The sequence below is a fragment of the Castor canadensis genome, chromosome 16 (assembly GCF_047511655.1).
Source record: "Castor canadensis chromosome 16, mCasCan1.hap1v2, whole genome shotgun sequence".
Lineage (NCBI taxonomy): Eukaryota > Metazoa > Chordata > Mammalia > Rodentia > Castoridae > Castor > Castor canadensis.
The window spans coordinates 50,174,957-50,463,314 of record NC_133401.1 but is presented as its reverse complement, the minus strand read 5'-3'; the positions used below and the strand labels follow the sequence as shown (position 1 = coordinate 50,463,314).

Below are 288,358 nucleotides of genomic sequence, written 5' to 3'. Positions count from 1 at the left end.
TATAAGTACAAGTTGTATAAACATGGAAGCTGTAGTTGAATGTTAGATATCATTAATAATAAATTGTTTTTAATACTTTTGAAGAAACATTGCTTGCAGATTAATTAAAAATCTATTAACCATGATACGTACAGTGGAAAACAAAGTGAGCAAGAAATAGCAAAGCAGACTTTTAAAAGATTGGGACAATTATGTAAATAGCTTGAATTTATTGATTTAATGCTACTTATTTTTAGCTTGAGTGAGTTTGTCAGATGTGTAATGTCACATCATATCTTAACTAGTTGGATTGGTTTAATTTTCCATGTAATTTTCAAGGCAATATTAAAAAGCTAGTAGCTATCATATGGGATGTTAGAGTATCACAGTTGCTTTATGCTAAAGAGTTAGTATTTGGGGAAATGATTTTAGAGAGAAGTAAAGTAATAAAAGAATTCTTAGCTTTGTATTTTCCATTCAATTGGAAAAAATTCAGAGTAAAATATTATCAGCAATCCTAATGAAGTCAGTTTTGTTTCAGTGATTTACACATATAACTTCCATTCCATTCATTCTAAATTTTTAATGAAGACAGAATAGCAGATTGTCTCTTCACTGAGAAGAGTGTTAACATGGTAAAAAATGCCCTTCGTTGGCCACAGAAGACTCCCTCATTGTTTATAAGCTGTCCCAAGTATCTTTGAGCAGTATTTATAGAAATTAATGACTGAATTTCATTCCTGAAATATGTGAATTTTTAATCAAACTTGTGGAAATTCCTAGGCTTCCGGTAAACATATATAACCTGGGAGAAATAAGAAACACTTCAGCTATTTCTACAGCTATTTATGAAAGGTGTAGCATGAAAGTCATCATGAAACTCCAAGGAGGGAATGGCGTCAGTGACCAAAAAGTTGCAGATGGTGTGTGTGATCCTCAGAGGTCCCCAAACATGTGATTGAGTTCCTAGAGGGGGTGAAAGGACATTCCTGATGGCCAAAAGTGATAGCATGCTGGAAATTCAAGACCTTCCTTATCTGGTTTAACCTTCTTGTTTTTGGTTAATGAAATAAGTAGACTAATATATCTGAGTCCCACAAGAATTTACTGCCCCAAGGAAACAGGGTGAACATAATGAGAGTGTGCTGATTTTTTTTGTTTTTCAGGGAATTATATATTCTAAACCATGAAGCTCATTTAGACATTATTCTGTCTGCTTCACAGATGGGAAATTTGAAGTTTCATAAGGATTAGAAACTTTCATAAGATTCACTTGCTGATAAGTTGTAGTATTCGGACAGAGAATGATCTCACACTCTCTCCTCAGAGCTATAATTATTACAAAAAAATTCGCCCTTCTTTTAGCACACTGCTTTCTTTTTCTTTTGCATTCTGATGTTCTACTTCTAAAAGTGTTGACTATGTTTAGACAAGGTGAAAAAATCTAAGAGATGAAGGAAAATTAGTAACAAGATGAGAAAATTCATCCATGGATGAATATGGCAAAGCAGAGAGAAGGAAAGTAAATTTCTTTGGGGTCTGGGTAAACATTTGAGAGCCTAGAAAATAAAGCTGTGGCTTTATCAAAAGGTGCAAAAACCTTTAGGCTACATCAAATCCTAATGATGCAAGAAGTAGACCTGGTAAATATGAACATAACTCTTAAGAATTAATGATGGTTAATATCTTTCAACTGCGGACTCCTGAAAAAAAATTGACATGCCTATACAGAAAACAAGTTGGTTTTCTAGGGGTGTAAATCCAAGCCATAAACAAGCCCTGCTCAGACTCATTAAGTCCACTAATCAATTAACTCCAGCTGGGACCAAAAGAACAAACTAAAGTTTTGTTTCCAAATCCTGTTCCAAGGGAGGTTTCATAAGAAGGGGAGAAAAGACTGTGGAAATAATCGCAAGCTTTATCACATGCTGAATCTTGGCTCTTGGACAATGTCAGGAAAGACTCTGGTTAGCCCCAAATTTCCAGAGACTTTTAGCCATGGAACACATCTTCAGTGCCATGTGTTTTAATGTATGAAACAGAATTTCTCAAGGTTTGGTTCCTGAAAACCTGCTGAGAGTAACTGGCCTATCAAGTGATTTTTATATATATATTTTTTTATTTTTTTAAATTTTATTATTCATATGTGCATACAAGGCTTGGGTCATTTCTCCCCCATGCCCCCACCCCCTCCCTTACCACCCACTCTGCCCCCTCCCTCCTCCCCCTACCCCCACAATACCCAGCAGAAACTATTTTGCCCTTATTTCTAATTTTGTTGTAGAAAGAGTATAAGCCATAATAGGAAGGAACAAGGGTTTTTGCTGGTTGAGATAAGGATAGCTATACAGGGAGTTGACTTTATATTTAAAAAGAAAAAAAAAAGGAAGGAAATCGTTTTGTTTACGTGTATTTCATAATTGTGAAATGGAAGATGAATTGCTAGTTTTCAGGGGTTCCATTACTTCCTTACAACGTCACATGTGCTGCAGGTCCTAACGCACTTTGTGCCTGTCGACTGACATTTCGTTTTCCAGAAGTAGTTTCTTGTAATGGAAGTGTTTGCACATCGTTTGCTTGTTGCTTAAGCTTTCTAGTTCACATTTTAGTTTTACAGTTGCTTTACATTTTAGCTCTAATTCTTTAAAATTGTCTTAATGGATTAATTTATTTTCTAAGCAGAGGTGAAAATCGTAAGTTAAGTGTATCATCGCGAAATAGTCATGTGACCTGAGGGCAAATCTGTGTAGTCTCAGAAAAGCACTTAAGTGCAGTGAGAGTACAAAAGCATGCAAACTAGCAAATTTCTCGTAAAAGGTACCATGGAATATTCATATGGATGTGTAACTAAATCTTGTCATTAATTCAATAATCATATAAAAATCACTGTGGAATTTTTTGATATTATATTATTGAAAACAAGTTTAAGTCCTGATACTGATATAACTAATGCCAAAGAGAAATAAAAGATTTTTTGCAATCTATGATTTTAAAATCAAATAACACTGCTGAACATTGTCTTCTATCAAGGTTATATGACTTAGGAAAGCAATTATTATCACGTGGTTACTAAATATTAAGTGGTTTCAGATGAAAATGGCTAGTGACAGGCTGAATGTGAATATGAATTCGGTCTTGGTAAATACACAGTGAGCACATGAGAGAAAAGTGGGCAGACTTTAGGTTTGGTCGTCACTCAGGCACAGAGGAGAGTTGTAAAAAGGCATTGTTCGTATTCCTTATCTGAGCTGTGCCACACCGTAGAATGGCTGTCCTGGGGTTAGTCTGACAGGAGCAGGAGGCATATGCACAGGAGAAACAGTGTGAGGAGGTGGATCAGAGACATTGCTGTGAATACCAGGAACAAACTGCCTTCTTCACACTAAACATTTGATTGGAAACAGTTTTCATTCAATGAAGTGAAACTATGAAAATTATGAATATAATAAAATTGTCAGTATTTGTACTTCTGTTCAGTGTGTTTTTAGTAAAAGGCGAAAGATTTATACGATATGAAGAGAAACCAGAGTGTCAGTGTGTTTTTAGAAAAAAAGAGAAGACTCGTTTTTCACTGAGGTGTTCTGACTGTCCTGGGGAAACATATCCCCCCAGGTTTTGAAACGAAGATGATTTGAAATATTTCTCCTTGATCTTTGTTATACCAGGAGTTTCTGTGTTTTATTCAAATGGTAAATCTTAGTGGGGTCTTAAAAAGGCTAAACTTGCTGCTTAAAAACCAAACTACCAAAACTTTACATTTTTGGTTAAATTATAACAAGATTTAAACTAAGGTTAATTGTAGACCAAGTGGCTGAAACTGTGAGTTTGTTTCTTCATCAAAACTTGATTGAACTCACTCATCTCACACATTGTTAATCATTGTTGTATTTTTACACTGATATTTAATTGCTGTCATGAAATTATTTTCTAGGGCCAAATGCAGTGTGACAAATGAAAAATCTACTTGATCAAATCTTCCAAATTAAAAAGCTTTGCATTTTTTTTTCTTTTGGTGGCACTAGGGTTTGAACCGAGGGCTTTAATGCTTGCTAGGTAGGCACACTTACCACTTGAGCCATTCCACCAGCCCTCCAAATTAACAAGTTTTAAAGTCATGAGGTTACCAAAATATATTCTGAAGGATCATTGAATACAGTCTTTGATGTGAAATATCTTCATAATTTTGGGATCAGTGTTTAACTTTTTAGCCAGAACTGTCTAAATTTGCTGCCATTTTGGTTGACCTTTGAGACTAAGAAAATAAATCAAGTACAAATGTGTTCTTAACCTATCACTAACTTTATTTATCATTGGTATTATGCAGAGATTTGGTGAAATTCTAGAAATAATATTGACAGGGAATTAATGAAAATACTGATTTCAATATATGTTTTATTTTTCTAACTATTTGGAAATATTCCTATAGAGGGGAATATTTTGGAGTATGCTGAATGAGAAGCTCAAACTTGGAGGCATGGAACAGAAAGACCATTAATAAGGGGAATCCATGGATTCCAGTCTCTACATTGCAGAAAGAGAAATTGTTGCTCAGGTAATTCTATATAGAGTTCTACTTATGAGGACAGATATGAGAGAGAAAAAGGAAGATGGAGGAAACACCAGTGGGGGTTGATATATAAAAAGAAATTGAGGGAATAACATACTTGGATGCTGACTTTTTTTTGGAGCAGTTCTGGGGATCACCCAGGGCAAACACCCTACCACTGAGCTATATCCCCACCCTGATTCTTGATTCATTGACCCAATTCATCATCATCATCATCATCATCATCATCATCATCATCATCATATTTTAATAATAGAGAGGTTAACTGACCAGTTGGTATGAAACTGAGTTAAGTGTCTCAGGTAAGACTAAAGTGTGATTTATTTGACTGTAACCAGAGCTCTGTTGTAACTGACGCTCCTTAGTAATAACCATTGACTGAATAAAACAGTAGAGGCAAAGGGAAATTTTGAAGAAATATAGTGAGTTAAATTTTATTCATGTAGGACCGAGGTTCCCAAAATATCTTTCTGGGATATCAATGATGTAGTTGGATATGAAGGGCTGACGCTCAGAGGAATTGTCTGAGCTTCATGTATTAAATTAGATGTCTTTGTATTACATACAACCTGTAATCAACCAGTTTACTTGAGAAAAAGTGGGGAGTTCAAACAAAAGAGAGCCTGGAAAAAAACATCTGAGAACCTCAATATTTAAAAGTTAGAGTGGTTGGGAAAGACCGATATAAAAACAATCATATAAAAAGAAAAATGGCAGAGTGTGATGCCATAAAATTCAAAGTAAGAGTGTATGAGGAGGACAGTGTACTCTGGACATTTGCTGAGAAGTCAGGGATGACAAGGAGGGAGAACACCACATAGAATTCTGTGTGTGCTGGCCCTGTTCAGATCAACAGGTTAGAGGAATCCTTACAAGAAAGTACTGAGCACAAGTCCTAAAACACGAAGTATGAGTACCAGCAGAAGTTGTCCATGCAATCTCCATATGGGTAGGTTTAAGTGAATCTGGTTTGGCACCACTTAAGAGTGATTAGGGGAGTGGAGAACATTAGAGTCTTCATCTTTATCAAGTGTCCAATGTTTACATGCTGGGTCTACACTCACGAGGTTCAAATGGGGTTTGTTTACGCTTTGTCCTCCTCCCTTTGATTTCCTTCTACATACTGGATGCTTCTAAAAGTCCTTTTTCTTTCATACAGAGGTGTGTGTGTGAGAGAGAGAATTCAGGAGATTATGGGATAGTGTTAATTTTGAATATGGAATTAAGAAAAAAAGTGTTCAGATTATTCTGTGGGACAGTATAATGATGAATAATTTAAAAGCAAATTTTAAGCCAGGCATGGTGGCACACTCTGTAATCCTAGCACTCAGGGCAGAGGCAGGAGGATCTGGCAACCAGCCTGGGCTACAATAGCAGGTTCAAAGCAGCCTGGGCTATGTAGGGAGACCCTGCATCAAAAAAACAAGGGCAAGGAATGGAGATCAGTGGGGACCCTTGTCCAGCACAGGCAAGGCCCTGGATTTGATTCCCAACACTGCAAAGAAAACATATTTTGATTCATCATCCAATGCTTTATGATTTAATGAGGAAAGTGTTTAATTTTTTATTTCAAGATTGTAAACAACCATACCAAGCTCAGATTTCAAAAAAGATACTAATTTTTAGAAGAAAATGCTAAAGCCTATTTCTGAAACATTAAATGGAAAAATAGCCTAATCAAAGAAAAATATTCTCTTTTGGATCATTTTTCTAGATTTGTAAATAAAGATTTATTTAATATTTTGTAGTAGTTAGAGTTCTCCAGAGAAGCTGAACCAATTCGATGGATGGATGGATGGTTGGATGATGGATGGATTGGTATACAAGAGAGAGGATTTTTTTTCTTTTATTATTCATATGTGCATACAAGGCTTGGGTCATTTCTCCCCCCTGCCCCCACCCTGTCCCTTACCACCCACTCCACCCCTTCCCTCTCCCCCCAACCCCCTCAATACCCAGCAGAAACTATTTTGCCCTTATTTCTAATTTTATTGTAGAGAGAGTATAAGCAATAATAGGAAGGAACAAGGGTTTTTGCTGGTTGAGATAAGGATAGCTATACAGGGCATTGACTCACATTGATTTCCTGTGCGTGTGTGTTACCTTCTAGGTTAATTCTTTTTATCTCACCTTTTAAGAGAGAGGATTTTTTATGGGAATTGGTTCATGCAATTTTGTTGGCTGGGAAGTCCAAGATGAAAGTGACAGCAGTCAATGTCTGGTGAAGTTTCACTTTCTACTTCACACATGGTGCCTCAAGTGGTGGAAAGGCAAAAGGGCTCATTAGCTCTTTTCAATCCCTTTGCTAAGGATATTAATATCCTTTGTGAGGGCAAGTCCTCTTGACCTAATCTCAACACGTGACATTGGGGATTAAGGTCAATGTGAATTTTAGAAGGACACAAACATCCAAAACATACATGGAAGTTGTATTATGTTTTATTAAACTAAATACCTATCACAAAAGAAAGAAATGAGTGGGGAAAGCAGCCATTCTAATTCACTAAACAGTTTTTTTATTTTATAAAAGAATCTTGTTTTTCCTAATCAGTTAATTTTTTGAACATAAAATTTATACCATTTATGTGATGCCGTGTAGGTACTGGGAGTGCAAAGATTGTTTTTTGTGTGTAGATTCATGATTGGTGGTCCTGGTCTATGTAGTACTAACATTTATAGATTTATCCCTGGTCATTTTATTTTATTTTATCCAAGGTTTGGACAATTTTATTTTTAACATGGTGCACGTGATACTGGTTTAAATGATCTGTGTATTTCTTTAAAAAAGCAACTGAATATACTAAACAAGCATTTTGGTTTTGAAACAGGTATCAAGTCTGATTTAATGTCAATAGAAAGGTGTTTTTGGAAGAACTATTTATTCCTTCCTTATTTAATAAATGCAAAGCATGTCTACCATGTCTAAGTCTATCCTGGGCCCTGGGGAAGGAGCAGGGACAACAGAGGCCAACTGTTAGCAAGCTTCTTGTATTTCCACTAGGAAAACAGTGAACAAATACATAGTATATTGAATGGTGAAAATTGGTATAAAGGAATTTAAAAAATTTGGGCATTAGGATTGATGAGAAGTCCACAACTTAGGGCCAGAAAAGCAGGAACCATGGAGACTGAGCAGTTGTGGTCACAGCCACACTCTGGCAGGAGGCTGCTGACTCTGCTTAGGCTCTGTGAGTGGTAGATCTCTGGGCATCGCTCCCACCACCATGGCCGGCTTGTGAAGCTCCCTGTGGAGTCAGGGCTGGATGGGGATGCCCCATGGTTGACTCCAGGGCTTGTGACCACACACGGGCTTTTCGGAAACATGCTTTTCTGCCTTTTGCCATTTCTAGTGAAAGGGTGGCTCTTGTTACCCAGCAAAATTGGGGTTGCCAGATAAGATACAGTTATATTTGAATTTAAGATTAATACAGGTGATTTTTTATTCATTTATTTGTATGTGCATACATTGTTTGGGCCATTTCTCCCCCAGTACAGGTAATTTTTTAGTATAAAGATGTTCAAATTTAACTGGGCATACCTTATTTATTTTTACTGTACCTGACAACCATTCTTCAAAAAGGAAAGGTGTTTGATGCTCAGTATGTCAAAACATCTACTAAACAAATGTCCATTAAAACCAGTTAAATGTTGTCTTAAACAAGACCAGGACATAGGCCAGTCTCATCAGCACATGTGTTCAGACATACAGAGACCTGTGGGAGGAATCTGAGAAAGCAACTTTTTTAATGGATGTGGGTTGAGTACTTTCACAAAGCCACGGAGTGGGGTGGATTTTGGGCTGGGATATGGAGTGAGTAGGAGTTTGGTAAGTAAGAAAAACCAAAGACATCTCCCAGCAGAAAGAACAGCATACAACAGGGCAGGGTTGTAAAGTGACTGATGTGAGTTTGGTGGTTTGCACACATCAGTTATGTGTGAGAAGTGAAGAGTGATATGGAGCAGGAGAAACAGAATCTTTTGGATGCTTTTGGATCAGAGTGAGGTTCTGAAAGCTTGCAGAGCTGATATCCGTAAATTGAATCTTGGTTTGGTATGTTGTTAAGCCATCATGATTTCTCATGAGAAAAAGTTCTCAAGTCCGCTAGTTAAATTAAATGTGCTTGTTGGAGGGATACATACCCAGAAATATAGGCTAGTTCTATTTTTAAGTTTTTGAGGAACCTCTGTGCAGTTTTTCATAATGGCTGTTCCAATATACACTCCTTCCACCATATGTGAGGTCCCTACCAACTCCATCTTACGTCTTTTTGATAATAACCCTCCTACCATTCTTGTCCTTCATTGTGTAAGTGTCTGTTGATTGTTCAGTGGACTTTTTGCCTTGGTGTTTTACCTGTAAGTGTATTGTGCTTAGGTCACACTAAGAGGGACAAGTGGGAGGGGAGGGTAAAGGAGGGTGAATATGGTGAAGCTACTTTCTATACAAAAGAGTATGAATGTGGAACACTGAAACCTGTTGAAATCACCATAAGAAGGGGACTAAGGTAGAAAGGAGAATAATGGAGGGGATGAACCAATTCAGGTTATAATACTTATATAAGGAAATGTCACAATGAAACTCCCTGTTTAACCATCATAAATAAAAAAAATGTCTTTTTTTAAAATGAAGGGCAGGAAGTTAAAAACAGGCCCTATATGCAAGTTGTTACCAGTGGGAGAGGGGAGGACATAAGGAAAGGGTGTACGAGGGTAAATATGGAGGAAATATTGTGTTCTCTTGTATGAAAATGGAAAAATGAGACCTGTTGAAACTGTTCTAAGAAATGGGGGGAGGGGAGATAAAGGAAAATGATGGAGGGGGTTAACCTAACTAAGCTATATTGTAAGCACTTTTGTAAATGTCACAATGTACCCCCTGTACAACTATAATACACTAATAAATAAAATAAACAGAAATTTTGAAAAAGAAAGCAGGTAGTAACAATGAAAAAAATAGCCCTCCTAATAGACATTAAGTGCTATCTCATTGAGGTTTTAATGTGCATTATCTAGATGATTCGTGATGTTGAGACCTTTTTGTATGTCAGTTTCCATTTGTAAGATTTTATTTAGATAAATGTCTATTCGTATTGGTTGACCAATTTTATTGTGTTAGTTATTTGTTTTCTTGATAGTGAGTTACATCAGCTCCTTCTGTATTTTGGATATTAACTTGATTTTTTGTATGTCTTGCAAAGATTTTCTGTAACTCCATGAGCTGCCTTTTCATTTTTTGGATTTTTTCCTTCACTGTCCAGGGGGATATTAGCTTAATGTAGTTTCACCTGCTTATTTTTACTCTTCTTGCCTGTGCTTTTGGTGTCATATACAAAATCATCACCTTGGTGAATGGAAAAGAACTTTTCGTCTGTGCTTTCTTCTAGGATTTTACAGTTTCAGGTCTTACATTTAACTTATATCCATTTTTAATTTATTTTTTTATTGGCAGTACTGGGATTTGAACTCAGAACCTCATGCTTGCTAGGCAGGAGTTCTGCCACTTGAGCCATACCCCCAGCCTTTGAATTAATTTTTGTATAAGATGAGGGTCAACTAAGATTTTTCAAAATCATGCATGAGAATTGAAGTTTATCAAATGTTTTTAATGTACCCATTGAGATGAACATGGATTTTTTTCTTTTAAGATATTATTGAAATCAATTAATTTATGAATTTCCAAATGCTAAATTATCCTTGCATTCTTGGATATACTGGGGGTTTGAGTTGAAAATATTCTTAGACTTTTTTACACCTATTGTCATTGGTGAAAAGAGCCTATCATATTCCTATCTTGTAAGAGCTTCATCTGGTTTTGGTAGTAGGGTTACACAGCCTTCAAAGAATGAGCTTAGAATATTTTGCTTATATTGTATAAAATTTGGCAATTTGTGCTTTTAGAAGCTTTGGTAGAAATTTCTTATAGCATCATGTAGGCATGGTGTTTACATTGTAGGAAGATTTTTTTCAATGTAAAAGGTAGTTTTATTTACATTCATTCATTTTATTTATGTATGTATTTATGTACGTATGTGTGCATGTATGTATTTATTTGAGACAGCACCTCACTGTGCAGCTCAAGCTGGCTTGGAGAGCCAAGGATTACTGATATTACAAGCATGTACCACCATAACTTAAGTCTTGTCCATTTTATTAGTGTTTTATTTGGGGTATTAGTTCCCTGATAAGTCATTTTTTACTGTTTTCTCCCAATGTTTTTCATCACTTTTAGGGTGTGTATAAGCTGTACATTCTTATCTTTTAAGATCTTTCCAATTTAGTATGTTTATCTTAATTCTTGGTATGCTTTAACCCATTTTTATCAACCTTAGCAATTTGTACAGTTTGTTTCTTTTCATGTATGTTTCTTTTTAATTCTTTATTCATCTTAGGATTTGAGTTCTTTTAACTTTCTCTAACAATAAGGTTCCCACCCGTAAACCAGATGAAAATTGCTGGTCGTGTGACCCCATAAGCCTCACACACACACACACACACACACACACACACACACACACACACACACACACGTGTGAGCGTACGCAAAACAGCACCTCTTCTGAAGAGTCAGGTTTTTATGTTTTCATTCTTTCCTTCATGGTTGATCTTGGCCAGAGGATACAGCAGTCTTACAAGATTTCTTATCATCACATTCAAAGCCCTATCTTTAGAGTTAATATTTATTCTCTATATATTGCCAACTGAAATTTGTATACTTCTTTTTTGGAAGTACAGGGCTTGAACTCGGGAACCTGTTCTTGCCTAGGCAGGTGCGCTCCCCCTTGAGCCACACCTCTAGCCCTTTTTGCTTTAGGTATTTTTCAAATATGACCTCAAATTTATGCTTAGCCTGTCTGGACTGTGACCCTCTGATTTATGCTTTCTGTATAGCTGGGGTGACAAGTGTGTACCACTGTACCCAGCTTCATTGTTGAGATGGGGTCTTGTGAACATTCTCCCTCCGCCCTGGGCTGGCCTCAGACCATGATCCTCCCAATCTTCACCTCCTCAGTAGCTAGGATTACAGGTATAAGCCATCAGGCCTGGCTGTAATTTGTATGCTTTTGGTGGACTAACATTATTTGAGCCTCAGTTAAGTAGATTTTTAATCATAATCAATGTCTTGCTTTACATGAGACACTTTGAATAAAGATACAAATGGTCTATTTTCTTTGCTTTTTCTTGAGTGAAGTTATAGTCAATGTACACCCTTTTTTAAAGTAAAGTTTAAAGTTTATTTCCCTTGGTGAAGTTTATATTTTTAGTAAGCGATCTTCAAATGTTGAAGAGATAGGAATGACCTTTGTTCAAATTAACCTATCTGCTCTCATCCTATTTGGAGACATATTTCCAGTTGCTCAAAACTATTGGTGTTGTTTAGACACACAAAGGCTTCCCTGGTTGGAGTTGCCCACAGGTCCTGTGACACACTGAGCAGATACTACTTGGGTGAGTTTTCTGTTTGTCAGAACAGGGTGCTTGGTTCTGTGGCTCCTCAACTCAGATTTTTATCTCCTCCGTTTTAAAACACAGTTCTTAGGTGTGAACTCACTCTGACATTTACTTCATGATTGACATTTCAAACTAGATTTTCTACCATGTCTATGTATGAGGAAGCATCACTGTGTTAGAGATGGATTGCACATTCTTCACGTCTCACTGTCCGAAAATATCTCCTGAGAGTACAGCATGTGTTAGACTTTCCCCAATTGATGGAGAAGGTAATGATGGATATGTTGAATTATTCCTACATTTTAAAATGACAAACTAGGGGAGAGTTAATATCCTAAGAGATTAAGATGGTATGTTAGTGCACTATGGAAATTTCCTATATACCAATGAGAACATTGGAGTCTGTTAGTTCTCCATGTTTCCCCTTTCTGGAGGCGGTAAGCACGATCAGCAGCTACTTGCTGTGCATGGATGCAGAACTGGTCTTTGCCTATATAATAGCTTCTAGTCAGTGGGTATGGATTGCAATGTGAGGGGTTCTAAAGTTTGCTGGGGTTTTGTTTTGAGCAAGGATGCAAGAATGGTCATCATCAACATATACCACAATTAACTCTCCCAAATGGAGAGAAGATTTCTTTGATTTCAGATCAGTTGGTATCTCAATCCTGTTGGCTTTGGGCTCATTCTGCTTCATTCAGTGAATTTGTATCTGATTTTTTTAATCTTTTTGCTTACTGTATTAAACAATAAGATTGGCCCTATAAAATATCCTCTTTCCTATTTTCTAAGCCTTTTTGGGGTGAGGTAGGGGAGACATTACTACGGACCCCAAGTAGACATTATAAATTTATTTTCTTTATTTCAGACAGCCTCATAATTTCAGCCTAATATGCAGCAAATCTCTTTCAAATAATATTGTAATTTTCATTTCTTTATATTATTTTGGTGTTTGTAATTCATTTTTGCCTTAATTTAGAGAACTTGACAGGACAGTCAATGTAGTGAGTTCTGGGTATTATACTTTAATGATAAAGCATTCACAATTGAGACACTTTTATATATGGACCATAACTTACATAAACATAGCAAGTATTAGAATATGGGAATAAGTTTTAATTTAGGAAAGTTCATTTATCCAAAGCATTAAGAACTGTAGTGAATACTAATCTTAGAACATGCTATCATTATTTCAGTAATTTTTGTGTCTAATTTTTATTCCAGTGTCCTTACTTCAACAGTGTCATATTTTTGCTCTCTAAGTTTCTCAATAAAAATTAGTTCTGTCAGAATACAAGGACATGAAATTGTGCTGTGGCCATAACATGGTATTTCTGTTATACTGTCTATTTTTAGTTAGGTTAAGAATACATATAAACACATCTGGAATAGGCTAGGTAGTGTTTTATTTTATTCTGCTGAAATCAAGGGCTGAACTGTTAATGATGGAACTTCACAGACCATCAGCTCCGGGTGTCCTGCCAGAGACTGTCCTATGACTGGGTGAGATACCTGATTTATTAACCAAAATGAGGTCCTGAAGAACATGTGAAAATGGATATAGTTGAACCCAAACTGTCAAGATTTAATGGCTAAACTCATGAGCTTCCAAAGAAACCTGTGGGTGAAAGTTTAATTTTTTCTCAAAAGTAAGCTTATATCATGTGGGTCCAACTTTAGTATTGAATTGAAAGGAAAACTGGTTTTCTCTTTGTGAGTGTACAAGTTACGGAACTTCATTTAATGGAAAATTTGGGCAGAGGAATGAAAGTGAGATTGGTGTCCCTCATTTGCACAGTTTCTGGGGAAATTGTAAAAAAGAGAAACAAAATAAATCAAATGAGTTGAGCTCCACTCAGAAACCACAGCACTGGGAAGCCGACTGCAGCTTGAACATCTTAGCTCAGAGTTATTTTAACCCTGACATTTATTTTGGGTCTATTCTTTTCTACTTTCTGTGCTGATAGTTTATTGGTAGGCCATGTTTCTAAAATGAAGTTTAAATGTAATTTCTGACCACCAGCATAGTGTTTGATGGTACAAAATACAGAATTGGGCTGGTGGTGAACCTATTACAAGTTGCAGAGCTGTTTTGAGGCTCAAGTGGTAAGAGCACCTTTTTGCAAATGCTAGACCCTGTGTTCAAACCCCTGTACCACCAAAAAGAAAAAAAAAAGCTTATCTTCTGATAAATACCTGCTTGTTTTCAGGAAGAATATCATACATGTCCCCTTCACATGGTAGAGAGATTGAAGCTGTGTGATTCACATTTGCTAAAAGAGATTTGGGCATGAAGCTTTGTGATGTGAAAAGGATCTATAACATTCTTTGATAGAAATGGTTGTTTAGTCACTCTGCACCTCAGTTTCCTCACCTTCAGTCATTTGATTTCCTGGATTAAGTCTTCAAGGGTAGATGACACAGTCTAATTCATGGCTGCTGTCTGTTGCCTTATCTCCTATCAAATGTGTCTTCTGTAAATCTGAGCAGAGATTCCAGCCCTGCCATACATAGGCCCGGTTCTCTGAACACCTTCTAGCCAAAGACTTGAAGCTCAGTACTCATGTCGAGAATTGAGTCAAACCATTCAAGTCAATTTACTGTGGGAAATGAGGAGACAGAAGACCCATGAGAAACTCTGGGAGCAAAGATGAGCATCACATGTTCTGATGGCTCCAATTTCATAAAGATGGGAAGAAGCACACAGGAGCAGTCTCAGGAGTTAGTGAACACATTGGAAGAAAACAGAGAAGTCCAATAATTCTTGTTTTGTGATGAAAACACCTGATGAATGTCATGAAGTCATTTCTGTGAGATGAAAGAGCCAAGGAGTATGCAAGAAGAAAGAAAGAAAAGAAGGAAGTTAGAAGCATTGGAAAGATGGAAGCCTTGGGTTTGTGGAAGACATGAGCAAAGTGAGAGAGTGAGGCAGGTTCTTTCCAAGAAGTACCAAATGTGCCTGTGGTGGTGGCTTTTGGATGAGACTGCTGAGTCAGTGCTGCCTTACTGGGGGAGTGTGGTCCCCCTAGGCTGACAGGTGCCCTAAATGGAACTCGAAGATGCTGGAAGTGTTCAGAGGGATATTTTTCCAGGGCATGCAATAGATAGGGAGCTGTCTGATAACTTGACTGTTTTATTCTCGAATGTGATGAGCATTTGAACCTACATTGAAACGTAGTGAACAGGCTTGGCTGATGTCATTGAGATACAGAATTTTAACCCTGTGAGTAAGGTACCCTTGCTTTTAAAGACTTTATAATTATTCTTTATTTTTAATAATGAATTTAAGGCAAACCCATTGATAAAATCTGGTGAACGTGTTTGCAGAAATTAATTTTTATTCACATAAAACTCAACGAATGTTCTATAGCTGTATATAAGCCCAACGTTTATCTAATTTTATTTCAACTTTTGTTATTACTGAGTAAACCAAGGTGAAATGATAAATTCTTTTAAAAGTAAATTATCACACATCAGGAGCTCCTGATGTGAAACAAATCAGTTTTTCTAACAGCAATCTATTATTTTTGTAAGGAAAGGGAGGCATATGTAGTAGGGAGATTTTATCTGTTGGCCAGGGGAGGGGATGCCCATACTCATTGCTCATCGCCACTCTGGGGTCACAGCATAGCCTTTCACAGGCAGGTCCTCATTCCTTCTTATGGTCTAGATGTTCACCACACAATTGAGGAGTAGTCAGGGAGCCCTATACAGTGCTGGGTTCCATGACTGTCTCCTGCTCCCCACCACCCCACTAAAAGCATATGGGACACCTCAGAAATACTCCATCTTTCCAGAAGAAATGCTTAGTTGCCCTTTAAATTGAGATTTCTTCTCCCCCCTGTTATCTGTCTTCTAGTTTTCAAGAATTCCTCAACTTTCCTGGGTCCCTTCTGACACATCTTGATTTGCAAATGTTACAGAATTAATCTATATATAACTTAATTGTCACTTCTAGGGATATTGTTGATGTGAGTTTGTTCATCCCCTTATTTTACTACTGGCTTGCAAATAAGATGGATTTTGTTTCTCTGGATAAAAATCATCTTTTGATGAACTAGGTTTCTATTTCTAATAATGTCTAGTGTTCCCAATACACATTTGCTTTTGTCCTATTTTATTTTTTAATATTTTTTGGCATCCTTCTCAAGTCTAATTGGAAGAAGAATTATGCACATTGACTGCACTTCCCAAGGAAGAGGTGGTCCAGTTAGAAATAGAGCTGAAAGAGCAACCAGATGGGCATTTATCTTCTGAGTCACTAGCATTCTGTTCATTTCTCCATTTTCTGAGTTCCTTTGAGAACATGTGAGGCTGAACTGGCATGTCACCAGTAACCAACCTCAGAAATATAGATGCTATTTCTATTTGGGGTCAGCAGTAATACATGTTCTAGATTAGCAATCGGCCTGGCTGAAGTGTTTGGTTTAGATTGACTTATGGTCTTCAATTCAGAAGAACCCTTTGTATATCCAACCCAGTCACTGCATGTGAGCAGAATTTACCCTACTTGATATCCTACTTAGTGATTCATTCATTCAGTCTCTCTCTCTCTCTTTCTCTCTCTCTCTCTCTCCACTTATCAAACAACCCATTTGGCCCAGGATTGAGTACTCTATGTCCCAGGAAACTCCTTATTGTGTCAGTGTTAATTTGCATTTTATATTTATCTGAGATTTAGCTACTCTGTTTCACTGGCCTATAAAAATGTGTTTTTCCTAAATCTAATTCCTTAATATATTTCAGGTAGCAATAGAGAAATAGAATTATAGAAACATTAGGCTAGAAAAATCTGTTGGCTTAGAATATGCAAATTCATTTTTGCTCCATATCAGGTTACTAGAAGTAAACTAGATGAACAGTGAACTTTTTAGTCTTGTATTTCTGAAGAAAAAGTAATATTGTAAGATTGGCTGTGAAATTACTTTGTCACTTTAGGACTTTTCAAGTCATAATCTGAAAGTTTTATTTTGACTTGTTTTCTTTATTTTTCAGTGCTAGAAGATATTGTGCCAGGATAAGACATATCTTATATGTCATATGTGTTTTTTTCTATGTGATCCTCTTTCATTATTATCTTTAGCTGTGAATCTTAAAATTTATGTAGAAATTCTGCCAGAGAATTAATATGGGAGAGAAGATTATCATCAATGATATTTAAGGAAAACAAATCTTGGAATATTGGAAAAGAAAACTCGTAAAATTTGCACAGAAGGAAATATTTATTGAGTGAGTTCTTTTGGCAAGAAACAAGTTAACAATGAAAGGATAAGAAAATGTGGCCTTGTCTTCATAAGCTAACACTCTACTGAGAAGAGATGAGAGATAAGCACGAGGTTCCTGATAATGTAAAACAAGAAATGATTTAATTAATTAAAAAGTATAATTTCGCTAAGTAGATAATTTTTAATATCCTTAAGCTTCTAGGAAATCCATTATTCTCTTTCGGAATTCTAAAAAGGATTTTTGTTCTATTAATGTATTTTCTAGGAGAGAAATCAAAATTTCCTGACTAAGCATATTAAGGAAAGCATCAATTTTGGAAACCATGCTTAATTGGCATTATGTTTCTTAATTTATCAGTTTTCAAAACAAAATTTTATTTTATCCTGATGTCTCACTTTTTAAACGTTTTTGTGCATGTGGTTCTGGTGATTGATCCCAGGATGTAGCACATTCTAGGTAAGCACCAACTCTTGAGCTATACCCCCAATCTTTTGAACCCTTTTAAAACTCTCTCTCCTATCCTGTAATAGTAACTAATATTTTTGGTACTTCCTGTATACCAAATAGTGTGTTATAAACTCTGTATAGTTACTCTAATTTCATACTTGTGCATGATCCCACACAAAAGATGGGTGCAATTTGGAATTTAATTGCTGAAATTCATTGTTGATTCCTCAGTACAATGGGTCAGTCTAACGATGAGGGCCATGATATTTCAGGTGACTGCATTGCTGTGTAACATGTGGACGGCCAACACTTGATGAATGACAGACTGGTGAGTGCTGATGGTTCACCAAATCTAATGCAAGTTTCAAATAATCTCTTCTGCACTTTTAACATTTCATCTGAGCTCATCTTAGCACAAGAAATCTAATAACTCATACTGACTAGCCTTTGTAGACCTTGAAAATGAAATTGGAGAGCATGCCTGGGAGATAGGTAGTTCCAGGGTCTCGGGGCAATGTGGAAATGATTGAAAGTGATATTTTTCCCCATTTCCTGTATCTTACTTCCCTTTTGAAACTTTTGTGTTTCATCTCTGAACTAATAACTGACTATTCTTCTATATTAACCCTTCTGTCTTGATGGTTAACAGTCAATTCAATCAGCTGATATATTTTTGATTGTTTATTGGTGAGTTCAGTCAGCACAGTCAAGCGGATCGCACAATCAGCTTAACAATTGCTGTATCATTTTGAGTTTGTGTTCACATGATCACTATAGGCTCTTCATGACTGTAACTATGACCACAGCCTACCTCATCCATTGTGTGCTTTACAGCGAAAAGTCAGCAGATTCCTAAGGTATTCTGCTTCAGATGTTCAGAGACACAGCAGTAGAGATGGACATTTATAGTCGCAGGCAATTACAGATCCTCACTAAATATAATCAAAGTAGAATGTTTCTTCCAGGCCATGTTTTATCATTCATCTTGAACTGCTAAACATACAAGACAGCATGTGAAGGATATTTATACAGCTGTAATTGTGATTATTGTAATTTTTTCCTCCAAATCCTGCTGAGCAATCAATCTTTCTAAAGAAACCACAATCACCTCTTGCTTTTTGATCAACATGCTGCATAATTTGATTTCAAGTTATTGAAGTAGATACACTGGCTCAGTTTAATAAATCACATGGGAATATGATTTTCTTTATTTAATGTAGACACTTTCAAAAGTTAAAAATCTGAAAATAAAGATGGAAGCCATGGTATCTTTTAGCACTAAAGAGATCTCTTCATGAGGGCTAGCCAGTGGTATTTCAATTTCTGTAAAGTCTAAACACATGCTATCATAGTATGAAATCAAAGCACAGGCACAATTCAGTGGCACAAATAGTGAAAAGAAAATAACATGGTTTAGATGTACTTTTGATTATGTGTTGTGTTTCTGGATAATTTCTGAATTTTCCAAACACATACCATGATAAAGTCTGTAGTTTGCTTAAAATAAATCACAGTCTGTGACTCTAAGACAGTTTGAAGACAAATAGAATATCTGAACTCCTGGTGATAAATTTCTACCTCAGCCTTCATGTTTTCAATACAGATTGAATAGTGTGAATGAATAGTTGCTCAACAAGCCACAGAAATAGAACATAAAAACACTCACAAATACATAACACACACATACAAATACACAAATACAATATACATAACACACACACACACACACACACACACACACACAGTCCCCCTTTCCTGACCCCCATCATCAGAAATGGAATTGTTTGAATCAGAATGGTGTATGTTTTAATATCTTGTGATTTTGAGTAGCTTCTTCCCATGGAAACAGGGTATCTGTTTCGGTTTAGGGAATTTGATTTTATTAGGCTCTAAAGTTCGACACACTTGGCACCCATTTAGAAGCAAGAAACGCTGTCATACTTCAACTACTGTTTTATAATTGTAGATATAGCAGTCAAGTTGTACTAGTATAAACATTGTATGCAGCAGGTCATTTGTTTGATCTACATTCATGTTTTCTTATCTGGAAAATGGGAATAATCATAGCACTTGGCTCACTGGGTTGTTGAGAGGGCTGAAAAGTTAAATTTAATAAAGCTATTGTACAGCAGAGTGTAAGTTTCAAATAAACACTGGTGGTGGGTCTTGTTTATGTGATCTTACCATCAATTTAGGGAAGTTCTTTCTATTGTTTTCTGGTCCTTAAGTAGCTATTTTATTATGCTCATACCAGAGTGCATTGAAAGAAATTTCAGGGTTATTTAGGTACATCATCCTACTTCACCTCAGATCCTGTACTGAGGTCACAGATAATCATATCATTGGGTCATGAACTTGTTTGGCTGAGATAAAATATTAAAGAAGTCATGGTTAAAGATTTAGTTTCTCTTTGGACTGGTCACTAGGAAGGCTTAATTAAAATTCGCCAGTCAATCATCTGCTACGTGCCACCCATTACCTAAAGCATTTTACTTTTGTTCATTATCGCAGGTGAGTTTCAGGACTACCTTGAAAGGCAAATTGGAAGCTCACAGAGGTGAAGTGACCTCCACTAAGTCAAACTGTTAATTAATAGTGAAACCCAACTTAAACCTGGCTCTTATAATTTTCAAAAGCCTAGGTCATTTGCAGCATAGTCTCCAAGCTCTTCAACCTCAAACTGAAATTACAAATCCTGTGCACTGTCTTACAAAAGTAAGCTTTTTAGCACAAAAAAGATATGGGTGGGCATTTAGATGCTCAAATTTAAATAGGCTTAAAGGGCCAATTATAAAACTTAGAAGAGAAAAATGCCATAAGTTTGCTCTCTGTTTCTCTTTTCTTCTCTGTCAGAGAAGAATTCAGTGTTGTGTTTGCTGGTAAGGGCCTATGTTATAATTCTGAAAAGAAATCTGAAAATAACTCTTTTCATTTTAAGAATCTGTTTAATTTGTAGAAGTCTTAGTCATGTTTTGAAGGAGATTTTATCACAGTTGGGGTAATTTCTTCTTGTATCACAAATGTTCTGGTTTCTTTAGTAAAAATAGTACTCTTTTAAATTAGATATAAAAACAATTGAATTTCAATGCAAATAAATGAGAAATCTAAAGAGCCATAGATGTGTGTGTGCCTGCACATATATATGACAAAATATTTTTATTACATTTGTTTTTCACTTAAAAGTTAAAAAGTTAAAGATCAAATATAGTCTTCGGTGAATTTAATAGATCAGATTGCCCTCTGTCTTTGGAGTCTGTGTCTCATTCATTAGGGACCACAAACCACATGGAAGGGTTTCAACTCATTGAATGACTCATCCTGTAGTCTGAAAGACAGAACCAGCTCAGATTTAGAGCTTTGTTTCAGTAACGGGCATTATTCCTGTTACTTCCCTGTGGTTTTCTTCTGCATTGCTCTCCAGTGTTAACATCTGACAAATGAGTATGCAACCTCTCTTTGTTAGCAGGTTCCAAGTAAGGTCTGTGGAATTAGCACACTCTCTTGAGATGGTTTTACCCTTCTTGCTGTCTAGCCCATCATCTGATTTTCTTATTCTGCTTTAGTTCTTGTGAAGCAGCCTCTCTGCCTCATCAGAGAAATGTAGAAGGGGAAGTGTATGAGCAACTTTCAAAAGCCAAGTGATACAGCAGTAGGATGCCCTGTAATAAGGAAAAGTTTGATATCTTGAAAGAAATAAGAAATGAAAATTATATTTAAATGAGGATTTTCAGTTTTGTCTTTGATATTAAACTGATGAAGTAAATTGCTTTCAGAACTTAAAATAGAGATCTAAAGGTTATAATACTATCAATGCAAAAATAGTCCAGAGAGAGGAAAAGATGCAGAGTTCATTAAAATATGTGAATGATCTGTGGAGCTGTTATAGCTCCATTAATATTAATTATATCATTATCACTCACTGCTCTCCAAATGGAAAACTGCCAGTCTTTATCTTACTGGGAGAGATACTAAAATGTAAATAGAATTTGAAAACCTGCTTTGTACACAGACTGGTTTTCTGTTATTTTTAGTTTAAAGAGTTTTAGCTCATCTAATGTTGAAAAAGAAAAGTCTAGTGTGTTCAGCAGTTTTCTAACCTATGACAATATACCTGAGATAACTTAAAAGGAAGAAGTTTTAGGGTTGGGCCATGGCTCAAGTGGTAGAGCACTTGCCTAGTAAGCACAAGGCCTTGAATTCAACCCTTAGTACTGCTAGGGAAAAAAGAAAAGGTTTTATTTAGGCTCATGGTTTTAGAGATTCAAGCTCAAGGTCACTTGACCCCATTCCAAAATTCTTGATTATGGCAAGGCAGAACACCAACATCGCCTTTAAAGGCACTTACCCAATGACCTAATTTCCTTCTAGTTGGCCTCATCCATTAAAGGTTCCATCACCTTCCAACAGCACCACCGGTTGGTGACCAAGCCTCTAATACAGGGCCCTATGGAGGACACTGCAGAGCTACACTATAGCCAGACTTTCTTGGTAGACAATCACTGGAAGTGAAGCATTTTCCAGGGTTGCTTTCTGTTGGTGTCCTGTGCTTGGCTTTAACTGGTTTTTAAAGGACCAAAGCTGATTGTTCTCAGGTTCTGGTCTACCCCTCACTTACCTCCATAAACCCTTTGGGAAGGAATCAAGGAAAGAAGAAGCCTTCTGAAGGGGCTCTTGCCAGCCAGGAGACAGCCAAAGAGATTCACTGGCTAATTCTGATAAGCTGGGATGTGTAGGGGGTGACCATCCCTTAGACCAAAAGTTTTCTGTATTTAGAGATGGTGAAGGTGGGGATTAAGTATTTTATGCCTGAAAAACTGTCCCATCAGAGATAGAGCTGTCTTTCAACTCTGCACATTGATGTTTTCTTCTTGAAGCAATTGACATTTAATGAGGAAGAAAACAACATTTTAAAGGTTGTATTTCTTTTTTTAATACTGTGACTGTCCTAGTGTATGGAAGATAACGTTTTTATGTGCAGTTTAAAATGTTTGATATCAATTTGAGTCCTAAACAGATACATTTCATTAAATTCTCAAGACTTTGGTTTTCACCCCATTAAGTTCCATTATCAAAATTACCAGGCAATATCTTAAAGGCTTAAAAGTTATATCTCTAATAATGGCACAGGTCTCTTCCTTCTTTTTAAATGCAAAATGCTATTTCAAATGAATCATAGCATGAGTTTAGCTGCCAATTTGGATCCCCACATCTGGGAATCATCCCAAGATCGCACACTTCCTGTCTGTAGGAGGTAGCATTCTCATTAGGAGCACCAAAGCAATGATTTGAAGTAGCATTAAAGATGGGCACCCCAAGTGCGTCCATATGATCAAATATGGGAAAAGGGAGTATGGTTGTTTGGGTCTTCAACATATGAAGACAATTAAATCTCCCAACTATTTCTTCTCTTCTTTTTATAACTATCCCTGGCCTAAAGTCTAGATGAAAAACAAAACAAAACAAAACAAAAAGCAGCCAGAGATTTGAAATATGGGAAGAGGGGTGTGGTGCCATATGGCAGCCCAAACAAAATTACCCAAACACTTCAAAACCGAGCAGGGCACGTTCCTCCCTCCGCTCAGTCACCATATGTGAGCTTCTCACATTGAGAAATGCTTCATGTTCATTCAGGCAGTCTCTTTGTCTTGTCTCCAGTGGATTTTTCTTTTTTTTTTTTAAAAAAAACAAAAGCCAGGGACTCTCAGAGGGGAGCTGTAATGAGCTCCCTCCAGGGTCTGATCCCAACACTCTCATGTCTTAGAACTATTTTTGAAGTGAAAGGACTTTCTGCACAGGAAGATAATCCTTAATAGATGACTCATTGTCATTAACAGGAGGCAATGCTGTCTTTGGCATTGGGGCTGTTCTGGGATTGCTTTAAGGAAATTAAAGAGACACATTCTTGCCCTACTGGGATTTATCACTGAAGGAGGACAATTTGAGCTATGACAAATGCAGACACTTTTATAAAACCATGAGAATGAATTGGTTAAGTAAGTGAAGAAAATGAATTATACAGAAATGAACCACATGTATTCATATGGTTGTGAGTTGTCATCGAATACTCAACTCCTAACCTTTGAACCTGGACCTTCATTTGCCTTCTGCATGGCCTGCAATTGCACGTATTTCCTTCCTGACTTCCATCACAACACCTCCTTTGACCTTTGACTTTGAAGTTACCCATTTGGCTTATTTAAAACACATATATTGCCCGAGGGCCAGGAAACTTTGTGCCATCTGAGGGATTATACACAATATATAAACTCGATGTATAAAATTTAATTGAGAATTTAATACAATTCATAGGAAAGGAAATCCTAAGCAATACATTTATTAGGAGAAGTCAGAGCAACAAGGATTTTCTAGAGGGAAATAAATCTGAAAAAGCTCAAGTGAGACAACATTTGGAGGCTTAGAAGGACCTTATAGAAGATGATTCATTTTTAGTAAAGTAAATATCTTTATTTGAGTACTTGTTGAAAGCTTTAAAAGACCACATTTATGAATGATTCTAGTTCAGTAAGCATTTTTGCATACTTAATACCTGTCAGGAAACTAGTTTGGTAAACATTTTTAGTGGCCTTATTACAGGGCAGTTGGTACAAAATAAAAATATTAGTCATTTCTTTTTTGTTCTCTATGCAATTATCACTTTTGGAGTTTTTATTAAATAATTTAATGTTCCAGAGTTTTAAAATTTGATAGCACTGACTAATCTCTAGTTTTTTATAGATTCAGCATATATAACATGCTAGCTACCAAAATAATTACTGAGTAGCTTTAACACATTATTTATTGAAAAGTCAGGCTTAATTCTACTTAGGTTTGTAATAGGTTGAATTTTTAAGTACACCCACCTCCCCCCACAATATAACATAAACATTTGGGTCCAGAAATCTACTTACTTGTTCAAATATTAATTACTTTATGGCACCTTGATTTAAAAATTAAGAGCAAAAAGTCTTTGTAATATCTGCTGAACTAGAATATTAAGTACTAAATGCTCGTTTTCTTTTCTAAATTCTGCTGACAGTAACTTCCATTATCCCTGTGCTGGGGAGCCCTTTGGCTTTCTCAGCCTAACCTAGCCCTATACTGGCTGGGAACACAGAGTGAAGCCATCTGTGTGGGATATCAGCAAGGTCACTGCCTTGCAGCCTCAGGTCCAGAAGCAGGCCTTTCATCCCTTGTCTGTTTATTTTTAAATTCCTTTTTGAAAATCAAAATATGCAACTGCCAGAGCAGCTCTACAGCTGACTAATCTATAGATCATTCCAATTGATCTAAAAATTCACAGGGATTCATTTTTCTAAGTGGCTGATGTCCATTTACATGTCAGCACAAATCAGTGTAGATCTGACAAATGAACCAGAGTTCCAAAGGAAAATCTCTGTCTTTGGCTGTCTGAAAAGTTATAGGAACAGGCTTGCCCTTTGGTAAAAGTGCACCAGCATGGAATAATGTCTCTTTTGCCTGCAGACAAGCACTCAAGTGTTGTCAGCGAGCTTGGAGAGGGCATTAAACCATTTTCTATTTAAACAAATGGGGCAACAGATTCTAATAGAAAAGTTGCTTTATTGATGCATACACCAAGGTTTACTTTGCTTAAGATTATTTACTGATACAACCTTCAGTGTGACATCAAATGTTCTGTACTTGTTATGTGATTTTTTAATATTATGTATTTTGTACATTAATTTTATTTTGGGAAAAGCAATAAACAACATATAGACTCATTATTTTGCCCAATTGTGAAGGGCCTGTAGCAATAAAGTAATATGCTAAATGTTATTTGTAAGTCACACACTTACGGAGCACGCTTGGGGAATGATAATCATGACAAGTTGTACATAATAAGGTAGGAGGGTCACCCAAATGGATAAAGTAGTGAAATGCAGGTGACATGGAGCTTATCTCTGAGTTTAGTGTGTGACAATGTCATCTGTGTCACTTGATCTTAGAATTTCTAATTTGAAAGTAAGTTTTATTGCCAAGGTAGTCAAAAGAAGTATCAAGTACATTTCTCAGCATTTGCCCTGGATTGGACACTTTAGATGTGCACTCATGATAGGAATTGTTTTCTGAAGTTATCCTTGTTTTTGCTAAGCTTGTCTAAAGCTATCACCATGTTGGTCAGAATCGAAGGAATGTATATTTTGATATTTTTAATTAACTCATATATGCATAAAAGTTTAAAATATCAGGAGAAGAAAAGAGTAAAAATAAAGGTGTTGCAGAAGACACACGACAAAAGATTTAAACTCTCAGAGACCCCTTTATTTATCTGCCGGCAAATTGTTCCTTTATGGTTTATTGCGCGAATGCTGGGCTTTAAACTTAAAAGTCTTTGTGACTGCTTTCTTGAAAGCAGTTTAATATGCACTTCATTAGGCTGCCTCTGGGTGTGGTGTTGGAATATTTATTCAGGTGGTGAAGCATAACCCAGAAGTCTCCACACATCAGGAACCTTTAGTCCTATTGCAAATTTACTTTTTCCTTTTTTTGTCAGCTTCCCTGAGTGGTGGGGAAACACCCCCAGAGAAAGAATTTTAGTTTTCCCTTTCACACCATTGTAAGAGGTGGCTCCAAGAGGATTGCTGAGTGTAGGGTATCAATGGAGGAAAAAAAACTTACATGATTTAATAAATAATTAACAATGCAGTGATTATCCAGGGTGAAGGTGCTCTCTTATGTTCTGATCCTGTTGTTTGAGGGATCACAAAGGTATTGAGTCATCTTTCCTCTATGAATCCAGCCCTTCTCCAGGCTTCTTCACTAGAGTAAGTATAGCCTCCATCTACCCAGGTGCTCAAGTCAGAAATGTGGACACTATCCTGGAGTTCCTCATCCCCCAAATGAATATTAATCTATTTGTCACCATTCTCACTGTATCCCTGTTCCATAGTCACTTTTGGTTCTGTAACTAGTCTCCCTGTTGCTTTTAATTCCATGTAATCCATTTACTATAAAAATGTAGGAGTCTTTAAAAGACATAAGAATGCTTAAAACATTCAGAATATTTCTGTGTGTGTTTGGTATCCCAAACACAAGAGGAATATACTTAACTGACTTTTTTAGGCTCTGTGTAATCTGGTTTCCACCTACTTTTCGATGCTTGTCTTGAGCCATTCACCCCTTTGATTAATTACTCTCTTTCAGATAGACTGGCCTTAATTTAGTTTCCTAAAAAGGCATAGCGACTTTCTATCTAGAACATTCACACTTGTTCTCTCTGCTTGAACCACTCTCCTCTCTACTTTTTTGTTTCCTTAACCTCCCAGGTTAAATGTTACTTCCCCATGGAGGAAGTTCCTGAAGGAGCAATTTAAACTATACCCTGTCTTTTGAAGCATGCAGTACAGAAGTAATTCAGCAAGGCGGTAAAGGTGCTCATTTCTTCAGGTTGCAAACAAAGTGTGTGGCTTTTTTTTTTTTACCTTCATTGTTGTGCTGGGTGGGGTACATTGTGGCATTTATACAAGTTCTTACAAAGTATCAAATATATCATATGAATTCACCTCCTCAACCATTCTCCTTCATCCCTCTTCCTCTCCCCAACCCCCAATTCCTGGAGTAGTTTCAACAGGTTCTATTTTTGCATTTACTTACACGTGTACACATTTTTTGTACGTATTCACTGTCCTACCCACTTTCCTCATCACCTCCCTCCTCCTACCTCCTGCCTCCCTCCCCCACTCCCACCCCAGGCAGGACTTTTTCTGCCTTTCTGTTCTCCAATTTTGTAGGAGAACAAAAGAGAAAAGAGAACATGAAAAACATGACATTTTAGCTTTGAGATAAAGGTAGCTACACAGGGAGTATGTATTGTACATACTATACATGTATGTATGTACTGTAACCTCAATTGGTTTATCTCCTCTTATTTTCTTCATTCTACCTTAGTCACTTTTTTATGGTAGTTTCAGTCAAATATTTCTATATTTATTCTTGAATAGAGAGAATATCAAACATATTCAAGTTCTTAGTTTCCCTACCTCTCTCGTGCATGACCTCCCCTTATTGTGACCAGTGTTTCCTAATATTGCTACATATGTGTTAGGTCTGTATTTCACAAATGAGAGAGAACATGCAACTTTTGGCCTTCTGAGCCTGGCTAACTTCACTTAAGATGAAGTTCTCCAGTTCCATCCATTTACTTGCAAATGAAAAAATTTCATTCTTTGTGGCTTAGTAAAATTCCACTGTATACAAATACCACATTTTCTTAATCCATTTATCAGTTGTGGGGCATTTTGGCTGTTGCCATAGCTTAGTTATTATGAATAATGCTGCGATAAACATGGGTGTGCAGGTGCCTTTATTGTAAGCTGATTCACAGTCCTTTGGGTATATCCCTAGGAGTGGGATTGCTGGATCATATGGCAGATCTATGTTTAGTTTTTTAAGAAGCTCCCATATTGTTTTCCAAAGTGGTTGCACTAGCTTACCTTCCCACCAGCAGTGTATGAGGATTCCTTTATCCCCTCATCCTCGCCAACATTTGTTGTCATTTGTGTTTTTGATGGTAGCTCTTCTAACAGGAGTAAGGTGGAATCTTCATGTGGTTTTGATTTGCATTTCCTTTATGGCCAGGTATAGTGAGCATTTCTTCATGTGTTGTTTAGCCATCTGGACTTTTTCCTTTGAAAAAGTTCTGTTCAGTTCATTTGCCTGCTTCATTGATTTTGGGGGAATTTAGTTTTTTGAGCTCCCTGTGTAGTCTGGTTATCAGTCCTTTGTCAGATGTATAGCTGGTAAAGATTTTCTCATTCTGTGGGTGGTCTCTTTAATTTAGAGACCATTTCATTTTTTTGTGCAGAAGTTTTTTATTTCATGTAGTCCCATTTGTTGATCCTTCCTCAAGGTACGTTTTTAAGACTATCTTCTGGAAAATGCTTCTGAGCCCTTGGAACATTCTGCCTGATAAGAGATTCTTGGATAACTGACATCTTGGGTCACACAGTGTCATTTTTATTAGAAAGCTTATGCTAACAATATGATTATGATTATGATAGGCAATTATGATTGCATATTTCTACTAAGGGAGCTGAAGTCTGAATTGTTGAGCTGAATGCCTTTGTAGCCAGCTCCCAATTAAATCCTTGATGGGAAGGCTCAAGTGAGCTCTCTTGCTTGGCTACACTTCACATATGGTGTTGCTCCTCCTTGCAGGGAGAATTATGTGCATTCCCACGTGACTCCAGTAGCAGGGGCACCTCCTGAACTTTGTCTATTCTCCTTTCCCTTGGCTGATCTTAATCTGTGTTCTTCCTCTGTAATAAGCTATACTGTGAGTTTATCTGCTTTCACAGTCCTGGAAATCCTTCTAGCTAGTGAGTCATTAGCCTGAGTGACCTTAGGAACAGCCAGCACACTTGTTATCATGTTTCTTTCAAAGTAATTAGTTCCTTTTGCCATTATATATAATTGTTTATTTACTCATTTATTTTTGCTTGACACCTATACATTCTAGTGGAAAATTAACCAGTGTCTGGTTATATACTCAGTGTCTGGCACAGCACAGAAGGCACTTAATAATATTTGGGGAATTAAAACTTAAATGTACAATGAAAAGATGTAAAAGAAGCTTTAATGAAGCAAATGAAAGAAGCCAATTTGAAAAGGCCACATAGTGTGTGATTCCAACTAAATGAAACTCTGGAAAAGGCAAAACAATGGTGATAGTAAAAAGGTCAGTAATTGACAAGGATTGGGAGGAGGGGACGGATTAAAAGGGGGAGCACAGAGGAATGGTAAGGCAGTAAAACAACTTTGTATGACACCATAATGGTGAATATGAACCATTTTGCATTTTCCAAAGTAGGATGCAGAACTCCAAGGGTCAACTGTAATGTAAGCTACAGACTGTGCATGATCACATGTCAATGTAGATTCATCAAAGTAACAAAGGTGACACTCCAGTTGGGCTGATGATCATGGAAAAGACTATGCAGCCATGGGGGTGGGAGGTGTATGAGAAATCCCTATACCTTTCTGTCCAATTTTGCTGTGAACCTTAACTTTTCTAAAAAAAAAAAATAATAAAGACTATTAAAATTAAATTTACAGCATTTGGTAAAAAATATTAGTTCTGAAGAAAAATTTTCAAAGATTTGAAAACACTGCCTTTTAATCTGATTTCAGGCTTTATTAATTATTATGTTTTTGCTTTATTAACTGAATAGTTACATGTATTATTGGAAATACGAAGTCACAAGATTTTAGTTGGCATTACAAATTTGTGGTAATCCTAATAACCGTGTTTTCACTCTGTTCTCTGAGTTGGTATTTTCTTGCCACTTTTGTATAACCTTTCAACTATAATCCTTAAGTTTGATATAGGGGGTTTTGGAGTGATTGAAGGGGTATTTTGTTTGGATTGGCTAAAGAAAATAAAGTAAAGCGGTAAATGATGGGCTGTCACTGGAGGGAGAATTCTGAGGCTGTGAAGTACATAATTAATTAAAGGACTTTGTAGCTTGTTCTTGACCCAGATTTTAAATTGCAGCAAGTTAGTAAACCAGGACTGGAAATCTCCAAAGATATGAAATGGAATAGACAATAGCTTGACTTATAAATAGGAAGACTAGGAGTAATGAAAAATTAATTTAGGACTTTCAAAAATGCCTGCTGGCTTTTACATGTCTTTGAATGTATCCTGTTCTGAGTGACTTCAAGTTATTCTTTACTCGTCCTGTGGGGTTGTCCACGGTTGAGGCAAACTGATGTGGGAGGAAATAAAAGAAGGAAGTGAAGGTGCGTCCAGAAACCAGGCAGGATGTGAGACTGGTACCTGAAAGTCAACACATATTTCCAAACTTTTTAGCTTCTACTTCTCAGAATACACCCTAAAATATTAATATCACCCGTCTTCCTGGTTCTAAATTGAATATTCTTTGTTACATGGTCGAATTGCTCGTTCTCTGCTTGTAAAGGTGGGGGATCCTTAACCTGCTTGGAATACATTGCTCTTATTAAGCATTCAGTTTTCCTAATAAAGAACAATGAAACTTGCACTTGGTAAATTAAATCCATAGTAGAAATATCACCAGAGCAAGGTTGTTCTAACTGCTGAGCCCTGAAGAGACAACCACTAAATTCTGCTGTCTGTATTCTCAGAAATGTCATTAATTCTTTGTCTTTTCTGATGAAAAAAATCATTTATTTGAGTCTATGGGATACCAGATGCAGACAGAGATGGAGCCCCAAAGTTGAGAAGTGTCAATCTTCCTTGCTGGAAGAGCCACCCAGTGCATAAGGCCTGGTTTGGGAAATGATGGAGGGTGGTGGAGATGTGTCTACACAGATTCACTTTGGGGAGCTCCTTGTAATGTCTCCTCTGTAATGATGCTTTTATTCTAATTAACACATGGTTTATCCCTGAGGAAAATGCTTTTTAGTAGACCTTTCACTGGGAAGCGGGATCTGGTTACCATTGCTCGGCAGTAGAGTGAATTCAGTACACTGAGCTTGTGGATTTTGGCTGCTGCACTATTACTCTATTCACTCACTATCGTTCAACAAACAGAATGCATACTATATTTAACAGCTTGTGTTGGGGTCCACTGGTACTCCCTTTGAGCACATTTTGTATGACTAAGATGATCAGCTTTGCTAGGTAGAACTTCAGAGACTTTAGGATAAAAAATCCGTTTCCAACAGTTAGAGATCCAGGAATTTTTACAGACCTTTAAGAAGTAATGGCTTTGTAAAACAGCAGCCCTTGTCAACAGTTCCTTAATATAGTTTTGTATTTAATCACATAAGACATCAGAATATTCTCCTACTAACTAATCTTAAAATCCATTTGCTTTTCCCCTCACCCTTTCATCTAAGGAACAGCTGATTCTGCACAATAAAGCTTTCCTATAGTTAGTAAGGTTTGTGAGAAAAATCCTTCATATAGTTAAGGCAGTTACTAAGTCACTTTCCAGACTTCTTCTTTGAGCTAACTAATCCTATTACATTAATGTTATACCACAATTAAGCTAAAGGTTGCTTTAGAATAGTTTAATCACAATTACTGAAATATCCCCCAATTAAACCAGGTGCCTGGCAAGGACAACTGTGATTAGCGGCCTTGTAAAAGTAAAAGAGGTTTCATATTGTGTGCTGTTCTGTGCTGTAAACTCCATCTGGATGAGACCTGAAGGAAACAAATTAAGACCACACAATCTAACCACTGGCTCTCAGTGAGGCTTGATACTTGAGTGGGCTGCTTAAAACAGGTAGGAATCATGCCCTGTTGATTAAAAAAAATCCCAAGTACTGGGTACTCTGTGTTTTTGCAATAATGTGCTAGAAAATCCAGGTCAAACAGGCTTGAATGTGATGTTTGAAGGTGAAAGTGTAGAACAATTGTAGAGTCACTAGGCTAAGTGTGTACCTCATTGTCCCATGTCCTGTGCCCTCTGCTGGGAGGAGAGGGGCAGTGGTGGTCTAGTTGCTATGTTGTGTGGCCTCTTGCAATGATGGAGGTATGCATTTATCATCAACATCTCTTTGCCATAATTTTTCTTCTAAGATTGTGTGATCTACCTAATTCTTACTTTAAAAATGGCAGGTAGGGCTGGTGGAGTGTCTCAAGTGGTAGAGCACCTGCCTAGTAAGCATGAGGCCCTGAGTTCAATCCCGGTACTGCCAAAGAAAGAAAGAAAGAAGCTAGAAGGCTAGAGGCATGGCTCAAATCATAGAATGCCTGAGCACAAGTCCTTAGTTCAAATCCAAGAACCCAATAACAAAAACTAGCAGAAAGTAACATGTCTGTTAGATAACAGACAAAAATATATATTCTGAGCAACTTCCACCACCTCTTAAATTTTCCCTTCTGGTTGCTATCTAAATCTTCAAAAAGGGAAGATGGAAATAATTTAGGTGGCCTCAAGCTTCTCTCCCTCTAATATGAACATGAAACTGAGCTGTCTTAGAAGCTTTGTGACCTCTCAGTTCCAGATCTTTCTTTTCTAGGATCAAGATGAGGGTGAATCAAGAAAGACTTCCAAGGTGCAGCATTTAAGGAACCCTTGCTCACATTGTCCTCTAGGGCTGACTGAGAGCCTGCTAGCCAGAGCTTTCCTGATTCCTTATGAATTAAGTAGGCAGTGGATGTGGAGACATATGGGTATGTGGCTGGGGGAGGGGATCAGAGTTTTCCTGCAATCATGAGGCTCTGACCCATATAGCAGTGAGTGAGAACTCCTCTGCTCTAGGGCAGGGTTCTTGAGCCTCCTCTCTCTACAGCTAAGTGAAGTCTATTCTGATCCATCTGACTTCTTTTGACTTATGCTGGTGCAATGGACTGAATTTTGTTCCTCCCAAATTCATATGTTAAAGTGATAAAGCCCTATGCCTACTGTATTTGGAGATAGGGTCTTTGCAAAGGTAAAGTTGAATGAGGTCATATGTGTTGTATTAGTTACTTTTCTTGTTGCTGTGACAAAATACCTGAGAGAACAACTTAATAGAGCAGATATTTATTTGGCTCATGGTTTCAGAACTGTTTACCTCATGGTAGACAGAGCTGTAGATATGCTCATTACCTACTTTCTCCATGTAGGCCTCATCTCCCCAAATTTTTACAATCACCCAAAATAGCACCACCAGCTGGGGACCAAGCCCTCAAACATAAGTTTTTTGGACGATACTTCATAGCTAAAGCATAACAAGGGTAGACCTAATCCATTAAAGATCAATTTCCTTATAAGAAGGAGAGATGCCAGGAATTTTCACAGACAAAAGGAGAAATGTCACGTGAAGATATTGTAGTCACCCCTGGCCATCAGGGAGAGAGGCCTCAGGAGAAACCAAACTTAACATTTTGATTTGGGATATTCAGTCTCCAAAACCATGAGAGAATAAATTTCTGATTTTTCACTACCAAGTCTCTGGCATTTCGTTATATCAGCCCGATGCATTACATAGCTGTGCTATGCCAGGAATGTCCTAGCATATAAAATGAAAACTTGCCCTTCCCAGCCCTCCTGGGATGCTCACATATGAATACTTTTTGTGTTATCATTTTATTCTTGTTTCTTTAACTTTGATGAAGCTATTCCTGGATTAGGAAATCTCTTCTGGGGTTATAATTAGAATTTGAAGTCTAGCCAAGAAAGATCTCTGGAGTCTCCAGAAATAGAATTGGAAATTTTAATGGATTGGCTCAGTGTTCTTTAAGTTTGAAGTCATGCTCATTTCCCACTGCTATTAACTATGGTAGAAAAATTGAGTCAACATTGTTTTTCAATGATAGCTATGCCTTCCTTTAAAAAAATCCGGTCAATTTCCATTATGTGCATTTATTTAATGATTGGTAAACTACATGTTCAAATTCTCCTTGTTAGCCACATTATCTGAACCTCCACTTTCTCCTGCTAAATTGAAAACTTCAAAGTACAATGTTTTCTGATGTGGCACTCTATATTCGGCCTTTGAAATTTATACTGCAGCCCAAGCTTTTCAAACCCCAGTCCTATTGATCAGGAAGGAGGGTGGGAGGGATGGTAGTGAGCTGAAGGGCAGAGCACATAGTCTGTCTAAGACTCATCAGGCCTCTGTAACAGTCTCTGCCTTTGGCTGTTCTGTGAGATGATAGGACCACAGTTGCCAGGTCTTCTGGTTTTCTAAGAAAAGCCAAATATCCATTTTTTTTTCAGGTACAAGGGTTTGAACCCAGGGCCTTGTCCATACTAAGTAGGTCCAAGGTACCACTTGAACCACACCCTCAACCCTTTGATTTTTGTGTTTTGTTTTTGATATAAAATTTTGCTAACTGTGCCTGATTTGACCTCTAACTTGTGAGCCTCCTGAGTAGCTAGGAGCTCCTGACCCTGAGCCTTCTCCCTCTGCCCTCCCCTAAGTAGCTGGGATGCCTGGCCCAGACTTCCAAATTTTAATATTAAATCCTCCAATTTTAAAATGCTGGTGACCAATAATAAATTTTTTTTGAAGTTCTCTGCTGGGCACATAAATATGTCTGCTACCCTCATTAATATTCACATAGCCTTCAAGTAGGAGCTGTGGGAACATTCTGGTACTGGCTTTGTGACATCCATTGTGGGAAGCCTGTGGTGTTCAAAGCCACTGTGCCCTTGGAGTAGAACCCAGCAGGGCTTCCATGGCTCCTCCTCAAGGCTCTTCACACATTTGGTTTTTTGTTTGTTTGTTTTTTTATTGGTTTTAGGATTTCATTTGAACACAGCCTATTTTGGTAAATACATGCAAAGTGTTTAAAACAGTACTGGAAAGATAGTGCGCACTATTTAAGCATTAGTTATTGTTATTAGCAATAATAATATAATAGTAATTAAGGTTCTCTAAATGATGTTCTGTAGAATCATGAGTTAATGTTCTAATTATTCCATCAAGTTGTTCTTGTTCCAAAGAAAGATCAGTCTTCAATTTCATGAAATTCAGAAGCATTTTAAGCCCTATTTAAAGTTTTTCTGATATTCCAAAATTCCTGTGCCTTATGTAAGCCTTTAATGTGCAAAACCCAAAGGGAACCTTTGCTAGTTTGCAACTCTACCTTTCCTACTTTTACTTTTAGATTAAAACTGTACAGTTTCATTTCTTATCTAGGTTACTCAAGCTGAGCTGGCTTGAGGGATTTTGCTGTTGGATCTGAGAGCACAAATGCATCCATCAATATTCTGTTTCCCCAAGGTATGCTAATTCTCCTGAATAATCACAACAATCACAGCAAATGTTTAGTGCATATACCTGCATCATTCCTCTGCAACTGCTAGAAGAAGCTTGTGTGGAAACTACTTAGCTTGACGAGCCTCCCACATTCTGGTCCCTGCCCCACCTTTCCAGTCTTCTGCTCCAGCAATGTGGGCATTTCACTTTCTCCCTTTGTTCAGCATTGACTTCCCTTTCCCAGATGCCTCTCATCTTCCCGTCATTGTCAAAATCTCTTTCATTGTTCGAAGCTGGTTTCAAATCCTGTGTCTTCCAGGGAACCATTTTTGCAGTCATTCTGTTCCAGTCCTATTATTTCTTCCTTTGGGCCCTTTTAGCAGTTCATTTTTTTTTTAATTTTCAAAGCTACTCACCAAGTCCTTATTATGCCTGTTTACAAACCTCCTATAACTCCCTACTGTGTCTTTATGATGCTGTGTGGGTCATCTGTATTTTATGAAGCAATATTACATATATAACTAAATCATGAGCATCTCTATGTTTTGGATCATAGTATTGACACTCCGTGCCTGTTTACTCTCAGGCACAAAGCCCTATTTTCTTCACTAACATTTGAGCTAGACTCTCAAATAGTGTTGGATGAGCTCTTGTTATACCAAATTATCTTATCAGTTTAACAAGCATTTTTCTTTTGTTATTATGCAGGTTGCCTTTTCTTAGTTCTATAACATATCATATTCTCCATGATATCTTGAGTCCTTGGTTAGCTTAGAATGTCTCATAGAGTCCTTTTAGAATTAGGGTAAATTTAGATTGTGAGAGTTGCCATTCTTTGACGTTGCCATAGTCTTCCATGGAGGCTGAGTGGACCTTGATATTCCCTTTGTCTATAGTCATAGGTATTTGGGAGGATCCTTATGAAGTAACCTGAAGGAGACTTTCAAATATTGACCATCTGTTATCCACTGAAGACTTACAGATGATATGTGAAGCCAAACACCTCTAAAGCCAGTGGGTATGACACGGTGAGCTGGGTCTTCCCTTTCCCACCATTGGGGTAGAGGAATTCTCATACATCCCTACTTGTCTGAGATTGAAGTCATTCATGTCTGTTATCCCTCTGTAATTATTAATACTAACCTCCTGTACCCTCAAAGATGTCCCAGTTCAGATATTAAATTGTATCATTCCTGTACTCATAATATCCTTCTATTTATTGTGGAATATTAGTACAACATTGGAGACTTGTGAATTAAATTAAATTGGAACAATGAGAAGCTTACTCCTTAGACCTGGGACCTGTTTGTCACTGTGCCTAGTAGCTTGGAATAAGAGATCCTGCACACAGAGAGTGTCCTTGCCTTTGCAAGACATTCTTGATCACTATGTAAAGGCTATGGCAATGTGTGTGAGCTAGGTGGGTAGGTGGTAGGGGAAGAGTTTGATGCTATTACTGGTAATATATAGTCATTGATTGTGTTTCATTATGGGGTTGGCACAACAATAAATGTGGTATCTAGGGAACCCAGCCTTTGTTAGACAGCCTTGGTTAATAGTCGGAAATTCCTGAACTGACCATTGTAGCAGAAAGGGTATCTTCAAAAACATTCTGGCTCATGGTAGATCCTTGAGTTCAACTAGGGGTCTAGGTGATCATTTTTAGGTGAATCCTATAGTTGGCCCTACTCAGATTACCCTGTAAATGAACAACAGTGTTCACAGCTCATCTTATCTGAGTTTGGCAGGAAAGTATTTTAAATGCACTTACTATTCTAATGCTCTGTGAGGTAGAATTTCCTCTTCGACTTTTGGGGATTATGTCCCTCTTCTTGGTGACTCGCCTACACTGTTATTCAACCAGGAATAGAGATGAAATTAGTTTAGGAAGAGATAGAGTATTTGGGATCAAAGAAAAAAAACTAGATGTAGAAGACTTGCTTTACAGTTGGACTGGAAGAGCTCCTGAGTTAAGAGACTTTCATCAGGTTTCACAGGACTTCCTCACTTCTGTCCTCTTCTCCAAATCACATGGCAGGTTCTCAGCCATGTCACTGAACACAAACTGATTGAGGAATACTGTAACCTGGATGCCATTCTTAGCTAATGGAAGAATTAATCATCAATCATACATTGTGAAATGTCTGAACACACTCTGCAGTAGTGGTTAAAAGCACAGGCATTGTGGAGAGCGGTAGAGGTCAACACCTCCCCACATTTGCTGTCTGTGTGATTCATGCCAGTTTTTTTGCCTTTAAATCTCAGGTCCCCATCTATAAAACAGAGATGATGATGATCACGATGATGTCATTTACTTTATGGAGTTTTTTGGGAGTGTATGTAACATAATGCATGTGGAATGTTTATCATTGTGTTTAGCATGGAGGAATGGCCAGCTACTTGTATTACCTTTGTGTTTCTGACACTTTCACATCCATGGTCTTGCCCACTATGGAGACACAGCTCCTCTCAGTGCTGGTAACCATTCCTTGGGATGGCTAATGGTACATTTCATATGCAGATTACCAAGTCTAGAGCCCACAATCCCACCACATTCCCTGTTAGGTTTTTAAACTCTGGGTTCCACTCCCTTCCTTTAATCACCCAGGGCCAGGTACATGACTACTAATGCTGAAATTATTCAGAGTGCCAGTCTTAAACCTGTTTGTTCAACCTCACTCATTCCTTCCTCTGGAAAACATAAGAGCTCTCAACCACATTTTCCCTGTTCCCCCTGACTCCCAAATGATGCAGGTGCTTCCCAGGTGGCCCTCCCTAGAAACTGAATAATAAGCTCTCTCCTCAGTGGCATTGTCTCTGAATTTGTTGGCCTCACCATTCCTGGATAATAAGATGTACATTTTAAGACAGTCTCCTCCTCCAATTCCTCCTTATTATTGTTGTAGAGAGAATTAAAAACTGCATTAGTCCTATAGCCAAAAGTGTAAAGACAAGTATTTTCATATAGATAAAATCTCAAGATAGGAACCCGCCCCCACAAAAGAAAAGCTTTTGGATTTTTGCTTAGAACACTAGAGGAATTAGAAGGCAGGAGTTTTGATTTGCAGATTTAAATCTGTTACTACATTTTACATGAGCTCAGCCTTTTGGTACCACAGATACCTTTGCTTGTAAAATAAATAAATAAATAAATAAAATAACATTACCAGATTGCTAATAATATGATTATTAAAAGGACAAAATGACAATGTATAGGAAAGGATTTTGAAAATAAAATATGGGAAGTATTACTATGTTACATAGGGAAATTAGTGACTCAATTCGACAAAGAAAAAAGAGCCCTCCCATTTCCATGGATGAAGAAATGTGTCATTTCATGTAGTAAAAATAGTGAGGCAAAGCTAATGTTGAGACCACATCTAGGGAAATGCATGCTAAAGTACAAATGAACAAAGCATTGATGAATTATGTATGATTTTAAATTAGCTAATGAAATAGGTTCATATTAAATGATAATGAAGGATTTCTGGTCCTAGTTTTGAACTTGATACTGAAGTAAATCAAGGTGCTGGAATTCCCACTGACAGCCACCACCATGTAACTCTTTCTCCCTGGCTTGCAGGATGCATCTTCCCTAATGAGGAGGGAGGAAGGAGGATGCTGGCAGTGTTGCAACACTGGAATATGGCAGTGAAGCTATGGGTGTGTAAGGGATTAAAATGTGGAAAAAGATAGTATAGTAAATGAGAACTCTCAGCCGAAGACATTTACTATTCCGTCTCCACACGGCCTTGGAGAGTGGGAGCTCTGTTTTCTTTTTGGCTGATCTAAGTCCTTCTAGCTAGTCTTTCCATTCATTCTACTTTTTCATTGTTTCTTTAGTCATCTAACAACATTCTGGCTTGAATTTTCCTTTATCTGTGGCCAATTAGACCAACTGGTGCTAAGGAGATGTTGGTCAGTCCTAGAAGGGCAGTGTGCTTTCCATGCTGGAGACTGCCTCCAGACTTAATCATAAGAACAGCAGCCAGGTTTTTTTAAAAGTACCTTCTAAATATCAGGTGTTTCTTGTGGATTATCTAATTGGATACTCGCAATTCTCCTTTGACTTGAGTATTCATATCTCAAATTTTACTAATCAGGAAACTTAGTCTCAGGGATGGAAAATGATTTGGCAAGGTCTTATGTCTAGTAAGGACCAACTGAGAAAGTGAGATCAGAAATGTCTTGCTCCAAAGGTTGTGCTTTTAACCAGCACAATATTTATCTGGTCACAAGGAGCCATGGACAAGAATATATAAGGAAAATCTGTCACCACTATAAAAACAAAACAAAATGTATCTGGTCTACTTAGGCTTCTTCTTTACATGAGAAAGCCACTGTGTTCTTACTTGCTCCCACATATTCATGCTTGGATCCCTATCTTGACCTTTCTGGAGAAAGGAGAAGAAACAAACCAGCCACTGCTAGTTCTAATAAATATAAGCAAACCCTGTGAGGGATGAATGCCTCAAGCTTGTCAGACTTTTTTCTTAAGGCTGTAAGAATATCATTTACCATTTCAGGGATGCATGCTACCACCCCTAAACATGGACACAAATCTTAAATTGGGGAATTTCTTGGACTTGTCTTTGGCTCTCTTGGCACCTGCTTCAAGACTACATTAAAAATCTTAACCTAATCTCCTGCCTGAAGTGGTAATCTGTAAGTAGGAATTCCTGTGGCGTCAATTTTCTGAACCATGCATTAAGGAGTTAACATTAAAGGAGGGGTATTGTAGCTAACCACTCCTGACTCTACACTATGTCCTGGGAACACACTGGGGACAGGGCCATTTCTTGTTTCTTTTGGGTTCCCAACATGTGATGTAGTGCTCAGTCATAGAGGTAATATATTAGGAAGATCTGGGGAATTCAATAAGCTCAACAACTGATGTACATTCAACTACTAATTTGACATAGAGAAAAATTTTCACATTTTGGTCAATTTTCCACCGTCCTTAGCATATTGCATGAGTAACTGAAACTGTAGAAGTTATCCCAATTGGAGCTCAAGAAACTACAAAATGCTTTATTCTGGTTGAGGAAGCTGATGACAGTTGAATGATAAAATTAAAAAGCTTTGAGTTCAGTGATCAGAAATTTTCAAACTGTTTAGCTTCTTCCATGTTTTTTGTCCCAATAGGCATTCCTTCTCATATGTGTCCCGTATGTTAAGCCTCCTAGGCATTAAGTGAAGTGCATTTCCTTTAGCGTGTATCCAATCTCTCTGTTCTTCACTGTTTGTATGCACACAGGTAGAAGTTAACAATATAGAAGACTCAAGATGCAAATCATTTGGATTTCCCCCTTTTCTCCCTATCACCATACATTAGGCACAGGCCTTTTGAAGATTGTGCTAGAAGCTAAATAAAATTCATGACTATAATTAAAAACTATTGTCACCCAAATTATAATTATCAAATACTTCTTTCCATTAGGTGGCTAAATTCTGAATTCAGGGAAAGTTTTATCTTGAATTATTACCCTGTTGCTAAATTGCTTCCTTGAGTTTAGCACATAGAAATAGATTATTTTCATGGGGCTTTCTGAATAAGACTTGGGAAAGAAGGTAGTTTTTCTTCTTAGGTTTATTATTTAGATTGTTTTTGTAAATTTTTCCTTCTCAATCCCTCATAAACATCTATTAACTTATTCCTCATCATACCCTGGCAAAAGAATATAATTGAAGTAATTTAAAAATTAATGGAACAGAAACACTGACTATACCCCAGAATTTTGCTACCTTCTGATCCTCCTCAGCTATAAATCTGTTTCCCACGCATGATTTCTAGCATCTTATGTTGTGATTCTTTATGACTTCATCTTAGGATGATTTCTTTAAGATATTATATTAGAAACTTCTGAAAACATGCCTCTGAGAAAAATGTTTTCACACAGCATGTGTATTATTAATTTTTGAAAATGCAACCTCAAGAACCAATTACATTTATCACACAGTGATGGAAATAGTTACTCCTGGAAACAGTGTCAGGCCATCAAAGCAGGCTGCCTCAGAGGCTGAACCATTATGATTACTTCATCTGTGTGAGCATTCTCTCCTGCCAGCCAGCTTTCATCTGGTGAGCAAGTAGGGTAAGAGTCAGTGACAACATTAGGTATAGCAGAGGTTCATTTGGACATTGGCATTTCGTTTGAGCTCATCTCTAATTACTAAAGCTAACACACAAGGAAACATGAATGTGAAGTCAGCTTTGACATTTGCTCCAGACCTGGCTTCCTCAGGTCTCTTTAGGTAACTTGGCCTCCACCCTTCAATAATCCCACTTGTCTCTATCTTACTCAGGCTGTTGGCTGGCCATGCAGTGATGTCTAAATTCTGCTTGTCCTTCAATATACACCTGAATGTCATACCTCCCAAGGACAATTAGTGGTATTGAGATTCTTATAGTGAGAAATCACTTATTCACACACTCTTCTGTCTCTGACATCTTTAATCTCCACTCATAGGCCACCTGTCAGGTCAAAGTGGGTCACCCACCTGTTTTTATGGCACGTGGGGTCTGTTTTAGGTATGGTATGACATATAGACACAGAAATTATGTCATGAAGAAAGAATAAGATCCCCTAGAAATAGGAGACATGGCCTGGCACGCGAGGACATGGGAGGAAGACTGAGGAGAGACAGGTGCATGGAGAGAGAAGGAACTATGAGCCCAAGTATTTATTATGGTTCTTGCAGGAAGATAGAGGCGAAGGAGGCAGACAGGTTTAGGATTGCCTAGTTTGAACAAGGACTGTCTAGGTTGTGTCTAGAGTTTGCATGGAGTAATTAGACAGCCTGGGGAGTGAAAGCTAGATAGAATAGGTGGTTAGCACTGTGGGATCTGGATGGGTTGTTTTGCATATCAAAGGTGTGACCCCAGGCAAATAATTTCTATCCCAAGGGATTAGCTAGCCCTGGGAGGTGCTGAACTTTCAAGTCAGCAAGACACTTGAAAATGAGCATCAAAAATGTAGAAAATAAGAAATCATGGTTACTATACCTATCTTAGTTAGAGATCCCTCATCAATAATTCATTCATAGGGTTGTTTACTTGGAAGATCAGAAATAAAGATTTTAAGCACATGAATCTTCAGTTAAAATAAAACTCCCAGGCATGGTAAGAGTAGGCTGAGGAGGTGGGATCGCACAGTATTGAGAGTCACTCTCAGACCCTCATTCTTTAATATTCATGCTCTCCTTCTCAGTCTGCCACTTCTCTTCCTCTTCTAATGGATGGCCTGGCCCTCCACACTAGATTTTCTTTCCCTCGTGGACTTTTCTTCCTTGTGTTTCTTCCTATTCATAATTTCCATATAGATTCCTGCTCTGGCCCTCGAGGCCCCATGTCTCTGTATCCTGTCTTGACTCAGCCTTTCAGCTGCTGTGGACCTACTCCTTCTCTCTGTGTAGCACCTTCTGCATTCCTAGAGGACACTGTGTTCATTTTCACAATCTATTAATGCAAAGCTTGTGGCTCCCAGCAGGGACCCAGTGGATTGGGGAGGTTGTGTCAGAAGAGGTTGTAAGTGTAGCAGGGCTCATCAACATGGTGGCTACTATTGGGTTAGACAGTTTCCATTACCCTCAAGGAGCTACCAATCTAGAAGAGGGGAAATGGTTCATATGAGCAAAATAACCAATGTGAAAAAGCTCTACACAAATAGAAAGATGATATATGGAAAAAATCTAACATTTACATGTCATTTACTAAATGCCAGGAAGTTGTTCCAAGTGTTTTATACCTATATTCACATTTAATCCTTAAAATAACCTTGTCAAAAGGCTTTTTAATATTATGAATGGTTTATAGAGGGTATGAATGTAACTAAGACATAATGTAAACACTTTTGTAAATGTCACAATGCACCCCCAGTACAATAATATGATAATTTTTTTAGTTTAAAAAAGTTTATAGATGATAAAAACAAAGCAGAAAGAGCTCAAGTAACCTACCCAAGGACAAACAGATAGTGACAAAGTTGAGATTGAAACCTTGGAAATTTGACAATTATCTATGCTGATATCTACTACATTTCCATTATAAATAGACAACGAATTTCATGAAATACATTCTTATTCTCATAATTGTATGATGTGACAGGCCAGATTTTATATGAGAATAGCTAAAAGCCTACACATTAAGCAATTCAATAGTACATGCAAATCATTTCATTCTCTGTGGCCATGACTGTATCTTAGAGTTGCCCCCAAGTTCATCTGTTGGGATCTCCATTGGAACAATATTTGAAAAGGGCACTTTTGGAAGCAACTTAGACCATGAAGGTGGAGCCCTCTTAATGGGACTAGTGTCCTTAAAAAAGAAGCAGACATAGTTCATTCCCCTTTTTTTCTCTCTTATTTTCTGTCCCTACCATATTTCACAAGACAATGAATCTGCTGACACTTGATCTCAGAATTCCAGTCTCCAGAAATGTGAAAAACAAATATTTTGTTGTTTAAGTCAACAATTTATAGTGTTTGTTATAGCAGCCTGAGTTACCTAAAGACATCACCTGTAACCTATGTGAATGTTAGTAAAAGTACTGCTGCTGACAAATTAACTTCAATCCAAGGAAAGACTTCACATGTATAAGAATGCAAAAATGATGTGGTTCATATGCGTGACTACCATTTTTGGACACATTCATGACCTACAGGGAGTGGACATTTGAGAATACAGTTTTTCTAGAGACTTGGCTAATTCTTCCCCAGGAAGGCTAAGAGTTCTGCCATGTAACTAGGGTTCAAGTGCTGCTCGTTGGGAAGGAGCATAGCTATCCATGGGGGAAATATTTGTAGTAATGTGTAACAGAACATTTCACTTAGGGAGATTTAGCTCAACGAGTCATGATCTCAGCCCTTCCTACTTCAAACAAAAGAATTCTCTCTAGCATCCAACCCAAATAACCAGATGGCAAACTAGTACATTCTATACGTGTTGCTACTCAAGAATATTTTGCAACATCTTGGCTGCCAGGGGATGCCATTACTAGTGTAAATATGTCATTGATAATTTGTCAGTTTGCCCCACTAATGACAGAAACTGTGACTATCAAAATGATTTTAAGAAGTTGTTGAAGCAACAGCTGTCAACCCAGAAAATTTGAACAGTGTCTTTGCAAAGGAATAAGTAAGCATGGAGATGGTAAGTGGAGTATGAACTCTTCTAGGTTTACATAGATACATCTTTACTTACCTGGAGGCCAGAGAAGTCCCATTGATGCCCTGCACCAAGAATCCTGTGTTTTTAGTGCCTTTTCACATGAGACTGTACATAAGAAAAGGTCCAGGTATCCATCAATGTTGTACAGTAGTCTAGAAATACACATTTTCATTGCTATAAATAGTTTCTTTCCTAGTCTACAGAGAGAAATTGTCCCTTAAAAACAGAATTATTTTCATTTTATTGAACCCAGATGTAAGGTGACCTTTTATAAGAAAACAGACCTCATCCTGTGTTTTGATTGTATGCTTCTTGTATAGAAAGAGTGCAATTATGTGTTTTGAACAAAACAAGAGACATGTAGGTACCTCAATAAATATACTGGGTTGAAATAGTTGCAAAGAGAAAGCAGCCCAAGGAAAGACATATGGTTGATTATGCAGTTTCAGAAGCTGGAATAAAGAAAAGTATATGTAAAAGAAAAAGATATACATTTATAGTAGAAAATAAAAAATCCCCATCTTGAAGTCATTCCCATAATCCAGTGAAACTGTTGATAGTCTACTTGCTGTGGCCCTCAATTATCTGGCAATATTTAAATATATTCCACAGAAAATCATTGAGATGTACTGTGCATGCAATCCACTTTTCAGCTCCTTTCCAGCTAGCCAAATCTCTCCCTTATTTATGAGTTTGATTATAACGTTAACAACAACCACAACTAAACCAAAATATCATGCTGGCCTGAGGAATAAGGCATAGAATATGCAAATAAATGTATTTAGTAAGGTATTAGTATCTTGAATCAGAAGTATAGGTTAACATATTACTGCCTGGCCCCTGTGAGAGGGAAGTTGGTTTCGTTACTTTATTTACCTATTAGGTTTGATTGCAGGCCATATTACATTTTGACAGTTCTATAGTGAAAACGTATTCTGATGCCTTTTAGGACTGCAGAGTGGTGCTAAATTCTCAGTTAATGGAACAGAAATGGCTTGGAAAATGTAAGCTTAAGTCAACTATAGTTTGTCTGCTTTGGTTAGAAGTGACTTTGATTCTAACAGAAATGGTGCAATTGCATGAAAGAGTCAAGTTTTTGAAAATAAAGAAGAGGGGTTCTTTTCAAACAATGGCTTTGCCTTTTAGAAAGAAAGTGTGGCAGGCCAGGAGAGAAATCAAAGGCTGGACAGGAGTCTTTCTCCTGCAGAAATGCAGGGAGGAGAGCAGCCTGGCTGTAGCAAGGTGCCATCTTGTTTTCCTCAGGTATCCTGCTAGGCTTGGGGAGAGGTCTCAGTGTTCCCACAGCACTTCTCTCAGATCTCAGACCACAGGGTGGCAGTATCTAGCACAAATATGGAGGCTCCAAAGGAGGGGCTTCTTTCTTGAAACTTCAGTGGACTTCAACAACCTAGCAAGTTGCTAGAGGAAGGGGAGGTAGTCTTGGGCACTTGTATCTCCACCTCCCTTATCTACTGTGCTACTGTTCTCTTTCTCATTGTGTCTTCATGAAGGTTATATTGGATGGTTAATTCTGGTCTTTGGGTCTTTCAAATGTAAGAATGAAGTCATTTATCCTTGCTCCTTGAATCTATTCTCATTCCTTAAACTCATTCTACAAAATGTGACTAGAAAGTCCTGTTCCTAGTCCTGTTCCTATTCCTGTTATGAAATGAAAGGTCATTTTTAGCATATAAAATCCTTGTCTCTTACACGATTTTCTTTCCAGTGTTAAACCCTTGTTCTGAAATTTAACAAGTCTGTAATTTTCATGAACTTGTGAAAGCCAAATATGTTATCACTTACTGACAAGCAGTGATGACTATAATTGAACAAATTGAAATTAGTTTTAAAATAAACTTATTTGGCAATGAATATATAAGTGTGATATAAGTCACTGAGACTTCTAATCATTATTCTTGATTTTACAGATGTGGAAATTCTTATGAAAGACTACTGAGAAGAAAATGATAAAAGGATCAGGAGATGAACCCCTGATATTTACTGTGGAAGATTTTTATTTCTGAAATCATACCCTCTTTCTTGGTGTTTTGAAAATTACCACATGATTCCAACTAAGGCAGCTTGGTCAAAACAGAAAAAAAATGTTACCAATAATTACAATATTGAATATTATTTGGATATGTGACTAATAATTTCTGAGTTTGGTTCACAGTCTTGGTCATTGGAGTACTGATGAAGGAAGGTCTGATGTGTTTACAGCTTGGGAAATATTTATAGTATGGCTATGTTATAACTATATTGGCAAAATGCCCTGCTTTCAGATATAGGGTTCCCCTGATTGAAGCCTTGTTAATCTCCTCTGCGGGTGGATGATCTTGGCAGTTGTATGTGGTGTGGCGGAAGGTATTCAAGGTTAGATTAGACTATCTAAATGCAGTAGGCTCCATAATAGTTAGTGAAACGGAAGACACAGGCACTGGCATGCACCTAGAGAAATCCTTAATTCTGTTTCTTGCTTGGAGTGTGGACCCTGTGCAGAATTTCACAGGAAGCAAGACTTTCTGTGGAGGGGGTCATCGCATTGTAACAGGTTAGTGAGAATGGGAGAGACAACTTGTGCTCCTCAGTTGCTCAAGAGGAAAATAAACTAATTGGTGTCGTGAGACAGGAATCTAGATGATAAAAATATAAAATTGCTATGCTGTACTGGCTGAGGAACGCCTCCCAGAGTGACTCTCATGAGGAGGAACGAATGAGGGACATCATGATGTTCTGCAAAAAGAGGGTACCCAAGTGGTATAATGACACATGTGAGGAAAACATGACCACTTCAAATTGTGAGCTAGAATATAGGCTGCTTTTGTGGATGAAAATGCTGAGACTAGACATCAACTGTTCCACCTACAAAAGATACACTTGTTAAGTAGCTAGATTTAACCATTCCAAAATGAGTAGATATTTCAAAACATCATGTTTGGTTACATTAATTGCATATAATTTTATCTGTGAATTAAAAAAAACATAGAAAAAAGAAAATAGGTTATTCCTTTCCTTACCAAAGTTTGGTTGCCTGTTATTGGCAAGTCAAACCTATAGGACCTCTTTCCAATCTCAAATCCAGACTTGGAGAATGGAAATAGTATTGCATGTAAATTCCTCTGCAGACCTAGAAGGTAGAAGTCCACTGGTGATTCTGCAATATTCAGAGTGCACAGGTTCCTTTGAGTTTATGGGAGTAAAAAAATGTCTAGAGTTGTTGGAGCAGGCGTGCGTGTATTTTGGATTCTCTTTCTGAAGGTCTGCCTATGAAGCATCATTTTGCCTGTTGACCCTGGTCTCCCAGCTCTAAAGAACATGAGCTGTTGACATGGGCTGTGGTCAGAGGCCAGCTCTGCCAGGGAAAGCGAAAGAAATGTTGGCATCTCTAAAGAGGAGCAGAAGGTGTTATACCTGAACATGTGGGGAGCCCAAGGCAGGACCAACAGGGCAGATGACTGAGAAGGTGAATACACCAAAAGGTAGTGAAGAAGGATGGGTTCCTATGTGGATGGGACAGACTCAGCTGGAGGCCTTGCAATTGCTCCAGAGAAGGGAGTATATAACAGTTGCATTACACTAAGGGATGATAGCTAGGCTGCAGCCTGTCAAAGTAAAACAGGACAGGAAGAGGTTTTTTAATACAATGAATGAATTAGATGTCAAATTATTGGCAATCATATCATCCAGAGACAACATTTAAGACAAATAAACAACTGACATATGTTTGATTAATTTGTGAAAAAATACTGAAATAAATAAAAAGGTCCCACGATGCTTGTGGGAGCTTCATCATTTAAGTACCCCAGCCCAGAAAAATATAGAAAATTATTTAAAAATTATAATATTATTATAATAGTATTATATTATTATATAGTATAGTATATAGTATATAGTACATATAGTATATATACAGTATGTATATATATAGTGTATATATATAGTATATAGTATAGTATTATATAGTATTATATGTTATACTATTATAATACTATCCTATTCCCATTACTAATTTTCTGTTTCTTTCTGTTTTTTAATTGCATAGGTTAGCTCTTTCCTTGGCATTCTACTGTGCAAGTAATTTTATATAGCCTTTTTTTATAGTCCACATTATATAATGGGCTTTTTTCACAATTATTTAAATTATTTGTAAATTATCATTTTAAACGATGAATTACCTCAAACACATGAATGTTCAAGATTTACCTAGATACTATCCTGTTTTTATGTTCACTTTATTTCTATTTTATGCCTCTGGCACTAATTCCATGATAGATATCTTTGCTCAAATAACGAATACATTTTACAATTATTTTCTAGGCTATAATTTCTAGATATAGAATGCTAAGTCAGAACATTTGTTGCCAAAGTTCTCGGTTTATCTGATAATTTGCATACTTGTTCTTTAGAGACATCTCCCTATAGCTGTTTATAGGAGGCTCTAGTCTCTTTTCTTGCTTAACACTGTTAATTATTTAAATTTCAATGTCTTTGGTATTTAAGAGAAGAGAAATGCTGTCTCATTTGAAGTGTTTTCTTGGAATGTTTTCATATATTTTATTCATACATCCAGCATGTTACTTGTGTTTGGGATGTTCCAGATGTTCCTCTGTCCTTGGGTACAGAGTTTAAGATTAGGAAGCTGTCCCAGGTGTGGCAAAAGAGCCATGAAGAGTAGAAAGATAGGAAGGAGTGATCTATAAGGAAAGTCCAAATACCTCTAGGTGTGGGGTAGGCAAGTTGCATAAGGCCAGTTGCCTGGAAGCCATTGGGCCTTGGTGTTTTGTCTGATAGAGTTGGGTTACTGAATGGTGTGGAACTGGGAGTCCTCCCCAAATGGTCTGGTGGCTGTGTGTGGACTGCCCAGTGTGGGAAGGCCTGTACCTGCTGATTTGATCCTCTTCATTCTGGTTTAACCTTGACATGGGGAGTGGACTCTACAGGGCCATTATCTTAATCATGGGTCCCAGGAGTGGAGTCTTACTGGTACAGGAGTGGTCCTTTATGTGAATTGTTGATCCAGGTATGGGCCATTGATTGTGTTTTCTCCTCCTCTTCCTCAATAGAAAGAACCCAGGCTTTCCTTGTTGCTGTTCCTGTCTTGCTAGCTGCCTCAGCCAGTACTGGTATGTCTTAGGTAATGGGTCAGGATTTAGGGACACCACAGAAAAACCCAAGTCCTGCATCTCAGAGGTCATGTTCTAGAGAACACAGACAACAGGGAAAAATAAAGCAGGATCAGGAGATAAAAATAATGACAAAGACTATTTTTTGAAAGACTGGTCAAAGGAGACCACTCTGAAATGGAGATATTTGGAGAGCTGTTAGTGGAGTGAACAGACAATCCCTGGGAATATTCAGGATCAAAGCATGCCTAGGGTCATGGCTTTGAGGCAGAAATATGCCTTGCAATTGTGAGGAGGATAGCTGGTATGGATTGAGGGAAGTGGATCATGGAAGAAAATGACTTTAGAGATGTAGCTGGGAGAAAGATGGTATAGACAGTAAAGACTGTGATATTTTAATGAAAAGTCTGTCCTTTCCCACTGATTTGCCAAGCCTCTTTTGTCAGATATTAGTGTCTATAAATGTCTGCATTTGTTCTACTTTGCTTGTCCATCCTTGTGTTAATACCACAATGTCCAACTTTTTTGGCTTTAAAATGAATCTTGATATTTAATATTATAAATGCATCTTGTCCTTTTTCTCCAAGGATGTCTTGAAGATACCCTTTTATATAGGTTTTAGTAACTAACTCATCAAGATGAGCAACTATGAAAATAATAATGAAAACTGGGTAAAATTCAGCTGGGAGCAAACTGAAACTATAAATTGTATTGGGAAGAGCTGAATCTTCCAATTCATAAATAGAAGTTCTTCTTTATTGTTCTCAATAAAGTTTTAGAAGTTTTCCTTCCCACAGAAGTCTTACATGTGTTTTGGCATATTTTTAGTGGGTATGTTTTATACCATTATAAATTGTATCTCATTTTTCTGTTGGTTATTTGTATAGCTAAATACATTTTATATGTTAAACTGATTTTGATGTCTAGTAATCTCTATAAACTTTCTAATTAAACAAAATATATATTCTTAGATTTTGGAAATTCCCCATATTCAATCATGACATTCAAGGATAATGACACTCATTGCTTCTTATCTAATTTTCACACTTTATTCCTAATCCTTTCCTTTTCTTCCATTACAGAGTCAGGTAGAAGCTCCAGAACCATACTCCTCTTGCACATACTTGCAAATGAAATGTTTTCATTGTTTAATCATGAATATGATATATAGTGGAAATAATATTTTCCATTTAAACGTTTTGTGTATGTATGTTCATAAATGAAAAAGAGAAGTAATTTTACCTTCTCATTCTTTTCCTTGTGGGATTGTGGTTTTGAAGTAATGATCTTGTGAAATGAGTTGGACATATTATCACATTCTTTTGTTTTCTGAGAAGATTGTGTAACAGGAAATTTGTTTATCTGCAAATTTTAGAAGAACTGCCCAGTGGACTCATGGGAGACGTCAGGTTCCTTTGTAAGAAAAAGAAACAAAATACCAAAAACCTGCTGATACCATTTCTTTAATGGTGTAAGAAAATTCAGAATTTCTCTGACTCTTTCTACCCCTTTCTCTCAAGTTTTGGTAAGTTCTCTTTTTAAGGAGAATTATCAGTTTTATTTAAAATTCTAAATTATTGCCTTAAAATTTAACAGTGTTCACATATTGTTAATTCATCTGTGCTAGCCATAGTGCAAATCTCTTTTTCTTTTGTGATAGTGGCTCTTCGTGTTTTCTCTTTTATAGTGATCATTCCATCCTAAATTTGTTTTAATTAATGACTTTTAATTAATGACTTTTCTTTGTTATTCTCCTTGATCACATAGTGCTTTCTACTCATCTATTTTCTTCTGTTATATTAGCATTTCCTGTCTTGTATGTTTTTTGCTTTTATTTTGATGCTCTTTTACTTAGTTTCTTCAGATAAGTGCCAATGAATACCATTGTTTTTCAGACCTTCATTGTTTCTAATATATTCACTAAAGGCTATAATGTTTTTTCTGAAAAAGTACGGCTTCAGTTTCATTACCAAGTCAATATTCTTTCACTGTTTCCTGTTTTAACTACCAAGTATGTTGGGATTTTCTAGCTATTTTTTTCCCTTTCAAAAATTGATTTCTGGCTTACTTTTGCTGTGGTCAAAAGCCATCCTTTGTGATTTCAGACTTTTGAAATCTGTTGAATTTTGCTTCATAACTGCCTAACAGTTTAAAAAGTTGTCTCACATGTGCACCTGTAACAGGTTGCTCTGCCGTCCTAAGGACGGGTTTCTATACATGTTCAGGTTCTCTATCCATCCAGAAAAATGAATATGCTTGTTATTTTTGATTCTCTTATATCTTTACTTTTGCCTATGAGTTACTGAGAATTATGTGGTAAAATCCCCGGTGGGATATGAATTTGTCCATTTTCCTTTGTATATCTGATAATTTCATTACATGTACTTTGAAGTTCTGCCATTTGGAATAAACCCATTTATAATTGTTATATCTTCCTGGTGAATTAATCATTTTATAATTAGTAATGTGGGCATTATGAATCTATATTATTAAACTGGAACATTTAAGGCAGTTACATTTGCTACAATTATTTATTTATTATTGAATGACATCAGGTACTGAATTAATTCTGTACATTTTGTTTACTTTCATTATAGTTGCTCAACACTTTTTCTTTCCTATTTGCAAACTGATTGCTGTTTTGCTTATTTTTTTTCTGCACTAGTTCAGGTGTCATATACTCAGTTTGTGTTACTTCCATAGTTATGTTAAACTTACCAATTGACAACATGCATTCTTAGTTCAAAGGTCATGGTTAATCTAACCATGTGGCTTTCTCACAGTCCCTTTTAATTTCTTCAAGACATTTTCCTTGTATGACTCTTATTTTAAAACTCTGTATGAGTTTTTTAAACTTGTAACTTGAAAATATTTAATAAGAACTGATAAGAGCATTTTCATTCATACATCTGTTGTAAAATAAATAATTTGGGGTATATCTTTAGTTTATTTCTACAAATACTGTTAGCTAAATCAGGGTGGAGGTGCACGCTGAAGCATACACAGAATTATAAAATGTGAGTTACTATCATCCATCATGAACATTCTGAAAAGAATGCATAAGGAAATAAGATCTGTAGCTCTCTTCTTATGTAGATGTGTGAGAACATAAAAAATGTGGATACACAAATTTAATATTAGACAAATTATTTTCATCTATTACAAATACTAGGGAAGCAGACTTTTATAATCTACCTTCATGTTGAGAAATAGAATCCACTTTCTGGATTCTTGGCTATTTTCATAAAGTAGGATGTATCACTCAGTAAACATTTATTTTGTAACACTCAACGAAGGAGTATTAAAGAAAGAAAGACTAATATAGATAATTTTAAAACTCCATTGACTGGCTTTTGGCAGGAGATTAAGACATCTTTTAATGTTTACATGGTTAAAAATAAATTCCTTTTGTGGAGGCTGACAGTTCTGACATGGTAATGAATAAACTTTTAAGGTGTATTAAAATGCAGCACAGAATCTGTTGCTTTTAATAATCTTCAACTCGAAAGAGATGTACTTTAGGTTGCATTAGATATTCCCCACTCAAGATTCCTAGTAAAAGTTATGATGGATGTGTTATCAGTTGACATCACCATTTAAAAAAATCCTCCATTAAGTACATTGTCTGCCTTTGTTTCTGAGTTTTAATCAATATAAGAGCTCTATTAAGAAAGTCAGAAATCCTCCTCTTGATGTTGCATTTATGTTCAGAATTCATAAGAGGATCATGTGAGGAAAAGCTTTCTGCTGGGACCTTGTGGTGAATACAGTATGGCTTCTGGGGAGAAATGGGAGGAGGATCCTAAGGAATTTCTCTTCAAGGGTCAGCACAGTTGTTTGCCACAAACAGAACCCTAGAAAAAAGTAAGCCAACAGGCAAAGACTGAGGCATGTTTAATTGCTATTGTGGAATTTAATTTACTGATAGTTCCAGTTTTTTTTTTCTGAGAAACATAACAATTTAATAGATGAAATAAATACTTCAGTACATGCAACGTAAAAACTTGATATTGGGTGGAAAATCACTCAATGGTATTATTTAAAAAATAAAACACACACTCACAGTAGCTTCCCCCCACTTGTGAATCACATGAAGTCATACTCTTTCCATACCATGATACCCCTAATCTAAATAAACAAAATAACCACATACATAAAAAAGTAGCTACATTCATGTGTAAGGAGTGAAAATGAGGTAACCTTTTAATTAAAAAAAAAAAAAGAACCCATGACCTGCAAATTATAAGATTTCACCAGGCTCAGAAGACCAGTATGTTCTCCCTCATAAGCGAACTTTAGATTTAGGGCAAATGCAGCAATGTGGTTGGACTTGGATCACATGACAAGGGGACAGCACATGATATAGAAATAGGTAGAAAATCCAAAACATGAAAACGTTTGATGTCCCCACTCCAGAGGAGCTAATACAGAAACCTTAAAGTGACAGATGTCAACATGAGAATGGTTTCAGGAACCAGTGTAAAGATCAGTTAGAGATGAATCAACTTGGGTTGTAACACGTGTGTACATGGAAGCAATGCTAGGAATCTCTCTGTATAGCTGTTTTTATCTCAACTAGCAAAAAACAATTTGTCTTCCTTATTATACTTATGTCTTTTCTTCAACAAAATTAGAGATAAGGGCAGAACAGGACCTGACTGGAACTGAGGGGGATGAGGGGGGGAGAGGGAGGGGGAGGGGGCAGGGGGGACAAATGACCCAAACAATGTATGCATATGTGAATAAATGAATAATAATAATAACAATAAAGAACCCATGACCTCTTTCTTTCCCAATTACTAATAAAATTTAATTATTGGGCTGGGCTGAAGGGTAATGCCAGAACCAGTAATTATCCACCTTCCAATTCCCTGCTCCTACTGGGTAAGGACAAGTGGATTCCTGGGCCTCCAGGTGGCTGTGTTGTGTACATGGCCTGCTTTGTAAAGATTGTTGTTGAGTATTTAACACAGGAGGGGGTTCACCTAAGATTTATTTGGTATAAATGGAGAGGGGCGGACAACAAGTGTCTCCCTTGAGCCTGGGGGTGGGGGTATGGTGTGTGGGGTGTTCTTGCCCCACAAAGTTGAAGGACGTAATTCACCAAAAGGGAGAAAAGTGTAAAGCTGGAAATTTTATTAAGATAGAAAAGTGTAAAGTGGGAGAGTAGAGCCCCCAGAGCTGAGGGTTCCCAAGAAAGGGTGTGAGAGAAATGACAATGAGGTTTTTATCCATTCTCTCTACGGATTGCTCAATCTCTATGCTAATTAGGTGTGCAGAAAGTAGCATTTTGATTGGCTGTTCCTGCAATGTTGGTCAGTCCTGATCCTCACTCCATCTGTTGGGCCTTTCCTTCTTTCTACCCTTCAAGGTCACAGGGGCATAATGGAGGTTTTCAGGGGTCACTTAATTGAAATTCAGTGGTGGTTAAGTACTGGGTGAAGACTTCTCCCTTAATGCCCAGGCGGTGCAGCTTTCAGACACTTTCCTCAGCTTGTCTCTCCCCATGGTCTGACATCTTGACGCCTTGTTGGTTGGGACCTGGGACCTGCGACACGACATGGGACCCATGGCGTTTGGAGGAGCCCTCCATGCAGTCACCGGCCTGCGCCAGGGTTAGGAGTCAGTTCGACACTTAGGCATTAGGGTAGGGGCCAAAGGATGGTGGTGACTTGGTGACTCGGGATCAAACATGGATAAGAAAACAAAGAAGAATGTGGCTGTGCAGGATTTGCAAGGAAACAGAAGGTGCGGGAGCGGGAGGGGCGGGACATGAGCCCAATTTAGGGAGGCTTTGAAACAATGAAACAAAGACCTCCTAGCCCTAGGGAGGGGCAGTCCCCTCCACCTATCAGAGACCTCCGTGCCTTAGAGAAGGCAGTTGCCTCCACCTATCAGAGACCTCCATGCCTTAGGGAAGGCAGTTGCCTCCACCTATCAGAGACCTCCATGCCTTAGGGAAGGCAGTTGCCTTCACCTACCACAGACCTCCATGCCCTGGGGAGGGGCAGTCGCCTCCACCTACCAGAAAACTTTGCAAGCCCTACACTACCAAAGCCCTCTGAAAACTGCATAAATACCCCAGAGATTGTAAAGCTGTGGCTTGGACTGATCTTCTCCAGCCCCACTTATGCGGGAGTCTTTGCTTTCTTTCCTAATGAAACTGTCAGGTTTACATCTCGCCATTCGTGCTCATGCACTTGATGCCTGTCTGGAATGATCGCTGGCCAGAGTGCCCACGGATGTTGAGGTTACACAACAGGCTCTGCAACACGTCCAGCAGCAGCTGCAGGGCCATGTCGGCCAGTGGGTGGCTCAGAGCACGCACAGTCTTGCTCCACCTCTGGGCAGCAGCATGTCACTCGGAAGTGGTCCACAAGTTCTGGTTGCATAGGCTGGGCACCCAGTGTGGCCATGGCAGACAGATAGGCCTCAAGGGTCCAGCACTCGGTCAGTGACACCACCAGGTCGCCAAGCTCCACCGGTGTCCCTGCCTCTTGGAAGCAGCCAGTTGAGCTGGCTCTGCACATGGTGGGAGAGGATGGAGAGCCCTTTGGTGTGCACCATGATGGTGTCCCCGCCCTGCTCAAAGTACTCTGTGTCCTCCTGAGGGGAGGCTGGTCCTTGATGGACAGCAGCAGCAGGTAGGCCACCACCTGCATCTTGTCTTTGCAGTGGTCACAGACACACCAGCTTTTTTCATGGCTGAGAGCTGGTCCAGTTTATTTTAAAAAATCAAGAAACGTTATCTTTCAACGTGTGGAAATCAGGCCAGGCATCGTAGCTCTAACTGTAATCCCAGCCACTCTGCAGGTGGAGATAGAAAGGATGGCAGCTCAAGGTCAGGTGGGGCAAAAAGTTACTGAGTCCCCATCTTAACCAATAATGTAGGCATGGTGGTATGTGTCTGTAAACCTAGCTACATGGGAGGCATAAATAGGAGGATTATGATCCAAGGCCAGCCTGGGGCAAAAATGCAAGACCTTATCTGAAAAATAACTAAAGTAAAAAGGGCTGGGGCCTGGCTGAAGTAGAGCTCCTGCCTGGCAAGTGAGACCCTGTGTTAAAACCCCAGTTCTGCCTGTCTCCAAAAGTCAAAACTAGTTAATATTTTTAAAAAGTTAAACATTCTTTGAAAATTCAGAAAAAGTTCTTGAGAAATCAGCATTTGAATTTTTATATCTAGAATAAGAACTCTCTCTGAGAACATACAAATTTGTGTACTTAAAGTAATTAAGATGGAGGCCTGTGCAGACAGGAGAGTCAGGTCAGGTGAATAGTTCAGAAGACATACAACCACAAGTTAAAATTATGCGGAAATCTTCCTGAGATCAGTTTGTTCTTTTGAACATTATTATCTTTGCTTTTCTGAAGTGCTTTTTGTCAGAATACTTGATGTTCTTAATTAATTTCCAAGAAATCTCAGTTCTGTAACATAGCTGGGAAAGCACCAATGTGCAAATTGTGATCAGGAACTGTCCTCAGGTTCCCAGGACCTCGGGGAAGTGGTTTGTAGGGTTGGTGAGATGGTTTTTATCATACACACTCCAGGTGCAATTTTTCTTTTATATTCTGTTTGCCTGGGCTTATGGACACCACTGTCTCCCTGTGCAGGTGTCAAACTCTAGATAGCCACAATGAGTGTGGATGATAAGCAGGCAATTTAAAGTACAGAAACCAAGGAGATGTGCAAAGAAATGTTAGAAGGAATCACAGAACAATGAACACAGAAAACTGAGGTGTGGGCCATGGGACCTGTATCTTTGAACTTACCAGTCATAGTCTGTGGGAATCTATTAGGAAATCAAAGACGGTATGTGCAGAGGCAGGTGTGAGCTGGTGGAATATGGAGCTGTGGGAAGGGCGTGTGTGTAGCAGGATGTTCTACCTGGGAGGAGACTGTATGTGACAGTCATTCATCAGGTATGGGTATTTGAAAATCTGACATTGCTGTTAAGACAGATATTTAGGACATTAGTTAGAAATTTATCCTGTGTACTTCATAGCTGATTTTAAAATATCAGGATAAATAGAAAAGGTGTAGCTACACCTGCTGTAAGACCTGAAGTTCCACACAGGCCCCAAAGGCCTAGCTGCAATTTTCCTGTCTTTGCCTCCCACAGGAAGAAGAGCTCCCTAACTGGCTGCATTCCCTTTTAGCTTTACCAGCTGCACCCAACATGGTCCTCGACCTAATGTGTTTCACCTCCCTGCTAGATAGTAAAATGATTCAACAAGCCAATCACGCCCACCTGTGGGAGCCGCCGGTTACCACCCTGTAGTCACGGCCAAGTTGGCTGGCTCTGTCTATGCTCCATCATGGTCCTGCATGGCCTGTGTCATCCTCCAACCCAGCTGTGAGTATGTGACTTACAATCCGCTGTTGATCTTATCTGTCCAGGGATGGGGGTTGTGGTTGTAACCACCTCAAATCGTTTAGGGTCTGGGATCCCTCCTTCCTCTGTGAATTGGGTAGAAGCAGGTCAGAACACCTCCTAGAGACAAGCTTTGGTGCTTCTGTCCTGTCTTAAATGCATCCTGGTAACTTTTCCAGCTTAATACAGGCTTGGTCTCTTAGGAAGTCTTTGTTTGGTTACCAGGTTTTGCACTTATTTATGTTAAATTTTCCCTATGGATTGAAAGTTAGTATTCTTTCTCTGCTTATAAAGAAAGTTCATTGAGTTCTAACAATAGACAGAACCATTGAAGAAATCGTAACACTTTCTTGTAATTTTTCCTTGAATTCAGTCCAAATTGGTCTGATTGGAAATCAGTGCCTGAGATGAAGGACCACTTTAAAAAGTACTTTTTATGAACCCCTGTTAGTATGCAGGGAGGTAGAACTCTGTGACATCATAAGAAAATAAACTATTCTCATATGTTTACTAAAGCTTTGCATTACCAGTGACAATGGGAATGTGAGTTGGGTCCATAGATTAGGAGTTGCAAACTCAAATACTGACAGGAACCAGGCAGGTAATTAAATGGGTGAGCAGAGTGGATGGGGATTTAATTTTAAATGTTGGCAACTAATTAAAATGTTTTAAAAAATATTGTATAAGCCAAACAAAACACATCTGTGGACCACATGTCCAAGGGCAACCCTAACGCAGATTTTGAATTCCTACTCATTCTTCAAGGCCTACCTTTATAAGAACTCTACTATAGGGCAAAAGCAGTTTCAGCTGGTCATGATTTCTCAGCGCTGTTATCGAGCTATTAATCAGAATAACAAGCTACAGCTTTCCACTCCTTGTGAGACTGAAGACCCTACTGCCTGTGTTGCCTTCATTTTCCTTCATGTAGAAGTGCCTTATGATACTCAGCAAATGTGGTTAGAACGAGTAGTAGCTAACATTAATCCAGCTCTTTTCAGAAGTCAAACATTGTAATAATTTTTACAAATGTTACTTACTCCTCCCCACAATTCCATGAGGGCAGTACCACTATTTAATCCATTTTACCAACCACGTGGCCAGGATCACACAGGTGCAGCAGGGTGGAGCCTTGTGGTGTTGTCAAGCTAATTCCATGACTTCCTTCTCTAGTGACTTTGCTACAAATTTTAGATCAGCATAATTGGTTCTAACCAAGAATGGCAAACTTTGTCTTACAAAGTACTTACCATAATTAATAGGTCCTAAGACGTCAGGCTGAAACATCATTCTGTTTTTATTTCATTCTTATTCTCTTTCTGGCTTTTCTTTATTTTTAAGTCCTAATAAGACATGGAATAGTAGAATCAGCATAACACATTCATGCCCATAAGAAGTCAAAACAGCCAGGGAATTCATTTAAATTCTGCACAAAGTTAAGGGTAATAACAGTTAAATCCAACACTCTGATAATTTTGAGTGTGTATTTTTGACAATTAAAGTAGGAGATTCTGAAAAGTTGGGTGAGAAGACCTATGGGAAAGGGTAGATGTCTCTTTCTGATGAGAATAAATTTAGGGTAGGAAAAGTGGGGACTGGTCTCCCGGCTATGTGGCCATAGGTGGATCAGTGTTGACCCTGCTTCCTATGTGTCTCTTGCTTACATGGAAAAGAGAAGAAACTTCATGCCTTGAGCCATTCCAGTGTACACTCAGGATTCTAAAAATATTTGAGAATCAGTTCTGAGAGCAAGCTTGTTTTACTAATTTATACTATTCTTTGATTACATAATCATAAAGCTCATGTAATAAAAAATGATTGTGCTTTTCCTCTCTGAATTTAAGATGAAAATTTGCCCTCATACTTTCTGTGTATTTTCTGGTATGTTCTGACACCACTGGAGAATTATTTGGCTTTGTGACTACTGAGAAGTGTCTTAAGTCTGATTTTCACTTATCAGGGTACTTGTACTATAGAAGATTGTCAAAGCACAAAGGCCATCCCTGGACCTGTCCATGCCAGTTCCTTTCCTGGAGAGAAGAACTTCAGTGTGTCTATACCACCATAGACACAGGAGGTGGATGTTTGGGCCGAACCCCTTGACGTGGCTCTGAACCCCTGATATGTTGAGGCTGCTTTGGTGGCTGTCTCCTAGGCTCCCCAGCAATGCTCAGGCCACTGTCTCACGCCTGATTGTGTCTTTCTGTCACTAGCCTTCCATCCTCCCCACCGCGCACACCAACCTTGTTGCTGGTGACCAAGCCTGGCTGTTTCCAGGCTGGCTCCCTCAGTGCTGGACATTGTTTAAAGGGTAATAGGTGCTAAAGCAATAATGTGATAGACTAATCTCTGATGTCACTCCTCCCAGCAGAAGTAGTTTTCAGCCTATTAAAATGCACAGCACCTCCAGAAGGTCTTTAAAGACTGACAGGAAAATTAGAAATTTCTGACAGACCAATCAGTAGGGAACATTCTGGTGAGTGAGGCTTTTTAAAACTGTATAATTTATGACAGCCAAGTAGAGGGCAGCTCCCCTAGATATTTACATCTGCCCTGATGGTGGACTGGTCATTATCACTCACATACACACAGAGACACAAAAAAAGACACAGGGAGACAGACATACATGCAGATGTACACACAGCACACACAGAGTACACATGCAACACAGAACAGACACCAACACAGGCAGACACAAATAAGACACAGAGAGACACAGACACAAACATACACACAGCACAGTCACACAGTGCACATAAGACAAAGAGACAGAGAAACAGCTACAAGACAGAGACACACCCAGACACAGAGATAGAGACACAGATACACACATAGACACAAATATGCAGACAGACCCACAGCACAGACATGCACAGTACATACAAGACACAGAAACAGATCCCCACACACAGAGTCACAAGACACATACACATGCACCACAGCACACAGACACTTTCTCACCCCCACAGAGTATAGGGACAGTATAAACTTGTGGACTGGCTGACTAAAAACACAGGAATTCAATAGCATAGCGAATAAATTAGCAAAATTTTTACCTAGCTTAATTTGGCATTTAAAAATCTTTTAAATCTCCATCACTGGAGACTAGTTGGCTATAATTAGTTCATCTATGCTGTGTGCATTCAGAGCTGGTGGTGCAGGGTGGGAAGCTAACATATCTTGTGCTCCTGCTCTATGCATGCCTCCTGCAAGTGCATGCCATAAGTTTGATGTAATTCTTCCAGGAAGGTGTCTCTGTGGCAAGTGCAGCAGCACCTGGAGACGCTGCACGGCAAACTGTGGTCGAGATATGCCTGGGGTGGATCTTCTGTCCAGGAAAATCCACTGCCAGAGAAGTGAGGCTGTTTTCAGAATGGAAGACAGATCCCGCTAATTACAGGGCTGTGTCATGTTTATAACACGTATGTCTGTCTTAATGTTGGAAATGCAAACAACTCTTGTGGGTTGATAAACATTAAGTCCATAGAAAATAAACAGAGAACTGATATGTCAAAAAATAAAATAGGCAGCATCTAACCATAAATTCTGCCTCAGTAGGAACCAAAGAAATTCAAATTGTGTAGTAAAGAATCACAGTTTAACTATTTGAATGATAGAGTCTCTAAAAATAATCTAGTAACGCCTGGAAGGAATGAGATAAATTGTGTGTAATATGAGTGGATAATTTGGTACATCTGCCAACAAAACTTGTCAAAAACCCATGATCAAACTGTCTAGCTTAAAGAAATGTACTCTATGAAAATAATCAGAGACGCATATGAAAATTTATGAATGAAGACTAATAATCTGATGAGGGTCAAAAACTTGGAAAAGCCAATATCTTTCATTATTGAGAAATGGTTCAATGTATTTTGTGCTCATCAGTCAATGCCATAGGGCACAGTTCTTTAAGTGGTCACAGAGCATGGTTAAATGAAAGAGAAAACTTCAATAGTATATGTGTGCACATGAAGCCTGTAATATGCTTCAACAATGGTTGTGTCTGGAGATGTTTTTAATATTCAACCTTTTATTTCTTTGAGTTTTTTGACAAGTTTGCATTATCTTGAAAGAATTTATAAATGTAATGGTAGAGGAATAAATAAGTCTACAAGTGCCACAACATAGCCCTTGGTTTTCTGCAAGACAGAGGCAGCCAGCCCTCCTGTGCCAAGTCCCTGTGGCAGCAACATGGTCCTACAAAGAGAACCTTTACAAACCTTTACAACTTAATATTACAATCTACCCAATTAAAAACTGGCCAAAAGGTTTGAACAGAAATTTTACCAAAGAAGATATATGGATATCATATTAGTACTTTCAGAGTTGCTTAAGTCAGAAGTCCTTCATAGAGACACAAATTAAAACTACAGAACCCACCCATACACACTGAATAGAAGCAGTAATGCTAAAAAAAAAAAAGACTCTTTCAAATTCTGGCGAGAGTACAGAAGTGATTCTATTATACCCCTGTGGTGGATTGAAAAATGGTAAACCATTTTTGAAAAACCATCCACTAATTTCTTCAAAAACAAGACACATACTTTGCAATGACCTAGACATTGCACTCCTAAACACTTACCCAAGAGAAAGGAGAGCATTTGTCTATACAAGGATGTGTATAGTATTTGTACAGCTTTATTTGTAATAGCTAAGAACTAGAAGCATCCCAAAGTCCGTCAAGAGGTGAATGAATAAACATGCCATACAATGGAAATGTCATGATGAAAAAGAACGAATACTTGAAGCATACAACAAAATAGGTCAATGTCAAATGCAGCATGGAAGAAGGAAGATGCACCTTGAAGGAGAATGTAGACATACTGTCTGATTCCATTTATATACAATTTTATAGACTGAAAACATTTATAGGACACCAAGCAAATGAGTGGTTCCTGAATAAGGGGATCATGGAGGAGTAGGAGACATGGTTAATTAAAAGGAGCAAAGAAAGTTTAAGGTGATTTTAGATAAGTGCATTACATAGGTCAAAACTTATCAAACTATAGTCTTATTTTGCCAGTGCTAAGAATCAAACTGAGGGCCTTGTGCACGGTACTTCATATTGTACTCTTTAAACTGGTATACCTTTTGTATGTCAATAAAACTATCATTTTTTGAGGTGACAGAAAAGACTTTGACAGAGCAGGGAAGACCACCCAGGCCATGGCTACTTCAAACTGTAATTCTTTTAAAGTTGGCTAGTCTCTACAGTACGTTGGGGCTCCCAGGTCTATAGCAGGGATGCCCTTTTGGGAAGGCTCAGAATGTCTGCTTTTAGGATTTTCTGGGTTTAACTTTTTGGAGCAATGTATTGTATTGCATGCAGTCATGGTATGCCTAACACTGGAGGCACAGTCTGAGAGATGCTTGTCATGGAAATTCTTTATTGGGAAAACATCATAGCATAAATTTCTTTTCTATTAGTATATATTAATTGTACAAGGGGTCTGATTGTGACATTTGCATAATGTATCTAATGCACTTTGATTAAATTTACCATCTCTATTATCCATTCATATCCCCCATTTAAGCCAATTTTAATGGGTCTCCTTATTCTATTTTCATACATGTGTATGAAATATTTCACAGTATTCCCCTCTTCACCCTCTCCTTTCACTGTCCTATCTCCCACTGGTTCCTGCCCCAAATGGTCCCATTTTTATACTTTCGTCATTTCATTTTTTTTAAGGTATGGATTTCACATATGAGAGACCATGTGATACTTGTCTTTCTCAGTCTGGTTTATGTCAGTTAACATGATGTCCAGTTCTATCCATTTTCCTGAAAATAATATTTCATTCTTCATTTTGGCCAAATGATACTCCATTGTGTATATTTGCCACATTTTTTATCAGTTCATCAGTTGATAGACACGTGAGCTGATTCGTAGTTGGGCTGGAGTAAACGTTGGTATGAAGATGTCTCTATTAAATGTGGATGTAAACTCCTTTGGATATATGCTCAAGAGTGGTTATAGCGTGGTCATAGACAATTCTTTTTGATGACCCTCCATATTGATTTCCATAGTAGGTACACTAGTTTACATTCTCAATGACAGTGTATAAGGTTCCTTTTGCCCTATAACTCTCCAGCATTGGTTGTTGTTATGTTTTTGTGATGACAGCCATTCTGCTTTGGGGTGAGATTGAATCTTAGTGTTATTTTGATTTGAATTTCCTTTATAGCCAAGGGCATTGTACAGCTCATGTATTTATTGATTATTTGCACTTGTTCTAAGAACTATCTGTTCAATTCATTTACCCATTTATTAATTGAATTGTTTGTCCTTTTGGTGTTTAATTTTTTGGAGCTCTTTATATATTCTGGATATTAATCCTTCGTCTGATGAATAGCTATCAAAGATTATCTCTCGTTATGTGGGTTGTCTCTGTTGATGCTGTGCAGAAGCTTTTTAATTTGATACAATCCCATTTGTCAATTCTTGCTCTTATTTCTTGAGCAATTGCAGTCCTGTTCAAAAAGGCATTAGCTATGCCTGTATCTTTAAGTATTTTCCTATGTGTTCTTGAAGTAGTTTCAGAGTTTCCAGTCTTACATTAGGACTTTGATCTATTTCAAATTGGTTTTTGTACAGGTTGGGAGTGATCTATGTTTGGATCTACATGTGGATATCCAGTTCTCCTATCACCATTTGTTGAGGAGACTGCCCTTCCTCCAAAGTATGTTTTGGCACTTCTGTGAAAAATCAGGTGGCTATAGCTGTGTGGGCTGATCTCTGTATCTTCTATTCTGTTGGCTACGTTTCTGTTTTTACCCATACCTGGTATGGGTATGGTGGTATCTCTGGCATTGCTTTTGTTGCTCAGGATTGCTTTGACTCTTGGTAGTCTTCTGTGCTTCTATATGAATTTTAGGATGGTTTTTCTATATCTGAATAATGGCATTGTGATTTTGATGGGAATTACATTGCAATTATAGATTAGTTTCAGTAGTACAGCCATTTTCACAATATTAATTTTGCCAATTCATGAACATGGGAGAACTTTCCATCTTCTAGTGCCTCCTCAATTTCTTTCTTTAAGGTTTTGTAGTTTACATTGTGGAGGTCTTTCACCCCTTTTAGGTTTATTCATAGGTAGTTTTTGAGGCTATTGTGAATGGGATTGTTTTCCTGATTTTTTTTTCAGCCTGTTCACTGTTGGTATATAGAAAGCTACTGATTTTTTTATGTTGGTTTTGTATCTTGTTACTTTGTCAAAAGTATTTATCATACTCAGGTTTTTTTGGTGGAATCTTTTATGTATAGGATCATGTCATCTGCAAATAGCGATTTGACTACCTCCTTTCCTGTTTGTATCCCTTATATTTTGTTCTTTTGTCTTATTGGTCTAAGAACTTAAATACTATATTTAGTAGGAGTAAAGAGAGTAGACACCCTTGTTTTACTCTTGACTTTGTATAAGATGTGTTTCAATTTCTCACCATTTAGTATGATGATTATAGGTTTATTATATATAGCCTGATTTAGTTGTGTTACTTCTATTCCTAGTTCAGGGTTGTTTTCTCTTTTTTTGGTGGGGGCGATACTGGGGTTTGAACTCAGGGTTTTGCATTTGTAAGGCAGGTGCTGTACTACTTGAGCCACACCTCCAACCCTTTTTGCTTTGGTTATCTTAGAGATAGATAGGGTCTTGCTTCTTGGCCAGGCTTTCTTGACCGCAACCTTCCTATTTTAAGATCCACTGTTGCTGGGATGACAGGTGTGGGCCTCCACGCCCAGCTTTTTTCCATTGAGATGGGATCTCATAAACTTTTTTGCCTGGACTTGCCTGGAGCCATGATTTTCTGGATTACAGCCTCCCATGTAGCTTGGAATGACAGGTGTGCAAAACTGAACCCAGCTGTTCATTGAGATGGGATCTTGTAAATAATTTTGCCTGGGCTGGTTTGTAGCTGCAATCCTCCTGATTTCAACTTTCCAAGTAGTTAGGATTATAGGTGTGAACCACCGGTGCCTGGCTTCTGTAGTTAGCTTTCTTGTGCTCCTGGTTCTCCTGACCTAACTGGGGGTGACTGGAGATGCAGAAAGGACAAATGATAGAAGACAGACATGCATAAAGTTGGAACCAGATGTGCTGGGTGCTTGGTTGGAAACACACAACAGCCTTGTTGGAGACACACAACAGCCTTGTTGCTTCTTTCTTCTAATAATTCTTCTTTTGTAGTGGGAAAGGGTGGGGGCGGCAGAAAAGAAACAGACTGTTCTGACAATAAGACAGTGGTAAGGGATGGTAAAGCTGAGAGATAAAACTTAAAAAATTGAAACATGAAGGTCATATAGTGCTGGGAAAATGAAATAGCCAATGAAGTCACATGCAGCCACAAGTGGGTTGAACTTTGCTTTTTGCTTCGGTAAATCTGCTTGCAAGGGTATACAAGGTGAGACCTCTTTGTTCTTGGGGCTCAGCTTTTGGACATGAGTCAGCTGGGTCTGTGTCGGCACAATAAATGTTGCTTCCTGCTAAACTGCCTCAGTGTCCCGTATCTCAGCTTGTAATTTCCTGCAACAATTTTACTTTTCTTCTTTTCTCTTATTCTTTAAAATCTTACTTCTAAAGTCTTTCTTTTCTATTCTTTAAAGTCTCTTTCCTTAGACTTGCTCTGTCCCATGTTTGTTAGGGAAAACACCACTCACAAATAATGCTCACGAGAAAAGTCTCATATCCAAGAGCAAAGTTTAATGGCAGGCTCGAACTGCCAGGTTGGCTGGGGAAAAGATGGTGCAGCACAGACTCTAGGCCAGGTGTGGCTTTTATAGAAGGGGGAGGGTAAGGAAGTTAGTGCATGTGCAGTGGTCTCTGGTAGGGGTGGGGCTGTCTTAGAGCATGGGAATTTCTGTTAAGGGGCAGGACTGCCATTTTGACCGATTCACAAAATGGCGACATTATTGTTTTATCATTCCCCCATTTTTTTCTTTAACAATGATGGGGGTAGGGACTGAGGATCGGGAATTGGGGTGAAGCGTCGGCCTCTTAGCTACTTCCTGCTGGCAAGGAGCAGTACATGGGGCAAGATCCTCAGACTCCTGTGTCCTGGTGGGGGCCGTCATAGCAGTCCTCTGGATGGTTTTGGAGAGGCTGATATCCCTGGAGGTACAAGTGGTTAAACTTTTGATTAGCAATAGCAGACATGTGGTCTAAAAGAAATCTTTGTACTGTTTTTATGATACAAGGGAGGAAGCTTAAGAATATGAGAGCAAGAAATATAGGCATTAGGATGGGCATTAGCCAGGAGAACCACTGTGAAATGTTATTCCCTAGAGGATTCCAAGAGACTTCCAAGTCCCTTTTCCATTTTTTTAACTGTTACTTGAGAGGTACCACCACTGGGGATCCCATTGAGCTTGACAGCAGTGGGTGTTGTGAGAATGACCAGATGAGGGCTGGTCCACTGAAGTCCCAATGGAGAGGGTAGAAGATCCTTTAGGAGAACAAGAGCCCCTGGTTTAACAGAAATTGTTACAGGATGGGGCAGGATCTGATCTGCATGCTCTCTGAGAAGTTCCCTGAGAAGGTTATGTTAAGGTAGGTAGTCAGCCAGAGCAGCAGGGTCTGTTGGAGGCAAATTTATTAGAAGGAGCATAAAAAGTGTCTGATAAAGGATTGCATATCTAGGGATACAGATTCTGCAAAGCCCTGTAACTCCCAAGAAAGCTCTAAGCTGCCTTATGGTATGGGGGAGAGGAAAACAGAAAATTGGGTTAATGTACTCATGACTCAGGGAGTGAGTCTGTCCCTTTAAGGCCACACCTATGTTGGTGGCCTGTGGGAGGCAGGGGCTGTCAGGATTTAAATGTAACACTCTTGGATAAAAGAGAGCTCTAGCTCATTTTTCTGTAGCTTTGTAAATGTTTGTACCATTTTAGATAAAGTATAGACACAACACTGTTACAAGGTGGTCATTTAAGACACATAAGCAAATATGTAAATGAACTCTAATTTAGTAGTACTTAAAGCTTGACAAGATCAGCAGAAAACACAAATAATTTCTTTGATAAAAATCTTTCTCTGTGATGGTTTTTTGTAGATGTTACTTAGAGCAGAACAATATTAAGACAACCTTGTTATTTTATAGACAGAGAATTTGATTTTAGTTTGACATGACCCTAAAAATCTTTTAGGCAACTCTTAGATTATACTGAACTTTAACTTTATTACACACTGAAGCTTTTTATTATACACTTTTAAAACTTACTTAGACCTTTATATAACATACTAAACCCTTTGATGGCTTGTCCTAATCCCTCCTATTTGAAACAATCTTTAGGACAAACCTTTCTTTACAAAATCCTTTCTCATCAAAAAAGATTCCTTTTTCCTTTAACTTCTCAAAAAATACATTCACTACCTATCTATATCCTTTCCAGTTGTTTACTTTGTAACTTGTATTTTAAAATTAACTTTTGTAAGAATTTTAAATTTATTATAGGGGCTGGAGCAACTAATTAGCAGCCCTTGTTGTTTTAGGAATAGGCATAAGTCTTCATCATCCCTCAGGCTTGAGGGGATATTGTTTTGTGTGTGGAAACTGTGAGGGATTTTTGAGTTTTATTTGAATAGGGAGGGCTATCCTAGCTTGCCCTACACTCATCAGTCCACACTGTGGAATCTATTTGTTCCTGAAGGAGGGGGCAGCAGAAATAGCTGCCTGGGGGGAGGAGAATGTAAGTTTTTAGTTGAGATAGTAAATTTTGTCCCAGCAGGGACATTGGAGTTTTAGGTACTATGAGGAAAGAGTGACAGAAGAGGAGGTCTCCCAAAGTGCAGGCCAGAAGCTGGGTAAAATAGTGCTCTAGGGCTGGCCAGATTTGCCCTGAATGATAACTTTTGTCATTAGACTGGGGACCCAGAGAGAAAGGTAAAACAGAGAAATAAGCTCCACTGTCTAGCTGGAAAATGATCTTTGGTTTTTCTGCCATCATGGCTACCCTGAGACTCCTCAACATTGATGCCAAGAACTGAAACGTGGACAGGGGACTGGGACCTATCAATCCATAGGAGGTGGCACCCTGCCTTCCATCTGGAGGCGGGGGCACTTAGACCTCCAGTGGTTACCTTTGTGGAGAGGGCAGGGTCCCGGTTGGGGGGGCTAACTCCTGTGCTGTCCCCCCTTTTGAGCATCCTCTGCAGAAGTGCCCCTCCTGTCCACCGTGGTAGCAAGTTCAGGATGCAGGCCCCAGTTGGGTGGGGCCCTCTCTGAGAGCAGTAATGAGGCCATGGTGTCTCTTATCTTTCTCTGTTAGTAATGTCCTGGTTATAGTATACAGACATGGCTAGTTGTATTAGTTGATCCAATGACTTTTCTCCTTCAGCCACAGACTGAGTTTTCTACAACTATTTGGGACTGTTAAAAATTTATCTTTGAGGAGAACCTCTCTCACCTGGGACTCTGGGTCCACTTTGGTATGCTTTCTGATAGTGTCCTTAAGATGCTGCAGAAAGGTAAGGGGATTTTCTTCAGGTTGTTGTAAAGCAAAGTTATTATTTCACATTGACATCTGATACTCTGGAGAGCAGGTCTCTGAACTGTTCTGGGCCTCTGTTTCCTCACTTGAAGAATGAGGGATCTAGGCTAGGTTAAACTACTTTCTTCCACTATGAGATGACTGAAGCAACATTAACACCACTTATCTTCCTTACCATTTTTTTTTGATTTAGCAATGCTGGGGAATTGAACACAGGGCTTTGCACATGTTGGGTGGACATTCTCCCACTGAGCTACTTCTTCAGCCCCAAATATCTTTTTCCTTTTTCCTTTTGGTTGTACTGGGGCTTGACCTCAGGACTTTATGCCTGCAAAGTGGCACTCTACTGCTCGAGCCATATCATCAGCCCCTTTTGGTGTGGATCTGTCAAGGGGACTGCCTGTGTCCCTGTAGGTAGGCACATTTATTCCTTCATTTCCAGGTGCCACTAGTATTGGGGCTCATTGTAAATGGTAATCATTTTTAAACTGAGCAGCCTAGGCCAGAACCCATTGCATTTCTAATGAGGAAAGAGTCTGGTGTAGTAGAAGCATAATATCCTTTCATGTCAATTGGAAGGTTTGGATCACAGAGAATAAAGCTTGAATGTATTTATCTGGGCATCAGTATAGCTGTCCAGATGTTTTTTAATTTCCCTTAGATCTGATAGCTGGAAGGGGACATAGATTTGCCTTCTTCCTACCATTACCTATTGAAGGGGGAAGCACCCATTAGAAGGTTCTGAATATTGGGATGGCTTAGAAGGTAGGGCAATTATGGAGCCAATCTGAGATGAAAGACAATTTGTATAGGGGACCTCAGTTTTCTTTTTTCCCTTTTATAGAAAAGGTCTAATTGGAGTATGGTATTGTAATTTAAGGAACCCTCTGAATGCCACTTCTATTAGTCACCCAAGGCATACTGAGGCCAGGCCTCAGTACAAAGCTTCCAACATCTACCAGCCAGAAGACTGGAAGGTGTATGTTCCATCTAGAAAGAACAAGATACTAGGATCCTGCCTTTTAGCTAACAGCAGGCAGCCTCTTTAATAAAGGCTACTTTTTTAACAAAGGAATAAATCATCTGTAAAGTTAGAGAAGGTCATTCAGAGGACATCCCAGGCCAATAACAGTACCATAGGGGACAACTGGTGTTAATATTTGGAGAGAAAAATTTATGCTGAGGTTGAAAATATAGAAAATTTTAAATGAGAAGTTTAGAGACCACAGTAATGTCCATTTTTCTGTTCCTGGGATTATAACCTTGAGCTAACAATTGGCTTACAAGGGCTAGGTCCGGTGCCCCAAGGTGTGAGGTAGGGCTAGGAGCAGGGTGTGTGCAAGGCACTGATGCCCTCCACATACACCTGGGACAAGCGAGCCTGGCTGTCTAGGCCTGATCCTGCAGCCTGTTGCCCTTCCCCCCTTCTTGTGTACTCTGCACATGTTTTATTTTTAGGGGAAGTGGTGGTGGGCTGCAGCTACTGCCATATGAGGCTGGCGGCCTAGGATGTGTGTTGGGTTGGCCTATGGATTCTCTTAGCTATGGCAGGTGTTCCTGCTGTGCACAAGCATGCCTATTTGCTTTCCCTTCTCCCCTTGTGGGGGCAGAGTTAGGGCATTAGCATGGCAGCTGCAGTTTTTGGATAAGCACTTTTTCTAGTAGCTGATTTAAAGTTACTTTAGACTGAGAGGCCTGGCAAACTAATTGGAATAACTTAAGTCATAAGGTACTATGTTACATGTTTTTCATGGGAGGCAGGGTCCCAGTAAGCCCAGGGAGGGGAAGGCAGACAGAGACAAAGGACACATGGTGAGACCACGGAGGAAGCAGAAAAGGTGTACTGACATCTTAGGTAAGGGAGGGGAAGTCAGGGCCTGTAGGCATGACACACACCTGAGGGATTAGCCATCACCATGCCTCTAGGTTGCTCCCATTGACTGGTATTGGAACACCTTCAGCAACATGAAACCTCCACTCTCTGGTCGCTGTCTCAAGAAAAAGTGGCCTTAGATGGGGTAGGGGGAAAGAGAAGCAGTCGTCAGATGCCATAATCAAACAGGACTCCCACAACGTAGCATGAGGCATACCCGAATAAACCCCAGGCTTGTTCTCAGCCCACAGGGAGGGAGTGTGAGCTCTCCAAGAGCTGGAATCACCTTGAGGCCAGAGTTGGCAGGGAGTGGCTTGCTTAACTCCATGACGGGAAAGTCCCTCAGGAAGATAGGAAGAGGCAGGCAGCGTGAGCAGTGTAAGAAGTCTGCTTACATGGGGAACGAGGAGGTTTGGGAGAGGATTTGGTTCATTTAGAAGCTGGTCTAGAGGCTAATAGAACCTGCACAGGGGAACAGGAAGTACAGAGAGAGGGTTTGGTGTGGAGATAGGAAAAGGATTGGGCATAGGATATTTCCTTCCATTTATTAGCATGCTCACAGAAATTGTATAAATCCCTTAAAATATTGGGATTGAAAGTGCAATTAAGTGGTCATTTGGAGACATTGTCTAATGGGCATTGGGGCCATGCCTGATAACAGAGAAAAATTAGCTTTCATGGCTTAAGATCGGGCATGAGGCATATGGGCCCAAGATTGGCCAGAAGACATCCGAATGGGGAGTCTGAAGGAATTTTGTATGGTCCAACTCTCATGGTGAGGCCTGACCTGAGGTGAGATATGGTGGGCATCCCCGAAATATCAGGTCCTCAGGAGAGAGAGAGATGTGGAGTACCCAGAGGGAATGTCTTCACCATGGGGGTCCACAGTCCCTAGTGGGGAACCTGGTTCCCAGGGACAGGAGCAAGCTGAGACCTAGTGCTAGGATTTTGAGGAATGAGAGAGATCACAGCTCTGTGTGTGAGGACTCACCAAGAGAGGACCTTGAGGGAAGATTGGCCCATGGTGGATAACAATTGGAGGCATGCTGGGGCAGAGGAAATTCCCTGTGAGCTGTGAGAGAGTGGCGTTTTCTAGGATTGGGGGTTCTGGCAAAGCAGCTCAGATTGCAGACGAAGGGAGTGGGAGTTGGGGTGGGGGAGGCTGGGAGAGCAAGGCCAGTGCTGGGAGCACACCCGATCCAAGCCATGCCACCAAAATGTTAGGAAAAATGCCACTCACAACGAAAGCTCATGAGAAAAGTCTCATGTCCAAGAGCAAAGTTTAATGGCAGGCTCGAACTACCAGGCTGGCCGGGGAAAGATGACACAGCCTAGATTCTGGGCCAGGCATGGCTTTTATAGAAGGGGGAGGTTAAGGAAGTTAGCGCATGTGCAGTGGTCTCTGGTAGGAGTGGGGCTGTCTTAGAGCATGGGAATTTCTGTTATGGGGCGGGGCTGCCATTTTGGCTGATTCACAAAATGGCAACCTTATTACTCTATCAGTGTTTTCCTTTAATATCTCTTAAAGTCTTGGCCCTCAGACTTGCACTGTCCTATATTCTCTCTTAAAGTCTCAGTGCTCAGACTTGCACTGTCCCCTGTTTCCTCTAATCTCTGGCATAACTCAGCAGCCCACCAATCAATCAACCCCCATTAAAAAACTTCGTGTCCTCCTTTAGCATGTCTTTTATATCTAGTGGTAAACAAGGAGGTGGAGCAACAGTTCTCAGGGAGAGGCGTGGTATTGTAACAAAAGAAACCTGCATTCCTACTTCTTTCTCTGAACGTAAACAATTTAGGAAAAGCAGCTGTGCTGCCTTTGTCTTCACCTCCTTCTGCAGCTGGGGCCATGCCAAACTAAGCCTGTAGATCATTGAGCACAACTGTGCTTATGTCAAGGTCTCATAGGCTTTGCATAATCCACTCCCCACAGGCTTCTTCAGGGCTCTTAACATGAAGGGATGCTGAATTTTGCCAGAAGTGTTTTCTGTTATCTATTGAGATGATCATGTGATTTTTGTCTTGATTCTGTCTATGTGTTGTGTTGTGTTTATTTATTGCATATGTTGAGTCATCCTTATATCTGTGGAATAAAACCAATTTAATGATGGTATATGATCTATTTAATGTGTTGTTGAATTCATTTTACAAATATTTTATTAAAAATAATTGGGTCTATGTTCATCAAGAAAATTGATGAATTTTCTTTGTTTCTTTCCTTCTCTCTCTCTCTCTCCCTCTCCCCCTTCTCTCTGTCTCTCTTTCTCTCTGTCTCTCTTTCATTCATGTCATTGCTTAGTTTTGGTAGCTGGATAATACTGGCAGCACAGAGTAAGTTTGGTAGTGTTCCTTGTATTTCTATTTTATGGAATAGTTAAGGAGCATTGAGGTTACTTCTTTAGTGGTCTGGTTTGGATGAATTCAGTAGCTCCATCAGGGCCTCAGCTTTTCTTTGTTGGGAAAATTTATTACTGCTTCAATTTCATTGCTTATAATAGATATGTCTTTAGGTGACTTAGATCCTCCTTGTTCAATTTTGGTTAGTTATATGCATCTAGGAATGTATCCATGTTTACTAGATTATCCATTCTATTAGAATGTAAGTTTTCAAAATATTCTGTATGATTCTGTGAATTTCATTGTTGTTTGTTCTGATATCCACTTTCTCACCCAACTAATTTTATTAAGGTGTTTTTTTTCCCCTCTTTTTTATGGTTAGTTTAGCTAAGGGTTTGCCAATATTTTTTATCTTTACAAAGAACCAATTTTGTGTTTCATTCATTTTTTTCCATTTTTGTTTTTGTCTCTATTTTATTAATTGCTGCTCAGATATTTATCATTTCTTTCCATCCAGTGCTTTGGGGTTTGGTTTGTTCTTGTTTTTCTAAGCGCTTGAGTGTACCATTAGGTTTTTTATTTGGGATGTCACTGATTATGTTTTTATGAAGGCATTCATAGATGTAAAGTTCCCTCTTATCACTGTGTTTCTTGTGTCCCTAATGTTCTAGTAAGTTCTGATTTCATTTTCATTTGATTTTAGGAATTTTTGATCCCTCCTCCCCTTTATTTCTTTGATGCCCCATTGATCATTCAGAAGTGAATTGTTCAGTGTCTGTGTGTTTGGATATTTTCTGTACTTCCTCCTGTGACTGATTTCTAGCTTTATTCCATTGTGCTCTGATAAAATTCAGGAAATGATTAAAATTATTTTTGTATTTATTAGTACTTGCTTTATGTCTGAAGATATCTGTTTTGGAGAAAGTTCTGTGGGCTGCTGAGAAGCATGTGTATCTGTAACTGCTAGGTGAAATATTCTGTACTTGTCTGTCAAATATATTTGATTAATAGTGTCATTTAATTCTGAGGTTTTCTTGATGATTTTTTGTCTAAAGGAGCTGTTGGTGAGAGTGGCTAGTAAAGTCACCCACTATTATTGGATTGGGACCTGTCTGTGTTTTTATGTCCCATAGTGTTTTGTTTATAAAATTGTGTATGCCAACATTCAGTGCATATATGTTTATAATTGTTATCTCCTCCTACTGGATTGTTCCTTTTATCAATATATGTCTTCTAATTTTATTTTGAAGCCTAGTTGGTCAGATATGAGTATAGCTACTTCTTGCTTTGGGGCTCCCTTTACTTGAAAATCTCTTTTCATCTTTTCACTCTAAGGTTGTATTTGTCTTTGCTAGTGAGGTGCATTTGTTGTAGGCAGCAAATGGGCAGATCTTGTTTTATAATCTAGTCCACTAGTCTGTGTCTTTTGATTGGAGAATTGAGACCACTAACATTCAGAGCTATTATTGAAAGCTATGTGGTAGTTTCTGCCATCTTATTGGTTTTATAGTGCTTGATTCTTCCTTGCTCCTCATTTGCTAACATACTAGTGAGATTTATTCTTTCCTGTATATCGTGATTGTGTTTATTTTCCTCTTTTGGGTATAGGATTGCTTTTAATATCTTCTGCAGTGTTGCTTTAATGATCATGAATTTCTTTAGTTTTTGTTTATCATGGAAGGTTTTTATTTCTTCAACTATGAATGATAGCTTTACTGGGGACAGTAATCTAAATTTGCAGTATTTTCTTTCAGTACTTGAGATACATCAGTTCATGCTCTACTTGCTTTTAAAGTTTCAGTTGAGAAAGATGCTGTTATTCTGATAGGTTTTCTTTTATAGGTGACTTGTTGCTTCTCTCTTGCAGCTTTCAACATTCTTTACTTGTTATTTATGCCTTATGTTTTAACTATAATATAATGTGGGGAGATTTCTTGTTTGTTTAGAGCCCTAAAAGCTTCTTGGATGACCATCTCTTTCTCAAGAATTGTGAAGTTTTGTGCTCTTATTTTATTGAATATGTTTTCAATGCCTTTAGCTTGTATCCTTTGTATGCCTGTGATTCATTGGTTTAGTCTTTTAATGGTGTCCCAGATATCATGTATGTTGTACTTGTACTTCTTTAGATTTTCTTCTGTAGCTTCACCTGTATGTTCTAACATAGCTTCCATGTCTCAAGCCTTCATATCTGTCTTCAATTTGATCCAGTCTACTGGAGAGACTTTGATCTATTGTTTCTATTTGACTTATTGAGCTTTATATTTCCATAATTTCAGTTTTAAGTTTTATTGTTTTGGAGTTTCTATATCTGTATTGAATTCCTCTTTCATGTGCTGCATTGTCGTCTTTATTTCATTCAGCTCTCTCTTTTTTTTTTTTTAAGTACCTGAATTTGGACTAAGGTTCTCTCACTTGCTAGGTAGGTGCTCTATCACTTAAGACATGTCCCCCTACCCTCATTCAGCTCTTTGTTCTTGGAATTCATTCAGGCATTTATCATGTCCTATTTGATTTCACCAACCATTCTTATCATCTAGTTCACCATCACTAGTGTTGGTTACTGTGGAGTTGTTGAGTTTTGGAAGAGTCTTGACTTGCTTTTTCATAGCTATGTGTTTCTGCATGGGGATTTGCACATGCAAAACTAAGATGTTCGTTGGAAGTTTTAACCAACTGTAGTCTTCAGTTAAAATATTCTCCATGTTCAGACAAAATAGTGTAGTGACCAAGTTGAGGTGTTATTTCTTACTAATGGATTAGTGCTATGGCTCAGTAGCCTAGCATTCACCTATGTGCTCAGAGCACCAGGCCTGACCCCCAACACTGCTGAAGTTGAGGTAAACTAGCTGGAGACTTTTGTAGGAAGGTTGGTTGTCTGATTTTTGGACTGCTTTCTTGTAGAAGCTTCTTCTTTGTGTAGTGGTAGTTGCTGCTGGCTGCAGAAAACTTTATGGTTTGCAGGCTGGGCAGGTTCCCACTTGTTTTGCAAGCCCCACAGTTTATATCCTAAGGGGCAGGAAATGACCCAGCCTCCCAGTGACCTTTGAGTAGAAAGTGGGGGAGCAAACAGAGCACTGAGTTCTGCACTGGCTGGGGGAGAAGTGAGGGACCTATGTTCTCTGTTAGTCTCAAGGCTTCTACACCCCATCCAGTAGTGCACTTGGTGGGGGGAGCTATGGAAATCACATGATTCATAATTCCCCCAGTACCTCAGATTCACCCAGCAGCAAACACTTGCAAGATGTAGCTCCCAGGAATGTGTTTCAGAACATTCAGCATCTTTCCTGACAATATTGGGGGAGGAGGTTGTAGAAATCACATGATTCAGAGTATTTGGGTTCAGGGTTCTGGCCTCCTAGCAGAGGGGGTGTATTGTCTAATACACACAGCCAGGAGTCAGGCCCTAGAGGCCTAATAAAACACAGGCTATAGGTTTGGTGCTTTGTTTCCTCTGTGATCTTATGGTGATGGGGCTTGCTCCTCACTAGGCTTGGCAGGGCCTTCAACACCTGTGCTGTTCACTGTGAAACTACTGCTTGAATTTCTTTGACCGTGTCAGATCTTCTCCCTCTTGTGTCCATCTCTCACCCAAACACTGTGGTATGGAGTCCCAAGACTCTCTGAACTGTGATTGTTCCTTAGCTTCAAGTCCCCAGAGTAACTACATCTCAAACATTGAGTCCTCTCTCAAGACGGTGTCTTGTTGTGGCCCTCTGTGATAAAGGAAGTGAGAAAATGTCTTTCTTCACTGGGGCTAGCCTTTCACACAGGATCAGTCATAGCCTCACCAAATCCCAGGTCTGGATTTAAATCTTGGAGGAGGGATGGGATTATCTTGCCACTGGTTTTGCTAGTCTATTTCAGGGTTGTCTGGTTTATTTGTGATTGCATATTCAGCTTCTATTCCCCATCCTGGGGAGATGGAAATGGGGTAAGGGTTAGGAACTGTTTGCTGTTCTTCTCTGTTGCCTCAGTTCCTCTATGATTGTCTGCTGTCCTGTCACCTCTTTTGTGACTCCCAAATGCTCTTCCTCTCTTTCTTTCTTCAGAATATAGTCTCATATGTTGCTTGACTCTTCTTATTCATAGAGTCAAAATGGTGGATGCTTCTATTCCACCATCTTATCCCCAATCTCACCTCATAGAGTGTACCTAGATGGTACAAAGGACAATCAAGAGATGAGACAAACATATGATGTATGAGGTTGCTGTGTGAGTACTATGTTATATTGTCTTACTCTAACCTTTTAATGAGAAGGAATACACTGTAAAATAATAATAAAAGTAAGTATATAAACCACAACACAGTCATTTATTGTCATCAAACTTTGCATACTGCACATAATTTTATTGCTATATTCTTAAAAGCAGAAAGTGGATTTGTTTTATAATAACCAGCATCACCATAAACACATGACAATACATTGTGTAGGACATTATCATGGCTGTGACATCTCTGAATGATAGGGACATTTTAGCTCCATTATAATTTTTTGGGACCACTATGACCAGTTGTTGACCAAAATGTTGTTATGCTGCACATGACTATTTATTTATAGGCTCTCCATTCTATCTTATTACAAAATGGATAAACAGAAGAATGCTTTAGAAGATCACTTATGGATTAAACAGAACAGTATCATTATGTGCTCACTGGGCACTAGCTTTGACAGTCATGTCTTAAATTCTTAATCATGGGTAATGCAAATGTGTAGCAAATGATCTGGGGCACACACACGTAAAAGTTTATCTCATTAAAAATATACTCTGAGCATGCCCATATGAAGTCAAATTTACTGTTTGACACTGGGTGGAATGTGTGACAATTATTCTTCTGTTGGGGTGAATTTAATTTTACCTAACAGTTTCAGTAAAAGTTGATTTTTAGAATGTCAATGTAATATCTATATGACACCATTATAAAGAATATTATAATGTCCCTATTACCCAGAAGATGTTGAAAAGAGAGGTAAGCCTTTATAACTTAGGTGACTTGATTAGTAGATGAGATTTAAAGGGGAGAGGTCTTCTGCAATGAAGATTTTAATGTCATTATCTTTGTTGTGTCATTAACATGTCCCATGTTTGAAGAGCCTTCAGAGTTATATATTATATATTTGAATTCTCATAAAGGGAAATGGAGTATGACCCTCCAAGAACATGATGGAAATAACAAAAGTGACAAATCACATATAATCATGAAAATCACTGTGGGTATTATTGCTATGAAAATACAGGAATAGAAGTGAGTAAGTGTGGCATATTCCTCAAGGTTATGGAGAATGTTTACAACTACCTCAAACAACTAGTGACTATGGAATACGTTATGGTCCAGTTTGCTCTATGACATTACAAAAATTAAAAATTTTACTCATCAGTTAAAAACATCAACACTACCATGGATATCCCCTAGGTATTTTAGACATATTCCACCTTTGGACCATTTGGGTCATGCTGTGGGCTGTGGCTTTATAGCAACTAAAAACAGGCACTTTCAAATGTAACTTACTTACATTTATTAATTTTGGTATGAGATGAAATACTGTTTTTAATAGAAAAAAACAGATTGGGATAGCTTGAATACAATTCTCATTAATTGTAGTTTCTCCTTTGGAAATTCTCTGTTCAAATAAATGGCATAACTCAAAAATCCAGAAACTATTTGTAGTGAAACATTACTTTTGGTGCAAATCTGTATGATAATTTCATATAGCTGATATTGATAGATCTCAAACCAGTTTTCATAGAATGGACCGTGAGTATTTCTTACACAAGGTGTAATTGGGGCTCTTCATCTTAAAAATTTTGCACAATTAAACTACATCTAATTATCTGAAATTTTATCAAGGGATTTTTTTTAAAGGAAGGTCTCTATTTTGTTATAGACCATCCTTAAAATGCCTGTGCAATTATGAGAATGTTCAAAAGAATAATAAAGATTCACGAGAAATTTAAAACAACAAAATTATATTTTAAGGTACAAAATTTAATGTGTTTCAGAGGATGAAAATCCCTCTCCTACCCACTATGATATTGAGCCCAGTGCTGTCTAAATATACTGGTGGCCACAGTGCAAACAGGTTTGCTTTGACACGAAGAATTATATTTGGTGCTCTGATCATTTTCCACCTTTGAGTATATCTTCAGAAATAATGGCTAATTGAGCAATATGTTTACACAGAATATTGCAGAGGATTTTAATGAGGCAGAAAAATGTCAACAATTCAGTGGGTGATAGGTTTTGTTCAGATCAACTGAAAGTTATGAATTGCCAATTAGGAAAATTTAGGTAATCTGGCAATCTATTTTGCTTGTCCAGAGTTTATGTTGGAAATAGAATAATGAGCTAGAGAATTCTTTTAAGTTATGTAACATATTTATATTTCTGAACATATTTGAAAATTTCCAATTTCATGCCTTGTAGATTAAACTAGCATAAAATTCAGCATTAAAAGGGTGAGTCTTTATAATTTTAATCAGTAAAATTCACTGTTTTGTTTTCTTGACTTTTTATTGTTGCTTTTCTCTGTACAGTATAAAGAAGAGATTTTAAATTAACACTTAGCCAGTTGATTTGCTCAATGTAGACTTATTAAGCAGTTAATTTAGGGCTCAAAACATTGTTTTCCCCCAAAGAATTATAGATTGTAAGTAGACTGACAAACAGTAAAATAACATTAATTTTGTGTTTTTTCAAGTCCAATTTCACCAGTTGTCCATCTAGCAACTGATTTTGCAGAATCTACATGGGAAAAAGTGCTTACCAGAGAATTTACATGAAAAAAATGTATAAGGAATTTATTTACAGAAATAATTTTAGTAAAAATTTTTCCCTAAATGGACAAGAATGGATTCTGGACTCTCTCAGGTTCACTTTTGCTTTATTAATATTATTATTGTTGTGCTGGGGGTACATTGTGGTACCTATAAAAGTTCTTCCAATGTATCATAGTTGAATTCACCCCCACTTTTGCTTCTATATTGGCTTTTGAGGTGGACAGGTCCCAACATTGAAGTTAAAAACGTAACATTTTTTATTTTTTTACACCTGTAAGATTTATTTGATTTCCTTATAAAATTCTAGACTTAGTTTACTAGAAGATAAAGACAGAAAGAATAGAAGAGTATTTGATGGACAGTACATTATTCACAATAATATTTAAAAGACAATTTATTCTATTCAGCTAACTCGCCCTAATCAAAATGTATAAACTCTGACATTAAAATTCTGTTTTCCACATGGAAAGTATTTCTGTCTTTGGAGAATATCATTAAAAAATAATTATTGCCTATTACATCCTATCACGGTGTCCATTTTCTCACTATGGGAATAGCTCCTGAGTCACCTGGGAATAAATACGCCCTTTATTTACTAACGATGCCTGCATTTTTCCTTTTGGTGTTTTCCCCTTTATAAATGTGCTACCCCATATTTTTATGCTTCTATTGCTCTCCTGCTATGAGAAAGAATAGTAATTACATCTAATTAGAAAAGATTAAAATGCTATGACTCATGGAAATAATGAAACTTGATTATGTTTTATACAAGGCATAAATACCAAACCTACATTTTACACTTGAAATTGGCTTACCACCTGACCAGCAGCATAGTAACAGTGTTGTAAGTGTCCATCATGGTAGTTGTTCCCCACCTCTAGGCCTTTCCATGAAGAATCCTTCTTCCCTTGGGCAGAGAGAGAGAGGCCAGTTCAATATTTTTTAACCTTAATTTGCTTTATAATTTATTAATTTTACTTATCATAGACATATTAAATCACAGTAGCATGTGAGAACTAGTCAGTATCTGTGGTTAAATAAACAACAACTGGATCCTTAGCTTTGTCCTTTAACAAGTTGAGAGACAACACATTGTCTTTAATTCTATTAAGATTTTTCCAGGTTAAGAAAGATGAAATGCAATCTAGAGGTGATGGCTTTTTTTCAAACACTGAGAAACTTACTCCTCTTTGTGTATCACAGACTCAGCATGAACGTTCATTTCAGTCCTGGTCCAGTTCTCACAGACCCTCCTTACACACAGGAACTGTGCTCTAACATACATAGTTTTATAGGGGAGGACAGGGAGACATTACACACAAATAGATTTGTGCTGTAAACATGTGGGTATAAGAGATTGTGTAGATAGAAAAAGAAGTCGCCATAAAAACTTCAAAAAGATTGAATTGTAATTCCAGAATGCAAGAAATTCTCATTTATCTATTTACCTATTTGACATGAAGATCAGAACTTTCAGAAATATAATATGTTAAAATTTTTTCTTAATTCCAATGATAAGAGATTTCTGATACTATCTTGGTACACCATGAGCTCTGCCACATTAATCTGAATTAGATTCCCCCACTTGGGGAAATAATCTCCTTTGACTCCCCAGGTGGGTTTATGTAATCTGCAGCTGTCTTGTGTGTGTCCAGGTCTGTGGTCATGATAACTACAAGAATGGACAACAAGATTAGACACCATGTGGCACCATCCTGTGATCAGACAGACAATGCTTCTGTATTCCCAGTGTCGAATGAAAAAAAGCAAAGTTAATGAAAATTCTATCAATACCTTTGCATACATAAACAAAGTAGGAAACATGAAAAAGAAATATATTGAAAGTTGAGTTACCTTTATGCATGAACTTTGATAATATTACTCCACCCTGAATAAAAGAGAAAGCAAAATTGTGCCTTCCAGTCACCGGGAATGACCATGTTTAAAATGAGTGATTCTTTCATTATATTTGTATTCTTACTTCTTTTTTTGATTGTTTCTTTTGCATTGCATTTCACTGGAAATAAATGTGTATCATAAAGCCAAGAGTGACATTTTCAAAATGGATTCTGTGAAGGTCATAATATAGAATAACATTATTCATTCTATGTTAAAAAAAGAGTAAATATTTACTCTCAAGTCCTGTTTTGTATAAAAGTGGTTACAGTTAAAGTGCTAGAACAGCCTGTGTTCATTTACTTGGAACTCTTCAATGTCTTACCTTTCATGTAAGTTTCACACATGTCATTTCATGGTCCATCCTCATGGTCATCCAATTGCAACATTCCTTACACCTTCTTGTTTTATCAGACTCATTAACAAACTACAACCCTGGAAGAATCTAGTTCTTGCCCTGTTCTGCTACTGAACCTGTTCAGGTGAATGTGGCTGGAGAAAACATAAAGTACAACAAAAGAACAACTCTGCTACCCTTCTGGGTGACCACAGACCTTCAGTGCTCATGCCTGGGTCCTGCCCTTTCCCACACACTTCCACCATTCACACCTTCCCCTTCTTCCTCAACCTTCAAATTCTGTCCTATCCCCAGGTGATGACCTTATGACCTGTTTTATTGAGAAAATTGAAATAATCAGGAGAGAGATCCCATAGCCTTCTCACTTTTCATAAGATGAACTCTGAAGTATCATCTTTCTCAGATGTGACACTCATGATTCTTTCTAAGGCACATTGCTCTCAAACTATAAATCTATGAACTTGAACATGTTATGTGCTTCCCAGTTACAATTTACTTTCTTTCCAAAAAGGAAAAAAAAAATAAACAGGGAGGAAGAAAGGGGTTGATAAGTCTGTAAGGAGTCTAAAATCTTAAGGCTTCGTAGCTCAAAGCCATGTTCTCCAAGCCACTAAGGCAAATGTCTCTCCTTCTGGGACCACTGGAGTGGAGTATCACCTTCACGGTTTTGCCTGTTTTCACAGAATCATGTGTATAGCCCATGCCACAACTCTCAAGGTTTGGAGTCAGGTACCTGTGGTGTTACAGTTTTGGGATTGAAGGGTTGGTCGCACCCCATGCCTCTACTATGCATTGCTCTAGTGGAGGCTTTGCAGTGATTCCAGCCTTGTGGCAGTTCTCCTCTTGAGTCCCAAGGCTCTCCAGAGCATCCTTTGAATCTAGGTGAAGGCGACCATAGCTTTGTTGAATTCAGTGCATGATGGACCTGAGACCTGAGACAGTTTAGGAGTACTGTGTAGGAGCACTGTGTAGGAACACAGGGAGTGGAGCCAACAATGTGAGATGACACACACTAGTGGTCCCTCCTTGGATACCAGGTCTGCCTTCCCGGCCATGACACTCTAGGCCTATGATCAATGAGAAGTTTCAGTGATCTCCAAAATGGCATTAGAGCCATTCTTTCATTGTCTTGGACAATTGGTCTTGGCTTCAGTTTAAGTGACTGACTTTCTTCAATTGTCTTGATGAATAGCGCCTATCTTCTACTGGGATGCACGATCCCATAGCAATCCATATAATTTCACTACCACTGATTGCTTGGTCATACCCTTATTTGTTCATGAACAGCCTTTCTCATTTTTCCAATATGGATGGACTGAGAATGATCAAGCTCTATTTCCTTTTTGATTAACAAATTCACCTATAAAAAACATTTCTTTCTTCGTAGATTTTATCACTGGAAAACTTATCATGTGAACCTTGTGTCTTCCTGTGACACACCTCTTCAAAGTCTGGTAAACATCTCAGACTTTATATGCCCCAAACTGAACCCTTAATGTCTCTTCAAATATCTAGTTGAGGTCTTTTTCATTTCAGTCGATGATAACTCTGTCTTTTTATTGCTCAGGCTAAAAACTTCAGACTCACAGTTTACAGTTGTTTTTCTCTCATAATTCAAATCCAATCACCACAGAATTTCTATCCTTTGATTGAAGCCACAGCAACTCTGCCTTGGATTATTCTGTTGAATCTCAGCTCCCTGCTTTCAGCCTCCTTCCCCACTACAATCTGTCTACAACAGCAACCAGAGGATTTAAAAAAAAGTAAGAGAGTCTTCATCACAGCTGTCATAGCTGTACAGGGGCACAGATAAGAGGAAAATAAAGTTAAAAACACTTTCAATCCATTATAAGACTCTGCTTCATTTGGCCCTGGGATTATGATCTTTCTGACCTTATCCACAATACTCTTCCCCCTTTGGCTCCACCCTTCCTGTTCTCTTTTTGATTTTCCTTTTGATCCTCAGACACACAGGGGCCATTGCACTGCTTCCTCCCTGTCTGGAGAGTTCTTCATTCTAGACACCTCATCTTTACCAAGCCATTGACTCAAAATTCACCTTTTTAGTGACATCTACCCTGACTACACCATTTTAAATTATAACTTGGCCCTTGCCTTTACATACCAAACACCTTATCATGCTATACTTTTGTTACTCTGATTAAAATATGTTCTTCTCTCATTTTATTTATTGTCTGTAGTACCTCTCTTGCCTTGATGGAAGCTCTTCAAAGAATGAGGTCTGGGTTGTTAATGTCTTTCACTGAAATTAGAAGTTCTCAACACTTGGTATAGAACAGCGTCTCCTGGAGAGCTTATTAAATCATGTATGGCTGGATGCTACCGTCACTTTCTGATTTAAAAGTATGCCATGAAGTCCAGAAACTTACATTTCTGTCAAGTTTTTCAATGATACTTTTGGTATTTTTTTAGTTCAGAGACCACAATTTGAAAACCACTAACTTCACATGGTATTGCCTCGGGAAGAGGTGCAGAGTGCAGGAGTGAAGTTGTATCTTATTTTAATTTCTGTTCGTGAGTATTGGTGGGATTGAATATTCTCCTTATGTCAATTCCCCATTTGCTTTTCTTTCTTTGTAAATTCTGTATGCATGCTCACTATCACTTTCGTGTTAATACATTTATTATTTATCAAGGGTATTAAATTTTATCTGCCATATATTTGGAAGAGATACAATATTTCTTATTTTGCCTTCTGGTATTTAATACTGTTTATGTTTTTTTTATGATGGTACTTTAAAATTTATGCCAGTAAAAATGACTGATCATCATGTGTCATCTTTGCATATCACTTTAGAGAATCTTTCCCACTGTAAAATTAGGTACATATGTAGTAATTTTTTCTTAGTTTCTTTATACCATCTCATTTTCTACTTAAGTTTTTAATTCATGTAATATTTCCTATACAATGTTTGAGAAGGTCCATTAATGTAGCTTTCTACATATGAAGGCTGATTTTAGGACACTTTTAGTACTTTTTACTGTTGAGGACAGTAACGTCTACCTTACATACTTTTCTAAAGAGTTTGAGAATTATTTGTGCTTCAGGAGGAGTTCTGTTAAAGTCTTGTTGGAATTATATTAATTGTTCATTAACCCTAAGAAAATTGACTTTCATATACTATATAGAAATTAGTTTTGCCATTTGGGAGTCATCTGGTTAAACAAATCTATCTCCTTAATCATTGATCATTTATTATGGTGGAAACTTTTTAAATCCCTTCTTCTAGCTTTTGGAAGGATTCAGTGAATTATTGCTAGCTATAGTCATCCTACTGTGCCATAACACCTGAAAAGTTCTTTCTCCCATTTATTGTAACTTGGCAGCCTTTGGGCAACCTTCTCCATTCCTTCCTTTACCCTACTCTCCCTGGCCTCTGGTAATCATGGTTCTACTCTCAGCTTCTGTGAGAGCAAGGCCTTTAGATTCCACTGCAAGGGAGATCAGATGGTACTGGTCTTTTTTTGTCTTGTTTTGTAGTACTGGAGATTGAACTTAGGGCCTTGCATTTGCTAGGCAAGCACTCTACCACTTAAGCCATGCCCCCAGTCCTTTTTGTTTTATTATTTAGTTTGTTTTTCAGATAGGGGTCTCATGACAATTTTTTCTGGGCTGAGCTTGAACCTTAATTGTTCTATCTACACTTCCTCAGTAGTTGGAATTTTAGGCATGCAAAACTGTGCCCAGCTGGTATTGGTGTTTCTGAATCAATAACTCTATTTTGTTTACTCCTGACTTTGCATAGCTTTATAAGTATGATCTGGTCTTCATTATATCTTCGAACTGGCTATTATTTTTACATATGTGATTGATTTTTTATATGTACTTTTAATAACAGGCTACTGTATTGAACCCATTATATCAATTTTTTCTTTTGTCTTTGCTGTGTCCAGAGAGAGCATCATAATATTAAAAATATTGATGCTGTCTTATTCTTTCTGTATTTTAATGTGTTATGTTTACATTGTACCTTCTTATTATATTGAACTGCCCAGAAACTTTAGCATTATTAGCATGATATTTGTCTCATACCAGAGGCTATCTTTTTAACAATTTTTTTAATTGTTGGGCTGCGGGTACACTGTGTCATTTACAAAAGATCTTATGATATGTCAAACATACCATAGTTGAATTCTCCCCCTCCATCAATCTCCTTTCTTTTTTGAAGTTAATTATTTGCTAAAGGATAGTGTTGATTTTTTTTGAATTATGTCAATTGTCTCTTTTTTGGTTTATTTATTTATTCGTATGTGCATACATTGTTTGGGCCATCTCTTCCCCCATCCCTCTTGCTTCCAGGAGTGTTAATTTTTTTGTACTATACAACTACATGTCTACTATTAGTTTATAGAGATATTAAAGTAGAAATGTTGTCAATTATTCCATAAATTGATAAGGTTGTCTTCATGGGAGATATGAAGACATTTATATAGTAAAGAACCAAACACTGTTTGAAAAAGGGGGAAGAAAGAAGAGGGAAAATGAAAATATAATGGAGGGGGTGAACCTTATGTATGTATGGAATTATCATAATGAAATCTCATTATAAATGTATGCTAATTCAAAAATAAAAGTAAAAATCAACAATCTAGCATTAATGATAGTATAGAAAATTATTTTCTAAAGTTTTCAATGGTGAAAATGAAAGCAAAAGATGTATTTATCAGTTCGTATTTGAGATTAAGTTCATTAACAAATATATGTGTGTGTATATGTAAATGTGTAGATATTGTACACATGTACATTAGTTAGGTGTGTCTCTGGTTGGGAGAATGGTTGGTACCTGCCGGTGGTATTTATTTTTATCTGTAACCAATGGACATTCAAGGTTGACCCAGTTGTTTTTGTTTAAAGCACCAGTCCAGTTAGGATGCATCACCAGCCAGCAAAGGTTGATGAGCTGCATGAAGCAGAGTCCTTGAGATGGTGCATTTTGCTCTGTTCCTCCTTGTTTGTCATTTCTTATCCAGTAGCTTAGTCCATGGATGGATTTTAGACACTTTGAGAACATTGAGATTAATTACAGATTTGGGTGAGTGTATGCATTCTGATGTTAGGAAAAACTACCCTAGATTAAAAGAGAATGAAAGAGGTTTCTTTCATTCTCAGTGTCCAGGGCTATGCTAGATTTGGAGTCAGCTTACCACCTCTGCACTTGTACAGTAATGGAATAGTAGCTCACTGAATGGCTAGCTCATGAAGGAAGTTTTTAAGTTCTCTTCCAGTACTACTACTGCCTCAACTTGTACATACTTAATTTTCACTGTAGTTTGAATGACTTTATAATTTATCTTCTTGAGGATTTTTGAAGTCTGGGAGAAGTATATTTAAAAATATATTAGAAGCAAGATTCTCTTACAACTCATTCTTTTCTCTGCATTCTGTGATAAAAATAAATGTCATTTATAGTTGATATGTAACCATTTCTAGTTGTACAATTTGTTCCACCTTTTACCATAAAAATGGATGGATAAAGAGACAACAAAATTTGCAATGTTCATGTGATATTATGAGATTCCTTTAATATTTTACTTCCCTTAAGGTCTGATAAAGACCACACCGTGTTCTGTTAGGAATATTGCAATGGTTCCTTAACTGTGGACAATTTTCTTATTGCTTAAAGTAATTTTTACTTTCAGGCATAAGTGAATCTCATAACTAGATGTGCAAGTAATGTAAAACTCCCATATTACTATGCAGTAACTTTTTTCTGTCTTCATCTGCTTTACCACGCCATTCAGCTTCTTTCAACAGATGTCTAATTTAGTTTTTTTTCCCTGAGACAGGGCCTCACTATGTAGCCCAGGTTGGCAATCCTCCTGCCTCAGTCTCCCAAGTGCTGGGATTAGAGGTGTGTGCCACCCTACCCAGCTTAATTTACTTTCACTTGAATTAAGCAAGTAATATACTTTTTGTACAGATTTTGGGTTGAACTTGTGCATCAATTATTCACCATCTTCTCTAGAACTCTGTATCATCATCAAATCTGCAGATTATGGCAGATTTAAAGTATAGCCCTGACTCCAGCCAGATCTCCATAACATGTGGTACTATTTTAGAGTTCTATGAAAGGAAAAGTACCGTGCCCCTTTCTTGCTATTGATATAACAAGGAGGCCAAGGAGAACACTAAATTCCATGTAATATCACTTTCATTCTGTGTCACTAATCCTTAATTTACTTCAGAAGGCTAATAAATCAGAGTTCACTCTAAGTGAAAGCAGCAATAGTACTTAGATATTTCTACTTCCATTTAACTAAACAGTTAGCAAGTTGACGACAGTTCAAAAATAGTTCACTGCTGCTGGAAAAGAAGGAATTTCCCCCCACGAAATTTTAATAAGGAATGTTTCTTATTTAAAGCTATCATACCATGGGCATGACTGAAATGCTAAGCTCTCCCTGGGGCATAGCTCATTAAGCCACTTCTCAGTCACTCAAGGAGTGTCCACTGCAAACAACATGGCACCACAAGACTCCTTTCTTCCTTTCCCAGACTCTTGCTTCATGGACACAGCGAAGCAGGTGCACAGAGCCAATAAGATGACAGTCTACAGAGTGGATCCCCAAGTTCATGCCAATTAGGAATGCAAGCTGACTAAGTTAATCCAATTGCTGTCTCTCTTTGAAAAGATGAAGAAAAATTGGTGGTGGAGGCTGGGGGCTTTTTCAGAGTTCTTATGCAGACTTTTCTTGTATTTAAGAAGTAGACAAAACAACTGGGAGACATAGCAACTCTACTATGCAAAGCCAAGAGTTGTATTTTTTAAAGAATACTCAGAAAAAGAGTAACTTGTTCCAGATGAATGCTCAGAACTCTCTGATAAACTTGCCGCTTGCCAGGACTTCCACTCTTTATCTTTGTGCTCTATGCTCAACACATACAGAGGAGCCTAACATCTTTTTCACAAAACACAGATCATCGTGACTTTAAACTTTGTGTGTTTACAGTTGTGACCCCAGCCTACAAGGCCCTGAGGGGTTGGCCTTCTGACTTCATCTCATATGTCTCCATGCCTTGTCCATCATCATGTAGCAATCCTGGATTCCTGTCTTCTTCTCCAAGAATTTCAGTTTGCTTCTCATCTGAAATACCTCCCACCTGCTCCCCACATAGCTTTATTCCTTGTTAGTTATTCATAATTCAGACTTCAGCTAAGCACTACTTTCATGCTTATGTCTTCCTGGCTACCTGTTTTTAAATGGTTTTATTAGTATATGTAGTTATAATGGGGAGGTTTTGTTATGACATTTCCATATATACATGTATTATACCCCAGTTTGGTTCATCCTCTCCATCCATGTAGTTAGCCTTTCCTTCACTCTCCAGAGCTTTTATAATGATGGGACTCATACTTCTATTTGTTCTTTGTTTATCTTAGGTTTCTCCTGCTACAATGTACATTTTGTGTGAGCAGAACACATCTGTTGTACAGGTGTGCCTAGCATCAAGAACAATACCTGTGCCAGGTGCTGGTGACTCAGCCCATAATCCTAGCTACTCAGGAGGCAGAGATTAGGAGGGTTGCAGTTCAAAGCCAGCTTGGGCAAATAGTTCAAGAGACCCTGTCTCAAAAAAACCCATCACAAAAAAGAGCCGGTGGGATGGCTCAAAGTGTAGGCCCTAAATTCAAGCCTCAGTACCAAAAAAAAAGAAAAAGAAAAAGAACAATACCTGGCACTCAGAAGGTGCCAATAGGTGTTCTCTGAATGTATGACTAAGCCACAAAATTATAAATAAATGCAGTGATTTTTAGTAGCCATGATAATTTTCCACATACCAGTCACCAGTTGTTTCAAAACACCTGAAGTCGTTGTTGGAGTGTCTCAAGTGGTAGAGTACCTGCCTAGCAAGCATGAGACTTTGAGTTCAAACACCAGTTCCTCCAAGAACTGGTCAAAAATCATGAAGTCATTTGTTAATGTATGTTAGGAAGGTCTCAGAGAAGGAATTATTTATCTGTTTATTCAAAATAATTCACAATTCAACAGTCGCTAGAGGCTCTTAGAGACATCTAAGAATATGCCCTACAGATCAAGGGTCCACATGGGGCAGCATTTCAGGCAGTTAATACAGCAGGAGGAGAGGAAAAAGGTAGTTTAAGAATTCAGGGTGCATTTTGGAGATTTCAAGAATCTAGGAGTGACTGAAAGGAGAAAGTCTATGCAGTGATGGTGACTGCAAAAATGAGGAAGAAGTAGTTTGGAGAGATGATTAGAATAAACCACTAACCTAGCATCCAGTTCTCTCATAAATGCTATGGCTACAGGGTTGTAGGAGCCAGGACAAGGTCTGTGCCAAGCAGATTGAAGTGAGGATAAGTAGTATGGCATATGGTGAAGCTTGGTAGATTATTCAGAGGAGTTTCTTGCATGGCTGGGAGGCTGGTGCTGTGCTAGGTAAAGTGTAGTGTGTAGGTTCAGGAGTCCTAGCTCTGTGGCTTGCTTGGCTGTCTGACTTTTGTCAAATTGTCACACCTGTGTGATCCTTCATTTCCAGGGCATGGCTGCCTAAGATTGGTTCCAAATGCATCATTTGTATGGTTTATAGGAGTTGTGTTAGAGAAATGCCTAGGATATAAACAGTATACTCCATTGCCATTTTAAATCACTCATGATAGTGTGTAAAGAAAATACTGACGTTGTTAGCAATGTGTTATGAGCGAGTTTGGAAGAAATTGGTTGAAAAGGTAGAGCAGGCACCACCGGCAACCTGAGACAAAAGAATAAAGACAACATGGTGGGATTATCCATAGTAGCAGATAGCAATCTATCCTTTGCTGCATTACTGAGGTCATTAAAAACCCTCTTCCTACCTGACAGTTCATGTATCTCTTGAGATATGGTAGACATTAAGGGAGGTAGCATTGCTTTACAGAGGGACAGAGAACTTGCAGTGGCTTCCTGACTCCCCAGGGGCATCCTACCACTCTTCAGCTCTGCCTCCTTATGTCAAGTGCTTCATATATGGGACCCTTAGCATGTGCCAGACATTCTTCTCTAAATTTTCAGTCATTTGTCCTAAGAATTTATGGCATAAACATTTTAAAATGTCTCTATTTTGTAGGTAAGAAAACTGATTTACAAAGAGAATAAATAACTTTTAGGAGGTTTTACATTCTACATATGCTGGAGTTCTGGCTTCGGAAGCCTGCTTGTCCACTATTCTATATTGTGAACACCTTGATTTAGTAAATCTCCATTTTTAAGAGGCATCAGAAACATACAATGACTTTATAAGATACATGTACACGCACATGGGCTCCAACTCAAGGCATCATCATTTTGGCCCAGATTCCATGTCTTTGGGTCCTCAGAATTTGTGCTGCATGCTAACTTCAAAAACTACTCAAAGCCTGTGAGTCAGACTATCTTGATCTGGAACAATTTTTGTTCCATAGATTAGTAATGATGATGAAGGTTAGTCAAGATACACCAAAAAACTAAGGGGAGAACTGTTGTACTAACACTTGAAAAATGACTGACTCAGTTGGCTAGGATGGTAGGTGAGTACAAGGAAATCCCTTGTCCTCATTCACACCTGAATGATAAATAGTATTTATTATTGGAGAAGATGGTGTGATTCAGCAACATTTAGCATTTGAGCAAGAAAAGTCTTATTTCAGATCCCATGGGTCTGCTTTAAACTTTGTAGCATGTTGTCATCTAACTTCTCTGGGTGCCAGTTTCCTCTTCAGGAGAGCACAGGTGATAATTCCTTTGGAGCCTTCTAGGAATCTCAGTGAAGCCACACTCCTGAGGCTCTTGGGGGTGTACTGTATCGATTAGCTGATTTTCTTTAGGGTGAGCAAAAATCCCCCCTGACTTCAAAATCCACAGTATTTGTTTTCAATGATAAAATATGCATTACTTTTAATTCTCCTGCTGTTACAATATTCCATCATTATAATCTTACTGAGAGAAATTTTCTTGTATAGACTTTAATGGTTATCTCTCAAACTGCCAGATGGTTCCATCAGTAACTTAAGAAATTTATGAAATTAATCCCTTCTAAACTTCACATGTAATTCTGTTTCAGTGGCTTCAAACCCCAGCTTTCATTTGAATTCTGAGAATATTAGAGAATGATTTTTCTCATAAACTACAAAATACTGTTTTTCTTGCTTCTTTTGCACAGTGCCTGATATTGCTACAAAAGGATAAACAAGTAAGTCTAGAACATGGTTTTGCATTAGGCTCCAACCCAGTTCATTTGCTTCATAATAATAATGGAACTGAAATTCTACATAGAACAGAGTTGTGTGGGAAGGGTGGGATTTTTTTTCTTTTTTGGTGGTACTAGGGTTTGAACTCAGGGCCTCATGCTTACTGGGCAGGCTCTTTAACACTTGTGAGACTCCACCAGCCCTTTTTTAGTTGGGTATTTTTTGAGATAGGGTCTCACAAACTGTTTGCCTGGGCTACCTTCAGACCATGATCCCCCTGATCTTTGCCTCCTGACTAGCTAGGATTACAGGTGTGAGCCAGCAACCCCCGGCAAGGTGGGATTTTTCTATGGGCGCTATTCTCTGTTTCTAATTTGTGAGATTTGTTTTCATTCGTATTCATCAACTGAGAATTAAAAAGGGGTTAGAATGCTGGTGACATTTCCCTAGTCCCATCCTGCCATAGCTCCCTTTAGAAGTCATTTCAGTTTTAGGTTAGACCAAGGACAATAGATCTGCATTACAGTAGTTCTGGAGGTCTATTCAGTTCTGAGAGACCCGGACCCCATGCCATCAGACTCCACAGAGCCTCAGATCAGGAAGATTGTTCAACCTGAATCATTTTATAAACCTACTCAAAGGGGTTCATTACCCTGTTTTTTTTTTTTTTATAGTATTGGGTTTGTTTGAACTCAAACAAACTTCACACTTCACACTTGCTAGGCAGGTGTTTTACCACTTGAATCACACTCCTGGCCTTTTTTACCTTTAGTTATTTTTCAGGTAGGGTCTTACATTTTGCCCAGGTTGGGCTCAGATTGTGATCTTCCTACGTTTGGTCTTCTGCCTAGCTCAGATTACAGGTGTGTACCACCATTTCCAGTTTTGATTGAGACAGAGATCTTGCTAACTTTTTGCCTGGGCTGGCCTCAAACTGCAATCCTCCTGATCTCTGCTGGAGATCCCAAGTAGCTGGAATTATAGGCATACCTGACTATCTTTATATTTCAAATAAGTGGGTCACAGTCACCATCACTTTTTATGCTTGTTTAGGAGATATACTGTGTGTTTCTTACTCTGGACATGGAAAATAAAGAATGAGTTCTATTCTTAGCTCTATAATTTACTGCCTAAGAAACCAACCCAGTGAGGGAGACTCCTTTTGTTCAACTATAACTATATTCACAGTTATTTTCCTGAGAATTAAGCTCGTCAGCTGTGATACAAATGGAAACTTGGTTAACTAGATATCTAGAGTCCCAGCATGCTTATTGAATTGTGTCAAGTTAGGTAAGCAATGACTTGGAGTTTTGAACGAATTCAGAATGATCCATCAGTTCATACTTAAAGTACAACGGTCACTGAGGATGGATGGGTAGGAGGGCGTTGAGGAAAAGATGATTTACTGCAGTGAATGAGGTTCAACCAGCTCAGGTGAATGTAACATTTAGGGAATGAGATTCAGTTGAAGACCTGGTTATGTAGTTAACTTGGTTAATTGATATCTTTTCAATATTTAATTGGTATCAAGAACTTGCTACTTAGCTATCTTTAGTGATTTATTAAGCAGTGTTTACAGTCTGTGTCTTTTCACATATATTTCTGTATTACCTCAAACTTGAATTCTCTGTATCTTAAAGTTAGTAGTATTTTTAGGCAGCACAACACTACAAGTTTTGATATGTAAACCGGGATGAATCTGTTTTAAAATATGGCCAGAGTGATTCAGGTTGAACAGAAAGCAGAAATTTGATTATTATTTTCCCTGAAATAACTTCTGCAGCCACTATGCCTTACCAAGTGGATGGCTCCCTGTTCACCAGTCTTTTATAGATAAAAGACTGAAATTCTTGAATTTCACTGCAAGATTACCATGGTTTCCAGTTACAAAACTGTGCTCATACATTTGCATGTTTTTCTTGTGAACACAGTGTTTTTCAGCTTGACTTTTGAGTAGTTGGCCATTCTGAAAAAGTTTTGACATGTGAACAACTGCATGATTTAATTTCTCCTTACCCTTAAAAGAAAGATGTAAATTAAAATAGAATTGACTTACCTGTGAATACCTGTCTGCTTTTACTAGTCAACAATTGAAGGTTCTGAAAATGTGCCTCCCCTATCTTTTGCTTATTTCCACAAACATATACCTGATGTCCACCTGCAGTAACTGGGAACTGGCAAAAGTGACTGACACAAAGCTAAACACATAGCTGTCTGAAATTACTGCCATAAAATGTATTTGTTCTGAATAGCTTAAATTATCAAGGTCATTATACCCACCGCTGATTAATTGATTGTTAAATCACAAGAAGGAATTTCAGTGCTACCTCTGGTCATCCTGCAATAGCAATGAAAAAGAAAAAAACAAGGAATAGATTTCAAAAATCCCTCTTTCTACTTTATTTAAATTTTATAAATATTTCAGCCAGCATTTGACATGCAGTGAAAGATCAAGAAAGAGTTATTGCTTGTTGGTACATTGTGTAGAGAAATCAAATTTTTCTTTTGTAGGCAAATGGGAAGTAAATCAGTTCATGTCACTTCCTTTAGATGGAGAGCACCGTTAAAACAATACTGTTGATACCACACAGCACTTTTCATTTCTATCAATTGTTGATGTCACTGTGGATAATATAATTGTGTGGTAGTCTCAAAGTGATATATGCACCTAACTTCTTCATTTTGACCCATGGAAGACTTGGAAATGGTGCCCTGGTGGGTTAGGCTAACCCTAATCTCAAAGAAGCTACATTAATAAATAGGTTACATAAAAAAAAAACTTTGTCCTATTCTAAACTACTAGTTTAGTGCTGTATTCACGAAAAATAGTTTCTTTTAGTACTAAATTTCTAATTCAATTTTTGACTTTGCATGTTGGATTGTAATTTCATTAACTATCAATATTTTCCAATGAAGAAGCCAACATATGAATTCAGATGGATTGTCTCTAATCAGCACTCTTGCTTCTCTATCATCCTTGACAGGGCATTAAGTGCTAAATGCTTCACATGTGTTTAGTTTTGCAAGTAGGTCCTGAACTCCATCACTGAGCTTTTTAAGAAGTAATTGTCTTTTTCAGCCACATTCAAATAAACATTTTTGGTACTAAGTATGACCTGATTCTGATTATGTAGCATGCAAAATTCAAGGGATCAAATCACCAGCAATTTGCTTCTCCAAGTTGCTTTCTTAAATCAGCTTTTAAATAGATTTATATTGCCTGTGGATATAAAGCAGTGGAGTAAAACTAAACCTTCCTGATTTCAAAATCAGCATTTAAAGAGCTATAATTCATATTTAATGAAGAAAAACAGCTAAATAAGCATCCGCAAGCATTTAAATAGAGACTTTGTGCTCATAAAGTTTTTTATCCCCTGCTAAAAGCCCCTTTACCATATATTTTTATTATATTTTGATGCAGAACTCTAAAAGGAAGTTGGATATTGTTAAATTGCTATTAAATTATAAGAGAACAAATATTAGTGATAAATTTCAGCTTAGTTAACTAGGACAAGATTGGCAATTTTCCTAACTTGTGGCAAACATTTAGTTTTCAGACAGAAAATGTTTTATTGCCAACTAAACATGAAACAATATTGAGGCCAGATGTCTCTGACCTTTTGTGTAAGAATAAAGTGTATTCTCTTTCAAGGTGAGGCATCCTGCTTTTAAATGGCCACATTGTGGTGACAATCGACTTTTACCTGTGAAATTGAGTTTGACCATTTCCTCTGGAATAAAGACTGTCAACTGAGATCTGTTTGCATGAAGGCAAAGTAAAATAAAACTGATAGCATATCGCATGTGTATTTGGGCTTCATTGCTGTTCAAGTACGCATGCATTGAATTTCCATCAGCAAAAGACATCCTACCTCTATGTCAAAGCCAAGAGTAAGATCAGTCAAAATGAAATAACACACTGCTTGTGGAGTATCTGACTTCCTAAGACATCTTTTCCATGGTTATAGGTCTTCATTTTGCTTTATATTTGGCCTTGCTTTCTAACCTGATGGATATTGAGAAGGAAGGATGAGACATTAATGATGAGACTTAGACACTCAGATCTTAGTATGCGCATTGGGCTACCATTTCTCACTAGACATACAAAGGCAACACCCCTTCTTCCAGGTATGAGCAATGTCTTTCACAATTACATTATTCTAGGTAAAGAAAATAATACCATTGGCCTCAGATTCACTCAGTAGTCAATTAGCTCCAAGCTCAAAAACATTGCTATAATATTAAACTCATTAGTTGACTTTTTGTTTGCATCTCTGTTTCTTTATTAAATCCTTACATGTGGAAATTTGTGAGTCTAATCACTTTGAACAAGAGGAATAAAAAGATAAGAATTTCAAATGTCTGAAATATATTTGCCTTTCCAGAGAGAGCATCAGCACCCATAGCACAATACTTTTCTTGGCTTTTTGTCTGAAGCACACTTTTGACCAGTGTCCAAAGACTAGGTAGTCCTGCAGACAGGAATCTTCATGTACTTGGGAGTAAAATTTAAACCAGCTATTCAAAGTCTCATGTAAAAGAAAGGCAACCGAATTTTTATTTTTATTTTTTTTGGATTCAAGGGAGTTTTATATTGATCCCGGAATGAAATATCAGTGGCAACCAGTGGACTGCCTATTTTAATGCAGCAAAGTAAATTCAATGAATTGCCCAGTTCTCTGGGGCCCTATAGAAAACTACCCAGAGCATGGTTTTAAAATGAATGGCACAAGAAAATTAAGTACAGGGCCTCCCAGTGCTTATCCATTAAGACCATGACATCTGAATCATTGCCTTCTGGGACACTGACTGAACAATTGAAGACCAGGGTTCTTTTGTTCAGGCCACGAGTGTTTGTGCTTACAGAGGAAATCTTCATCTGTTAGACTGTCTGTTGGCTTATGACCATGAAAACATCCTGTGTCAGATTCCTCGACAGAAATTACCCTCATGCTTGCTCTGCGACTGCTGAAAATATTCACAGCACACTTCAGATAACAACTCTGCAGTTACTTTTGTGTGGTAAATAAGCCACATTTGTAGGGTTTTGTTACCATCTACATAGGAGTCATTAGCTTGAGGTGGGCCAGTCATACGAAAGCAGAGAGTACAGTTCTAAAACTCTAGCACATGGCTGCATTAATTCAGCCTACCATTCTCATGTGAAACACTTAAAAATTGCAAAGGTATTACAAAATTTATCACATGTGCACATATATCAGGGTGTTGACATTTCTACAGTGATAATGTGCTATATATTACTTGAATATGATTATTGAAACTGTACATGTTCATCATAGAAACTTAATTTGTATAAAAAAGCACAGGGTAAAAATTGTCTTAGAGCATAAATTATTATCTGTGTCATAAATGTATGTGGCATATATTTATACATAGTATGTATATATAAAAATTTTGAGCTTTCTAATTTTGCATGGTTTACATGTTAATATACTTCTATACACTCTTTTAATTGCTTCATAGCATTCTATTTTGATATGATTTATTTAATCAGTTAATCATAGACATTTAGAATAATATCATAATATAAATTTCCCTCTAGAAATCATTGCACCACCTCTGCTACTCCCTTAGGGTAATTCTTTAGACTGGAAGTATTGTAACAATCAAGTTGCTTTTTAACATGTTTCTTTTTTTTTCCTCGTTTATTCATATGTGCATACATTGTTTGGGCCATTTCTCTCCCCTACCCTCCACTCCCTCCCTCTCCCTCTTGCCCCCCTCACTTTCAGGCAGAATCTGTTCTGCCTTTATCTCTAATTTTGTTGAAGAGAGAGTATAAACAATAATAAGAAAGACAAAGCGTTTTTGCTAGTTGAGGTAAGGATAGCTATACAGGGGAGATTCCTAGCATTGCTTCCATATATAAATGTGTTACATACCAAGTGGATTCATCTCTAACTGACATTTTCTCTAGTTCCCGATCCCCTTCTCATATTGACCTCTGTTGCTTTAAAGTTTCTGTATTAGTTCCTCTGCAGTGTGGACATCAAATACTATCATGTTTTGGGTTTCTTACCTATCCCTGTACCTCCCGTGTGTGCTCTCCCCTTAACATGTGACCCGAGTCCAACCATATTACTGTATTTGCCCTAGATCTAAAGTCCACATATGAGGGAGAACATGCGATTTTTGGTCTTCTGAGCCTGGCTAACCTTGCTCAGAATGATGTTCTCCAGTTCCATCCATTTATTTGCAAATGATAGGAATTCAATCTTCTTCGTGGCTAAGTAGAATTCCATTGTGTATAAATACCACATTTTCTTAATCCATTCTCAGTATTGGGGCATCTTGTCTGTTTCCATAACTTGGCTATTGTGAGTAGTGCTGCAATAAACATGGGTGTGCAAGTGCTTCTAGAGTAACCTGTGTCACATTCCTTTGGGTGTATCCCCAGGAGTGGTATTGCTGGATCACATGGCAGATCTATGTTTAGATTTTTAAGAAGCCTCCAAACTTTTTTCCAGAGTGGTTGCACTAGTTTGCATTCCCACAGCACTGTATGAGGGTTGCCTTTTCCCCACATCCTCACCAACACCTGTTGTTAGTAGTGTTTTTAATGATGGCTATTCTAACAGGGGTGAGGTGAAATCTTAGTGTGGTTTTGATTTGCATTTCCTTTATGGCTAGAGATGGTGAGCATTTTTTCATGTGTTTTTTGGCCATTTGAATTTCTTCTTTTGAGAAAGTTCTGTTTAGTTCAGTTGCCCATTTCTTTATTGGTTCATTAATTTTGGGAGAGTTTAGTTTTTTGAGCTCCCTGTATATTCTGGTTATCAGTCCTTTGTCTGATGTATAGCTGGCAAATATTTTCTCCCACTCTGTGGGTTGGCTCTTCAGTTTAGAGAACATTTCTTTTGTTGTGCAAAAGCTTTTTAGTTTTATGAAGTCCCATTTGTCTATATTTTCTCTTTGTTGCTGAGCTGCTGGGGTTCTATTGAGGAAGTCTTTGCCTATACCTGTTACTTCCAGAGTGTTTCCTACTCTTTCCTGTACCAATTTTAGAGTTTCAGGTCTGATATTTAAGGTCCTTGATCCGTTTTGAGTTGATACTAGTACAGGTGATAAATATGGACATAGTTTCAGTTTTTTACAGATGGCTAACCACTTTTCCCAACAACATTTGTTGAAGAGGCTGTCTTTTTTCCATTGTATATTTTTAGTGCCTTTGTCAAAAATAAGTTGGTTATAGTTATGTGGATTCATATCTGGGTCCTCTATTCTGTTCCACTGGTCTTCATGTCTGTTTTTGTGTCAGTACCATGCTGTTTTTATTGCTATTACTTTATAATATAGTTTGAAGTCAGGTATTGGGATACCTCCTGCATTGTTCTTTTTTCTGAGTATTGCCTTGGCTATTTGCAGTCTCTTGTGTTTCCAAATGAACTTCAAGGTAGATTTTTCAATCTATGTGATGAATGTCATTGGGATTTTGATGGGAATTGCATTAAACATGTAGATTGCTTTTGGTAGTATAGCCATTTTTACTATGTTGATTTAACATGGTTCTTATATGTAGACAAGTTGCAGTCTAGAAAGGTCATCCCAATTTTCACTCCTAGAAGCAGATTGTAAGAATTTGTGTTTCCTCATTGTATACCCAGCACTAGGAATTCTTATTATAAAATTTTGACAATTTTTAGATAAGAAATAACATCTTATTTTTTTATGTGTGCATTTTTTATTTATGTTGATGGTTTTCACATGTTTATCAGCAATTTATATCACTTATTCTGTGTACTCTCTGGGTCTGTTATCTGTCTTTCCTGATGATTTGGAGGACTATTCATGTATTAATAATAGTTGCACCTGGGTTTTTGGGGTTTTTTATTTCACTATATGTGTTAAAATGTTCTTTCCCCACTCAGTTTGTGGTTTGGGAGTTGGTATTTTACCACAGCATTTTGTTTTCCTAATGTTAATCTTAAGAATGGAAATGCACACAACTCAGCACTTGGGAAAAGGAGGTCAGGGAATGTGCTGGACTCTGGATCGTGATGTGGGAGGGACGTTCATGTTGCATATTGTGAGCTCAGATATAAAGGCAACACATTTACTATGTATTTTATGTGATCCTTTGAGAGCCATTTAAAATCTTTTCACAAACAATAATCTGTGCTTGTGCAGCTTGATGGCAAAGTGATAGATCAGGTCAAGGTGAATAAGCCATTCTATGTGATTAAGGTGTTAGAAGGCTACATCAACTGTCAAGGTTATTAAGCTCCCCCATGTCATGGTAGAGTTGTAATTCACCTAGTGACCTTTAAGATTTGGTGAACTTCCAAGTGTAATTTTTTAGGAAGATTGTTTTTCCTGGGAGCCCACCCAGTGGGACTTGGGATGAGTCCACACTGTCTTATTGGATCCCATATGTGCTAGGCTGACACCATTAATAATGATTAGATTACTGAAGACAGTGTCTTTGGCCATCGACACTGTCTGTCTGTTGGGTATATGGTTTAGAAGCAGTTTTTCTTCAGAGCTCTTCTGAATCTACTTGAGAAGTCCTTGCCCCAAGTTCAGAGCTTTTATTTGCTTTCCCTGCCTTCTCTTATTCTCTTTAGGGAGATGGGAATTGCATGTTCTTCCATAGCAAAGAAATTAATTGTAATCAAGAGGATGTCACCTTTTAGTTCACATGCTGAAGGCTGTAATGCTGAACTGACTTCACTGACAGCTTTCACGACCTCATAATTTAACATAATGGATAAATTGGAGCATTTACTGAAGTGGGGTTGATTTCTTAGCATAGCTTACACTGACACAATACAGTCATATTACTTGTGCTAAGAACACAAATATACAGTCAGGGGAGGATGCAATAACAAATACATTGGGATAGTTTATAATAAATCTTTAGTAGGCTTCTCCTCCCTTATTGTGGTAGATTCCATTTTGGATCCCACCGTGTAACAGGAAGGAATAGTCACAGTAGCTGAAGTGTGCATGTCAGAGGGATGTTGTGAGGACATGATAAAGCTTGTGAAAGGGTCCTTCATAAATTCTTTTTCCAGGAAAAATGCAGCATATTTGCCTTTGTCCCAACCTTTGAAGAGATCACTACCACTGAGAGAGAAGATGATTGATAGCCCTGATGACGATGAGGATGAGGGATTAAAAACATCAGGATGGGAGAAACTGTCTGCTAAAATCAATAAGTGTGGAAGAGAAGGACATTTTTCTTGTAAGGGAGCAAGGGAGTTGCTTTGTTTTTGCTTAGACATCTGTATAGACCTTTAATCACTCCATGGAGCCAAGGAGTGCAATAAGATTTTAATGTTGTCCCATTTATCATGCCTTCCTTCGTGATGTTGAGTCAGCATGATGCAAAGTAAGCCACCTGTGCTGCAAGTCAGGCTTGAGTGTGAGTCACAGCTGTGCCACTGACTCAATTAGTGACACTGGGAAATCCACTTACCCCATCAACTTCCCAATCTACAAAGGGGTTTTTAAAGAGAGTGTTTTCTATGGTGAGCTATGTATACAGTTAGGGTGATTTTTTTATGGTAGCTGCAGGATATTACTTAATACACATTGATTTTGAGGCATAATATAATTTGTATATAAAGCACATAATTTTCTGTATGTTAATGCTAAGTAAACAGCAATGAGAAATGAAGAAGTACTCAGATAATACAGTTGAGCTGTGAACATGGCATAAATCACAAAGGAAGGAAATTGAGGAACACTGAGCTAGATTATCTGTAATTATACATGAAGCACTGATACTTAAAACATTTTGTTTCTACGTCAGAAGAGAAGCTCAGTGGCAACCCTTAGCACATGTCTGTAGGCTTGTGGACCAGACTGGGGTACCAATCTATGTGGGCTCCAGACTCTCTAGGAATGACAACGTCATTTTAAGCTACCATGAAGGCAGTTGGCATGACTCTCAATACAAATTAGTTAGGAGCTTGTGACAGGCCAAAGCAGGGGCAAATAGCAAATGCACAGGACAGTTCTGTGGTGGTCATTTTTGTCACATCTGTGGCATTCTCTCTGCAGATAGGCCTGTTTGTGTGCTGTGTGATTTCACCCATCCAGAGGGACCCCAAAAGTCAAGCTATACTATGGTACAAAAGGAAATGATAGATGCTACCCAATACCCTTCCTTACCTTCTTGTTCCATTTTATTGAAACAGCTATTTTAGAGAATCTCTATTCGAAAAAAGTATTCTTAAATTTTGGGGGTTGTATCAATACTAAAATTTCAACCAGCCTGGAGGACTGCTTTAGAATCTTCTGAGTATCTGACATCAGCTTATCATTCAGTGATGAGGACGCAGCAATGTGGCATTTCTTCTGGCTGAATCTGCAAAAGAAGTAAGAAGTGGTATCCACTGGCTTGTAGTTATTTCATGGAACTCTTACCAAAAGTAAAAAAGTTACTTGCATTCAGTATGTACCTTTCCTGGGAAATAGAATTATAATTGAGCAATTTCTTGTTTGTTTTGCTCTGTCTATTGGAACTATCAGGCCCATTAGCAGCAATGAGTGCTGTAGTTTCTAGAATTCCAATGCCTTTTAATGTTCTTCATATAAAACACAGGCAGAACCAAAAGTAACAAGAAACATGACTTTTCTCAGAGTGCTGGCAGCTTTTTCAGAAGCTCTGCCAGTGACCTCTGGTTGGATTAGTGGCAAGAGAATGGCTTTCCTATACAAAGGTTCAGCTACTCTGCTGGTGAGCATCTGATAAGCTGCGGGATGTAAAATGGGATTGTTCTGGTTTGGGAAAGGGACAACCCATGTCCTGTTCTCTCATAACTGACATGTTCAGTGTACCACCTCTGCTTGGAACTTGATCATGCTGGAAAGACAGTGTGGCAAGGAGTCCACAAATTGACCTGTTTTCCACTCTTATCTCTGCTAAATTGTACTAGGCTTATATTAAGTGTGTCTCCTTGGATCTGATTCTTTGCTTGTACTATGGGGATAACCAGAGTTAACACATGAGTTAACTGTGAGGGTGAAATGAAGTTTTAGATCTTTCGTTCTTTCATTTTTTTGGGACTGTGGTTTGAACTCAGAGCTTCATGCTTGCAAAGCAGGTGCTCTACTACCTTAACCACACCTCCAGTCCATTTTGCTCTGGAGGGGGGCTCATGAACTATTTGCCCAAGTTGGCCTTGAACCATGATTCTCCCAATCTCTGCTTCCCAAGTAGCTAGGATTACAGGTGTGAGCCATTGGCACCCGACTTGGATGTTTCTTATGGATTATGTTCAAAACTCTTAGTTCCATGTCTTCCTCTTTCTTCTGGAAAGGTTCCATGCTTGGGGGTTTTGCCAATGTCTCAGACAAGGAGAACCCATGGGACTCACCTGACACTCAGTTCTGTACAAATTAATTATGAGTTGATGCACATGAAAATACTGTTGACCAGTATAAGACTGCAGCCATGGATAAAGCCTCCCAAAGTCATCTTTTGATGACTTTGGCCATTTTGAGTCATATTTCATAAGACACTGCAGAGGGTCCTGCAGGGTATGGTGGCCAACTCAAGGACACAGCCTCACATTGACTTTTCCTGTAATTTTGCTCTTCCTGTCCTTCACAAAGTTCCCAGATATGCTAATGGCATGGAATCCTTTGCCTTAGTATCTGTTTTCAGGGCAACTCAGACCATTGTACCAGAAGATCATGTGCTTGTGAAACTGGCTAACTTAGCACAGGTTGGAGCCTCACAGTTAATGAAGAGTCTTCCAGTGGAGGATTAGGGCGAAGGGCAAGCAAAAGTGTTGGGTTACATGGAAACTGTAGCAGCTTAGTGGTATAAGAATAATGGCAATTATAGAGATTGTTGAATTAACTGGTTTTTAAAAGCTGCTGTGGAAACCTTAGAAATGTCAGATTTAGATCATTTTATTACCATAACAAGACCAGTTCTGAAAGCAAGAGGCCATGTATGGCAGAACTCACGAGATCATGGCTGCTTAAGATCAGGACATTTTTAGCTAAACACCAGGTTGAATACCTACTCATAACGATGGTAGAACAGAAGGAGACAATGTATAGTTTCCTACCTAAAATCAGAAAGATGATAGATCTTAAGAACATAGGAGGCTGAGAGATGTAGTAAAAAAATTCTTAGGCATACAGCCTAAGAACCCGAAACAGTGATAGAACTGGATACTTCTGGGTAGGAGATGCAGCCTTTCTCACTTGATGGGGAAGGTCAGTCTCCTACTTCCTGGAGACTGCAGACCATGGGGAAAATGTCCTGAAACTTTCTTGTTTTCCTCAATATCCATTCCCTGACACCCTCTTTTGTTACCAAGCCAAGTAGGAGTGGAGGCTCAGCCTGGGCAGTGAAATGCACTTTCTGCTCAAGTAGAAATTTGCTTACACTAAAGAAAATCAAATGTGTAGCACAATGAATGGGAATAGATATATGGGAGTGGATCTTGAGAATCCTGTGGGGTATGCTATAAAACACAGGGCTGAGTTACAGAGAAGTCATTGAGTGAGAGTCCTAGCCCATGTCTTAGGGTTCAGTGTCTTAGTAAAGATAGGCTGTCAGAATGGATCTTGAAGTTTGGACATGACATGAAGTCTGCCAACTGCCAGTAGAAAGTCTCAGCATAGGTCATCAGCATCATTGAGAAATGCCACACCTTTGGTAGTAGGGAGCTACTTTCTACTTGAAATAGTAGGACTGGTACCCTGATGGGCACTAATGAAACTGTCACATAGATAGAACATCTCTTATGAATTAGACATTAGCAGCTCTGCTAAATTATAAGGTTAGACAGGCACAGTAGCAATCAGTTGCGAGACAGAAACAATAAATTTGTGATCAGGCCAAATAGCAAAATAAATTGCATGGGGCTGTGCTCTAAATCCCCAAACACATATGTTTGAATCAGCATCCACTGATCATGTGGATTTTCTCAGAATCAACTGATGGTGGAGAAAAAAATCTTGGGCTTGGGTCACAGAGGAGTTCTCCATTTTGGCTTGTGCCTTCCTGAAGGAGACTGTTATGCACTGCTCCCTTGCTTTAAGGCCAGTGCTTAAATGTATTGCAGAAGGAAGTTATCCAAATGGATGACATTGACATTACATTACTCTGTTCATGCAGCTGAAGAAATTTCCTAATGCAGGCAATGGGGAATGGCTTAGCCAGTTGGTCTTGGGATTGGAGGAGACATGACTGGGTGACCTGAGGAAAGAACTCTGTGGAGGAGCATAAGGATGAACCAGAGCCAGAGAGAAAGGGATGTGCAGGCCTTTGCATCTTCTATCAGAGACCATTCACTATGGAGGAGGATTATTTACCCTGTAGATATCAAGTATTCTCTGTCCTTGGCCAAACTGGTACTGACACAACAGCATGGATCCTACCCCTCTTCTTAAGGCTGGTCTAGAGTCTACCAGATCAGCACCTGGTCTGCCAGGGGCAAACCAATTCTGAGCTCTCACCATCACACCATTCTTCAAGAAGGCCACCATCTGCTTGCACATGGGTTAATTACATGCAACCCTTAGAGGTGTCGCTTGGGCAAATGTCATATGCCTCACCTTCCTGAAGCACCAGCTTAATGGACTTTTAGGATCAACTGCTAAGGGGTTACTGTAGGCACACACCCAGGGACAAATGCACACAGGCCTATGCTATCGCCTGCCAATAATCAATGGTATATTGGGGATTTGGGATGAAGGTATAGTCAGTGAAAGGCTTCAATCCTGGATGTCTTATCAACCCTGCCTAGGAAACTCAACTAACTTCAGTTTTCTTATCTACACATTTGAATCATCTCCACTGTAAAATTAAAAATTCATTAATGCAGGCATTCTTTAAAAGTTTAGTGTTTTGAATATGAAACTTAGGGAAAAAATCTTATTCCTGAAATAATTCTTGCAAACATACAAAATAGAGAGAAGAATTTATTTTCATGGCAGAATTCACATCACACGGAAATATTAAAAAAAAAGTCTTTCCTTTGTAACCCAATCCTTCTTCCAAAAGATAATCTCTTAACAACAGCCAACAGCTCATGCGTTTCCTCAGAAAAAATATGCATTTTTCTGTGTGTGTGTCCCTTGTGTGTGTGTGTGTCTTTTAAGAAAAAAAGTGACTAAGAAAACAGTTACAGTATATATGGTTCCACACCTTGCCTTTTTCATACGCTGTATCTAGGAGATATTTTTATTTCAGTTCTTTCATTTAAAAACAGACAAATAGATAATGGGCTGTAGCTCAGTAGTGAAGCACTTGCCCAGCATGCATGAGGCCCTGGGTTCAATATCCAGCACTAAATAATTAAAACTACCCCAAACAATCTGTGTGTTTTATTTCATATTTTATCATTATTTACTCATTAAATTCCTATAGATTGAAATTGAGGCTGCTTGATGTCTCTTATTTTTTTCATTTAATTCACAATTCAATGAGTAGCCATATATAAATATATTAATTTATCATGTTTTGAGCCAAATGGTATGTAAAATTTAAATTTGGGTAGGTATTAGCTAATTCATATCTTTTAATGAGTTATTGACCAATCATGTTTGATAAACTGACTATTCAAATGGTTTCAAATAGGTTGTTTTTTTCTTGTCAATGAGTGTGAAGCATATTTTGCATATTCTCAGTATAAGCAATTTATCTTCTGTGTTTATTGGAAATATGTTCTTCAACTCCATGCACTATTTTCTCAATAGCATTTTTTGAAGACCAACAATTTTTAAATTTTGCTGAAATGCAGTTCATCCTTTTTACTTTTGCGTTTTATACTTCCTGTGTTCTATAAGAAATGTTTTTCCCTCCAGGTCACAAGTATTTTCTCCTTTGCTTTTTGGTAGAAACTTTATGGTTTGGCTTTTATATATATTTCTATGTTCCATTCAAGGTTTATATTCTATATATGTTCTGAAGCAAGAGTTGACCATTTTTTACCCTCTTGAAGACTCTGTTGATTCAGCTTCATTTGTTTTTGTTTGTGTATGTGTCACTAATATTTTATTTTTATTATCAAATTATTGTTGTGCTGGGGGTACAGTGTGACATTTACAAAAGTGCTCACAATATATCTTAGTCTAATTCACCCCCTCACCTCATTTGTTAAAAGACTTTCCTTCCTCATGTACATTCCTTGGCACCTGGGTCAGACATTCACTGGACACAGATACAGGGCTTATTTCTGGACTGTTTCTTCTATTCCTATGATCTAAATTCTTACTTATTGACAATGTCCCAACTGTCTTGTTTTCTGTACCTTATGCTGTCTTGTAATCAGGTAGGATAAGTCCTCCAAATTTGGTTTTCTTTCTTTTTGTTGAACTTGCATTGGTTATGCCAGAGATTTTTGCATTCTATACAAACTTTATAATCAGTCACCAATTTCTGTAGTAAGCCTTCTGGGATTAGAGATTTGCTAAGTATTTGAAAGAAAAGCTTTATGTTGTCAGATTTATTTTTCTTATGGCATTATAGGTTAAATTCCTGCTAAGAAATCTCATTTTTTAATAAAACAATAATTATATATATAGCTATATAACTATATTTTATATGTAATTATATAATATATGATATATAATTATATATAACTATATTATATATATAATTTTACATATATACACACACATGCACACACACATATATACATATATATATATATATATATAGAGAGAGAGAGAGAGAGAGAGAGAGTGAGAGAGAGAGAGAGAGAGAGAGAGAGAGAGAGTGTTTTAAATGGTTACCTGGTTTTCCTGATATCGTTTATGGAAAAAAAATCCTCTCTTAGCTGAAATGCAAAATCAGTTGAGTTCTCATATATTTACTTTTCTTTGTTTCTTTTCAGTTATTTTTGGCAGTACTGGAGTCTGAACTTAGGGCTTTGAACTTGCTAGGCAAGCACTCTGCCACTTGATCCACACACCAGCACTTTTAGCTTTTAGGTTATTTTTCATATAGTGTGTTGTACTTTTCTCCAGGGGTGAGCCTGGGACCTTGATCCTTCTATCTGTGCCTCCCATGGCGTAGCTGGCATTACAATATAAGGCTGATGCCCATCTTGTTTGTTGAGATGGGGCTCTTGCTAACTTTTTGCCTGGTCTGGCTGTTCAGTAAATAGTTTTCTTAGTATCTTAGACAAGGATGTAACTTGGGATTTACACATTGATGTGGTACAACCTTTGTTAGGGCAAGAACAAGGACAATGACTTGCAGTGTGTACCACAACCTGATCATAAATGAATCGTGTTGCTGGTTAATTAGTACTTGCTGACATGCTAAGGGATGTTTTATGTAGGTAGTTTCACTATGGATATTGGGATGTTAATACTGAAAGGGAGGATTAAGACTATAATGTCTAAGCCTTTAGAGTAGTAGGTACCTCGCCAGCTACTTCAGTGACTGATTTCATTTAATCCTTACTACAAATCTATAAATTGACAATATTGGAACCAGTCAATAGATAATGTTCTAGGCTAAAAGATATCCATTAAGAGACATGCCTGAGGTCTATACAAGATCTTAGATTGGATGAGAATCTGTAACCTGTATTCCAATTGCCTTAGAAAACATCTAAAACAACTATTTTTATCATTATCAAGCAATGAGCTTGGGGAGTTGAGTTTCTTGTTCAATTTTGTGAAGTGAATTCATGCCAGATACAGGCCAGACCCCATTTTCCAGCATTCTTAGTCCTTATCATTTTACCCTGTCTTTTCTACCCAGAACATTACAGCAGGACTCACTGTTTGATTTTGAACCCAGCTTCAATGTTTACTGGATATGTGATTTTGGAAATATATGACATGGGGAATATAAAAAGACTCTATGTCTTGTGATGTTGGAGCAAACCATGTGTGAAGAGCTCATGTACATAGGGAGTACTTGGTGATGAGAAAATTCTACCACAGATGCAGTGCAGGGATCATAGTCCACCTCCTCTCTTACCCATGTCACTAGAATGAATCATCCACCACTCTTCAAACCACAGTATGAATTCAATTCTATTTATTAGCATTTCTGTGGAATACTTTCATATTTTGCACTTTGCCATTCTATGTAAGCTAAAGTGAGAAGCTAGAAAAATATGTAGAATCTGTGCTGTGATGAGCATGTTAAAAAATTTCACTAGTGATGTTACTTGACACAAAGCCTCCTACCAAGTCTATGCCACGTGTAAGACTCACAGTAGAATAGCGAAGGTCATTGTGTGGAGATTGTGCTTTGTATAGTCGGGAGCTATATTCTTAGAGCCACCTGCTGCCTAGGGATCCTCAGAAGAGTCAGCCACCTGGGGACGTGAGTGCAGGCAGGATTCCAGGAGAGTTCATTCATGCAGCCGTGGTACAGAAGAAAACAGATGTTCCTATTCAGATGTATATCAGGATCAGAGCCAATTTCACCCATATTTTTAAGGAGCTTAGGAAATATTCTAAACTGAGATTTAGGAGAATTGCTTTTGAAACCTGACTAACTACTTTTATCCCTTTGGGAAATCATTTAAACCTGTGTTGTCCAATACAGTAGCCACTCGTCACATGAGAATACTTACTAAATTAAATGAACAACTCAGTTCCTCAGTTATATTAGCTATAAGTGATGGCTGGTCACATGTAAGTAATAGCTGCTGTATTAAACAGGGGAGAATAACAATTTCATCTCTGTCAATCGTTCTGCTTGATAACACTGGCCTTGCTTTCTACCTTTGTAAAGCAAGAGTGTGGTGTCTGGGCTCCTCCTAGTCTAGCGACTTAGCTCTGTCATGGTGACACTGGGGCGGTATGCTTAGGCGGTGTTATTCTACAATCTCCCTGAAGATACTAGTGACATATGGAAATATAATTTGGAATTCCGTGGTAAGCGCATTGCTACTGTCACCAGTGACCACTGCCCTTTGCTTCATTTTAGTCTTCCTCTTCCTGCTAATTCTCTTACCCCTCTTTTCTTTTCAAGGTAGAGGCCATTTTTACTGAAGCATGAAGTACATTTCATAGGTAATAGGTGTCCGGCTTTATAAAGGCAGTGTAAACTTCTACTGTCACCATGGTGGTAATAATCAGACAGGCTGTCCCATCTGTGGGAGCACACAGCTCCTGAACCTCGATGACTGAGGAAGACAGGTTTATTTTTCCTCATGTTAAACGTCCGATGAGGTTCTGTGGGCACTGCTTTGCACTGTCCTTACTCCTGGATCCAGCCGTTCATTGTAGCAAAGGAGAAAGAGGAGTGTCCACCTGGCATTTAAAGCTTCTTCCTGGGAGACCTACAAGCCACTTAGGTGCATGCTTCCTTGTCCAAGGTGAATTCATGGCCACAAGTTATGTTGTAGGTAAGAACAGTGCTATAACGTCCCTGAGAAAGAAAATGGAAACATTTGCAGTCACAGGCTAATACCTCGGGAAGAGTGTGGTGTCTGAAAGTTCTTCCCTAACTTAGAGCTACATATGTACACATTACATGAGGTAGAGCTACCCGGGGGGTCACTAGGGAAGGACAAACTTCAGGGACAGCATGTTGGTGACGCTGTCATTGTCTTGCTGATTGGTGCCACACAGAAGTGCTTGACCCGGCTGCCAAGTCTCTTCCTTCTCTGCCTCTTCTGTTTTAAGAAGAGTGCACATATATATTGTCAAGTCTCTTCACTGAAAAACATTGGATCCTTATTTATAAACTTGGTGTATGTCAGTGAATTTACAATTCAACTGAACTTCAGAATGGAAGGCAGGTGAAAGCAGATGTTGTGAGGACACTGGCCTGGGAGGTTGAGATTGGAGTGACATTTAGCAAGCCACCTGCCTGCTTTTTCATCATCTGTAAAATAGGGATAGTTACAAGGTCTGTGACAGGGCTATGTATCTGAAACTGGCTTCAGTAGTTCTGGCTACTTGAGGTAACAAAGTTGTTCTTCCCTCTTCTTGCACCTAATAGTGTAAATTTGAGGGAACTTACACCAAAATTCCTTTCTCCATTCTTCTGGGAGATTGGGTTTCTTAGTAATGGACACTATTCAGAGCTGCCTTTAGACAGTATAATCTCAAAGTGCCTGTTTATAGGAAAATAGTGGCCCTACATAGTGTATTTTTAAAGGTGGGATTGTTAATGGATTAAGACCTCTGACCTTGGTTTTAGGCAGATGAGGGAGTAAATTGTGTTTTACTAATTACTAACCACATGACTGATCTGCTCCCTGGAACTTCTCAGTCTCAGCGTCTTCATCTATAAAGTGGGATGGTAAGTGGTGATACTTGCTCCAGAGCTGCTGGGAGGTGAAATTAGATAACACACAGACAGTGCATAATGAACTATTACTGCTGCTGTTACTCCCCAACTTCTCTTACCCCAGCCTTCACACATCCCCTCTGTGACATAAATGTGCTACCCACAGCTTTTCCTGAAATTGTGCTCAGCATGGTGACAAGAGAGAACCAAGCCTATCACTTCCTTCCTTGTCACTTCTGATCTGGCTGTAAGTCAATGTAGCCTGGTGCCTCTAGAATTAGGAACCCAGAGTAAGATGACTTTAGAGGAAATTTTGTTTTGGGCTTGTTTTGCATGAACATTTTAGCTTTAAAGTGACATCTGCACTAACCAGGAGGGATTTTCTTTGTTACAAATGTGGTCAGAACCCCAAATCTCTGCTTAATGATTCAATACCATTGATAAGAATCCAAATGCTGTAACTAAGGCCAGCAAAATTGTTCAAGAACTTCATGTCTCCTTCTAAGACAATCTGAAGTGGGCCAGAAATTAACAAAGTAAATATTTATTGAGTTTGCATTTTTCTTGTAAAGAATGTAGAGACCTGTGGGAACCAAGGCTAACTGGAATCATTTCAACTTCAGAGTATATTAGGTTTGATTTAAAGTTTTAAAACCCCTTGGAATTTAAGCTATTAGAGTTTTGTTTTATTGGGTGTTTACCTATGTTATTGTAGAGATCAGAGTTGATCACTGTAGAATTCAGTCTCCAGAAAATGATTCACAATGCAGTACCTGTGACCCTACACAGTTTACTCATAGTGGAAGGTCTTCCTTGTACACATGACATGAGGCTTCGGTTAAACATTTCCAACTGTCTGTTCCCAACACCGTGCAATTCTGAAATGGCTTTGGGTTCTTGTAATTTTTTTTTATCATGAACATTCTACTTATTTGTTAAAACATTTGGCTTTTATTACACTCATTTTGTTCTGTGGAGAAAGCCTACTTTGTGTCCCAAAGGCAAAATTGGCAGTGTTTTTCTCTTTCAATTAGATCCTGTCGTAAATGCTAGGCACTAAATTCAAAAGGAGCATCCAGTGTTAGAATCAAACAGACTTTTGGTTTTACTTGTTGGAACTGTTTCACCATAGACAGAAATCTATGAACATCTCTTAGGGAAAGACGATATGATCTTTTTTAAGAAGAGCAATTTTACTGCTTCCCCTACTCTGACTGTAAAGATGGGCTTACTGTCCACACACAGATGTATCACATTACCCTATGGGTGGAAGTAATGCTGTCAAGTCTTCAAAATATTGCTGTTCTTGCCTTTTGTCATGCACGTAACATGACAAGTGCCCCATTTAAAGCTGTTATTATAAGTAAATTAGAATAATTAGCCTTATTCCTAGCTCTGAGCTAATAGAAACAAACCGACTACATAAACTTCAATCCCTTCTCTCTTCTCTGCTCACCTTCTAGTCAACCCAGCCAGTTCTCTTTAGTTGTTTTTCATTTAAGGTCTCATTTATTATTTTTTTTTTGGCCTGGCTGGCCTTGAATTGTGACTCTCCCAATCTCTACCTCTATAGTAGATGGGATTACAGGTATGAGTCACTGTGCCTGGCCTATATCAGTGTATTTTAAAAGTATGCTAGGACATATCATCTTATGTTGAATTCTATTATTGAAAAGGAATTTTGTTTTGCTTCCGGCCCCATATCAAAACATTGAAGGAAGACTGTTACCCATGTGTGTAGCATAGAAATCCAGAGTCTAGCATACTAGAAAAAGGAGCAAAATATCACTCTATTCACTGAGGGATCAAGAGACCATCTCCTGTTGTGCCTGGTGGTGACAGCACTGCTCTTCTGTGTTGTAGAGAGAGCTTGCTGCTTTGAGTAGCTCAGCTCTTGGCCTAGTGTAAAGTATGGGGTTAGGGAAATTCATTGGATATCAGGACTTGTTTTACAGGAATCACAGGGAAGATCATTTTTTTCCATGTCATGGGTAGCAGACTCAGAAATGAAGACTGCAGTTGAATTTGCAATATTCAAATCTGTCTCCTCGGCTCATGGTAGAAACATTTCTTGCTGCCTGCTGGGCAATCTTCCCAGTTCCCCTGCTTGATTTCCAAATGGCCATAGCAAGGAATGGATTTGCTTTGACAATCCACTAACGAGGCCTCACATCATCTTCCCAGCTGTGTTGTCCTCAGTGGAAGAGATCAAAACACCTAGAGAAGATTTGCTTATCCTAGCATCTGGAGAGTTCTACTTTACTGAGGTTACTTTGAGAAGCACCAGCCTCTTCCCCACTCTGCAGTTACACGCAGTATCTCTCTAAATGTAGGGAGTAAACTCCCTTTTATGCCTCCCTACCACTTAGGTTATGCTGTTTGCACAATGCAATGAGTTCCTGTAAAGTGACCACGTGAATGAGTTAAAGATTCTTGTCCAAAGGAGAGATCTAGAGATAGAAGCACGATGTCCACCTGGAAGAAGCCTAGGGTCCCGCAGCAGACATATAAAGCCACGAAGACTGGAGCACTTTTAAGAAAGAAAACATAGTTCATTTTGACGGAGGGGGTATATCGTGTTAGGAAAAAGAAGACATGTTCTGCCCAGTTTCTGCTTTAATTGTATGTATTTATGTAAAATTGTCCAATACTGGCTTTTACATTTTACCATAACTGCTAAAACATTAAAAATATTACACAAATGAAACCCACATAAACCTAGAGGATACAGGGTCCAGTTTTAGTATGGAGCCAAAGTAAGAGCAGGCTAGTAAGCAAAAATGAAGTAGCTAGTCACGTGTCACCACAGGGAAACATCTGAAAAATGCACCATTAGGTCATAGTGCAAATACTGCAGTTTACGGAAACAAACCTAAATGGTATAGCCACTGCACACAGAGGCTACATGGTGTATCCCCTTGCTCCTAGGGCCATGATAAACAAAACAACATGGGATTAAATCACACGTAGGAGAAAACGATTCCATCAAGAGGCAGAGTAAACATGAGATGGATGAGGTACCACCTGCATAAGATGGCATGGTAACTTCCTAAGTGGATGGAGTATACGCCACAATGATAGGAGGTGTAGGGAATACATAAGGCAGTAACATAGCTGTTTCTTATTATCAAATAGAATGTGTTCCACATATTGTATGTGCTTTGAGCATTATAAACTAGCTCCTTTACAATCTATGGGACCACTGTCATATATACAGTCTATCATTGAAACATCTTTATATGGTACATGACTCTATGTGTGTGTATAATGTATATTATATATCATATAGACAATATTTTGTATATATACACAATATATACGTATATAACATACATTATGTGTATAGTGTATATTGTATGCATTGTAAACAATATGTATAATTGTATATATGCACAATATATTCAATATATACATTGTGTGTGTATGTTGAACACTTGGTCCCCATCTAGCACTCTTCTGGGAGGTAGTGGAGGCTTTAAGAGGTAGGGCCCAGCTGGAGGAAGTGGATCACTGGAGGTGAGCCTTTGAAGGTGATACCTGGTCTTCGGTCTCTTTGTCCCTCTCTGCTTCCTGTCTGCTCTGAGATCAGCAACCTCTGTCATGTGCTCCCACCGCCATGATGTTCTGCCTCACCATAAGCCCAGAATTAATGGAGCCAAGCACTATGAACTGAAACCATGAGCCAAAATAAATCCTTCCTCCTTTAAGTTATTTCCCTCAGATGTGTTCACAGTGACAAAAATCTGACTAATAATATACACACACATACATATATGTGTATATGTAATATATGCACACACATATCTACATATATATACATATGTGTGTATATGTGTATATATTTCTGTATATCCTGTCCAAGTGTATAGCAGTAAAAATTTTAAAAATCAGGTTATTATAATCAGTGGTCAATCATCTTCTTAAAATTCCTAAAGAATTAATTCTAAGCATTCATATAGCCTGGCTAGATGCTGGGTGAGGGAATTTTCTGTTGCCTTCCCATTCTTCTATACTGAGTCAGTAGAGCTCTCTGTGGCCCTCTGCCATTCCCGTACCTCCCCCGCACCTCCAGATAGCTTTTCACTATATGGATCATCTCAACCTTTGTGAATCTTAAAGCATCCCCTTTGCCTTCCATTTCTGGGATTATAAAGGAATGTTGTGGATCTTATCCAGCTAAAGAATCCATGCCCCTTAGCAGGAGAGAAACTGAAAAAGCAATCACTTTTTCTTTCTCTTGTCACATAAACAATTGCTAATTAAGAATAATATGCTGTGATGGAAAACACATGGTGTTTGCTATGGCAGAACAAAGCTCAAGACCCAATTTTAGACCTTACTCACTGGGTTATCTTGGGCAGATGAATTTAATCACTGTTAATTGGGCTCTTCGTCTGCTAAATTCTGATGGTAATTACACTAACTTTGCAGTAAGGAATGTGTTTGTGTATGTGTTTCAACTGGATAGAGCTATATGAATGATAGTCATTATTGATTCTTCATCTTTGCTTTTGGCAGTACTGGGGTTTGAACTAGGGGCTTTGCACTTGCAAGGTGGGGGCTCTACTGTTTGAGCCACACCTCCAGCCCTTCCAATTCATACAAGCTGGATTACCTTGTGAAAATAAATTCATACTAGCTGGGTTACCTTGTGAAAATAAATTAACCAATAGGGATGCTAATGATATGACTGGTGGGGGAGGAGAGAGAAGAGGGGAGAGAGACTAATTGCAAAGAACTATGTGAATGATAGTTACTGGTGATTTTCTTTGACAATATTTAGAGTTAGTTCATTAAGTTCACTCAGGAAGGAGCATGTGTTTTCATTTTCCTGTAAGATCCCATGCTCGCATTTCTGATGTCCTCCTGTAGCACTTCTACTCAGCCCCAGGGCAGGGTGAGGGCTCTGGACTCCTGCACCACTCTGTTCTATGCCTTCACTAACACTTAACTTTCTTGGGGTTCTTTTTCTCTCCTTTGTTGCACTGCCATTGTGTTTTAGGTGAGATGTCTTCACATTGCCCTGGGTAAAAGTCCAGCATGTGCAACCACTGCAAACCCTGAATTGTCCCTCTCTTTTCAACTCCTTCTCCCATGGACTAAATCAATGACTAAAGAAAATAAAATCAATGCCCAAAGAAATGATATGAGCTTCCCTCACAAAAAGTGTTAGCAGGATAGTCAAAATATATGTCTTATTGCAATCTGTCTATGGTGTGGTGAAGGGCCCTTTTTGCCCTTTAGTTTAAAGAGAATCCATGAACACTTGTGACCTCTGACATCCATATTGACAAGGTCAGAGTCAAACTAGTAGCTAGGAAATGCTCACAGTCAGACTAAAAGTGATTTTGGTCTCTGGCTTTATGCATTAATTGCTATTAACTGCCTTAGTCATTGTTTTATCTACTAATATTTCCCTAAGAAAAGACTTGTTTTGAGTCAATAAAATGGCTAATTCCATAACTCTGATGTCATTATTCTCTAATGATTCAGACTCTAATTTAATTTATGTATTACTTTGGTACAGAAAAGTAACTGATGAGTCAATTTGTTTTAGACAAATAATTGTAAAGCATAGATATATAGTGAGTCTTTAGAATTGAAAAAAATACTACTTCACTATCTCCTTTTGAGACTTGGCATTTCCTTAATATTATAGATACAAAATCTGATGACATGAGATTACCAAGATGGCAGCTGCATTAATGAATGGTGGCTACTACAAGTTCTTGGGGGTGTATTCATTAGGGCTGGGTGTGTTGGGGTGGGGGGCTGAGTCATTCCTAGATGCTGACATTTTGGGAATGGCTTTATCTAGCTCTCTGCAGAGACAGCCATGCCCTGAGGGTAGCATCAGGACATGAGGACAAGAAGTTGATTGAAGCTCTTATTTGCCTGCTAATGGCAATTCTCAGCCTAAGAAGGTTTTCTGTTCTAAATATGCCTTGCTTCTATCCCATGTCAACAATGCAGTAGCTTTCAGGGTGGCTTGTGGCAGCTTGTGGTGCTGCATTGTAAGTGTATAGGACATGATTATTTTAATTGGAGTGATTCTAGGAGAGGTCTGGAAAGAAAAAACAATTAGAAAAAGTTTTATAGTATGTAAAGATTTTATTCCTATAGTTTTTTTTTTGCCCCCAAATCATTAACTTTAGTCTTGCATTTATTTGTTTTCTTGTTCGACTTTAGTAATTATGTGACCCCAGTGGCATTGCTTAAATTATCTGAGACTAGTTTCCTTATTTTAAAATGTATGCTCTTGGGGTGTGCATGTGCATGTGTGTCTGTGTGTTCAATACAATATGTCTAACCCAGGACTTCACATGCAAGCATTTTTCAGTATACACAGTTCTTCCCACCTCTAATTAATCTCATCTTTAGTGAGTAGCTTGGGTTGACTCTGCAAAAGTGTTTGTAACACATTTTCTCTAAGCAAACTGTGTGTTTTCTAGGATACTAACACCATGAATAACAGGGAAATTGAATCAAAGTGCCACTTACACAAGATTAGAAAGGGTCAGACTCACAGCTGAGAGGAAATGGATTAATTTCAACTTCAGTTTTTATAACTTTCTTGGTATGGCATCACACATGTGGGATGCCAAGGCCAACAGATTAAGTGTTTGGGTCTTGGAAAAGATTTTCAGTTGAACCTCATAGTGTCCCATTAGGTGTTTCCGCCTTCCTCCTGAATCCTACTAGGATCAGTGTTGGTTATAATGTTCAAGGCAGAGTTTGTCTATTTGGAGAGGAAAGTTTCTTCCAGATTTAAAGTCTGAAGTGAGAAATGGAGAATCGAAATGTCCCAAAGGAAAGCAATGAAAATGACGAAGGGTTGCACAAAGTGGTCTATGAAGATACTAAAGAAGTTCCAATCACTGCATCTCAGAAGAGTCTGAAGGTGACAGGGAGAGAGAACATTGGCAAGACTCAGTCAATGATAGGCCTGTGTCAGGAAGAGTAAATGTTACTGACGCCCCAGAAAGGGAGCAAAGGAAAGGAAACAGGGCTTCTTTTCAATACTAATTTGGATTCAACTTTAAGCTACAGTTTGCCTAAAATAGTTAACAGACAACTCAGCTAACAGGGAGAGATTGCCTGTGAGATTCTTTCTCAGGAGAGTTTTGTTGAAAATGGACTGGAGTTGTGACTCAAGCTGTAGAGCACCTGCTTTGCAAGCACAAAGCCCTGAGTTTAAATCCCAGTCCCACCAAGAGAGAGGGAAAGAGCTTGTTGAAAAGAGAACTCACACTCTGAGAAACTGGAAGAGGCATTTTGCCTAGTGGCAAAGGACTTGAACATGTTTCTTTCCCTTATGACCTATGGAACATCTACTTATGTACAGATTTCAAAGTGTACTCTGCTTTTAACTAAGTCATGGGTTTACAGTACTGTATGGGATTTCACTTGATAAAAAGGTTCTGCTCATCAAAGTGTTTAAAACCTACTGATCTCATGAGTGATGGGAAATATTTGCCTATCTCGTCTAAAGGAAATGAAAACTGGGTGCCTTGCTCTGGGAACTTTCCATGTGTCTGCTCATTTTCAGTCAAGTCCTAGTAGTCCAAGTAGTAGGCATTGTCATTCCCATTCTGTGGATGAGAAAATGGAAACTCAGAGAAAGAAGATCTCTGTGTTTTAGTCAGCTTTCTAGCACTGTAATGAAATGCCTGAGGCAATCAACTTATGAAAAGAAAAGGATTGTTTTGGCTCAGAGGTTTGGATATTTCAGTTTGTGGTTGATTGGTTCTGTTGGTGTTGAGTCTACAGCAAGACAGCAGCATATCATGGCAGGAACAAGTGTCGGGGTAAAACTCATTGCTAAGAAGGGGAAGGGAAAGAAGAAGTGACTGGGCACCTGCAATCCTCTTCTAGGACATACCTCACTCACCTGAAGACCTCACCTGTGAGAGGTTCCACCACCTCCTGATGTACCACCAGCTGGGGAACCCTTAAGCCCTCAATGCTGGACCTCTGTGGGCCATTCTAGATGCAAACCACAGCTGGTGCCTGCTGGCCAGAAAGTCCATGCTCCCACTGGATGCCAGGCAGTCACCATGTTCCTCTGAGCAGGATGCTGAGGGCAAGAGGTGGGGGCTGACTTCATCTTCCATGAGGACACAGGACAGAGAACATTTGGAGTTTTTAGAACTTCTCCTACATTTTCTTATTTGTTTTGAAACGCTGCCGTGAAACACTAATCAGAAAACTCACCCTTCAGAAATTAACACACGTCCTCAGATGTTTCTGAAAGTTGGAGAATTAGCAAGGTAGCATTTACGCTGGTTTTTTACATCAGTTTTATATTTTGAGTGAACATTTATTCAGTGGTTTATGCTTCATTTTATGAAATGCTGATGGTTAATGATATTGTTACAATATGCCCACTGTTCTTTCTTAATCTGTCAAACCATATCTTGTCACATATGAACCTGTAAATCTCAGGGACACTTCACCACTGAATTAAACAGTTTAAAGACCCTTTCCAGGTGACAGTATTATTGGGAAAGCAAAAGAGGTAGGGGAGGAAAAAAAATAAATAGGAGAAGCTCATTAAAGCAAAACAAAAACAGCAACAAAAACAAACTAAAACCAGCACCAAAGGTGGTGATACTTGGTGGTTTCTATGGTATGGAGTCTCTGATTCATAATACACACACACACACTTGTGTATATATGTATATATTGTAATATATGTATATATAATTTTTAAACTTAACTATTATTTTTGAGACAGGATTTTGCTATGGAGCCCAGGCTAGCCTCTAACTTACAGTCCTTTTTCTTCAGCCTCCCAAGTGCTGGTATTACAGATGTGTACCACTGTGCCCAGCCTGATCCCATGCAATATTTTAGAAAGGCAGCCTTTTCAGTTCATGCCTTAACTGGATTAATTCATGGCCTTGCTTGTGTTCTCCTCTTGATCTTGGGAAAAAACTGTATTTTGAAAATGTTACAATCGCTATCTATCAGGATAAAACTTCAGAACAAAACTAAGCCATTAAAATATTTTGAATTGTTTTAAAATTTGAGGCAATATTTTTTTGTGTCTAGAATGATAATTTTCAAGGAAAGCTAGTACTTTCTATATACATGAAAGTAGTAATTACTCAGATGGTGATTACTAGTGGAGTGAATAAATATTTTATCAGTTGAATACCATGTAGCAGTTAGAATGAAACACTGTGTGCCTACAACAGTGTTGTGTAACAGAGACCGGGCAGTGAAGACAGCACAGGGAATAGTGGTACACTGTGAAATTTGACTCACTGTAAAGGCAAACCACCAGCAAAACTAATCTGTGCTGGTACAAGTAGCAAAGAAGTTTTCCTGAAAGAGGGGGAGATGCAGGCGGGTTTAGGGGATGTTGGTGACAGTCTAATTCCTGGCTTTGGGTGGTTGGTAGATAGATGTTTTGAGTTCGGGATAATCCATTGAGCTGCAATTAGTATTTGTGCAGGTACTGTACATACAGTTCTTCAATGAAATTTTCACTGACAGTCAAATCTAAACACAGGAAGCCAGAAAACAGATGAAAAACTTGCTGATAAGAAGTTTAGGCACTAAAAATAGTTTTTTTAAAATTAGGACCTCAAGTAGACAAGAGTTACTGTATTTCATTGATTTTTATGATGCACTTATTTAAAATTTTATTTGAATTTATTTTATTTTTTATTTAAAAAATTCATATCTTATATTTAGCCTTTTTTCCTGACTTGTATATAAAATGACATCTTACTATTCTTTGTATACTAGATTAAAATTTATGTACAGTATTAAAATTTATATTATATTACACAAAGTCTTAAAGGGAGGATTAATATTTGTAGAGACTAATTCATTGTTTTCATTTTGAAAATAGCCAGAGGAACTTCTGTGCATTCCACATTTTAAAAAAGATTTGGAGAAATCAATGTGCAAGCAAACCCAAAATATTTTGAGTAAGAAATATGAAGACCTAATTTACCAGATTCCAAACCATATTCTAGAAATATGGAATTAAACTGGAATAGATAAGTAAAATAGTCATTCCCATTCAACAGGGTCATCTAAAAAGCATCCAAGTATACAGGAGAATATAGGGAATATTAAAAATGATATTTCACATCAGGGTAGAAAGTTCAGAGAATTAGGAGGAAATGATTGAAATACGGCTGGCCCTTCAATCTGTCACATATATTCTATGCAACTATATGTGTAATTATGCTTGAGAGATAGGCGCTATCTGGTATCGACTTGTGACTGAGAAAACAGTCATCCTCCGTGTGTCACCAATAACTCTCTTTCTTCTTAGGAAGTACTTGATGTGCCTGAGAACCCTATTTGGTTCCTTTCAACTCAGGGTCTCAAATTAACTCCTATGCAGAAAACAGTCCAGCCTTCTAAGAACATATTAGTCCTTCAGCAGAGAAGAATCTCAACACTGAAGAGGGAATTTAAAACTAAAAATAAGAGTGTCCACAAGTCAACTTACTACCTGTGTATGCTTCATGTTATAATACTGTAGGCTCAAAACACCCTCCCACTTTTAAGTGCTGAAATTAACAGATGCCCCAAAATAAATGTGATGGAGGGAGTTACTTGGGTTTAAAAACAAAAACAAAAACAAATAACTTGTTAAAGGGAAATGATAGGAAAGTACATTTCCAAAACAACTATTTCTTATTATTAGAGTATATAAAACTTACAGGACACTGTACTGATTGTTTTCTTGTCAGTTAAAAAAGAAGTTAGGAGACACACACACACACACACACACACACACAAACACAAACAAAAACAACACAACAACAACAAAAAACCACCAGAAAATTTCAATTACATTTACAGCCTCAGCTGAAGGGGAACAAAATCAATGAGAGAAGCCTACTTATTAGAGAACTGCCCTTGCCATAAAACTGAAACTAAATCACAGTGACAGTGTCTGAACTTCAGATAAATTGCTTTGAATTCAGGAAAGCCTAGAGAAATTGTGGAAATGATATTGCAGTTGGTGGAGAAAAGGGTTGGAGCTTTTTATATTCATCGCTTCTCTGGGTCTTGTAAATGTTGTCAGGATCAAACACTGATCTGTTATTTATTTATTTGTAGAAAAAGATAGATTCTGCTATTTCTCCAGGAGATAGTTTCACCTTCTAGGTTTCCTGGCATGCAAAGGATGAATAATTGCAATGCTGAGTGGAAGCAGAGCTTGCTGGGAACCCCAAACATGGACACTGTTGTGAGAAACTTACTCTCTGAAGAGAAGTAGGGTGAGAAGGATGAGAAAGGAGAAGGTGCGGGATCTGTCAGTTCTGCCCTGATCTCTCAGTCGACAACAAGTCATCTTGGTCCATAGGACTGTCCTATGCTCCGTCCTGGTGTCCAGAGCTATGAGACACCCATCCTTTGCCCCCTTCTCCCCCCATTTCTCTGAGCTGAGCCCTTTGACAAGCTTGGTGTTTTTGACTGTAATGGGCATCCAAGATTTGGCAAATACCACTGAGATTATTAACCTACCACCTATAAATATTACACTGATGTAGAATATGTCTTCTCAAAGACCATTTCTGACCTTTGTGGTCCCTCCCAAGACCATCTAGGAAACTGCACATTTTAAAGTTTTGTTCATTGATGATCCACTCTATATACTGAGTTTTTTTTCAGGGGGAGTGGGGAAGTGGAGGAAGAAAAGTAGTATAATAGATGGAGGAAAAATTCAGGGAAGGATTTTACTTTGTCTAGACAAGAGAGATGTGTGTTTAAATGCAAAGGAGAAATACTCATCCTGGGGGGTTGAAGGCACACAAACGACACATGAGTAGTTACTAGAATGGTTTCCAGGAAGACTGGACAAGGCAGGCCAAGCACAAGAGAGAACTTGTCTTGCAAAGGGGAGGACCAGGAGAGATGATTGAACCCAAAGGAAGGATACAGCCGGCAAGGAGATTCTTACAAGGTAAGCCTTCATGTTTCAATGGAGAAAAAGGCAAGCCATTTGCCACTGGTGAGAGAATGGGGACTAAATAATTTGAGGATGAAAGAAAACATTTGGGATTAGGGACAGAGGAGACTTATCAATGGGATTTCTAAAGTCTAGGTAAAAAAGGAAATCATGCATTTCTATTGGCATCAGCACTTCTGATTGTGATTTTCTATGTTCAGTGTTAAGTTAGAGGATAAACAAGAAGTGACGGGTTGGCTTGATTTATAAGCATAAGCCTCAGTGGGCCAGGACAGAGACTTGGTTTGACATATGGTTCTACCCCCACTGTCTAGGACAGTGCCTGTACAAAGTGGGTTTTAATAGGATTTGCTGATTGATTAAATGAATGAATGTATGCATTAATAGAACAAAAAAAGAAAAAAATTGAGGATGATATTGAGATACTGTTAATGGTTAAAATGGACTATAGGACAAGAAGTGAGACATGTGACAGATTGGGAGAAAAATGTAATGAAACAGAGGCAAAAGTTTCAACAATAACATGTAGTAAATATATTAAATGGAAGGAAGTGAAGGACCTGGAAAGACAGGAGTTTGTAGTCTAAGAGTAAATGCTGGAATTTAAGATTTCAGAGATGAAGCATTTGAAGATAATATATTGACTTTTAACTAATTTATAAGCTCTTTGAAGGTGAGGACCCATTCTTTTATTTCTTGCTGTCATTCATTCATAGAACCAATAAAGAATGAATAAATGAATAATTACACAGGTAAAATTGAGCCTTCGCTTCAAACTGACTTTCCTTTCAAGCCTATGGAATCCCATCAGCACTCCTGCACCCTAGTTTTATTTCCAGAAAAGCAGAGAAGGTACTTTTTTCATTTATAGTCTGTGAAGAATAATTCAATAACTGGTAAATAACTAGCATTTTTATTTCAAAACCTCAATATGAAAACTGCCTATTCACTTCTGGAATAATTTTATCTTGATCAAATGCATTCCATATTTTTATCACATTCAATATATGCAGCTTTTTAGAGCCCATTTTGAAAAAGATTATAGAAATGTGTCAATGATCATATAATGAATGAGGAAGAATTTACTGAGCACCTATTATACTGGGTATGTGTAAGAAGTATCAACTACAGTGGGGAATTTAGACATCTTAGTCATAAATCCTGAGCTCACACTGATAAGTGTAAAATAATAGAGAGCTGTGAGCCACATCTGGCAGTGCACCATTACATCTTCAGTGGCTCCATGTTGCATTGGTCCTGTAGGAGTTTCATAGAACTGAAATCAATGACGACTGGAATATGCAGATAGCGACTTCATGGAGGATGGGTGGAAGGTGGGAATGGACTGAGTGCTGAAGAATGGGTAAAATTTGAAAATGTAGAAAATATAGGAAGAGGTTATCAAAAAGGGTAAGCCATACAGTTCTAATTTCACAGTGTTCTTGCCTTTATTGGCAGTGAAGATATCTTGGACTTTCCAAATCGATTCTTTTTGCAGACACTTATTGGAGTGTCTATCCAACCCTGTGATGCCCACTACTCATCTCTCACCAAAGTGGGTTCTTTCAGTCATGTGTGTACCTGAGAACCTTCCCTACTTGATTGACATTGATTTTGCCAAGCTAGGAGTTGAACCAAAATGAGTATGATTCTCTTTCATGTGACTTTGAAGTTAGAATTGAGAGACTCCAGTTTCATTATGTATGGTAAAGCAAAATATGCAAACTCAGGCCCTGTAGCTTTCACCTTCAAAAAGAAAAAGCAAAGGGGACTGTGGGTCTTAGAAAGTAGTAGAATATTGACCCCATACAAATACAGCAATATTATGAAGAACATGTCACACTAAAGAGAGAACATGTATGAGGGGGGAGGGTAAAAGAAGGAAGTTAAGAAGGTGAATATGCTTGATATACTCTCTATACAAGAATGAATATAGAATTTTGAAACCAGTTGAAACTACCATAAGAAATGGACTAAAGAAGAAAGAGGAAAAATAGAGGAGAGCAACCAATTTGGGTTGTAATACATATGTACATGGAAATGTCACAAGGAAACTCCCTGTGCAACTATCTTAAACAAAAATCTCATTTTTTTTCTTTTAAAGAATTGGAGAACAGGAAGACAGAAGAGGTCCTTCCTGGGGGGATTGGTAGCAGTGGGAGTGGGGAGGTGGTGGATAAAGGGTGTAGGAGGGTGAATATGGCACAAATACTGTGTTTACATGTATGTAAATGGAAAAATGAGACCTGTTGAAACTTCCAGGAATGGGGAGAGGGGAGGATAAAGGAGCATGATGGAGGGGGTGAATTCAACTATGATATATTTTAAGAACTTTTGTAAATGCCACAATGTACCATCACCCAGCACAACAATAATAAAAATAAAAAATAAAATTAAAAAAAGAAAGTCTGCTTTAGTTTCTCAAAGCTTTCTTTCTTCTAGAACTGGCCTGTTGCAAAATCTTACTGAGTGTGCCATCTTTGGAGTATTTCATGGACTCCTTTAATTTCTATTTTTGCATAGCAGATTTTATAGCTCTTTCACGTGGTTCATACACATTTAGAATTATTACTTCTTTTTGGTATACTAATGCTTTTATCATTATATAACACTGTTTTTCTTTGTTCTGAGGTCTACATCCTCTGATATAAATATGTAATCCTATTTATTTTTGTTGATGTTTGCACAGTATATTTACCTCATTTTTTCTCATTTACTTTCAACTTGCCTATATATCTTAACTGAGTTTCTTATAGACAGCATAAAGTTGGATCATGTTTTAAATCTACTCTTTCAATCTTTGCCTTTTATTTCAGGTTTTTAGGCCATTTACATTAAATGTACCTATTAATACATTACAATTTTCACTTCAATTTAATGTGTTGTTTTCTTTTTTATCCTAGTGATTTTTCTGTTTCCACTTCCCTACACTTCTGTGAATTATTTAACAAATTTTAGAATTACATTTTTATTTATTCATGATAATCAATGTTTCTATTTGTATAGATTTTTGATAATTGCTGTATTACACTTAAATTTGCATAGCTTATCATGGTGCCATTTTACCAGTTTGTGCAAAGAATAGAACTTTTATCATTCTTTTTGTCACATCACTCTTTCACATTTATGATATAAGTGAATTAAATATTTCATCTACATGTTTTAGAACTTCATAAGACATTGCTTCAACAGTCAAACATAACTTAGGAAACTCAAAAAGAGAAGGAGTGCCTATCATATTTATAAGTATTTTTGCCTACTCTGTGCTTCCTTCCTGATGTTCCAAACACATTTTATCTGGTGGGGCATGGCAGTGTGCCATTATTCCTTTAAAGTGTAGATAAGTTCAGACTTCTCACTCAGTCTCTGTTGACACTTGAGGGTTGGTGGCAGGGGTTATGGATACCCTCATTACTATTGGATAGGAGTGGAAGTCCAGCATCCACAGACATTACTGTACATTGGCTCATTACTGCCAGTATTGATAGAACCCCCAACTTTTTCAACAGTGTCAGCATTCCAGCAGGTGAGTGTGGTGTCTACTTAGTCCTTCCATAGTGGACATCTAGGCGCCTCACTCAGCTTTAACTGGAAGGCATGGATATGGGACCACAGGCTTGACTGTGGTATTTTGTGGAAGTACAGTGGCACTTGACCAATGTTTTCTATCTTCATTATTTAGATAGTGAACACAGTGAGTTTTCTTTTGTTTGTGTTTTTTGTCATTTCTGATTTGATGGTTTCTTTAGCTCCCAGTTTGTGTTATGAGGCAAAAACCAAAAATAAATTAATGAATAGATAAACAAAATAGGAAACTCACCATTGTGTCAGTGCCTGGATTCTAAGGTCACTAGCCAGTCAACTTTCCTCTGTCCAGCATTCAGAGTCTTATGCTTATTTTATATATAGTAACTATTTTTTAACTGGTATTTAGCAACAGAAATAGGGGAAAGTATGTCCTCTCCTTATTTCCCCTTTTAGTACTTTATCATTGCAAATTTTTTCCCATTTTACAATACCTGTTGTTTGTGACTTGTTAATTACACATTAAATTTGTGCTGCAGAACAAATGCAGATGCACTGGAAAGTTACTTCCAAGAATAAATAGCTTTTAGTACCTCGTCAAATGGAAATATAGACAACTGGTTCACGGGCTCCTAACACATGTATGTATGAGTCAGGCAGCACACAGAGCATATATAAAGAAGTAGCATTTATTATCAGCCTAATGAAAACCTAGGAGCCATGGCATGTTCCTGCTAACTCAGAAAAGACTGCCCTTTATCTAAACTGAGCAAGTATCAATGTTGACACATTTAGGAATCACTTATTAGGATAACAGTTCTATGAGTAATTTGTTGATGGGTGAATGTTGATTTGGGCCATTTCTCTAGATCCTGCACAGGGTGAATCTTGTTCTATGTTTCTGGGACCATTTTCTGTGATGTATTCCTAAAAATTTAAGATCATTTCCCATTTTTTTCTGTACTTTCCATATTCTCAGTTGGATTTCATCTGAAGCCAAGCAAGTATAAATATGCATATTTTATACTTTTAAGAGTTGATTGCAATGAACTCATAATTTATTTGCAAATTTACTTCCCTGGGCTGTATTCCCAAAGAAAGTTTACTTGAATTGGAATCTACATAAGACTGTAATGTTTATCTGGAAAAGTATCAAGTCTTTCTAGAATTGCTAAGAACACATTCACTGAATTTCCCCAAGAGGAACTAACACTAGGCAAAGCTCCTTAACCAAGAGACTAAAATTTTTTCTGTTAGCTCATTTTCTCTGGGGGGAGCATTCTAATTTGTTTTCCATCTGGAAGACTTTGCTGAGATGGAGTTCAAGGCAGTACATCCTTACGGCATATATCAGTGTCCTGGCACATAACCTGTCTGTGGATAGATTTCATCAGAACTAATGGAAAGATGAATGTGTTTACCTCTGAATCCAGAGCTATTCCTTACCAAAATTGCTCTGTCATTTAGACACAAGTCAAAGGGTAAAATTGCCTCATGGACAGATTGAGGGTAACCAGGATGCAAATTCATTAATTTATGTCTTCCATAATTAAAATGAGATATCAGAAGTAAACTCCCAGGCTTATACCAGAATAAGCAGCCTCTCCATATTGCAATTTATTTTTTAAATGTTGGCCACATCTCAGGAATTAAAAGGATTGATATTTTACTAGTTATTTCTAAAGTGCTATTTAGAAAAAGTGGATGCTTTTTGTTTTTTGTGCAAGTCTCATGGTGTCCCACACCACTAATGCATGCTGTGTTAGCTACAATAGAGATTTGCTGCTGACAACTTAGGGGAAGAATACATATTAGCAAAAGGCATGAAATACCCTGGGTGTGGGTATTGCCAGCCAAGGACATTGCTCACAAAAGGTTGGGTATGCTATGAGGAACTTATGATGTGGGAACCCTATCTCTGCACCATCTTACACATGTTTTGTCCATGTATGTAGGGAGGAACTGTTTCCTTAACAGTTTTGTTAAGGAAAAATGACTCTTATGGGATAGCTCCTGGCTTACTGAACAATAGTAGGGCACATTGTGAACTCTTCTTTAGAGTATGTGCACCAAAGGCACTGACATCAACCAGAAGCCTTGTTACCTTTCTCCAGTCCACTGGGTCAACAAGTAAGGAGGAAACCAGAATTATAGAGCCCTACAACATTGCTTCTAGGATCAATGTTTTGTGTCTCTTAGACGAAGATCATAATCTGCAATGGAAACTCAGAAATTAATTCTCTGGTTTCTGGAAGTTGGATCTATTCTATGTTGTGAAAAGTCTCAGAGCATCAGTCTCTGACTATCAGGATAATGTCACATCAATCTCCATTTTCAGTGAATTCTCACTCGGACACCTATTGGCTGTAGCACATTTTATTTTATTTTAATTTTTTAAAGAAGAAGCCAATATGTGGTGACCACTTACTTGCTAGGCAGTGTTAGATACTTTACATGGATTAACCCCTTTAACTCTCATACTTCTAAGATGGAGGTATTAATTTACCTAATTTGCACATGCAAGACCATGGCCCAGAAAGGTTAAACACTTGCCCAAAGTCAGAGAGCTAACAGCCTGCCCTGCTGAGTTACATGGAGATACTGATGACAAGTTTACAGTTTCATGAATAAGAGATTCAGAATGTTATGAGTGAAATAATACCAATGGATGTGATGAGCAGGGTTGCTAATTTACTTTGGGTGGGCAGGGAAATTATAATTAAGAAGTAGCATGGGATCAGAGGCTTGGATGGTACAAGGGAACAAATCCAAAGAGGGCTAAGGGCTGATTCTTACAGGGAAAGCAGGGAAAGAGGCCCAAGGCCTTAGAAGGGAAGGAAGCCTAGATAGAGTACCTGAGCAAGAGAAGGAAGACAGACTAGTAGAGCACTTGTACAGTGGTGAGAAATGAGGTGGGGGGATCACATTTGGTAAGGGATATGGTATCGTCCATGTGCCAAACACTATTCCAACACATTTGCATACAATCATTTCGTCCTCATAGTTCATGTGTGATATAGTGTTATTTTTACTAGTCCCATTTTACAGATGAGAAAGCTGAAGTGTAGACAGGAAACGAACAAATAATAGGAGTGTAATGGGAAATGATTTGAGAGGGTGGGGGGAAGGGGGGAGAAATGACCCAAACAAAAAAAAACAATAAAAAGAAAAAAAAAAAACAGGGTAGTAATATAGTGTTACTTGTTCTTAAGAGTTGGCACAGGATCTGAGACTTTTATGATAAAAGGGAACTGCTTTGAGGCTGTTCCTCAAAGATTAGGGGAGCGGGAGAACCAGCTACAAAATTCAGGCAAAAGATGATGATAGCCTTCTTGGGATATTATTCATAAAAGGGGAAATTAGACTCAAAAGTTTGGGTGTGTTTTGTACTGCTTGCTGGAGTGGGCAGAGGTGTTGAAATTAAATAAGAATCAACAGATATTGCCAGATTTCTGATAGGAAAACTAGGAGAATGACAATGTTCATATGACAGTAAATGGTAGGGAAGATGAAGAAGCACCTTAGGACAGAGTGATTTGGCCACAGTAAGATGGTGATACTTATTTCACTGATGTCTACAAGTATGTGAAGTGCAGAGAGGGATATATGAAGCTTGAGGCTCACTGGAGAGGTTACATGTCTTTATGTATATAAGACAAAGGCTTTGAAAAAGGGTGTTTCCATAAGTAAAATTGGGACCAAAATTTGTGGTAGAAACCTGTACAGGGAGTTTCTGCTCTTTGTTTACTGCTGTGTTAAAGATTTACATATTTCTTTTCAGAAAAAAAAATTCTTGTAACAAAATGTCTTTCTGAATGTCAGGAGAAGGAGAAGCCCATTCTTCAGCTTTTTCATTTGGATTCATTCAGGCCTAGGATTTCACATCCTAGGATTTCATTGCCTCTGACACCATCCAGGGCACTTCTACAGAAGTTCAAGGTGACTGTTGTTTTAAAAGCATGTTCAGCTTAGCTTGCCCATGGGAACAGGAAGGGGAGGGGACAAGGTGAGTATGAACATCTGGAAGATGGCAGCTGCCCAAACACAAGCGGTATTTTTCAAAAAAAGTTCAAACTGAGCATATTTAAAATGGACAGTGCTATGTGGGGATTTTTTTTTTTTGCATTTCATAGCAGGAATAGTAGGATGATTATTTGTATTAGGTCCTAGTGTGTAGTTTATTTATTTATGCCTGGTGATTCTTTCATCTGAATTTGTTCTTTAAACATTTACCAAAATCCCAACACAATATAGGTAGGATGTGTTGGGTTTGCCTTACATTACTTACTCTTTTCTATAAGAAGCAGAAATCAGATTAATATTTCTTCCTGAACTCCAAAACAGGAATGGAGTTGAACTGAGAGATAGCCAGGAAATGCCAACTACTGAACTCTGTCATATTGTCTTGGCTGTTTGCTTCCAAAAACAGTATTCTGTGAAGATCCAGAGATATTTTCCATCAGCTCTAAGATGTACATTTTTAATACTGTGAAACCTCTGAAATCAGAATGGTTCTCAGAACTATAATTGGCAGTGCACTTTGTTTCATACTGGTACATAAAATAACAGTGTGTTTTACGGTTGATGGCATTTTGCACTGGAGAAAATCCCAAGCTAATGGTGATAACATCTAAAAAGTGAGAGAGGAGATGTATGTGAAGGAAAATGGATATTCTAGTGCCAGGTTAGAATCGGGTACAAGATGAGAATTGTCGGTTGCATTTTCCTTGAATCTGATGCTTTTCAAAATAGATAAAAAACCATTACATTTATTAGTGACCTCCAAAGTTATGTTTTCACTGTTATATATGAATTATTTAAAAATATTTATATTAAAAAGTCTTAAATTTAAACTCTAAGGAGTTGTGTTTCAAGCTTCTGATTATGCTATGTAGTTTATTCTTCACTGACTAATTTTACCTGCACTGGTTTGAGAAAACAGTAGATACAAATGAAAAGTTCCAACTATGAAAATCTATACATTCAGATGATCTTTCTTTGCTTATTAGATATTCAATAATTGTTGGTCCATAGTTATAGTTTTTTAAAAAAAATAATTAGTGGCATACTTTGGACATTGAGACAATTAAGAGAGATTCTTTTTATAATAATTTATGATACTCAATTATTCATTTTTCTCTTTAAAAATGGGTTCAGTAATTCAGTTCCAAGAACTTATCAGTGATTTTTTTTATAGCCTGTTCTTTGCAGTTATGGCTTGATAAAGGCAATTTGACATAGACGAACATCTGAATGAGAGAGGCATTTGTCAATATTGGATTTATGGGTTACAGTGTTTGCCCCAGTCATGCTACTGTTCTAAAACCTTGGCATCTAGTCTATCAATCTGCTTATAAAAGGACAACACTATTTCTAGGGTGACGGAGGCTATTTGTAGTAGTGCAGTCAGTTAGCAAAGCTGCCTGTGAAATACATCAGAGGGGCAGAGGTGAGAGGTAGGGGCATACATTTGTTAAGATCCTCAGAAAAACTCAAGCTTGATGAACACAGCTAGATGGTTACCCTACCTCTTAAGACAATAAAAGCACTTTCAGTAGACCCTGCCCCCCAATCCACAACAATTTGGCAATTTATTTACAAATGCACTTATGTCACCACTGGACTAGAGAAAAACTTTTCAGGGAATGATGGCCCTATCTGACGTTTTTCCAAATTGTATGGTGTGGTTGATGGATTTTACATATGTTATTTCTATTGTGGTAAGACTAATAGTTTTTTTCTACTCCTTCATTCCTGTATCAACACACTTTCCATACTCTGATGGGGTCACAGTCCATATTAAGATGGGATAATAGAAGGGCATTTGCTAGAAAGAAAAAATCTAGTATAATATACAGTGTCTTGCAAAAAGCGATAACAACAGTAAGAGAAGGTAGGTGTTTCACCTAGATTAGGCCCCCAAAACCATTTTCTCTCCTTTCCTTCTCCAGTAGCAGGGAACTAAATGATAGACCACCCTGCCTCTGTTAGTAGCACTGAAAGCATGCAAGTGAGGGATTTAGTAATGTTGTTCTCATACTGTGCTCCAGCTCCCATTCTCAAAGCAGCTGTAAACAAAATAAACAAAACACCTTGTTGATGAACAAAATGCTGCTTCATAAATGAGGCATTTATGAACCTCTACCTTCCCCCTCCCCAGGTAATACATTACTGATTCTAAAAAAATACTGTCTACATAGAAATTCTAGCACAGCCCATCTCCTCCCACTTTCATGGGGGCAAAAAGCTAGCCTAAAGGGCAGCCTGGGACAGCATCCATGAGGAAAAAGATGTAGGACTGTGTGGGTTGGGCTGAGAAGTGCTCAGGCTGAGAATGCCATAAAGGGAAGAGAGGTGGGGGAGAGATCTTACAGGAGCTTCTTTTCTGTCTCATGAGGTGGGCTGTACACAATGGAAGGATGTCTAGGGAAAAAATGAGAGTGACGTTGTACACAAAACTCTTTGTGTACTTGGCTATCTGGTAGCAAAGACTTTTTAATAATGGACTGGCTATCTCATTCTTTAAATGGGAAGGGTGTGGCTAAGGGTTGTAACTGCCAGAAATGACTCATAGAGGCACTGATTTGAAGAAGAAAAAATGAACTTCTACTTCTGGAACTTTGAGTTAGCCAATGATTGGATTTGGTGGCCTGCCATTTCTTCAAATATAGATTAAGGGTTTAGATCAGATGACTCCTAAAATCTCTCCAACTCCTCAGAATTTCCTGTGCCCTGATTTGAATTCCAAATTCCTGATTTGAATTACTTGGGTAATTTTTTACATCTGTAGGAGCTTCATTTCACAGTTAAATTCAATGATGCATGGCACACTACTGAGAACATGGTAGATGAGCTACCAGGAATGATGGTCAGTGATTACCATGTTTTCATCTCTGTTTGAAGGTTTCATAAGCTCAAATCACACCTACAATTTCACTGAAGTTATATGATTTCTCTTTTCCTTACTTTTATCTTTTAGCCTAATTAATGATAAAATATTTTAGAATATTAATTTTCAAAATGTTCATTCCTAATATCTTATATTGCTTTATTCATCATCAGTGATGTAAAATTCCTGCTCAAGTTTTAAGTGCGTTGAAATATTTGGTTGTTTGGGTGATATTTTAAGTCGTGGGAAGAAAGTCAAAGGAATGTTCCTCTATCTGGACAAACATATGGTTGCTTTTGTAGCACGATAAGTGTGAGAGTTGTTCATGAATGAACCATATTCATGCTGACCTATGAGGTCCTAGATACTGATTTGAGCCAGTCTCATATACTCCTGAACTCATAAATGAAGCTATTTTATCTTTGGAAATATCTATTAAATAAATAAAGCACAGTCACAAATGGGTGTGAGAGAAACGGGGGAAAAATAGGTACTGACTAGAGTAGGAAAGATGGCAAGACAAGGCAGCATTAGTACCAGGGAGACAGAAACCTGATCCCTTAGGGTTTACTGAATTTACCTGAAACATTTTGTTAACAGCCTCTATCAGGAACTGTTTGAAATAGAGGGTTTTTTTAATGTGAAAATTGTTTTCTTAATTATATAATTAAAATGGAATAATTTACTCCTCTTATGTCTCAGAATTCAGCACCTAAAATGCAAACATTTCTTTAAAGCAAAGGTTGAACTTGCCATAAAACAAAGAAGTCCTCTTTGGTTTTCTTGATGACCCAGTGGTTTGTGAATTACTGCTGTGATAAGAATGATCACATCCCCTCAAAATTCTTATGTTCCAACCTAATTGCTAACATTGATGTTATCAGGTGGAGTCTTTGATAGGTGATTTGATTATGGAGCAGAGCCCTTATGAACAAAATTAGTATTATTGTAAAAGAGTCACCAGGGAGTTCCTTTGCCTCTTCCATCAGATGAGGATGTGGTGAAAATGTGCCATGTTTGAACCAGAAAGTAGGTCTTCTTCACCAGAAGCCAAGTCTTCTACCATCTTGATGGTGGCTTTCCTAGCCTCCAGTAGTATCAGAAATAAGTATCTGTTGTCTATTAGATACTTGGTTTAGTTATAGCAGCCCAAACAGACTGAAACAGTTATGATGTTTCACAGTTAAGATATTTCAAGCAAATTATAGGTTTTTGATTTCTTTTTAAAATTGTCCTTACTGTATGATGGAGCCAAGTCCTGGCCACCCTATGGACAGGATTTATGGCTGAGCTCAGCTCTGGTTTCTGCTACTCCCCATTGTTTTAGTTGCCCTCGCTCTGCTTTTTTTTGGTTACAGCTGGATCTTTCTGTTTTATTAATCTATGTTGCCTACTGAGAGCATTGGCATTTATATCATTTGAGTGTTGGGTAAAGGATGCTTTTCAGCAAGGCATACATTTTATTTTTAAAAATTTTTTTCAGATAAAAAGTAAATTTTAATACTAAGTCATTCTACTCATCAAGAAAATGAAGTTTCATCTTTTTTATTGTGCTGGGTGGGGGTACATTGTGACATTTATAAAAGTTCTTGCGGTATATCAAATGTGTCATACTTGAATTCACCCCCTCCACCATTCTCTTTTATTCCCCACACCCCTGTTTCTGGAATAGTGTCAACATGTCTCATTTTTCCATTTACATACACATGTACACAGTATTTGCAACATATTCACCCTTCTTCACCATTTCCCCACTTCCTCCCCCTTGCTACTGGTACCAACCCCCCCAGTACGGACCTGTTCCATCCTCCTCCAATTTTGTAAAAGAAAAATGGAAGAAAAAATTGACATTTTTTGTAGTACTGGTGTTTAAACTCAGGGATACACTGCTTTGCCAGCCCTTTTTTTGGTGATTTTGTTTGAGATAGGGTCTTGGGAACTATTTTCCCGGGCTGGCTTCGAACTGCAATCCTCCTGATCTTTGCCTCCTGAGTTGCTAGGATTACAGGCATGAGCCACCAGTGTAGAAAATGACATTTTTGCTTATTTAAGAGAGCCTCATAGGGAGTTTCCTTGTGATATTTCCATGTATTTATGTATTATAACCCAAATTGGTTCATCTTCTGTTTTTCTTCTTTCTACCTTTGTCCCTTTCTTATGGCGGTTTTAAAATTCTATATTCATTCATGTATAGGAAATACATCAAGCAAATTCACCCATGGGACCTCCCTTTAGTGTGACCTGTTTTTCTTAGTATTGATGTATTTGAATTAGGTTTATATTCCAGATATGAGAGAGAATATGTGGCTTTTGGCCTTCTGAATCTGGCTAACTTCACTTATGATGATGTCCTCCAGTTCCTTCCATTTACCTGCAAATGACAAAATATCATTCTTCTTTGTGGCTGAATAAAATTCCATTGTATATAAATACATTTTCTTAACCCATTCACCCATTGCAGGGCATCTTGACTGTTTCCACAGCTTGGCTATTGTGAATAGTGCTGCAATAAATGTGGATGTGCAGGTGAGACATTTTAAAGAAGAGGCAGTCTTAGCAAAGAAACTAACAGTGACTTAAATTTTGATAACCACACTTTGGGCCTTACCAATACCCTTCTCTAAACCAACACTGATGGATTGGATACTTATCTTCAAGTTCCATTTAGGCAACTCAAACTCCAGCAATTTTTTTATAGTACTGGAGTTTGAACTCAGGGCCTTGCACTTACAACACAGGTGCTCTTCCACCTCAGCTACATTCCCAGCCCTTTTATCTTTAGTTATATTTTATATATGGTCTTGTGTTTTTGCCTAGGTTGGCCTGGACTATGATCTTCCTTTTATGTCTCAAATATACGACAGGTGTGCACCACCATGCACAGCTTTGTATTGATTGAGATAGAGTCTCACTAATTTGCTGGTGCTAGCCTCAAACTGTGATCCTCTTGATCCCCACCCCCTGAGTGGCTGGAATTAGAGGCATGAACCACCATGCCTCACCTCCAGCATGGTTTTTAATGAGATTTCCCATATTGGCTAACAAGAATTTTACTTGTTAGCAGGTCCACATGTCTGTCTCTAAGTGGGAGTGTGTGGCAGATAGCAAGACCATGAGAGATTAGTTTGGTGCATACTTTTGGGCATGAATGGAGTTTCAGTGCACTGACTTATGGATCCAGAGGTACAAAACCAATAACTGCTCTGTATCCATCCCCATTACTTTTGCACTAAGTACCCTGCTATAATGAAAAGATTGGTCTTTTATTCTTAAAAGACAGGGAAAAGAGGGATTGATGAAGTAAAATTGTGTAATTTTTGAAGGCAGAGATTGTGAATGACTCAATGACAAAGCTAATTATTCCTCAGAGATGTTTTTATTTTTAAAATCAGCTTTAGTTTTTACTTGTTAATAGTTTTTAATTTCTTACAGAATTTAACCTTTACTTCATTGGGAGTGCAGTTTCAGTTTTCAAAAAAAAAGAAAAAAAAAGTTCCATTAGTTTTGTTGTAAAGAAGAGCTGCCTTTTTATTTTTCTACATTACAAATGAAGAAACCAAAGTGAACTGATATGGAAGTCAGTTTATTGTTTTTGCCAGTTATGACACATAGGGGTATGAGTGGGGAATTTTCTGCCACATAAGAAACAAAACTGTAATAAAACCTATCCTAAGCATCACCTCTGTTAGACAGCACTGTCCTTCTTTGTGCATATTGGTCTTTTGTTCTTTCAGATGTCATCAGTAATTGCTATAAGGGAACTAATCTATTTTAACTAGTCTCTTAGGTCATCATTTTAATCTTGGGTTCTTGTTATCCTTCTTATCCCTCTACTCATTTTGCCTCTGAATTTATAGTTATCAGATTCATAGAAGTGACCCAGAGGCCTGGCCATTGCCATGGAGCCACAGGGCTCGGTGCTGACTTCATCATTGGCTTTTCTCTGTAAAACCTCCTTCCATCTCTGCTTTCAAATAAAGTTAGGTATAAATATTAAATATTCCTGGGGCTGCAGGCAAAATCATGTTAGTTTCTGGTTCTTCATGGATACCATAAGCACTTTTATATAGAGAAATGTTTTCCAGTAATGAATTTCTTTACCCTGTAGTATCTCAAGGAAGAAAAGCTCAAATAAGTCTAAGTAGAGGATAGCTTAAGGAAAGCATGTATCAAAGAGAGGACAAGGGGCAGGATTAGTAGGGATCAGTGTTACTCTCCCAACATTCTAGTTGAGGTTGTCTTGAAGGGATGATAGCTTCATCCCTTCATCTTTCTTGGTCTTTAAATATTTTTCTGTGCCTCATTTTGAACACAGTGGTGCCATCAGCACCTATGGTTTGAGGACCTAAATTCCCTCCCTCATTATCTTGGCCTCAGGAGAGTGGAAACTCTTCAGTCCATTACAACTTCTCTGACACACACACCACTCCCACACGTGGAGTTTAACATTTAACTTCAAAAGGAAGAAATAAGAACAAGTGTCTACATTTGAGTTAAGGATATGCCTTCAGACATTTATAATTACAGAAGACAATCTTCATCTTAGTTAAGGGATGGAGGCATCAAAGATAAAAAATTAAGTCACAAATGCCTTGTTGTAAAGGACAGTATCAATGATTCATTGTGGACATCTACAGAGTAGTTGGAAACATCTATAAAAGAATCGGTTTCATGGGCTCTAAATAATAGTCAACAATCACTAAAACGTGTCCAGTCATCAGCGTGCAGAGTCTGCTTGGCCCATGCATTTTTCCTCTACCTGACTAGTTTCACCAACTCTCTACAGTCACAGTAGTGATTTAGTTTATAAGAAGGCAGGATTCTGTACCATCATAGCTATTGTACAGGCTGTACTGCTTCCTCATTGGTTTACACATTTCAAATTATCCTAAAACTTGTAATTGTGACACCCAGAGCTTAACATTTTTACATTTCGCAGTTGTAGGGAGAGAAAGGTTCCAGTTCTCAGCTACCTTGTTGAGCACATCCATGGTGCTCTGTGTATATGAAATTCACTTGCACAGGCTGCAACAGGGCTTCTCAACCTATTGCAATTTCCAGGGAGGAGAGAGTCTCATGGGATAATGACAGCTCACAATGAATTCTCTAGGAAGCCTTTTAAAGGGACTCTCTGGAAATTATTCTCCTTAACAGCACAGTCACTGCTGTCTCTAAAAATACCTGAAAATTAAGCACTTATGGTAGGAACCAGGTAGCCAGAGGTTCTCAGTGATATCAAGGATTAGGACACCATTAGTTAGTGTAAAAAATGCATAAGCTTATATAAGAGGAGTCATTATAATTTAAGTGTTCATTAATTGAGATTTTACTTTACTCATCATAAGGGCATCTTAGTAAATTCTTAAAATATTACTATAGTTGATATTATGTTGCATTCCTGAAAAATGCTGAGAGTGGGTGCAAAGTGTTTTTATCACAAAAAATAAGGATATAAGGTAATACATGTGTTAGTTAGCTACAATGAACACATAGTTCAAAATATCATATACACTGCAAATACATGTGTGTAGGCTGTGCTCAAGGTTTATTTCACAGCTTCATAATTTTTTCTGTGGTCTTTGGGGGTCCAGGATCCTCAGGTTAGAAACTGCTGAGATAAAATACCAAATAAAAGAGGAGCACCCATCATAAGCAGAATTATCTTTCATTTCTTTTCTTTTTTTTTTTACTTGGCACAAAGATTTTAATTATCATAAAGTGCATCACTTGGCTAAATACATTAAAAAGAAAATTAGCCATAATAATACAGTATAACAAACATTTTCACATTCACAGAAATAAAAATGCAATGCCAGAGTCAAGCTAGTTAGGACCTTTGCAGTATATATGGCTTCTTATTTTGTTTTCTTTTTTGTGTAACTCCTTATTTGTGTAGAATCTATATTATATGTTCCAAAGAATATGCCTTGATTAGCAAAAAGAGGTAGTGTACTGAAAGAGGCAAACTCACTGAATCTACAGGTGGAGATTCAAGATGGAGATTATGTGGAAAATAACCAAGTATAACATACCAATAAACCAGGATGCTTATAGTATCTCAATATTAATGAGTTGGCTTTTAAAATCAAGGCTATTTTGTCACTTTAGATATATGATTATAGCTCTTTAAAATAGTTTTTCTTTGGTACTAGAAAGTCATCTTTTAAATAATATTAACATTGCAAATAAGCAATTTTTATTTAGAGACGATAAACATGTCAGCATTTAAAACTCAGGATCTTTATCTTTACTATAATGTTCATTGACTTAAACCACTAATGAAAATGTCATGTCAGAGATACAAAAAATATCTATACTCAGATAGCAACATGCAATTAATTTTCATTTGACTAAAATGATGTTTTAAAATGCACACACACATACGAGTTTGGAACAATATACAGGGCAAAACATGGTAATAATTTATGCATAGTACTTAACAATGTGGGACTCGATAACAGAATTCTAACTAGAGTTTTCTTCACTGTATTAAATACAAGGCTAGATGGAAGACAATTAAAAGCAGCAATGAATATATTTCCTATATCAATAATTTAGAAAATTTTTCTTTATGTAAACTTTATACATGTGCATTCTTGCTTATTTCTGGAAGTGTTTTCACAGTCCTTTTACTTTTTAAAGAGTATGTGCCACTCTATTCCAAATTTGCTGAAACATCACGATGGAGGAAACTGCTTGTGTTAGTCTTCTTCACCTTTATATTCCAATTCTGCTACTTCTATCTCTGGTATAGCACTTTCAGGTTCACTAGGATTTAAGTGCGCTTTACTATTAGCTCTAGATTCTTCATCCAAGACACCGTGATCAACCTCAAGTGTAGAGGATTCCCCCTTAGGAGCTGTCCACCATCTGTTCCTGACACATATAATGATTCTTTCGGTTCTAAAGACAATGTTCTGATTCTGTTCTCTAACGTGTCTATGAGAAGCTGCTTTTCATTGAGGAGTTTCTTCAATGATTCCACCTCTTTTTGTTTTTCAAGTAGTTCTTTCTGCAAATGGTAATTAGTCTCTTCCAAAGTTTCACAGAAAGCCCTGCTTTCTTCTAGGCTATCAAATGGACCTGGTGGATCATCCAGACAAAGAAATTCTCTCACTGCAAGGCAGTTAGCAATGTCCTTGTGAGCTACTAAATTCTGAAGAAATGCTTGTAATCCTAATTGTCTATCTTCTAAAAAGTCGGCATTGTAATTATCTTTAAACCAGCGTTTTGGTGGAAGTGCTAATCGAAAGCCTGGAAACATTTCTTTTAATTTGTCATTAAGCCTAGAGAAGTCAGTGTATCTTCTGAAAACTACCCAGCTTTCTTCTGGGGTTTTCTTTACTAATATTTTATATACAGTGAATTTGGCTCTTTCTTCCATCACCTCATAACCCAGTATAGTAGGTGTAGAAGGTCTATCTTCCCAATTCACTGTTTCAGGATTTTGTTCTTAGTTTCTCTTGGTCTAGTAGAATACTCGATGGATGAATCTGTACCTGTAAATTTAGTCCTAATGAGAGGACTGCTACAGACAGATGAAGTACTATCCATCTGATCAGGAACACTTGTCTGTCTCAAATGACTCATATTTGAGTCTTCTAACTGGCCTTTGGAAGAGTTTGAGCTTGTTGAGACACTGCCAAAAGAAGAACCCCTCTGATTTCTGCTGGCTGTAAAACTGGAAGCAGAGTTTCCTATTGACATAGGAACTGGGACATAAGGAGTTGCCGTCTTCTTTGGCCTTTGTGACGCACACTTGTACACTGCTGAATCCAAACAGTTAGAGAGCAACTAATATGCAATTCATTGTTTTCTTCTTAGGAATTCACTATCTGTGGCACCGCCAGGCCCTCTGCCACTCCACTCCACTCCACGAGGCCACCAGCTGGGGAAGGTGGCACACCAAGGAACACTAACGTCCTCAGGAGTGAACGCTGCCGGGACGTCAGGACGCACGGTGCTCAGTAGGAGCGTCCTTGCAGGGAGATGCTCCAGGCAGGATCCCCACCTCAGCGCACTCCGTGGTCCTACTCAAGTACCCTCCCCGTGACAGGTAAGCCGGACTCTACTCAGCAGCCCCGGGTACCTCTTATGAGCCTCCGTCAGGAAAGTCGCTGCTCCTTATCTCCCCTCTCTCTGTCCCGCCACCCAGTGACGTCACCTCTGTCATTTATTTTCATTACCAGAAGTTCATATGTAATATTAATTAAGAAAACAGACACCAGAATATATTGAAACTTTGCCTTCAAAAGTACCAGGCTTAGGACTGAGGCCCTGGTTCAACTGGTAGAGCACCTGTCTAGCAAGTGCAAGGCTCTGAGTTCAAACCCCAGGTTGTATCAAAAAAAATTGTGGCAAGAGGAATAATGCTACATAAAACAAAGACAAACAACAAAACCAGTAGAACTTTGTCATTTGAGTTTCACGCTGAAGGACACTGTTCATGCCCTACCTGCACAGGGAGCAGTAACTAGTACTTATAAAGGTAGATATTGCCAGAATTGCTGGATTTAAAGATCTTGTCATGGCAATTTTTAAACAAAAGTAGAACACAGCACAATAAACCATCACATACTAATCGTCCAGCTTCAACAATTGCTATTATTTTACAATCTTCTATCATCTCTCTTCCTCATTTTTTGTACAGTATTTTAAAAACAAATCTCGGGTACCATAAATTCTTAAGAATTTATTTCTGATGGTTCCTGACTTTATTAACACATACAGTGCCATTATTACAGCTGCTAAAATTAACAATAATATCCAGTTACCAACCCATATTCAAATTTGCTCAGTTATCTAAAAAATTTCTTTACCATTTTGTTCAAATTAAAACCCAAGGTCCATATGCTGTGTTTGGTTAATGTTTGTGAATCTGTTTTTTTTCTGTAGCAATGTCTCTTCTCCTTTTCCCCCTTACCATTTATTTGTTGAAAAAGAGACTAGGTCTGCAGGAGTCTTTCAACTTCTGGATTTGGCTGGATGTTTCCATGTGACATACTTTATACATTTCCCTAATTCATCCATTTCTCCCATCTGCCATAAAGTACAAAAGTGAAGTTTAATTTGACTAAGTTTGACTCTTAAAAGCAAACACCTTCTGAAGACTCTCCAGGATATGCTGGGAACTTCAGTGTCTCCAGGCAGCAGGAGGTTCCTCTGCAGTTAGGGACAGTGGTGTTCTCAGCCCTGCAAGTCCACAAGGGTTCTGTACCAGTCTTTTATTCAGTGGTCACCCACTAACAGTCATTACCAACATTCCTTCTCTTAAAAGTCCCAGCACTGACGAATGGATTAAGAAAATGTGGTATCTATACACAATGGAATTTTATGCAGCCATGAAGAAGAACGAAATGTTATCATTCGCTGGTAAATGGATGGAATTAGAGAACATCATTCTGAGTGAGGTTAGCCTGGCTCAAAAGACCAAAAATCGTATGTTCTCCCTCATATGTGGACATTAGATCAAGGGCAAACACAACAAGGGGATTGGACTATGAGCACATGATAAAAGCGAGAGCACACAAGGGAGGGGTGAGGATAGGTAAGACACCTAAAAACTAGCTAGCATTTGTTGCCCTTAATGCAGAGAAACTAAAGCAGATACCTTAAAGCAACTGAGGCCAATAGGAAAAGGGGACCAGGAACTAGAGAAAAGGTTAGATCAAAAAGAATTAACCTAGAAGGTAACACCCACGCACAGGAAATCAATGTGAGTCAATGCCCTGTATAGTATCCTTATCTCAACCAGCAAAACCCCTTGTTCCTTCCTATTATTGCTTATACTCTCTCTACAACAAAATTAGAGATAAGGGCAAAATAGTTTCTGCTGGGTATTGAGGGGGGGAGCGGGAGGGGGTGGAGTGGGTGGTAAGGGAGGGGGTGGGGGCAGGGGGGAGAAATGAACCAAGCCTTGTATGCACATATGAATAATAAAAGAAAAATGAAAAAAAAAAGTACAATATCCTGATTTTTAATTTTAAAATAACTTGAAGCTGGAATTCTTCTATAAAAATAACTTTCCTCACAGCAATATTGCTATTTCCAAATATCGTTTGTATAAGAACAGCAGAGTAAAGGTTTGATTATTTGCCTTTTTCCATTAATTTGCAGAATAATGAGTTGATATTTAAGCAACTTCAAAGTTGGCCAATAATCTTTGAAGAAATATGTGGTTGCATATTCATAATACAGTTGCAAATGTAATTCCCTCTGATTCTCAGATAACCCCAAATCTGACCAAAACTTGCTGGCTTTTGTACCTCTTTAAAATATGGCTCTAATAGTGTTTGAAATCTCTCTGGTTTTTGCTATAAGGTGTCCCAGTCTCATTTTGAATATTCTAAGACCTGGAAACTCTCATTTCTCCAATGGCCCTTTGTTCTTTTAGAAAGAAATGATAATTTAATTCTAAAATGAAGATTCTAAGATTGTCCATTATGACTGAATTATTTTTTAGAGGTGTTTGGTGGGCAGAAATTGAAAATCTATGCTTCATTATATCATAAAAGTATTTCATGAGTTCATAGGGATATTGACAATTCAAATTTCAGATTACATGGTAACTACTTAAATTCCTTTATTTTCATGTTCAGATCTCTTTCCCTGAGTCTGAGAACCTTGTTTCTTAATGAAGTTTATAAGCTTCATTTATTTATCCTCATACTCATAATAGCTTCTAAAAAACAATGCCAGTATTTCTACTAATAATAAGACCATTGCGTGCAATTTAAGATTTCTTTCTGGTTGTTTTTGTTCTTAGAACATATCCCTCAAGGAGTGTATAATGAAAATATTGTTTTAAAAAGTCTCTCAACATAATTATTTTCATGTGGTTATGCCACCAACTTAATATAGTGTTTGATTTATTTGCTTCAATTTCTTTCCAGGCTACAGGGATGCTTTTTGTTATCTATCTTTAGTTACTAGGCATGTAAAACATTTACAAGGCTTCAAAGTCAAAACTCAGAACAGAAGTCTTTCCTTCATTTCTACCCCTGATTCCTTTTGTGGGTTACAACTTTTCCCAGCTTTTGATTGATCTTTACCTTTTTAAAATATATATGCATATGTACATATATATTATATTTTTTTGGTGGTGCTGGGTTTTAAACTCAGGGTTTATGCTTGCAAGGCAGGGACTCTACTGCTTGAGCCACGCCTCAGCCCAATACATACATTCTTTTTATTATTCATTTATTCACATGTGCATACATTGTTTGGGTCTTTTCTCCCCCTTCTCCCCCTCCCTCTCCCCCCTCTCACTTCCAGGCAGAATCTGTTCTGCCCTTATCTCTAATTTTGTTGAAGAGAAAACATAAGCAATAATAAGAAAGACAGTGTTTTTGCTAGTTGAGATAAGGATAGCTATACAGAGAGATTCCTAGCATTGCTTCCATGTACAAATGTGTTACATCCCAAGTTGATTCATCTCTAACTGATCTTTTCACTAGTTTCTGATCCCCTTCTAATATTGACCTCTGTTGCTTTAAGGTTTCTGTATTAGTTCTTGTGCAGTGGGGACATCAAATACTTTCATGTTTTGGGTTTCTTACCATACATTCTTACATACACATATATATATATATGTATATATGTATGAGTGCATATCAATATCTATATGTGTGAGTGTATTTGCATCCATGTATATACATGACACACATTTCTATCCCTCCTTTCTTACACAAACAATAATGTACTACAAAGTGCTTGGACCTTGATTGTTTTCACCAAATAACTTATCCTGGAGTTCAGTGTATGTAGCAGCAGAGTGAGATAGTCCTCTTATTTCTTTAGCTTCAGAGTACTGTGTTAAGATTTATTCAAGCAATCCCCTAGTTACAGACATTGATTTTTCTAGTATTTTCTTATTATAAATACTGTTAGAATGAATAACCGTAACTTTTACATATGGCTTTGTTATTATTTCCAGAGTATTTTTAGGAAATTCTTCCCAGTGGGATTGCTGAGATAAGGGTACTATATATATACTTTTCCTAGATACTAAGTTGTATATCATTGTGCATCCCCACTGGCAGTGTATGAGTGTCTGATTCCCCATAGGGCTGCTACAGGGTATTTGTTTGAACTTTTGATATTTGCCAACTGGCTAGGTAAGAAATGATGTCTGAAAGTAAGTTTAATTGGGATTTTTATTATGTATGAAAATGAGCATCTTTATTCAGACTTTGTTTATTTTTGTAAAGGTTTATGGGGAAACAAGTCTTTTTCTTCTCAAAATATTAAATTCTCTTTATATTCCCTAGGGTATTAAGCTTTTATATATGACATGTTGATATTTAATTTTAAATATGTTAATGTTAAATATGTGTATATTTAATTTTCTACAATGCCTTTTGTCTTTTTTACTCTTCTCCTGTGCATGTGGGTTTGCCATGAAGACGTCTGTAAATAATTCTTACAATATTTTTATTGGAATTGTCAAATTTTCATACAGCTTAAAGAAAATGTTCATGTTTATAATATTATCTGTGCTTTATCCAAGAGCAAAGGGTATTTTTTCACTTCTTCAAGTTTATGTTTGTATCTTTCTGGAATGTTTTACAGAAAAATAATATTTAAATAATATATTTAATGAAGAATATTATAGATAAAGTTATGATGATGACTGAGCCAAGCTTTTTAAGTTGTAATATATACCTTGATGCATATGAAGTCCATGAATGTCTTTATCATGATAACTTTCTACTGAAAAATACACATCATTCAAGAAGTCTACCTTTATTACTTTAAATGTGATCATTGTTGCTCTTCTGTTTATCAGATAATTTAACATGAAGCGGGTAATTTTTCCACTAGAGTATACCAAATAGCCTATTTGCATAGTAAAATTAGACCTACAGTCATAAATTTCATTTGCATATCAGATGACCTCAGTAAACTTTAACCATCTCAGTGTCTCAATATGGATGCATATGCAGTTAAATAAAAATAGATACAGATTAATCTACTTGTAGCCATCAGAATCTGAGGAAAGTTGATATACTGAGTTTTATTTTCTTTATAGTTATGTCTACACAACTCACTTATTGTTTTGATCATGGTAAATAAAAATTTAAACAATAAAAATGTCTCCTATGTACACATTCAGCAGAACACACATGTCCCCATGCACTTGCCGTCCTCCTGCTTGGATTCCTTTGTGTCACTTGGGGGTCTAGTTCTGAAGCGCCTCGAAACCGTACTGTGTGTGCAGTGGCTTTCATTGGGATGGTATCTTATGATCCAGGACAGCTGGGAGCATCTGGGGTATTTCTTTATCTCCTGTATCAGCTGGGGGGAAATGTTACTGACATTTTTGTAGGCAGGACAAGAAGCAAATTTGTTGATATAAGGAGAGTCCATAATGATGGAGAACTATGGGCCCCAGTTCTGGGTGAAGTATTGGAAATCTGCTGGGATGCTGGGAATCTGTGTTTGTGTTCTCCATGGTTAGGATTTCATACATTGAGTGTTCAGCATCCAAATGATTCTGATTCCAGCTGAGCAAGTGCATAATATTTAGAGCTATAGAAAAGATTAGAACAGAACTGTTGCTTATTTGTCAAATTATTTATGTGTGACTGGGAGCAAAATTGCCTTTTTATAGTAGAACCCTTAAGTCAATGGACACTCCACAATATGCCAGATAATAAAACTTGGTAAGTTGATACAATGTATTGATTTATATTGATGAGTATTTGTGAAAGTCTATTTTTCTTGTGCTGGACGCTTATGTATTTCTCTGTTGGGCTTTCACATTTTACAGAAATTTATTATAATTGTATTTTCCCCAGTAAATCATCCTAACATGGTTAAGGCAAATCCAGGCACTGGGGAACCTTAAATGTTTCCAGTTCTTACATTGAAATTCGGACATGATGGAAATACATGATTGCTTTCATAATACCAAGCAACATTTCACTGTTTCCATACAATTGCACTTTATACCCCTTAGAGGGTCCTAAATATCTGCCTATGGTGTGGCATCATTGTTCTTCTGAAAAGATTTTCTAAGTTTAAGACTTGGATCTATCTAACGGAAATGCTTCTGTTTTCCAGGAGCCATTTCTAGAAATGAGTTTATTAAACTTCAATGAGGAGGGTTGGTCTTTTATTTTAATAACAGAGCTTGGCAAGATTTCTTTTGATAAAAATTTCATTGTTATCATGTGTATCCATGCAAGGAAAAATAAACAATAAAAACTAAAAATATTAGGTAATCACTCAAGTTTTCTAAAAGGAATGAGATGCTAAGATCAAAGGTAAGTGGAGCCATTAAACACATATCAAAGAGAAAACAAATGTAGGAAGATTAATGCAAAGTATCAACAGATTTTTTTCCCCTTTAAATCCCAACTACCAGACCTACACCAACTAACAACCCTTTATCCCTGCAAGCCGCCACCACAATCTTGCTTAAATATGTCAGAAGTGGGCACAGGAAACAGGAGCTGGCAGTTTTCCCGCCTGTTATAAAAACGACGGAAGTCCATCATGAATGAAAGCACACAGCACCACATCTGCCATCTGCACAGCTTCCAAATCGCTTGTATTTTAAGCAGGGGCCTGCCAAAATCTTGGCAAGCCAAAACCAGAATAAAACTCCCAATGTGAAAGAAAGAATATGGCAAATAATAAAATCATCCAGACAGCAGAGAAGTAAAATTGCAGAAAATCAGACTAAAATAACAAAACTGTCAAGCAGTGCTGAGAGAGCTAAGAAATGCCTACAAAAGAGAATTTGGAGGAAAACTGAAGGCTGAGGATAGTGCAGTCCATTGTTCTACTGAAGGTTTTCTAAAGCAAGTGTGCTCACTGGTAATAAAATGTTAAGTCTTTCCAGAAAATGTTACTTCTTCCTCATTTCTATTATTCTAGCTATGTTTACTTGAGATAAAGAAAACCTTATGTCTTTAAGCAGTTAGGTCCCATTTTATTTTGATAAAAAGAATAGACTTCTGAGAGGGACTCAGACTAAGCCAGGGTTTAATAGCTTTTAATTTGTCATTTGGGATATATTCAAAATTAGAAGCCAAATAAACACAGCTTTGCAAGATTTAAAGCTAATAATCTTCAAGACATTTTTTAGGTATTTGCTAAGGGGATTTGTGACTTTGGTTTTATGTAGGCTCATAGTGCAACTCTAGCAAGTAAAATGTATCAAATTCTTCCACAGTATATTAATGAATTAATCAGGAAGAAACAGGTGTGTATAGAGTTTTCTAAAACTGACCTAAACTACCTGAGAGAATAAAGAAAAGAATTAAATGAATTTTAGTTTTAGGATGTAGGCCACATTGATTCCTGTTCTCAGCCCTCCACTGTATCCTAAAAATAATTAAATGCCCTTTCTGCCTCCCTCAAAAGAACATAAAATGTAAATAGTAATATATTTGCCAGAATGACATATTTTAAATGTGTGTGCATTGTTTATTAAATATTTAATTTATACTGTATTTTCCTAAAATATCTGGTTATGGTGGCATTTCTTCTTTCAAAATCCAGTTTAAGGTAATATGGGACAATTATGCTTTCTGTTCAGTTTATAACTGCACAGGGAAGTGTTCTACAGAAATCTGTCCTACTAACAGTTGTCTAAAACTGGAAGCACTTCCATATTTTACCATGGGTCCCTGAGACCTGCATATCCTTTCTGTTCAAGCTCAAAGTCTATGGACAGGCTTTGATTTAGGCCCAGAAAAGTGTCTCAGGACATAGCTATCCTGGGTGTAAACTGATCTCAGTGTGCCAACATTGAGAAGGCTTTCTCACAGTGGGAGACATAGGCCAGCTTTGCAGTGGTAGACAACAAAATGGTTGTTCTGCTTTTCAACTTCTGAAAATAACACATGAAGTTTGTTTCATGTGTTAACGTGACAAGAAGAATAAAAACAAGGGATAGGAAGGAATGCAGTGATAGGGACAGAATGAACGTCAAAAAAGAAGAAAGTTAAGAGTGGTATTACTGAATTCTTGCCTCTAAGAGCTTCACCATGGAAAGGGAGAAGAAGGTTCATGCCCTTCAGGGCACCCTATTGCCATCTGGAAAAGAGAAAGGGAACGTATTGGGCCCTTCTGCTCCTGAGCACAGATCCAAGGTGCCCACGGTCACAGAACACATTTGAGGAGTGATTTACTTGGGTATGGGCTTCCACCTGGGATAGTGGCAGCTCCTTTGAGACAGGACCCTCTCTTACCTGCTTTCCCAGACCACCCTGTGCTGGCTGGTGTTTGCATGAGAACAATCCTTGTCTCAAAGAAGATTCAGTGGAGAATAGAGACCAGCAGTTTAATTGGTGCATCTGAGGGTGATCTCATAGAGCACCAAGTGGCCTGAAGAGAGAAGGAAGTGTGGGGGGAAATTACTTCAGATAACTTGGAAGCTCCTTATATAGACAGTGACTGTTCATCTGCGGTTTTAACTGCAGTCTCTGATACCCAGTCAGTTCTCCATAAATGCTTTCACATAAATGTACTTCTCAGCATAATATAGCTTTGCAGTCATTCAGACCAAGATTTGGAAGGTGTTTCCATCATCTATTAGGAGTGTCATCTTGGACAAGTTAATAATTAATCTGTCTAAATCTTAGTTTCCATATGCGCAAAATTAATTGTAATACTCAGGTCGTTATGAACATTAGGCAAAAGTGTCTCTGAAAAATACCCAGAACGGTGTCTATTCTTTTTTCTCATCCAGCTTCTCTCCTCTACGCTGCCCCCCTTCTGTAGGAGCACTTTTCTCTTCGCTTTTTGCTTTTCCCAAGGCTGATGTCCATCACAAATATCTTTACGAAGATTTTTTTCTCCTTCCCTGCTTCTTCCTTCTCCTCTCGTGAACTCCATTATCTCTAAATATCTGTGTTATTTTATTTGCTTTGTAAGTATAATTCAGTCAGTATGACTGTTTTCTTCAATGACTCATGTTGGGACATGGGTTGCATTTTTTTTTTCTTACTGAAATAGCTTTTGCATATGAAAGAATATATGAGGCAAAAGAATTAGGAAACAAAAATATTTAACCAGGAGAAATGTCCTGCCCAGTTGGAAATCTCTGCTTCCTAAATAAATCATTTTGCTCTCTGAGATCAACTAGTCTAGGGATCAATTTAAAAGTGTTGTCATTTAAAATGTGTTATTTTCTTTTTGCTGCCCACCTGGAGGTTATGTCAATAAGTTTTCATTGTTTTACTGTTTAGTATTTGGTATGTCACAAGAAACAATATTCTCTGTGAAAACTCTTATTCAAATGTGCAAAGTAGGAATAGATGGAGTTACTGGTCCATAGCATTCATGTTTTAAGATGATGCCCTGGCAACTTTCATGATGGAATGTTTTCTGCTATTATTAGAAAGAATAAATGACAATCTATTCTCCATAAATGAAAATGTCCTTACAAATGACCTTCTTCCTCACCCAAGTGACCCCAACTGTTTCTTAGGACAGAAATTACATCCGGAGAAGGTATTTTTTCATAAATCATAAAGTTGGTATTAGCATAGAGCAGGATAGATTCCAATTCTGACCCTCTTTTTTCAATATCATTCACTATTTCTTTCATTTCTCCCTTGTTTACAGATTCTCTCACTTGCAAAGCCATTATCCCTAACTGTGCTTTAAACTCTGACCATTTGATGCCAAGATAAAAAGTGGAAGGGTAGAATATTCAAATAATTCCACTTGTTATTATGGAGGTCTTAGCTTAGGCCTATGTCTTGGTTGTTCTGCCTGCCATAACATATTTCTGTAGGGTGAATAGTTTAGACCACAAACATTCAATTTCTCATGAATCTAGAGGTTGAAAATCCACAATTAGAAGTCCACATGGCCATGGTCTTGACAAGGTCAGGGTCCTCTTCCTGCCTTGAATCCTCTTGTGTCAGAAAGAGAGGGAGGGGAAGGAAGAGAAGGAGAGAAAGAGGAAGAGGAGGAGGGGGAGGGAGAGAGGGAGAGTGATAGAAAGAGGGAGAGAGAGAGAAGGGAGGACAGCAAAGAGAGGAGGTAGAGAAATAAACGTCTTATAAGGACACCAATTTCATCATTTCTGCCCTCATGACCAAATTTCTTCAAAAAATGTCTCATCTCCAAATATGACTCGTGGATTAGAGTTTCAATGTATGCGTTTGAGGTGGGAGGAAAATAGTTAACCCTGGCTAATCAAATGGGTTTATTCTACTCAAAATACTATGTTGATTATGGGAGTAATAGATTGAATACTCCCACTGTCAAAGAAAGTGCATGAGGAAGCATTTGAGGAGTTAATAGATGTGTGTAAATTCCTGATTGTGTGGTATGCTCACTGTGAAAGTGGTTATTACTCTGTCATGAAATAGAAATTTGAGGACTAGAGAGTATTTAAATTGCAAATAAGATATTTTATCCATTTTCTAAAATATTGCATAATTCGGAGTCATTACTTTACTCCTATGGGGAAAAGAGTCTTTGCCCTTCGTTATTAGCTTTAGTTTCTAGTAATCAGTCAGTAATTACATAGTAAAGAGGTGAAATTGGGTGTTTAGCACAAAAATATGCAGGACTACAGCATCCACTGCTGTAATCAGCTCTGGATTGGGACTTCCACTGAGGACAATGCACCTTCTCTTTGACGCCCCCTGAAAAATCTGGTTGAACAGAGCCTGGGCCCTCAGGTCTACTCATCCTTGTTGCTCTGATGTAGAAAAGATATTGACACCCTTGTACTAACTCCTATGGTCAATTATCTGAATTCATTGAGCTCTGCCCTTGGTTATAAAGAACACAGAGTCTAGTTTGTGAAAAATGAACCAACTTTTATTTTCTTATCTTTTCTGAGGGGTATTGCTGAAATTTTCAAAATCATTTGAAAAAATTTGGTACTGATTAATCTGTAATATGAAGAAATTATTGAGGTTTTTTTGTAGAAGTGATAGGATATTATGATTGTGCTTTTGAAAAGAGTTAGCATTTACACACACATATAGAGAAATAGTTATGGATAAGTAACGTGACATCTGTAATTCACCTTAAGATAACCTGTAGATGGGGAATGTAGAAATATCTGTGAAACAAGATTGGCTAAAAGTTGTTAACTGTTGAAGAAAGACATTCATTACAATTTTTTCTTTACTTCTGTTAATGCTTGAATTTCTTATAATAAAAAATTGAACAGTATAATAAGTGAAATAATTTCTTTTCTTCCTACCTAAGAAAAGACAGCTGATGTGGTTGGTCAAGCTTTGCAGTAAATGCATGATAGAATCACAAATTAAAAATTCCAATAAACCTAATAAAGTCAAATATGACTATAAAAATAAGGTTTGAGTAGAGGGTGTGAGGAGAAAAGCTAAAAACCTAACAATCAATTCTAGATACATTAACCTTGCTACTATTTGATAGCTAGGACAGTACTTAGCAATTCAACTTAGTAAGAATGTGTGTGTGTGCTTTATGTGCCAGACACTATGTGAAGATATTTAGACATCACATATAAATTTAATAACATGTTTTATGCGGTATTACAGATGATAGGAAAAATGCTGTGGGAATCCAGCTGAAAGAACAATGAATTCTTCAGGGGTTCAGAATTTGAGTACAAAAAGGCAATGACTGAGCTAGGCTTTGAATGGGGGAAGAATTTGCCATATAGAAAATGGTTCAGTTTCTAAGTAGGTTTCTCACATTGGATACCATCTATAACAGTGGATCCCAAGGGAGGCTTCCCCTTCTCAGTGGCACAGGGGGTCTCCAGCAACTGCTGATGATAGGGGCCTCAGATTATATACTTATTTACTTAATAAGAATTATTGCCTTGGGAATGGTAGCTAGATGAAAGGGGAAGGACCTATCAGATGGATAAAGTGGCACTGCCAGAAATACAGAGGGTGAGCTGTTAATGGGCTCTGGTTGAGGTTATGTGTGGCCAGAACAGGCAGCAGGGGTGTGTGGCTGGGGGCAAGCCTGGCAGGGGAATTGTGGCCAGTCTGTCTGTGGAGGGTCCTGTAGGGTTAGGGATTTGATTTTTGATGTTATTGGAAGTTGTTAAGCAGAGGATTGATGAAGAGGTTCTTCTGTTTTACTGAAAAATCTCTGACAGCTTTCTGAGTGATTGATTAGAAAGGGAGGCACTTAAAGCAGAAAAAATAAGTTATTTTAGCAGATACAAGTATGAAATGCTGATGAAATTAGAGTCGTTGGGAGTAAAGAAGAGGCAGATAGAAGACAGCATTTGGATTTAGAACTGATAACACTTAGGCACCATTTGTGTGCTGGCAAAATGATTAAAAAAATAAAACAAACATACAACTGTGCACTTCTCTACTAGATGCAGTGGGTGAGGCATGAGCTGTTCAAACTATGAGTTTCCAGAAATTAACATCAACTATCCACTGCTTTCAGAATGTGCACCTATGTGTGGTTATTTGAGTTAAAAGCCAAACATCACTTGAGAGTATTGGAGGATGCATTGCTGTTTATGCTTGATCTCAGGGCCCCTTCTCCTGGGAACACTGCCTCTTCTTCAAGTGGTGGGTTCTGAAAGTAAGAACTGCATGATAACTGGAATTCATACTAGGATTGTGATTTTCTACTGGTGTATCTGACTTTGGTCTTCTCATTCATTTTTTATCTCTTTGGATTATCTATTATTATATCAAATAATACTTTCATTGGCTGTAGATCTATCTTGCCACTAGGAACTGCATGTTATACCAGTTATTGTCTAGCTCCCTGCAGGTCAGACTCTCTTGCCTTTTGTTCTGATGTTGTTGCCTTTTCATGTTATTTCTGACACCTAATGGCTGCCACCTGGCCTCTGCTGTTCTAGAATTCTATCATCTTAGTTGCTGTTGGCAAACTGAGTCCTATAAAACATCTACCATCTACCCAGCCTGCACAGGACACCTACTATGAGATTCTCAATGACATTTTTTCCTCTTTCACCAGCGCACTCCTCATTGCCTTGGTAAATAGAGTGTCCATTGGCTCTTCCCAAGGAATAGAATAAGCTAATGGGTCTTTGGTCTTTGGTAGCTGGTCCATCTATCATGCTCCTTTCCATGAGTGCTTTGATCTCTCCCTCCACAATTTGTCAAAACAATGCTGGCATCTCTATGTGACATAGTACAGGCCATTGTTTCTTCCAGCTCTCGACACATTCAAAAAGTGTGTTGGAACTGACATGCAGGGTTTAGCCAGGTATTAAAATCTAGAATAATACACTTAAAATTGGCAAGCCCTCTTATCCATCTTTACCTTCACTCTTGATCCAGTCTTCAGTGCCCGCTCCTGGGGCTATTCTTCTGGTTTTGTTGATAAATATTGGTGAGCTCCTACAGGTCATTCAACACATAATTCCTCTTCTTCCTTAGCAGGCCTAGTTCTTCTGAGTTGGACCATGTTGTGGTTTGACCCTATTTATAGACCTGATGACCAGGAAGGGAAGATGTTGCAAGCTCTGAAGAGGCCAAGTGCTTTCTGATAAGTAACCTTGACTCATTTGAGGTCTGCATAGTCTTTAAACCGGGGTGGAGGGGATGGAAGAAGGTGTGTCCTCTACCATAAGTGATGATGCACTTCTGCTGGACAGAGGTTTCAGAGGAATCTCGTTGCTTCAGTTTCTCCCCAGGTAACTATTGCCTCATCTCAGAGCCACATTCCTTTACTACCAGGTGCCTGAAACCCTCGAGAGAAAGGGAATCAGGGAAATGTATAACATGGCACAGTAAGGAACTGAACACAGATGTGGTTTCACTTGAAATCTGGCTTCATCCAGTTTTCACTTTTTTATATAGTGTAGAATTTAATTAATTCCATAAAAGTTGTAGAAATTATTAAAATAAGATTTATGAACTATTGAGAACAAGTGATCAATAGAATTAACATGGGTTTACTAAATACAAATAATACATGTTTTATTTCATTCCATTGTTGACAGACTTAGCCCATTTTTTAATAATGTAATTTCTAAATTTCTAGACACATTTTGATTTAGGAAGATCACCGCATACACTATTTGATGATATATTTGTGGACAAGAAAAAGAAATTATTAAATTCTATAATTTGCAAGTCATTGATTGGTTACTGAAAAACATATGTGTTTCAATCCAGAATATTTCTTTTTCTTTTTCTTTATTTCTTTATTTATTTTCTTTTTATTGTTGTGCTGGGTGGGGGTACATCATGGCATTTACAAAAGTTCTTATAATATATCAAATATATCATACTTGGATTCACACCCTCCACCATTATCCTTTATCCCCTCTCCCCCCATTCCTGGTATAGTTTTAACAGGTCTCATTTTTCCATTTACATACATGTGTACACAGGATTTGCACCATATTCACCCTCCCACACCCTTTCTCCACCTGCTCCCCCCTCCTACTGGTACCAACCCGATAGCCCCCATTATGCCCTCCTGTTCTCTGATTTTGCAGAAGAAAGAAAAAAAATTGACATTTTTTGTTTAAGATATCTACACAGGGAGTTTCCTTGTGATTTTTCCATGTATATATGTACTGTAACCCAATTGGTTCATCTCTGTTTTTCTTCTTTCTACCTTTGCTCCCCTTATGGTGGTTTCAACAGGTTTAAAAATTCTATATTCATTCTTATATAGAAAATACATCAACCATGTATTCTTACTTAACTTCCTTCTTTTACCCTCCCCCTTTCATATGTGACCTCCCCTTAGCATGACCTGTTTTTCATAATATTGCTGTATTTGCATTAAATATCCAGATTTCTTGGAGAGCTCTGGGGCATGAGTACAGCTCAGAGTTGACATGACCTAGAAGCATAAGGCCAGAATCTGGCTGTAGTTTGCCCTGACTGAAGGAAATAGTTTCTTGGGAAAGACCACTCCCATTTGGTTGAACTTAATCTCTGGGAAAAAGACAGCTGTGAGCTATTAGTAGTCAATGTGTCCAACAGCTGAGGGATGTGCTCTCTGGCCTGGTGAAGGGAGTCTGAAGGAGCACAACATGAGTCACTGGAAAAGTCATCCTAGGTTGCATTTTTTCCTGCTCTTCTTTCCCTTGACAAAATAACATTATCTCTTTTCAAACATGGTCTGTTGTAACTCACTCATTCAAAAAAGAGATAAGGAGTGTTACTGCATATTCAAGGAGTCCATGCATATGCAGACATGTATGTGAGAGAGAGTGTGTGTGTGTGTGTGTGTATGTACAGATTGAACTGTGTATTTAAATAAAACAACACGTGCTTGCTTTTTGTGCATTTTAGTAGATAATTTAAGTACAAGCTCATATCTCTTATTTTTCTTTTTAAGACTATATAGTGTTCCATTATTGAATTACTTCAGGATCTTTTCTAGTAGACATTTGCATTATTTCTGATCATTGCAAATTCAGAGTTCAGGTGAGGATATTTTTCAACAAAGGCATTTGTATGTTTGTGGAATATTGGGGAATGTTTTCCTAGAAATGCAGTGTTGGATTAAATTTTAAATTTGCACAGATTTTGCTAAACAGTCCTCCTATTTGTATCAATATATGTACTCCCATCAACAGGGTACAAAATGTTTTTTTTTTATTACTTAACTACATAGTGTTATAAAAATATTTTTGACAGTACTGGGGTTTGAACTCAGGCCCTCACACTTGCTGGGTGGGTGCTGTAGCACTTGAGTCACTCCACTAGCCCTTTTTCCCTTAGTTATTTTTTAGATAAGGTCTTGTGTTTTGGCCAGGGCCAATCTCAGGCCTCAATCTGCTTACCTATGCCTTCTGTGTATATGGGAGTACAGATTTGTACTATCATGCCTGGTTTGTTTGTTGAGATGTGGTCTTGCTCACTTTTTAACTCGGCTGGTCTGAAACTGTAAGCCTCCTGATCACTGCCTCCCAAGTACATGGGAGTACAGGTGTGATCCATCATGCCTCAGATCCTTTGAATATAAAAGATTGACAATCAGACAAATTGGATATATGGTAAGTCACTTTAATCTGAATTTTTCTTATTTGCATGAGTTTGATTTTTATAGGTTTAAAAGCCATTCATGTTTCAGAAGAGGAAGTATCTTTGAAGATACTTATAGTATCAAACTACCAAAGGCATCTGTGTAATCAATGAGAGGGTCAGGCCTAGATCTCTTATTTCTAAAATAAAAAACCAGTGAACATTTCATTTCTGAGTATTCCTTAAGATGTAGCTCAGAGGTCTGGCTCTGTGTGAATTCTTCACTGCTCTAGATGTGTGACTTCACTCCCACCTGTGGGGGACACTGGTTCTCCCAAGATCTCCCCACATTGTACACTTCATTCAATGATTTGAATTGAAAGTATTTCATGCTTGTTGCAAAAATCAAACAGTACAGGAGTGCCAACGATAAATAGGTAATTTCCATTTTGTCTTCTATAATCACCTGTCAAATGGAATCCTGTATCATTTATACAGATCCTGAAACTTACATTACTACAGTCTCTGTTTACACAAAAAATTTGCATGATATATGCCATTAGTTAACTTGTTTTTCAATGATATGTTAAAATCTTTTTTCAAATTCATATATAAAATCTCTTACCTTTTCTAAGTGCTTATAGAAAAGTCTATAATGTTTATATAACATAATTCATAAAACTTCCTATATAGATGGACAATTCCAGATGACCTAGTTTTTTTTCCAACTATAAATGCTGCCATAAATCAACATATAAATATCCTGAAGTACTTGCACTTTTATTTTGTTTGGATATGTTCCCAGTACAGGATTTGGAGTCAAAGGTTATGTGATTTTTAAAATTTAATGAATATTTCCAAATTATGTTGTCCAAAAAATTTATAACCTTACCAATATTTTATGAGAGAAAATGTTTTTCTAATAGTATGTTTTTCTGACTGTTACTTAGATGGTTTTCTTTTGCATTTTCTGATACATGAAGCATTTTTTCATAGACTTTGCTATGTTTGTAATGCGTTGTTAATTAGTGTCAAGGCTTTTTTTTTTTGCATCTTTGTCATACTTCATTATACACATGTTATTTCCTAATCTTTCATTTGTCTTTTGGCTTTGGTGTTGGGATCTATTACCATATATATTTTTTTCACGGAATCAAATATGTCTATAGTTTCTTTCATGACCTATAAATACCTACTGTTACTTGAGGAGACTTCCCTACACACAAAATTATGAAACATTCCACTAGATTCATTCTAAAAGTTTTATGATTTTTCTCTTTGCATTTATTTCTTTGGTGCACTCGGTGAAAATTTTGATATAGTTCATTATTATTGTAATTTCCCAGCTAATGATGCATTTTACCTAAAACAATTCCCAAATTATAACATTGTGGAAACTAAGCATTTGCAAAGCAAAATTACTTGCCCAAGACCACCCAATTTCATTATGTGTTTACATTTATCTTGCTTCTCCCTTTATATTTTAAGCTGAAGCAAGCCTCCATGGTTTGAGTGGTAGCCCCTCCCAAACTCATATGGGACTTTAATTCCCACTGCAACAGTACTAAGAGAGATGCTTTGCTTCAGAGGTGATTAGGCCATGAGGGCTCTGCCTAAATAAGGCCATTATCATAGGAGTGTGTTCCTAATAAAAGGACAAGTTCGGCCCCTTCTGTTTTTCTCTCACTTACTCTGTCCTTTTACCATGGATGATGCAGCAGGAAGGCCCTTGAGTGATACTAGGCCCTCAGTCCTTCGACTTCTTATCCTCAGAACCCTGGGTCAGTAAACTTCTGTTCATTACAAATTACCCATCCCATGATGTTCTGTTATATCAGCACAAAGGCACTAAGACACAGCAAAGGTGTTGCCTGTATTGTTTACTTCTGTATCATACACGCATGACACTCCTGATGAACAGGAACTAATAAGTTCACGCAATCATTAGACATGACTGCCTGCCTTTTTCTCTAAAAAATGTTGCTAGTATGGTGTTGCTGAGTTATTATCCTATACACTGGATGATTTGCCACCATGGGGATGCCTAAGTAAGAAGAGAACGCAAATGTTTTAGAACAGGATCTGGTGTTGTCCTGAGCATAGTATCTCAAGTTTCCTCATAAGGAAAAGGGGCATCAGAAGACTCAGAAATAAGAAAGAGGAAGTGACATGAAAAATGAGCCAGCTGTCTTGACTCATCACTTGGAGTATGACTAGCCTATCTTACCCGAATTAAACACACTGTTAGTTTCTTGTTGTTGTGACAAACACTTGAGAGAAACAATTTAAGGTAGGAAAGATTTATTTTGGTTCACTATCTCAGAGATTTTAGTCCATGATCACTTGGTTTTGTTGTGATAAGGTAAACCATAATAGCAGAGAGGGTATGGTTCAGCAGAGCTGCTCACCACTTGGCAGATAGAAGCCAAAAGTTAAGAAGAGCAAGAGGAGCCTGGGACATGATATAGCCCCAAGGTCATGACCCCAGTGACCTTCTTCCTCCAAATAGGCCCTACCTCTGAAAGTTTCCATTGTCTCTCAATAACACTACCAAATTATGAATACATCCATGGATCAATCCATTGTTAAGGTCAGCGCCCTCATGATCCAGTTATCCCGCAGTGATCCTGGGGATCATACCTTCAACACATAAGCTTTTGGGGGGACACCTCATATCCAAACCCTAACACACACACACACACACACACACACACACACACACACACACACACAGAAAAACAGTAGCTCCATATCCTGAAGAAAGAACTGTACCCTGACCCTGAGAAGAGAGCTGAGATTTTGCTCTGGTTCCATCATTAACAATCTCTTACTTTGCTACATTAGGTCTAAATTTCCTCATTTATAAAATCAATTTAATAAGCAACATATAAGGCCCAATATTTATTGAGAACTTATGGTGTAGTAAGGCTCCCCTCCAGTTTCAGAATCACTATGTTGCATAATTTTTAAAGCAACTTCCATATGGAATTACTCCTATATACATATTTTAGATGAGGAAACTCTCTTCGGCTAACTAAACCCTAAGATCACTTAGCCAGCCCACAAGAGCGAGGCTTGTCTCCCCAGCTCTGCCTGACTTTCCAAGGCTCATGATTGTTCCAGATTGAGTGCATGAACTTAGCACCAGGTGAGAAAAACTGCTGCAGAGCCATTGCCGATATGTGGACGTTCCTTAAATTTATCAATCTCTTTAGGCTCTTAAACACAGTTGCTACATAGTAACCTTTTCATGGTTCAGATGTCCCAAAATGTAATTACTTCTTAGGGTTTCTTTGCTTCTGTCTTGGGAGAAACTAGAAACTACATCTAATTTTAATACCATAGTGAGGTTGGAAGCTAACTAAAGTGATGTGTTGGCCAGTACTTTCCCAATAGCAGTCCTCCTACCTTGTAATTAAAGGGGACAGTGGAGTGTGCATGAGTGGTTTTGCAAATTGGGAATCACTACTTATCACCAAAGAGCTTGGAGCTCAAGTAGATTCTAAGTGTTGAGCCTGCAGATGTCTTTAGCAAGACTTGGTGATGTTTTCAGTGTGTACCAAGGAAGGAAGAAAACTCAAGTGCATTAGCTCACACACTGCACACAGTCACTTTGAAATTAGAATTTAATTCTGCAGCTGTTTAATCAATGAATCCTGGGGTACTGGGAAGCCTTCACATCCTTCCGCCAGCACCAGATCTTACCTTCTGACAAGGCAGCCTTTTCCACCGACACTCCACATGAATTGTGGAGGTGCTGTGGGTAGTTCTGTAGCAAACTCCACCCAGCTGTGGAAGCTGCCATCCAATGGTCCTGAGAGATGCTTTGATTTCCAACAGTGACTGAAGGATCATCGGTCCTGTGTCCACATGGACACACAGAAACAAATGCATGTGCTGAATTTCTTCAGAGCTCAAGCTTGGGTATCTCAGACACTCTGCATGTCAAATTCTTCTCGGTGGAGCTCTGCTCAACCAGAGTTCAACTGTTTGTTTTGACTTTGAGTAATTAAACAGAAAACCTGAAGGGCTCAGTGGTCTTCATCTTTGTCTTAAATACAGAATGGGAAAGATTCTTTCCTAAGTGTTCAGATGTGTTTACCCAAAATCACTTTATTTATCTCAAAAGTATTGTAGACAATGTCCATATCTCAATGCTCTAAAGCCACCGGTCTGACAATCAATCTTTATGTGTCTATTTGCAAGATGATGATGCTTGAAACCAAACCACAATTTGCAAATCATATATAACTCCAAAGGATTACATTGAAACTCAGATTTTCTGAGATAGAATTTAATTTTTAAATCTTATCTTCACTGTGACTAACTTCAATTTCTCTTCCCATTGTTGCTGCTTCTAGAAGCCCTTCACCCAGTTAGTAAACATGTAGGAGAATGATCCTCTGATCTCCCAGGATGGATGGAACATATGTTAGTCACAAAATAGGTTTTTTTCCCACTGACAGTGATTATCTGCTTAAAGAAAACCTTTCATCTAGGGCACTTGTAAAAACCATTACACTCTGAGGCAAGTAGTTTTGGTGAAATGCTTGGGAAATTCCCCTAAGTGCCACTCACTGCCAGCTGGAGTGATTTATGGGCCATCGATATGTGAGGTTCCCAATGCTTCATAGTCTCATGGACGGGAACCTTTGGACCTGTGGGCTGGATGGGTGCTGCTCCCTTTATAATCTGGCTCCTTATAGGGTGGGCATCAGGGGGAGGTCTTGGTCAGTACAGACCCCATGCAGGTAGAACACTGCTTAGGGGGCTGTGTATAGTTCTGCCAGGCTGGAGACCCCATGGGCCACCCTCTTGCTGCCATGTATTGCTGGGTAGCCAGGAGAGAGTCACCAGAATCCTCCAGGGGCATTCCTCTCTCCGCATGATGGCAATGTAGCTCCTACTTAGAGAAATTAAGAAACTAGTTCCTGTCCTAGGTAGGAAAATAGGACATTATTTATAGAAATGCAGTTTTGAGCTACTTAACCTCCCTGTTAACCATATGCATTTCTTTCTCTACCTCATGCAATGCAGGACAGAGATTTTAACTAAATTTGAAACAATCAAATGATTTTCTTTGAGAGCATGTAAATTTATTGCTTAAATGTACAAGTACACACACACAAGGCCTATTCTTTTTCAATAGAACTTGAGTCATTCTCATTAATGTCAACTGGAGGAGTTGTGAAAGCATGTCAAGAAATGAATTTGAAAATCCTCTGATCATTCACACAACTGCTTTTGAATATGTATTGTAACATGGTAAAATTTGCTCTTATGCTTTTCTTCTAAGCTGAGGCAATATGCATCAGTGTTCATTTCTTTAAATACCATGATTGTACATTTCCTGCATTTAAAAAATTAATCAGAAATGTAGATGTAGCCAAAAGTATGTACTATTCCAGGCCAAATTTCATGGTGTAGGAAGAATGAATTACTGGTAGTGTTTTCATTGCTGTGGTTATGGTCATGACTTTTTCAAAAACTGCATTTTTAAAATTGACAATGCTTCATCACCACCCTTTCTTCATGCAGGAAACACCCACTTAAAATAGTTGTTTTTCCTGTGAATTCCTGTTGGCAGACAATTTCCACAATCAAGTTGCATAGAAACCCTTCATTCATAAAAGATAACATCTGAGTTCTATCAATGAAACATTCATGACCTTGTCTTTTCTAAGCAGCAGGCATTGGCATTGAAGCTGCCCACTTCCTTTCTTTGAAAAATGTCATAAAACTGCACCTGCGTGGGGTGCGTGTGTGTGAACATTGTTGTAATGCAAAGTTGGGTAGTGATGGCCCAAAGTCCTTGAGAGAAGAGGTCTTGTCTGCTCATTCTGTGCAGTAGTTATGCCTGCAGTTGGGCAGGGCAGAGGAGGAAGCGCTTATGATACATGGAAGAAAGGTAGTCATTCATGAACCTTGGAATCCTTCAGGCTCTACACAGAGGCCATGGCAACCTATCTGTCAATTCACCAGTTTGTAATTGGCTGTCAAAATTTTGTGTTTCAGTGCCTGGTTTTCCATGAATATTCTTATAGTCAGAAAAGTGGATTTTGGCTTTACATATTTTGTTTACTTCCCTATTTGTTAGAAGTGGGACTGTGAAAATTAAATTATGACAGACATTGTTCTTTTGCCAATATACTAAGCCTGGTGAAAAGAAGAGAAAGGAGTAGAAAATGTTTTAATATACAAATGATATTTTGTGATTTACCTTAAAAGATGAATTCTAAAAGCATTATCAATAACTTTCTGTAAATGAGCATGGAGATTTTCAATGTGGTTGTTTATCAGTTAATGTATATACAATGAGTTTATGCCTGCTTCCTAATATCTATAGAGTAATGTCTTTCTTGGCCTTCTTTTTTACTTTTTGACATCCATTAGTAATAGGAGGGGATTTCAGTGTGATAATTCCATATGTGCACACAAGGTACCTTTAACAAGTTCACCCCCTCCATTATATTTTCATTTCTCCCCCTCCTTCCTCCATATTGGTCTCATTTTTCAGAAGGAAAAATGCATTAGGAAATCTACCTTAATAGAAAAAGTTATAGAACCCGCTGATGGGAGAGATTGCTCAAGGATTGGGAATATGAGTAATTAAAATTCTGTCTTAGTTCTGACTATAAGACATTCCTGTCTCTGCTTTAGAAACATGCTTTATGAGAGCTTGCAATTTTATAATCACAGAAGTTTCCTTAGGTACTTGAACAAAACTTTTTATTCAGATTTGGGAAAGAGAGTATATAGACTTATTGTTAAAGTTAGAATGTAGCAACCAAGAGATTTCAGGAGCACACTCATTAAATATGTATTCTATTTCTCTGATTCTCTTTTTAAGTAGGCACACATTAGTATGGAAAGCATGCACTTATGTCCCTTTTTATTACCTTAAATACAAGAAATCACAATATAGTAGACGATTAGATGAATATTTTCTGCAGTTTTATATAGAATTAGAAAATGCTTCCTGTAAGAAGATTTGGGGATTTAAATGCATAATTTCCTTGTGAATATTTCAATATCTTTTAGTAAATGTACACTCAAAAAAAAACTAAAGGTTAGGTCATCAACATAGTTGTTTTAAATACAGATGAGAAGAAAAAAACTAAAATTTGAAATTAAGTTTTTTGTTGTTTTGTGTTCCTGTTCTAAGACAGTTCTATGTAATCTAAGCTGGCACTGAGGAAGAAGTCAGGTACATTGTCATAGGAACCTTCAGTCACTATGCTAAACTGAGAACTCCAGTAATTTTGACAGTGGTCTGGATGAGGAAGGTGGTGAATAAAGAGAGAATGTGAACCACGTGCATATCTGGAAGGCCATGCTCTAAAGAGAGGATACCAGGTATGCAAGCAGCCTGAGGTGTGAAATTGCTTGATTTGTTGAATGGCAAGAAGACCAGTGTGAGGGCTGGGAGAGCACTCAAGGGATAGAGTGCTACCTAGCAAGTATGAAAGCCTGAGTTCAAATCCCAGTACTATTTCCCCCAATAAAAAGAAGACCAGTGCAGCCTGAGTAGATGAGTGATAGGAAGAAGGTACGTGATGAGGTCTGAGGTTTAGCCAGTCTCTACATTATACCAGACGTTATAGGTGTGGTGAGGATTTAGGATTCAGTTCCATGTGAAGATCGCTCTGGCTGTTATCAGTCAAGGGTAAGCAGTACAAAAGTAGAAACACAGACCCATCTTGGCTGCAGATGAAAGCAGATCAGACTGGTGCGATTCCGGTGGGCTTGTTTAAATGGAATTGGATTGGTGGATGGGCTGGATGCAGGGAGAGAGTAGCACCGAAGGCAATTTCCACACTTGGAACCTAAGGCTGTCCTTTCAAACTTAATATTTTCAGATATCCTTATTCCTGAATAAATATATTTTATTGGGCTTTAAAAATAGAATAGTTTTGTCTGTTTTGAAAATCTGTTAAGTTTGGAAAATCCCCTGAGAGGGGATCTCTGAACCTCTTCATCTTTGCCCTTGCTTCCTCAAAAATAGAATCCTAATTTAAGCCTCTCTCTCTCCTTTTTTTTTTTTTTGTGCGGGACTAGGGTTTGAACTCAGGGCCTCATTCTTGCTCAGCAGGCAGTCTACCACTTGAGCTACTCCACCAGCCATCAAATCTTCTCTTGAATTAATAGTAAGCTAATGGGACCCACATGGCCTTGATATTCTAGCTCTATCTACCCTTAAAATCCAACTCATAACTAACTTCCTTCTATCATGGATCTGTTCATTCTTTATTTTTCATTAATTCATTAAACCTTTATTCATTTCATTAACAAATATTTATTGAATACCAACCTGTACTAGGTATTCAAAACTAAACAAAACAGAAAACAGATCCATACCCTTGGGAATTTTTAAATGGAAGAAGTCAGAAAATAAGGAGCTGAGTAAATATACTTAGTTTACCATATACTGTTAAGCACTGTGGCCAAGGGTAAAGTGGGAAGAGGGGCATTGAGTTAGAGCGGGAGCATGCCTCACGAGTTCTTGGAACAGCAAGGAGGCCAGTGGTTATGGGATAGCTTGAGCAAGAGGAAGAGGAACTAGATGGGCAAGAAGGGCAAACACTTTGATCTTTGAGTGAGAAAAGAAGGCATTTGGGTGATCATGACAGTGACTGGGAGAGTGACATGTTAGTATTAGTGGTTTAATGACACCACTTTCTTGGTGTGTTTAAGAAGGTTGTGGGTCAACTGTAAAAGAAGGAAGCTGGGTTAGAAGCGGAGTCAATATTGCTGGTGTTGATTACATGCACAGTGCTTTACAGCTGTTCCAAGATTTGCTGACTGTCTTTAAAAGTCATTCTCACTATTGAATGATTTGTTCTGCACACATGGAAGGCATTTTTTACTTTCTAACTACTTTCAATTACCTGTATGTTTTAAATTATCTCTATATTTTCTTTGTTGAGATTGTTAGTCTCTTTTTTAAAAGAACTTTAAGTCCTCTGCTTCCCCCCCCCCCTTAGAGTTGCAAAGGCTAGGGCAAATAATGCTTATAAAACCTATCAAGACTAAACCCGGCACACTAAGTACTCTTCAGACAATGGCTAGTAGCATAGCAACCCACAAGGATTTTAAAATTACAGGGCACTAATACTTCTGTGATCTCAAGGTATTTGGCAGATTAACCTGCATTTTCTGTAGAGTCATGTCAATATCAAATTTTTTATTTGTATGGAAATATATAAGTTGAAAAAAAAATTAAATGGACCAGCTACTGTCTATGTTTTTACTAATCTGTATATATGCATATTTAATATATACTGAGTGTAATATATCTACATTTTTTACACATACATTCACTCTGAGGTAGATGTGCTCTCAGTATTCTAGTTAGCACGTTTAGGAGTTGGTTGTGAAGGGAGCTCTCTTTAGCCTCCTCATAGAAGCCAAATTTCCCAAGGCTCATTTCACACTATATTCCTGCATATCTGACTGAAGGGTCTGTGTCAAACTTCTACACAAAAGTGCAGTGAAAGCTAAAAACATAACAGTGGTCAGTTCTTTTTCTTACTCTCAAAGGATTATTTGTCTGAAGTCAAAAGTATAGAAATAGGTTTGTAAGCAACTTTGGGGCTATAATTTTTTCAGGAAAAAACTACAGCATATAGTGTAGAAAGAAGCATTAGAAATAAGTATGATAAAAAATGAGTCTGTAAGAAAAAAAGCACAAACAAAAAGAATAGTTCAATTTTCATATCCCCTAGATGTTATAAGGAACATGTCATGTGTACTTGCAAATTATTAGGATTTATCTTTTGGAGATGAGATGACCTCTCTGTTCCAAGGAGTCCAGCTTGAGTGTACAGACCATCAGAGAGCTTCTGGCAAGACCACCAGAGAGCTTCTGGCAAGTCCATCAATTGCTCCTGGCTAAGAATTTCTGAACTGCAGTGTGTTTAGCAATCTCTCTCCCTGGGTAGGACAGCCATTCCTATGTTTGCTGTTCTGGGGAAAGCTAGATTTGTTTTTGTCCCAAATCATCCTTATAGCACAATCCTGGTCCACCAAAGAGAGCTCTTCTCCATGCAGGAAGATAGGCTGAAAAGATGAAATCTAGCTAGAAACATCTACATCTATCTATCCATCCATCTATTGTCTATCTTCTGTCTGTGCCTCCTACTGCACTAACAACAGAAGCAAACTGAAAACCCACATCCTGTCATTTTCACCATGTGTTTCCACCTAAGCATCAATTCATTTGCTTCTCATTAGTGAAGAAGAGACTGAGCCCAGGGAGGGGAGATGGCATCACTAGTGGTGTCAGGTTGGCACAGCAGATGTGCTGATGTTCAGCCTAGTGTGGGCTTTGAGAGAACCTGTTCCTCCATGGCTGCCAGACTGGTGCCTCACAGAGCCTCCTTCTCTTCCCAGCCCAGGGAAGAGTGGGATTGGGGTGAGCAAAGTTTTCATGCAGTGGTCCTTGCCATCCCATTCTCCTGAGTCGTTGCCATCTGTGAATCAGGGCCCATCTGTGTAAAATAACTCTTAATGCAAAAATAATATACCCTGTATAGGTGGGAGCAAAACACAACACAGTTAGTTTCTCTGGTTAGTGAGTCCATATTCTTCAGGAACTGCTTTGATATTGAAAAAAAAATTAAGGAAAAATTCTGCTATCCATGACCACTTTATGTTCAGGGGATAAGTGAATCACTGATCATATCTCTCCTCTCCTCCTTCTTCCCTCCTGTGTGGGTCACAGACAAGGAATTATAAACTAACACATCCTACAGTGCACATTAGTGTGTGTTCTGTCACATCTGTTATCCATGGAGACAGGTCACACAAAACACATGTGTCATGTAAGCCAGAAGAGGACAAAATGCTAGTATCCAGGTACAATTATGTCATAGGACTCCATGTAAAAGTGAAAGTAATTTCACGGAGAGAAATTTAAATTTTTGAATTTTTAAATTTGAATTTTTTGAGGAATTTGATGAAATCACATGCATACCCCAATTAAAAGTGGTTAATAGTTCTTCCTACTTCCTTATAGATTGTTCAATTTAAAGGAACCATTATTGTGTATAATTGGCATTGTGCAAAATAATAGGACTCAACCCACTTTTAACCAAAACCTGTGTTCCTCCTCTTCTTTGAGGTCCGGAAGAGGGTGATCCCATACGCTTAATATTTGCTCTTCCACTGCATTTACACACACAGGTATGCACACACATTCACAAGCAATCAGAATGTTATTTTTGGTGTAGTTTTAAGTGTTTTCAAAAAATTGAAATGTCTCAAATCATAAAAGTTGTACTTACTAATGACAGACAGTGCAATGTTCAGTCCATGTACGCCTTATGTAATATTTAAATCAGTGTAAGAATGTTTATCTCCTCAAACATTTGTGGTGAAAACTTCCAAAATTCTTTCTCCCTGAAATATGAAGTACATAATTATTACATGTATTCACCACACTGTGCAGTAGTAGTCAAGGCTTCTTATTCCTAACTGTGACTTCACACTTTGATCAACCTTCCATTATCCCTTACCTCTCCTGTCCTCAGTCCCTAGTAGCCACCATTCTACTTTCTGTATGAACAACCTTTTTGATCCTCCATCTGAGTGAGATCATATGGTATATCTGTGACTGGCTTATTTCACTTAACATAATGACCTCCAGGTCAATCCACATTGTCGGAGCCAGCAGTGGGACCTTGCCTGTGTGAGTCAGTATCTGGCTTTGTGAGAAATCCAGACGTCCAGAAAAACAGTATTCAAGATTCCCAGATGGTTTTGTGTCCTTCAGATGTAAATAAGAAAGTTATGTTGACCATGTGCTTCTTTCTCCTGCTTCTCTGTTCCTGTTTTACAGGAGACATAACAAAGAGTTAATTTTAACTGTGCTTCCCTGTACTAATGTAACCTTGGCACATAATACTTGGCTTGCTTTTTCTGACCAAATGCTCTCTGTGTAAAAGATTTTATAAAAAGCAATGTATACTTCATTAAAGTGGCTATTGAGCAGGACTTAGTAGTCCCCTCATTTTTTTACAGCTTCGGTCACCCAGGTTCTGCTGGTAAACGGCATTACACCACATTGCCACAAATGACAGGATTTCATATTTTGTAGCTGCATAGTATTCTACCGTGCATGTGTATTGGGTTTTCTTTATGTATCCATCAGCTGATGGACATTTCAGTGTTTCCATTTCTTGGCTCTTGTGAATAGTGCTGCAGTGAACATGGGTGTGCAGTTGTCTCTTTGACATGCTGATTTCATTTCCTTTGGATGTAAACCCAGAAATGGAATTGCTGGCTCATATGGTATTTTCTAAGTTTAATTTTTTCAGGAGCTTCCATCTTGTGTTCCATAATGGCTGCACTAACTTAAATTCCCACCAACAGAGTGTGAGGGTGCCTGTTCTCCACATCCTCATCAGAATTTTTTGCTATATATTTATTGTATCTTTTATATCTTTCTGAGTGACTTTTTCAATAATTCTTTCATAAACAAAGTAAGCATTTTCATCCTGCAGGGAAATTTTTATTCTTAATTGGCCAGCTTAATTAATTTATATTAATTTTTTGTGTATTTGTACTTCTTTCTAACACCTCTTTTTTGTTTTCTGCTTAATGTAAACTCCTTTCTCTTTTCTTCTTTTCTGTCTTTAATTAATTGTTTACTTTATCCCCTTGTATTCATCTTATTGGTTTGGTAGTAGTACATTCTAGGGTTTTATTTTTAATATTTACCTTGAATCTTTTAGTGCAAATACCTTCATCTTTATCTTTCAGCTTTCTTTTTCTTCCTTCCAAAGAGGTGACAGGACTTACCTGGCCTTCTCTATAATTTTAAGGTGCCTTTTAAACACAAATACTTTTTTGCTAATTTAGATTTTAAAATCACTTAGATCCCCCAACAAGGTTTTTCCCCCCCTCAATTAATAGACATTTTTAAGCGTTTAGGTTTACAGGAAAACTGAGTAGAAGCAAAGAGTTTCCCAAATGCAGTATCCCTTCCCTCTCTAGTTGTCTTATTAACCTCTCCCATTAGCATGCACATTTGTTGCAGTCGATGAACCAGTGTTGATACAACATTATCAATTAAACTCCACCATTTTCATTGGGATTTGGTCATGTATAATTCTGTAGATCTCAAAGAATGCAGTTTTGGTAATCCAACAGTTCTGTGTGTTCCCTTCCTTCCTCTTGGCTTCTGCCAACAGCTTGATTGTTTTTACAATCTCCAAAGTTTTGCTTTATTTGGAATAATTTATAGTTGAACTCACATATACCACAGCCTTTTCACATTGGATCCTTTCTATTAGCAATGTGTGTTAAGCTTCCTCCCTGTCTTTCTGTGGCTCAGTGGCCCATTTCTTGTCATCACTGTGTCACACTGTAGTGTAGGAATATACCACAACTTGTTCACCCATCCAACTATTGAAAAGCATCTCAGCTGTTTCCAAGTTTTGGTAATTATGCGATAACTTGCTATCAACATCTGTGTGCTTGCTTTTGTATGGGAAAAAGCTTTCTGCTCATTTGGGTGTGTCCCAAGGAATGTGATTGCCCTGTCACATGGTAAGCTTACATTTGGTGTAGCAAAAAGACTGCTATCATCTCCTAGTCTCTGCACCTTCATCCATTGCACTAACAATCAGCGAGACTTCTGTTGTATGTCCTCAGCGCCAGCATTTGATGTTTGCAATGGTTGGATTTTAGCCATTTTGATAGGTGTGCGGTGGCATCTTGTACTTTTAAAAAATTTCCTAGTAGGTGTGCAGTGACATTTCATACTTTTGAATCTCCTAATAGGTGTGTGGTGGCATCTTGTTGCACTTTTGGAATTTCCTTTGGAAATATGGTGCTGAGCATTGTCTCCTGTGCTCATTGACGTTCCTGTGTCTTTGAGATGCATCTGTTCAGATCTTTTGCTAGCTCATTAGGCTTGCTTTATTCCTGTTCTAAGAGTTTATCTATATATTCCCCCAAACAACCTTAATTAAGAAGAGTTATATCAGTATATGTTCAATTTATAGTCCTGACTGGAAGTTCCAGAAACCATTCTGTTCTGGAAAAGAATTCTTTATAAGTGAAGAATAAGTGCCTAATTGGCTGTAACTACATTTTTCAGCAGTCCTTTGGAGTAAATGTCTTTATGATTCTTAGTTGAGTTTCTCCTTTATCTACCCCCCACAATTGCCTGTTTTTGTGTGCTTAGCCTATTAGTTAAAAATGGAGATTTCTTTAGTTCCTCCTGTCAGTTTTTCTACTAGGTGAAAATGAAGTATTTGAGCATGGCTTCTTTCTTTAGTCCTGTTAAGGACCTTCTGGGCAAGTACAGTCTGTCTCACTAATTTACTGAAATTTCTGTTGTGCTTGTCTAGGACTATCAAGTATATCAAGAGTAAACCGGAATAATCAGACATTTAAGAGTGATTTCCTTTGTCAAACCATTATGCTTTTTTCTTGTCTTGTAGATCAGAATCATAGTTGAAAATATGCCTTCACAACTGATTAATGCTGATCCAAAGTTTTACTCACTTATTAGCTCACTAATTCATCTATTCAATAAATATATGCTGTATATATGCATATACTTCTTATATGCCAGACATTGCCAGTGGAACCTGGGATTCAGAAGGGAACAATTCAACACATGCCTACTGTCTTCATGGATCAGATAATCTAAATAAAGGATATAGAAAACCATGGCCTGCAGGATACAGGAATACAACACATCCACTGTGTACTTATTGTATATGACTTCTATCTCACTAAGGGTAGAGTTGAGAAGTTTTAACAAGGACCATACATCTGGAAAAGCCTAAAATATTTACTGTCTAGTTCTTTACAGAAAAGGTTTGCTGATACTTGCCTTAACAGAGGAGAGACATTAAATAATTAAATACAGACCTTCAATGAAATAGAATCTCTAGGAAGAAGAATAGAGGGTCTCAGTGTACAGACATAGAAGGCATGTGTTGTTTGCAGGTACAAGGCAATGCCATTTCATCTAATGGTCACTTAAAATGTGCACTGCCAGGGGACAGGAAAAAGAATGGGGGAAGAACAATACAAAATCAGAAAGGAGATTATTTATCTGAAAGAGTAAGACAAAATGAGGCTGGATCACACAAAAATGTTTAGTATTTTTAAGTGGCTCATACTTTGTGTTAGTAACAAGAAGAAGCCAGGGAAGGTTTTTTCAAGCATGTAAGGGATAGTTAGACATCGTCTGTTATTTTCCAGATAAGAGAATGGTGATCTGGACTTCGACGATGAATAAGAGGAGGGCAGAGTAAAGCTGTGGGTCTTTTAGCAATGGGGAAATCATTGCAGATCCTGTTGTTCACTAAGACACTGGATGTTAGGAAAGGTCACAGATTGGGTAGATATTGTCATGAGTTAAATTTTAGGGGTGAGTTGAGTTTGGTCTGGGTTTAAATTAGCAGCTGGTGGTGGTTGTTTATAGCCAAAAAGAAAGGCAGGCATGGTTGAATAAAGGTAATTTTCAGCTACTGATTTGTGATTTTTCCTCTCAGAATGAATAAGAACAAATATTAGAAAGGATTTAGTGGTATATCTCCAACTCTACAAATGACCAATGTGACATTGGCTGTTCACGAGCTTTAATGGCAAAGAGTTCTTATGTGGATGCCTTCTGTGGGTAGACCTATGGTACCATTCCATGTTTTTATCACGGAAATGTTTAGAGAGCTTCATTTCCATTTCTCTGGGGTGATAGGCAGAAGCAAAACTAGTACAACAGTGGTGCAGGAGACTGTCAGTGTATGAACCTACATGTTACAAATCTCCTCCAAATGATAACATGCTCCCAGCTCACAAAATTGAAATATTGCAACCAGACTTCTCAAATTGGGTAAAAGAGAATGTGTCCAAAATATGATGGAACTATGACATGGTAGAAATGGTGATAAAAATATTGTATATATTGTACCTTGGTCAGGAGAAATTTCTCTGTGCTGGTTATCATCTTTCCAGGTACAACTTAAAAACCACACCTCCATTAGGTAGAATAGCTTATCAGTGAGTATACTTATCTACACCCTGGTCCTTGTTCTAACACCTATCTTGAGTCCTATAAGGCCAATGACATAATTTTATCAGAGGAATATAACTTCTGGGATGACAGCTACTAATAGTGAAAATATCAATCAATGTGAGTTTATGATGTGTCTTTAACTGTACATTAATATCTCCAGTTATAAAAACAACTTGGTGCCAAGCCACCAATGTTCAAGACAATTTATTGTATTACTAATGTGATTGTTTTTGATATGTGATTTGTTTAGCATTGTTTGCATAAATTATGTAAATTTATACAATAGCCCCAGGCATCAATCAAACATAATCCGAACAAATAGAAAAAATGTTGGCAGGATAAATTTGTAGCACTTTCTTGTGTTTTCATTGCTAAAACAACATTTGTGCTCTTAGGATTAAGGGAGATGTTTAGAAATGGTCCCAAAGCCCAAAAGTCCTCAATAAATTTGCCCTCCCTAAATGGAAATATATGCTTATCAGTGATTATACACTGATAGACAAGGATAAAATGGTCTAGATATTGCAGAGCCATTGGTAGAAACATTAAATATGAATATTAGAATCTTAAACTCAAGGCTAGCTAAAATGTTAGATTATTCTTTAAGTAATAGCAAGATGTAACAAATTTCTGTTAGAGGAAAAAGAATGGGTCATTTTTAACTGCATTTTAAATCAACAGTCATCTGAAGAAAAATACAACCAATAATGACTTGTGAAGTAGAATGAGATTTTTATGGCAAGACCTGGTATTTGTGTAGAAGGAATAGTAGTGTGTAGTAACTTTGCAGGTAAGTTGGGACATTTTAAAGATATGAGATAAAAATAACGAGTGATAGTATATAGATAACATTTTCAGATTTTAAAAAACAAGGAATCATAGGTCATAATAGAATTCACTAGCAAGAAATAGCAAGCATGAAGTATTGCTTCAAGCTTCACACTGATGGTTTGGAGGCTTAGTCAAGCTGAATTAACTTCCACAAGTGTGACCCCAAGGTAGGCTGTGGGTTATCGTTCCCAATTTTTTTTCCCTCTGTTTTTCTCATGTTTGAAGTTCAGGTTTGGATCCTCCCAGGCAAGACCAGCTGTGGTAATTCCTTTCCAAGCTCCTTGCTCTGTCCCTCCAAGATTTCCACAGTGTCAACTGTGATGTAAGTTGTATTGTCAGCATTTTCAGAAGAGTGATTGTAGATTCAGAGGACTTTCCAGAGGAGGATTTCAAATCCTACAGTTGGATGCTTTGTGTTTGTTCAAGTCAACAATTCTTCTCTTTTTAAAAACTCCACACTACAATTTTAGAAAACAGACCAAAATTTCAACAGTGGCACCATCCCAGTAATAGGTTAGAGGGCTATTTTTTAGACTTTGTAAATTTCTAAGATTATTCATATTGTGTTCATTTTTAATTACCTGGATATTTTTCTTATTTCTGGGCATTCTTTTTCTTCTCTACCCACTTTTAAATTGAAAAATGCCAGTGAGAAATTTGTAAATTCACCTGAAGTTGTAAGAAAAAAATGCAGAAACTTGGTCATGTATACTTTATCTAGTTTCCTCCAATGGAAATATTTTGCTAATCAATAATAATAATATTGTCATGAAATTGATATTAACATAAACCACCAGACTAATTCAGATTTCTCCAGGTTCACTCTGGCTGCGTGTGTGTTTGTGTATATTTGGTTCTGTGTGTGTGTGTTTGTATGTCTGTGAATTTAGTTCTCTGTGTGTGTCTGTGTGTATTTGGTTCTGTGTGATTTCATCCCATGTGTAGGTCTGTGTTTCAATCAGCCATCAAGTACTGCCATAAAGATGGCTCGTGTTACACTTTTGTAATCAAATTTAACCTCCGTTGTTTTTCAAATTTTGTCATCTAAAAATGCTATAGAAATATAATCATATAAAAGGTATCTTTTAAAGGCTAGTTTTCCCACTAAGTATAATGCCTTTGAGACTCATCAAAGTTGTGTTCATCAGTAGCTCATTCATTTTTAGTACTGAGTAGTATTCTGTGGTACAGAAACAGCACCATCTTAGCTGTTCACCTGTTGAATGGAATCTGGACTGACACTGTTCTTGGCTATTAGATATAAGGCAGCTAAGTTTAGTTTGTGAATACAAGTATCACTTGTCTTGGATGAATTCCCGAGTGCTCTTGTGAGGTCATGTAGTAATTGCCTGTTCTGTTTTTAAAGAAGTTGCCAAACTATTTTGCAGATTTCTCTCCTACTTTATATCATGCATCAGTAAGATGGGGGTGATCCAGCTTGTTCCCCTCACCAGAATGCCATGTTGTTGTTTTTCTTTGGTCTTTCCAACCATGTAGCATGCTATCATGGCTGGTTCAGTTCCTGTTTTCCCAGTCACCATGCAGCTGAACATCTCCATGTCTTGCATCTCTGTCTCTACACGGGGTATCTTCCCGTGCCTCTTCCTTTCCTGATTGGATTGTATATTCCTCACATAATCTAAGTATCACTCATGCATTGTTGGACTTGTGCTTTGTGGAATTCTTCTTCCAATTGATCATTTGTCTTTTCTTCCTCTTTGTGTGGTTTTCACAGTGCAAATATTTGAGCCGAATTTATTAATTGCTCTTTCCATCCACCACGATTGTAGTTTTGCCTCTAGAAACATTCCGTGTCTAGACTTATGTCCTGAAGAGTTTTATCCATAATTTTTTAAATGCCTTATAGTTTTATAGGTAAGTCCACAATCCACTTTGAGTTAATCTTTGTATGAAGTGTGAGGTTTAGGGTCAAGGCTGTGTTGTCCCTGTGGATAACCAGTTTCTCCAGCTGTGTTTGGTAAATTGGTCATCCTCTCTCCCCCAAAAGCCAGCTCTACCTTTTGTGAACGGGAAGTGGGATGTGTTTGCAAGAACTGTTCTTTGGTTCTGTTTGGTTTCATTGACCAGATTTATCCTTTTGCTGGTATTATACTGGTTGGTGCAGTAGCTATGCAGTGGTCTTAATATCAGGTGCGTGTGTAGGATTTTTATTACTGTGTCAAAGGTCCCTGATGAACAGTTCAACTTCTGTGTTCTCTCTCACATTATGTGAATTCAGTTGTTCTGTCCTTGTGTTCTGACTATAATCTTTGTCATTTCCTTTCTTCTATGGAGCCCATCCAATGTGTCATTTTAGCATTTTTTTCAGGTATATAATTTTTGCTTGATTTTTTGTTTTGTAGCTTTTACTTATTCACTGAGAATTTTCTAATTCTTCCCTTACTTTAAGAAAGGGCAATTATTAATTATTGAGTTATTTTTATGACAGCTATTTAAAATTTCTTGTCTGATAATTCCAATATCAGTTTACCTCAGTGTGGGTGTTGGCTGACTGGCATTTTTCATTGGTGTTCTGATTTTTCTTGGTTCTTCATGTGAGAGATGATTTTTTTAAAATCACATCCTGAACATTATTTTTTCCTGAGATTCTGGGTCCTACTTAAATCTCTCATACTACCTGGTCTTCATCCTGCTCAAGGAGTGTTCACAGCCTACTTTTCTGAGCCAAGGCTCAATGACAGTGTAATTCTCAGAACTTTTGTGATGCTATTTGGTGCTTGGCTGTCTGTGCAGCAGGGTTGCCACTGATTCCTTCTGGTGCTACCTGAGGAGATGCTGGGGTCCTCAGCTCAGTGATCAAGTATTTTTTGCTGGGGAGGGTGCCCTCCTGTAGGTGTCTCTTATCAGGACACAGGAACCTCAGGCTCATGGGGTCACAGAGTATTCCCAGGTTCCAGCTATGACTGACTCTTTGTGCATCTGTCTACCCATCTCCATGCCTCTTGGTGGGGTGGGGGGTCCTGGGCTCAGCGGAAAAGTGTTTCTCTTACAGATCAGGTCAGTGGAGTCCCAAGATAAACAGAATCATAAAATATTTATCCTCTTGTGTCTATCTATTTTACTTAGCAGAATGTTTCCAAGAATAACCCATGTTGTGCATGTGTCAGAATTTTATTCTTTTTTAAGGCTAAATCGTATTCCTTTCTATGCACATACCACATTTTGTTTATCCGTTCTTATGTTGATGGACATTTGGGTTGTTTTCCTCACTTGGATATCAATAACTATGTCTGCACCTCTCTATAACTATAATTTAATTACAGTGACATGAAGAGAAAATTGTTACCATTGCCTTTTAGCCTCTATTTTTTTTTTGGCAGTACTGGAGTTTGAATTCAGGGTCTATACCTTGAGCCATGCAACCAGCCCATTTTTGTGATGAATTTTTTTGAGATTTAGTCTCATGAACTATTTGCCCAGGCTGGCTTTGAACTGTGATCCTCCTGATCTCTGCTTCCTGAGTAGCTAGGATTATAGGTGTAAGCTGCTGGTGCCTGGTGACCTTTTAACCTCTTAAATAGGGCTAGATTAAACACGTGGCAGATGGGCACATAAACCTTAAGTAGTGTGGAATGGGTTTAAGTTGATGTCTGTCTGGCACCAAACTGAGCATAATCTTCAGATACACTTTTTGTTTCCACATTTTTTATTGTTGTGCTGGGTGGAGGCTCCATTGAGATACACTGTTTTTTTGACTTGAAGCTGTAGAGTGAGAGGTAAGGAAAACCTGCTTTGTAGAGCACTATGCCATTCTAATAAATTTTGTCATTTTGTTCATTAAATTACTCTTTGTCTCTTCTTTCTGACTAGACTAGTTCCTAGAACCATGAGATTACATAGTCTTAATTATTTGGGGAGTTTTGCACTTTAATCATTTCTGGGTGTAGTTAATAAGATACAGTAAGAGTGTTGTGCGAGTACTGCTGGCTTGGCTCCCAGGACACATCTTCTTCTTTTGCCTGTGTGGACTGCTCACATTTCAGCAGGAGAATGAAAGGTGTTTGAATGCATGTGTGTGTATACATGTGTGTGCATACATGACATCATATGTTTAATTAGCTGTTCTGTCCTATGGAAATTCTACTGAGGAAGGAATTAACACTGTATTTTCTGTTGTTCTCCAGAGCTAGGACAGTGGCAGTCAAGCTGTAGATACAGAACACATCTTTATTGAATTTTGAATTGATTAAACAGTTAATTTATACTACAGGGATTGTTGGAAGAAAAATGGCTTTGTGAAGCAAGAATATGTTTTCCTTTAAAAATGAAAACTTGTTATTCTGAGCACATGATTGGAAGTGAACAAAATGAATTCAACAAACAGGTGGAGATGTTAGATTTCCTTCATCTGCCGGAAGATGAGGATAAGAGATACTCTTTAAGTGACTCATTTCTTGGGGAAAGTGAAAGAGAAAATGACAGATGGAAAAATGCCACAAGGAAGATAGAAAATCCTAAGTGTCAAGGAAAAAAACAGATTTCAACAAAGAAAACTGAAGAGAGGGCTGGTTAGTTACTAGTTGAGCAATTAATCAAAAGCACATATAGAAAAGAAAAACTGCTGCTGAGACTGCGGCGAGTAGGTGACTCCTGACACCCTCGAGTTTAGGGTTTTAAATTGGTATGGTGTGGTGTCTAAGGGAGAGATTTATCATACTGCCTAATGCAAAGTGATGTGCAGAACCCAAGTGTTGAGACTCATGCACTGAGTTTAGTTTGTAAGAATATTAAAAAAGAGATGAATGGCAACTTTCCCTATTTCACATGTTTATGATGGTGAAGATGGAATTTATTTAAGGATCCTGCTAATTTAAGCATTTAATAGAATTAAAGGAAAATCACCAGTATGAGGTGCCCTCATTAACTGTTTGAAATATTTAGTAAGGACTGACTGCATGGTGAGTGCTGTACAGGTTCCAAAGGGGAAGCATAATGGTGATCCAGACAGTAGAATTCTTGTTCTAAGGGAAATCCTATTCAAGGGAAATAATCATACACACACACACACACACACACACACACACACACACACACAATTGCTATATTTTATGAGAGAAATAAAGAAAAGGCATTGAGACAGCGTAAGGGATGACCTTGGAATGATGACACAGAATAAGGAATGACCTCAAGTAGGATGGTCAGGGAGGCTCTTGAGACGGAGAATTTAAGGTGATATGTTAAGATGAGAAGGGAATAAATGTACTGAGCTGGAGGAAGAGGGTTCCTGGTAGTGGGATGAGAATGTGTGCAGGTTCTAGAGACAGAAAGAGATTTTGTTGAGAATTGCAGAAAGTTTGGGGATCTGACTTAGGGCAAATAATGAGGAAGATGGGGAAGGGTGAGCTTGTAGCACATAAAGGTTAGATCATCAAGGTGAGCTTTCCATTCCAGAATTTGCAGGTCAGCTTTGTTCTAAGGCAGTAGCAAGGCACTGGAAGAGAGCAAAAGTAGGGCATCGAGCCCTTGTGCTCTCTCAGCTGGGAATCAGTATCAGGAAAAAATGAAAATATGGTCACTTGTTCAGCAGCACATCCACCTATGTGGTCAGACTTAGAAAAATGCCTCCTGGAAATGTGCTCCTGTTTTTGGCAAGCCAGCCTAAGGCATGTGTTTCCTCATTCTGCTGTCTCCTGGGAGCAAAACTTACAGCAGTTACAGGTAGCTGTGCTTCTCCAGCTCTGACTGCATGAAATTATGTTCTAGGTAATGTGACTCGATCTTTGCTGAATCTAAATTCATGAAGGGCTAACACTCCAACATTTCCATCCTGCAGATTTCACATGCTCTCTGCTTGATCTAGAGCTGAATGTCCTCTAATACTTAGCTTCACAATGACACTAAGAGAAATAAATGACAGGTCAAAATGATACAACTGTAGCAGATCCTTTGTACCCATGGGTCTGTGGTTCCAAGGAGGATGCATGGAGGGAAGACCAGACATGCTCAGGAGGTATAGCTCAGTGCTCTGACATCACTCAGGTTCACCCGAATGGTGCATACTGTAGGGCTGAGCATCTGTAACTTGAAATTGCATGGAGTAGGCTACACGGCTGTCCCAAGAATTACTATTGTACACATGAATACCGCCCACCAAAGACAAGATCTTATTTCATGCTGTTTATCTCAAATACTGCAGGTGCTTGATTCATTTTCCCAAAATGCTGCCCAATTTCCACTAAAGACATGCCACCTTTCAACAAATCTAAGAAATTTTCTTTATCACTTAAACCAACCACATTCACTTTTACCTTGCTTTTAGGACATTATTCACTTTTGCAGAGGCATACTGTATTTTCACAAAATTAAAGGTAGAGTGACTCTCAGCATATCAAACAAATATTTAAACACAACTGGCGATCACATGGGACTAAAAGCTTCTCTGCATCTATTGAACTGTGTAATGTGCACAGGAATTTAAAATTTTTGTTTTAGAAATTTTGTATTTATATTTATTACAAGGTTTGTAATAAATTTGATTAGGTTAGATTTACTATACTCAGTTTAAGTGTGTTATTTGTGTCCTGTTTTTTTTTTTGTGTGTGTGTGTCCTGTTTTTTAAGGAATAAAATTTTGTAATAAAGTAGTGTATCTCCAAATTTGTAATTTGTGTATTACAGACATAATTTTATCATTTCTAAGTATTTTTATTTGCCTTGTTTTGACTAGTGATACAAGAAAACATGAGTATGTTGTGCTGGTTATGTATTTTTAATGCATATTCAAATAAGCCCACAACAATTTGTTTATTATGTATTAGGTAAACTTATAAAATATACTGTAGAAAGTATATTTTATAAGAAAGAAACTGGCATAAAGATAGGATCAGGGCTGTGCACAGTGACTCATGCCAGTAATCCTAGATACTTGGGAGGCTGAGATAGGGAGGATCACCATTCAAGGCCAGCCTGGGTAAATACTTCACGAGACTCCATCTCAACTAATGGCTGGGTGCAGTGGTATGCATCTATATCCCAGCCGTTGCAGTGAAGCACGAATAGTAGGAACACAGTCTAGGCTGGCCAGGCATAAAGTGAGACCCTATCTCAAAAATAACCAATGCAAAATGGGTTGGTGGAGTGGCTCAAGTTGTACAGCACCTGCCTAGCAAGTGTTGACTCCCAGTACTGCTAAAAAAATTCAATTAAAAAATTTAAAAATTAGAGCCATGCACCATTGGCTCATGCCTGTAATCCTAGCTACTCAGGACGCAGAGATCAGGATGATCTTGGTTCTAAGCAAGACCTGGGAAATAAGATAGGGTCTTGAAAAAACCCATTACAAAAAAGGACTGGTGGAAAGGCTCAAGTGGTAAGAGCACCTGCCTAGCAAGCATGAGGCCCTGGTTTCAAACCCCAGTGCTGCTCCCCCAAAATTTTAACATTAACCAAAAAAGGTAATTCCTTTACAATGTTTTACCAGGCATCAAAACTATCACTTGGGTAAACATACAGAGATTCTGGTTCTCCTAAAAAAATGAGTCATGACCAAACAAGGCACCATGACTCTGTTCTAGTCATCTGAGCACCCTGTAAACTACTGAGCCTGGGTCCCTGGGTAGCCTGAGCTCAGCATGTGAGTCACAGGGACCTCCAGCCCTCACTTTGCCCTGGGTCTCCAGAAATGATCCATTGATGGGAGCTGGTGATTGGAAGAGGTCAGGAAGTCTCACATGTCAGCCTTTCTCACCTCAGCTCCTCCATGTGAAGCATGTACTGTTGTTACTCAGAAGTCTTGTCCTGACAAGCAATTAAGAAATTAGAACAATTATGAAAGCAGGAAATAAGCTCACAATTAAAGGCAAAATTAACACTGAACTGAATTTGGATGAAAAGAGTCTTGGCCATCTGAAAGACAAGCCAGATGATAAACAGTGGTGCAAATTTATCATGAGGCTCTTTTTAACTCCCTTGTCAAGGAACAGGTATATAGTTTGTCATGTTAAAAGAGAGAAATTCACTTGTTAAGTATAATCCAACCTTTGGAAACACGCTTTAAAACAAACTGCTCTGGAGATCGATAGTATTACAAATGGAGACAGAGCTAAAGGTTAAGAGTGGAATTTACCATGATAAATTCTAATGGGGCTTTCTAATTTGCTGTTCTCTCCTTTCAGCTAGAATCATACTTCAAAGTCCCCCTTGCATTTAGATGATGTTTTAAACTAGTGTATAGGGAATTTTAAAGATCCACTACTAATGCAGAAAGAATGTCAGATCATCACAAAGTGTCATAGAACCTCAAATTGTGTCTTCTCTGGGTTCATTTTAACTTCGGAAACATTTGTTGACTTCTGAGCGTGTACTACAACAGTTCCTTTTATTTTCAGGGTAGAAAAATAACTGATTTTCAATCCTTAGTCTCCAGGAACTTGCAGTACAGTGGAATGTTGACATTGGTCACCATCCATAAAGAGCCTCAGCACATGGAGGAATGTGACATAGGTCTTGAGAAATTTAAAAGGGATGCTGGGACTGTTAGTTCTGGCTGGGACACAGCTCTATGGAACAGATGACATGCATGGTGCACACTTTTTTTTATTCATATGTGCATACAATGCTTGGGTCATTTCTCCCCATTGCCCCCACCCCTTTCCTTACCACCCTCCCCCTGCCATCCCTCTCCCCCCTACCCCCTTAATACCCAGCAGAAACTATTTTGCCCTTATTTCTAATTTTGTTGTAGAGAGAGTATAAGCAATAATAGGAAGGAACAAGGGTTTTTGCTGGTTGAGATAAGGATAGCTATACAGGGCATTGACTCACATTGATTTCCTGTGTGTGTGTGTTACCTTCTGGGTTAATTCTTTTTGATCTAACCTTTTCTAGTTCCTGGTCCCCTTTTCCTATTGGCCTCAGTTGCTTTTAAGGTATCTGCTCTAGTTTCTCTGCATTAAGGGCAACAAATGCTATCTAGCTTTTTGGGTGTCTTATCTATCCTCATACCTCCATTGTGTGCTCTTGCTTTTATCATGAGATCAAAGTCCAATCCCCTTATTGTGTTTGCCCTTGATCTGATGTCCACATATGAGGTAGAACATATGATTTTTGGTCTTTTGGGCCAGGCTAACCTCACTCAGAATGATGTTCTCCAATTCCATCCATTTACCAGTAAATGATAACATTTCGTTCTTCTTCATGGCTGCATAGAATTCCATTATGTATAGATACCACATTTTCTTAATCCATTCATCAGTAGTGGGGCATCTTGGCTGTTTCCATAACTTGGCTATTGTGAATAGTGCCGCAATAAACATGGGTGTGCAGGTGCCTCTGGAGTAACCTGTGTCACAGACTTTTGGGTATATCCCCAAGAGTGGTATTGCTGGATCAAATGGTAGATCAATGTTTAGCTTTTTAAGTAGCCTCCAAATTTTTTCCAGAGTGGTTGTACTAGTTTACATTCCCACTAACAGTGTAAGAGGGTTCCTTTATCCCCGCATCCTCGTCAACACCTGTTGTTGGTGGTGTTGCTAGTGATGGCTATTCTAACAGGGGTGAGGTGGAATCTTAGTGTGGTTTTAATTTGCATTTCTTTATTGCTAGAGATGGTGAGCATTTTTTCATGTGTTTTTTAGCCATTTGAATTTCTTCTTTTGAGAAAGTTCTGTTTAGTTCACTTGCCCATTTCTTTATTGGTTCATTAATTTTGGGAGAATTTATTTTTTTAAGTTCCCTATATATTCTGGTTATCAGTCCTTTGTCTGATGTATAGCTGGCAAATATTTTCTCCCACTCTGTGGGTGTTCTCTTCAGTTTAGAGACTATTTCTATTGATGAACAGAAGCTTTTTAGTTTTATGAAGTCCCATTTATCTATGCTATCTCTCAGTTGCTGAGCTGCTGGGGTTTCATTGAGAAAGTTCTTACCTATACCTACTAACTCCAGAGTAGTTCCTACTCTTTCCTATATCAACTTAAGAGTTTGAGGTCTGATATTAAGATCCTTGATCCATTTTGAGTTAATATTGGTATAGGGTGATATACATGGATCTAGTTTCAGTTTTTTACAGACTGCTAACCAGTTTTCCCAGCAGTTTTTGTTGAAGAGGCTGTCTTTTCTCCATCGTATATTTTTAGCACCTTTGTCAAAGACAAGTTGGTTATAGCTGTGGCTTCATATCTGAGCCTTGGCAATTCATGGCCTCTTGTGTTTCCATATAAATTTCATGGTAGATTTTTCAATCTCTTTAGTGAATGTTATTGGAATTTTGATGGGAATTGCATTAAATATGTAGATTACTTTTGGGAGTATAGACATTTTTACTATGTTGATTCTACCAATCCATGAGGATGGCAGATCTTTCCACTTTCTATAGTCTTCCTTAATCTCTTTCTTCAGAAGTTTATAGTTTTCCTTGTAGAGGTGGTTCACATCCTTTGTTGGGTTTACACCTAGGTATTTGATTTTTTTTGAGGCTATTGTAAATGGAATTGTTTTCATATATTCTTTCTCAGTTTGTTCATTATTAGAGTGTAGAAATGCTAATGATTTTTCTATGTTGATTTTATATCCTGCTACCTTGCTATAGCTATTGATGGTGTCTAGGAGCTTTTGAGTAGATTTTTTTGGGTCTTTAAGATATAGGATCATGTCATCTGCAAATAGGGATATTTTGACAGTTTCTTTACCTATTTGTATTCCTTTTATTCCTTTGAAGTCTACTTTTCAGAGATAAGTATTGCTACTCCTGCCTGTTTTCGGGGGCCATTGGCTTGGTATATCTTCTTCCAGCCTTTCATCCTAAGCCTATTCTTATTTCTGTCTTTGAGATGGGTCTCCTGTAAGCAACAAATTGTTGGATGTTCCTTTTTAATCCATTTTGTCAAACGGTGCCTTTTGATGGGGGAATTAAGTCCATTAACATGAAGTGTTAGTACTGATAGGTATGCGGTGATTCCTGTCATTTAGTTGTCTTGGTTGTTTGAAGGTTTGATTGTGTGTAACTAAGTTGAGTTTACTCTCTACTTTCTTGCTTTTTCTTTTCCTGTGGTTCGTTGCTGCCTGTCCTTTCATGGTTTTGTTGGGTTTCACTTTCTGTGTGCAGAATCCCTTGAAGAATCTTTTGTAGTGGTGGCTTTGTGGTGACATAGTGTTTTAGTTTCTGCTTATCATGGAAGACTTTTATTGCTCCATCTATTTTGAATGTTAGTTTTGCTGGATAGAGTATCCTGGGGTTGAAGTTATTTTCATTCAGTGCCCAGAAGATCTCACCCCAAGCTCTTCTTGCTTTTAATGTTTCTGTTGAGAAGTCTGCTGTGATTTTGATGGGTTTACCTTTGTATGTTACTTGTTTTTTCTCTCTTACAGCCTTCAATATTCTTTCTCTAGTTTCTGAACTTGTTGTTTTAATGATGATATGCCGTGGGGTAGTTCTATGTTGATCTGGTCTGTTTGGTGTCCTGGAGGCCTCTTGCATCTGTATGGGTGTAGCTTTCTCTAGATTTGGGAAATTTTCTGTTATTATTTTGTTGAATATATTACACATTCCCTTTGCTTGTACCTCTTCTCCTTCTTCTATGCCCATGATTGTCAGGTTTGGTCTTTTGATGGAGTCAGTGAGTTCTTGCATTTTCTTTTCACAGGTCTTGAGTTGTTTAACTAATAGTTCTTCGGTTTTTCCTTTAATTACCATTTCATCTTCGAGTTCTGAGATTCTGTCTTCTGTTTGTTCTGTTCTGCTGGATTGGCCTTCTGTTTTGTTCTGCAATTCTGTTTCGTTCTTTTTTCTGAGGTTTTCCATATCCTGGGTCGTTTCCTCTTTGATGTTGTCTATTTTTGTCCTGAGTTCATTTATCTCTTTATTAATCGTGTTCTTTGTTTCACTTTGGTGTTTATACAGTGTTTCTATGGTTTCCTTTATTTCTTCTTTTGCTTTTTCAAGTTCTCTATTTTTGTTGTCTTGCAATTTCTTGAATGTCTCCTGTACATTTTGGTTGACCATATCCAGTATCATCTTTATAAAATTCTCATTGAGTACCTGTTGTATTTCTTCTTTTAGATTATTCTTGTGGGCTTCATTGGGTTCTTTGGCATAGTTTATCTTCATTTTGTTGGAGTCTGGATCTGAGTATCTGTTTTCTTCATTTCCCTCTGGTTCCTGTACTAGTTTTTTGCTGTGGGGAAACTGGTTTCCCTGTTTTTTCTGTGTTCCCATCATTGCCCTTGATGTTGTTATTGTCCCTGTACTGTGTGCAATTAAGCATTTTCTAGCTTGTAATAATAGCACTGGTGATATTTAGAATGGAAGGGTGAGAGGAGATGGAAAGGAAAGAAGATAAAGGAAAAGGGAAAAACAAATAAGTAGAAAAAACGAAACAAAGAAACAAAAAAGTTTCAAAGATATAAACAGGGAGAGACAGTGTACTAAGCAATTAATGCTGAAAAGGCATTAGAGAGACAGAGAGAGGATTGAAAATACAAAAAATAAATCAAATAAAAAAAATCTCCAAGTTCAAATGCAATAAAGTTTCAGTCTTAATAATTTTGGTGTTCATCCCTCAGCCTCCAATCTTGGAGATGGTGCCTCAGAAGTAGTTCTGTGGTTGTCTCATCAAAGGGGAAAAAGACAGGAAAAATCAAAATAAAACAAAACTACACAAAACAAAATAAAACCCCACTAAGTGTCCCAAGTTCAAATGCAATACAGTTTCAGTAACTTTTTCATCAGGCAGGTGTAGTTCGGTTGTTGTCTCATCAAAGGTATGGAGACAGAAAAGAAAAAAAAAAGAGTCTGGAGACAGTTCTGTGATTGGCTATCGGTGGCTGTGGCTTGCCTTCCTGCTGCTGTCAGCCTGCTGTTGCTGGAGGCATTATTTATGCAGTTCTCTGGGGTGAGCTTAGCACTCCCCTGGCCCTGCAGGCTTTGTTTACTCAGAGTTCCTCTGTGCGTGAGCCACTGCTACAAGCTTTCCTCTTTCCAAGCACACTGGGGGAGGTGACACTGCACCCACTTTCTCAGGCTGGCGTGTTTGTTTACAGCTCATGTGGGAAGTGGGTCTTCCCCGCTCTCCTGTGGAGTTTTCTTCCCACCGCTGCTTTTACAAGCTTTTCCACTCCTGATTGCTGGGTGTGTGCTGCTGCTTCTGCCTACTCTGGCCCAGCTTGTTTATTTACAGTTCTGTGAGGGATTTCCCCTCCCCCACTCTTTGGTGCTCAGGGTGCCCCACCCTCTTTGCTGTGTGTCTTTTTTGTTGTTATTGCTTATTACTCAGTTTCTCTTTTTTTCTCTGGGTGGGGGTCGGTCTGTCCAGGGGGCTATGCTGATCTGGCCCAGGGTTGTCTGTGGAAGTACCGCATACCGCTTAGCTCACCTTGTCCGTGTCTTCCCAAGCTGTCTTGGCACTGGCATCTGGTGGCAGCATGGGGGTCCTCCTGGTTTCTCCGTTTAACATGAAGTAGAGATGCTATGCATAGGGGAGGTGTGGAGAATTCAAAGTTTTACCTCTTCTTGGTGGTTTTTCCTGTAAGGTGTGTCTCCAGCGTCTCTCCAAGATTTTACTTTAGGAGGCATGCTTTCTGCTTCCTCCCTCTAGCCGCCGTCTTGGAATCCCCTCCACATACTTCTAACTAAACTCAAAATTTGGTTCTCATTTCATTTATATACACACCTTTGGGGAACTATGGAAATAGCAACAGTCCAGACCTGACCTCAGAAGAATGCACACATGATATGTACATTTGTCCACAGTGTGCAAGATCTCTCCTGTACGTGAGCCTCTGTCTCACTGTTTGCAAGCTTCTCTCCCATTTGGTTACTGATATATTTCCCCATTACTACCACCTGGTTCAGTATTTAGAACCATCACACATAATGATTTTTTCCAGTCAGAGGATAACTAAGAATCTGAAACACAGGATATATGGGGAAAAGCCTGACCATCATGCTAAGAGGAAGAACAAGACCAATTCTGAGAACTCATTTCATGGAATTCATTATACATGGCCTACTAGTTTTGTTACCTGTCATCAAGAAATTAAGGATATTACAATGTTCCTGGAATCATATTTTTTTTATTATTGTTGTACTGGGAGTGCATTGTGACATTTACATTCTTATAATATACTATAGTTGAATCCAGCCTTCCACCATTCTCTTTTATCCTCCTCCCCGCATTCCTAGAATACTCTTTTGTTCTATGGTCTTTTTAGTAAAACCACAAAAAATCTTTATGATGTTTCTACCAATGAAATTTAAGTCCTTCCAAGACTGGCCTTTTTCTGCTTAGACAAGACAAACACACCATGTAAGAACATGCATCAGTGCAGAGCTTATGAAGACATTCTTTTTGACCACGATACTATGGGGTTTGAGTGATTCATTTGATTAATTAGAAAGCTGCTGAGTCGGCCACCTTCCATTGACTCTACTTGACTGCCTTTTTTGCTGTGGTCTGAGATCTATTTTCATTGATTGTGCTTCTGAAAATGTCACTATTACATTGTCACAGATTGTCATATTAAGTGGTTTGGTTTCACGCTGCGATTTAAGCTGCTCTGAGAAGAACAGTGTTAGTCAGAAATTTGTCATGATTAGAAGAAAAGCTGAAATGCTGAACTGTTGTCACGAACAACCTCTACAGTTATACAGAGGCTCTGGTCTTCAGCAGTGGAGAACATGCTCCACCACATGTGGCCTTTCCTCTGCAACAGTAGTATGCCTGTGTTTATGTGTGTATTACGCATGTGTGCACAGGTGACATCACCTTTGTGGATAAGAGATGAAATACAGGCAACACTTTCTTCTTGTGGGAACCAAAAAAGCCTCACTCTTTTATCATGTGTAAAGTATAGATGTACAGAGAGTATGACACCAGATATATAGGGCATCTGTTAAAATTTCACACAGCGTGGGAGGATGAGTGGGAAAAGATGTCTACAAAGACTTCTTAGAGGAGAATAATGAAAAGAAATGGCTGAGAACCACATGTGAGGCATGTGATCTTTAAGATCTACAATGCCACTTTTCTAGGACTGTATATCATGTGTGTTACTTTTTTTTTACATGATTGCTGTGACTTGGACGTGGTTTGTCCTTGGAGGCTTAAGTTCAGCATGTCAATATTAAGAGGTGGTGAGAACTTTAAGAGGTGGGACCTAGTGGGAGGTCATTAGGTCATTGAGGGTGCTGCCTTTGGGAAAAATTAAGGTAGTTCTCATGAGACCTAGTCGCTCTTGCAAGAGCAAGTTGCTATAAAAAAAGCAAGGCTGACACCTACCATCTTATGGCTTCCTGTCTCCACATGTGACATCTCCCTTCTGCATGTGCTCTGCCATGATGCCAACTGTCATCAAGTCCCACCAGATGCAGAACAAATAGGGCCACTTGATCTGGACTTTCAGTCTCCAAAGACATGATCTTTAGACTGGGCTGTAGCTCAGAGTACTTGCCTAACATGCTTGAAGCCCTAGGTTGAGTCCCAGAAATGGAAATAAAAATAAAAAAGACCTGATTTGCATGGTACCTGGGATCTGGATCTAGAATCACCTTTTGGAGTGGAGTGTGGAGGAAAGCATTAGTGAAGAGACGGGGAAGAATTTGTGGTGGAATTAATTGGGAAACAGGCAAACTTCTGAGCAAATGGGCACAATCAGAAATCCTTAGTGTCAAGTTGCTAAATGTTTATACAGTTATTCTTACTTGTTTCTTTGATACATAAGTGACTTATTTATTTTTTTATTTCATCATAATGTTTCTTTTTTATGATTGTTGTGCTGAGGGTACACTGTGACATTTATAAAATTTCTTACAATTTATCATAGTCATAATTCACCCTCTCTGTCATTCTCCTTTTTCCCACCATATAGAAATGATTTTAAAAGAAAATAAAATTGTAAAGACTGAAAATGACAAATTCAATGTATATTGCCCCTGTTATTACGTGGTGCTTTGTGCAAATATCTATATACTATGAATGGCCATTGATTTCCATTTATAATTTGTAGTGCAGGTCAATTTGAAGAAGTTCAAATGAATTTCAGGGGCATCTTTTTGGCCTTTTTATGGGGCTGGCAAATACCACTATGTCCTCAGGACTCTTAGGTATAAAACTATATAGCTACAACTCTTATGTTGACACTCTTTCATAATTTATAGGTGCTTTCAAAAATATAACTTACACTGTTAATGCACTTAGAAAAGGCTAGTAAAACAAAATGCCCACACCATAAAATACAAAACTTCATCACCCAATGCAGAGGGTGATGACTGTCTCTCTACTTCCAAACACAACTCTTCCAGTCAAACACCAGTCATGGGTAAGTTATAATATTATAATGACATAATATTAGGGAAAGATGGAAGCAAGCAATTTTTAATCAGCCAATTTAGTTAAAAAATTTGCACAACCAGTTTTGAAATGTATTGGTTTTATTTATTTTAATAGAGAAAGGGGCTCAATTACTAAACAAAATTTATGCCATCCTTGAGATGGGAATAATAAAAACAGAAGATTGAGTGAATATTATCCTTTTCAAATGCTGTGTTTTATAATTGTTAATAAAATTGTAAGATACAATTCTGAAACTGGAATAACAGGTATAAATTGATAGATGGTATGGAATGAATTGAAGTCTATGTTCCACTGTTGAAATTCAGTTCTTTATAACAATGTCTGTGCTTCATGGTTAATTATGTCATTCTGTTCTTCTTGGGGTAAAATTTAATACATTTAATGCATACACATATAAATTTCATGTGCATATGTAATTTCATTTTGTAAGACTGTTAATATAAATAGTGTCAAAGTAATATTTGTATTTAGCATTTTTCCAGAGGCATAGAGAATAGCCAGAATTAATAAAGTGTCATTTTCCAATCTCATTGTGAGCTATTGTATCTTTGTGTTTGTGTTTTTGGTTGTCTAACCTGGGGAAGGACATACAACTTCAAGAATAAAGTGCATTTGCAAAGAGTCAACTCTATGGGTACATGCACATATACAGGAGTAGCAGTATTTATGGCATGATTGAATTTGCTGTTTCCTTTCATTCACATTATTCATCTTGCATGTATTGCAATGAAACCTGATCCTCAACTTGACCCAAATTAATTTTTTTAGGGTTGAGATTTAATCCCAATCCTATGACTCTAGATGCTTTACATGTTATCTTTAAAACAAGCTATGCTATCCCAACTGAAGGACCTCAGTTGAGGTCCTTTATATTTATTTATATTCTTTTAAGATCTTTTCAAAGCTGCAAAACTCAATTGACCAGATGGAGCATATAAATTAGTATTCAGTACTTCATCATCCTTACCTCCTGAGTTGAGCTAGCTTCTTTCAGGCCCTGCGTCATTCCTGAGGAGAGCACTGCCACCCTGTAAGGTGGTTCTGTGTGTAAGTGTTCACTGTGGGCAGGGGATGGTGGGTGGTGGTGATGGAATGTGTTTTGAGCCAAGCAATGAAAGGAAGACAATGGACAAAGGGGCACTTGGGCACTTGCCTCTGATCAAGTTTTTCAATTAAGTATCGAATTCCCTTATGTGCTGTTTTCATAGTCTTCATTTCTTCCCTGTGATGCTGGGGGCAGACCCAGAGAATTTCCTGGGGTGTTGGAAGTGGAACATGCACAGTGGTAGCATTGTTCTAAGGAAAGCAGAAAAAGACTGAGGGAGAGGGGGAGAAAGAAAAATTACCCTCTGGTAAAGGCATGTTATTTTTAATCTTTGAAGTCTGTTTTAAAATGAAGGATTGTTAAGACTGTAGCAACCATGACTTGCCATATTATTTTATATCCGAACTTACTTTAGGCTGAATCTGTAATTGGACCACCTGGGCTAGAGAGTTGAGGGGTTTCAGCTGTGAACCTGTTTGCCAGCTTAATTTTCTTTGAGAACTTTCTAGCAGAAAGTCTTAGGGGTCCTTCAGGGACAAAAACAGTGGCTTAGGCCTGCAATGGCAAGAATTTCTTATCTTAGATTTGAATATTTCTCCTCATTTTCCTTCTTTGTACTCATTTGTAAGATATGAATTGAAGAATTATTTTGCCTCTCAAGGTAATATTGATGGAACCAAGAAAAATGGTTGCATAACATTTTGAAATATAAAGACCTATGTAAATGTCAGATTATAATGATAAACTGGGTAGCCCAATTATCCTTCATAATATTTCCACTGTTTGATTAACCAAACAAAAATTAACCATTTTTCCTTAAATAACATCCTTCAAATGTGTGCAGCTTACTCTGGCAGGCAGGCAGGCTTTTTATTTTCTTCCCATTTTCCTCCCTCCCTCCATTCCTCCCTTCCTTACTTCTTTCTTTCCTCCCTCCCTCTCTACTTTCTTTCCTCCCTCCCTCTCTTCTTCCCTCACTCTTTCCCTTCCCTACTCTTTCCCTTCCTTTCCCTCATTCCCTTTCCTTATTCTTTCTTTCTTTCTTTCTCTCTCTCTCTCTCTCTCTCTCTCTCTCTCTCCCCCCCCTTCCTTCCTTCCTTCCCTCCTCCCTCCCTCCCTCTCTCCCTTCCTCCCTTCTGTCCTTCTTCACTGAAGCTTCAGTGTCAAAAGGTGGCACATCTTAATGATGTTAGAAAGTTGTCCATGTGAATTACATTTTAAAAATTCATGTAATTCAAATCACAGCTTCTAAGTCTATCTAATTTTTTATTCAAGGCTAAAGTCTATATACTTTGTAGTGCATTTTCCTCAATTTAGTGAGTGGGAATGGAACTCAGGTGTAAGTTGGAAAAAACTTAATTAGTTAAACCTTTAAAATGCCAAATCCCATTCACTTTTAGGAATGAGATTTTTATAATACTTTTGTTGTTACTTTTCCTCATTGTAACTTAAGGAATAAATTTGTTTCTTTCTGTCTTTTTTTAAACCCATGGAGACTTTGTCAAATTAATAGAAGTACTGAGTCTCCATGTCACAAGATATTTTAGTTTATGATTTACCCAGCTTTCTAAAACAAACTTTAGTCATGACCAGAAGTAAATAGTGAAAGGATACATGAAACTTCCAAGGTCACACAAGTGAAATTGGTGTTCAAAGAGCCAACATCTTAAAGACACAGTTCACAGCATGCTCACTATTAAAGTACTTACTTAGTAAATCCAAATTCAAGGCCCTGGTAACCTTTCAACTCATGTACCTACAACTAAACCAGTAGTGGTTTAACATCTTTTTATTATTATTCCCATTTGATTTACTTAATTTTGTTAGCATATGTTAATTGTAAAAGGGGATTTCATTATGATATTTGCATAGATGTGTAAAATGTATATGTTGGTAAGATTTACTCCTCTGTTGTACTTCCTTAACTGTCCCATACTCCTCTTCCATTTTTAAATAGTATTTAGTGTGTTCTATCATGCTGTCTTTATATGTATATGTGTGTATGCGTGCTTTGATCATGTTTGCCTTCTCCTCCCACCACTGACTCTCACACTCAGTCCCTCATGTCCCGTCACCATCATCTGTCATCCGGATTTTGCATATGAGTGAAAACATGGTATTTGTCTTTCTCATCTTGGCTTATCTCACACAGCATGTTCTCTAGTTCCATCAGTTTTTCTGTGAATGACATAATTTCATTCTTCTTTATGGCTGAATAACATTCTATTGTATATATACCACATTTTTTATCCATTCATCAGCTGATTCTATAGCTTGGCTATTGTGAATAGTGTTGTGATAAATATGGGTGTGCAGGTATCTCTACTATCTGTTCACTTACATTCCTTTGAATGTGAAAGAGTGATATAGCAAGATCACATGATAGTTCTGTTTTTGGGGTTTTTTTTTGATGCGGTTCAACAATTTCCAACTTTCCTGAGAAGAGAGACATATAAGGATGCTCTAAACACAAATTTCTTACTGTTCTTGAAAAAAGTGTTTTCTATGACTGTATATCCTGTAGCTATGGGGTGTTTTGGATACTTCAGATGGCAAAGAGGGAGAAGAGATATTTAAGGTCTTATCCACTTCAGTCTTTTAACCCACTTCAATCTTTTGCTCTGTGCTCAACCCTGAATCTATAGCTAAAGCCAGTTCAAAAATAAATAGATGTGGGATGGTGGAGTGGCTCAAGTGGTAGAGCACCTGCCTAGCAAGCCTAGCAAGCATGAGGCTCTGAGTTCAAGCCCCAATACCACCAAAAACAAATAGATAGGATGAGAGGTACGGGTGAAATTGGTACAAGTGGATGTATTTGTCAAAACTCATAGAATGTACACTATGAAAAGTAAAATACGATGTAAGCTATGGATTTTAGTCAATAATAATTTATGAAATTTGGTTCATCGATGGTTACAAAAATGCTATGCTATTGCTAGTGTTCACAGTAGAGGAAATGGGTGAGAGCAGGAAGACTGAGGGCCTATTCCTAAGTGCTCTGAAATATGTTAGTTAAAAGTGGAAAAATTTTAAATAAATTATATAAAACTATCATCATCACTCCCCTTTTAAGTTCCTCTTGTTATATTATTAACAAAAACCTCTGGAATGTGCTAAAATCTGTTAATACTTGTATCTTCTGGCTGTCCTAACCAGAAACATTATCACTCCACAATGTTAAAAATAAATAAATGAAAATTTTATAAAAGGGAAACACTTGGTGGTAGATTTTATTAAAATTTCCCTGTTTAGGAAAAGAGGGACAATGGTAGTTGTGGCCTATTTGGTCATAGTGCTGATCGGTCTTCATGACTTAGTCCTGAGTCATGGCACAAAAGCAGAATAGCAAACAGGAGCCTACTCACATAACACAGTCCCAGGAAAAATTCTAGCAAGTTTTGAATGATTTATGTGGAGAGACAATAAATATTTTAGTTAATATTATGAAAACATAAGTAAGATGAACTGAATCCAGTTAAGGTGGCAGACTGACACATGCTATCATCTCAACCCTCTTCAGACCAAAGAAATAAAGGTCTACATATGCACATATATGTGTAAGTTATTATATATGTGCAATTAAATGTAGTTCATAAGCAAAGTGCGTGTGAGAATCTTACCAATGACATAATTGGAAAATACTAATATGTTCATACTATACACACCATTGTTTACCTCATTTTTTTAAACAATGCATTAGGAGATCTTACCATACTAATGCCATATTAACCTAACTAATATGTAGGCTTCCAGGTAATTTTACTAGAAATTTAGGTTCTTTTTCTTCTAATAATTCATCCTATAAATATTATTCTAGCCATACACAAAGATATGATGAAGCTAATTCAAATGTTTTACTTGAAAAAAAAGTGAATGTTGGAATTAAGAATGTATGCATTTTAAGTTCTGACAGATACAGTCAATGCTACAATGTCAAGTTTTTGAAAATCTAAGGAAATATTTTATGGGTTTAAATGACAGAAGTCCATGATTAGTAAATCCAATTAATAGAGAAACCCATCTTAAGACTGTATACTGCTGGAACTCATCAAACACATTCTTAATGTATAGTTAAGATGTAAACAGCTTTAACAAAATATCACAGCATTACAGACCTTCCATCATGATTTCAGGAAGCCGAATCTGTTGGGTCGTTGTGATCACAATCTTGAAAGTTAGGCTTGAGGTTTGAAATCCTCTTGTAGACTCATGGTGTTGTTTCCAGCTCATCCCTATCCCTAAACATAACTAGAGTTTGATCCCCAGTTGGTTTACTTTATCTTACCTACTTTTATTTTTATCCTACTTGAGAAGTTCCTTCTTTATTATAGTAAAATCTAATTGCAAATCATTTAATAAAGAATCAAATAATATATTAATTTCCACTGGCATGGTAAAATGAATTTGAGAGAAAAAAATATATAATTAAAAAGAAGTTGGCCTTGGTCTGAGAAATTCCTGTAGGTACCAGTTTTTGCCCTTGGGCCACGCATTTGCTAATGTGGATTGGGGTATCTCATTGCACACGTCATTTTGATTTCTATTGAGGGTAATGGTTGGTGCACTTACAGCCCGAAATAACAGCAGGGAGCCCCTTCCCTTGTTGGCTCTGCTTTACAAAGCTTTGAAGTAAGGAGACTGTGATCACAACACAAACTTCCTAGAGGACATGGTGAGATGAAGTTAGAAGCCACCATCTGGATTCTTTAAGTGCTGTGCACAGGCATGCCTAATGATGGTAGCTCTGGTAACATGCCCCATACTGTCTGGCAGCAGCGTAATAGTTGCGTTTAATGCATGCTTTATTCAAGTGAACTGTAAAAGTTTGCATTCTCTCACTTTATTAAAAAACATTGAAATTGCTACATTTTGCTGGAATATTGACCCTGAAAGCACACATGGCCAAAGAGTTAAGCTAAAAAACATGCTTGTTGTATATATTAATGCACTCTCCACTATAAAGAACCAACCCTTATAAAGTTTTAAGTGAACTGTGAAAAGTTTATGCCGTTATTCAAATGCACTGCAGCCCAAGATTAACCATAGTAATGTGAGAAGAGGCGCCACCGAGCCCTAAGGGAAGCAGCAAGGCTCTGTTGGCACAGAGTGGCTTGACAGGCCTCTTCCGAATATGGCAGTGTGAACTTGCTCACGCAGCTCAGAGCCCTGGTTTGGAGGCAGACCTCCAAGGCCTTTGATGTAAAAAGCTGAAAACATTCTGGAGACGTTTGGTGTTTCCCAACTTTTGGCTACTTGACTTACTCCATAATGTTTAATGGACCAAGTTCTCATCTTGTCTTCATGGGCTAACGGCGTAACCCAAGTGTAAGGTTTGAATTCTGCTTGAGTTGTAGCCTTAGATAAGCTTTGTAAAACAGCAGAGCAAGACAGGAATTTGATGCACTGTGTGCATACACACACACCAACATTTAGCTTCAGTTTTTTTAAGTTCGATTTTTCAGGGGTGGGAGTTGAGGGCAGCAAGAATTTTATTCTCTCTGTGAGCACAGCTGGGTTGCTAGAAGGAGTTCTGTAAAAATTCATAATTCATTGAGTAGAATTCCTCTCAGATTTCTGTGGTGTTTTGTGGTTTTTGAGGAGCTCATAGGCAGTGGGCTTCCCAATTGTACTAAGGGCTCAACCACACTACCTCCTCACATCCACTGACTCTGTTCCTAGACCCCAGGACTGACTTCAGTCTAAAATCTTTGAGATGGAAGCTTTGCCTACGGCTGAATCATCATCCGTCCATTTGTTATCCTGTACTGGAAGGAGAGGACAGGAGAGGAGTTAAGGTCGTTTGGGCCATGGGTTTTCCAATACTAACTGTGTGCCCGGGATGGTGTGTACTGCTTTGACACTGTCATTTAGTCTTTACTGCCGTCTTACAAGGTAGTATTGCCATGTTTGTTTTGAAGATGAGGATAGTGAGTTGACTCCTATGTTCAGAATATACACTCTGATCTAGAAAGTGACTCCAGTGACACAACCTCTAACTCCTCTGCATCATTGTGGAAGACTGAGTGATGATGAAGAAAACCAAAAGCATTATTTTCTATTAATGATAATATTCTAGATATGCACATAAACACAGAATGAAAACCTTAAATTACACATTAAATCTGGTAATGTAATTACCTGTAGATGCTGAGATCACAGGGCTTTCTTTCCTTTATAATTTTTATACATTTCAAACCTGTCGTGTATTAAAAGGTATATTTTTTATAATTTGCAAAAAACAGAAAAATATATAAAATATGATCCACACTTAAATTTAGACTATTCTGTGACAACAAAAATTTCATGATATAGCTACCCCAATATATTCTTTTTAGGAATGATTTTCTATTATATTTATAGTTAGAATGATATGATAAACTTTGTTTCATGAGTTTAATATTTAAGACTTCAATGCAGCAGTGTTATATACATTTACTTTAAGTAATCACTTTCTGACATAAATATAGGAGGTTACATGAAAGAGTGCTCCATGTCACGTGTCACTGTTCCTGAGGTCCCGGTACTGAGACCAAATGTCTCAGAGACAAAAGAAGCCTAGCAAGAGTCCTACTGCTTCCCCACTTAGCATGCTAGAACCCCAAAGCCTTTTTTCCATGTTTTTTAGAGGAGAAAATATTGCACATATGCCTCAGGTGGAGAGAAACCAGTGTCCCGAACCTGTGTAATCACAAAGAAGACTTTCTTACCGGGTGGGGCTTAAGAACAGCTTTCATGAAAAAGTACATTTTTTTGTTGGTGGTGGTGGATCAAAAATACTAAGACCTGGAAGTGTTTCACAGGGCATCAAAATTTCCTAATTTTTAAAAATATAATTATATAAAATCATCTCAGCCAGGGTTAGAAAGCCAGGCTGGCTGGGTAGTGGATTAAGGGTTCAGAGCTACTTCCTAAGCCATAATGGATTGGAACCATTGGGTACTTTGGGGTACTTTGGGATAGTTCTCAGACCATCACTGAGAACTGATAGTTCTCAATCCCATCTGGATGACATTTTGACCTGCTTGTCCCATGTTTTCTGGCATCTGCAGAGATTTCACTTGGTTCCCAGTTGAGGTGCAGCTCAACTTCCCCAAGCTTGAGTTTGTGTGTGTCAATTCTTGGTAGGCTGAGTTGCTACCTGGCAGATGTCAGTGTCTTCTCAGAGCTGAGAGGACCAAATTCAGCCTGCCCCACATGGTAGTGTGATGACTTCATACTAAGATGGAACTAAGTTTAGCTGTATTAACATGAGGATGACTACTTATGAATTGCTGTCACATAGAACTATCCCTAAAGGAATCTACATTCTACACTGAATGCTAAAGCTGACTGATGGGCAGGCTGTCTGATTAGAGCTTGTTAAAATGATCTCAGGGGTTTAGCTACAGGATGTCATCACCTGCAAGGAAATTAAAATAGCCAGGAACATACCTGAGTGACTACCTATTCTCCATTGCATCATTGGGACTCTTCCTCTGGGGAGTCATTGGGACCTGTCTCCTGGGATTTCATTTTTAAAATTTTTTTCTGTCTTTTACCCTTTAGTCTCATACCTTCATTAATGCATCGTTAGATCCTTGTTGCTTTCTCTGCAATTGGTCTGATTGCTGTACCATGGAGTCTGAATTACAAGATCATTCTAGTCATTTCCCCATGGCTATTTAGAAGGCAAGCACAAAATGACTTCATCAGACAGACACAGTTCTTTTGGGATACAGATATGTCCCAAAGAATGTTGATCAAAACATTAATCCAGTGGCCCTATAGAGGTAAAATCAAAACAAGGTTAGAAAGAGAGTTATAAAGTTTGTGGGATCTGGACACTTTTCTTCTTGAATACATTTTGACTAACATTGATTATCCTGCCTCCTGCTCTGTTTGACATTGCTTCTTTGTTTGTATTGTGAATAATCTCTGACTTCAAGTCTTCAGAACACTTGTAAAAAGGTTGGCAAAATTTGCATCATGAGAAGAACTGAGGCGTGTTCATTAATTTAAGTAGGGAAAAATGTCTTACAGTTGGACTGCAAATATTTGATGCTTACCTAGGAAATAAAATTATAGCATTGCTCTTGGTATTTAGAAAAATAAACGAGTAATCCTGCTGTTACTTGAAGTGTGGCTCAGACATGAACACTTTTACTTTTCAAAGCATTCCTGTTCTATAGAGTCTAATTTAAATTTTATTTATTTTAAAATACTCCTTAGTTATATTATAGCTTTTTCATAAATATGTCTTCTATAAGCAATATGAAAGCTACTTATTAAAAATGTAAGAATGTGTATAATTTTTCTCCAAGGGCTCATAATTCATATTTTAATATCACTGAACTATGGAAGGTAGGGTACATGAATATTGGTTTTACCATCAAGTAGATCTTAAGTTCTCTTCTCAGTTGCACCCTTTAGTTTGACTTTTTCATATTTTTATTTATTAAATTTAAATTTATTTTAACTGATAAATAAAAACTTATTTACAATTTTTATTGTTTATATTTATGGGGTAATGCAATGTTTCAGTGCATGTATATATTGTTTCATGTTTAAATCAAGTTACACCTACCTAGTAAAACATTTATCATTTCTTTATGGCAAAAGCATTCAAAACATTTTCTTCTAGTGTTTTGAAGTATACAGATCATTATCATTATTGGAGTTTCTGATTTAATTTGATCCTTTTTTCAGATCTTGATGTGTAAATGCTTGAAAGTTTTTAATTATCTTTAAATTGTTTCTTTTATTTTTTTGGTGGGACCTCCACTCCATTTTTCTCTGGTTATTTTGGAGATGGGGGTCTCCTGAACTATTTGGCCAGGTTGGCCTTGAACCACAATCCTCTGGATCTTAACGTCTCAAGTAGCTAGGATTATAGGCATGAGCCACCAGTACCCAGCTAATTATCTGTCAGTTTTTAATTCTACTTGATTCACTGGTTGGTTATAAATTTGAGGCCATGTTTGTTGTTTTCTTTGATTTCTTCAGCCTCTACCCATGCAGACATGGCTGTTCTACGTTCATTGTTTTCCTTTTTTTCCTACTGACTACTGTCTTCAACACCATCTCTTTGCTGCTTTTCTATGACCAGGTTTTTTCCTGCTCAGCTCCCATGCTATGCATAAGTTGAAGACTGATTTTTCTCGTGATAACACTACTTTCAAAAACCACTTGATTGCTGCAGCTGTGTCCCTGGGTTATTTGTACCCACTTTCTACTGAAGAGATGGTCTTAACTGCAGGCTTCATCACAGAGGCATTTAATTTTCTCATCGTGTGGGATTCAGAGCTCAGAGTTGAGAAGATAGGGTAACTAAAAGACAGATATTTAAATATAATTATCCTTTAAAGCCTCCTCTTTATTTGAATTCATGATTTTTAATGTCTTCCCTGCACTGTATTCAGTCTTCATTTATCTTATTATCTTTCAGGTACTCTTACATTTTAGAATAGGTTATATTAAATTCTTGACATTTAAATCTTTGTCCTCCATTTCTTTTTCTAAATTTGATGCATGACTATATGTATTTATTTCTTTATTTTAAACTGAGGACAAATGGTTTATTTTTTTATTTTCTCTCAATGTGAATGTTTTTCCTTGTTCAGTGAATGAACCTTAATTAAACATCATTTGTTTAAGGTGTTGTTTCATTTAACAAAGCTGTACTGACATAGAGTCTTCTGTGCTGGGTGTTGAGTTTTCTAACTCAGTGCTACCCAAAATGTGGTCCATTGCTTCTTCCTGTCTGAATAGTGATCACTACGGATCCAGAGGGCAATGAAGAAAGAAATTGAAAGGAAGTCTGACAAACTTTTTCTTTAAATCACGATGATTATTTTATGCCTGTTGAATGTAATAGTTAATATTTTAAAATATTGTCTGATATTATGCATGGTGAATTTTAGTTAGTTTTATACTTGTTTTCTTTTTATAGGTTCAGTCTGTAATAGATTGGAAAGTTAGGAAAAAAAGGAATTAAATGAAACCTAGCCTTTCACAAAAGATAATTTGAGGAGAGAGGGTCTGCAGCAGGATACTCGGTAGTTAGTGTTTAACTCATGAATTTAGAGTACAACACTCCTGTGTGCAGGTTTCCTAATGTGGTGATAGTTTTTCAGTGGCAGAAGGAAAAGTGGGGCCCAAAGAGGTCAGGAGAAGGAGGAATGGTTTAGTAGATAAATTACATGGGTTTGAGGAATAACTGCTTTTATTTATTTATTTTTTTGGCTACACTGGAATTTGAACTCAGGGCCTCACAGTTGCTAGGCAGGCACTCTACCACTTGAGCCATGCTTATAGCCCTTTTTGTTTTAGAATTTTCCAGGTAGGGGCTCCCACATTTTGCATGGGCTGTCCTGGGACCATGATCCTCCTGCTTATGCCACCTGTGTAGCCAGAATGATAGACACATACTACCATGCTCAGCTGGTTCATTTGTTGAGGTATTTTTTTGCTAAATTTTTGTTCAGTCTGGCCTTGAATTACAATCCTCTCGATCTCTGCCTCCAGAGTAGCTGGGATTATAGGCATGAGCCAGCTTGCCTGGCCCAGTTGCTGCCTTTTTAAAATGTGTCAGTCTAGGTCCTGCCTGGAAGATCTAGAATTCAACTACAGTATCTGTGTTGTGGTCCTTTCACAGGGCATGTAGAGTGTGCTTGGTCAGTGTCCTTCAGACTCAGTAATGGACTTCTGCATCTTTCTGCACTGAAGGTGCACTTGGCACGAGCTATCATCCTACCTCCATCTAGGACTTCTGGGAAATCACCTACTCTTATTTCTGCTTCCAGGCATTTTCTCAGTATTTTAACATGCATTTGGACTCATGAATATTTTTCGAGGACATTAGAGGGTCCTATTACAAAATAGTAACCTGTGACCTGAGTTTCATGGTAAGCTTCCCAGTGCAGCTTGAAACCGACAAACCCTTTTCTTTCCTTTAGTCACAAAGAAAGCAGTGCACCTTGTGTGCTTTATTTATGGACACATTCCAAGAGATATATTGAAGTTTCAGAGAGGGGGATCCTTTTTGCCAGAGATTTCTACCACCAAGACAGCTCTGTTAAGAGCAACTAATGATATATTGATTAATGTGAATTGAGCCTGGGGTTATCTTTTCATTCTTCTTTAATGTACCATCTAATTCTGACACTTCTGCTCCTCTGGTATTGAATTTCTGCTTTGGAGCAAAATTCTACCCTATAATAGCCATCTCAGTTATATTTATCTGACACAGATAAGCCCCAGCCCCTGTTGGATCATGATCTCTGTCATCCATGGTAATACCTGGAATCAGCTTTAGCCAGAGATAACCTTATCCATTATGATTTACCTTGGGAAACATGAGAAATACTCTGTTACTTTATACAAAAAAAATGAACCTTTACTGAGTAAAAATAAAGCTTTCTCTGAAGACATACAAATAGGCATAAAAATATATTAGGTAAATGCTCTCACCCAGGCTAGAGTAGTGACAAGGAAACATTGTAAAAGGACAAGTGCACAAGTCTTTCCTGTGTGGAAGCTGAATCCCCGACCTGCCCAGGAATTTCCAGGGAAACAGATAGATCCTCCTGTATTTGAACATTCGTTCAGGATACCTGCCATGTCGTGCTCCTAAACACAGATGTGAATAAATATTAAACAAAAACCAGTCAAATGAAAATGAATTTAATATTAATAGATTTCTTGTTTTTTGAACAATTCTTCAACATTTTAGAAACCAAATATTTCTTCCAGCTGATATCCAAAGATGCTTTTCAATGTGTCACTGAGGTGGTAACGCCAGTCTCTATTCAACATGAAGAAGGGGGAATTTTTTAAAATGATGTAACACAAAAGTGATTGATGGCCAAAGGAAAATGGTAAGTTAAATTAAGGGTAAATCCCCTCTAGGTTGAAAATAGTTACTGACTGTGTGTTTGTACAAACTTACTAAAACCTGAAGAAATAAATGAAAACTAACTTCTGAAAGGCTTCCAGCTGATCTAGTCCTCATTTGAACATCACTTATGTCTGTATTTGCATGTTCTTAGAATAAAGCATGATTTACAAGCAAACAGAATAATGAGATCAAAATGCTCTTACTTGAATCATATCAATGGATATGGAGTTCAGGTTTGTAAGACACTTTTGCTTAAGTCATTTCAGCTTTTTTCCCAAATTCATAACATAAAACTCTCATTCCATCTAAACAGAATTATAGTAAAGAAAGAAATAAAGAACGATGGGAGTCATCTTGCACTGTGGTCAAAACAGTCTTATTTCAGCTGAAGTGGGCTGGTGTTATAGGGTGGACTGGCTATATAAAAACTGCTGGTGCAGAATCCCAACATGAATGAACAACCATGAGGCCTGTGTGGTCTGAACCAAGAGGAAGGGAAGCTTCAGTCTTGCCAAGATATTTCCTTGGGTGTTTTCATTGGAAAAGGCGTGCTTCCTGCAAGTAAATGAAAGGAGCACAGTCCCCGCACCAGGGTCCTGGCAGGCACTGGCTTTGTCAGTAGGAAACTTCTCTGTCAGTGGAAGCTGTGGCCCAAACTCACAGAAAACAATGGGGTCACATAGTGAAACCTCATAGCTGTGTTTCTGTGGCTCAGCAGGGCTTTACAGGCTGCTCAGAGTCTCTGTGACTTTCCTATTCCACCTATGTAAGTATATCCCTCCTGCCTCTCACTCCAAATTAAACATTTTCTCACCACTGCCAGCTGACAAGTTTTCAGAGCCTTGATGATTCTTGTAAATTCTACAAAATGCAAGTCTCAAGAGAACTTGTGTTTCTCCCCTCCCCTCAAATGTGGTCTTGTGAATTTTATGGCAGTCTGGTCTCAGAGGACTAGCCTTACCTCCAAGATTATTTTAATTGCCATGACAGGTCAGCTTTTCAGATCCTGGCACTAGTTTTACATCCTCAAGAATGTATTTTTTAGGGGATTGGTCTTCGTTTAAACTCATCTTAGCATATCTCTAATTATTTCCTTTTGTACTCCTGATCAACATGATGGTCAAAGGTTTACTATAATGTCTGCAAATACCTTCTCAGCAGTAAATTACTATGCAATTATTTCACCCAGGCAAAATGCATTCTTCTGACATGAGCCCCATTAGCACCCATCTTACATGATTTTCAATATCATTTGAATGAGTGGATGTGTGGAGTCACAAAACTTATCTTAGCCTTCTACTTCCATTTTGAAAGCACGTTGAACTTTTTATTTTAAATTAAACTCATAGAGTAAGACCAGAGATTAGTTCCTTTCTTGAAATGCATAAGTTCAAAAGAGCAGAGTATCTAAAAATGTACATTCTATCATAAAATGTGTACAAATAATCCTAGGAATAAAAGCCTAGAAGAAATTATAGTTTACTGCTTGATTATAATTTCTTGAGTTGAGACTTAACCTCTTTTAACTAAATCAAACTAAAATCTCTTAAAAGTACTACTATTATTTGCCCATTTTTCCCTAAAACAGTTAAAATGCTTACTAAATATGTATTAAGTTTGTACACTTAGCCTGGGGTTATACTTTTACAGTGTTAAGTGATCAACTAAGAAAAGAAAATCTTTTTGGTAGTTGGAATCTAGAAAGAAGGTAAAGTTTTAGTTGGTGGCGTAACTAATGTTTAGGAGATTATTTTATAACTTTTGGCTTCTTTAGTCATAAATTTTACCAATAACACACAAACACACAGACACATAGACACACACACAAACACATATTTCCAAAATAAGTATTGTATTTATAGATTTTAGGTTGTAATTTTGAACACATATTTTTTTCCCCATACAGACTAAGTCATACATAGTTTTTGGTTATTTTGACATCTTGAGAGCCATACTGAATTTACAAGGTACTTAAAATTACTTGAGATACTAATAGCAACACTTGTACCAAACTGTCACTTTTGACAGTGTTTTATTGTGAAATGGTCTAGTTTCTCTGGGGTTATTAGGAGATAATTCCCTTTGTGGAAAGTGCAGTCCCATGCATCATAGGAGAAGGACCTCCACCCTGAGAAGGCTTAGGAATGGCTCCAAAGCATGATGTTGTGGACGACACGTATGCTGTGTAATGGTTGAAGACAAGTTTCTCTCTATGAGATGGAGAATGGGCCTGATGGGACTTTGAGATGTAAGTTTAGAATTGGTGGAAAGAGGCAGGAGAGAGTTGTAAAATGAACTTTGAAGATCAAACAGTTGTTGACATACCCAATTCAAGCAATGTATTTTTCTTCAAAGGAGCTGATGTCCCGATGAGGCCTTGTTGAGTAGGCCGAGATAGGAGGATTGTGGTTTGAGGCTTGCCCAGGTAGTTAGTGAGACTCTTTCTCAAAAAAAAAAGCTAGATGTGGTGGACAATGCCTATGGTCCCATATGTTCTAAAGGTGGGGGTAGGAGGATCCCAACTCAAGGCCAGTTTGGGCAAAGAGTGAAACCCTATCTGAAAACAAGCTAAAAAGCAAAAAGACTGGAGGTGTGACTCAGGTAGAGCACTTGCTTAGCAAGTGTGAGGCCCTGTGTTCAAAATCTCCAGGAGAGAGCGAGAGAATATGAAATATCCTTCATAGCTTAAAAATTGATTTTTCTCTTCCCCAGCCTGAAAAGGTAGACAAGTGGACAGGTGGACAGCAGGATAGAAGCAGGTCTTTTGTTTTGGGCAGAGAGCGGCAGCACTTGTTTGACTTTACTTACTGCACTACTTGTAGCAGCTTGGAGCGTGCTTGCCCAAAGCTGATAGATGGCTATGACCCCTTTTCTTTCCTTTCTCTGCTCATAGTTAGAGTGATGTATTGGGTTCTCCTTGGCATAGCAAAGCTTTCAAAACCTGAGTTGCATTTTTTGTGGTCAGAGTTTGAATGCCTTTCAAACAAAACAAAAAGTCTCTCCTGGCCATTTATCTTTCCTGCAGTTTGAATTGTACTGTTCCTTTTCAATTTCTTTCCCTGGCTTCCTACTGACAACACAGGAGGGGAGAGCATATTTCTCCCAAATGTTCTTTATATTTTTTCCTACATTTTCTTGTGTATATAACTAGAGTATACCAGCAATTTAAATGTATAAGTTATACTTATCCACAGAAAATGAGTTGAAAATTTGAGGGAATATTTTAGATTAAATAATATAAGCCAACATGTGTTTCCTATCCCCTGCCATGTATGGCCCTCCTTTGTGCATTTGGAGTGTAGCAGTTTCAACTTTTCACTGGGCCTGTGGGGTAATCATGTTCTAACTTCAAGCATTGATTTCCAAAAATAATGCTAAGTGTAGGAAAATTTATGGTATGGGAAAAAGTGAATTACCTGCACCCTTCATTCATTCATTCAAAATTCTGTAGCAAAGTAAAAAGCACTGTTATATTATTAGAAAAAACAGGAAGTAGAACTTAGTATAAAAATAGATTCATAATAAAAAGAGGAGCTTTATTCCATTACCTGATCAAAAACCTCATTCAGCGTTAGTGGTATAGAGAGCCTAGCTGCCATCCAAAAACTTCACTTACCCATGTTTTACATAATGGAAATGTTTGCATTTCTTTGTACTGTATGGCATTGTTCTTGGTATCTTTAGTAAAAACAGTTTGTGCAAGAATGGAAGCAGCTTTTAGCCAGGTTGCAAGAACACAAGGTTCAAAGATGTGAATTGTGATACCAGCTCTGTCACTTACCAGATAACAGGACGGAAGCTGCTTGAAGCTCCCATTTTTTCATCTGGGAATTTGGAATCAAGGGATCTGTTTTCAGGGTGGTTGTGAGTCAAATGATTCCTTGCACCTGGTCCATCTGTCCAGTAGCACCCCAGCGGGCACATAGTAGGCACTCAGTGAAGGTTGAACTGACCGAAAAATTGAGGCCTGTGACTACCAGACTTGGAAGTTCTCCCATGACAGATGGGTCAGATATTAAAGGAACGAAGAGGATTTCAGAGTTTGTGACACTGACATCCAGCACAATCAAGATCTCATCTTGAATAAACCACTTGGTCAGTGGCAGACCTAGAACCAGAACTTGTCTGTTGATGCTTCATTGGTACCTTTACATTAAGCCATGGCTCTGCCCGTGAAAGCTGCATTTTGTTTTGGAAGTCATATAATGCAAGGAAAATATCATTCAAAACAAGTATTTCTCTAACCATTTGTAAATTCAAACTGGGCTAACATCCATTCTAAGGTACCACAAGTTAACAGTCAAAAAATCTCAAATAACAAAGGGTCCTCTTACACATTGTTGTGACTCACATGCACTTACTGAGTGCCAGCTCTGAGTCTTCTGCATCATGGTAGGACCAGGATACCCTGAAGAAAACACAGCCCCTTCATGACAAGGACAGAAACTATCCTAACAGTAGAGTCTCCGCAGGATGGTCCACCCTCCAGATAACCCCTTGGAACCTCTCCTGGAACAAGGACTGACACAATGACCAGACCAAACCTGTGACTGGGACTGTTTGACTATGTATATCTTTGTCACCTGTCCCCAGTTTTTTTGTCTATTTAAGCCTATTGCTCATGTCTGTACCCCAAAGATGGCTGAAGATAAGCTGAGTGCTCACTGTGCCTCTTCCCACAGTGTGTCCTGAGCTGTGTAACAGATCTCCTTTCTTTGCCCTTCATTGTGTCTCTTTATTGAGCATACAGGGGTGAGTGAGTGGACCTGGCGTGTAGAATCCCATGAGTTTGGGCCTTGGGTCCAAAATTCTGGTTTCATAATCAAGAAATATTTATTGTATATGATATGATTTGAATCAAATTTTTCCACAAGCCACAGGACTAACAGGGAACATTCTGTAGGTAGGAAAAGCTATTGAGGAATTAGTTTTTGACCTAAGGTGCCATTATGAGTGATTGTTAGGAAAACTGTTGTCAGACAAGCACTAAATATGGTTGAGGTATGCCTCGTTCAATAGAATATAACTGTGTAGGAGTCAGCTTTTAAACTGGGAAGACACAGTAGTAGCACAATTACTGTATTCCTTTTGGAGTGAGGAAAGGGGATATATTCTCTACAAATATTATGCCCTCAGTGTAAACTAGTGGTGATCCAGCAAGAGCAAACAGGACTAGCAAAGGGACTCTGTAAAGTGGCACAGAAACAGTGGGGCTTCCAGAGTCCACAATGCAGTGGGTTTTCCACTCTGCAGAACCAATTTCCTGTCATTATTTAAATTAATATTCTCTTCTGGTATGTGGCTAAAGTGGCACCCAGGAGTTTTCTGCCTAAGGAAAGAAGAAAAGACATTTGAAAATTAATGACATCTTTGTCTAGCATAAAGGTAACTGAGAGGCAGAGCTGTTTACATAAAAATGGGCATTTTCGGGGAGAAAAAAACCATTAAGCTTAGTAAAAACAGAGATGCATCTGTTCTTTATTTTTCTTTTTGAATATGTTCTCCCCACCAATTTTAACAAAGAAGAGATGTTTTTCAAGTATGTTTTTCCTCCCACAATAAGACTTTAAACTGACAATTTGTAGCAACACTAACAATGAGGGAAAAAAATTATCTGGGCTTCAGAAATGCTCCGAAACCTGAAATGTTTGCCTAAATGTTCAGATTTTTAAAGTCTGGTTTTAAATTAATGGTAAGTAGATAAAGTCCAATGAGCACTGCTGAGTTCCACCTGTGCTTTAAAGCAGTCCACATGAGGAGGAGGAGTAAGAATTTGCATTTTCAGTTTGAACTCAGGGACTTGTGCTTTTAGGCAGGCATGCTACAACTTGAGCCACACCCCCAGACCCTCTTTTCCTTTAGATTATTTTTGAGTTAGGGTCTTGTGCTTTTTTGCCTGGGCCAGCCTGGGACTGTAGTCTTCCTACCTATGCCTCCCGTGTAGTTGGGATCTCAAGCAAGAATCCACCACTCCCATCTTGTTTGTTGAGATGGGGGGGTCTTACTAACCCCTTGCCTAGGTAGCCTAAACTGTAATCCTCCCCATATGTACCTCAGGAATAGTTGGGATTACAGAGATGAGCATGGTCCAAGTTTTACCTCTCGTTTCAGACTCATGCTGGGTAAACCTCCCTAACAGAGTTACCATAAGGAGGACATGAGATAGTATTGTGAAAGCACTCTTTAAAATTACATGTCTATATATCACATTATGACCAAGGGTGAAAGAAAGGCAGCCATGGTTTTTCCCAAATGTAAGAGGTCCTTTGGGGATTATGAGTGGGAAGGTTTAACAGTTACGTATAAACAAAAGAAGAACCAAGTTACTTCTTTCTCAAGGACAGAACATAAACTAGTGAAAGGCATATAAGAGCCAGAGTCAGAGCTTTGATTTTTTTCTTTACATCAGATGAACAGAATGACTTTCAGAGGAACAGTTGGTCCACCAGACTTCTGCATTCCAGAAAAGAGTCTGGATTTGAACAGGAGTCCCCTCTCCAGCTGACACCTTTCTTTATTTCATGAGTCCTAGGTTCCAGTCACACTTCAGCACAGGAACTTCAGAGTTGTGGGAAATGATTTCATACCTTCTTGGAACAAGAAACATTTATGATTTGGCTAAATGTGACCCTTCATCCCTCCACATATCAGTCAGTAGCTGAATGCTAGTGGGATTTAGATGATTAAGATTTTGTAGACACACCTCTTCCTTGGAACACCTGTCTGAGCCAGGCAGGGCCTATTCAGACTTTCTGAAGCATGGTCTCCTGCCACCTTTGATCTAGACTCTTAATACTTGCAGTTTTATGTAAAAAATTCTCCAACTTTGTGTATTTTGAATGCAAGGTGGGAAATAGAAGAGTCACTTGTTATTTTGATTCCTGCCAGTTTGGCTAATGTCTCAACTTTTGAAAGACACTCAGTGGAAAGTTTTTTTTTTTTTTTTTAAACAGTCATGAAAATGAAAGAAGAGGAAATGGTTATCTACCAAGTGTAAAAGCACATTTTTCTTGGTGCTGAATTTTAGCCTGGAATGAATTTTTATGACCATATTATAAACCTCTGAAAATAGAGTTTAGTGGAGTGCTGAAAGTGTCTTAAATATATTTTACAGGCAAATGTGCTCCTGGAATGATTTTTGTGAAGGTAAAGATATTAATTTTATGCAATCCATATGTATGTGTGTTTTAAAACATTAGAGGGCTTACTTGCTTTCAGCATAATGAGCACATAATCAAAGATAGAACAGAATGATTTGAAGAGTTTTTAAAGAAGAAATTACACATGCTGTCTGTCAAAGGTTCTGCATAATTCATTTCATTCTAATGCTGTGATACATTTAGCCACTCATGGTCTAAGATGGATCAGTCTTGTGTGATTCCAGAATTTCTTCCTCAGAGCCCAATACCTGTTTCATTTCTGATGAGAGTTTTCAGTCAAAGAGTGAACAAAAAGTCTCTTTTCCCATCAAGAAATGTGTCGTCCTAAGTCTAGCAATTGGTTAGAGAATTTAGAAACAACAAAATTGATTTTTCCATTAAACATTGTCATCTTTGCTGAGTGATGTTTGAAAGAATAATAAAAAAGATACATTCTGCATATGCTGCATTTCAACACAGGAGTCTTAGTTTGCAGATATATACTTATAACAAAGTTCAATTAAAGTTTGAAGACAGTATTTCCATAATAGGCACCCTATTTTCCTCAATTTTGAGGTAGTTTAGACTGATTTGACTATGTCACCATGGGGTAAAGTCTCTTTGCTTGTTTTAAGCTTTCATTTCTTTTGCTACTAAGCCAAAAAAAAATACCAACTGAGAAAAATACTGGCTAGGATAAAATCATAAACAATTCTTCTAGAAATTTTTAAGGAAAATTTTGATTTTGTACTTTTCTGAATTTGGATGCAAAGGGAAAGGAGGGAAGCAAGGAAAGAAGGAAGGATAGACTAGAAGAGAGGAAGGGAAGAATGGAGGTGAGGAGGAACAGAGGGAGGGGGAGGAGAGAGGAAGAAATTCACTAATTGAGCAGAAGATGGGAAAAGTGTGCTTTCATAGAAACTCCTTGGAAAAAGAGTTTCCTCCTGGGTGGCTGTGAGGAGGAAGCCTGGAAACCAATGAGTCTAGTTAGGCCAGGTAGATTGACTCTCAACCTAAGTAGGAACATAGAGCTTTCTGAAGAGAGGATATGTTTCTTCAGGAACTAAATGCTTTACTTTCCCATCACTGGAGACTTCAAGGAAAAGTGAGTGATTTACCAAGAATCAATTAATCATGTGGAGGACAGAACTGGATTCTACCTTAATGTGTGTCTGAACGTGATGACCAACATCTCAGGGATATAGATGTGTTTGTAGAATCATTCTGTACTGGGAAGGTGGCAGCAGTGGAATATGAAGTATTGACATGGCTGAGTCACTGACTCTCCCTGCTAAATGCTCCAGATTTGTGTGGAGGTGACATGTCCCTGGAGTGTAAGAATGTGGGCATTTTGCCCTTTGCAGAAAAGCACTCAGAGAAACTTAGAGTGTTTCTACCCATCTTTTTACTCTATACTACTTTGGGAGGAAAGCGAACATTAAGCAAAATAGAAAGGAAATGTTGTGATGAGAATAAGGGATCTTTGAACACTAGGATTGGGCCACCAGCTCTCACAAGTGCCAAGCACACTGCTGTAAACCTGAGCTCAGTAGGTCAGCCAGCTTTGGCCTGGCCTTGTTTGCTCTCTCAAGTGCGGGCAATTCATTTGCAAAAACCGTTTACCCTGGAGGGTAAGCTAGTTGCTTAGCAATTTCTGTTTCTGATGTTATAAAAGCCGCTATTATTATTCAGTCACACAAGCAGTTAGCAAATATCCCTTTCTTACAATGGATCTTACCACCAACGGTACCTCCTTTCTAATTTGGGTGCTTTTAAAATGTTTTGATGCACATTAAACCTACCCTAAACCATAAGTCAGAGTCCACGAAGTTGGTGTTGCAGGGTTTGGTATTGGCTCTCCACATTGATTCCATCATTTAGTATCAAGATTTGCTCTTCTAGTCTATTGGATGTATTATAAGTAAAGCCAAATACCTCCTTATAGAAAAACATAATTATTTGACTTAATGTGAAATTACCTAAAAATAGCTGATAACTAACTAGTTTAGGTCATTGTAGGAGCTGGATATGAAGAAAGAACAAGAAGAATGATTTCATAGTTTCCCACTGTCTCTGAGATATGTGTAATTAGAAATGCATCCCAGTAGAGAGCTTTGTGCTGTGAACATAATGTGGTAAATCAGAATGTCCCAGTAGATGTGACCAATGTCATTAGGATCAGTGATATATTTGCGAGTAGGACCAAGAGAAGACGCTTCATTCTGGAAGGTATTCTCCCAGAGGATACACAAAGCAGACCCCCAAAATATCAACCCAGATCATTTGTTAGTGTGTGATGAGAAGGAATCCATGGAGGGTGACAACCTCTCAAGTGATTGCAACTTAGTCACGTATATTGGCCCCCAAAATTTCGAATTGTTTATTGTATTACAAAATGTGCTAGTTCATTCAAAAGCAATGATTTTATGAAGATAGAGGTGCTTTGAATATGGAAAGCCAGGCATTTGCATATCTGATATCTAATTGAAAGCTAATACAGCATTTTAAATAATCAACGAGAACATCAGTAGTGAAACAGTTATTAGAAATAAAGATGATAATGTGTGATTTTGTGATATTTAAGATAACATAATTTTATCATGTGTATTAATATGTCAGAATTGTGAAATGTTTTGTTTTTCATATTTTATATATTTTTATTTCTCTTTCTTTGGATATTCTTTTAAAAGTAAGAAAGCGTCCTTCTGAGCCCACATCAATATGTACCCCTGTCCTCCCCTAGGCCAAATAGTGAGCTTGCTACTAGACATGGGTAATGAGGGGTAGGGATTTTGTGGTTTGAAGCAGGCTCCCTGTGGAATGTCTTTGAACTTCAGAAACCCTGCTACTTGCCGTGTCTTTCTTGTTTTTACCAGTTTAGCACAAACATTGCCTTTCAGTGCAACTGTAGGTTCAAAGCAAAATATAAAATTGTGTTAGTTTAAAGGACTCATTAATTTCCTTTGTACTGCAAATCCTTGGCATTAACAAATGCAATATGCTGATTCTGTATTCCAACTTATTCCATTTTGGTTGCTATTAACTTCAAAGGAAACCTGAGAAAAGAGTGTCAGAGAATTAAGTTATTGTGTTGAAAAATTAATATATCACTGAAAACTGACCCACTTTTTAGTTTCTCTGTTTTATGAAATTTTAAAGTTTTTCTATTTGTTAGACAGATATATGGTTAAACTTCTTCTGGGGTATTACTCCTTTAAAGATTAAACTGCCTGCACCATGTAGTCAGTCTAGTCCTCCGAAATCTGGGTAGAATGATAATATCCCCTCATGACGTCCACTACCATCCTGGGCTGTGTGTGTGTGTGGTGTGTGTGTGTGTGTGTGTTTAGGCATTAAGCATACAGATATTTGATGTCTAAAATGATAGACTAGAAGCAAAAACTGATTTATTTAAGGAATAGAATTTTAATTTATGTTGCTACTTGAAAATTATTCATTACTTTAAATAATTTGTTCCATTTTACTTTATCAGGAATTGTTAATGTATTCAAGTATTAAACCTAAATGTCTGTGACTTAAATGTTAATTATATATGTAATTATATATATATATAAAATAAATAATTCAATGTTATCTCTTACTGATAGAAATAACCAGGAAAAAATTTAAGAAAATAAATACACATCACTTCTCCCAAATTAGTATAACCCTTGTGAATAACTATACTAGCATTTTTTTCCCTTTCTTTAATCATTAAACTAAGTTTTTTTGTTGTGACAAATGCTAAGTAAGAAAAAAGGAAATGTAGTTGCTAGGTGATAACAATAACTCTTTCATTTAATACTAGGAAAATTTTAATCTGAAGACAAAATGACTTTTTGAAGAATACCCATCTCTCACATAAAGTCAGCACCAATTTCTTAGGATGTTTTCCTTCTTCATATATGTAAAATAAACATTTTCCCATAACAGTTTTAGAAAACCTGTCTTTCTACTTTCCTCCCTCCCTCTCTTCCTTCCAGTTTTGGAGATTGACACCAGAGCCTCACACATGCTAGACAAGTGCTGAGACCCTGAGCTACATCCCCAGCCCATTTGTCTTTTTAGTTTCCTCATTTAATTTGCTATTGCAGGTCTACATTTGTATAAACAAAGAAAATACTTGTAAATAAACATTCAGATTTTCCTGGTTTTCTTTATTATTTCTGTCTCTTAATTATACTTGTTCACTCATAAGAGCTGAGGATAGCTGGATTTCATGTGGAGCAAATGTCCCCTAACATAATTTTTAGTGTGGTGGCAATTCAGTCAGCGGGTGACATGGCTAAGGCCACCACTGCAGCCCTGCTCAGAGTTTTCCCAGATATTTTAAAGTCTTTTTTTAAAAGGAAACATTAGAAATTGACTTATTTTCATTTCCATTTTAAAGTGGACCTCATTCCCCACACCTATGATCATTCTTTGTGTCCCCTAAATCTTTATCTCATGACTTTGATCATTTTTATTCCTCTTATTCTGCCATTTTTTGATTTCTTGCCATCTTAATAATTGATGAGAAAGTAAAACAAAGACTTGCTCTCAATTTAGAAACAATCCTAGAGGACTGTTAAACACTATAGAACTTGGGTGAAAACTTGACTTGTCTAAATGTGGTAGGTGGAAGTACCATCACACGGAATAAGTCACAATGTAGAGGGTAGATAACCTGGGTCCTAGCAGAAGATAGAGAAAAAGCCTGGTCTCCTCTCCTGTTCATCAGCAGGGCAGTAAAGGGAGGAGGTCATCATCCTCTTGGTTTCTCAAATCTTGGATTGGATTGGCATAATTTCAGAACACTGACTCACCAATGTTTGCCAGCAGGGGACACCTGTCATTTAAAGATTTAGACACTTGACTCCTTCATCTACCTTCCAACAGAATAACTCCTGTGACATAAGTGGCTTTGGAGTTATAGATAACATCTAGTTTATTCAAGTAAAGGATGATTATTACCCATACTAAAGCAGCAGTAAATGAGGCTATACTGATGGGAAAAAATGGGAAAACATTCAGGAGGTGAGGTGTACTTAAATATAGGGAGGAGAAGGATGAGTTAAATCTGAGTACAAAGTATGGCTCCAGGGTGTCTGTCTTCAGGGACTGGGCTGTTGGTTAGGACTGTCTAGAAATGGTAGACTGGGTTTAGGGAGAAAAAAGTGAGTTGAGTTGAGATATGTCTCCATCTATGTAGATGCATGCGGGAATCAGCGTAGTTCATAACTTTAGCATTAGAAAGGAGCTTAGTGGGACACAGAGTGTAGAATTACCAGAAGACAGAAGAAAACTGAAGCCATGGTTGGGCATGTGCATGGAGAACTGAATCTAAGGAATGTCAAAATTAAAGGAGTGAAAAGAGGCACATGTATGGAAATTGAGCAATAGCCAATGAGATTAAAAAAGTCATCACTAGAGAATGCCATTCTAGAGACCAAGGGTAGTGTGTGACATTGAAGAATACTGTGACAGAGAGAGAGAGAGAGAGAGAGAGAGAGAGAGAGAGAGAGAGAGAAAAGAATATCCAATCAATGGATTGGTCAAAGAGTGAATGAGTGAATGACTGTAATTAGAGACTTGTTAAGAGAAACATTTTAGGGAGAAATGAAGATATAATTTACAATTTCAGGGACTTGAGAAAGTGTGAAATGTCAAGTGTTTCTGCAAGAGAGAATACTGGTTTCTATGATTTGTATGTTATTTGTGTTATTAGCTGGGAAAAGCTTGCACATACTTGCAGTTTGTGGGGATAAGATGCAAGGAAAACAGCAAATAAAGAAAGCCTGAAAGTATAGGTGATGGAAGAAATAACCAAGAACAAGCCTCGAGCATATGGACAGGGGAAGCAATGGGTTCTGGAGTGTAGAAGGACTGACAGGAGGTTCAGGAAAGACATTATGACCTCATATTTGTAAAGGAGAAAGAATTTGGGGCAATCTGCGCCTTGATTTCTTTTCTATTTTTTTCATAAATAGGAAGGAATATTTCCTGATTGGATGGGCATGAGAAGATGGAGGAAGATTTGGAACAGCCATGGTGGGAGGTGGGAGAAGCTACTAAATGGGCTTCTAGGACAGGAATTGTGAGTGATACTGGGTACTGAGCATTTCTCTTAGTGGTGTAATTTAGGGAAGTGATTGAGAAAAAAAACCCTTAAAAGAGGTTAGGAGCTGTTTGGTGTTGGGTACCACAGGGAGACATGCTCATTAGCCATGTTCAGGCCAAGGCCTGGGCTCCTAATCCCCGGTTCACAGGATCCTGAATTTCTCATGTGACGTGCAGCTCAATTCCAGGGCTCTGTTTGGAATGGTGATTTCCTATGGAGGTCAGACCTTTTTGAGCTCTGGGTACAATTTGAAAAGTTCACAAGGAATAAAGTAAATCCTTCTGCAAGGGAGGAAATGGGAAAATTGTTTATATCAACAAATTGGTAACATTGCCTTCTAACACATCCATTAAGTAATGAGACCCAATTTCCACAAGCACGAACAGTTTGTCTCAGTGTTGGTTGCTCACTTGGAACCCATGCAAAATGCTTTCACTTCCGCAAGTCACCTTTGTCCTGGTGCTCAGCCAGTCTCTCCAGCTCACTCGTCTGTGGCCGAATTAACTGAGACTGACATCTTGCTGTGAAGTAGGTTGTGGAAATTATTGTAATGATTATTAAATCATTTTTTCAAGTCTCTTTAATCTTTGAAATGTTTAATTTCCCAAATCCCAAGCCATACAGTAAAATGAAAAGAATACAAAAGCCACAGCGCTCCCTCCCCCCATATTTTCCCTTCCATCTTCTTGATATTTACTAACAGCCATTATGGAAATTAAAGGTCCCACACTGTGAGGTTCTTGCTATTTGTCTGGAGCTCCGAGTTTAGAACTTGGAAAAGAGAACTAGCATGTACTACAAAATTTGTCAAAGAGAAATATGCTTAGGTGAGATGGAGTACAAGGCAGATACTTTCAAAGTCTACCATCTTAATATTTGAAAATGCATGTATGAGGAATATGGTCTCTTTTTGCTCAAGCCTGAAGCCCTTTATTTAGGAGTACATTATCAATGGACCATGATAAAAGTGTTGGAAAGATGTTTTTGAAAACTGAGGCCTGTCAGTTAGTTAGTTGATGTGACCCTACAAGCAGGTTGTTCAGGGCTGTCTGAGTTTATACAAGTGCTCTAGTATGACAATTAATGGTGTTCCCCTTTCCTTTGGTCTGGGGAGATTGATTTTATGTTCACCAAAGGTATAGAAAAGGAACACTGTATTTGATGTAGAATTGCCAATGACAATATGAATCCTACTCATGAATTTGAGTAGTTCATCAAGTTTAATTTTCCTCAAAGGAAAAGTTGAGAAGTGATTCCTGATACAAACCTTTGCTCTCTTAGAACTGGTGAGAATGTTTGCATTTAGTCAGCTTCTCAAAACATAGAGAAATGTGAATGTTACTCCAGTTGTGTGAGTTTCACAAGTCACTGCTAAATTTATATCTTACTTAGATGTAAGACTTGAAAACATTGTCAAAAGTCAATCTTGAAAATGTTACATATTTCTTTCCATAAGTAATGCTATGTGAGGAATGATTCATTTCTACATGTAAAGTTCTGAAAAATAAATATCTGATACAATTACATTCACCTTTGAAAAAGAGGTTGCTTTTGAGAATTGCATTAGATTCTTTTTATCATTTTCGAGAATATTGAAATTGCTTATGAAATAATCAATGTGTACTTCCCAGGGAAAGGGGATTATATCAATATGAAACCAAAGTGCAATGAAGGTGTGGGAGTGTGTACATAATTTAACAAAGTTTCCTTGGCTTTTAAAAAAAACTCAGTCATTACCATGCTAAATTCTGAGGGATTAGGAAAGTATAATAAAGTGATTTTTATTATTAAGAAGTTTGCCCATACGCTTCTTTATTGAACAAAGCAGAACTGATAGTATATAAGCAGAAAATGATTTTATTTTTATCTATCACTCTCCATTTAAATCTAACCATAACCAAATAAACTTTCTCAGGAAAAGAATTCTTTCCTTGCTTCTGGGGGAAACTAGATATATCAGATTGCTTTTCTGGTTCTTCTTAGATAAATGTTCTCTAGTTCCTTTTAGACTCAAAAAAAATGTTTTTTTAGAATTAAGTTGTCTTTGCCAGTGAGATGATCACATAATTCCAAAGGGCTTTGGTTATGATACCTGGAAAGGGAAAAACCAATAATACTTTCCTTCCTTCCTTCTTCCCTCCCCTCTTCCCCTCCTTTCTTCCTCCCCTCTTTATTTCCTCCTTCCTCCCCTCCTCCCTCCACTCCTCCTCTCCTTCCTCCCCTGCCCCTCTCCTTCACTCCCCTCCTCTCCCTTCCCCCGCTTCCCCTTCAGGCTATTTGATGATTTCAGAGCACAGCCTTCATTTTGCATTCTTTGTGCATTTGTTGAGAATGTTTCCTTGGGCAAGAATGACATTAGCCACCCTTGTTTTAGTTTGATGAACTCTATCTGGCCTTCTAGACATTAAATCCAGTTTACTTCTGTGGAGGCATTAATTTCACTTTCTTGTATTATTGTGATGGTCACATTTTGGTTTGCCTTATTATCATTTGCATTTGTATCTCTCTACTTTTGAGGGCAGGAATGAGATCTTCAGTGATTTGTTTGTACTACAATGCAAACAAAGTTAGTAGATTTCACAAAAACTAGTATTGAGAAAAGGCAGAATTCTAAGCTTTGTCAATTTAAGTTTAATAAAATTTAATGTTAAGTTTAAAATGTGACTGCTCATGTATCTTTTTCAAAGTTTCGATGTTTTATCTTCATTTATGTCTAGAAAAATCATATACAACTAGGTTTTAAATTATATACTTGCTGTGCAATGAGACCCTTATTACTCTGAAGGTTTTCTCAGTTATTATTATTTATTTATTTTTAATTTTAGAAGATGTAGTCTAAGGGACAATCTTGAATGTCAAAGGTTTTTGAGATAAAATAGCATCCTGCATGCATCTATATATGACCAATAGAGTCAGAGTTTACAAATTAATTTATATAGATAAACAAGCAGAGAGTTTGGTAAGAGAAGACATGGTTTCTATGAACAACAATGTGACCGTCTACTTTCAGTGATCTTGGTCTTGTTGATGGAATTGAGTAGTTTAGCCTTTTTAGAACACTCTGAGACCTTGGGATTTTCCATGGTGAAGTTCTTCCAAGTTTTGGGTATCTATAATTTTGATTAGAATGGTTTCGGCTCTATGGTCTTACATATAAGTTGTAGAACTGGTCAAGTAGGTGGTAATTTAATTCCACAAAGTAAGTTGTTGTAATTCTGACTTGATTTTTTCATCTTTGTTAAAAAATTAGCTCTGTTAAAGTGGTACCATGTTATTGTATAAAGAAACTGATTCTACAAGAATTAAGAGAATTTTTAGACTAGGAATTTTTAGATCAGGCCTTTAGGGAGTATTTTCTTGACTACTTTAATGCTACTTGAATAGGCAAAATGACAACATCAGACAGAAATAAGAAAGAACAGCCTTGTACAAGTTCACAGTGTGCCAAAATCCACTCATTTGTATCTATTCATACTATGTTCCCAAGAGGCTTCCCTGGAGGCATTTTACAAAATAAAAACAAATAAATTTTTTAAAAGTAGAACTGTTATTACTATCCTTTGTTTATTTCAGTTGGGTATAGGTATTACTCAGACTTATTTTTGAGCTTGTATATCTCACACTCCATGAACAGCCAATTGATTAATTCAAAGGTTCCTGAGGTATTAATAGTCACTGATTAGAAATTTTCTTCTTTTTTTTTATTTATATGTGAATACAATGTTTGGATCATTTCTCCCCACTTCCCCCAACTTCTCTCTTACCTCCCCCAGCCCTCTCCCTCTCCCCCCATCCCCTTGATACCCGGCAGAAACTATTTTGTCCTTATTTCTAATTTTGTTGAAGAGAGAGTATAAGCAATAATAGGAAGGAACAAGGGTTTTTGCTAGTTGAGGTAAGGATAGCTATACAGGGAGTTGACTCGCATTGATTTCCTGTGCATGTGTGTTATCTTCTGGGTTAATTATTCTTGATCTAACCTTTTCTCTAGTTCCTGGTCCCCTTCTCCTATTGACCTCAGTTGCTTTAAAGTATCTGCTTTAGTTTCTCTGCATTGAGGGCAACAAATGTTATCGAGTTTTTTAGGTGTCTTACCTATCCTCATACCTCCCTTGTGTGCTCTTGCTTTTATCATGTGATCAAAGTCCAGTCCCCTTGTTGTGTTTGCCCTTGATCTAATGTCCACATATGAGGGAGAACATATGATTTTTGGGCCAGGCTAACCTCACTCAGAATGATGTTCTCCAATTCCATCCATTTACCAGCGAAGGATAACATTTCGTTCTTCTTCATGGCTGCATAAAATTCCATTGTGTATAAATACCACATTTTCTTAATCCATTCATCAGTAGTGGGGCATCTTGGCTGTTTCCATAACTTGGCTATTGTGAATAGTGCTGCAATAAACATGGGTGTGCAGGTGCCTCTAGAGTAACCTGTGTCACAGTCTTTTGGGTATATCCCCAAGAGTGGTATTGCTTGATCAAATGGTAGATCAATGTTTAGTGTTTTAAGTAGTCTCCAAATTTTTTTTCAAAGTGGTTGTACTAGTTTACATTCCCACCAACAGTGTAAGAGGGTTCATTTTTCCCCGCATCCTCCCAACGCCTGTTGTTAGTGGTGTTGCTAATGATGGCTATTCTAACAGGGGTGAGGTGGAAAATCTTAGTGTGGTTTTAATTCGCATTTCTTTTATTGCTAGAGATGGTGGGCATTTTTTCATGTGTTTTTTGGCCATTTCAATTTCTTCTTTTGAGAAAGTTCTGTTTAGTTCACGTTCCCATTTCTTTATTAGTTCATTAGTTTGGGAGAATTTAGTTTTTTAAGTTCCCAATATATTCTGGTTATCAGTCCTTTGTCTGATGTATAGTTGGCAAATATTTTCTCCCACTCTGTGGGTATTCTCTTTAGTTTAGAGATCATTTCTTTTGTTGAGCAGAAACTTTTTAGTTTTATGAAGTCCCATTTATCTATGCTATCTCCTAGTTGCTATGCTGCTGGGGTTCCATTGAGAAAGTTCTTACCTATATCTACTAATACCAGAGTATTTCCTACTCTTTCCTGTATCAACTTTAGGGTTTGGAATCTGATATTAAGATCCTTGATCCATTTTGAGTTAATCTTGGTATAGGGTGATATACATGGATCTAGTTTCAGTTTTTTGCAGACTGCTAACCAGTTTTCCAGCAGTTTTTGTTGAAGAGGCTGCTATTTCTCCATCGTATATTTTTAGTACCTTTGTCAAAGACAAGTTGATTATAGTTGTGTGGCTTCATATCTGGGTCTTCTGTTCTACTGGTCTTCATGTCTGTTTTTGTGCCAGTACCATGCTGTTTTTATTGTTATTGCTTTGTAATATAGTTTGAAGTCAGGTATTGTGATCCCTCCTGCATTGATCTTTTGACTGAGTATTGCCTTGGCTATTCGTGGCCTCTTGTTTCCATATAAATTTCACAGTAGACTTTTAAATCTCTTTAATGAATGTCATTGGAATTTTGATGGGAATTGCATTAAACATGTAAATTACTTTTGGGAGTATAGAAATTTTTACTATGTTGTTTCTACCAATCCATGAACATGGGAGATCTCTCCACTTTCTATAGTCTTCCTCAATCTCGTTCTGAAGTTTACAGTTTTCCTTGTAGAGGTCATTCACATCCTTTGTTAGGTTTACACCAAGGTATTTGATTTTTTTTGAGGCTGTTGTAAATGGAATTGTTGTCATATATTCTTTCTCAGTTTGTTCATTATTAGTGTATAGAAATGCTAATGATTTTTCTATGTTGATTTTATATCCTGCTACCTTGCTATAGCTAATGATGGTGTTTAGGAGCTTTTGAGTAGAGTTTTTTGGGTCTTTAAGATATAGGATCATGTCATCTGCAAATAGGGATGTTTTGACAGTTTCTTTACCTATTTGTATTCCTTTTATTCCTTCTTCTTGCCTAATTGCACTGGCTAGGAGTTCCAGTACTGTGTTGAATAGGAGTGTAGATAGTGGGCATCCTTGTCTAGTTCCTGATTTTAGAGGGATGGTTTCAGTTTTTCTCCGTTAAGTATAATGCTGGCTGTAGGTTTGTCATATATAGCTTTTATAATGTTGAAGTACTTTCCTTCTATTCCTAGTTTTCTTAGAGCTTTTATCATGAAATGGTGTTGGATCTTATCAAAGGCTTTTTCTGCATCTATTGAGATGATCAAGTGGTTTTTGTCTTTGCTTCTGTTAATGTGGTTTATTACATTTATTGATTTTCGTATGTTGAACCACCTCTGCATTCCTGTGATGAAGCCTATTGGTTGTGGTCAATGATCTTTATAATGTGTTGTTGAATTCAGTTTGCCATTATTTTATTGAGGAGTTTTGCATGATTGTTCATTAAGGAGATTGGCCTATACTTCTCCTTTTTGGAGGTGTCTTTGCCTTGTTTTGGGATAAGTGTAATACTGGCTTCATAAAGTGTGTTAGGCAGTTTTCCTTCCCTTTCTATTTTGTGGAACAGTAAGGAGGGTTGGTATCTGTTCCTCTGTAAAGGTCTGATAGAATTCAGCAGAGAATCCATCAGGTCCTGGAGTTTTCTTTTTGGGGAGATTCTTTTTTTTTTTTTTTCAAGTGACTGGAGAAAGATTTATTATCTGTATCAGATAAAGAGAGCACAGAGTTATTTCCAAACTAACGCCTTCTTCCAACAAAGGAATTGTGGGAATTTTATTGGAGGAACCTATACATGTAGGAAAGCACTTTAGGGCTAGGCACATTCCTGAGCATGCTCAGTTTGAGGTCAGCAGAAAGATAGCAGACACATTTTGGGGCATGCTTAACTTGGGGTCCTGGAGCACATGTTTGCACAGTCAAATGGCCATCAGGAACACTTTTGGGCTTGCCCAGCTCTGAAGCTGCATTAAGATGGGAGTTTGTCCCTAAAGGTGCCTGCCTCACTTGGCAGCTAACACCTTGGCAGGATTTGATTGCAAAGTCCTCCAACTGAAATTATAAGGCAGAGTAGAGTAGAACAAAAAGAAGATATTCATTTTCTTCCATCCAGGTGCTTGATCACATACAATGTGACTATCGCAGTAAGAATGGAATCAATGAGGAACTCAATAACAGAGACTTGCCTGAACAATGCTGACCCACCTACAGCCACTGCTGAGCATCCAACCTGCCAACAGCAAGAACCAATGCTAAGTCACTAATGTGGTGTCATTCTTGTGGTGGAGGGTGGCTACCAGTCAGCTACTTAGTGGCAGGTAGACTGTAGTGAGCCCCTTCCATTACAGAAAGAAAAAATTAGAAACACATTCAATATACATATTTGTCCTTCCATGCTGGTAATGAAGTCTCCCAACAACACGACCTGTGGGATCATAGAAGGCCTTATTTTTTTTTATTTTTATATTTTTATTTTATTATTCATATGTGCATACAAGGCTTGGGTCATTTCTCTCCCCTGCCTCCACCCCCTCCCTTACCACCCACTCCACCCCCTCCCTCTCCCCCTTACCCCCTCAATACTCAGCAGAAACTATTTTGCCATTATTTCTACTTTTGTTGTAGAGAGAGTATAAGCCATAATAGGAAGGTACAAGGGTTTTTGCTGGTTGAGATAAGGATAGCTATACAGGGAGTTGACTCACATTAATTTCCTGTGCATGTGTGTTACCTTCTAGGTTAATTCTTTTTAATCTAACCTTTTCTTTAGTTCCTGGTCCCCTTTTCCTATTGGCCTCAGTTGCTTTTAAGGTATCTGCTTTAGTTTCTCTGCATTAAGGGCAACAAATGCTAGCTAATTTTTTAGATGTCTTACCTATCCTCACCCCTCCCTTGTGTGCTCTCGCTTTTATCACGTGCTCAAAGTCCAATCCCATTGTTCTGTTTGCCCTTGATCTAATGTCCACATATGAGGGAGAACATACAATTTTTGGTCTTTTGGGCCAGGCTAACCTCACTCAGAATGATGTTCTCCAATTCCATCCATTTACCAGCGAATGATAACATTTTGTTCTTCATGGCTGCATAAAATTCCATTGTGTATAGATACCACATTTTCTTAATCCATTTGTCGGTGGTGGGGCATCTTGACTGTTTCCATAACTTGGCTATTGTGAATAGTGCCGCAATAAACATGGGTGTGCAGGTGCCTCTAGAGTAACCTGTGTCACAGTCTTTTGGGTATATCTCCAAGAGTGGTATTGCTGGATCAAATGGTAGATAAATGTCTAGCTTTTTATGTAGCCTCCAAATTTTTTTCCAGAGTGGTTGTACTAGTTTACATTCCCAACAACAGTGTAAGAGGGTTCCTTTTGCCCCACATCCTCGCCAACACCTGTTGGTGGTGGTGTTGCTAATGATGGCTATTCTAACAGGGGTGAGGTGGAATCTTAGCGTGGTTTTAATTTGCATTTCCATTATTGCTAGAGATGGTGGGCATTTTTTCATGTGTTTTTTGGCCATTTGAATTTCTTCTTTTGAGAAAGTTCTGTTTAGTTCACGTTCCCATTTTTTTATTGGTTCATTAGTTTTGGCAGAATTTAGTTTTTTAAGTTCCCTATATGTTCTGGTTATCAATCCTTTGTCTGATGTATACCTGGCAAATATTTTCTCCCACTCTATGGGTGCTCTGTTCAGTTTAGAGACCATTTCTTTTGATGAACAGAAGATTTTTAGTTTTATGAAGTCCCATTTATCTATGCTATCTCTTGTTTGCTGTGCTGCTGGGGTTTGGTTGAGAAAGTTCTTACCTATACCTACTAACTCCAGAGTATTTCCTACTCTTTCCTGTATCAACTTTAGAGTTTGAGGTCTGATACTAAGATCCTGGATCTAGTTTGAGTTAATATTGGTATAGGGTGATATACATGAATCTAGTTTCAGTTTTTTGCAGACTGCTAACCAGTTTTCCCAGCATTTTTTGTTGAAGAGGCTGCTATTTCTCCATCGTATATTTTTAGCTCCTTTGTCAAAGACAAGTTGGTTATAGATGTTTGGCTTCAAATCTAGGTCCTCTATTCTGTTCCACTTGTCTTCATGTCTGTTTTTGTGCCAGTACCATGCTGTTTTTATTGTTATTGCTTTGTAATATAGTTTGAAGTCAGGTATTATGATCCCTCCTGCATTGATCTTTTGACTGAGTATTGCCTTGGCTATTCATGGCCTCTTGTGTTTCCATATAAATTTCACTGTAGATTTTTCGATCTCTTTAATGAATGTCATTGGAATTTTGATGTGATTTGCATTAAACATGTAGATTACTTTTGGGAGTATCGACATTTTTACTATGTTGATTCCACCAATCCATGAACATGGGAGATCTCTCCGCTTTCTATAGTCTTCCTCAATCTCTTTCTTCAGAAGTGTATAGTTTTCCTTGTAGAGGTCATTCACATCTTTTGTTAGGTTTATACCTAGGTATTTGATTTTTTTTTAAGGCTATTGTAAATGGAATTGTTTTCATACATTCTTTTTCAGTTTGTTCATTGTTAGTGTATAGAAATGCTAATGATTTTTCTATGTTGATTTTATATCCTGCTACCTTGCTATAGCTATTGATGATGTCTAGAAGCTTCTGAGTAGATTTTTTTGCGTCTTTAAGGTATAGGATCATGTCATCTGCAAATAGGGATATTTTGACAATTTCTTTACCTATTTGTATTCCTTTTATTCCTCCTTCTTGCCTAATTGCTCTGGCTAGGAGTTCCAGTACTATGTTGAATAGGAGTGGAGATAGTGGGCATCCTTGTCTGGTTCCTGATTTTAGAGGGAATGGTTTTAATTTTTCTCCATTAAGTATAATGCTGGCTGTAGATTTGTCATATATAGCTTTTATAATGTTGAGGTACTTTCCTTCTATTCCTAGTTTTCTTAGAGCTTTTATCATGAAATGATGTTGGATCTTATCAAAGGCTTTTTCTGCATCTATTGAGATGATCAAGTGGTTTTTGTCTTTGCTTCTGTTAATGTGGTTTATTACGTTTATTGATTTTCGTATGTTGAACCACCCCTGCATTCCTGGGATAAAGCTTACTTGGTCATGGTGAATGATGTTCTTGATGTGTTGTTGAATTCGGTTTTCCATTATTTTGTTGAGGATTTTTGCATCAATGTTCATTTGGAGATTGGCCTATATTTCTCCTTTTTGAAGGTGTCTTTGTTTTGGGATAAGGGTAATACTGGCTTCATAGAATGTGTTTGGCACTTTTCCTTCTCTTTCTATTTCGTGGAACAGTTTAAAGAGGGTTGCTATCAGTTCTTCTTTAAAGGTCTGATAGAATTCAGCAGAGAATCCATCAGGTCCTGGACTTTTATTTTTGGGGAGATCTTGATTGCTGCTTCAATTGCATTTTGTGTTATAGGTCTATTCAGGTGATTAATTTCCTTTGGTTCAGTTTTGGGTGATCATATGTATCTAGAAATCTGTCCATTTGCTTAAGATTTTCAAATTTATTTGAATATAGGTTCTCAAAGTAGTCTCTGATGATTTCTTGGACTTCCATGGTGTTTGTTGTTATCTCCCCTTTTGCATTCCTGATTCTACTAATTTGGGTTTTTTCTCTCCTCATTTTAGTCAGGTTTGCCAGGGGTCTATCGATCTTGTTTATTTTTTCAAAGAACCAACTTTTTGTTTCATTAATTCTTTGTATGGTTTTTTTGGTTTCTGATTTCAGCTCTTATTGTTATTATTTCTCTCCTTGTATTTGTTTTGGGATTTACTTGTTCTTGTTTTTCTAGGAGTTTGAGATGTATCATTAGGTCATTGATTTGGGATCTTTCAGTCTTTTTAATATATGCACTCATGGCTATAAACTTTCCTCTCAAGACTGCCTTAGCTGTGTCCCATACGTTCCAGTAGGTTGCGTTTTCATTTTCATTGACTTTCAGGAACTTTTTAATTTCCTCTTTTATTTCATTGATGATCCATTGTTCATTAAGTAGTGAGTTATTTAGTTTCCAGCTGTTTGCATGTTTTTTGTCTTTGCTTTTGTTGTTGAGTCCTACTTTTACTGCATTGTAATCAGATAGTATGCACAGTATAATTTCTATTTTCTGATATTTGCTGAGGCTTGCTTTGTGCCCTAGGGTATGATCTATTTTGGAGAAGGTTCCATCAGCTGCTGAGAAGAATGTATATTGTGTAGAGGTTGGATGAAATGTTCTGTAGACATCAACTAGGTCCATTTGATCTATTGCATATTTTAGATCTTGGATTTCTTTATTGATTTTTTTGTTTGGATGGGGTGTTAAAGTCTCCCATAACCACTGTGTTGGTGTTTATATATGCTTTTAGATCTTTCAGGGTATGTTTGATGAAATTGGGTGCATTGACATTGGGTGCATACAGGTTGATAATTATTATTTCCTTTTGGTCTATTTCCCCTTTTATTAGTATGGAATGTCCTTCTTTATCTCATTTGGTCTATGTGGGTTTTAAGTCTACTTTGACAGAGATAAAGTATTGCTACTCCTGCCCGTTTTCAGGGGCCATTGGCTTGGTAAATCTTCTTCCAGCCTTTCATCCTAAGCCTATGCTTATTTCTGTCTTTGAGATGGATCTCCTGTAAGCAACAAATTGTTGGATCTTCCTTTTTAATCCATTTCGTCAAGTGGTACCTTTTGATGGGTGAATTAAGACCATTAATAGTTCTTCGGTTTTTCCTTTAATTACCATTTCATCTTCAGGTTCTGAGATTCTGTCTTCTGTTTGTTCTTTTCTGCTGGATTGGCCTTCCGTTTTGTTTTGCAGTTGTGTTTCATTCTTTTTTCTGAGGTTTTCCATATCCTGGGTGGTTTCCTCTTTAATGTTGTCTGTTTTTGTCCTGAGTTCATTTATCTGTTTATTCATCATGTTCTCTCTTTCACTTTGGTGTTTATACAGTGCTTCTATGGTTTCCGTTATTTCTTCTTTTGTTTTTTCAAATTCTCTATTTTTGTTGTCTTGGAATTTCTTGAGTTTCTCCTGTACATTTTGGTTAACCCTATCCAGTATCATCTCTATAAAATTCTCATTGAGTACCTGTAGTATGTCTTCTTTTAAATTATTCTTGTGGGCTTCATTGGGTCCTTTGGCATAGTTTATCTTCATTTTGTTTGAGTCTGGATCTGAGTATTTGTTTTCTTCATTTCTCTCTGTTTCCTGTACTAATTTTTTGCTGTGGGGAAACTGGTTTCCCTGTTTTTTCTGTCTTCCCATCATTGTCTTTGGTGTTGTTACTGTCCCTGTATGGTGTGCAATTAAGTATTTTCTAGCTTGTAATAATAACAATGGTAATATTTAGAATGGAAGGGTGAGTTGAGATGGAAAGCAAGAAGTTAAAGAAAAGGGAAAAACGAATACACAGACTAGAAGGAGAAAACAGAACAAGGTATCAGACATGAAAGTTTGAAAGGTTTAAACAGGGAGCATTAGTGTATTAATTGACATTAAGCTGAACAGGCATTAGAGAGACAGAGGATTGAAAATCAAAAATAAAAAAAAAGATAAGAATAAAAATAAAAAATAAGTAAATGAAAGAAAAATCTCTATATAAAAATGAATTAAAATAAAATGGAAAATAGAAAATTAAAAAAAAAAACCCAAAAAACCAAAAAACCTCCAAGTTCAAATGCAATGAAGTTTCAGTCTTAATAATTTGGGTGTCCGTCTCAGTCTCCAATCCTGGAGATGGTGCCTCAGATGTTGTTCTCTAGTTGTCTCATCAAAGGGGACGTATAAAGTAGAACAAAACTACACACACACACACACACACACACACACACAAATAAAAGCCCCACCAAGTGTCCCAAGTTCAAATGCAATACAGTTTATGTAAGTTTTTCAGCATGCAGGTGTAATTTCGTTGTTCTCTCATCAAAGGTAGAGAGAAAAAGAAAAAAAAAGAGTCTGGAGACAGATCTGACAAATGGTCTCTGCGGCTGTGGCTTGCCTGCCCGCTGCAGTCAGCCTGCTGTTGCTGGAGGCATTATTTATGCAGATCTCTGGGGTGAGCTTAGTACTCACCTGACCCCGAAGGCTTTGTTTGCTCAGAGTTCTACTGTGCGGGAGCCTCTGCTATAAGCTTTCTCCTTTCCAAGTACACTGGGAAAAGTGCCACTGAACCCGCGTTCTCAGGCCTACGTGTTTATTTACAGTTCATGTGGGAGGTGGGTCTTCCTCCCTTTCCTGTGCAGTTTTCCTCCCACCGCCACTTTCACAAGCTTTCCTGCTCCTGATTACTGGGCGGTGCTGCTGCTTCTGCCAGCCGCCATGTTTGTTTACAGTTCATGTGAGAAGTGGGTCTTCCCCTCTCTCCTGTGGAGTTTTCCTCCCTCCATCACTCTCACAAGCTTTCCTGCTCCTGGTTGCTGGGCGTGCACCCCCGCTCCCGCCAGAGGCTCTCCGGCCTGCCCAGCTTGTTTATTTACAGTCCCAGGAAGGATTCCCTTCCCCCAATCTTTGGCGCTCAATTCGCCTAACCCTCTTTCCCGTGTGTCTTTATTGTTCTTATTGCGTTTTAGTCAATTTCTCTTTTTTCCCCGGTGGGGGTCAGTCTGTCTAGGGGGCTATGCTGCTCTGGCCCACACTTGTCTGTGGGAGTATCGTAGTACTGCAAAGCTCATCTGGTCAGTGTCTTCCCAAGCCATCTGGGCACGGGAGACTGGCGGCTGGTGGGCCCTCCTGGTTTCTCCATTTAACGTGAAGTGGAGATTCTCTGCACTGGCTGGAGATGTGGAGGGGTCAAAGTTATGCCTCTTCTCAGTGAATATGCCTGCAAAGTGTGTCTCCAGCGTCTCTCCAAGATTTCACTATAGGAGGCTCGCTTTCTGCTTCCTCCCTCTAGCCGCCACCTTGGAATCTCTGGGGAGATTCTTGATTGCTGCTTCAATTTCGTTTGTGTTATAGACCTATTCAGATTATTAATATCCTCTTGGTTCAATTTTGGATGATAATATGTATCTAGAAATCTGTCTATTTCTTTAAGATTTTCAAATTTATTTGTATATAGGTTCTCGAAGAAGTCTCTGATGATTTCCTGGACTTCCATGGTGTTTGTTGTTATCTCCCCTTTTGCATTCCTGATTCTACTAATTTGGGTTTTTTCTCTCCTCATTTTAGTCAGGTTTGCCAGGGGTCTGTCAATCTTGTTTATTTTTTCAAAGAACCAACTTTTTGTTTCATTAATTCTTTGTATGGTTTTTTTGGTTTCTATTTCATTGATTTCAGCTCTTATTTTTATTATTTCTCTCCTTCTGTTTGTTTTGGGATTTACTTGTTCTTGTTTTTCTAGGAGTTTGAGATGTATCATTAGCTATCATTGGGATCTTTCAGTCTTTTTAATATATGCACTCATGGCTATAAACTTTCCTCTCAGGACTGCCTTTGCTGTGTCCCATAGGTTCCAGTAGGTTGTGTTTTCATTTTCATTGACTTTCAGGAACTTTTTAATTTCCTCTTTTATTTCATCAATCACCCATGTTCATTGAGCCATGAGTTATTTAGTTTCCAGCTGTTTTCATGTTTTTTGTCTTTACTTTTGTTGTTGAGTTCTAGTTTTACTGCATTGTGAACAATTGAATGCATAGTATAATTTCTATTTTCTTATATTTGTTGAGGCTTGCTTTGTGCCCTAGGATATGATCTATTTTGGAGAAGGTTCCATCAGCTGCTGAGAAGAATGTATACTGTGTAGAGGTTGGATGAAATGTTTTGTAGACATCAACTAGGTCCATTTGATCTATTGCATATTTTAGATCTTGGATTTCTTTATTGATTTTTTGTTTGGATGAACTATCTATTGATGATAATGGGGTGTTAAAGTCTCCCACATCACTGTGTTGGCGTTAATATATGCTTTTAGGTCTTTCAGGGTATGTTTGATGAAATTGGGTGCATTGACATTGGGTTCATTTAGGTTGATAATTATTATTTCCTTTTGGTCTATTTCCCCTTTTATTAGTATGGAATGTCCTTCTTTATCTTGTTTGATCAATGTAAGTTTGAAGTCTTCTTTGTCAGAGATAAGTATTGCTACTCCTGCCCATTTTCAGGGGCCATTGGCTTGGTAAATCTTCTTCCAGCCTTTCATCCTAAGCCTATGCTTATTTCTGTCTTTGAGATTGGTCTCCTGTAAGCAAATTGTTGGATCTTTCTTTTTAATCCATTTCGTCAAATGGTGCCTTTTGATGGGGGAATTAAGTCCTTTAACATTAAGTGTTAGTACTGATAGGTATGTGGTGATTCCTGTCATTTAGTTGTCTTAGTTGTTTGAAGGTTTGATTGTGTGTACGTAAGTTGAGGTTACTCTCTACATTCTTGCTTTTTCTCTTCCTGTAGTTTGTTGCTGCCCGCCCTTTCATGGTTATGTTGGGTTTCACTTTCTGTGTGCAGAATCCCTTGAAGAATCCTTTGTAGTGGTGGCTTTGTGGTGACATAGTGTTTTAGTTTCTACTTATCATGGAATACTTTTATTGCTCCATCTATTTTGAATGATTTTGCTGGGTAGAGTATCCTGGGGTTGAAGTCATTTTCATTTAGTGCCCAGAAGATCTCACCCCAAGCTCTTCTTGCTTTTAATGTTTCTGTTGAGAAGTCTGCTGTGATTTTAATGGGTTTACCTTTGTATGTTATTTGTTTTTTCTCTCTTACAGCCGTCAATATTCTTTCTCTAGTTTCTGTACTTCTTGTTTTAATGATGATATGTCATGGGGTAGTTCTATTTTGATCAGTCTGTTTGGTGTCCTGGAGGCCTCTTGCATCTGTATGGGAATAGATTTTTCTAGATTTGGGAAATTTTCTGTTATTATTTTGTTGAATATGTTATGTGCATTCCCTTTCTTGCACCTCTTCTCCTTCTTCAATGCCCATGATTTTCAGGTTTGGTCTTTTGATGGAGTTGGCAATTCTTGCATTTTTTCCCACAGGTCTTGAATTGTTTAACTAACAGTTCTTCAGTTTTTCCTTTAATTACCATTTCATTTTCGAGTTCTGAGATTCTGTCTTCTGTTTGTTCTATTCTGCTAGATTGGTCTTCCATTTTGTTTTGCAATTCTGGTTCATTCTTTTTGCTGAGGTTTTCCATATCCTAAGTCCCTTCCTTTTTAATGTTGTCTATTTTTGTCCTGAGTTCATATTTCTCTTAATTAATCATGTTCTTTGTTTTACTTTGGTGTTTATACAGTGCTTCTATGGTTTCCTTTATTTTTTCTTGTGCTTTTTCAAATTCTCTATTTTTGTTGTCTGGGAAGTTCTTGAATGTCTCCTGTACATTTTGGTTGACCATATCCAGTATCATCTCTATAAAATTCTTAGTGATTACCTGTAGTATTTCTTCTTTTAGATTGTTCTTGTGGGCTTCATTGGGTTCTTTGGCATAGCTTATGTTCACTTTTTGGAGTCTGCATCTGAGTATCTGTTTTCTTCATTTCTCTCTGGTTCCTGTACTAGTTTTTTGCTGTGGGGAAACTGGTTTTCCTGTTTTTTCTGTCTTCCCATCATTGCCCTTGATGTTGTTATTGTCCCTGTACTGTGTGCAATTAAGCATTTTCTAGCTTGTAATAATAGCACTGGTGCTCTTTAGAATGGAAGGGTGAGAGGAGAACGAAAGCAAAGAAGTTAAAGAAAAAGGGGAAAACAAATAAGTAGAAAAAACAAAACAAATAAACAAACAAAAAAGTTTCAAAAATATAAACAGGGAGAGATAGTGTAGTAATCAACAATAAACTGAACAGGCATTAGAGAGACAGAGAGAGGATTGAAAATAAAACTACAAAAAAAAAAATAAAGGAAAAAAAATCTCCAAGTTCAAAGCAATAAAGTTTCAGTCTTAATAATTTTGGTATTCATCACTCAGCCTCCAATCCTGAGATGGTTTCTCAGAAGTAGTTCTGTCATTGTCTCATCTAAGGGGAAACAAAACAAAACAAAACAAAACAAAAAAAACCCCACAAAGTGTCCCAAGTTCAAATGAAATACAATTTCATTAAGTTTTTCAGCATGCAGATTTAGTTCGCTTGTTGTCTCATGAAAGGTAAGGAGGAAAAAAAAAGAGTCTGGAGACAGTTCTGTGAATGGCTATCTGAGCCTGTGGCTCGCCTGTCCACTGCTGTGAGCCTGCTTTTGCTGGAGGCTTTATTTATGCAGATCTCAGGAGTGAGCTTAACACTCACCTAGCCCCTCAGGCTTTGTTTCCTTAGTGTTCTCCTGGGCCTGACGCCGCTGCTACAAGCTTTCCCCTTTCCAAGCACACTGGAGGAGGTGACACTGCACCAGCTTTCTCAGGCTGGTGTGTTTGTTTACAGTTCCCATGGGAAGTGGGTCTTCCCCCCTCTCCTGTGCAGTTTTCCTCCCGCCACCACTTTTACAAGCTTTCCTGGTCCTGGTTGCTGGGCGTTGCAGCCACTCCTGCCTTCTCCAGCTGACTTTTTGTGAGGGATTTTCCCCTCCCCACTCTTCAGTGCTCAGGGCACCCCACCCTCTTTGCTATGTGTCTTTTTTGTTGTTATTGTTTATTATTCAGTTTTTTTTCTTTTTCCCTGGGTGGGGGTTGGTCTGTTCAGGGGGCTGTGCTGATCTGGCCCAGGGTTGTCTGTGGGAGAACTGCGTGCCGCTTAGCTCACCTTGTGGTCCACGTCTTCCCAAGCCATCTGGGCACTGGCGTCTGGTGGCAGCGCGGGAACCCCCCTGGTTTCTCTGTTTAACGTGAAGTGGAGATGCTCTGCGCAGGCTGGAAGTGTGGAGGAGTCAAAGTTTTGCCTCTTTTCAGTGGTTTTTCCTGTAAGGTGTGTCTCCAGTGTCTCTCCCAGATTTTACTTTAGGAGGCATGCTTTCTGCTTCCTTTCTCTAGCCGCCATCTTGGAATCTCTCTGAAATTTTATTTTCAACACTTCTCTAACAAGTCATTTAATTTTACATTTATTCATATGTGTATACATTGTTTGGATCACCTCTCTCCCACCCACTCTCCCACCCCTCTTGCTTCCAGAAAGAACCTGTTCTGCCTTCTTGTTCTCTAATTTTGTTGAAGAGAAAACATAAGAGACAATTTTTTTTGAATAACCTCCATGGTGCTTTCCACAGTGGCTGCACTGATTTACATTTCCACCAGCCTGAGTAAGAGCTCTTTTCCCTGTATTCCCTGGCAAGCCAGCATTCATTAGTACATCTTTTGTTGTGGTTGTTGACATTCTGTTTTGTCCCTTGACCCTTCCCATTCCAGATGTCACACACAAGCAACTCTTTTAAGGAAGCTGGTTACTGTATGCCTGGAAAACAAAGTGTCTTAATTTTTGACTTTTAGTGTTGTCCAAGTGTGAGACTGAAGATCCTCTGATTCAGGAGGGGATGAGAGTTGCACAAGAAGAAGAAGTAAGACCAAGGGAAAGGTGTCTGGGCAGAAAATGCCAAAGAGACTGTCTTTTCCCATAGTGAGGCTGGCAGAATCACTCAAGTGCTAGAGCATCTGCCTAGCAAGTATGAAGCCCTGAGTTCCCATAGTGGGAGCCAAGGTCTTCCTTAAGGCATCACATCCAGAAGCAACCAAAACCAGAGAGTGCTGCCCTGGGAAGAGGGTGAGGAAGGATATGAAATCTGCACACATGGAGTTTACTCTGAAGGGTTCGAATCCAGTTTTAATTGGAAAGACAATATTTCACATTTTTAGAATGTGGGGCTTCTAGCTAGAAGGTAATTTTGGCTCTTTAAAAATGTAGAAGGTTAATTTTCTTGCACATTTATTGGGCTTCATTAGCTATTGAGATTTAACTGCCAGACAGTTAAAAGACTGAATGCACGATTGTCCTCAATGTTTCCTTGAATTTCCTTTGAGCAAACCCCTTTTAGACCATTGAGCTGCTGTATTGAACTGAACATGCCTCTTACACCTTAATCATCTTTATAATGCTACCTCCACCCTCTACAGGGTCTTTTTCCATTAGCTTTTCCTCCTTGGTACGCAAAATGTGTTTACCTTTCTCATATGTCACCCCCACAGGTATTAAGAGACTCTATTCTAAACCACTGAGAGGAAAAGCCTGGTTTTTTCTTTGACATACATGAAGTATATGATACTTTTCTTTGTCATAATATCTCACAAAGCTATGATTCTTAATTTGGGTTTGAGGGCAGGGTATCATGGGGTGAGTAGGGGATGTAATTTTGAGGAAAAATTGTTCATCTTTAATGTTCACGTTGTATACCACTGCTTGTAACCTATAGCACATACCCCAAATCATTAGCAAATCATTTCTTGCTGTGCAATAAATAGTGAACAATTACATTCTAGAGGAAATTCTTTTAGCATTTGCATCTTAGTATGAGCTCTTTTAAAATATTGCACAATTCATGTAAAAATAAAGGTTTGATTATATAATAATAAAAAATCTTTGAACAATAAGGAGAACTTTAGATATAGTTAACACATGGATAAACAAATGAAAGTTTGTAATATCTAAAATAGATGAGAATACTCCTTTGGGGTTTAACATGTTGAAAATTTGCAACCTCATTTTATACTTAAGTTATATATGCTGAGGTAATGTATCTTAGTAAGTTAAAATTTAAGTAAATGATTCAGACATAGGTGTGTGTGCATATTATATATGCAACACATATAAATATACACAAATATATTTATATTTAAATATAAATAAATCTTATATAAATACATTATATATAATATATATAGAAATATAAATATGCATACACTATATATGTAGGTTGTTTTTTTTCTCTCTGTCTCTGTGAAAAGTCATTACTTACTATAATTTCCTTGTCTGTTTTCATCAGTGGGATAGTTTCTGTTTTTGATTCATTTGATTGTTGGTTAGAACCCTGTCTTGATTGTCTGCAGTATATTTTCCCAGATAAGGGAATGATATATTGACTGACTATGAAGTTCTTGTAGCCTTTTGAAATGATCATTAGATATTTTTCCTCCTAACTTCATGGGCTGCAAAGAATAGTTTGATACCAAGTCTTAAGGCAGTGTAAGCCCAAATGATTCTTCAAGTATGATTTTGACATGTTGGAGGCTAAGGATGTGGGCTTATTAAGGTTTGTCACAGGAAAGTCAATTTCATATATCCCGTAGGTGTGCACAGACCTCACACTACCCAATGCTCTCCTGTGTTCATGATTCAAGGTTCTATGCTGGGGAGGGGCAAGCTTGGTCTCAGGTAAACATTCATAGAACCAAGGCTGCTCTTATGCCTTAGCAAGTATTGACTCAAGAAAAGTGTTAGTGGAGAGAGATGGAACTATATATTGCTATTTTTCTAGGTCCTCATGCTCTATCTCTACCTTTACTAATTCTGTCCTATAAATTTAAATGGCCTGAACTGTTTTATGTATGGTTGCTTTGTCATTGAATAGACTTATTTGCTGGTATCTTTGACTTGTTAGTGTCACATTCAATCAGTTAATCAAACAAACAGGATCTAATCTAGACCACACCATTCCATTGGAATCGTAACTACTTCTAACTTCACTATGGTCATACATCTATTACTACCTTGTTTCACCTATGCAGGTTGTAAGACATTAGTGGACACTTCTCAAAGTAGAAAATAATAATACACTGAAAGTAGAAAGAAATTGTGAAATTTCTATAAAAAGCCCTAAAAAGTAGTTTCACTTGTTGAGTGGGTATGACACTAATGGGCCACATAATAGGTGCCAGAAAAGAACTATTTTCCACTTACCAGTATTTCAAAACCAGTGCAGTGTCCAGGCAAATGGAAGGGCATACCAAAATCTTCTAGTATATTTTCACAACTAGAAACAAGATAGGGCTGTCCATGTAGTTGTCTGGGATAGTTTACACTGGGAAAATAGCCATGCCATTCACTGCTTTTCACTTCTAATATTATTAGATTAAGAGAGAGAGTTTTCTCTCTTGGAGGTTTTCTCCAAGAGAAAAGATTTTTAAGAAGTAAAATCAGGAATTTATTTTGGTACATTACTTATTTAAAAATTCTATTAAAATGCTGACTGTCTGAAAAAATGGAAAGTATGCGAGGAAGGAAATACTTAAGACCCATGGGATGCTAAAATACTAAATTATATTACCTCTCACTTTAGCACGGGAAAGCGTTACCCTGTTTAGTGGATTGACTCCAGATGCTGTGAAATGCTCAATTCATTACGAGAGCTCAGATTTCCTGCGAAATGGTGCATGGTTCCACTCTGTATCTGATACACATGCCTGCACTCTAATAACTACAGCATGTATATCTGAAATAGTACTTCTACTTTTGTCTCCAGGTAGGTACCACTCAAGCTACCAGGGACTAATATGTATAAAATCTCAATGGCTGAAAACTGGAAATAGTACACTGAAATATTTGAGCCACACCCTAGAAAAATATATTTTTTTGGTGATAAAGAATGCTATTTATTCTCACTTTCATTTTGAGAAATGAAATAAAACATTTGTTGGGGTAGCTATGGCATAGTGGCTATTTATATATTTATATGGTAACAATAGCAGCCAACTTTTGTGTGCTGTAATGTATTCTGAGCTCATTTATCCTTCTGGATAAACCTATAAGTTTTCCTACTACCTGTCACATACTTAAGATTTCATGGCAGGTGGTAGATCTGGGAGTGAAGCACTGCTCTTCACTGCCTCCTGGGCTTTGCTAGCTTCTCTGTAATCACTCTGTTCCTCAGTTTCTTCAAGTTTGAAACAAGGACAGAGCTAATAAAGCATTTAGCACTTCTTACATATTAAGACTTCAAGAAGTAGCTATTGTTATGATTGTAATAGTAATGATTATCAAGTATATATTATATGTCAGATGTGAGGTTCCTTATTTCTTGTGTCTTAAACCCAGAGGATGGCAAATATTACAAGTTACAGGACTGAAGTGTGCTGCCAGGAAGCATCAGGTACCTTGGAAAAGGGCTCAGAAGAGTCTTTAGTTCAGTTAAAGTTCTCTTGTGGAAGTGACACTTAAGCTGTTTTCTGAAAAGTGAACAGGAATCAGCAGACTGGAGGACACAAGGGAGAAAAGTAATATAAAAATTCTGTATACTTAGTCCGGGCTGGAAGACCCAGTGCCTCCCAGCCCAAATTAATGCTTTTCGGTTTACTTGAAGATCAACTGGAGATAGTTAAAGGATTTAAGCAGGAAAGTCATATGATGAGATTTGAGTTTTAAGGTCACTCTGAGCTGTATAAAGAATGGATTAGAGTGAGGCAAGCTTCGGTGTGTACAGATCAATTAGGAGGTCATTTCAGCAGCCTATGGTACCTGAATGAAGGTGCACATGCTAGGAAAGGAGGTTCTGCGTGATGGCATCAAGACCTGTCTAGGATTAGGTGAAAGAATGGTACAGAAATTACATCCTTATTTCCTCTTTTCTTTTTTGTTCTCTTTTTTTCCCACTTGCCACTAAAATAGGACTGTAGTTACTAATCCTCAGTTCTGTTACCTAGGTTCCAACCTAACCTCTGTGCTGTCTCCTCTTGCAAACTCAGGTTTAAACCTCCTTACACTGCTAATTTCCTTCCCAATTCCTATACTCACTATTTTGCTATGCAAGGATACTCTAGAACTATCTTAAGCGAATTCGAATTCTGAACATTAACATCTTCAGATGAATACAGATTCTGCTTCCTAACACTAAAATTTTGGACTTTTCAAATAAACTAATATCCTCTCTAGTCTTTTCAATCCAGGTAGCTCAGTGATGATCTACTCCCATTCATAGACTGAATAAGTAGGAGTTATTCTACTCATTTGTCATGGACTGTTTTTACATGTAAAACTAGAGTGTAAGGTTGAGATCATGTTTAGGAGAGGTTTGGTTGCCAGACTAATACCTTTCCATTCAGAATGGTTTTAGAGTGAAGAGTAATGATTAGTTTACCTTTCAGAAAGGTCAGCCTGAAGTGGTAGGTGATGATTTGGAGTCGGAAATAGATTGAAAGTCTATACCATAGAGAAATAGAAAATGGTGAATAGAATAGCCATGAAGTCAAGATTATATAAATTCATATTTGAATCTTGACTGAATTATTAATTTAAAAGATATTTAAGTTTATTACCTATCTCATGATAATGAGATTGAATGAATTTGGACAATGTTATAGTGTGAATATTTGTGCTACCCTAAAATTCATATGTTGAAACATAATCTCCAATGTGAGGGGGTTTGAAGCTGGGGCCTTTGGCAGGAGGTTAAGTTATGAGAATGGAACCTCACGAATGGTACGGTACCTTTATCAAAGGGGTCCCATAGAGGTGCCACACTTCCTTTTTTCACGTAAGCTTACATTGAGGAAGTGGGTGCTTACCTCACACAGTCTGCTGGACCCTTGATATTGGGCTTTCCAGGATACAGAAGTTTGAGAAATACCTTTTAACTTTTATAAGCCACCTAGTCTATAATTTGGTTTAATAGGAGTCCAACAGATAAGGATAGAGGTATAGTCAACAAATAAATTATTTTTTACCTTCTAGCCTATTATAGGAAACCTAGACTTTATTATAAGTACAGTAAGATAATACATTAATGTCTTAACAAGAAATAAAAGCATTATTTGTGCTTTTACAAAGATCATATCAACCCTTATAGTTAAAAGGGGTGGATTGGTAGAAGATGACATTATGGAAGGAGAGAAAAACCTGAAGAAATAATATCCCCAGTTAGATAATAGAAAGTACTATACCAACAAAATAGATTTTCCCGTATTCAAGTATGACACTAGGGTAGAATGCTGACTAAAAAGATTGGATAATCATGTTGAGGAAGCTCCCTAAAGGACAGGACAAGAAGAAAAAGAGATTAAAAGTAGGAGATAAAATACAGAAAAACCATACGGCTACCTTAGTGGTAAACTCTCTAAGTACTAGGAATGCCAGAAGAGAAAAGAAGGGAAACACCATGAATTGCCAGATTAAAGGATTAACCAGTAACTAGCATGGTAGAAGGTAGCAAATGAAGGTATACTATTGTAAAATTCATGTTTTTTTTTTTTTTAGAAAAATCTTCCAGAATTACTAAACAAAAAGTTTCTTGCAAATTATCAGAATCACAATGGCTTCAGATGTTTTAGCAGCAATATTGGAAGCCAGAGACAATGAAGCTATCCCTTAAAACTTCTGAGCAAAATTTTTCCAGGTAGAATCTAAAATATTATGCTTGACTAAATGGCAACAAGAATAAGTATACATGGACATTTTGAGATATGTACCCTGCCAAAAAACTTAACTGTCATTTCTTCTTCTTTAGAAAGCTACCAGAGGATCTAGTCCACAAAGTGAGGAATCAATCAAGAAAGAAAAAGCAGTGAGTCCATGAAACAACACACATACTCAAGAGCCACCAAAAGAGTCTTCAGGATGAGGTAAGGAAATATGATAGAATGATAGCTGAGAAACTGTGTGATATACATTTGTGTATATTTAAGGGAGAATCACGTAGGTGTGGGGAGGAGAGGTTAAATTCTTTATAAGTACCTAAAATGACTAAATGTGCCTGGGTCAGCTCTAAGTAGCATCTATACAGCCATGATTATGTATCTATTGCATACTTACATACACAAAATTATAAACGATGTCATAGGGAAAAAGACATGCAGTGTGAGTGTGGTTTCTGGAGGATAACGATAAAAGAACCAGCACCTGTTTTTCCATAGATAGAAGTCAATAAATAATGACTCAAAATAAGAAGTGAAGAAGCAGTATTTCTGTAAATATCATGTGTTTTACAAACACACAAATACACATATCAAGGTAAATGTTATAAGAACTGAATGAAAGTGATTAACCTCTGAAGAGCGTGACATGTCTATGAACAAAAGAACTTCTTTTGTAGTGAAACTGGTTGAATTGGTTTTATTTTTAAGCCATTTACATGTATAACCAGTAGAAATTTAGTGGAGAAAAAGTTAAAACTGAAGTTTTCAAATTATTCGTCTTCCTGCTTTGTTAAGTGTAGCATGTGATTCACAGAGACTAAGAATGGGAAGAGAAGTGATATTGCAATCACCAGGGCAGTGATGATGTCATGAATCCTGTAATGCCAGAGCATGACATAAATAGGTATTGGAAAGTTCTTCATTATGTCTGATTACCAGACTGTGAGAATGAAAGGTGGCAATCTGGGCTCAAGGGGGATCAGTGAATGGAGTGGAAGTATATCTACTTGGGTAGGTCCTGAAGGTAGAGACAACAGAATTCACAGATGAAGGAAGTGGGGAAAAGAAAAATAACAACAGCTGCCAATTTTGATGTGTGGTCAACTAGGTGGATCATAGTGCTGTTAATACCAGGAAAAGAAGTAACTTTAGAGAAAATTAAGGATACTTCTGCACAAGTATCCAGAGCAGATGACTCTGCGATAGACCATCCCACTGGAGAATGTAAGTTGGCATTCCACAGATATTTGTATACCTGCCTTGGTTCCCTGTGCAATTCTAATCCCTGAGGAACAGTTTCAGTCCTGTCATTTCTCTAGTTCACCAAGTTGGGAAGGTAACAGCACTTCGTGTGAAGCTCCTGGTTCACATCTAGTGTGGCCCACTAGTGGTAATGGATTCTTGTTGCTTCAAGCTCTTCTCCCCCAAGTAAAACACATCATAATTCTTGTCACCTAAGTTCCCTGAAAGAATATTGTGAACATCAAGGATATATCTGTAAAGCAATTTGAGCTTTGGGGCAAAGAAAGCTGTTTTATAAAGTATGAAGTATTGGAGTGTTGACAGGCTGAGAAATATTCTGTGCCTGACCAACACTAGGTGAAAAGGTAGACCTCTCTTGGAAAAAGAGAGGGAAAAAGTTGGGAAAGTTGTATTTCAATTTGTCTTGTTCTCCCCATCCTGGTGTCTTCAAATCCAGGGGTAGCACTCCTAGATCATATGTTAATGTAAAGTGTCTGGTATGAGGTGGGCAGGAGGGATTTAGTTTATGGAGTGACTTGATTGAAGATAGTATAAAATGTTAGAGATAGCAAAGGTGCAGAGCTGAAAAAAACTGAACAGGGAAAGTGAAGCATAAGAATTTGATGGGTAGGCTATTTTCTGCCTTTCCTCTTCTATTCTGTCTCCTCAGACTCTCTGCTTTGCCCTGTTTCTGTCTTCTCTTTCTGCTGTGCTTTTTACTCATTCAGCAAGACACATACAGATTCAGAAGTCTGTTACTCAGGTCAACGAGTCTAGCATTTCCTGGTATTTCATACTCTGTAAATACTCCCTGAAAAAAGCTCATGTGGTTTCAGCTTCTATATAAACTTGGAATATGACAAATCAGAATCTGCTAGATTAATACGTCAGTGGGTTAAGAATATATTTCTCTAGGTGCTGAAGGGGACTGTTCAGTGGTAAATGCTGGCCTTGATCTCCAGCAATGCCAAAAAAATTAGATTTGTGTGTATGTGTGTACTAAATTACCTAATCTATCTAGAAGTTTTAAAAAATCACTTAATGGTAAAAAAGCTAAAACTTAGAATGTTATTTTTTAATTTTATAGCTGTGACAAAAATAAAAAGCATTTTCAACTCTCAGCCTAAAACAACCCCTACCCTGTTTGCTTGTTTCACCAAGTTACCTAAGCTCCTTAAACATAATTTGCTCACTCATGCAATGCCAAGATAAGCTTTGCATAAATTTATTATGGATGCTACAAAATAATTATTATAATGTGTTAAATACTGCCACTCATTGCTTTTACTACTCTTATTATTAGTCTTAAACATGTTTTCTGCTTACATGTTCATTGGATATTTTTAAGAGTTAAGAGTAAATCATGTTATACAGTATATGTATATAATTAATCAGAGGAAGAACATAAGCTATTTGCACTTGTACACATGGAATGAGGTTGGTTAACCTCATTCCCTAAAACTAAAACATGGCCAAGGTGCTATATGAAAATAAAACTAGACATCAGTATACTTCATGATGCAAAAATTCCCTGTATGAATTTATTGCTTAGTATGTTAGTATACTGTAGTTTCCAGCAATGTATGAAAAATAGTATTGTAAAATGACCTCTGTCCCAGGATGTAAGGTTGATTTAACATTTAGAAATCAACGTGTTCCTCAAATATTAAAAACTACAGCAGAAAACCTATATGATCATCTCAGTTGTTTTAGATAAAGCATTTGGCAAAATTTAATATATACAGAAAAATTATCAGCCATTTGAATGAGGGAATCTTAATCCAGTGAGGAATGTTTAAGAGAAATCCCCTTGCTAACATCAGCCTTAAGAATGAAATCCTAAGATAGGGGAAAGGCCAGGCCCTGGGTCATGTTTTCTATGCAGTTTCTTTTTGAAGTACTCGTTGATGCAATCATACAGGAAAAGGAGATAAAATATGAAAGACAATGTATAGAAAATATAAAATAAAGCTATGATTATATTCAGACAACTTGGTAAATTATATAAAAATCCTAAGGAACTGATAAAAATGCTATAAGAAATAAATGAGTTTAGTAAGGTTTCAAGATATTGGTCAATAAACAGAAGAACCATTGTGTTTCTATATTTTAATGACAAAAATTGAAATTTAACATAACATTTTACAATGTCATAAAATATGAAACAGGAATAAACTTGTGAAAGGATGAGCTAGCTCTGTGTACTGAAATCTGCAAAACATGGGCGATAGAATTTAAAGAACATCTAAATAATTAGACAGTTATACTATGCTCATGGATATGAAAATTTAATATTGCTAAGATATTAGTTTTCCCAAAGTGATCTATACCTACCACAATTCCAATTAAGCACACATTTGTTTTCTTATAGAAATTGACTTGATGGAGCCTGGTGTGGTGATTAATGTCTATAATTTCAGATTCTTGGGAAGTGGAGACATGAGAATCATGTGTTTGAGGTGGCCTGGGAAAAGTTAATGAGACTCTATCTTTCAAACAAAATACAAAACAAAAGGGCTGAGGGATGGCCCTAGCTTTAATGCCCACTATCTCTCTCTCTCTCTCTCTCTCTCTCACACACACACACACACACACACACACACACACACACACACAATTGTCAAGATTGTCAAGACTATAAAATGTCAACCAAAAATATCCAAAATAATTTTGAGAAAAAAGACGAGTAAATGAACAGAGGGTTGACTTCATACTTTCTGATCTGAAGAGTTATTATGAAGCAAGCCACTAAGGCAGTGTGGTATTTATATAAAGTTAATTTCTAGATGAATGGAAAGGAATAGAATACAAAAACAGATGGTATTTACCAATTTTCAACAAAGAAAAAGCAAGAAAATTCAACACAGGAAAAGATGGTCTCCTTAACAAGTGGTGCTAGAAAAATTGAATGTCCACATGTTTAAGTTCTTTAATTTTTTTTTGGTAGTATTGGGGTTTGAATGCACCGCATTGCACTTGCTAAGTAGGTGCTCTTCCACTTAAGCCACACTCCCAACTGTGGATTTTCATTTCAGATGTGCACCTTCTCCCTTACCTCACATCATACACATATTCTATTTGAAATAGAGCATAGACCCACCTGTTAAGAGCAAAATTAGAAAACTTCCAAAAGAAAACAGGAGAAAATCACAGTGACCAAGGGCAGGTAAAGATTTCTTAATACAAAAGCTAAAGAATGATCATCTACCACCCACAGGCCAGCAGTCCAGGCTGTAAGCCAGTGAAGTCTGTTCTCCTGTCTCTGCAGTCTGGTACATGGTGTGTACATGTGGCCTGTGGCCAGCTGATGTACTCAGGTTAATGTCAGTGTTTTCTTCTCTCCCTGTCCCCCAGCATACACACATCCTGCTCTGGGAGCCCCTCAAAGGCATGGCTGGTGCAGTATGTATGTCCATATTGCTGAGCCCTACAGATAGCAGTGCTCAGCATACCACTGAAGGGTCAATGAGAGGAGATGGAGAGCAAATGGCTCTGCTGTGGAAGTAGGTAAACAGAGCTGTCATCCATAGCATACAATAGAAGTTGGCTGAATGAAAGCCCAGAATACCCTGGTAGAAGCCCAGATGGGCAGCCATAGCCCCAGTCACTCAGCAGACAAGGTGACCCTCCCTGAGACCCTCAGCAGACAAAGTGTTGAATCCTCCACCCTCCAAACCATCCCTGACTGCACTGAGCTTACCTTTCTGTAGGAAAGAAAATTAGTCAAAAACAACAAATGTAACTTCACAGCTGGATAAATATTTTGAATGCTTAGTGAAATGGGTATGGCATGGAATGGAGGACAAAGAGATGGTTTCTCAGAAGTATGACATGTGGACTGACCCTGTGGAGACTGGGGACTCAGGGAGTAGGAAGGGCAGAGTTTACATAGCGTTCCTCATAAGGTGTAGGACCCTAATGCACCAGAGTCTTATCCACTTCTGGTATGTAAAATGGGCTTCCATTCATATCAGCCTATAAATCAGGCCAGATCGTTCCTAAAAAATAAAAAAAGAAAGAAAGAAAAGCAATAACTAGGAAAGAAAAAATTCAATATTAGAATTTATCAAAATTAAAAATATTTACTTTCTAAAAGAGTCCATGTAGAAAATGAAAATGCAAGGTACAGACTGGAAGAAAACACTGACAGACATAATTCCAATGCAGGACTTGAATTCATAAAGAACTTTTGTAATTGATTAACAATAAGGTAAACAACCCAATAAAAAAGGAAAGACATTTTGACAGACACTTGAAAAAAAGATATATAGACAGCAGATAAGCACAGTGAAAATGCTCAATATCATTAGTGATTAGGAAAACAAAAGTAAAATCCAAGTGAGATACTACTGCCCGTGGTCCAAAATGACCACAATGTGAAACCATTAACACTTTTACTAAAATAGGTAAAATTAAACTAAGTACACCAAGAGTTGGCAAGAATGTGGAGTGATTATAGTCTCACATACTGCTGGTAGGAATACAAAATGCTAAAGCCTTTTTGGTAATGAGTCCAGTAGCTTCTTAAAATTTATCCAGGGAAGAGCTAGACATAGTGACTCATACCTATAATCCCACCTATTTGGGAGGCAGAGATCAGTAGGAGCACGGTTCAAGTCCAGCCCAGACAAAAAGTTATGGAGACTCCTCTTCAATCAGTAAGTGGTGGTGCACGTCTGTAATCCCAACTATGCAGGAAGTCCTCTGTAAAAAGATGCAAGGATGGCTCTGAGCAAAAATGTGAGATCCATTCTGAAAAATAACTAAAGCAAAAAGGGCTTGGGCATGGCTCAAGTGGTAGAGTGCCTACCTTGCAAGCTGGAGGTCCTGAGTTCAACCCTAGAACCACCAAAAACAACAACAAAAAATTTGTATCCCACGAAGATGAAGGTATATGTCCAACAAAGACTTCTGTGAAAATGGTAATAGAATTTTATTGTCAATTTCCCAAAGCTAGAAAAAATCCAGGTGTCTATCATATAAATGGACAAAAATTATAACAACAATTAAACTGAATATTACTTATCAATAAAAGGGAATGAATTATTGATTATTGAAACAATATGAATGAATTTCAAAAGCCTTTTACTGAATGAAAGAGACCTGACTAAAAAGAAGTGTGCATGTTGACTGACTCTGTTTATATAAAATTCTAGAACTGCATGTAGATGTAAATGCTCTAAAGCAGGTCTGTATGTTTGTCTGTGGGGCTGAGCCAGAGATGCTTTACAGAGCAGAAGGAGGAGACCCTTGGTTCTGGTTAAAATGTCCATTTCTTTGGATGTGCTGATGGATCCGTGGGTTTATACACAGGTGAAAACTTAGTTCGTATCTAGTCATGGTGGTGCACACCTGTAATCCTAGCACTGGGGAGGCTGAGGAGGGGGATCATGAGTTTTAGGCTAGCCTGGCTATAGAGAAAATTCAAGGTCAGCCTTGGATAAAAAGTGAGACCAGGCATCAAACAAACAAAAGCCTCAGTTTGTACACTATAAATGTGTCCAGATCATTTACATTATTTATGCCTCAATAAATCTATGAGAAAAAGAATAAAGATATTTGGTCTTAATAAAAGGGAGTGAATACCACATTCTTGAATAGCAATTGGATTCAGCAGTGGGAAGATGCTAGTTTCCTCCCTATGAGTCTAGAATTTTAATGCAATCTAACCAAACCCCAATAGTTCTACAAATACATGAAAAGCTAGAGGATGAGAATATTTTGAAGTTAGCTTTGACAAGTCAAGTATAAGATTATGATACATTAAAAGAATATAGTGTTTTATCAAAGGAAAAACCCAATCCATGGAAGAAAATAAGATAAAATAAATCCATTGAGTTTTTTTTTTTACAACTTGATATATGGTATTAAAGCACTAAAACCTACTAAACATAAATAATAACAAGGAGATGTTATTATGTACTTAGAAATAATAAACTTTCTTACCTGGGCTACATATTGGTGTCTTTTAGAAGTTGGTTTGTTTGCACACTATCATTTCTAAGATGGCTTATACCACCCTAAAAATGAAATTTAAAATTTCATTTAAATTTTTCACCCTGAGTGCCTCAGTTTACCTAGTCACTGCTCTCACTAATCTTGGCTTTGAGCTGGACTCCCTATGGCCACATTACCCATATGATAGTCAACTATTAGTTTAGTAGCTTACAGGAGAAATTCAAGTCCAGTTTCTTATCATCTGCTCTTCAGGGGACCTCAGACCTGGTGATGAAATGACATGACTCTTTATTAGTAGCACTTCTACAAGAAGGGCACCAGGCAGCAAAGGTGCTTTCTGCAAGATGACAGGATGATTCTGTTTTCTTAAGTTATCCCTGCAAATACTGTTTGTAGATACAGTGTGTCTAAGTTAATCAGGAACAGATGGAAACAGGCTACATGTGATTAAATAGTAATTTTAAAGCAAGGAAATGTTAAATATACAAAAAAGTGAGGCAGTAGCTGGCTTTGGAGAGGAGAATGGGCCATAGGAGAGAGGAAAAGGATGCAGGTACTGAAGGTGTTCTTGGGAAATTATAAGTAATTATTATGCTATGTTATGTCCAAACTCTAACATATACTCTACATATAATATAAGTGTGTATTTTAAAAAGTAAAAAGGAAATTGAAAATGGTGAAGTTGAATAATAACTAAAGAACAATCTATGATATGCTAGTTATTCAAAGCACAGACAAGTAATCGTATACTAATTAATAAATGTGTTTACAAATCAATAAGAAAGGCAACTGGAATAAGAAAGGCAATAAGAATTGCAACTGGAAGTAGTTAGCAAATAATATAGATAAGTCCATTCAAATTCCAACAATAAATAAACCTTAGTGTTGAGACATATGCAAATTAAAATACAGAAATAGATATAACTTCAAACCCACCAGGTTGGCACACTTTAAGTGGTGATTACAATACCAAGGTTTGGTGAGTACATGGGAGACAAGGACTGTCTCATACTGGTGACAGAACAATGAACAGGCCATTTGAGAGACAAAATTGTCATTACCAATGTCAGAGATGTAAACATGTTCTGAGATTCTGTATCTTAAAATCTCATGTGAAAAAATGTTTACTTCAAAATCAGCAAAAAACAGTAAATAACTTGTGAAGAAGTACTTGAATGGAATGCTATATAAATATTAAAATAAATAAATCAAATTTGCATATTAATAAGGATAGATCTCAAAATGAGTTTTAAAGTAAGTTACAGCATTATATAAACAGCATATAATATATGAGCATTTGAAAAAATGATGAATATACATATATATGTATCCATACTTATTTTTGGATCCATACATATTAAATGTTCCTAAACCAAAGGACATTTTGATTTTATCCATAATCTTGCATTCATTATAACAAATCTTAAACAAATACAACAAACCTTAGTATTTAAGTGTGGAGTAAAGTTTATGCTTCCTTTCAAAATCTCTTTATTGTTTGAAAATGTTTTCAAAATGTTATAAAGATATTTAAAATGCTTTGTGTATATTTAAGACGCTCTGGAGGAAACTGGTGAAATCTTCAAATACATGTTCCAAGAGTGCTCCTCTTTATGCTGTGAAAGTCAAATATTATGTGAAAGATAGTCTCCTGAATGTACTCACAGTTTTACTGGGGAGTGTACATGTGGAAGAACAGTGGAGTTGAGATTTTCTTTGAATAAGGACATAGGTACAAGCATAACCTAAAGTTTGCTCAGTAGCAACAAAATATAATGTTTTATGTCTTCTAATTTTTGAGATCTAATCCCAGTTTTAATTTAAAGACTTTAAAGTTTATACCAGGGCTGTTTTTCAGTCTGTCACACTTCCATGTGCAATTTGATGAAACACATGTGCACTCTTTCTAAAGAGACTACATGGCAAATGTTCATGTGAAAAATGCAAAAGTGGTGAACTTTAAATAAGTTGACAGAAGCAAACACGATCCCTTTTCATTTCATTTTTAGGAAAACACAATTAAGATTAGTAAAAAGCAACTCAGCAAAATTGTGGCCTGAATATCGCCAGTGCAGAGGTCAGATGTACACAGCTCTAGAACGGTAACATATAATTTATTTCCTTGCCATGCTGCTCTCCTGGGCTCAAACTTCCTCTTCAGGCGCAGAAACAAATCTCTGATTTCCATGGAGCAGCAGTGTCTGACCAAATGTGATATTTTCTACCTTTAGTTTTTCTGATAGTGATGAATGAGAAGCGAAAACCATGGGGTCAGGCTCCCAGAGTAGCTCTTTACAAGGCTCCATCTTTGTTGGGAGGACTGCTTGCCCCTTACCTTTTCCTTTGCCTTCCTGGGAAGTGGATTCAATACCTGGAAACTAGCAGCCATTGTGTGATCCTGAAAGCAGAAGAAACATGCTTGAGATTGGAAAGAAAGACCTCAGAAACTTGGTTCCCTGATGACATGCCAAGATGGGAATACATGATCTTATTTGAAATTTGGAAATCATTTGAATTTCTCAAATAACTGCCGTCAGTATTTGATGTTACTACTCAGGGGTGTGCAATGACTAATTAATACATAGCCTAGAAAATTCAAACTAGTTAATGAAGGGATAACCCTCCTATGGCTGAATATTCATTTGTGAGAAAGCTGTGGGAAGAGGAGAAAGAATTTGGATTTGATCAGGGAGTTAAAAGTGTTCCAGAAGAAAATCAGGTGGTTCTTAATAAAATATAAATGGCTCCGTCAGTTGATGTGATGAGAATTAAGAAATCAGAGAAGCTGATGAAGGCAGCTGAAGCTATAGACGTTAGAATTTTCAAAGGATAAAGACATTGTTACTTAAAAAAAAATCCAATTTAGGGGCATTTTAGAAGATGGGGGAAAAGAGCAAAATGAGCAAAAGCCAGAGAAGGGAAATGTCAGTGATAAGCTTAAGAGCAGTCTTGAAATACAGTTTAGATAACTTGGCAAAGCAATTTTCAGCATCTGGGATTTGCGAACAGAATTCTGAAGGGTGTCAGCTTTCACTCATGTTAACAGAAGAATAATTTATTTAGGGAATACAATGGCCATATATCCTTAGGCAAACATGCTGTAGTATGTGGTGAACAGGGAAGAGCATAGAATTGTTACACTAATGAGAGAATTGAGGCTCCATGACTGCACAGGCAGAATTCACTTCTAATAGACATGTGACATTGAAGTTATAAAATGCATTTTCTACAACACATAAAATATATTCCGAAAAACAATCATTTTACTATTAGGTATATTGTAATCAAATAAAAATTTGGGTTTAAAAAGTCTAAAGACTGTAGACTAAATATTAAGGGAGTGCTGATAAAAAGAAAGCTCTTAGCTTTATAACATTCAAGCTTTCTGATGCTGCTAAGGACAGGACACCTAAACTAACTATTGAGAAACTTCCCATCACTTCATCAAATGATAAAAATCAAAGCGAGAAGAAAAAATTTCTAAAAGTCACTTCAGGTTTTCATGTTTTCTTGAAAAGCATGGTTTCTTTATTATAAGATCTTGTAGCAAGCATTAAATCCATTTAGTTTTAGAATAAGAAAAAAATAGAAATTATAGTCACAGATAAGAAAGTAAATATTATGAGTCAATCTCTCTCTCTCTCTGAAGTTTCACTATGTAGCTCAGATCACTCAAACTTATCATCCTTCTTCCTCAGCCTCCAGAATGCTGGGATTACACATGGATGCCATTGTACCTGGTTAATATTATAAAACTTTAAAATTAAAAAAAAAGTAGTAAATGGGATGGGTTTCAATGACTTCTAAAGAAGAACTGACATATCTGCTAGCACGGGAACGAGTCACTGACATGAATTTTTTTTTTTTTTGGTTGAACTGGGGTTTAAACTCAGGGCACAGGTACTCTACCACTTTAGCCACCCTTCCAGTCCATTTTGTTTGAGTTATTTTGGAGATGGGGTTCTCACAAACTATTTGCCTGGACTGGCCCTCAAACCACGATCTTCCTAATCTCAGTCTCCCAAGTAACTAGAATTACAGGCATGAGTCACCAGCACCTGCTGCAAATTTTTTTGTGGTGAATTTTTCTTTGCTCTTTAAAAATAAAATATTCATTAGATCAAATAAAATAAAATATATAAAATTAGTATGAGAAACAAGATAGTAGAAATACAACCAAAAATCACATAATATGATTGTTTGACCTTATCTATGATACACACATGTTAAGGAAAACCAGAAGACTGCAAAAATATAGCACAACTCATTTGATTAGCAAATGAATTGAAAATAAATGTGAAAATAGTTTAATCTTGAAGTTTGAGTGGTAGGGGAAGCAAGCCCTTCATCTTTCATTACACTCATACTTCCTGTTTTGCTGATGTTTAACTTTTAAAATCCTATATTGGCTATGTTTCATTTGCCTTTATTTTCTTCATTGTATTGAAAGTTCATATTTAGGAACTACAATACCCTTTTTCATTGTAAAATAAAACGCAGAAGATGGAAAGTCACACAAAACAAATGAAAGCTTGAGAAATAATATCAGCTAAACACTCTTATATAACTGCTTAAATCAAGAAAAATATTTGCAAGTCATTCTGTGGTCCTGTGCCAACCACAGCCCTTCCACACACTTTGAAGTGTTCCCACTATAAATACTTATTATTAACTGTTTTTTCACTCAGGGTGCATCTCTGCGTAGCATGTCAAATCTTGCCCATTTAAAATTCTGCTCTTCCTTCTAAGGCTCTTCAATCTATTGATTTTTTTCTCCATTTATTTTGTTCTCCTTTCAGTGCCCTCATTGACAAAGTACATGTGACTTTTGAGAAGACGGCTCTGAATTTAGCTGATTGCACACTAACGGGCAGTTTACGTTTCTTTTGCACTTTCTTTTCTATAAATGGCCAGCTGGATCCACAGGCATTTTCCAGCTCAACTTCCATCCTTTTTGCAGAACCAGAGATGAGGTTCTGTTTAACAAGAGGGACTTAACACGTGGTGGCTTTTCTCTTGTGATGTCAGAGCTGATACATTCAATTCTATGCAATGCCTAGGCCCACTAAGTAATTGAAAATTGCAAAATTCATCATTTTTCTCATTTATTACCAGGAATCATTAACTAAAAGATTCATTGGTTACCTAGTTGTGGATTCATGTAAGGCAAGATAATTTCTTGTTTTCCTTCACATACTAGTTTTCCAGGATAACAAATGATCATATTCAAAGGTGAATAAATTGTTTTTATATCACCATTATTAATTTGTGGGTTTGAACATTTGATTCTACAATGTTAACATTTTCTCATCTTTGGCCTTCTGAGGCTTCTTCAGGCTGGATAGTTTCACCATGACCAAGTAGGCTGAGTTTGTCTCACTGAGATGTCTTAGACTTGTGCATTTCCCATCATTTCCTCAAGATGTCTTGTCTTTTCTTCCCTTTGAAATGGTAATTCCTGCATACTAAGTGTATTCAGTCATGCTGGGTTTGTCCTTTTTAGGCTCCTTCATTTGGTAAAGGGACGACCAATTTGCCCATATATGTATATCCATATACATATGTGTAGCTGTGTTCACATCTGTAGCTATCAACCATGTCTGCCATCTATAGATTTACAACTATGTCTATTTTTTCCATTTTTATGAGTATCTACTCATTGTACAGAGGGGGAGATTCATTGAACAATTCCAAATAGTGTCTGATTGCACATTGGTTAGATCACCCCCACGATCTCTCCCCATTGACCCTCTCCTCTTACAGCAATTGCAAGAGGTTTCTTTGTTCCATTTCATATATGTATATGAAGCCCATCAGCCCATATTCCCTCACCTTCATCTTTTCCATTCACTCTCTCCCCTTCCATAAGTTCCCTCCAACACTGTACCTATTTTACAGTCCTGTCTCTCACTATTAATTCCAAAGTCACAACTATGTCTATTTGTATCATTGGGAATTAATACTTCTCACAGATAATTCTAATTGTTTCTGACTTCAGGGTTTTTATTTAAACTCATCTACATTATATTATTTGTAATATTACATCCTTTTCTCATGGTGCAAATCCTTTTCTTAAGAGCAAAAATGAGTATAGAATCAGAATATTCCATAATTATCCAATTTAAATCCCATAACACACAGAAAGCAGTCACATGCTAACAATTAAATAATAATGCTAATGAACACCACCTGTATTATCACAGTAACTACAAAGCAGATGCCATCTTCTGGTAAAATTTTTTTCCAAACATTTTTAAAAAGCTTTATTAAGATATAATTTACACACCATAAAATCTACCAGTATCAGGTATGTGATTTTTCAGTATTCAATATATTCAGTGTTGTGTAGTGACTATGATCAATTTTAGGATATTTCTTTTGTTCCAGAAAGAAAATCTACCTGTTTTTGGCTATTTGCCATTCCTTTCAACATACTTTCTACTTCTGCATGTTTGTCTTTCCTGGTGTTGTCATTTGATAGTATCATAAAACATGTGTTTTGTCTGTCTTTTTTTTTTAACTTAGCATAATTGTTGTTAGCCCATGTTGTAACATGTAAGAGTGCCTCATTCTTTCTTATGGCTGAATACTATTATATTTTATGGATACAGTATAACTAGTCACCAGTTAATGGACATGTGGACTTTTTGATTACTATGAGCGTTTGTGCATAAATCGTGTGTTTACATTTTCACTTCTTTTGGTTGGTAGTAAGAATGAAATTTGTAGGTCATATGGTGACTCTGTGTTTAACACTTTGAGGACATTTCCAACTATTTTCCAACAGGGATTCCAGTTCACATTCCTCCCAGAAGTATCTGAAAGTTCTGATTTCTAGGCATTGTTGCCAAGAACTGTTATTGTCTGTCTGTCTCTCCTTGTGATTATAGTCATTTGAATGGGGTGGGAAGTGATTTTGCTGCACTGTGGATTTGGGTTCTCATTATGGCATTTTTTCTTCATCTATTCATCTGTGTATACATTGTTTGGGCCATTTCTCTCCCCTGCCCCCTCCCTCTTCCACCCAACCCCTCTCTTCCAGTCAGAACATGTTCTGCCCTTTTCTCAAATTACATTGAAGAGTAGACATAAGCGATAATAAGAAAGACCTAGTGTTTTTGCTAGTTGAGATAAGGACAGCTATACAGAGCGATTCCTAGCATTGCTTCCATGCACAAGTGTATTGCAACCCAAATTGATTCATCTCTACCTAACCTCTTCACTACTTCCCTGTCACCTTCCCATATTGACCTCTGTCGTTTTAAGGTTACTGTATTAGCTCCTCTGCAGTGGTGACATCAAACATTTTCAATTTGGGGTTTCCTACCTATCCCCATTCCTCCTGTATGTGCTCTCCCCTTAGTGTGTGACACAAGTCCAACAAAATTGCTGCATTTGCCATAGATCTAAAGTCCACATATGAGAAAGAACATGTGATTTTTGGTCTTCTGAGCCTGGCTAAACTTGCTCAGAATTATGTTCTCGAGTTCTATCCATTTACTTGATAATGATAAGATTTCATTCTTCTTCATGGCTGAGTAAAATTCCACTGTGTATAAATACCACATTTTCTTAATCCATTCGTCAGTGGTGGGGCATCTTGGCTGTTTCCATAACTTGGCTATTGTGAATAGCGCTGCAATAAATACGGGTGTGGAGGAGCCTCTGAAGTAACCTGTGTTGCATTCCTTTGGGTATATCCCCAGGAATGGGATTCCTGGATCATATGGCAGATCCATGTTTAGAGTTTTAAGAAGCCTCCATATTGTTTGCCAGAGTGGTTGCACTAGCTTGCATTCCCACCAGCAGTGTATGAGGGTTCCTTTTTCCCCACATCCTTGCCAACAACTGTTGTTGGTGGTATTTTTGATGATAGCTATTTTAACAGGGGTGAGGTCGAATTTTAGTGTGGTTTTGATTTGAATTTCCTTTATGGCTAGAGATGGTGAGCATTTTTTCTTGTGTTTTTGGCCATTTGAATTTCTTCTTTTGAGAAAGTTGTTTAGTTCAGTTTCCCATTTCTTTATTGGTTCATTGATTTTGGGGGAGTTTGGTTTTTTGAGCTCCCTGTATATTCTGTTTATCAGTCCTTTGTCTGATGTATATCTGGAAAATATTTTCTCCCACTCTGTGGGTGGTCTCTTCAGTTTAAAGACCATTTCTTTTGTTGTACAAAAGCTTTTTAATTGTATGTAGTCCCATTTGTCTATCCTTTCTCTTAGTTACTGAGCTGCTGGGGTTCAACTGAGGAAGTCCTTGCCTATACCTATTGCTTCTAGAGTATGCTCTGCTCTTTCCTGTACTAACTTCAGAGTTTTGGGTCTGATATTAAAGTCCTTGATCCATTTTGAGTTGATACTAGTACAGGGTGATAAACGTGGATCTAGTTTCAGTTTTTTGCAGGCAGATAACCATTTTTCCCAGCAACATTTGTTGAGGAGGCTGTCTTTTCTCCATTGTATGTTTTTGGCATCTTTACCAAAAATAAGGTGGGCATAGCTATGTGATTCATATCCAGGTTCTCTATTCTGTTCCAGTGGTCTTCATGTCTGTTTTTGTGCCAGTACCATGCTGTGTTTATTGCTATTGCTTTGTAATATAGTTTGAAGCTGGGTATTGTGATACCTCCAGCATTGCTCTTTTTGCTGAGTATTGCCTTGGCTTTTCACAGAAGCTTGTGTTTCCAAATGAACTTTAGGGTAGATATTTCAGTCTCTGTGATGTATGTCATGGGTATTTTGATGGGAATTGCACTGAACATGTAGATTGCTTTTGATACGTATACCCATTTTTACTACGTTGAGTCTACCAATCCATGAGCACAGGAGATCTTTCCACCTTCTGTAGTCTTCCACAATCTCTTTCTTAAAGGGTTTTTAGTTCTCTTTGTAGAGGCCATTCACATGCTTTGTTAAGTTTACTCCTAGGTATTTGATTATTTTTGAGGATATTGAAAATGGAATTTTTTCCATATATTCCTTCTGAATTTGTTTGTTGTTGATGTATAGAAAGGTAATGATTTTTGTAAGTTGATTTTGTATCCTGCCACCTTGCTCTAGCTGTTTATGGTGTCTAGGAGTTTTTGGGTAGAGTTTTTTAGGTGTTTAAGATATAGGATCATGTCTTTTGCAAATAGGGATATTTTGACAATTTCCTTACCTATTTGTATTCTTTTTATTTCTTCTTCTTGCCTAATTGCTCTGGCTAGGAATTCCAGGACTATGTTGAATAGGAGTGGGGATAGTGGGCATCCTTGTCTCATTCCTGATTTTAGAGGAAATGGTTTCAGTTTTTCTCCATTAAGTATGATGTTGACTATAGGTTTGTCATATATAGCCTCTACAATGTTGAGGTACAGTCCTTCTATTCCTAGTTTTCTTTGTGCTTTTATCATGAAGTGGTGTTGGATCTTATCAAAGGCTTTTTCTGCATCTATTGAGATGATCAAGTGGTTTTTGTCTTTGCTTCTATTAATATTCTATATTACATTTATAAGTTTGCATATGTTGAAACACCCCTGTATCCCTGGGATGAAGTCAACTTGGTTGTGGTGAATGATCTTTCTGATATGTGGATTCTGTCTGCCATTATCTTACTGAGGATTTTTGCATGGATGTTCATTAAGGAGATTGGCCTGTAGTTCTCCTTTTTGGAGGTGTCTTATGGTTTGGGGGTGAGTGTAATACTGGCTTCATAAAATGAGTCAGGCAGTGTTTCTTCCCTTTCTATTTCATGGAAAAATTTAAGAAGAGTTGGTATTAGTTCTTCTTTAAAGGTCTGATGGAATTCAGCAGAGAATCCATCAGGTCCTGGACTTTTCTTTTTTGGGAGACTCTATTGCTGCTTCAATTTCATTTTGTGTTATAGACCTATTCAGGTGATTAATATCCTCTTGTTCAATTTTGGATAATCATAACTATCTAGAAATTTGTTCATTTGTTCAAGATTTTCAAATTTATTAGAATATAGGTTTTCAAAGTAGTCTCTGATGATTTCCTGTATTTCCATAGTGTTTGTTGTTATCTTCCCTTTTGCATTTCTGATTTTATTGATTTGGGTTTTTTCTCTTCTCATTTTAGTCAGGTTTGCCAGGAATCTGTCAATCTTTTTTATTTTTTTCAAAGAACCACCTTTTTGTTTCATTGATTCTTTGTATGACTTTTTTTGTTTCTATTTCATTAATTTCTGCCCTGATTTTAATTATTTCTCTCTTTCTGCTTGTTTTGGAATTTGCTTGTTTTTTTTTTTCTAGGAGTTTGAGATGTAGCATTATGTCACTGATTTGAGATTTTTTTGTCCTTTTAATGTATGCACTCATGGCTATAAACTTTCCTCTTAGGACTGCCTTTGCTGTGTCACATGGGTTCTGGTAGGTCATGTTTTCATTTTCATTAACCTCCAGGAACCTTTTAATTTCCTTTTTTATTTCATCAATGACACATTGATCATTGAGCAATGTGTTGTTCAGCTTCCAATTGTTTGCATGTTTTCTACTGTTGTTTTTGTTGTTGAATTCTAGTTTTAATGCATTGTGATCAGAAAGAATGCATAGGATTATTTCTATTTTCTTATAGCCGCTGGGGCTTGCTTTGTGTCCTAAGATGTCAATTTTGGAGAAGGTTCATTGGGCAGCTGAGAAGCATGTATATTGTGCAGAAGTTGGATGAAAATATTCTGTAGATATCAGCTAGGTCCCTTTGCTCTGTGGTGTGATTTAATTCTAGAACTTCTTTATTGATTTTTTGTTAGGATGATGTATCTATAGGTGATAGGGGAGTATTAAGGTCTCCTACTACCACTGTGTTGGAGTTTATATATGTTTTTAGGTCCTTCAGATTATGTTTGATGAAATAGGGTACAGTGACGTTGGGTGCATATAGGTTGATACTTGTTATTTCCTTTTGGTGTATTTCCCCTTTTATTAATATGGAGTGTCCTTCTTTATCTCGTTTGATCAATGTAAGTTTGATGTCTACTTTGTCTGAGATAAGTATTGCTACTTCTGCTTGTTTTCGGGGGCCATTGGATTGGTAAATCTTCTTCCAGCCTTTTACCCTAAGCCAGTGCTTGTTTCTGTCAATGAGATGGGTCTCCTGTAAACAACAGATTGTTGGACCTTCCTTTTTAATCCAGTTTGCCAAATGGTGTCTTTTGATGGGGGAGTTAATTGCATTAATATTCAGTGTTAGTATTGATAGGTATGTGGTGATTCCTTTCATTTAGTTGTTTTTGTTGTTTAAAGGTTTAATTGTGTATAGCTGAATCAATGTTACTCTCTGATTCCTTATCTTTTCTTCTACTGTGGTTTGGTACTGCCTGTCCTCTCATGGTTTTGTTTGCTTTCATTTTCTGTGTGTAGAATTCCTTGAAGAATCTTTTATAGTGGTGGCTTGGTGGTCATATATTGTTTTAGTTTCTACTGATCGTGGAAGACTTTTATTGAATGATAGTTTTGCTGGGTAGAGTATCCTCAGGTTGAAGTTATTTTCATTCAATGCCTGGAATACTGCATTCTATACCCTTCTTGCTTTTAAAGTTTCTGTTGAGAAATCTGCTGTGATTTTAATGGGTTTACCTTTGTATGTTATTTATTTTTTCTCTCTTACAGACTTCAATATTCTTTCTCTATTCTCTGTGCTTGTTGTTTTAATGATAATGTGTAGTGGGGTAGTTCTATTTTGGTCAAGTCTGTTTGGTGTCATGGAGGCTTCCTGTACCTGAATAGGCATAGATTTGTTTAGATTTGGGAAATTTTCTGTTATTTTTTTGTTGAATATATTATGAATCCCTTTTGCTTCCCCTTTTATCCTTCTTCAATGCCCATGATTCTCAGGTTTGGTCTTTGGATGGAGTTGGTGAGTTCTTGCATATTCCTTTCACAGTTCTTAAGTTATTTGACTAATACCTCTTCAGTTTTTCCTTTAATTTCCATTTTATCTTCAAGTTCTGAGATTCTGTCTTCTGCTTGTTCTATTCTGCTGGAGTACCCTTCCATTGTGTTTTGTGTTTCTGTTTCATTCTTCTTTCTAAGATTTTTCATATCATTGGTCACTCCCTCTTTAATATTGTCCTTTTTCATCTATAATTCATTTATCTCTAACTATAGTGTTCTCTGTTTCACTTTGGTGTTTATTTAGGGCTCCTATGAGTTCATTTGTTTCTGTGTTTTCTCATATTCTTTATTTTTGGTGTCTTGGAATTTTTCAGTGCCTCTTGTACATTTTGTTTGACCATGTCTAGTAACATCTCCTTGAAATTCTCATTTATTACTTGCAGGATTTCTTCTTTGAGGCTGTTCTTGTGGGTGTTGTTGCATTCCTTGGTGGTGTTTCTCTTTGTTTTCTTGGAGTCTGGAACTGGGTATCTGTTTTCTTCATTTCCCTCTAAATCCTGCATTAAATTATTTTGGGGGGGGAGAATGGTTACTGTCCCTTTTTCGTCTTCCCATTGCTTCACTTGGTACTGTGTAACTATGTTCTTGATAGGCTATTGGTGCTTTCTCTTACCTGTTTTCTTTCCCTTGGTTTAATTTTGTTTTGTGGGTTTATTGGGTATTTAGCTTAGTGTACGTATGCTATTTCTGTCCCTGGTTTGGGTGTAATTTAATATTAATGAACTCACAATAGCAAAACTAACAAAATGAAACAAAACAACAACACAAAAGCAAAGGAATCAATGGGGAGAGACGAACAAACACACACAGACAAAGAAACTAGAGACAAAACAAACAAACATAGAAACACACAAAAACCCTCCAGATGCAGAAATAATGGAATTTCAGTTTTAGTAGTTCTGGTGTTGCTCCTTCAGCATCCAGTACTGGTGTTGGTATTTAAGTAGAAGCTCTGTCTTAGTCTCGCCAGGTGGTTGGAGAATCTTACCGGTTTTTCTGCTGTCTCTCAGTGGCAACTGCTTATTCAGCTCCTCCCTCAATGAGGTGTAGTAGTTTAAGTTTGTATGTTGTCCTCAAGTTCCAGATATCAGCTCTGTAGCCCACCAGCCATCCTGCTTTGGAGTTGGGTTTTCACTTTGTTGATTTACTTGGAGCTTGTTTCTTTGCCTCACCCCCTTTCTCTGGGGCAAGGTCAGTGATCTGTCAGCCGGCCCCCTGCTGTCAGCATGTTGTGATGGTTTGCTGATTGTTTTTCAATTTTGCAGTGTTGTTTGACTTTGGATGTTGCTCACTGGCTCAGGAGATGAGTTTTGTGGACCACTACCTGCCCTATTTCAGGCAGTGGCTTATCACTGGCCTGCTATTGGCCCTTCTGCTTTTCCAACCTTTGTTTACTAAAAGTTTGCTCAGAGATCAGCTCCTCCCCCCCTTCTCCAGTGCACTTAGAGCACCCTGCCTCCTGTGCTGTGTGTGAGTTTTCAGTTCCTTGTTTATTGTTCAGTTGTTTTATTTGAGGGGCGTGTGGTCAGTCTTCCCATGTGGCTACTCTGGTTTATACTACGGGTGGCTGGGGGATACCATGTGACACTCGGTGCTCACCTGCTGGTCTGTCGAATGTCTCCCAAGCAGATTTGGAGCTGGCATCTGGCAGCATGGGAGTCCTCCTGTTTTCTCAGTGTAACATGGTGTGGAGAAGCTTTGTACAGGCTAGGGGTTTAGTGTGTCAAAGTTTTGATTCTTCCTGGTGCTTTATTTCCACCAAGTGTGGCTCCAGCATCTCAGCAAAATTTTTGATTTATGGAGCTCAGGCTGTCTGCTTCTTCACCCTAGTCGCCATCTTGGATCCTCTCATTGTGGCTTTGATTGACATTTCCCAGGTGAATAATGGTTTTACACAGTTCTTTATATGCTTGGTGGTCATTTCAATACCTTCTTTGGTGGAATGTCCATTCAAATCCTTTGCCCATTTAAAAATTGTATTTGCTTATTACTGCTGTTGAGTAGTATTCTTCAAATATACAGGAGACAAACCCCTCCTTATCAAATATGTGAATTGAAAATATTTTCCCACTTTGTAGACCTTCTTTTGATTTTCTGATGATATCTTTTCAAATGGGAAAATTTAAATGGTGATTAATCATAATGTCTCTTTTTTCTTTTATCATTTATGCTTATGGTGTTTTATCTGCGGAAGCATTACTTAACTTAAGATCTAGAAGATGTTCCTTTCTTCTGAGAGATTTGTAGTTTTAGATCTTATGTTAAGATTTGTGACCCAATTTGAGTTCACATTTGAGTGTGATATGAGGTAGTGTTCCACATTCAGCCTTTTGCATGATTATAATACAACCATTCCACTGACATTTCTTAAAAGACTTTTTAACCCATGAATTTTCTTGGTGACTTTGTCTCAATTCCACTGAACATAAATGTAAGGGTTCATTTCTGAATTCTCAATTTTCTTTCTGGGTTAGCAGAGCAATTCAGGCGGTAAGAATGCTGCTTAGAAAGCCCGAGGCCTTATATTCAGACCCCAGTGCTGTCAACAAAAAGAAAAAAATCTTCCATTTATCTGTATGTGTGTATACATATATATATATTTATTATTATTATTATTTGAGGAGCCTACTACCTTAATTACTGCAACTTCATAGGGAGTTTCAAATCATGAACTAAAAGCTTTCAGATTTTTTTTCAATATTCTGTCTGTTCTGGGCTCTTTCAATTTTACATAATTTTTTTTCAAAAAGGAAGCTGGACTTTAATAGTGTTCTGTTACATCTGTAGATTAATTTGGGGAGTACTATCATCTTACAATATTAAATATTCTGATTCATGGACATAGAATGTTTTTTCATTTGTCCAGATTATCTTCAAAGTTTTTTAAAGTGATGTTGTCTATTTAAAGTATTTCATTCTTTCTGATGCTGTTTGGAATTGACTTCTTAATTTCATCCTCAGTTTGTTGGTTAATGGTATATAGGAATCCAGTTAACTTTTATCCTGTGGCCTTTATGATCTTGTTTGTTGGCTCTGATAGTTCAATAAAACTACTAGTTCCTTAGCATTTTCTTCAAAAAAAATTGTTGTTTATGAATAAAGACACTTTTCATTATCTTTCAGCCTATATTCTTTAAATTTTTTAAATCTTGCCTAATTGTTCTCCATACATTTTTAAACAAGACAAATTGAAAAATAATTATTTGTTTGCATAGGTCATTTTCTTCCATCACTTTCTCCATCTTTTGGGAAGGGATGTTATTGGTGAGTATTTTTGTTATCCACTGGACTATGTGTATTAAATACCAACAATAATGCAGGAAGGAAATTAGCATTTCCTATCCTGCAGTAGACATAGGTATAGACATTTCTTTTAGCCCTGTAAGGTAGATGTTACTGTATTCATACTACAAAACTGATGATTGAGAGTTGCATAATTTACATCTTGGTGATGAGTTTGAAATTTAGACACAGTCTAGTTAAGGCTAAAACTCATGTTCCTTCTAATATTCCATGCACATCTGCTTTCAATGTTGCTTGATGTATATTCATTTGTTCTCTGAAATAAAAGCAAATCTCTGTCATGACCTTAGTATCAAATCAAGTTCTGTGCAATGTAGAATTGTCAGTGTATTAAGTTAATTTTACTGAATCTTCTCTTTTTATTGGTTTCTTTCAAAAAGGAAAAAAAATGTTGTTCCAAATTTTAGCACCATGACCTTGTTATGTTACTTAGTTGTTGTAAGTTATTGTTTCTGCCTTCATGCTTGAATGGTTTCATAGCTGCTTTATCCTTCAACTGAAACTCAGTAGCCATGTGAGGTTGTAGGTGAGGAAATAAAGTCCCTTGGACTGAGGAAGCCACTGCTGCAGTCACAAAAGCCATTGGGCAAACAAAGCAATAATTATCTGGCATCCTTTCATGAATAGAAAATTAGAATAAAACTCCAACAATGTCATACTAGACTAGTAATAGACTTGTGTATCCTTCATCTGCAAATGAAAGTGTCTCATAAATTTACAAATTTACATTAGGTTACTGGCTTCCAGAAAAATGAGTGCCTTTGTGTTATACCAGTCATTCTTCTCATCATGATGGTCTGAATTCTTTTTCTTTCTTTTAAAGCAGAGGTATACATGGAATATGGACTATTGACCATTGCAAAAAGAGAAAATGCAAATGGGATAAAGATGCAAACAGTATATTAACACTAGATATATGAGGTTGAATCAAAATTACTCTTGAAAAAAGGGCCAGTGTCCCAATTATTCTGTACCTTTTTATATTCAGAGAACTTTCATCATATTTATTTATTTATAAACATATTGCTACTGTAGTTCAGAATATGGGTAGGCTAACTCAATGTAGCATGATTGATGATTCTTCACAAGTTTTAGGTATGTCCTAACATCCATTATAATTTTCGACATAATTATGAGCAACTGTACTATTATTTAATTACAAACACTTTTAATTAAGTAAATGAATTTTAATGATACAAATACATTTATGTATATACATATATTTACTTGCATTTATGTATTATATACATCTATACATATAAATACATACCAAGATCATATCATAGATACAGCTTAATAAAAACAACTTAGAATTCACTTAAAAAGTAAAAATTTTAGGTTTGGGCTATCTAAAGTTATCTGACATGCTACCACTAGCATTCATTCCATAGGTTGAGTAAACACTCAGGTAAAAATGTCCTTTTGTCCAGATAGGTACACTTACAAATATGAAATCCCATGACGAGAGAGTCAAAATCCTTTAGTTTTCAAGTATTTTTGTGTGTAAAGGGGTCATATTTGCTGGGATATGGCTCAAGTGGTAAAGCAATTGCCTCACAGGTGTGAGGCCCTGAGTTCAAACGACAGCACATGCTTCAAGCATGCTGAATTTTGAAGTAAATTAGCTAGTAGATGTATGGAATCATGGTTGTGGGATCAAATTTAAGAGAAAATTCTTTTAGGAGAATGGAGAACACCACTGAGAACAGGTTCCAGGAGAATATCAGTTCTTATTGTGGATTGAATGACTTTGTCAGTCAACATCGGCCAGACATACAGCAATGCCACAAGTCCTCCTTTGCTTGTAACTGAGGCAGCTGAACATTGAAACCAGTGTTTTCCTTAGAGCTGAATAGTTTTAGAACCTGATTCTAATATTAGTAATTGAACATAAAATAATAGATGCATGGCTGTCACTGGGAATGAGGTAGCATTAATGATTTTAGGGAGGAATTCCTTTAAACAGAGCAGAAAAGGACAACAGCTATTTCTTTTCAGGTGTGCACACACACATTATGTTACTCTGTTTCAGGTGTTTCATTAATCCCTTCGAACTCAATTCATGATCCTATGAAAGGAACACATTTAAATCACATTTAAGAAAGAGCTCTAAAAAGCTTAGAAAAAGTGCTTGCAGGGACACATGCTTCTTTCCCAAAGTGAGTTTTTCTTGAGATCACTTGTTTTCAGGTTTGGACACACATTTCTACAGACAGTTATCCTCAAGAAACAGAATTCTTGTGGGACTCTAACACATGCTGCCTGGAGTATGTATTAACTTAGATGAAAAGTCTTTGTTACTTTAGAAGATCTAGATGGACCTGCCGCGTTTCCAGTGCCCTCAGGTTTGAGTTATCTAAGAGTTGGGAGTCTTCTGCTGAAAGAGCAGCACTGTGTTCACAGGGTCTCTGCAGAACACAGGTGACATGAGTGTGACACTCAGTTGATCTTACAGTTTTTCCACTACATTCTGGTAGAAAACAGCACCCAGATCACACTGTGCTGCTGTGTACCATGGATGAGACTTTCAGGATTGGGAAGATGCTGTGGTGAAGGTTACACACTCTTTTTATACTTAATTATGTAAAAATGTGTTGAATTTCAAGCAGAATTTATAGTGTGTTGGGTAATTTTCAATGCCATTTGCTATCATATAACCAGTAAAGTCACGCTATAGTGCTGGTACAAGATGTTCAATAAGAACAGTCAAATGATGATTGATGCTTGTAATCTCTATACCTAATCTTTATTATGTGTGGCTCAAAAAAACACATTATTGCACTTCAAACAGGTGAAAGATCACCTTGCATTCAACAAGGCTGGGTGATGCACATACATCACTCCAGTGTAGGTCACACACACAGATTGGTATTTGTCAGTATTAATGTAATTTGAATACAAGTTCGCAGTCAAATATAGGAGGGAAAAGGTTCTTTCTTTGAAGATTTATAACTTAAAAAGAATCAAATAAACAAAACACTGATATGATTTGGAAAGTGCTTCATATTGATATCTCAGAAGAGACAGTAAAACATACTATGTTTTGGGACTTGTTCAAAGTATTGTGAGGATTTTCTGCCCTATACGCTGTAATAAAGGGTGCCTATAGGCGCTGGTGGCTCACACCTGCAATCCTAGCTACTTGGGAGGCAGAGATCAGGAGGATGGAGGTTTGAGGCCAGCCCTGGCAAATAGTTTGAGAGACCCTATCTAGAAAATACCCAACACAAACAAGGGCTGGTAGGGTGTCTCAAGTGGTAGGGCATCTGCCTAACAAGCATGAGGACCTGAGTTCAAACCCTAGTACCACCCTAATCACCTCCCCAGAAAAGTTGCAACCTGGAGAGGGTAAAATGGAATCAGGTTTTCAGGCACTGGCTAGAGTGTCACCTGGTCAGAATTCTTGGGGACATCTTAGCTTTAACGTTTAACCCTGCCCAAGTCACTCATTGTTCTTTATGCTTTAGTACCTAAGTTTTTCATTGTTGTAATTTTTGTTTTCTTTTTTGTGTATATTAACTGTCCAAAATAATGTGTTTCAATATGATATTACTTAGATCCAATATGACTGTACTTTGATCATATTCACCCCTATTACATGCTCTTGTAACTACCTCTCACTGTTCCCCTTCCTCTTCCCAAATAGCTCCTTTCTAATTTCATGTCTTGTTTTAAAACCTGTACTCCACATATGACAGCAAACAAGCTATATTTGTCTTTGTGAGTCTGGCTTTGTTTGCTTAATAAGATAATCACCATTGTCCTGAAAATGACTAAATAACACTTCATTGTGTATATGTACCATAGTTTCTTTCATTCATTTATTAATGGGGACCTAGGCTGACTCCACAACTGGGCTATTGTGATAGTGTCATGATAAACATGGCATGCAGATGTCTCTATTGTATGTTGCCTTTGATTTCTTCATGTATATATCAAAGAGTGATATAGCTGGCTCGCGTGGTGTTCTATTTTTTTGTTTTGTTTATTGAAGAACCTCCATGTTGATTTCCATAGTGGCTGCACTAATTTACATTCCTTTCAGCAGTGTTTGATCAAAACTACATTGAGATTGAGTCTTAACTCCAGTCAGAATAGCAATCATCAGATGAACAAACAACAGCACATATGCAGGAAATAAGGAACACTTTTTGTTTTTTTGAGACAGGCTGTTGTTCAAGGCCCATGCTGGCCTTGAGCTCACATTCCTCCTGCCTTAACCTGAATGCTAGGGTTAAGGTGTGCATGACTATAACTGGCCCAGTAACTAACTTTTTGATTTGTTGTGATGATTAAATTTCATAGCACCTCTAAAGTGTTTTTAGTGATATAAAGATAGTGTTTTCCACTTTATAGTCTCTATAGCAAGGTACAAATTAAATGGTAAGTATTGCTATCCCACATTAATATTTAAATGATAGAGGTAAAAGCTAAGTGAACAGGTCCCTCCAGAGCAAGATACATAGTGCTTCTCACTTGAGGAATCCTGGTTTCCCTATTAGTTTGGAATACAATATTAAAACATAATATCTGACTAAAGTTGAGGAATTTGGAGAACCAGAGTATATGCTGTATTGTGTTCAGTGTAGTAGCTCTCAGCACATGTGGTTATATATACTCAAAGTCACTAGTGTTATGTTTTGCATATAGTTTCTGTCTCCATGGCTTCCTGTCTTGACTTTCAATCAGCATTGTGAGATATAAAGAGTGTGGTAACTTAATCCAACCATGGTGTTTGCAGGTGGGGCCACAGTGGGGAGGTGATGAGGATTTGATAAAGTCACTGGGGGGTGAGGCTAATGATTGAATCAATCTTAGGGATTTACAAAAAGAGGGCAACATCAAAAAGACCCATATACAACATGTGTGTTCCCATCTCTTGCCATGTGAAGCTTTATAAGACCATAGGACTCTGCCAGTGAGAAGGCATCACTAGTTAAGGTCCCAGGACTGTCACCTACAGACCATGAGCAAACAAACTTCTTCTTTATCAAGAACCTGCCTTGGGCATTTCATTACAGCAATGAAACGTAGGCTGAAAAAGTTAAGCATTCAGTTTCTCAGGCAAATTGGCCCCATATCAGTGCTCAGCAAACAGATATGGTGAGTAGCTACACATCAAGCAGTGGAAATACAGAATGCATCTGTCATCGTGTAGAACTTTACCAAACAACATTTTTCTTGATAGCTTCTACTAAGAAATACTAAGTGGGATTAGAAATTAGGAGCACTGGAAGCAAGGACTCTTAGAGAGTTAAAAGCAAATTTTAATGGATTTCCTTTAAGCCATGTTGTGTGGGCTTGTAAAATAGTCACACTTTTTTCTAAAGCCCCTTTATCCTCAGAGAATTCTATTTGTAGACATGAAATTTTACTGATGTTTTCTATAAGGTAAACTGAATAACGAAATAAAACACAGTCAAGTGCAGAATCGAGTTATAATAATTTAGTTGGGCTAAAACTTTTGAGGTTCAAAGATTCATTGAGGAAGTTATGTTCTCATTTGTAATTTAGAGTTTTCTATTAGATATGTGCTACACAGGTAAGCTGTCTATCCCCTCCACCCCTGTTCCTTCCTGTAAGGGACCCCTTTTATGTCTGTCATTAAAAGGTATTTGAAGGCAGAAAATGCACTTGTATTTCTCATAGGATACAGTTGAACTTTCTATGAAAACTTTTGAGGGCCTTAATCAGTTATTTGACATGTGTTCAGAGAAAGTTTACTTTGTGCTCAGTCTTCTTCTATACTCTTAAGAGAGGAAGTAAGCATTAGCTCAAAGGAGGAGACCTGAGCAGGTTGGAGTTCTATGGGTATGGACAATACTTTGACCAAAGGGCTGGAAGTGAGAGGAAATGTGTCTAAAACTAAATAATTTGGTCAGGCTGCTTCATGACAGAGTGATCCACAGGTGCATTACCTGTGCAATCTTGGGCCAGGCTTTGATGCCTGGGTGTGTTTTTCAATCTGCAAAAAGGTCTCCCTGCAAAAATCAATGTACAATTTATGGGATTGATCTGAAAGGCTATACAGAGGTCATATTTGAGCTGGGATTTTGGAGCCACAGGTAATCCAGTTTTTTAAGGTATTTCCTAGGAGGTCAAAATGGATATGGAGATTAAACAGCATATGGAAATCATGCAGGCTGGGTGAGTGGCTCAGTGATAGTGTGTTTGTCCAGACGCTGTGAGAATCTGGAATTGATCCCCAACACTGAAAAAAGGCATAAAAGGCATAATGAGTCATGAAAGCATGAGTTATAAGGGAAAAGATGAGAAAGTTAGTGTGGTTGGGCACAGATGTGGATATTTGTGTGTGAATTAGATCTAAATGTGTTGGATAGGGAAGTGATGAGAGATGAGAATGAAGAAAATAGTTTGAGGTCACTCAACCAAACAGAACTTGAATGTAAAGTTTATTATATTCATATTGTTAGTGCCTTGCAGGGAACCAATACATTTACATTTGTGTTTTTGCAATAAATGGAGAAATAGGAGGATAGGTAGATAGGTGAATGGATGGATGGATAGATAGATGAATGATTGATGGATAGATAGATGGATGGAGACAAATGGGAGAATGGATAGATGGATGAATGGATGGATGCACAGGCAGATTGGATCTTGAGTACATTTAGTTTAAGTGAGGGTACTCTGTATAATGCTGCTAGTTTTGGTGTTAATCCTTGGATAGTTGAGGTAGTAGGAAGTTCTAAAGCAGGAAGATGTTGTGATCAAATTTACATTTTCTAAATGTAAATTTGAAAAAACTGCCTAGAGTGAGAAGCAAATATAGGCAGGGCAATTGCAGGGGAGGCTAATGGGATATTCTAGCAAGACATGCTGAGTTCTGAAAGTGGGGAAGTACAGAAGAAATTTCAGTAAAAACATTCTAAGCAAGGGAAGATTTTTGTCAGGCAAAGATGAGGGGTACCAAATGGGTCTCTCCATCTGGAGAAAAACGAGAATTTGCTCAAATAATTTCTGAATCTATTCTGATGTTTAAAATATGTAACTATGTGAGATGGATATGCTAATTTGTTTGACTATAGTAATCAGTTCACAATGCGTGTGTATATTAAAACATCTCATTTTTTATCTTAAATATATAAGATAAAATAAGAATATGTAACTTTGGCACATTAGCATCTTTTAAAAGAAATGTTCAGTTAGGATGAAAGCTTTGGGGTGACTATGTACTCCATGATCCTGGATCATTGTCTGATCTTCAGTCAGGAATTCAGATGTCTCACATTGTTACTGGCTTCACTGAGAGAATTCCTATAGACCAGGCAGAAGCTGCAGGATGTTTTAGGACTCAGCCTAGAAGCCATGCAGCCTCATTTTTGTCTCCTTCTATCAGGCTCACATGAAGCAAAGGGCCAAACCCCAGTCATGGTGAGAGGATTCCTGGGAGGGTCTTATGGGAGGCCCTCCTGTGGAGGCCAGACAAGAAAGTCTCTTGAGGCACTTGCCTAAGAAATAACACCCACTTTTTGTATATCTACTTATTTCCAGCTTGTTTATCTGAAAAGTGATAATAAGATGTGTTCAACAACACAACAGACATTTTGGGATGGTATTGAGCCATTACCCAGGTCCTCTAAACCCAGCTCCACTTCCCTTGAGGACATTCTTGATCCATTCTTCATTGTAATAATAAAGCAAACAATGTATTTGTAGTTCTTTTTCTTGATTTATCACTTCACATAATGTATTCAAGCTACTGCCTGCAAAACAGGATGAATTTACATCCTTTATGCACCTCAGCATCTCACTTCTACACAAACTTTATTGTACTTTTACTTCCTCCTCATATTTTGAAAATACATTCAGGTCTATTATATGCATAATTAAAAGAACAGGGAATTTATTGACATGTCTCTATTAAAATTGAGGAAATTATCATACTTTGCCTTTTCTTACTTTACACTTTACAGTAATGATCTTTCTTTTATGTTCCACAGTTTATAATATTTATGATCTGTCTATAAATAGAACCAAATTTTTAATTCTCTATGGGTGCATGAATTCTACAATTTGTAAGGGGGAAGGATATATAATTGTTTACCCTATTATAATCATGAAACTGTTCTTTTTTGTTGTTATTTTTTGTGGTTATGAGGTTTGAACTCAGGGTCTCATGCTTGCTAGGTAGGAGCTCTGTCACTTGAGTCACTGTGCCACCCAGAAACTCCTATTCTTTAGAATCAAAATGATGTGATTAACTGTAGGAAAAATGCAGCTATGTGTCATTAAACCTGGTACATGAATGAGAATATTTCAATATCAAAACCAAGTGGATATTCTTCCCTTTAAACACAATCTTTAGCTTAAAATTAAAATCCATTTCTTTCCTGTGTATTATTTTTAATATTTTAAAGTGCCTTTCTTTTCTTCCTGACTCATTCTTCCAGAACACTTGTGATAATGTTTTTAAAGTATAAATGTGCTTCTCAATGGACAACCTATTTTTGGAAGCCCTTTGGTTTCTTAGGTAGGCAGCCTCCAAGATGACTCTTGATGTTCTTCACTTCCTTGTGTCACTCCCTCATGTAACCATCTCTAAAACCTTACATGTGGGCTAGCCTTCTTCCTCCTCTTCCTCCTTCTTCCTTCTTCTTTTCTTCTTCTGCCTTCTCCTCCTCCTTCTTCCTCCTCCTCTTCCTCTTCTTACTTCTTCCTTCTTCCTCTCCTCCTCCTCCTCGTCCTTCTCCTCCATCTTTAGGAAAAAGCAAAGATTTATTAGGACATCATTCAAACAGGGTGGAATGGTGGGGCACAGTATGCCAGGGCAGGGTTGAGAGTGGGTTTCATACATTGGGTTATGTGACTGGGTGTCCCTTTTGGTTGACCTTATGATCAAGTTATACTACTTATAGATACCACCCAAAAGAATCAGAGTTGGCTTACTACAGAGATATTTGTATATCCATGTTTGTCACAATAGCAAAGTTGTGCAGTCAGCCTAGATTTCCATCAACAGACAAACAGATAAAGAAAATGTGGTATATAAGCAATGGAGTTTGATTCAGCTATAAAGAAGAGCAAAATTATGTCACTTGAAGGAAAATGGATGGAACTGGAATCATCCTGTTAAAATAAGCCAGTTTCAAAAATACAAACAGCCTATGTTTACTTTCATATGTAGAATTTGGTAGGGGCAGGACAAGAAAGTAAAAACAGGGACTATTAAGGAGGTGGGAGGGATAAGGGAGAGTGTGGAGTAGGGATAAGAAAGGGTAATAGGGTGAATTTGATCAAAGTATGTTTAATTATATATCGTTATCTTACACGTGTCCCTCAATTGTATGTTAGAGGTGTGTGGATGGACAGCTTCTCTCTTTAGTTACATAGGTCTATAGACAGATGGGAATTATACTTAAGGAGCTTTACACAAGTGGCCAAATTCACATATGAACTTGATTTCAATGATGATTCTGGACTTTGAGCTGATGCTGTAATGGGAAGTCACTTCCAAGACTAGATATAAAATACTTGTGGTCCTACCCTATGCATTCTTTTGTGCTCTCTTGGGTTTCTCACCTGGGGGAAGCCAGTCTCCATGTTGAAGAGCAGCTCTGTGGAGAGGCCCAGGTGAGGTGGGAGCATGAACTGTGAGCACCAGATAAGTTTGCAGTGAAGATGTGGCCAGAGCTGCAGCCCCATCTGATGGCTTGATGTAGCCAATTTGGCCAGAATCTACTTAAATTCCATGGATATATTCCTCATACATCTGTTCTTTTAAGTCTTTAAATTCTGGGGATAATTTCAAGATGCAGCCATAGGTGATTCATATGGTGATCAGTAGTAAATGACTAAATAATTAAGTGTAAAAGATTTTTTGTTTGATTAAGGACAATCCATACTCATCATTTAGCATGTGAAAGGTCAAATGTGGCCAGGCCATATTGCATGTGGAGATTATAGTTTATTTGAGAAGAGAGAATTATGTCACCTGTCTCATCCTTTCTCCCTGATATCTGCAGTTAGGATGTTTTATTGAGTTGCACTTGGATGGTCCTATTCACAGTCAAGGGCATTATATGCATCAGAGTCCTGTGTGCTTTGATAAGAGTAAAGGGAAGAAAGACCAATCCTGTGAGTTCTGGACTGAGTTAGAGATGATGAATGAGAAGCAGTGTGCATGAGTTTCTAGAAGTCTCATTGGTAAGCTGGAAATGTTTCTAGATCACCTCCTCCGGGAAGATGTGAGAAAAATAAACACATCAGTAGGCATCAGTAGGGGCTGGCACCCTTCATAATGCTGGGAACTAGGAGGTTCAATCCTCCCTGTGTTCTCCATGCAAATTTCATAGACAGCTAGACTGTTTGCAACATTGCTCATTAGTGGCAGTAACTCCCTGTGGATGGAGCATAGACCTCAGGTTATTACATGCCAAATACTTTTCTTTTTGTGTTCCTTCCTTCCTTCAAATAATTGAGTGCACACTATGTTATACTTTCTGCTCTATATCCTGAGATGACAGCAAAAGGTAGAACAGATAAAGTCCTTGTCTTCATGAGCTTTTACCTGTGAATGGATGTGATGCTATAGTTAGTTCTTCCTGGAAGAATCTACTTTGATGCCAGCACCACTCTTGACTGTACTGGTAGCTACAGGAGGGAATCTAAATTCCTTCCACTTGCAGAGCTGTCACCAGTGTGCCAAAGACTAATTTTCTCTGAAGGTAATGTGTAAGAATTTCTACTCTGTGGGTGAGATGCTGACCTCTCACAAGTGTAGCAGGAGAAGGGGATTTTGAGTAAGTCTCTGTGTATCAGCCATGATCTGCTGAGACTGGTTTCCTCTCAGCAGTCAGTGGCCACTGTCCCAGTCATGGCACTGAGAGAGGACCAATTGGGCTGAATTCCCAGGACTCTCCTGAACACATAGGGGTTTGTTGACATAGAAAGTAGGGGAGGTTGAGGCATGGAGGGACACAGACACTTTTTGCTTCCATTTCTACTAGGGCTTCTGTATTTCACACCAAAAAATAAAAGTTGCAGACCAAACTGTAAAGGGCCAAATTCCAATTGTATATATAAAAGTTATTTGTCATAACCAAAATTCTGACTCTGAAACTAGAACAATTTAATTTAAGACATAAAATGCCCTTGACAAACATTCCCTGATTAAGTTAAAACTTACTCCAAGGGATATAAATAAAACATTCTTTATGACTAAACATTCATTTTACAAGTAGACTTGCTCTTTAATCAGCTAAGGTTAAGCTAAGGAAAAAAAGACTGTTTCCAATGACAGGCAAAGTATATTTAAAATGTGTAAAAGTACACAAGGGCATTCATAACCTTTGGAGCCAAGGCCATATGGCAAGTAATATCTGCAAGGCAAATATTTTGAAAATGTTTCTTTCCTCTTCCCTGCAGTTGTATAAGTGCAAGCCAAGGTTTAGCAACTGGCAGAAGTCTGTGGAAATGTTAGCCAAGCAAGTGCTCTGGCATGACTGGCCAAAGTAAATGTAGGTTTCTTGTCAGGGCTTCAAATTAACATTTCTGTGAAGATGTGTTTACTAGGGAGTGAACATCTGCAGTGAAATCCTAAAACATGTATGTGACTGGATTAAGAAGATGCTTGTTATTGTATATTGTCACTGTGTGAATTACAGCTACACTTTTATGTAGAATAAAAACAATGCATATAAACCTTGAGTTACACAGCATGAATATTTGTTAATGACTCAATATTCTCTTGCACACCATGGATTTAGAAAAATACATTTGCTTGGCCTGTAGACTCTACAATTAGCTGTGCCTAAGCAAGTACTTCTAAAATATATGTTGCTTTGATCATCATCCTGCATTTATAGACAATTTTAGTATAATTTTTGCAAATAAGTACTTTTTATTTTCAAAGTTACTTTGGAAGTTTTAGCAAAATATGCCAGTTTTGCATAATTTTAAGATTCTTGTAATGTTGTGCAGAGGATGAAATGATTCTGTGTCTTCCCTGCTTCATGCTACTTTTGAGACAAGAATAAGATCGTAAGATTTAATGGCCAGTCTATTTAGAAAGACACAACACTTTCTTAAGATTTTATGTGTACTAAATGAGGGTTGGGCAGTAATCCCACTTCTCATCACTCACCAATGAAATTATGTAATGTCTTAAAGGATAGAATAATAGAAAATGCTATTTTTATAGAGTATGTAGCACATCTGAATCTTTGGTGATTCATTTTTGTTATGTGTGCTATAAAGAGAGCAGAAAACTGTTTAGGATTAATCACACCTCACAAATTGCTACATGTAATAAAATAAGAAAATAATACCTTAGGATGGCATGATTAGTGCTCTTTTCAGACCATGACAATTTCAGAAAACGTACATTACTCTGTGGACGAAATATTTTCATTTTATGTTGATAGCAGAGTACCTAATAAGTTAAAACTTAGGTCAAAGGAATGTTGTGAATATTTTGGTTGTGTCAGGAATTTATACACATTTAACCCTTGATCTTTTTTCTTTCTTTCTTTCTTTCTTTTTTTGGTGGTAGTGGGGTTTGAATTCAGGGCTTCATGCTAACTAGGCAGGGACTCTAATGCTTGAGCCACACCTCCATCCCTTTTTTGCTCTGGTTACTTTTGAGATAGGTTCTCACATTTTGTCCAAGCTGGCCTGGCCTGAACTGCCCTCCTATTTTACCTTAACTGGGATGACAGAGGTATGACACCATGCCCAGTTTCATTTGATTGAGATGGGGTCTCACAAACGTTTTTTACTAGGTTGTCCTTGAATAAGATCTTCCTGATTTTAGCTTCCTGTGTAGCTTGGGATGACAGGCACATGACACTTCAGAAGCTACTGGTTGAAAAGGGGTCTCAAGAATGTTTTGCCAGGGCTGGCCTTGGACCATGAGCCTCTTGATCTCAGTTTCCCAAGTAACTAATATTATAGGCATGAGCCACTGGTGCCTGACCTTTTTATTATTATTATTATTTTAATGGAAATGTTTGGGAATCTGAGTTTTGTACCTGGATTATTTTCCTCTATAATTGAGTCAATTGCGATGTTTCCTTCTAGAGACAAGTTGCTCTGCTTCTCTCTAAGAAAGTAAATCTCTTTTTCAGGAGTGAATTTCTCTTGAAGTAGGCATCAAATCTGTTGACACTGATACCTCTTTTGATCCTCTAATAGGTTATGACCCCAAAGGCTGTAGCCTCGTTCAGTGTGTTCCTGTCCTTTGATCTGTTTTGTCACAGGTAGCCCATGAGCAATGCATCTAGCTCCTCTAATGCTGTTGAAAACCAGGCAAAGGGCCAGACCTGTGCTGGAGCAACATCAGATTAATGTGTCAGTAATTGAAATGAAAGCTGGAGGATACCTGAGAGACTTCAACTGTTTCAGACCAGAGATGCAAGCAGGTTCTCTCTGCAGCTATGTAAAGTGTTTCCTTTTTGGGCCATTCTTCTTTTGACTGGTTCTTCTACCTTCTATTTGTGACTGTTTAGACTAATAATGCTTGTCTAAGCCTGGATAAAACCTACACATGTGGTTCACAATTATGATGCAGAAAAAGAAACATTCTTGTTTCACTGAGCTCAAATGGACAATTCTTGTAACTCCTTAAAACAATGTGTGTCCTGGAGTAAGTGCACCATAACCTATATTACTGTCCAAATATCTTCCTAAGAAAATGTCCCCTCCACTCCTCTCCCCCCCTCCCCTCCCTTTTCTTTTCAGTGCTGGGAATGGAACCCAGAGTCTCTTATTCATGCAAGGCAAGCTCTCTACCACTGAATGATACCACAGGTCATTTCACCATCACTGCCATTATCATGATGATAAAAATGATTATATTAATGTCAGAGCAATTTTTCAAAAACTATGGCGAATAATTTAACTGAGTGTTTCTTTTTAATGAGCAGTGAGATCACAGTGTAAAAACAAACAATCAAAAAAGTTGATTTTCTCCCTCTTGTTACAAGTTTGGTTTCATGTTCTTTTTTTTTTTTTTAAGGTAGAGGTGATATTTTCAAAGGTTTGGACCAAACCTGGGAAATCAGTCTTGGTACTCCTTAAGAAAGGGAAGAAAACAGATAGGTGTAAAATTGATAAGGAGGGTGTTCCTGTGTGGAGATGGCTTCCATTAGAATGGGAATGGGACAGAGTTTGTGCAGTCATTCAGATGATAGAGGTCAGAGCTCTCTTACACCTTGAACATGTACAACTAGGTACAGAGTGAGTTTTAGGGAGAGCCGCCCATAGACTATGTGACCTTGGGCACCATGCCAAAAGTATTCTCAGCACAACTTGTAGACGGCATTGCTGAGTGGACATTGTGGTAGCAACACATAGAGATAAGAGGGAAGTGGTGACAAATAAGAAAGTGAGGGAGGCCATGCAGCAGAGCAGGACCTCAGTGATTTAGTGATACGGACTTATGGCCAGGGTCATCATGTTCTAATTTTCCATGGTATTCTGGTCCAGGCACTCTGTGTATGTCAGTGGGGATACCCAGCATCAGGCCTTTAGAACCTTCATAAGAGGCAGTTAAAGTCAGATCCTCTTTAATTTCATAGAGAACAAGGGAGAGCTTTGACAGTGATTTGCTCCTTCAGTATTATAAGAAAGCTAATCCCTGTTACATAAACAGCATGAATTTTGTTATGTACCTATATATGAAGCATTGTGAGGGCAGGGACCAGACACTGTCTGTCTTACTGCCAGTTCCCACAGGCAGAATAAATAACTAACATACGCTGGGCTTTATGCGTACTAAACATTTCTGTATTTGTTATGATTCTGCTATAATTAATGCAGTTTTAGCAGGAAGGAAGTGTACTAGAAGGATGGAGAGGCAAATAGCTAGTGACCTGTAGAATTTCCAACTATCTTTATATCACTGAATTCTCTCCTGAAACACACAGTCTTCCTATACTTGGTAGGACACTTTTATCAGCACTGCTAGGTTTGTTTTTGTCCAGTCTCATGATCTGATAGGCAGAGACATTCATCCTAGCTATGGTTTAAAAATCCCAAGAAGGACTCTGACTTCCTTATGTGGGGCAAATGACCAGGACATTTACCAGGGGCAGTATCATTGGTCCATTTCAGCTTTAGTGGTTACCCTTGTGGTCAGCACTAACTCCCAGTAGCAGGAATTTAAAGTGACAGGCAGACTGAATCAATTGCAACAAATAGGTTTTGTTCACATTATAGGATTGAATCCAGGGCCTCTTGCTCACTAGAAAAACATGATAGCACTTGAGTCATACCCCAGACCTTTTGTTTATTTGTTTGTTTGTTTTTATGATACTGGGGTCTGAACACTGTGCTTCATGCCTTTTTATTTTCTTTCATATTACCATATTATTGTTTTACTGAGGGACATTAGGACATTTACAAAAGTGTTTACACCCTCTCCATCATTCTCCTTTATTCCACCTCCCCTACTTCAACAGGTCTCATTGTTCCACTTTCATATATGAGTACATAATCCACCATATTCACTCTCCTTCACCCTTTCCTTATGTCTTCCCCTCTTTCACTGGAACAAACCCTTAGACAAGAACTGTTTTCCCTCATGTCCTTCATTTTTGAAAAGAGATATTTTTGTTTGTTTAGGATAGCTATACAGGGAGTCTCATTATGACATTTCCAAGAATCTATGTAGTATAACCCAAATTGCTTCAGCGCCTCCATTTTCCTTTCTACGTTAGTGCTCATTTTATAGTGATTTCAAAGTGTTGAAAAGGCTATATTCTTTCTTGTATAGAGAGTACATCAATCATACATACCATCTTCACTTCCTTCTTTTACCATCTCCCTTCCATTAGTGCCATCCCTTCAGCGTGACCTGGTTTTCATTCTTTACCTTCATTGTCTGTTCTGACCTTCAGTGTCTGTTCATTGTTCAGTAGAAATTTTGCCTTGGTATTATATATGTGCTGTGCTTAAGTCAATATAACCCCGCTCCACTGCACTTCCTAGCCCGTTCCCCGCCCCACCAAATCCTGTCTTGTTTAGCAGTTTTTTGTGAGTTTCATTGTGTCTTGTTCCTACACAGATGTGATCTGTGTCATTAATATTCATTATCTTTCTTTCCCTCCACTCTTAGTCTCCTCTACCAGTCCCCCTTATGGGTACATGTACTGTATATCTTTGTGGGTATACATAGTATTGCTTGTATTTGTATTGGGCCTATATTCTGCCTATAAGGGATAACATGTGGCCCTTGACCCTCTGAACCTGGCTAACTTCACTTAAGATGATGTTCTCCACTTCCATCTATTTACCTTCAAATCATAAAATTTCGTTCTTCTTTATGGCTGAATAAAATTCCATTGTATATAAATACCACATTTTCTGTTGTTTTTTTCTTTGCAGTACTGGGATTTGAACTCAGGGCCTGTATCTTGAGCCACTCCACCAGTCCTATTTTGAATTCCACATTTTCTTAATCTATTCATCAGTCGTGGGGCATCTTGGCTGTTTCCATAGCATGGGTATTGTGAACAATGTTGTAATAAACGTGGGTGTGCAGGTGCCTTTGCTGTAACCTGACTTACATTCCTTCAGGTATATCTCTAGGAGTGGTATTGCTGGATCATATGGCAGATCTAGTTTTAGTCTTTTGAGGACCCTCTATACTGCTTTTCATAGTGGTTGTATTAATTTACATTCCCACCAACAGTGTATGAGGGTTCCTTTTTCCCCACATCCTCACCAACATGTGTTGTTGGTTGTGTTCTCTAACAGGACTGAGGTGGAATCTTAACATGGTTTTGATTTGCATTTCCTTTATGACCAGGGATGTTGAGCATTTCTTCGTGTGTTTTTGACCATATGTTGGTATCAGTGGGAATGGGGAGGTAGTGAGGAAAGGGAGTAGGACATATATGACATGTTGTAAGAACTTTTGTAAATGCCACAATGTACCCCCACCTAGAACAATAATAAAAAATGAAGAAGAAAAGGAAAATGTTCTATTTAGTTCATTTGTTCATTTCTTCATTGGGTTGTTGATTCTTTAGGAGTTTATTTTTTTGTGTTCCATTTATTATTCTGGGTATTAATCCCTTGTCAGATGTATAGCTGGCAAAGATTTTTCTCCCATTCTATAGGCAGCCTCTTTGATGTGGTGACCTTTTCTTCTACTGTGCAGAAACTTTTTAGTTTCATGTACTCCCATTTGTCAATCCTTTCTCTTAGTTGCTGGGCCATTGGTGTTCTATTTATGAAGTTATTGCCTATGCCTATAAATTCCAGTGTATTCCCTACTATTTCCTGTAGTTATTTCAAAGTTTCAGGTCTTATATTAAGGTCTTTAATTCATTTTGAGGTGGTATTTGTACAGGGTGAAAGACATTGATAAAGTTCTTGATACAGATTACCAGTTTTCTCAGCATTTGTTGAAGAGGCCATCTGTTTTTCATCATATGTTTTGAGCACTTTTATCAAAAATCTGGGTCTTCTATTCTGTTCCACTAGTCTTCATTTCTGTTTTGTAACCATGCTGTTATTATTGCTAGGCTCTGTAGTATAGTTTGAAGTCAAGTATTGTGATACTTCTATTTTTGCTCAGTATTTCCTTGATTATTCAGTCTTTGGGACTTTCATATGATCTTTAGGGTTGATTTTTCAACCTCTGTGAGGAATGTCATTGAAATTTTGATGGGAATTACATTTAAAAACTGTATTGCTTTTGATAATGCAGTCATTTTTACACTATTGATTCTACTAATCCATGACTGTGAGAGATCTTTCCATCTTTTGTAGTCTTCCTTGATTTCTTTCTTTAGTGTTTTATAGATTGCATTGTAGAGATTTTTCACTTCCTTTGTGAAGTTTATTCCTAGGTATTTCATTTTTTTTTGAGGGTACAATAAATGGAATTGTTTTCCTATGTTTTTTTCTCATTGTTGGTACATAGAAAGACTACTGACTTTTAAAGTTGATTTTGTATCCTGGCACTTTGCTGAAGGTATTTATAATGTCTAGGAGTTTTTTGGCCAAGTTTTCTGGGTCTTTTAGGTATAAGATCATGTCAGCTGCCTTCTTCTTTTTCCTATTTGAATTCCTTTTATTTATTTTTCCTGTCTTATTGCATTGGTTAGGAATTCCAAGACTACATTGAATAAAAGCAGAGAGAGCAGGAACCTTGATCTGATTCCTAACTTTAGATGAAATGGTTTCAGTTTTTTTCCCTTTAATATGATTTGGCTATAGACATGCCATATACAGCTTTTGTTATATTGAGGTAATTCCTTCTATTCCTAGCTTCATCAGAGCTTTTATCATGAAAGAATGATGGTTTTTGTCAAAGGCTTTTTTCGCATCTATTGAGATGGTCATTTGATTTTTGTCTTTGCTTCTATTAATATGCTGTAATACATTTTATGACTTGTGTATTTGGAACCATCCTTATATCCCTGGATTGAAACTGACTTTAATCATGGTATATGATCTTTTTGATATGTTGTTAAATTCAGTTTGCCTGTATTTTATTGAGAATTTTTGCATCTAAGATTATTAAAGAGATTGGCGTATAATTCTCTTTTTTGTTATTGTCCTTATCCAGTTTTGGGATAAGGGTAATACTGACTTTGTAGAATGAGGTTATGGCAGTGTTCCTTCCCCTTCTATTTCATAGGAAAGTTTGGGAAATATTGGTATTAATTCTTCTTTAAGGTCTGGTAGGACTCAGTAGTGAATCTATCAGGTCCTGAACTTTTAATTTTTGGGATATTCTATTGCTACTTCAATTTCATTACTTGCTATAGATCTATTTTTGTGATTTACATTCTCTTGGTTCAATTTTGGTTGGTCATATGTGTCAAGAAATTTTTCCATTTCTTCTAGATTTTCCAATTTACTTGAATATGGATTTTCAAAGTATTCCCTAATGATCCCCTGGATTTCACTGGTGTTTTTGTTATCTTCCTTTTCATTTCTAATTTTATTAATTTTGGACCTTTTCCCTCCTCATTTTACTTAGCTTTGCTATGCTTATTTACCATTAATGGCTGTCTGTATTTTTTTTTGAGATAGGGTTTTGCTAATTTTGCTGGGGCTGGGGTGGGGCTGAACTCTGCCTCAAGAGTAGCTTGGATTACAGAAATGACCTACCACACCTGGCTATTCATAATTCTTTTAACAATGATCTCAGACAAAACTTTATATCACACATTTTGTAAACAGCAAAATTGTGTTCTAAAGACAATTAATAGGCTATTTATAGTCACTCATTTTATGAAGGTGAGTTTAAATCCAGTTTCAGGAGGATTCCAAGATTGCGGCTAGAGGGAGGAAGCAGAAAGCGTACCTCATAAAGTAAAATCTTGGAGAGACACTGGAGACACACCTTAAAGGAAAAACCACAGAGAAGAGGCAAAACTTTGAGTCCTTCACACCTCCAGCCTGTGCAGAGCATTCCCACTTCATGTTAAATGGAGAAACCAGGAGGGCTCCTATGCCACCGCCAGACACCAGCTCCCAGATGGCTTGGGAAGACGCAGACCACAAGGTGAGCTAAACAGCATGCGGTACTCCCACAGACAACCCTGGGCCAGATCAGCATAGCCCCCTGGACAAACTGACCCCTACCCAGGGAAAAAAGAAAAAAAAACTGAATAATAAGCAATAACAACAAAAAAGACATGTAGCAAAGAGGGCGGGGCACCCTGAGCACCAAAGTAGGGGAGGGGAAATCCCTTACAACAAACTGGCTGGAGAAGGCAGGAGTGGCGGCACACGCCCAGCAACCAGGAGCAGGAAAGCTTGTAAAAGTGGCGGTGGGAGGAAAACTCCACAGGAGAGGGGGGAGATCCACTTCCCACATGAGCTGTAAATAAACAAGCTGGCCAGAGAAGGCAGGTGCAGTGTCACCTCCCCCAGTGTGCTTGGAAAGGGGAAAGCTTATAGCAGTGGCAGTCGGGCCCAGGAGAACTCTAAGTATACATAGCCTGCCAGGCCAGGTGAGTGCTAAGCTTGCTCCTGAGAGCTGCATAAATAAAGCCTCCAGTAACAGCAGGCTGACAGCAGTGGGCAGGGGAGCCACAGCCTCAGGTAGCCATTCACAGAACTGTCTCCAGACATTTTTTTCTCCCTATCTTTGATGAGACAACAACCGAACTACAACTGCATGCTAAAAAACTTACTGAAACTGTATTTCATTTCAACTGGGGACACTTTGTGGGTTTTGTTTTGTTTTGTTTTGTGTTTTTTAGGTTTTATGCCATTTGATGAGACTACAGAACTACTTCTGAGACACCATCTCCAGGATTGGAGGCAGAGGGGTGAACACCAAAATTATTAAGACTGAAACTTTACTGCATTTGAGCTTGGAGATTTTTTTTTAACTTTTTTCATTTATTTATTTTTTATTTTTATTTTTTATTTTCAATCCTCTGTCTCTCTAATGCCTGTTCAGCTTGCTGTTGATTAGTACACTATCTCTCCCAGTTATATCTTTGAAACTTTTTTGTTGTTTGTTAGTTTTGTTTTTTTCTACTTGTTTGTTTATTTGTTTTTCCCTTTTTCTTTAACTTCTTTGCTTTTGATTTCCTCTCATGCTTCCATTCTAAATATCACCATTGTTATTATTACAAGCTAGAAATATTTAATTGCACACAGTACAGGGTCAATAACAACACCAAGGGCAATGATGGCAAGACAGAAAAAACAGGGACACCAGTTTTCCCACAGCAAAAAATAAGTACAGGAACCAGAGGGAAATGAAGAAAACAGATACTCAGATCCAGACTCCAACAAAAGAAGATAAACTATGCCAAAGGACCCAATGAAGCCCACAAGAACAATCTAAAAGAAGAAATACTACAGGTAATCAACAAGAATTTTATAGAGATGATACTGGATATGGTCAACCAAAATGTACAGGAGACACTCAAGAAATTCCAAGACAATGAAAATAGAGAATTTGAAAAAGCACAAGAATAAATAAAAGAAAACATAGAAGCACTGTATAAACACCAAAGTGAAACAAAGAACACAATTAATAAAGAGATAAATTAATTCAGGACAAAAATAGACAGCATTAAAGAGGAAGTGACTCAGGATATGGAAAACCTCAGAAAAAAGAACGAAACAGAATTGCAAAACAAAATGGAAGGCCAATTCTGCAGGATAGAAAAACAGAAGACAGAATCTGAGGACTCAAAGATGAAATGGTAATTAAAGAAAAAACCAAAGAACTATTAGTTAAACAACTCAAGACCTTTGAAAAGAAAATGCGAGAACTCACCGACTCCATCAAAAGACCAAACCTGAGAATCATGGGCATTGAAGAAGGAGAAGAGGTGCAAGAAAGGGAATGTGTAATATATTAAGCTAAATAATGACAGATAATTTCCTAAATCTAGAGAAATCTATTCCCATACAGATGCAAGAGGCCTCCAGAAAACCAAACAGCCCAGTTCAAAATAGAACTGCCCCATGGCATATAATCATTAAAACAACAAGTATAGAAACTAGAGAAAGAATATTGAAGGCTGTAAGAAAGAAAAAACAAATAACATACAAAGGTAAACCCATCAAAATCACAGCAGACTTCTCAACAGAAACATTAAAAGCAAGAACAGAGTGGGGTGAGATCTTCTGGGCACTGAATGAAAATAACTTCAACCCCAGGATACCCTACCCAGCAAAACTATCATTCAAAATAGATAGAGCAATAAAAGTCTTCCATGATAAGCAGAAACTAAAACAATATGTGACCGCAAAGCCACCACTACAAAAGATTCTTCAAGGGATTCTGCACACAGAAAGTGAAACCCAACATAACCATGAAAGGGCGGGCAGCACGGAACTACAGGAAAAGAAAAAGCAAGAAAGTAGAGAGTAACCTTAACTTACGTACACACAATCAAACCTTCAAACAACCAAGACAACTAAATGACAGGAATCACCACATACCTATCAGTAGTAACACTTAATGTTAACGGACTTAATTCACCCATCAAAAGGCACCGCTTGACGAAATGGATTAAAAAGGAAGATCCAACAATTTGTTGCTTACGGGAGACCCATCTCAAAGACAGAAATAAGCATAGGCTTAGGATGAAAGGCTGGAAGAAGATTTACCAAGCCAATAGCCCCCAAAAAAGGCAGGAGTAGCAATACTTATCTCTGACAAAGTAGACTTCAAGCCTACATTGATCAAAAGAGACAAAGAAGGACACTCCATACTAATAAAAGGGGAAATAGACCAAAAGGAAATAACAATCATCAACCTATATTCACCCAATGTCATCGCACCCAATTTCATCAAACATACCCTGAAGGACCTAAAAGCATATATTAACTCCAACATATAAGTGGTTGTGGGAGACTTTAACACCCCACTATCATCAATAGATAGGTCATCCAAACAAAAATCAATAAAGAAATCCTAGATTTAAAATATACAGTAGATCAAATGGACCTATTTGATGTCTACAGAACATTTCATCCAACTTCTCCACAATATACATTCTTCTCAGCAGCCCATGGAACCTTCTCCGAGATAGATCTTATCCTAAGGCACAAAGCAAGTCTCAGCAAATATAAGAAAATAGAAATTATACCATGCATTCTATCTGATCACAATGCAATATAACTAGAACTCAACAAAAAAAGCAAAGACAAAAAACATGTAAACAGCTGGAAAGTGAATAATTCATTGCTTCCTGAACAATGATTCATTGATGAAATAAAAGAGAAAATTGAAAAGTTCCTGGAAGTCAATGAAAATGAAAACACAACCTACCAGAATCTATGGGACACAGCAAAGGCAGTCCTGAGAGGAAAGTTTATAGCCATGAGTGCATTATTGAAAAGACTGAAAGATCCCAAATCAATGACCTAATGATACATCTCAAACTCCTAGAAAAACAAGAAAAAGGAAATCCCAAAACAAATAGAAGGAGCGAAATAATAAAAATAAAAGCTGAAATCAATGAAATAGAAACCAAAAAAAAAAAAAACCAAACAAACAAGGAGTTAATGAAACAAAAGTTGGTTCTTTGAAAAAATAAACAAGATTGATAGACCCCTGGCAAACCTGACTAAAATGAGGAGAGAAAAAACCCAAATTAGTAGAATCAGGAATGCAAAAGGGGAGATAACAACAAACACCATGGAAGTCCAAGAAATCATCAGAGGCTACTTTGAGAACCTATATTCAAAAAAATTAGAAAATCTTAAAGAAATGGACAGATTTCTAGATACATATGATCATCCAAAACTGAACCTAGAGGATATTAATCACCTGAATATATCTATAACACAAAATGAAATTGAAGCAGCAATCAAGAGTCTCCCCAAAAAGAAAAGTCCAGGTCCTGTTAGATTCTCTGCTGCATTCTATCAGACCTTTAAAGAACTGATACCAACCCTCCTTAAACTGTTCCACAAAATAGAAAGGGAAGGAAAACTGCCTAACACACTTTATGTGGCCAGTATTACACTTATCCCAAAACCAGGCAAAGACACCTCCAAAAAGGAGAACTATAGGCCAATCTCCTTAGCGAACATTGACGCAAAAATCCTCAATAAAATAATGGCAAATCGAATTCAACAGCACATCAAAAAGATCATTCACCATGACCAAGAAGGCTTCATCCCAGGAATGCAGGGGTGGTTCAACATACGAAAATCAATAAACGTAATAAACCACATTAACAGAAGCAAAGACAAAAACCACTTGATCATCTCAATAGATGCAGAAAAAGCCTTTGATAAGATCCAACACCATTTCATGATAAAAGCTCTAAGAAAACTAGGAGTAGAAGGAAAGTACCTCAACATTATAAAAGCTATATATGACAAACCTACAGCTAGCATTATACTTAATGGAGAAAAATTGAAACCATTCCGTCTAAAATCAGGAACCAGACAAGGATGCCCACTATCTCCACTCCTATTCAACATAGTACTGGAATTCCTAGCCAGAGCAATTAGGCAAGAAGAAGGAATAAAAGGAATACAAATAGGTAAAGAAACTGTCAAAATATCCCTATTTGCAGATGACATGATCCTATACCTTAAGGACCCAAAAAGCTCTACTGAAAAGCTCCTAGACACCATCAATAGCTATAGCAAGGTAGCAGGATATAAAATCAACATAGAAAAATCATTAGCATTTCTATACACTAATAATGAACAAACTGAGAAAGAATATATGAAAACAATTGTATTTACAATAACCTCAAAA

General features: G+C 37.7%; 1 long non-coding RNA gene and 1 pseudogene across 1 annotated transcript; one reads left to right on the top strand and one right to left on the bottom strand.

The window, feature by feature from the left end:
* The first annotated feature begins 48,556 nt into the window (after positions 1–48,556).
* LOC141417827 (uncharacterized) lies at positions 48,557–284,079 on the top strand. Its single transcript, XR_012442432.1, has 5 exons — positions 48,557–51,122; positions 57,721–57,954; positions 142,269–142,500; positions 241,883–241,997; positions 283,421–284,079. It is a non-coding gene; the product is annotated as an uncharacterized lncRNA (long non-coding RNA).
* Positions 141,097–142,277, bottom strand: LOC141417826 (sorting nexin-16 pseudogene; annotated as a pseudogene).
* Positions 284,080–288,358: the final 4,279 nt, after the last annotated feature.